The sequence below is a fragment of the Desmodus rotundus genome, chromosome 1 (genome assembly GCF_022682495.2).
Source record: "Desmodus rotundus isolate HL8 chromosome 1, HLdesRot8A.1, whole genome shotgun sequence".
NCBI classification, from domain to species: Eukaryota; Metazoa; Chordata; class Mammalia; order Chiroptera; family Phyllostomidae; genus Desmodus; species Desmodus rotundus.
Window position 1 is genome coordinate 78695575 of NC_071387.1, and position 288358 is coordinate 78983932.

Below are 288358 nucleotides of genomic sequence, written 5' to 3' on the forward strand. Positions count from 1 at the left end.
TGACATTGTCTTCTGCACATGGAGTGCATACCAGGGTGGACCTTTCATGGGTAGTCCTTTCCAAGATCACAAGCAAGAATGACTGTGCTTTCCAGGACTTCGAAAAACACGGGTGGCTGGGCTCTGTGCAAGTCACCTTAAGGAAGAGGATAACAACTTTTGGGGGTGAGAGGATAACTTGAAAAAGTTTCAGGAAATGTAGAAATCAGGAGGGATTGGTAACACCAAATATCAAAGAACAAAGTTATCGTGAACACCCAGAACAAATAAATCTTGGAAGGGATTAAGAATTGAGTTCCATGCCCTTAGGCCCAGTAATTCCGCTGCTGGGATTATACCCTAAGAACACTGAAACACCAATCCAAAAGAATCTGTGCACCCCAATGTTCATAGCAGCACAATTTACAATAGCCAAGTACTGGAAGCAACTGAAGTGCCCATCAGCAAACGAGTGGATCCAAAAACTATGGTATATTTACACAATGGAATTCTACGCAGCAGAGAGAAAGAAGGAGCTTATACCCTTTGCAACAGCATGGATGAAACTGGAGAGCATTATGCTAAGTGAAATAAGCCAGGAAGTGAGGGACAAATACCATATGATCTCACCTTTAACTGGAACATAAGCAATAGAAGAAAAAAGCAAACAAAATATAACCAGAGACATTGAAGTTAAAAACAATCTAACAATAGCCAGGGCGGGGGTGGGGGGTGGGGGTGGGGACAGTGGGTAGAGGGGATTACAGGAACTACTATGAAGGACACATGGACAAAGCCAGGGGGGAGGGTGGAGAGGGGGGAGGGAGGTGGGTTCACCTGGGGTGGGGTGGAGGGATGGGGAGAAAAGGCATACAGCTGTGATTGAATAACAATAAAAAAAAAAAAAGAGAGATTCCCCTGGAAAAAAAAAAAAAGAAGAATTGAGTTCCAAAAACTGAGAGAAGTGAACACAATGAAAATTTCAACTTTTGATGGGTACTGAAGTGGGAAAATTCCAGGATGACACGGCAGGTTGGGCTCAAAGACCTTTCATATGCCTCCCAACTTAGATTCTATGATTCTATTAATGTGCCAAATCAAATAAGCTACCAGGATTTCCCTTGCTCAAAATAGCAGTTGCTTCATCTGACCTGGAGGTAAAATATTTCTGAATAGTTTCCAAACCAACTGACTCCTGTAGTCCTGAGTGCTTGAGGAATTCCTTTCTGCCTCTTCTCCCTATCCCCTTCCTTCTTCTCCTTTCCACCTTTCTCCTTTTCCTCCTTTTCTTCTGCCTCTTCCTCGTCCTCCCACTCCAGCATCTCCTTTTTCCCTTTCTTCCACATTCCCAGGTTAGATACCTGGCTAAGGGAATAATTTAATTCCAAGAGGATATAAAGCAAATAGCCTGGCTTAGAAGTGGTGAGTAGGATTTAGTACACTTTCACACCCTACAGTTGGAGGCACATAGAGAAACACAGTAAAGACAAGGATTTTACACTGAAGGACGTGAAATTTAAAAAAAAAACAAAACTTTTTTGGTGTCGTACTTTGAGTTTAGAGCTAACAGTTTTATTTTCATAAAATAAAATACAAAAAAAATTAAAGTGAGTTCCCTATGTACTGCAGTGGGACTAGGGCATCCTGGGGTTTAAGACAAGCAGAGTGTGAATTAGCTAAAGCAGATGCTTTGATTCCATAGTGAGGAGGATACAGATTTTCATTACACAACAAAAACATTTCAGCTGTGGCTTGTGAACCCGGGTGGGTGCCGAAGCTCTGGATACTATTTCCATTGGATAATGTGTTGAGGCCTGGCTTTTGTTAATATTTTCAGAGTCTTATCTCAGCTATCACATGCTTTAAATACCAGGAAGAGTTTAATGCAGAAGCCAAATATGCAGTCTACACGGACTGCACTTAAATGCGCCATTCTTCCTCCCCTGTCAGGTAGGCTGCAGATTTGGAGACTCAGCGACTCTTGTCTCAGAAACAAGTAGACAGAGCAACTCAGTGCAAGCAGGTAGAAGGAACAACATAATTAAACAATTAAAAAATGGAGACCTGAGAGGAAGCAAATAATAGAAACCAAAAGAAATGAACAGTAAAATAAGTAAGGTAAAGTTGATTGTACACCCTTTTAAGCCCTTCTGTACACCGCAAAAACCCTATTAGTATTTCGTTCATTCATTCCTTCATTCCATCTCATTCTATTCAGGGGAGATCAAAATAATGAAACATCAAAAATAAAAGCAACAGCATGAATGAGATAAATGAGGGGAGTATACAAGAGCAAACTAAGCCACGAAGCTAATGGAGGAGTTAGACAAAGAAACATTGTTTTTTCCAGTTCAACCTGATCATTTCCCAGAGTGGCATATTTCATGTCTATTGTAACTGGTTGTTGGCCTAAATGTGTTTTTGATGCTTGCTTAAAAAATGATAAAATCAACAATTTTTCTTATTTTCATATTCCTCACTTCATTGGAAATAATGGAAGGAATAGGAAATGAGGAGAGTGGTGAGCTCTGTAGATGTGAAAATGAACAGAATTAACAAGGGGTGGGAGTCAAGTGGGAAATACAGCAGAGCATGGACCCAGGAAGCAGGAAAAGGAGGAGAGGAAGCCACAGGTAAATGGCTGTGCAGGTGGAGAATCATGCAGAGGATGTGCTCTCTCAGCGTCCCAAGCATCTTTTACCAGAATGTTCCATATTCTACTGAATTCTCTCTTTAGAATCTGCCTCCCTCATTCATCTGTCAATTTCTCTCTAGGGCAGTTTCTAAGCTATGGAAGATGTTCCATGAACACTTGTTTGGCTCAGATCTAAAAAGCTATGAATGGAAGAATAAATGCAGGGAAAAACACAAGTTGTGTGAGATAGAGACCATGAGAAATAGTAAGAGACAAGTAGCAAGGGACAAAAAGCAAAAATGTCTTTCAGGTGGTGGTTTGGATATTTCCTTATCTGGAAATCCCTTCCTGACCTTTCTAGAACAAAGTGGCCCTACTGTGAGCTTCTGTGGCATAGTACACTTCTTTCACCACAGTCATGGTGGCCAGAACTGTGACAGCCTGACTGTCTCTCTTCCTGCTGGACGTTAAGCTTTAAGCACAATGGTGAGTGTATCCATCTAGCTCATTATGGTGTTCACAGAATCTAGCACAGCACTGGTTTATCATTGTTTCCCAATATATATTATTTTGGGGCAACCAACTGAGTGGGAGAAGACATTTGTAAATGATACCTCAGGTAGGGGGCTAATATCCAAAATAGATAAAGAACTAATATAACTCAACAACAACAAAAATAAACACTCAATTAAAAAATGGGCAGAGGATCTGAACAGACATTTTTCTAAGGAAGACATACAAATGGCTAACAGATATATGAAAAAATGCTCAACATCACTAGTTATAAGGAAAATGCAAATCAAAACCATAATGAGATACCACTTCATACCTGTTAGAATGGCTCTTATCAATAAGATGAGAAATAACTGTTGTATAGAAAAGGGAACACTTGTACACTGTTGGTGGGAATGTAAATTGATGCAGCCACTAAGGGAAACAGTATGGAGGTTCCTCAGAAATTTAAGAATAGAACTACCATATGGCCCACCAATCTCTCTTCTGGGCAACTACCTGAAAAACTTGAAAACATTTATTTATAAAGATATATATATGTATATATATATATAGATAGATAGATAGATAGCTATATCCCCCTATGTTCATTGAAGCACAATTTATAATGGTCAAGACAAGGAAACAACCCAAGTGTCCTTCAACAGAGGATTGAATAAAGATGTGGTACATATATATACAGTGGAATACTACTCAGCCATAAAAAACAAAATATTGCCATTTGTAACAACCTGGATGAATCTTGTGAGTATTATGCTAAGTGAAATGAGTTAGACAGAAAAGGACAAGAATCATATGATTTCACTTATGTGGAATATAAAACAAAAAGCAACAAACAAAATGAACAAACGAAAAACCAAACTCATAGATGCAGACAACAGAATGGTGGTAACTAGAGGGACAGGGGGTAGGGGGAAGATAAAGAGGGTAAAGGAGGTCAAGTGCATGGTAACAGAAGGAGATTAGACTTCAGGTGGTGAGCACACAACAGAGTATACATATATCATATTATAAAGCATACACCTGAAATTATATAATGTTACCTCAATAAATTTAATAATAAACATATATTAAAAACCTAATAAAATATATATTATTTGAATAATAAAATGAGACAAAAGTTAAATGAATAGTCTCGAAGAAATAGGGGAAGTTTGTTTAAAAAATGACTAAGGGCATGAGAAGATGTTTAGGTACCTTTAGGTGAGAAAATTTAATTTGAAAATTAAAAAACAAGGTTTGTTCATGAAAAGCAGGGAGGGATGGTATTATAATAAATATATGTGGTATAATCTCTTGATGTTTTTGTTCTTTTATCTATAAAATGGAATTAATAATCACTACCTCCTAGGTAATGAGGATTTGTGAGGATTAGAGGAGACTATGTACAGTGTGGAGTGTTTGTTGGCTTCCACAATTAATTAAGACCTGTTAGGTTGAAAATGATAGAAGACCATTTTGAACTTATTTATAAACAGAAAGGGGGTTGCTTTACTGGTTTGTGTAACCAAGCCAAGAGCAGGGTGGGGAGAGGCAGGGGAGTGTGAGGGCTATGAGGACCCCTGATTTCCTTGGAGTTCATCCTCTCCAACTCCAGTTGTCTCCACAAACCTGCTAATGTGGCCACCAGCAGCTCCAGACTCACATGTCAACAGTTTCACAGGTAGAGAGAAAAATGGGGCTCCTCTCTATTGCTAGGAATTAAAAAAAATCCTAAGAAAGTCTTTGATGAGTCCCACTCAGACTGTGTCCTCATGTCTGCTCCTCATCTTGCTCAGGGACTGGACATACCATGAATGCCCTACTTTGGGTCAAGGGTCACCTTTGACCCAAAATAGGGCATTCATGGTATGGCAAGCAGGGCAAGCAGGAAAATCATAGTAGGCCAGGCAGTCATCCCAATCCGTGTCTATGACGTTCAATAAATGAAAGCTATTAATAGCAGTAGTAACAATCAATGCAGCAAAGGAGGTGAAGAAAAAGAAATACCAACTTTTAGTTTAATTTTTCCACTCTTAACTTTAGTAACATGGCACCTGGCCCTGGCTTTGTGCCTTGATCCCTGCTCTGGATCTGATAGCGTAAAGGTAGCTATTTTCAACCTTTTCCCTCTCCCGACACATATAAACTAATTACCAAAATTCTGTGGCACACCGAAAAATTATATTTGTTATGGATCTGACAAAAAATACATATAAGTTTGATTCATTCACATCAGATGGCTATTATTGTGTTGGCTGTTTTCACTTTTGTATTTGATAACCTAAGGTAAAAGAGGTCAGTGCCCCTGACTAAATAGTTAGGTATTGTGTATTTTAAAAATTCTTGTGATGCTCTGGCTAGTGTGGCTCAGATGGTTGGAGCATCATCCTATAACTGAAAGGTTTTGAGTTTGATTCCCAGTCAGGGTACATGCCTACGTTGCAGGTCCAGTCCCCGATCTGGGCAGGTGCTATCCCCAGTCTGGATGCATATGAGAGGCAACTGATTGATGTTTCTCTCTCACATCGATGTTTCTCTCTCTCCTTCTCTCTCACCCTCTCTCTCTAATAGCAATAAAAAAATGTCCTTGGGTGAGGGTAAAAACATTAAAAAAAATTCTTGCGGCACACTGGTTAAAAATCATTGGCATAAGGAATTGGAAACCACACATAGCACTTGATAAAATTCAGTGTTCAAGTTTGACTTATCTGGCAGCCACACTCAAGGTGGCTTACCTTGGAGCTGCCTGCCTTTCCCCTCTTCCTCTTGTTTGAATGAATAAATGTCGAGTTGTACAGAAGTAGGCACTGTGCCTTCAATTTTCTTTTGTGTACCTTGACTTAACCACAGAATGCCATGTTCCCAGTGTTTATTGAGTGCTTTTTAATAATCTAATGAACAAGCAAAGTGACAAGTAACATCATGAAATATCAGCCATTTTGCAAAATGGAACATGTGTCAAAACATTTTCTGTGAAAATAACTCACTGAAGATAATTGAAAATTTTGCCTCAAAAAATGCCCCCTAAGCTAGTTAAACCTGTTTGTTGGATGCCTAAGATGCGCAAATCTGAGAGTTTGGCACTCTTCCTGAAGAAATGGCAGATTTGGCCTTCAGGGAGGCTCCAGTTAAATGACTTCTTTATTGTTTCTAAAGTGAGCTATTTTAATATTTCTCAATGAAAGATTAGTTTATCCCTTGTATTTCAGCTTTTGCTAATCCTACAAGTAAAATCTAGTCTGAAAAGGCAGCATAAAAATTGAAAGGACACATTAAAAAAGAGCTCATCACAAGGGAACATTAACACAGTACCTTGAATAACTAAGTTGTAGGGGGAGGGCGTGGGGCAACAACCAGAGGAGAGAGTCAATTCATGTGCCATCCGTCCCAAAATGTTTCCTGAACAAGGTGAGTTTAAAGCATATTTTAAAGGAAGTTAGAACCATCTCCTGAAGTTAGGAGAGGGGACAGCAAACTAGAAAAATGAATGATCTAATCACAAACATGAATTTTAAAGAAAGGCAGATCCATTTCTTTCTCTCTGTCTTGAGGGAAATACATTACCTCTGTGGTTGAGGGAGGTGAGCTGTGAGAGACCAGAAGAGGACACTGGCTCTCATCCTGACACAGAAGCAGGATTGCTGCGAGAGCCGGGTACAAAGAGGTGGACACGCGAGGCCAGGGCCAGAGCAGCTGGGGTTTGCATTCGAAGAATGCTGACAGGCTGTGGAAACTTAGGATCTCTTAGAGAAGCAGAGGTAATCTCTGGGCTGGTTGGGGAGAGATATCAGGGTATCTGGGAAAGGTGACAAAACACGTGTGAGACATGTTGAAAGACAAGTCCAAGTGTCAATCTGGATTTACAAAGGTGACTAGAGTGAAAAAGAAACCCAAGAAAGAGTACTGACTGGTCCAGATGGCCGAGGTTATGCTTTAGTAACAAACACTTCCCCCATTTCCATGGTTCAAACAATAAAGGGTTGCCTCTGGCTGACACTTCTTGTCCACTGCATATCAGCATTGTAGTCACTGGGGACCCAGGCTGATGAGCACTCCATCTTGGCGTTATCTACCACCATCGACAAGACAGGACAAAGGGAACTTGGAGAATCTCACAGTGATTCTCAAATCTTCTTCCTGGAAGTGATACACATCTCTTCCTTTCACATTTCACTGGCTAGAACAAGTCACATGATCATGTCTAACTTCAAAATATGTAACCATCTCCTTTTAGTTTAATTTCCTAATATAACACATTTCAAATTTTCAAGCTTAACACTTTCTATATTTTTAAATTTAATCTTCATTTGAATTTATTATAAAATCTGTGTTAAAAAGCTATAATAAGTAAAGAAATTCCCTGACAGGTGTGGCTCAGTGGGTTGGGCATTATCCTGAAGACCAAAAGGTCTCAGGTTTAATTCCTGGTCAGGACACATTCCTGGGTTGTGCCAGGTCCCCAGCTGGAGTCATGCAAGAGGCAACTGATTGATGTTTCTCTCCCTCTCTTTCTTCCTCCCTTCCCATCTCTCTAAAAATAAATAAATAAAATCTTAAAAAAAAAAGATTTTTGTAGAAAGAAAGAAAGGAGGGAAGGAAGGAAGGAAGGAAGGAAGAAAGAAAGAAAGAAAGAAGAAAGAGAGAAAGAGAGAAAGAGAGAAAGAGAGAAAGAGAGAAAGAGAGAAAGAGAGAAAGAGAGAAAGAGAGAAAGAGAGAAAGAAAGAAAGAAAGAAAGAAAGAAAGAAAGAAAGAAAGAAAGAAAGAAAGAAAGAAAGAAAGAAAGAAAGAAAGAATCGGTCTGGACTGTGTTCTGGGATGAGTCATCCTCTATGCTGAATAAGAGTTTTGTTACAATACAATATTCTTTGGGAGACAGAGGTATCAGATTGAGAGGCTGACATAGTTAAGTAGATTTGCTAAGGGGAATTCCCTGGAGAGAAACACCTTTGCTTTGCATTATGCAAGAGCAGGTCCAAAGTCAATGGCACAGCAAAGCTCCAGGGAGTGTCTTCTGTCACCTGTAGCATCCTGCAAGGGCAAACAGCCCTTCCTGCATGAGTGGGGCCACCAAGTCCTGTATGTAACTTATTCATCTATGTGTCAAAAACTCATTGAGTACCTCCTATGGATCACATACTGTTGTAGGCATTCGAGATGTACTGTTGAACAAGATAGATGTGGATGATATGAGGTGCCACCCAGGTCCCCCTCTTCAGAAGTGGAGCTTTTGGGAGTGCTGTTGGCAGATGCCTCTCAGCTGTCAGCCCCTGTGTGGACCAGCTCAGGTAGCTGCCCGAAGACTGCATCCTCTTAAAAAGCAGTTACCTGCAGTGACTGATCAATGAGGGACAACACACCAGGCAGAGAGAGGAACATGTGTCAGAGTCCTGAGGTAGAAATGAGGAAGGGAGCAAAGTGCACTGTGGTGGGAGTCATACGGGTAAAGTCGCCGTGAGATCAGAGAAACAGGTAGAGACGGACCATGGAGGCCACTGTTGGTCACGAAAGCACCTCGGATTTTATTTTAAGGGCTATGGAAGATAGAGGCCATTTAAGCAGGGTTCAAACAGGGACATTCTGTGTTTTAGAAAAAGGCACTCTTCCCTCAAGTAAAAGGAAAAAGAAATTAAGTTAATGTTGAGTTCAGTTCACAGTGTATTACTGTGAACACTTGCTCAAATCGTGCACTGACAACAATAGCAGGACAACAGAAAGCTGACCATGGCAGCTGAGACCTATAAGTGGGGGAGAGGAGAGGAGTGAGGAGATAGGAAGAATGTCAGCTCGAGAGTTTAATCAGCAGCATCCAGCATAGGTTCATCCAAACAGTGGTTACGTAATTCAAACTGCATTTTAAATCAATGGCCAGACATATGCATCCTATTAGGAATTAGGCAAAGCTGCTGCTGTGAGGATGTACCCCTTGAGTCAATCTGGCTCTCTCCACATGCTCACTCATCACCCCTGAACATGGGGGTGCACGTGCAGTCAATAGTGTGCATACTCCATCCATAGCCCCCCTCCACCTGTACGTGTCCCAAGTTGTTTAACACAGCTGGAGGGGGCTCTGTTTCTTTGGATGGTTAGTTCCCTGTCACTACAGAAAATGCTGTATCTCTTGTATCAGACAGGAATTGTGTTCAGTTGCCAGCACAGAGATCCAGCAGTCTACTTAAATAAGATAAAGATTTGTTTATCTCTCACATAAGAGAATCCAGACATTGGAGCAGAAAGATAGAAGGAACATGGATCCCAAATGATTATAGAGCTACCAAAGAAACCCTGAACTCTCTACATCTGGCAAGAAAGAAGACAAGAGAAAAGGAAAAGGGGAATGCCCCACATGTTTTTTAAGGAGATTTTCCATAAATCCTACCAACTTAGCCTCAGATTTCATTGGCCCTGACTTAATTACATCTCTCCGCCTCTGTTCTGGTACAGATATATCACTGTTTGCAGTTAAATTCATAGCCAAAATTTCTATTTTTATGACTATGTAAATATTGTTTACCCCAGCTTCAAGAAATGAACAATTTCTTTTCTTGAAAAGAATATTTCTTATAAAGTTTTTGGTTTTTCCTTGAGATTTGACTAGCCTTTTGTGCTATTTGCTATCTGCCATTATTATAGCCTCAGCCCCCCACCCCCACTGATGCAGCCCCAGAGTCTCCATCATATCAGGTATTCTCTGTTTTTGCTTCCTCACAAAGTCCTCAGACTTTCCATTCTGCGGTCCTATCCTCTCTGCTCGTGGATCTCCAAATCTGCTGCACAACTGTTGTCCTTGGACTTGCCATTACTGCTCTCGTGGGTTGGATGCATTGTGTCCTGGGTTTCGTATATTCTTCTTTCTTGATTTACTTCCATATGTTGCTGGAACTTTCTGCTTAATTACTCCTAGATCAGCAGCCAAAGAAGTGCTAAACGAGGCACCGAACAGACAGAAGTAAGTGAAACATTATCCCTGTCCTGAAGGGTTTCACAGCTTAGTGATGGAGACAGACACGTAGAGAAATAAGTAATAACCCTTAACTGTATGTTTGTGCTCTAGTAGCTCACATGGGAGGCAGCACATGAGAAGGAGCAAAGAAATAGAAATTTATTTGTGGAATCAAGGAAGGCTTCACAGTAAAGGGGACATTAGGTTTTGAAAGAAGAACAAGTAAGCGTTTGCTTAGTGGAGAAGTGGAGAGAAGGAATTCCAGGCAGAGGTAACAGCATGGGCACTGACTGCATGGAGGCATAAGACACAAAGCCAGTGTGAGGACTGGCAGAGTCGGTGATATGTAGAAGCCTGAAACACACAAGGTAGAGCCCATTAGGCTGGTGAAGTAGGTTATAGCCAGAGACTACAGGACCTTGTATGTTTTCCGAGTTTCAAACAACCCATTTATAAACTTATGAGCATGTCTTATTTGCAACTTGCGGGTGGCCTAAGCAAGTCTATAAATGTAGTTGGGGCATTAAAAAACCATTTCTGTATAAGAAATAAAGTCTCTTCAATTCTGGTTGTGGGTTTTTCATCCCAATTCAGACAAAGGAGGCTGAAGTGCTGCCATCAGACCTATACCTCCTCCAACAGATTGCTTGAGGTTGCTAAAGAGAGAGAGTTTTATTAGAATGTAAAAAAGAATAATTGGTTTAATTAATTCAGGATGCAAAATCTTTGGTGTTCCTATGGCACTATGAAATGTTAGGATTCAAAACAACTTAAGATCTCTCTTGCACTCAAAATCTTCCTTGCCTTCAAATGCTAAAATGTTTCTTACTTGGATGCATAGTTTACTCTTCTTTCAAGAGACAGAGTTAGCTTGAGTCATGGAGGGTAAAGACCCTCCCCCTTTCCACTTTTCTGGATTATTGGGTTTATTCTCTATTTGCAACCTTTTAAAGTGCTTCTAAGGGGACTAGAGCAGACATAACCTCACCTCATAGACTCCTGGCTCTACACCATAAGTCTCCTGGGTATTTTTACAATATTATTGGTTGAAAAACATTTAAAATATCTTTCCTCTATAAATGCATGAGTATATAGTTTCCCCATTTCCCTGAAATACTCACATTATTGGTAGGAAGTAGATGATTGGACAACCATATACTTTTTGGAGAGGTTCATACCTGGAGAGAAAAATACCTTCATACCCCTTAACGGTAGAACCCAGAATAACATACTTCATGGTTATTCTCTTATCACATTATTTTTTTGCTCTTATAGATCAAGGTGTTTCAGTGATTTTGTAGTAATAACCCTTTCTGAAGAATCAGAGAGGGAAATCCATCTATTAAGTCGGTTGGTGGAACTGTGGGAAGGTATGTGTGTGTGTGTGTGTGTGTGTGTGTGTGTGTGTGTAGGAAGGCAGGCAACACTAAAAGTATTCTGAAATCTACTCCTAAACCTAAAACCTAATTTGTTATTTTTGTTATGAACATTTGAAAGTGTTGAGTTCACCAATTTGTTTTTCCAGCTAATGGTGAATGTGCATCTGTTTTGAAGCTGGGTGCTTGAGGGACAATGAGAACGCGAGAAACAAGGAGGCCCTGACCTCAAGGAACAGAGTGGTCTGTAGGCTGGTAGACGAGGAGCCCTTCCTGCCACACCCCCCTCAGTGCACAGAGGGCCGGAATGGTTCGAGCCTGCCCATGCTTACTCTCGTGCTCACACGTTCAGATTTAGTTTCTGCCCCTAACATGAAACTTTCTGCCCAATTCATCAAATTCTACTGTTATAAAATGTCTTAGATTTTAAAAAAAATTCTTACTGGTCATTGCTCAGCTGCAGATAATTTCCTTTGGGTCCAACCTATCTTACCATGTCTTTCCTTGGCTTAAAAATCCCAGCATTGCCATTGTGAACACTCCTCACTTCTGGAAATGAGTGTCAGCTGCCCCAGGATCCCATTCCAAAATTTTAACCTAGTTCAACAGCATTCTGGATTTATTTCTAGGTAAGTCTGTATAAGACATACATACATATGTGTGTATAGTATATGTTCATATACATTATACACACATATCCATATACACAGTCGTGTCTATATTTACATTTCTTTTTGTGCCTCTTTTTATCTTTTTTTCTTTTTATCTTTTTTTCTTTTTATCTTCATACTAGAAAAAATGAAGCATTGACAAAGAAATTAAAACATTAATTGGTTCATGGCTCTAACAACTCAGTGAATATAAAGAATTTTGTAATGACCAATGGTGGAGTGTCCCTGTGATGTCCTCGTATCTACGCTTGAGAGGGAGCCCCCCTTTTGGAACTGTGTATCACTCACTCTTTTGGAAGTGAGTGATGTACAATTCTAGTGATAAGACCATTTGGAGTTAACTTGACTCCAGTCCCCACGTGACAGACAGAAAATGCCTGCACAGAAGAGAGGTCCGTCCTGACTGTCAAATCCTTACAGGACTTACCAGTTTATGGAAACAGTTGTTGGCAGACACCCATTCCACTTTGGGCCCCAATCTGATACCCTGCATTCTGGGGGTGGGGCACAGTGGGGTGATTCTCAACCTTATTGGCACATTAAAATCACCTGAAGAACTTCCCAAACCACTCCTGTTAGGGTGCTACCTGCAGAGCCTTCCGTGAGTGGTATAGGCAAGGCCCGCCTGCCTGGGGCCATTGAAAGATGATTCCACAGTCCCACTGAGTTTGGGAACCACTGCAGTGGGGTCATCGGCCAGCCCAGAGATACCTGATATTTGGGGGCAGAAACTACCAAGATGGCCTGTCTTCTCTTTTTCCAGGGTGAAAGGCTGTGGAGAGAAGCAGGACGATGCGTCTGGAGACCAAAGGCCCAAGGCCCCTGCAGGGAGCCAGTGTCCCAGTGCCCATGGCTGTGTGGATGCCATTGCACCGCACCTCCCACCCCCCCACCTCCCGCTGGCCCGGAGCCAGCACAGACTGTCAGAATCATGGAGGACAGGCTCCTAGGAATGCAGAGGGGACAGCCTGCACTCCCTGGGTTCCTGTGCTGGAGCACGAGGTCCCAGAAACGAACAGTGGGAGCATGCATAAAAACCCCAAAAGACAGGAGGACTCTGTTTCAGCAGATTCATTTAGAAGGAAAATATCAGAAGCAAAGGGCACACATGGGAATATTGTTATTGGAAAGAGAATTTTCCTAAAGAATTTTTATAAATGGAAACTGCTTCAAGTTCAAGCCATATTTAAAAACACAACCACATGGGTGGCAGGAAGGAGGGGAACAGCTGTGTTCAAATATTTTTCTGAAGGGGTGAGTATCCGACCTCATTCAGCTGTCTGTCCTGAGGGCCCGGCGTGGTTGTGTGGGTCCCATGTGCGTCTGGACCACACCCGCCAGCCCCTTCTGAGGACTCTGTGACCCAGCCAGGATGATAAACAGGGGCGCTGGTAAAAGAGCCATCTCTTTTAGAGTTTAAAGTTTCCCCCTGCCCCCCAGGATGATTCAAGAACAATTTATTCTGGTACTGGAGTGGAGAAATGGGCATTAACTACGTAACAGTGAGTGAAAAAAAAGTCAAGAGGCCACATTCCCTGTGAAACTGGTGCCTGAGTGCGGCTTAAAGCCTGTGGTATTCGCCTCAGGGATAGCTCAGGAATTCTCTCTCGCTTCCTTTGACCCATAGTGGAATGGACTGCACTAGTTTTGGGTATTTCTGGGTGATTGTTTGGGGATGGAGATTGACGGGATTTGGGGAGCTGGAGAAAATGACTGTTCCTGAATAGACCAGAAGTGAGCGTTTGCTGTGGTGTATAGCACGAAGTCTAGTGGAGGCCGTCTTCTGTGCATATTTTAGAAATTGTCATGATTTGACACAGCCTCTTTTGGCCTGAGGGAGTTTGGTTTTTCTAGAAAAAAACATTTTTATGTTAAGTGAGGTGGGTAGTCCACCACTAGATGCTGGGTCCCTGAGGGCAGGCTGTCTGCCCCACATCCCTAGTGCAGTCTGCCCCACGCCCAGAGAGTGCCTGGCACCGGGCAGGCACTCCAAATGTATTTGTTGAACAAATGAAAGAGTAAATGTCTCCCCTGTGAACTCTCAGAAAGCATTTCTGAAATACAGTAGTCCCTCTTTGTCTGCAGGGATTATGTTCCAAGACCCTCAGTGGATGCCTAAATTTGTGCATAGTACCAAACCCTACATATACTATATTTTTTCCAATATGTACATTCATATGACAAAGTTTACCTTATAAATTAGGCACAGTAAGAGATTAACAGCAGTAACTAATAAAATAGAACATTTATAACAATATACCAGAATAAAAGTTATGTCAACATGTATCTCTTTCAAAACATTTTATTATACTGTACTCACTCTACTTCTTGTGATGATGTGAGAGGACACAATGCCTCCGTGATGACATGGCGTGGGGCTAATGATGTGGCATTGTGAGGTAGTGTTGGGCTACTATAAGGGTTACCTGAACACAAGCTACATTGATCTGACTGATAACTGAAGAAGCTACTGTGGGACAAATGGGTGGGGAGTGTGTACAGTGTGGAGATGCTCCACAAAGGAATTATTTGCCCAGGTTGGATGGAGTGGGATGTCTCAAGATTTCATCATGCTATGCAGGATGGAACACAATTTAAAACTTATGAATTGTCTATTTCTGGAATTTTCCATTTATAGTTTGGACCTTGGTTGACCAAGGGTAACTAAAACTGTGGGAAGTGAAACCATGAATAAAGGGGGACTGCTATAGACAAAAGACCCTTAATATACATTTTCCCCAAGATTAATCATTTCAGTTACCAGGAAACAAAAACTTCTCTGACCTTCTGTATGTTGTCTTGTATCATATAAATGTAATTAATGTAATGAAATTGGTTTCTCCTTTTCATAATAACTGTGAGCACATGCTATGAACCAGGAGTTGTTCAGGAGCTTTGTATATATTAACCCACTTTTATCCTTACAGCTGTATGGGGACAACAGCCATGTCACAGACTAGGAAATGGAGGCACAGATTTAGTAACTTACTTAGGGACACCCAGCTCAAGTGTGATGGAAGTGGAGCACCAGTCCAGGCAGTCTGACTCTGGACCTCACTCCCCTAACCAGCACCTTGCATTGTGTCTAGGGGTCGTGGTTTTGCTTGCTCAGCATCTCACTTCTTTTCTCTGGGATGCCCCATCAACATGGTTTATGTTCTCACAGGACTCTGTCCCTGACCATGATTCATTGGTCTATGGATGTGCCCCTGACTCATTGGTTTATTAGTTCTTTCCCTAGTGTTTTTGAACTTGAAACTAGCAAGAAGTCAAGGTCTATTTCTCTCCAATAATTGTAAAATTCAGGACTTGGTTGGCAGCCATATCTGGAGAGAGGTCTCTGTAACCAGAGAGAGGAAGGAAGCCAGGTGCTCAGAGGAATGGAAAGGAGAGACCAAGAATCCTGGAACATTGAGCCTCTGGTTCCTAATGTTGCCAAGGCTCGCCACGTTCCTTCCATGGATGCATGATCTCTGCAGTATCTCCCTTTTGGGCTGAAGCTAGTTTGAATAGGGTTTCCATCACTTACAGCCTAGATAGTCCTAACTGGTAGAGAGGCCTTTTATCAACAGAGGAGTCGTTTGTCTACAGAAGCATATAAGCCTCTCCCACAAAGCCTTCTCCACACGACAAGAAATCTTCAGGGGGACTTCACACCTGTGTTGTTACTCCAGATGTTTTCAGAGATGCTACAGCATGCTCTGGTGGCCGGGTACCTCACTTGGTTACAGCACCATCCCAATATGCCAAGGTTGTGGATTTGATCTCCAGTCAAGGCACATAGAAGAATCAACCAATGAATGTATAAATAAGTGGAACAACAAATCAATGTTTCTCTCTCTCTCTAAAATCAATAAAAAAGAAAAAAGTTGCAGCAGAAATTTATCCCATGATCTCTTGTGAAGGGAGTTTGCTACTCATTCTATCAGGTGGAGGAATCTCTTTCTCTTCCCCTTAAATATTAGGCATGATAAGTGACTTGCTCTGATCCATAGACTGCATCAGAGGTGGGTTATGCAACCTCCAAGGCTTGGTTTAAAAGGCTTTTCAGCTTCTGCTTTTGCCATCTGGGGACACTGCCCTGTGACCACCATATAAGGAAGCTAGTCAACCCTCTGGAGGATGAGAGGCCTCATGGAAGAGAACTGAATTGTCCTAGCTAAGAGCAAATGGTATCCGCTGGACTTGTCTGGGAGTTGCTCTTGGACCTCCTGGCCCAGATGACCCTCCAGCTGAGTGCAGCCACATGAAAAGCCCAGATGAGCCAGCAGAAAAACCAACCTTCCACATCAAGAGAAAATAGTAAATCATTGTCACTTTAATCCATAACTCTTGGGATGGTTTTTCACAGCAACAGATAAGTGATATGGGCAAGCTCCATGTTTTCCTTTTTCAAGATGTCTAGTTAGTATTCTTTGTGAGAATAAACACAGTTGTTCTCACAAGGTGCCTGGGTTTTGTTGTTTGGTGGAGAGTTATGGGGGCAGCAGGTATAACAGAAAAGAATAATAACTTAGAAGACAGAGAGGGGATAGTTTCACTGTACTTACAGTTGACCCTTTAACTAGGTGGGGGTTAGAAGCACTGGCCTCCTGGGCAGTTGAGAATCTCCTATAACTACAGTTGGCCTTCTGCAGACGTGGATTTGCAACCACAGAGTTGACCTGGAACAATGTGGGTTTGAACTGTGTGGGTCAATGAAAACCCACATTTAATAGGACTGGCACAGTTCAAAGTTGTGTTGTTGAAGGGTTGACTGCATTTTGTGGCCTATGGAATGCTCTGGCACATATAAAGGTAAGAAGGTGTTCTTGTTACCTGGCAGGCTGCATTAAATCTGAGCACCTGAGTGTGTAAGTGGGAAGAGTGTATAATGGCTTCTTCCTGGGAGAGTGGCTATATTAGCTGTGTAAAGTCCCTCTGTGTGGATAAAGCCATGGGCGTCATTTGAGTGCCAGTCTGGAGAAGCTGCCTTGCTGGAAAGGAATGTTGTCCATGAGCTACGGAATCACTGGCTCTGCATTTGCTCTTCCAGGACTTATAGTTCTCTTGCTTCAGGTGAAACTGATCCAGGTCTAATTATTGGGATCAGCCAAAACTTGGGATATGTTAAACTTCCAAATATCTGTTTCTTGATTCAGCAGAATGTTTTTAAATTGCATGAGCTATACCTTTTTTTCTGATTGCACCAGTTAGTACAGCCAAGAGCCTTCCCAGTTCTTGGCTGTTTCTTCTGCTTGTTATTACTAGAAAGCACGGGCATGGAAAGCTGCAGGGACTTGGGATATAATACAGGAGAGCTCCTCAGTTTCTGTGATGTTGAGGGTGTCTTGGATAACTTGAGATAGACTTGGTGGGCTGGGGCATTGGCCGTTGGCATCCAGGGACCCTCTGTGTGCTCAGGTCAGACAAGACTCCCTTAATTGTGAACGGTTTCTCAGGGGCACATAAACTGGTGTCCAGCCAAATCTCTTTGTTTTCCTGGGATTCTACTAAAAAAACAAACAAACAAATTAATCCACAAGTGAGATTCAAGTTTCTGAAGGACTTGGGAGAAAGAGATTGTGGGGAAATCTCTGGGGAATGAGACTGGAGGGAAATTTCTAAGTGGAGAGTTTCCTTGGTGTAGGAAAAGATGCAACATCTGAACACTAGGTGTGGTGTGAGGAAGGAATATCTCCGTTGTCCCTGATGGTGCCAAGGCCTCTTTTCTAGGGAGCTGGGGGCAAAAACAAAAGAAGCACAGCTTCAGGACCAAGCAGCAGTACTGTGGGTGTCAGAGTCTCGTGCCCATTGAGGAGGTGGGAAGACATGGGGTGGACTCTCCCAGGAGTGACGCAGGCGCAGGTCAAGGGTAGGGGTCTAGGCTGTGGAGGGACCTGTGTGCAGAAATGATTGGGACCTGTGTGCAGAAATTCAGTCATGGCACCAGCAGTTGCCTGGTAGAGCTTTGGGGTGGGGGCGCGGGTCGTGAAGTGCAGACAGCTCAGTGGGTGGATAAGGGATTAGAGGGATTATGGGATTATTTCTATTGGTATATACATGTATGTATATATGATGTGTCTATTTATATGCACACATATACACATCCATTTAGATTCCAGGAGACACAGTAAGAAAGGGCTGATATCCCATCCCAGGGTAAGTGGGGATTCCAGACAAATTGTTCCAATGAGTCTACTGGGGACCTACAAGTTGGAAGGTCACAGGAATGTTTGGGTGATATCCAGCTGAACACATTAAGGCTCAGACAGAAAAAGTGATTTGTCAATACAGGACAATACTGGTTCGCTCATGGGACAAATCTGTCCCAGGTCTGTTTTTGTAGAAAATTGGGACCCAGCCGTACCCATTTGTTATAGCAGTACTTGTAGGAGGAAAAGGGTGCCATGTGATATGATCCTCTGTGTTCCACAGGTAGAGGCATTCCCACACTTTCTATTAGGAACATAGATTGGTACCAGGGTGAAACCCAATGATGATTCTGATAAATGTCATCAAAACAAGGACACTTTGAGTGTCAAGAGTAGGCTTGGGGGAGAACCAAGATGGCGGCATAGGTAGACACACTGCGCCTCCTCGCACAACTAGAACTGACAGAAAATCGAACAGCAAGGAAGTTCGGCACCAAGGAAATAAAAAATAAACATTCATCCAGACCGGTAGGAGGGGCGGAGATGGGCACGGGGGCAGAGAGGACTCGCGTGGCCATGGCGGGACCCAGACTGGCAGAGTGTGGGACAAACGGGGCAGGCAGTCTGACCACTATCAGACCCTGTGGCCCCACATTCGTGCATAGATAAACAGAGAGGGCCGGACTCAGAGTGGCGGAGAATGGGGCAGGCAGAGCGGCAGGTAGCACCCCGCGGCCCCACATTCGCGCACAGATAAACCTGACAAACAGCGTGAGCGAAGCAGACCGCGCAACCCAGGGCTCCAGCTCGGGGAAATAAAGCCTCAAACCTCTGATTGAAAATGCCCATGGGGGTTGGGGCAGCAGCAGGAGAGACTCCCAGCCTCACGGGAGAGGTCGTTGGAGAGACCCACAGGGGCCTAGGGCATGCACAAGCCCACCCACTCGGGAACCAGCACCAGAGGTACCCAGTTTGATTGTGGGTAGCAGAGTGAAAGATTGAAATCCCGTGGAGAGTGGAGCAGGCGCCATTGCTCCCTCTCGGCCCCTCCCCTACGTACAGCTTCACAGCGCAGCCACCAGCGTTACCCCGCCCCACCCCGGGAACACCTAAGGCTCCGCCCCTTTAAGTAACAGACGCACCAAGACAAAAAAAAAAAAAAGGCCCAAATGACAGAACACTTCAAAGCTCCAGAAAAAATACAACTAAGTGAGGAAGAGATAGCCAACCTATCGGATGCACAGTTCAAAACACTGGTTCTCAAGACGCTCACAGAATTGGTTGAATTTGTTCAAAAAACAGATGAAAAAATGAAGCCTATGCTAAGAGAAACAAAGGAAAATGTACAGGGAACCAATAGTGATGCGAAGGAAAATGGGACTCAAATCAATGGTGTGGACCACAAGGAAGAAAGAAACATCCAACCAGAAAAGAATGAAGAAACAAGAATTCAGAAAAATGAGGAGAGGCTTAGGAACCTCCAGGACATCTTGAAATGTTCCAACATCCGAATTAAAGGGGTGCCAGAAGGAGAAGAGGAAGAACAAAAGATTGAAAACTTATTTGAACAAATAATGAAGGAGAACTTCCCTAATATGGCAAAGGAAATAGACTTCCAGGAAGTCCAGGAAGCTCAGAGAGTCCCAAAGAAGCTGGACCCAAGGAGGAACACACCAAGGCACATCATAATTACATTACCCAAGATTAAACGCAAGGACCTACATCCAAGATTACTGTATACAGCAAAGCTATCATTTAGAATGGAAGGGAAGATAAAGTGCTTCTCAGATAAGGTCAAGTTAAAGAAGTTCATCATCACCAAGCCCTTATTATATGAAATGTTAAAGGGAGTTACCTAAGAAAAAGAAGATCAAAAATAGGAACAGAGAAAACGACAGCAAACTCACAGTTATTAACGACCACACCTAAAACAAAAACAAGAGCAAACTAGGCAAACAACTAGAACAGGAACAGAACCATAGAGATGGAGATCACATGGAGGGTTATCAACAGGGGAATGGGAGGGGAAGAGGGGGGGAAAGGTACAGAGAATAAGTAGCATAGATGATAGGTGGAAAATAGACAGGGGGAGGGTAAGAATAGTGTAGGAAATGTAGAAGCCAAAGAACTTATAAGTATGACCCATAGACATGAACTATGGGGGGGGAATGTGGGAGGGAGGGGGGTGGGCAGGATGGAGTGGAGTGGGGGGGGGAAATGGGACAACTGTAATAGCATAATCAATAAATATATTTTTTTTAAAAAAGAGTAGGCTTGGCATCCAGGCTTGGGATGGAGTCAGTACAAAAAGCAGGGGCACTGTGGGTTCCCCAGACAAAAATCTTTTAAGTTAGCTCATTCCACTTATAACCTATGACAACTTAAACTTTAGGTGTTGCAAGCTTTTCTTACCAAGGAGGGAGAAATGACATAAGAAACTTGTGAAAAGCTACTAGAGAAGACATGATCCCATCTTTGGCAACACTGGTTGGACCCAGAGCTTTGTAAAGCCCAAAGCACCAGAGGTGTATTTGCTTGCATGTATCACAAATAAGCCAGAACGTGGGGCAGGAAAGATTTAAAGAGAGGAATGGAGAGGTGGAGGGGGAAGGGGGAAGGGCACAATGAAATTTGCAATCTTCTAATGGCTACTTCAGAACATCTGGAGGTGGACAGTGCCCAGAAACCAAGCAACCAGCCCTCCTAGATTACAAGGGTGTCCCGGGAACAGATGGCCACGGAAGTGCATCCAGCACTAAGCTGTGCATGGCATCTGTTGCAGCACATGCAGAAGCACAATAGCACCCCACTTGCCTCCCCCATTTTCAGAGCCAAAGCAGCAATGGTCCTTCTTCACTAGCTGTGACGCAGCTTCACAGAGACACTGCTCCAGCCACCCTGCCATCTTTCCTTCGCTTTCTTCTTCAACCTCCAAGAAAGCAAAATGTGGGTCACAGGAAAGGGTTTTGAGACTGCAAGATATCATTTCTGTGGACGTCAGCATTCTCATCTGTGAAACAGGACAGGTGTGGGTAGGAACAAAGAACTCCCAAACTTTTATTTTAAAACAACAGGTACTGTTTTTCAAAATGACCATCAGAGCAAAGTGGAAGCATTTCAGTTGAGGAATGGGGAGGGGTCCAAGGAGCCGGCCAGGACTCCCACAACAAAGTTCTGCAAACAACAGAAACATATCATCTCACTCTTCTGGAGGCCATATATCCTTAGTCAAGTGTTGGCAGAGTTGGTTCCTACTGAGACCTGTGAGGGAAGGATCTGTTCCAGGGCCTTCTCTCTTTGGCTTGTGGATGGCTTCTCCACTCACACTGTATTTCCTCTAAGCATATCTCTTTATCCACATTTCCCCTTTTTATAAGGTCACCAGTTATATTAGATTATGGCCCACCCCAAGACTTCACCTTAACTTGATTAGCTATGTAAAGATTTTATCTCCACACAAATTTATAAGTATCTCCAATAAATTTATAAATCTTAAGTACTGTGGGAACAGGACTTACATGAATTTGGGGGGCGGGGTGCACAATTCAACCCACAACAGAGCCTTTCCTGCTCTGACCCATCCCCTTCATGTGAGGACTCCTGGGACAACACCATGGACACAGAGCTCCAGACTCAACTTGGAGAGCTGACTATAAGACCTCATCAGCCATTTTCCTCAGCTCTAACAGTCAATGCATCAGCAAAGGCCTGTGTTAAATGGAATATTTTGAGAATATATGTGTGCACCCAGTGCCAGATTTTGGTTTCTAAACACCTTTCCACACTGATTGAAGCCCAGGTTCCTTGAAGAAGTGGCAGCTCAAAGGGCTGGGGTAGGGAAAGTATGGAAAGAGTCTAAAATACATTTTTTGTGGTAGAAAAAAAATGATTGGAACAAACATGTCAAAAGGACACAGCATAGGGGTGAGCACCAAAGAGAGAGAGGAAGGAGGAGAAGACTACAGGACACAGAAGCCTACCTAAAAGGGCCTCCACTGACCAAACCCAGGATAATCTGAACATCAAAATAAACAGTGATTGTAATGGATTATAACCTTTTGAATAAAACAGTAATCTATGAGTCTATATTGCTAAAATGAATAAATAAAGAAACAAATGAGGAGAAGGAATGTGATTTCTTACAGTCTAATGCTAACCAATAAATTTATAATTAGTTAGATTTAGAAAGTCACCAGTTGCAACCACCACAGTAATAATTAATTAGATACATTAGACACTAAAACTAGTTGGGAAAAGTATGGAGGCAAACACTATATTTACATAGTCTCAAAGTACCTCCCCACAAATTATTTATTAATTTAAAAGGGAGAAATGGTAACTTTCGGTGGAGAAATCTGGAAGACATCTTAGCTAAGTGACCAGTGTTCACACACCGACAACGGAGAGTCCACCATCACGGGCCTCCTGAAATGCTGTGGTTAGAAGGATGCAGCAGCATTTCTGTGCAATTTCTGCACTATTTCTGTTGTATTAGCTTCCCACAGTTGCTGTAAAAATTACCACAAACGGGGTGGCTGAAAACAACAGCTATTTATTCTCTCACAGTTCTGGAGACCAGAAGTCTGAAATCAGTGTCAGTGGCCTCAGATTAGGGTGTCCACAGGGCCCTGCTCCTTCCAGAGCTCTCAGGGAGAACCTGTTCCTTCCCTCTTCCAGCTTCTGGTGCTGCCAGTGTCCCTTGGCTCGTGTCCTCCCCCTTGTAGTCTCTGCCTCTGTGTTCACATCCCCTCCTTCTCTTTTGTCAGTGTGAAATATCCCTCTGTCTCCTTCCTATGAGGGTTCGTGTGGGTGCACTTGGGGCCCACCTGAATTATCCAGGATAATCTTCCCATCTCAAGATCCTCAACTTCATCACAACTACAAAGATCCTTTTTCTATATGAGATAGCATTTACAGGTCCAGGGATGAAGACCTGTTATATTTGGTCATATTGAATACTCCTGATAGTCAACAATATCAACATTATTCAATATCTGCTAAAAATTCAAAACCAAATCTTTTCATGAGGATGTGTCAGACAGACCAAAACCAAGGGCATTCCACAGAACCATGGACCCATGCTCTTCCAGAAACTGATATTACAAAAGACAAAAAAGAGTGGGCACCAGCTGAAGACTAAAGGTACCTAAAGAGATGTGACCAACCAGTGCACTGTGTGATCCTGGATCGGATCGTGGATGGGGTGAGGGTGGGGGAATGCCGCAAAAGATGTTATCAGAACAATTGGTAAAATGTGTAATAATAGTAACTTATCAATGCTAAATCCTGAATTTTAATATACAAGAGAATGTTCTTGTTCTGAGTTCATGCTATAGCATTTAAGGCTCAGAGAATATCTCCAACTAGTTCTGAAAAAAATTCTGGAGATATAATAGATATAGATAGGCCTATCCACCTATCTATCCATCTATCTATCTGAGATATAAGTCACATGAGGCAAAATGCTAACCATTGGGGAACTCAGTGAAGGTTATATGGGAGTTCTTTATACTATTCCTGCAAATTTTCTCTAAGTTTTGTGTGAGTTTCAATTATGAAAGAATATATGTGCTCTGTTATTACTCATCAATGCAGGTACAATGTTCTCATCATTGGAAAATTCAGACCTAGGGACTGCCTTAGGCTGGGAGCAGGAGCGCTTCTGCACCTGCCCTGGGGCCTGAGGAATGGTGGTGGTGACTTGTCCAGGAAAGGGCCACTCTGGGGGCGAGGGGGAGTGGGGCTTTTTTATTTCTGTTTTTTCTTTCAGAACCCTTTATTGAGATATAATTTACATCCACAAACTTCACGCATTTAAAGAGTACAATTCAACGGCTTTTAGTATATTCACAGATTTGTGTAAACATCATCACTGTCACTTTCCTTCCTCACTCCGAAAACCCCCATACCCTCCATCACCTCCATCACCCCCACGCCAGCCCCAGGCAACCACTAAAGTAGTTTCTGTCTCTGGATTTGCCTATTCTGTACATTCATATGGACTCATACAATATGTGGCCTTTTGTGACTGGATTCTTCCACCTCACCTGTTTTCAACGTTTATCCATGTTGTAGCAGTTATCACTGCTTCTTTCCTATTATGCAAATGAACCAGAGGTGGCCCAAGGCTGTTTATTTCTTCAAGGCAGTCTGAGAAGAGTAGCTCCAAAGCTCACTGGTGCCAGACTCAAAATTTTACACCTTCAGTTGTTTTAAGAATAACCAGACAAGCAGATTTTTAGCCATTTATGGGCTGCCTGCTTTGCATACCCTGGGCAACTACCCTTAGCATCTCTGTCCATCAATAAGATGTGGTTTTAAGGTCCCAAGCTGCTACGGCCCTCAGAGCTCTCTTACCCAAAGACTCCCTGCCTTGTTGTTGAGCAACTTCACCTAACACCTAAGCTTACTTTCTGACCCCTGGATTTCCTTTGCCTTCAGGATGGTGGCCCCGTGGCCATATACCTATGCAGTCTCACGCTGTGAGGAACTTCCCCTTGCATGTAATCCCATCTGAGTGCTGCCCTAGAGAACTTAGTGGGTGTTACTTTCTCTTACAGTCACCTCTTTAGCCTTGATCACCCCCAAACCTTCCATGACCCCTACAATTCCTTTTTGTTGCTGAATAACATTTCACTATATGAATAGACCACATTTTGTTTATCTTCATCCCTTGATGGACATTTGGGTTGTTTCCACTTTGAGCTATTTTTTGAGCTATTGTTTTTGCTACTGTGAGCATTCAAGTACAAGTTTTTGTTTGCACACTCTTGGGTACTTGGATATAGCTCTACATCTATAGAGCTAGGTGTAGAACTGCTGGGTCATGTGATTCTATGCTTTAATCCTAGGAGGAACTGCCAGACTGTTTCCCAAAGTGACTGAATCATTTTACATTTCCACCTGCAGTGTACAAGGCTTCTAATTATTCCACATCCTTGCAAACACTTATTATCTTTTTTATTATATCCATCCACGTGGGTGTTAAATGGTATCTCAGGGTGAGTTTTTTTCTTCTTTTTGCAGCTTAAAATATTATACATTTATTACCTCATAGATCTATAGGTCAGAAGTCTTATGGTCTTGACTGGGTTCTCTGCTTAAGCTCTCAAAAGGCCAAAGTCAACGTGTCAGCTGGGCTGCACTCTTATCTGGAGTGTTGGGGAACAATCCACATCGAAGTTCATCCAAATTGTTGGCAGGATTCAGTTCCTGTGGTTGTCGGACTGAGGTCTCCATTTCCTTGTTTGCTGTCAGTGAGGGAAGAGACTCAGTCCCTTTGGCCAGCAGCTGCACATCAAATCTTTCTCCTGCTTCAAACCTCTCTGATTTCTCCAGTGACCAGCCTGAAAAAACTGCTCTACTTTTAAAGGGCTAACGTGATTAGAAGAGTCTCCAGGGATAAATCGCCTTTTCAATAATTCAAAGCCAACTGATTAGTAACCTTAATTACAAATGCAAAATCTTTTTTGCCACATAATTTAACATTATCGTGGGTGTGCTGTCTCCTCACAATCACAGTCCCAGGGGGTGGGAAACTTTGGGAGGCATTTTAGGATTTTGCCAACTCCTTATGTACCTATGATATAGGTGTATCAGGGGCCAAATAAAAGAACATTCATGATAACCCCCAAATTATGATATAGTCATAAGATGGAATTCTGTATAGCAGTAGAAACAAGTGAACTACAACTACATTCATCAAACGAGATAAATTTCACAGACAATGTTAAGCAAAAGAAATTTATCACAGCCATGGCCAGGTAGTTCAGTTGGTTGGAGCATCATCCAAGATTCAGGTTCGATCTCCAGTCAGGGCATATACAAGAAGGAATGAATGAATGCATAAATATGTGGTACAACAAATCAATGTTTCTCTCTCTCTCAAATCAAAGTCAATTTTAAAAAATTTTAAAAAATTATCACAAAAGAATGCATATAGTTTGGTCTCTTTCATATAAAGTACAGATAGAGGCAAAATGAGACTGCAAAATAAGTTTTGTGTGGCAAAACTTGTTGCATAGGGATGCACTAAAATGTAAAACTATTTTAAAAAAAGGAAGGAAATGATTCTTTCAAAAATCAGGATGCAGTTACTTCACTTACTTCTCAAGGACTAGGAAGGAGGATGCATGAGAGAGAGGAATGTTAGAAGCTTCCATATTTTAGAAGTTACCATATTTTTCCCTGTATCATGTGTATTTTTCTGCCCAAATTTTTGTGGGAAAAATAAGGATGTGCATTATACATGGGTAGTACTAATTCTGTATCTATATAAATGTTTTTAATTCTTTTATTTATGCATATGCATTAAAAGTGTAACTTTAGAAAGCAATAATAATATCCACGTGCAAAATAATAATACCCCGGAATACAATAATTGGTTTTGTTTCTAAATACAAATAAATAAATAATTGAATTAAAGAATTAAAATGAAAGGTTTTTTTCCTGAAAGTTGGGCCAAAAACGTGGTTGCATATTATATATAGGAGTGTACTACACAGGGCAAAATACAGTGCTCTCATGTTCTGCTCTTTTGCCCTGGTCTTACTGTGGATTTGATTTGTATTTTCCCGATGACTGTCGATGTGAAGCATCTTTCATGGGTTATTTGTATATCTTCCTTGGAGAAGTATCTATTCAGATCCCTTGTTCATTTTTAAGTTGGGTCATTTGGCTATTTATTACCGACTTGAAATAACTCTATATAATCTGGATAAAAGTCCTTTATCAGATATATGATTTTCAAATATTTTATCCCATTCTGTAAGTTGTCTTTTTGCTTTCTTGATAGTGTCCTTTGAAGCAGAAAAGTTTATAATTTTGATGAAGTCCAATTTATGTATTTTTTTTCTTTTGGGATTTATACTTTGGGTGTTATGCTTAAGAATTCATTGCCAAATCTAAGACCATAAAGATTTAGCCCTATGTTTTTCTAAGGGTTTTATAGTTTTAGTTCTTATATTTAGGTCTTTGATGTATTTTGAGTTAATTTTTGTCTATAGTATAGGATCCTTAGCATTTGGCTATTCTTTTGTATTAGCATCATTTGTTGGGGGGGGGGGAAACACCCTACCAAACAACCCAGATCTTTCTCCACTGAATTGCCTTGGCAACCTTGTCTAAAATCAATTGAGCATAGACACATGGGTTTGTTTCTGGATTCTCAGTTCCATTCCATTGATCTGTAAGTTTATTTGCACGTCAGGACCACAAAGTCTTGGTGCTTGGAATGGAGCCTTTTATGTGACTCATTTGCCCAACTAATGAATCACTCAAGTCAGGTGCTGTCCCCTACACCTAAGGGTGTGGTGCTTTTGGAAGGTGCTGCTGCCCTTGGCATTTTGTCCTGGTTGCATCTCTCTCCATGTCCTTGGCTTCTCCTCCTTTTCAGCCTTTCTGTAGCCATTTTTGGCCATTTTGCCACTCAGGAGTGTTTCCCTGAGAGCAGCGGCGGTGGTGCAAGATGACTTGAAGTGGCAAGAGAGCTGGTGGAGGGTAGTGATTAAACTCAGTCTACAAGAATGGGGGGCTCCTCTGTGCTCCCTGGCTCCCACTGACACAGGTCTTTGGGGGTTGACTCTATGTATTTCACTTTTCAGCTCTGGTTTGAGAATACCAAAGTTAAACCCAAGGTATGAAACAGTATGGAAAAGATATTCCAGAAGAAGGGAAATGATTCTTGGAAGGAAAAGAACATTGGCCCAATCCCTCAATGTTTGGGCCCTTAGATATTAAATATTAAATATTAAATATTAAATATTCTCTAGCCTTCCACCCCCTTGAAGAGAAGTCAAAAAGATGCTGAGAAGTAAATCTATTTGTCATCAGGAGTACCATGGCTTTAAAGAACCTCCTCAACCTGAAACATTTCTAAAAAGGGAAATTTTACAGATTTGCTAGGGGACATAATAGAATCTGGAACTGGAAAGGCAACCGAAAAGTGACAAAGGTCATTGCTTTCAGGAGAGGAATGCTTCGGAGAGGAGACCTCCCCCCAAATGTTTTTCATGTGGAAGAGGGACACGCAGGGAGCTCAGACAGCACATCTCTACAATGAGGTCTTCAGGTGGTTTGCTGGAAAGTGAGAAGGTTTTATATAATCTGGAATTTATATAATTTTCTTAATGAAAGGAGATCAGGCAATGATTTTAGACCTGGTTAATATTTCCATATTGCTTAATATTTCTCATCTGGAGTCCAGCTAGAAGGGGACAGGGTAAGGAGTAAGTTCAGGGACACCTAGAAAAACCTCTTTGTTTTCGGGATGAGAAAATAGCATCACCATTTGTTATTAGGAAGTGAAACATAAATAAGGCAGAGATTTAAGCCAGCTTTAAGTTGTACATACAGAATTCCAGAGTTTATACCAGCATTATAACCACTAGCTCCTGACCCCAGAGGTCTTGGGAAGAAACAATATAAAAGGCATAGAGAAAAGGCCTGGCCTAGTTGGCTCATCTGGAACCCCTCAGCCTTTCTGATGGGACACAGGGGCTGGTCTTTTCTCCTTGCCTATCATAGTGCATATTTTTGATAAGCACCAGGATAGGCATGGGGTGGATTGAGGATACTAAGGGGCCTCCTTTGCATAAGATGAAGAGAATACAATATGATGAAGGCCCTGAAGGCTGTGCTCCCCAGGAGCCCGCTGCTTTGCTCTATTTCCAATGTGTTATAAGCAGAGGTTTCATTTTTTATAACAAATTTTTACATGATAAGTACATGTAGATGTTTAAACTGCAGTTAAGCAAAAGGATAACGATAATTTCCTGGCACTCCCCCAAGTAACTGTTGGAAGTATTTTCATATCTACTCTTGACGACTTGAAAATACACCACAGTTGCACGTAGACACAAGTATACATATTTGATTTCTTCAAAAATTGAGTCTCACTGTACAATAGTCTTATGTAGGCTTCCCCCCCCCCCACTCAACTATATATGACGAATATCTTCACATGCCAAATGAAATCTTTCAAATCATTTTTTTAGTGGTTGCTTAGTATTACAGCCCACGGATGTATAACAGCCTTCTAGGGATGGTATATTGGATCAATAATGATAAGCAGAGCAACACATTTTTGCCTCTTTTGAGCACAGCCAGAACAGGGCTCTCTGTTAGACAAACCTCTTGCATTTCCTACCTGCTTAATGATATAGGGGCCTCCTTAATGAGAAAAGGAGGACCCAAGAAACTAGTGACCCACATCAGGTAAATACTGAAGACTGTTTAAGAATCCTTTATTTGGAAATTTCTACTCAAGATGGGGGAGTAGGTAGACATGCTTTGCCTCCTAGCACAACGATAAGAAGGATCACAATTAATTTTATTAAGAATGAAAAACACCCAGAGCAGCCAGAAAATTGAACTGTACAGAAGTCCGACAACCAAGGATTTAAAGAAGCTAGATTCATCTAGACAGGTAGGAGGGGCGAAGCTGGGGAGCCAGTGTGGAGAGGATGTGGTGTGGTGGCCATGATGTGGCGGTGGTGGAGGGTGGAATGGGCAGTCCCACAATCACATGTGGTGGATAAAAATCAGGGAGATACTTTGTGAGCCAGCAATCCGAGCCCCAGGCCAGACTGCAAGGCCCAGGGTTCCAGTGGGGGAAAGATAAAGTCTCATAATTTCTGGCTGTAAAACCAGTGCGGGTTGAGGCAGCAGAAGAAACTGTCAGTTTCTCAAGACAGTCCAGAACATATGCAAACCCACCCACTCTGGGAACCACAACCAGGGCAGCAGCTGGAGGAGCACCAGTCACACACAGGAAGAGGGTGAAGTGACTGGAAATGGGGTGAATGCTAGGCAAGCCACCAGAAGTCAGCCAGCAGCAGCATTGTCCCCTCTTTGACCCCTCCCCAGCATATGAAGCCACAAAGCAGTGAAGCCAGCTGCCTGCCCTGGTGAATACCCAAGGTTCGACCCCATATAACTTAACTGGTGCTCTAAGACAGGGAGTCAAAGTGGCTCTACCTACTACACAGACACAGGGAAGCTGCCAAATTGAGGAGACAAAGAAATATTGCCAAAATAAAGGAATAGAACAGAACTCCAGAAAATAACTAAACAATGTGGAGATAGGCAACCTATCAGACTCAGACTCCAAAACACTGGTGATCAGAATGCTCAGTGATCTCACTGAATATAGCAAAAGCATAAGGGAGGAAATGAAGGCTACACTAAATGAAATAAAGAAAAATGCATAGGAAACCAACAGTGAAGGGAAGGAAGCCAGGATTCAGATCAACAATTTTGAACATAAGGAAGAAATAAACATTCAACCAGTACAGAATGAAGAAACAAGAATTCAAAAAAACAAGAAGAGTATAAGACTCTGGGACATCTCCAAAAGTGCTAACATCTGAATTATATGGATGCTGGAAGGAAAAGAGGAAGAGCAAGAAATTGAACTTATTTGAAAAATAATGAAAGAAAACATTCCTAATTTGGCAAAGGAAATAGACATACAAGTCCAGGAAGCACAGAGAGTCCCAAACAAGTTGGACACAAAGAAGACCACACCAAGACAGATGATAATTAAAATGCCAAAGGTATAAGATAGAGAATCTTGAACCAAGATGGCGGCGTAGGTGGACACACTGAGCCTCCTGGCACAACCAGAACTGACGGAAAATCGAACAGCGAGGAAGTCCGACAACAAGGAGATAAGAAATAAACATTCATCCAGACCAGTAGGAGGGGCAGAGACGAGCAGCCGGGGCGGAGCGGACTCGAGTTGCCGTGGCGGGACCAAGACTGGCGGAGTGTGGGACAAATGGGGCAGGCAGTCTGACCACTAGCAGACCCTGAGGTCCCACATTCGCGCAGATAAACCAAGAGGGCCAGACTCAGAGTGGCAGAGAACGGGGCAGGCAGAGCGCGGGTAGCACACCGCGGCCCCACACTCACGTACAGATAAACCGGGACAAACGGACGGGAGTGAAGCAGACCAGGTAACCCAGGGCTCCAGCGTGGGGAAATAAAGCCTCAAACCTCTGATTGAAAACGCCCATGAGGGTTGGGGCGGCACGGGAGAGGTCATTGGAGAGACCCACAGGGGCCTAGGGCGTGCACAAGCCCACCCACTCGGGAACCAGCACCAGAGGGGCCCAATTTGATTGTGGGTAGCCAAGGGAGTGGCTGAAATCCAGTGGAGAGTGGAGCGGGCTCCATTGCTCCCTCTCGGCCCCTCCCCCACACACAGCGTCACAGCACAGTGACCAGAGTTACCCCGCCCCCTGTGAACACCTAAGGCTCCGCCCCTTTAAGTAATAGACGCGCCAAGACAAAAAAAGAAATGGCCCAAATGACAGAACACTTCAAAGCTCCAAAAAAATACAACTAAGCGACGAAGAGATAGCCAACCTATCAGATGCACAGTTCAAAACACTGATTATTAAGACGCTCACAGAATTGGTTGAATTTGTTCGAAAAGTAGATGAAAAAATGAAGCCTATGCTAAGAGAAACAAAGGAAAATGTACAGGGAACCAATAGTAATGCGAAGGAAACTGGGACTCAAATCAACGGTGTGGACCAGAAGGAAGAAAGAAACATCCAACCAGAAAAGAATGAAGAAACAAGAATTCAAAAAATGAGGAGAGGCTTAGGAACCTCCAGGACATCTTGAAACGTTCCAACATCTGAATTAAAGGGGTGCCAGAAGGAGAAGAGGAAGAACAAACGATTGAAAACTTATTTGAACAAATAATGAAGGAGAACTTCCCCAGTCCGGCAAAGGAAATAGACTTCCAGGAAGCTCAGAGAGTCCCAAAGAAGCTGAGGAGGAACACACCAAGGCACATCATCATTACATTACCCAAGATTAAAAATAAGGAGAGAATCTTAGAAACAGCAAGAGAAAAGGACACAGTTACCTACAAAGGAGTTCCCATAAGACTGTCAGCTGATTTCTCCAAAGAGACCTTACAGGCAAGAAGGGACTGGCAAGAAGTATTCCAAGTCATGAAAGGCAAGGGCCTACATCCAAGATTACTGTATCCAGCAAAGCTATCATTTAGAATGGAAGGGAAGATAAAGTGCTTCTCAGATAAGGTCAAGTTAGAGGAGTTCATCATCACCAAGCCATTATTATATGAAATGTTAAAGGGACTTATCTAAGAAAATGAAGATAAAAAATATGAACAGTAAAAATGACAGCAAACTCACAGTTATTAACAACCACAACTAAAACCAAAACAAAAGAAAACTAAGCAAACAACTAGAACAGAAACAGAACCACAGAAATAGAGGTCACATGGAGGGTTATCAACAGGGGAATGGGAGGGGAAGAGGGGGGGAAAGGTACAGAGAATAAGTAGCATAGATGATAGGTGGAAAATAGACAGGGGGAGGGTAAGAATAGTGTAGGAAATGTAGAAGCCAAAGAACTTATAAGTATGACCCATGGACATGAACTATAGGGGGGGAATGTGGGAGGGAGGGGGTGGGCAGGATGGAGTTGAGTGAAGGGGCGGAAATGGGACAACTGTAATAGCATAATCAATAAATATAAAAAAAAGATAGAGAATCTAAGAGCAGCAAGAGAAAGGCAGAGAGTTAGCTATAAAGGAGTTCCCATAAGACTATCAGCTGATTTCTCAAAAGAAACATTGCAGGCAAGAAGGGACTGGCAAGAAGTATTCAAAGTGATAAAAGGCAAGGGCCTACATCCAAGATTATTCTATGCAGCAAAGCTATCATTTAGAATGGGAGGACAGATAAAGTGCTTCCCAGAGAAGGTAAAGCTAAAACAGTTCATCATCACCAAGAATCACATTCATTATTACATGAATATTAAAGGGTCTTATTTACAAAAAAGGAGTTCAAAATTATGACATTAAAATGACAACAAACTCACAACTATCAACAACTGAATCTAAAAAGCAATAACAAAAACAAACTAAGCAAACAACTAGAAGAGGAACAGAATCATAGATATGGAAATCATTTGGAGGGTTATCAGCTGGGAGGGGAAGGGGGACAATAAGGGAAAAGGTAGAAGGAATAAGAAGCATAATTGTGTAGGTACAAAATAGACAGGAGGATGTTAACAGTATAGGAAATGGAGAAGCCAAAGGACTATAGGCACAACCCATGGACATGAACTAAGGGAGGGATCGCTGGATGGAAGGGGAATAGCGGGTGGAGGGGGGCAAGGGGGGAAAAAATAGGACAACTGTAATAGCATAATCAATAAAATATACTTTTAAAAAAAGAATCCCTTATGTGTTTTAAGGCAGAAAAGGGTTAAGATTTCCTTAGCAGTTAATAATGACATGCACTGAATTTAAAATCTATTTTATTATAGAGATCAGTTTCTAACTGATGGAAATGTGTAATCTCTCCCTTAACTGTGTATAATATTAAATTCCTTTGAAACTGGATAAAAAAATAAATTTTTACTTTTGATGTTTTCCTTAAGCGCCAGTGAAAGTGGTGGCTTTCCTGAAGTAGACTAGACAGTGCCTGACTGAGGTAAAACACTTAAGCTGATGTGTAAGATATAAAATTGCCACATAATTCTTATAATGATAACAATAATATTATCATTATAAATTAAGTTCTAGACTTTAGGTTTACAGTAGTAACCTGCAGAAGTTTAGAATTACACAAAGCAATACTTTGCTTCACGTAGACCATACATGTGCTCCTGAAAACTTGGGGACAAATTAAACCTTTGGTGAATCAAATTATACATCCCTACTTAATATGGAAATGGCTCTATCTTTCTTTCTATTGACATTCAATTTTCCCTGCCATTAAAACTTTAGTTTTAAGTCCTCCCCTTCCAAGAGGTGAAGATTGGGCAAACACTTACACTGGGGTATCCTGCTTGCTGACCACCTACTGCCCCCAACCCCCTTCCTCCCTGCTCAGCTCCAGCCTGGTGAGTCTGACCTGTGTGGACTGTATTTTACAGCTGCTGGGCCCTCTGGCTTCTGGGTGGGTTTGGCCAATGGGGGCCCCAGAAGGAGATAAGAAGGAGGGAGGAGAAAGGGGTCAGGGTATTCATTGCTCTGACTTCCTCCCTGCAGTCACATCTGAAGGAGTCGTCCTCCTCACAGCTCTCTCCTTCTGGGTTTCCATACCCTCCCCCTCCCTCATCTGTTAAGGCTGATGCTGGTAACACCTCACTCCATGGTCCCCTTGCAGCTGTCCACACCTTGTAAGTAGCCCCTTTGCAAAGAAACCTCCTGTAATTATCCTAATTTGAGTGTGCCTTCTGTTTCCTGCTGGGACCCTGCTTGATAAGATCTGGAGAGTTCAGGAATCCACCCCTAGTAGCCCATACCCTTCCTTAATTTGGTGGCTAGAGGCCAGGGAGACTATGCTACTTGTGATAATGGCTCTGTGTGTTAAAGATGAGAACACACAAAAAAGGGATGAGCTCAGGGTTAGGCATGGAGGATTTGGGTGCCACACAGACATGGCGTTAGTATTGGTAGGAGAAGAGCATAGAGGCGAGGTGTCTATACTTCAGTGCCATGCTGCCTGGGTTCCAATCCAGCTTAGTGTGGCAGCCAGACTTCACATGCCCTCTGGTGATCCTGCCTCCTCTAGTTGCCCTTGTGTGATCTCTCCCTCTGAGTGTGTGTGGGAACTTGTGTTGCTTCTAACCAATAGAACATGACAAAGGTGATGAGATGTCATTTCCACGATTATGTGGCATGATTGTCAGTTTCCTGCCAGCAGACCTTCTGTCTCTGGCTTTGATAATGTGAGCCGCCCATGCTGTGAGGAAGCATAAAGAGAAGCTTGTGAAGTGAGGAAGTGAGGTGGCCTTTGGCCAATAGTCAGCTGGGAAAAGAGGCCTCCCCCTGACAGCACTCCTGAAGCTGCCACCTGCCAACCAGCACATGAACTTGGAAGCAGGTCCTTCCCCAGCTGAGTTCCAGATTAAACCACAGCCCTGGCTGATTGCAGCCTCATGGGAGACCCCGATCATCAGCTGAGTTGGGCCTGAGTTCTTGACCTATGGAAGCTGAGATAATAAATAGGCTTTGTTCTAAGCTGCTAAGTTTGTGGTAATTTGTTAGACAAAAAAGATAACTAATATACTTACTATCTGTGAAACTGTGAGCAAGTCACTAAACCAGTTTATGTCTTAGTTCCCTCATTTATAAAACTGGTACTAGAATGACCATCAACTGCTTTGCAGGACTGAGGTAAGGATTAAATGAGTTGACTGTAATAAGCTTAAGCAGCTCTTGCCACAGAAGTGGCTTGTCACGTGTAAATGTTGGCTAGTATTTTTAGAGCAGACTCTGCAGGCCCTTTAGGGTGACACTGCCTTTCCTGATCGTTAAGATTGGGTTGACCTCCTTCCTCTGCTCCTGCCCCCAGGACACCCCAACTTCCACTCCTCATTTTTCTCTTTGGTAAGTCTTGTGTTCAGTAACAGGTTTTCACAGAACAGAAAGCACCTTGCAGAGAACATTCCCTAAAGCATGAGAGCATTCCCCTAAGCATGAGAGCATTCCCCTAAGCATGAGAGCATTCCCCTGAGCCTTTTCTGAGACCCAGCCACTCTCTCTACAATCCTCTCTATGGGCTCTTTGCCGCTGCGATCTCTGAATTCCTTAGAAAATCAGCTGGAAACATAGCTCAGCTGATCCGTGGAGGGCCCAGGAACACAGCACTGATCTGGATGTGGGTCTGCTGGCATTTATTATAACATATCCTGAGAGAGGCCAGAAGAGCATCAGAGAACCATGGCACCTAGAGGGGAGTTCCTCCAGCCACGCATCTCTCAAAACTTGGTGTTCAGCTCCTAATGTGCCATTTCACTGTTCTGCCCAGATCTTGGGTCCTTTTCCCTTCCTAGGATCTGATAGATTTTTAGAGTTCAAGGACACTTTCCTGTCAATCCTCTTTTCTCATACTTTCTCCCACATAAACTCCAAACTTTCTGATTCATCTTCTTGCTAGAGGGCGGGGAGGCCTCCAAGCTCCTCCCTTTCTTCTCGTACCCAACCACATTCCTTTTTCTCACAGCACCTCATAGGCAAAAAGATTCCTCCCTTCCTGTCCGGCAAGCCCCCCTGTTTCAAGTTCACTTTTACCTCCCGTTTCTACCTACCTTGATTTGGTGGACATGGCTTTTTCCTATTGTCCCCCCAAATCACCTCACCCCCAAATAAACACACATATGTTTACCTAAGCACGTATGTCAGCTGGAGATTTCACATATTTACATGCACATTTTCATGGATGGTATTTCCTTCAAGTACCAGCTACCTGACCACCCCACCCCAGCCCCACGCTGTGGGTAAGGAAACTGACCCACAAAGGAGAAAAAGCCACTTGCCCTGAATTAGCCTCCAGTTAGTTGTCACCCTAGAAGTACAGTCCAGGTGTTCTGGCCCAGAGTAGATTCCTTAAACAACAAGATTGGCCTGTAGTCTCAGTCCAATCAGCCATGCCACAGTTATGAGCTTCTTTCCGACCTGTCCAGTAGGACCAGCTCCTAGTGATTTGGAAACCCCATGAGGTTAGCAGCTACCTCCTATTTGCATTCCTTACAGAAAGCTGATGTAGGAGGCACTCAGGAAATATGAGGTGACTGGAATCCCTCGTTTTTGTTTTGTTTTGTTTTTCAAAGCAGGGAGCAGGTAAACCAGAAGAGGTTAGAGCTGGTTTGGAACAAGAGAAGGCTGCACCTCCGGATGGGGTCTTCCTGGGAGGTGGTTCAAAACAGCTGCTTTACCTGTGAGCCGCTGAGAACTCTTAGGTGCTCCTGCTTCCTTCCCACCCATCAGCTCCTGCTTTATTTCAAGCAAAACCCTGTCCGTTCAAGGGTCCTTAACCTCAAGTAACCAGCACATGCAGCTCTTGTCATTTAAACTAAAAGCACTATGTACCTAGAGTTTTAAAAAAAGGAAGTGCAGAGAAATGTACAGTGAAATCCCAGGTTTCTCTCCCCCAGCAGAGCTTCTAACAGTTGAACACTTGCAGGAAAATGTCAACTCCTAAACCAGGAAAGATTATGTACTTTCTCTTTACAGAAAAGGAATTTCTCTGTGCCCAATAACTCCAACGCTTACTAATTTGACTTCCTACATGTGAGAGATCGAGGATATTATTTCTATCGGCTGTATTGTACTCCATCATATGGTATATTTAACTTATTTTTCAGTTTCCATTAATGGTTGTTTTGGTGGTTTGCAGTTTTTCATGTGCAGGCTTCAGGGGCAGAAGTCTGGGGGCTGGAATGTGGGGCCCCTGTCCTCCGGGTCCCTGGTAACCAGGGGTCATCACGTGTCTGTCCAGCTTAAGGAATCTGCCAGCCAATGGCTGAGCCCTCGGACTGTTGGAGATGCTCATCTGGCAGGGAGGCACCACCGCAGGGCGGGGCAGGGCACAGGAACTGAATGCTAAAGAGGCACAAATAAAGGCACTCAGACCCCTGGGTCCCGAATGGAGATGATATGGCACGGGGTGCAACAGGGAGGGCACGCTTGTGAAGTCTGGGATATGGTTCTAGGCCTACCCCTGTGGAAGATGAGGATGCACGGGGCATTTATTGTGCTCTGACCCTGAGCACAGGCCCTGGCCTTTCCTCCTTGTCACAGGGACTGAATCCCCATCTGCCCGGGTCAACACAGTTCTTGACCTTGTGGTGTGCACCAGAGTTGTTTCTGATCATTTCCAGTTTGAAAGTCTTTCTGTCTAGCCCTGCTATGCCCTCCTTGCAGCCCCTTTTTAAATAATTTTTCTTCTGTCCTCCTTTTTCAGGATAAACTCAGTGAGGTCAGCAGGTACTTACTGAATACCTACTTTTTGCAGAACACTCTTGTTCTCCTTACCCCATAGGTTTCTGAATGGCAGGCACAGTTGTCTAAGGGATTCCATTGTGTCCCATCATCCCCCCGTGGGCCACAGCCTCAGCAGTCCACCTTCTTCTGGTCTCCTCGGAAGGCAGTCACAGGACAGTCTCCTGACATGCGAGATGACTGATTTGAGGGGAGGGGCTGGTAGTGAAGGGGGTCCTCCCTGCCTTCACCTGTCTCCTCCCAATGCAACCTGTGCAGGGCTCCTCTAAGCTGCATTTGGAGCTCCTGCTCGAATGTCTGCTGGAGGTGGGGATGCCAGGGGCCATGCCAGGGCACAGGGCCCTGTGGGGCTTGGTAGTGGGGGACCGTAGAGGTTCCTAAAGCCAGGACCCAGGGGCAGAGTGAGGACAGACAGCATGCTTCTCCAGGGCTGGACACTGAAGGAGGAGGTGTATGCAGTCGGAAGATGTCAGACACCCACATGCTGTCCCCACTGCCTACCCACCAGTCTCCAGGGCTCCACAGGTAGGTTGACAGCAAGTAGCAGGGCCTCAGGCTTCCTGCTGCCATCCAGCAGCTCCCCACACTGCTTCAAGGTGTGACTAATAACAATGCAGCCATTCACTGAGGAGTTACCAAGGCCAGGCTCTATCTAAGCCCAACAGCAGCCTGCAAGTCAGATATCAAAACTCCCACTTCGCAGATATGAAAAGGGAAGCTAGAGCTAGGAGACTGTGTGCCCCAGCACACTTAGAAACTAGGCAGACAAGCTGTGTGAGCCCGGCGCAGGGAGGAAACCTGGGTGGCAGCCTGGGTGGATGGGAGGCAGCTCTGGCTGGGGCACAGGGAAGCCGTTGCATTATAAAAGCCCTTTGGGCCTTGTCTTCCTTGAATGGGGCTATTTATCGGTGAATCCATAATGTTGGAGCAGATTGGACTCCTTGGCAAATCCCTTGGCAAACGTCTTGGCAGGCTTCCCCTAATGGAACATCCAGAGAGAAAAAGTCCCCTGTCCTCTGGGTCCCTGGTAACCTCCGGCCCAGCCCACGGGGAGCTTGTTTGCTCTGGCAGACAGGGAGCCTATTCAGAGCCCTGGGTGGCACAGACCTGGGGCCTGGCCGGTTAGGGTGGGCCTGGGGGAGGTCTCTAGAAGCCTCCTTTGGCTCGGGCTGAGGTGGAGGGTTGACTTTATTCTGGCCGTTGAGAATGACTGACTTTACAGTTTTGTCCTGCTCCATAAACCAGAAAGCCACTTCCAGCTGGTGGAATGAGGCCTGGTGGGCGGGTGTCTGGTGCCATCCTGCCACAGGAGGGTGGCAGCCTGGCGGGCTGCGGTCTCCGCTAGCCACAGAGAAGGCGATTCTACGGCCGTCAGCAGCAGAAGTGGGTGCCAGGTCGTGTATGCTGGAAGCGTATGGGCTGTACCTGCTCCCAGCTCCAGACACCCACAGCTTCCCAGCTCAGCATTTTAATTATGCTGCCGTCAGAGAGCGTGCTTTTCATACAAGGACAAGTTGCCCAGACATTTTTATTTTTCCAAGGGTGGGAAGCACTGCCTTACCTCAGGCTCAAACTACACCTGGTGAGGAAATGGCTGTGAGTGAATTTCACAGCAGGCTGCCCCCAGGAGTCTCCCGTCCTTGGAGGTCAGACAGGTCCTCATTTCCAGCTTCTTGCTGGGGCAGCTCAGCCCCAAGAGAGGAAGAAACTTCCCTTCCTAGCCGAGGGTGGTCCCTCAAAGGGAAAGCAGAGCCACGGAAAGGAACATTTGCAGCATTTTGACTCCTGCCCTTTTTCCTTGCTGGCCACGACTGTGCACAACAAGCTGAAGGTGATTATGTTTAAATATTTTAAAACGCTTGCCTAAATATGTTGGCTTGTTTGCTTTTTGCTGATAGTAACTGTCTACCCACAGAGCCCTTTCAAAACTCTTCAGTGTTTTGGAAAGTGGATAAGGGACTCATTCAGTGACGCGCAAAGTTTGACCGAGCCAGGAATGAAGCATGGATTTCATGAAATGAGGGCTAGACTCAGACCACACACAGAGACATTTCTGAACCCCGCGCTGCCCCTCCCCACTCCTCCCTCTTCCTCTCCCTCTCCCACACACATCCCACCCTCACTCCTCCCCCTCCCCCTGATGTGGGGGGTGCAAAAAAGTAATTTTCCTCTCATGCGTCTAAGTTCTTCTAGCTGGGCTAATAATCAAATTAACATGAGACAGATTAACAGGAGAAAATTCCAAAGTTTATTATTCATATGGACATGCGGGGTCCATAAGAATGTGACCCAAAGACACACTGGGCAGTTAAGGTTTGTTTATATGCCATTTGGACAAAGGAGAAGTGGGAGCAGGGGTCTGGAATTTCAAAGGGAAGTAGGCAATTCACAGGTAGAGGAGAAAAGGCAAACATGTGGCAAACGAATTCCTGCTGGGCCACCCAGAAAGACTGGGACACAGAGGGGAGTCTAGCAGAACAGGTTTCTGCGTGGATCCTTGCTGTCTGCCACACTTCATTCAGATGGGCTCAGGTGAAAATGCTGCTTCCCTTCCCGAAGCAGACTTTTCCATCCGAATGCCCTTAGGCCAGGGAGGGTCAAAAGTTCTTTCTGAGTCTTTTGTTTCTCAATAACCAGCTTAAAATCAATATCCCGAAAGAACATTTTGGGCTGACAAAACATGGGTCCCCTTCACTGAAAAACTGGCAGTGAAAGCCTGTTGGCAGTGTCCCTGCCAAAGGCTGGGAGTGGGGTGGGGTGGAGGGTCCAGCACTTATGTGGCCCTTTGTTGGAAAGAAGCTGTTGAAAAATGGATGACTCTAGTGTGTGCCAACACCTCCTGGCCTGAAGGGATCTTGCAGGGAAGCCAGGGCTACCTAAACTCAGCTGGGGAGAAGAAACGGCTGGAACCTGATGCAATTGTTGAAATCACCTTCGTGTGTGTTTTGGGGGCTGGGCAAGAAACACATTTCACCCAAAATGAGACCAGGTTTGTGGTGACTTCTGAGTCCATGGGTCGGAGCATAGCTCCAGGGGTCAGGCATCCTGACTGCATGGGGCATTTCCTTCTGTCAGATGGGTCCCTGCTGGACACAGGAAGGTGGGGCCGCACGAACAAGAGACTATTGGGAGTACACTTATTCTAGGAGACATTGGCGCAAAATTGTATATCTGCCCCTTGATAGCATACTTCAGAAGGAGTGACCAGATGGGGCCCTGTTTGAAGTTTGAAAGATCTTAGGTTTTCTTTTTTCCTTTTTGAAATTTTTTTTTTAATCCTCACCCAAGGACGTGCTTATTGATTTCAGAGAGAGAGGAAGGTGGGAGGAGAAAGAAGAAGGGAAACATTGATTCAAGAGAGAAATATTGATTGGTTGCCTGTCATATGTGCCCCCAGCTGAGACCAAACCCGCAACTTAGGCATGTGCCCTGACCGGGAATTGAACTTGCAACCTTTCAGTTTTCAGGATGACATTCCAACCAACTAAGCCACACCGGCCAGGGCTCATTGTTGAACTTTTACATGTAAGCTCCAACGTATCCAGACAGGATGAGGCAGTTTGTTCCAGAATAAGTATTTACAGTGCTTCCCAGGCACAGTGACTGGGTAAGTGTGCAGGGTGAGAATAGGGAGAGGGTGCCCAGCCCAAACCCCAGCCCCTTAGTCCTAGTCACATGCCTAGGGCGGCACCTTCTTAAAGGATGTGCTCCCCAAAGCCACGGCTCAGGAGACCTCACTGTCATGTCTGGCCTGGTAAAGCTTGCAAAGATTTTTTGTAGTTCTCCTGCTACCGGAACTGTGGGGCCATGGCCCCTGGGGCGGAGGGGAGGGATGGGCCGGCTGGCTCCATTCGCTTCTCACTAGCATGCTTCAAAGGGAGAGGCCTGAAGAGAAGAGTTGTTTGCCTCCTTACTTCTTACATTCACACTTTTGGAAACGAGAAGAAGATTTTGCCAAGAATAAACACAAAGTTGGAAGCCCAGAGGTTCTGGTTTAGTTAGGAATGAAGAAGCCCCATAGTTCCAGGATGTCTCAAGGGGTCAAATTCTTAACCTCAAGCAGTGCAGCTGGTCAGTAGGATGAGTTGTCTCTCTTTCACAGGGTTTCCCAAAGTTTCTTCATAGACTGTGACCATGCTGGGGAGATCGTTGACCCTGGCTTCCCCAGGCCAGAGCAGGAACCACAAAGATGGAACTGGGGCCAGCTCAGAGGCTCCTGGCTGAGCAGCCACTGAACATCCAAGGACTTTCCCCCCTCCATTCCCTTCCTGGGTTGACAGAGCCAGCTGCCACATCTGGTGATGGTGCCACCTCACACAATAAACTCACTCACAACGAAGAGCTGCTCTGTAGTCCCTTTGCCCTCTAACCTTGCTCCCCGCAAAACAGGCGTCCAAACTTCTGGTTTCCTGGTGTCACTGCACCTGCACTTCTGTCCCTCCAATCCCTCCAGGGCTCTAGGTAGACCACAGGCTGGGCAAAAGAACCCCGAATGTCCTCTGGAAGACTCAGCCTCTCATTAGAGTCCCCTAGGCCACGCCCGCACCAACAGGCCTCCCAGGAGGGCAGGAAAACACAGCTTCACTAAACAGTACGACAGAGACCATTATTCTGATCTTGCAGGATGGTGTGAAGATAAAATGAGATTCCCCCATTTTCTTTAAGTTGACAAATATTTACCAAACATCTCTTATGTTCTGGGCCCAGAAACATTGTCACTTCTCAGGCATTTGGTAAATACTCTGGAACACGGTAGCAGAGAAGGGAGTAGTTTTTTTGGATGATGTGAGTAAGTGTGGCAGAGAATGCAGTGCTCAACGGTACCCAGCACTGCACTGCATCCCCAGCATCCCTGGCAGTCAGATGGAGCCATGTGACTGGGCTCTGGCCCACGAAATGTGAGCCGAAGTGATGTGTGCCATGGCTAGGACCAGCCCCCAAAACCTCCACAGGATACAAAAATGAACTCAAAATGGGTAATGAACCTAAATGCAAAACATAAAATGTTTAGGAAAAAATTGAGGAAAGTCTTTGAGATACATGGCTAGGCAAAAGAATTCTTAGGCTTGACATAAAATCACAATCCATAAAAGAAAAAACTGATAATTACACTTCATCAAAATTAAAAGCCTTTGCTCTGAGAAAGACAATGTCAGAGGATGAGAGACAAGCTACAGATTGGGAGGAAATATCTGCAAACCACATGCCCTTATATCTAGACTACATACAATGATTTCTTAAAACTCCATTGTCAGAAAGAAACAATCTAATTAGAAAATGGGCACCCCCCCCAAACCAACCCTAAAACATGAAGAGATGTTTCATAGAAGAGGATATACAGAAGCAAATGGGCATGTGAAAAGGTGTTTGGTATCATTAACCCTCCAGGAGATGCAAATTAAAATGACAATGAGATATCATCACATACCTATCAAATTGGCTTAAAAAAAAAAAGGCAACACTGAATGATGGTAAGAGTTATAGAAAATGGATCACTCATCACTATAGAAAAATGGATCCGGTGGGAATATAAAGCCGAACAGGCAACTGTCTTCTGCACCAGCATTTCCACTCCTCAGCATTTATCCCAGAGAAACGAAGACTTATGTTCACATAAAAACCTCTACAAAACTGTTTACAGCAGCTTTATTTGTAGTGGCCCAAAACTGGAAATCTCGTTCAATGGGTGAATGGTTAAACAAATTGTAGTACATCTATACCATGGAATACTATTCAGCAGAAAAACGAACAAGCTACTGCTAAATACATGTAATAACCTGAAAGACTATCCAGGGAATTCTGCTGAATGAAAAAGCCACTCTCAAAATGTTACATGCTGTGTGATTCCACATATCCATAATATTATTAAGATGACAAAATTATAGAGATGGAGAACAGATTCATGGTTGCCAGCATTTGAAGAGAGGTAGAGGTGGGAGGGAAGCAGGTGTGGCTATAAAAGGGCAGCATGAGATATGCGTGTGGTGCTGGGACTGTTTTCTGTTTTGACTCCACTAATGTTGGCATTGGTTGTGATGTTGTACTGGAGTTTTGTATGATGTTACCATGGAGAGAATCTGGGTGAAGGGTACACAGGATCTTTCTGTATTATTTCTCCCTCAAACACAGGATCTTTGTCCTTCTCCCTCATCCACTGGATGAATGGAGACACTCTTAGGACCTAGAGGAGGGCAACCACAGCAGGAAGGAATCTGGGTTCCTGAATGACTGTGTGGAATAAAGTTGCCTCCTCACCCTCGCACACTAAGCTACAATGTAATCAAGGAAAAGCTTTTCATGTGCTAACCTACTGATGTTTGGGGGTTGGTTGTTACTGCAGTCACTTCTATTTGCCCTGACTAATGACACATTGGAGGATCTGGGGTTTTAACCCAAATTTAGGGAACCAACTAAGTGTGCTGATTTTTTCATGGAGCTATTTTGGTTTCTAATGCAAAGAAAATTATCCCATCTCCCTGTCCGTACACAAACCTGGGATCAGCTCCCACCTTCAGCACATACTGGTTTTGAAAGTTTGAGTAAGTCGCTGGACATCTCAGCTTCATTCTCCTTGGCTGCAAGATTTGGGAGTTAGGAAGGGAGGCGCACCTACATGAAAGTACTGAGGACTCCACCTTCCAATATTGGGGGGTGGGATTGTTTGCCCAGCAACTTCCTCGTGGCTTTCTTTGTGATCCAACTTTTCTGGCCTTCAAGTTACTCTCTGTCTTAGCCTCAAAGTGACCTTTCTTAAAAATGAAACTGATCAGTTGCCTTGGTTAAAAAAATAAAAATAATGCCAATGAAAAATGGTAGTGTTAATATTATTGATATCATTGCTGTCATTTATCAAGCAACTACTATAATCCGAGAAACACTTGTAAGCAACCTCAGTCTTCACTCCTGGACTTGGGCTGGTGTTTCCAAGCCCAGCACCTTCTGAACAGCTCTTCCCCTAATTGCTCCCCTTCCCATCTCCTGCATGGGTCACACTCCACCTCAGCTGTTCTTCACCTTGACCCTCCATGACTCACTCTTGGGGCAGTGTGTCTGTCATTTGGGGCTGTGCCTTCAGAAACAAGATGTAGGTAGGGCCTGGAATTCTCCTGCTTTTGATGGTTTTGCCTGCCAGGTACTGGGTAGAGCACTTTGTGTACAGCATCTTACTCGGTTAAACAAAGTGTCCTGTAGAATGGGAAATTCTGACGGGCTCTTCTTAGGATGAGCTCCGAAAGATAGAGGCCCCAGGCCTCTGTAAGGCCATGATGAAGTTTCACTGGTTGTACTAGTTTTCTACTGCTGCTGTGACAAATGACCACAAACTTGGTGGCAGAAAAAAAACATGAATGTGCTATCTTGAAGTTCTGTAGGTTTAAAGTCTCACTGGGCTAACATCCAGGGCTGCATTCCTTCCTAGAGCCCCCATGGGAGAATCCATTCCCTAGCCTTTTTGAGCTTCTAGAGGCTGCCCTCATTCCTCTGCTCATCACCCTGCACTCCATCTTCACAGCCACAACTGTGGAAATCCTTCTCCTGTGGCATTGCTCCACCTTCCTCTCTGCCTCCTTCTCCCACTTGTGATTACATTGGGCGGGCCTGCACAATCCCAAATAATCTCCCTGTCTTAAGGTCTGTTCCAGAGCAGCCAAAAAAGTTCATTCAGTGTTTAAGTAAAAATAAAAGATACATTTTTCATTTTCACCAATAACTTTATCCAATAACATATTTACCATTTTGTTCCACTATCTTCTCACATCTTTCAGGCAACTTCATAATTCCATCTTCCCAAAACTTCTTTATCAAACAGTAAGAACTGTTTCAGTGCCTTTTGTAGTCTTTCAGGGAACTGAAATTTTTTTCCATTAAGAGAATTTTTTAAAGACCAAAATAAACGGAAATCCAAAGGTGCAATGTTTGGTGCATGTAGCGTATGAATCAGGGCTTCCCAGCCAAGCTGTAACAGCTTTTTCCTGGTCATCCAAGAAACATGCAGTCTTGCGTTATCCTGATGGAAGATTATGTGTTTTCTGTTGACTAATTCCAGACACTTTTTGTCAAGTGCTGCTTTCAGTTGATCTAATCGGTAGTGGTACTTGTTGGAATTAATCATTTGGTTGTCCTAAAGGAGCTCATAATAGAAAACTTGCTTCCAGCCCCACCATACACACAACCTCACCTTCTTTGGATGAAGATCGGCCTTTGGTGTGGTTGGTGGTGATTCACTTGCCCCACAATCTCTTCTGTTCCACACTATTGTAAAGCATCCACTTGTCATTGCCCATCACAATTTGTTTTAAAAATGAATCATTTTCATTACATTTAAGGAGAGAATTTCATGTTGAAATATGGTCAGAAAGGTTTTTTTTGCTTATGTGTAACCCAAACATCAAAGCAATTAACATAACCAAACTGGTGAAAATGATTTTCAACACTTGGTTTGGATATTTTGAGTATGTCAGCTATCTCCTGTGGTATAATGTTGATTGTTCTCAATTAATGTCTTGATTTGAGCGCTATCAACTCACTGGTCTACCCAACTGTGGAGTATTGTGTAGCAAGAAATCTCCAGCGTGAAAATTTGCAAACCACTTTTGACATGTCTGACCAGTCACAGTATCTTCTCCATATATTGCACAAATTGTTTTTGTGTGTTTCAGTTGTATTTTTACCTTGAAATAATAAAGCATAATATGCCGAAAATGTTGCTTATTTTCTTCCATCTTCAATATTAAAGTGCCATACAAAAATCCACCAATTTTAATAAGATTTTTTAAAAATGCATGCTGATATGACAGCTGTCACAATACAATTTAACAAAATTGTTTCGGATGAAGTTCAGGACAACTAAGCGCGACTAGAGCCAGCTTATGGAAAAAACAGAACGAACTTTTAGGCCAACCCAGTATCTGCTGCCTGAGCTCCCTTTTTTCATGGAAGGTGACACAGTCACAGCTTCCAGGGGTTAGGAGGTAGCCATCATACTTACCTGCAGCAAAATGAGAAGAATGACAGGATGGTGAGTTTCCCATGAAGCTAATGTGTTTTTAAAGTTATAATTCTGAATATATATCCTTTTGAGGAAAAAAAAAAGCTTAGCAAACTGAAATTTGCCTGGTCTACAAAGTTCTAACTTGCAGGAAACAGTGCTTTGATCCCCTACACACCTCCCTCCTTGACCCATCACTCGCACTGTGGCCAGAAGTTGGCAACCTCAGGGTGAGGCCAAAGGACTGGGTGGGGTCCTGAAGGACTCCGTCCTACCTGAGAATCATGGAGATGTGAGGGGTGCCTGTGAGTGGTGCCTATCGCATTCAGATTGGCTCCCAGATTTGCACCCACATTGGGCTGAGGAGTGGGTGCCTAGCTGGTGAGCAGCAACAGGATAGCTGCAGGAAGCAAGCTGGTGGGATGTGTGTCACCATCCACAGCTGACAGGTAGGGCAAGGGGGATGCATGCTTGTCTTTGGCCAATGTGGTTCCATGGATTCAGAGGGCTATGTGGTCTTTGACAAGTCATTCAACTTCTCCCAACCTGTTTCCTCAGCATCAATGAAACAAAGAGCACAACACCATCCTCAAGGACTGTGGGAAGCTAACCAAGCTGCTACAGGAGAACTTGTGATGCACACTCATGTACTATATTTTAAATAAACACCAGCTTTTACCTTACCTTGGGGAGAACACTCTTCACATTTTTGAGGGTTCAAAATCACTGCAATCTTTAACACAATCTACTTCTTGGGTTTTGCATGTTGTCATTGTTTTTAGAGAAACAAGTTAAACCACAAGCAACTTTAACATAGCTTCTAAGTCTGCATCTTATTTTTAAGAAGATAATAGAAAATTCACTCAACAAATTGGGAGAAAATATAGCCTTTGACAAGCAAAGGAATTTAGTTTAAATATTGTGTGTTTGTACTATTTTGAAAATGTCTACTGATCTATTAGTTCCATAGGTATTAACCTACTAGTGAGACCTTTTAAAATATCTGCAAGTGATTTAATAGATTAGAAAGAAAGAAAAGAAAGAGAGAGAGAGATATCAAATTTTATTTTTGGTTGATTGGTTTAAAAATCATATGAACCACTTTTCTATAGATAGTAAAATTAATATATGGATATATAAAGAAATATATAGGCTATAATAGTCACTTTTTGTCCCACTACCCAGAAATAAACACTGGTAATTTTGTGGCATCCACTTCTGTAGTTTCATTTTTAACCAGTAAAAATAAATCTATTTTCATACCATAATGATATCCCACAGAATCCTGCCAATATAGACAACTGACTTTAGCTGCACAACAGAAGAGGATTTGATTTTATAATTATTTCAAAAATATATTTACCCTCTAATATTTCTAGATGCTCAGCAATGTCTCCTTTGACTATATTCATATTTTTCACTTTTCTCTCCTAGAAACTCCTGAAGCTTCTAATAGTTTTTACAGCACTGGTCTAAAAGAACACAGCTTTTTAGAACCAAAATGAGTTCATCCATGGCCACAGATGCTAGGGAGCCCAGGACAATAAGGGTCGGGAGAGAAGGGGACACATGAGTCCTGTTCCACATTCTTGTCCTTAGGTATTTATTTCACGGCTGATGTGGTGGCAGGGTATTTGGGGCTCAGCCTTTGTCCTACCTTCCTTCTGGCTCACCGTCTTGATCTGCTGGGCCTGGAACACTAAACAACTTTGCCAAACTCTTTTGCACTTGAGCTTTTACATGTGAGTTCAAATTTGTGGCAGGCTTGAGAGTGAGGTGGGGTTAGTGTCTGTGATTTCCGGTCAGCTGTGGACAGCAGAAGGGTGAGGGCTTCCCATTTAGCTGAGATAGTGGTAGTGAGCAAGGTGTGATTTCTGGAGCCAGCAGCAATATGGCTGTTTTTCGATTACAGAAGAGGGAACAGCTCTTGGTGGTTTGGGGAATCATCCCTGAAAGCTCAATGTACAGGTGGTTTTTCAGTCCTCCCACTGACTCTATAAGTTATTTTGCTTAATTAAGTCCAATTCACTTAGACTGGCTAGACTGGATTCTGTTTCTTGCACCTGAGTCCTCACTAATACTACTATTCTGTTGGACCTACTTGGAGTATCTGCTATGTGTTCCCATTACACTTGGCAAGAAGGGTTCCATCAGAGAAGTACTGTAATAGCTCACATCATTCTGCACTAAAATTGACTCACCTTTCTCAACAGCCATTTGAACTAAGTACATTATCAATCCAATCATACAGAAGAGGAAACTGAGTCACAGATGGATTAAATAACTTGCTTGAATTCTCTCATAAGGGAAGAAGAAAAGCCAAGCTTTCACCCTACACAGTACAGCTCCAGGGCCTACAGTCTTCACCCCCACTCTGCACTACCCTATCCATCATATCTACAGCCTGGGCAAAGTCTAGTAGTTGGTCTGATATCTCATTTCTTTTGCACAGAATAAAACCAAACACCATAAAATACAGGCATGCCTTGGAGATATTGAAAGTTCAGCTCCAGACCACCTCAATGAAGTGAATATTGAAATAAAGAAAATCACATGACATTTTTCATTTCTCAGTGTATATAAAAATTATGTTTACACTGTACTATAGTCTATTAAGTGTACAATAGCATTGCATCTAAAAACCAAAGTATATACCTTATTTAAAAATACTTCATTGCTAAAAACTGCTCACCATCATCTGAGCCTTCAGAGTTGTGATCTTTTTGATGAAAGATCTTGCCTCAATGTTGATGGCCACTGACTGGTCAGGGCGGTGGTTGCTGAAGGTTAAGGGGCTGCGGTAACTTCTTAAAATATGACAATAATGAAGTTTGCCACACAAATTGACTCTTCCTTTCACTTGAACACTGAGAGGCCATTGCAAGGTAATTAATTAGCCTAATTTCAATACTTTTGTGTCTCAGGGAATGTGGAAGACAGAGGAGAGGATGAGAGATGGGGGAACCACCTGTTGTTGAAGCAGTAAGAACACATACCACATTTAGAGATTAAGGTCACTGTCTCATGCGGGCCTGCTTCCTAGAACCTCAAAACAATTACAATAGTAACATCAAATATCACTGATCACAGATACCATAGCAAATATAATAACGGTGAAAAATTGTGAAATATTGCAAGAATTACCAAAATGTAACACAGATGCATGAAGTAAGCAAGTGCTGTTGGCCAAATGGTGCTGATAGACTTGCTTTGATTCAGGGCTGCCAGAAACCTTCAGTCTACAAAGAACAATAAAGTGAGCGGCAATAACACGAGACGTGTCTGTACACATAAGGAAGTGGGCTGTATTTTTCGACTCTTTTATTTTGTTCATATTCATTTGAGGGTTTATAAATTAGACCTGAAAGATTTTCAAACCTGAAGTCAAAAAAAGGGCTATAAAGATCTCAATGCTGTTGTGTTTTTCTATGTGGAATATTCAGACTCCCTTCCCCAGCCTCCCCCCATACCGTCCTTCAGCAGGATGATATTCCACAGGAAGCCTAGTTACTTAGCTCTCAGACACTGATTTCTATGTCCTGCATGTGAAGTCTGGAATGTTAACCAAATAGTTACTACTGCAAAAGACATTTTCAGTCTGTTCCTAAAGAGGCCGGGGAGTGTGAATCACACAGCCTACATAGGTTTTGCTTTCTTCGTTGGGAAGCTCGGCAAGAAAATTGCTTTTCTCTTCATTCTTCCACAGAGATAATTTATCACTATTTGAAGAGTTGTATGTTTTCGTGGTTGCTTGGTTTGGAATTGTCACAGACACTCAGACTTCTGCAAAATTCCATTTATGATCTGCATGGAACGCAACTCAATACACCAATGTCTTCCATGGAGCAAAATCACAGCCCTGTTAATAGCACAATCCTCGGAGCCCATGCACGCCAAGAGCTTCACCAGTGATGGTATCAGTAGCTTGAGTTCATGATTTCAACGTACACAGCTAAGGTCTTCCCATCAACCTCTGCCTACTCCATCCAACTCAAAAATAGGCGATGCTAACTTGATGGAATTAAAAAATGCCAAAACCACATAAAAGAATGCGGGCCTGGGTGTAGCACTCATCTGCGAAGTATGAAATCTTTTCCCTGAGTGAGTGCTTCACATACAAGGTCAGTCCCGAAAGCCGATACCACCTTAACCAGGGAGGGGCCTGTGGCGCCATTGAAAACTCTTGCCAGCAGTTACCTCAGACAATGTAAATACAAAACTGGTGCTGGTGTTTATTTAAAGTTATTGGCATCAGGCCCGTTCCTGGGAGACAAAGATTATCTTGTTTACAGCAGCATCCAGATGATGGACAAGACTCTGTATAATATAAATCCAACCATGGTGGGGGTGGGGGTGGCGTTAGCATAAACAACTTCCCTCAAGCAAAACAAACCCTGCCAAGACTCAAGCTGGAATTCATTTGTTATCCAGCTCCGCGTTGACTTGTTTCAACATAAACAACTGCAAAAGCAGAGGGAAAGGAATGATGTCCAAGGGCATTGCAAGCCTGGCCTTTGACTGCTAACAGTTTTACAAAAGGTGTTTCTGCCTTTGTCATGTTGCACATTCACTTATCTGCAAATGCTGTCACTTGTGTCACTGCATAGGATGGTGTGGCTGTGGACTGTGCGCGAAGGAAAGGGCCAGGAAAACGCCATTGTCGTTCTGAAAGTGTGCAGCCTGACGGATAAACCCGGACTTGGGAACCTTGTGAGTTTCAGGACATAGAAACAGATGTTAGGATTTCTGGGTCAAGGTATGGAGCTCTAGTGTGGGCCCAGCTGGGTGATAATCACTGTCCTCTTCTGGGATTCAGATTTGCCTGGGAAACTGCAGGCCCCGGGGAAACTGCACTTAAGTGAGGAAATACTCAAGCTGACAAGCCAGCTCCAGAGAGAGGAGTGACTCTGGGTCCCTCCTGCTGACTCAGTAGCAAAGGCCTTCAGCAGGAAAAGTGGGCCTGGGAAACACTGTGACCCCCAAAAGGAGGTGTGGACATGAGATGGTAGAACAGCCATGGGGGAGGTCACACTGGGGGCTACCCAAGGGAAAAGAAACACCGCGTGTGGTGGGGGGAGGTGGGGAGCCGGAGAGAGGAAGATCAGGATCCTGTCTCAGATGTTCGGAGTCCTCTCGCTGCAGCACAGCACAGCACAGGTGACCCCAGAAGGGGAAGGAGGACCAGGCTGGAAGGGCTGGCAGGACTTTGTTTCTCTGCAACTCATTTTCTTCTCACAGTGTGTATCTCTGTGTCCCTGGTATCCTGCAAATGGGAGGGTTCGGCACTGCGAGTGACTCCACCTGCTGGCCCCCCTGCTGCCTCCTCTCTCTGGCCTGAAATCTTCTGTGCAGCCCCCTGGAGCAGCAGGCATGTTGATGTTCTTCTCGGCTGCTTACGGACAGTTATGCCACTGGAGGAGTCACCTTTACTCCCTGTCATCTAGTGGCCTGAACATCTCCCCCATATATATTGAGACCTTTGAAATTTGAAGGTAAGCCTTTCTCCCCAAACTAAGCCCCCACTTTGCCCTCACTAGCCTTGAGACAGGTAGGTGTGGCCAGATCTCTCTGCAGAGGGGAGGGGCTGTAGGAGGAGGTTGCCTGAGGCAATGGTAAACAATCTAGAGTGGCACAGGACAGCAGATTCCCCTGCCCCAGAGCAAAGATGTGGCAGGAGGGGCCTTGCACGAAGTCTGTGTGAGGCTGGGGCATGATGGACAAAGGGAAAGACCTCCTACCCATTTCTGGTTCCTGATTGAAGTGGAAACCATGGGACACTGGTGGCAAACACAAGGCCTGAAGGCCCTCCACTTTGTTTTATCTGGCCCAGCACCTTGTTTCTACCTGAGCTCCTTGCCCCTAGTTAAGGAGCAGTTACATTTATACAGTCCTAAAATTACATTCGGCCCTCTGAAGGCAACTGGAAGGCTGATGTGGCCCCCGGTGAAAATGAGTTTGACACCCCTGCCACAGGACACAGAAGCATGAGTACCTAAAGGTTAACAGGGCAGTAGGGGGAGGTGCAGACCTGCCAGTCTAGCTTGGGAAGAGGATGGGTTTGGCTGGGGAGCTGAACCCTTCCAGAGTGCATGGAAGCTTGTGCCAAGAGATTTGAACAGAGGGAGAGCAGAGACTAGCCCGTTCTGTTCCTCTGGGATCTGCACACAGATGCCTAGGCCGGAGCGCTTGCGGGACTGTAGTGGGTGCCGGGCCCTGCAGATGGATCCCCTGCATGGCTGGCTGCAGTGGTTGGCAGTGGCCCTGGGCCCCCTGCACAGGAAGGGGCAGAGGCATGGCAATGTGTCGCCAACCCCTTGCACATGGACTCCAGAGAGGGAGCCTGAAGCTGGAGAGCCATCTGCTTAGCAGCCTTGGGCTCCAAAAAGGACAGATAATGGATGGGGAAGGATTTCTGGGCATGGTTTTTGGTTTCAGTCTTTTGGGGAACAAATGGGGTTTTTCTGTGTTTTGTGGGAGAGCAAAGCCTGGAACTGGGAAGTCTCCTGTTCTCCCAAATTGTGCAATACCCTCATAAAGACATTTTTCCTTCCCCACAATCCTTTGTGTTTAGAATATGCCTGTGTTTGGCGGTGGGCAGCAGAACCCCACATTTGTTCAGTAATAGCTTTTCTGTTCATGAGCCTTAACACAACTGACCCTTGACTTTCCTTAACCTGGTCCACCTAAACATGTTCCCCTCAAACAGCAAACCCCACTCTCTGACTTCTCTGTCTTATTCATTCATCCCGCTACTTTCACTCATGGACTCTGTGATGTCAGAGACCCTCCAGGGCTGTGAGGTCCAGAGACCTCCATTTCCTTCTCATATATGAGGTGCCTTCTGGTCCTACTTCACTCTCGTCTTCTGATGGCTCCGATCCCCCCACCTTTCTGCCCCTTTGACCTTTGCCAGGACCCACTTGCCAAACCTTGACCCTGGATCAATCCCACCTTCTCTACTCTCGCACTGCAGCACTATAGAGTTATCTACTGCTTATGACAAATCACCACAAAGCTTAACAGCTTAAAACAGCAAACACTTATTATCTCACACAGTTACTGTGGCTTAGCTGGTGGCTGTGATTCTGGGTCTCTCAGGAGGTCGCAGTGAAGATGGCAGCCAAGGCTGGGGTCATTTGAAGGCTTGACTGGGTCTGGAGGGTCTCCGTCCCAGATGGCTCCGGGCTGCTGTTGACAGGAGGCCTCATCTCCTTGCCATAGGTCCTCTCCAAAGAGACTTTTGAGCATCCTTGTGCCATGGCAGCTTGCTTCTCCCAGGACAGAGCAAAGTCGAGGAAAAAGCCACAAAGTCTTTTGTGACCTAGTTTTGGAAGTCACACACTGACACTTCTGCTACATTCTGTTCCTTAGATGCAAGTCACTAAGTCCAGCCCATACTGAAAGGTAGGGAAATGGGACCACCTTTTACAGAAGGGAGTATCAAATAATTTGTGCACACACTTTAAAACTCCAGCATTTGACTTCATCTTTTCCCTGTCATGACAGCATTCACTATTCTTTCCTGCCCCTTTGACTGCATCCAGATACAACCTGTGAAACCTCAACCCTGGATGAATCTTGTCATTGACCTTCTCTGGTTCTGTGTTTGGGCAGCTGAGCCTTGATGGGGAAAAATCCCACAGACAGGCCATGGGGCCATGCTGACACATTATCTCCAGCTCAGCCAGGCTCTTCCTGCTTCCAGGGCATCTTCCCAAACCCCAGGTGACTCTCACTGCTGTATCTGGGTGGCGCATCCAAAGCCCACCTCTTCCCTCAGTCCCACACACCACCCACCCCTCTCTTCCTCTCAGTGGGCAATTTGCCTGACTCCACTGATGATATAAATCTGTATTATAAACTATATTCCCTCCCTCACATCTTAGGGGCAGAGGAATTTCTCTCCTATTATCCAGTAATAACCGTTCTTGATTCAGTTCCCCATCATTCCAGCAATCTTCCTTGTGGATTCCTAGTAGATTCCACCTCCCATGCCCACCAACTTAGTAAAAACTCATGCTTATTCCAGCCTTTAAAATAAAATCCTCACCCAAGGATATGTTTTTATCGGTTTTAGAGAGAGAGGAAGGGAGAGAGAGAGAGAAGCATTGGTGTGGGAGAGAAAATTTTATCAGTTGCCTCCTGTACTCACCCCAACCAAGGGTTGAACTCATGACCTAGGTGTGTGCCCTCTCCTGGGATTGAACCCACAACCTGTTTTTTTGGTATATGGGACAACGCCCCAACCAACTGAGCTACCTGGGCAGGATATCTGGCCTTTTTTTTTTTTTTTAAGACAAAACAATATAATAATTTATCCTTGGCCCAATCTCTCCCTCTTCCCCATGCCTAGAAGACATGCATAACTCCCCTTCCCAGACTGTCCTATATCTTCTCCACTTCACAGCTGAACTTCTAGAAAGAGTGGTGTGCACTTGTGGTCACTTTTTGCACCATCCACTTCTGAACCTACAGCAACCTGGCCTCCACCTCCGTGGCCTCCATGACACTGTCAATGGCACACGGCCAACAGTGCAAGCCCTGGATTGTCCTGTCTTGTGTGGCCTCTGTGCAGCCCCAAACTCCCTGCTGATACCTCCTTTCCTTTTGGATATACCTCTACCCCTTTCTCCTCTGGCTCTTTACTCCTCTCTGGTGTTTCTGCTTCTTTTGAAAATGTTTTTGGTCTCTTTGAAGGATATCACCAAACTCATGTTATCTTTGCCCTGGCATTCCTCAACTGTACTTCAAGCCCAGTCCTTGTTCAGGAGCTCAGAATCTATGACCCAGCTTCCCTTTGCACTGCTGCCACCTGGATGACCCACATGGACATGGAACTCAACATGCCCCAAAACAGACTGATCACATTTCCTTCGAAATTTGGCATCCTGCTCCACCCACTCACTCAAGCCAGAAGCTGGGAGAACTTCCATCTTTCCCCCCACGTAGCTAATCAATTGCATAATCTTGGAAAACAAAACAATAACAAAAATGGCTGAGACCCTAGGGCAGGGGTTCACAGATGCCTCTGCCATTTCCTGACCTGCTGACACTGCACAGGGCTCCTCCCCTGCCTCATAGCCTGGGTATAGTAACAGCACCTACTTCCTCGCAGTTTGTGCTGATTAAGTGATAAATACAGGTAGTGCCAGAGAGTGGGAGCTCAGCAAAGGCTGGCTCTCTCTCTCTGGCCCTCCTCTCCCCGCCCACAGGGACAGACTGCGCCCTGCCAGAGCTACTCACAGTCTAGTCCCTAGACTGGGGCCGGTTGAGGAAGAAATGTTTGTTATTGGTCTGCTGTGAGTAAGTGCAGAAGTTGAGAGTAAGCCTTTAAAAGCATTTAAAACTGATATAGCAACAGGATAATTTTACACTTGTTGAACTTAATAATTTAAAATTGGTGTTTTGCCTCCATTAGGATGGCTATCAAAAGACCCAAAAATGGCAAGTGTTGGTGAGGATGTGGAGACACTGGAACCCCAGGCCATCTGGGCTGTAGCTGGGATCTCTGCCCAGCATCACAGCTACTCGGAATGGCAGCTGCTGTGGATGGACCTGCCATTCTGCCCATGGCCCTGGGGCTCTGCGTCCCCTCTTCAGGGCACAGCTTGTCCTTTTGTTTGCTATGCCTTTTCCCAGGTCCCACCCACCTAATTCTTGCTTGTCTGTGAAAGGCCAGCTTTTCTGGGAGCCTCTTCTGAAAGTCTAGATATCATTATTTCCACATTGTGTGACTAGGCAGGGGAAAATGAGCCTCCTTTGCATTGAGGCAAATGTAAGAAACTGTGTAAGTAAGAAAGAGGTCAGACACATTAATGGGCCATAGTGGGGAAGCTTTAGGCAAATGGTCCCCTTGAGCTTCCTCAGATGTCTCCTGGAAGGTGTTCTTGCTACTTGCCATGTGTTATTTCCTCCTCCAGATATATTAGCAAACCAGAGCAATCCAGGGGTTCTTCAAAGCTAAGGGTTTGGGGTAGCTAGGCAGGGGGCTGATGTTGGAGAACAGGGCCCAAGGGTGTGAACCCTCCAGGGAACCACAGCCAGAACCCCCACCCCTGTCCCCAACCCACACACACTCCATGGGCTTTCAACCTGGGAGAACAGGGGCTTTGGGCCAGTCTCTAAGGTGCTTCCTGGTGAGCAGAGAGCAGGCCCAGAGGAGCTTGGCATCACCACCCAGCAGCTAGGCTGCTTCCCCAGGCTGGTCCCTCAGTGGCCTTGGGCTCTCTGCTCCGGCCTGCAGGGCAAACACTTGCACTTCCTGCCAGCATGTTTGAGATCCTGCTCTGGGCACCTGGATTCAAACCATGTGCTCAAACCGCAAAGAAGTTTTTATAATTGGCCCAAATTATAACTAAAGACAGAAAGGGGCATCTCCTTTATTTTGTGATGGCTACGAGAAGGGGCAGCGCTGTCCTCAGGCTGCCCTGCCTTCCTGGATGGCTCATTCCCAGCCTCCTGCTGTGTGGGTGGGGGTGTGTGTGTTTTAAAACAACAAAAAATCTTTATTATACATAAACCCAACATAGGAATTAAGAATTATTTATGGTTTCCTGCAATCCTCCCAGGTATAATATGTCAGATTGAAACTGGAAAGTATGTCTGGGATGAAATCCTACTTGAAACAGTTTCTTGTGGTTCATATATTAATGACTGATGACTGGTGGGTTTACACAAACAAAATGAATATTATAATTTTGTGGGTAAGCAAATAAATTACTTTTTATAGGATTTAGGCACTTTCCATGGAAGCTTTGATCTATCCAAAGAAGTGCTTATGCATACAGGTTATTAAATTGCCAACTTGCAACTCTTGAGTCCTGGTAGTTAGATTAAACAGGAGGCAGACTTCCTGCTTAAATGGGGATATGTGAAATGCTTGATAAGTAGAAAGACTCTTTTTTGACATTTTTAAGCCAGCTGAGCACCTTGAAAATTCGAGATTTGATTTCCATACAAGGGAATGGACCTTTCCCCAGGCCACCAAGGGCCTGATGGGGATTATGGAGGACAATGGCGTGTTAGAGATGGCCAGCATTGTGTGTTGGCCACACAGAAGGTCTCCCCGGCTGTGCCAGCCCCTGTGTTTGGTGAGCTTTCTGCTGATTTTAAATTGTTCCAAGGTAAGAGTGGTACTTTGGAGTCTTCCTAGCTCTGGAACATGACATTACTGATAACTGAAAAGACTCCCACTGGAAAACTATCAAAGTGGATGGGCTGCATTTGCATAAATACCTAAACAAACCCACCAGAGGGCTGTATGGTGAGAGACAAATTCTTTGAATTTGAGGCAAAGATAAGCCAGTTACAGAGACAGGGCTGGGATTCACAGGAAATGTTCTCCAAAGGAGTTGTCACTGGCACAAACCCTATGAGGAGAGAGAGGCTGTGGAGAAGGAGCCTGAGTCAGGTGCTAAATGCAGCTCCCATTTCAGCAAAGCAGGCCTTGCTTGGGCCAGTCCCCCTTGCCCCAGTGAAATGGGGCTTTTCATTGAGGTTACTGTGGAAGGCATGGGAGTCACTTTTCAGATCTGGGGTACTTGGTCTTTCTTTGATGAAGGGAGGTATATGGGGCACTGGCCTCGGGGCTCTGGATGTGGGTGGGAAGTTCCCAGCATGGGCCCCTCAGGCCCAGCCTGAGGGTTTTGAGGAAGGGGAATGTGGAAGCTGCCGCCTGTCTCTGTCCCCAGGCACAGGTATCATTCAGCTGCAGGCCTTCAGAGCACCCACATCTGGTCAGGAACCCATTATGTGCGGTGAGAAGTTGGGGGCCTATAATTTAATTTTTCTACCCTTACTTGATTCCAATGTTGTCTACAGTAAGTTGGATCTAATTTTTTCAAAAAGGGTGGGAATGTCTGTGTGCAGTGTGGATAGAGGATGGCTGGTCTGACCAGGCCTGGGCGGGGGGGGGGGGTGGGGGGGCGTCAGGTGTGCCGTGACCAGGAAGGCTGTATTACTGCTGAGCTGAACTAGGCAGTGGATCCAAAGGGATGTGGAGAAAAAGTGCTCAGGGATCTGGACACTTCATTTTTATTCGCAAATATGTAAACACATATTCAAGCTGGTTGCTGCCCCGAGGGCTCTGGCATGTAGTCAGCCCATCCCCTGGGTGCTGGTGCTGGGGCGCCTCAGCTTTATAGCATTTGGAAGGCAACTTGATTGGCTCAGGCCATGGACATTGCTGATGCTGGAAAATTATTTTCTCTTGGACTGAAGCCCTCCTTTGCTTGTTGAGAAAAGGAGTTTGTTCTAGCTGAGTGCCGGCAGGAGATACATGGTTCCTGTTCTTTTGGATGCCTCCAGGCGCCCAGCACAGACCTCTGTGGGTCTTTGGTGGATATAAGCAACAACTCCGGCCTTGGCTCAAGTGTTACCTCCTTAGGGAGCCTTTCCCTGACTAGTCTTCCTAAAAACAAACTGACAAACAACCCTGAAACAAACAGGCAAACCAACATAAATGGCCTATTTCGTTAATATTGCTTAAGTCTCCCTGCAAATAGTTTCTTCTTTGCTTGTTTATTGTCTTTGTGGCACTAGACGTGAGCTCCGTGAGAGCAGGGTCCTTGTCTGCATACTCCCTGCTCTATCATCGGCACCTAAACAGTGCCAGAAATACAGCAGGTGCTTTGAAAAACGATGGAGTGAGTGCATGTGCTTTAACACGTACGCCAGATTTGTTTTCGTCATGTTGGTAAGACACAGAAATGACTGTCATGAAGGAAGAAGTCTACACTCACAGGTCCCTAGAGACAGAGAGACAGGCTAGTAGGCCAGGACAAGCAGAATAGGGAAACTGAGAGAGATAGTTAAACAGAGGTTTGTAGCCATCTAGTAAATTCTATTTTCCCGAAACCAAAGACCCTTAAGAGTAGATGGTTTGCACTTCTCCACAACCAGAAGGTAAATAGCATAAATCATTCTACTCAGGGAGAAAGATAGCAGATATCCACTTAGTGCCATTTGCCAACCACACCCAAGGACAGATGAAGTTAAGGGAATACATTTCATTTTGGTGTGTTCATCAGCACGAAGCTGATGAATATTCTACTGAGATCCTCCCCTAAGACATCCCTTAACCACCCCAGCCTTTAAAAACCCTCAAAATGAAGGTGGCTGTGCATATTCCCCTCCCAGGAGCAGGCCTGAGCCTTTCCCTTCCCCCTCTTCTTCCCTCACAGATATGCATCTCCTAAACTCTAAGGGCCCCCACAAGGCTTGCACCCAGAGAGCAGTGGCAGTGGCAGCTCGTCCTGGGCTAACCTCCTGAACCGTCTCCAAGGCCCACTTTTCTCTGACTTCCCAGGGAGCTAATGCAGCCCTGCCTAGGCTCATATTCCCACTTAGTCCCTCTCCTGTTGCTTCTTCTTGAAGCCCTTCCTTGTTTCACTGTCCGCAGGCTTTAATAAATGTATCCTCTAAAAATCACCTGGACTCATGTTGTGAAATCCTTCCTGCACAAAGTCATGAACCCACACACTATGCTCAGGACCAGGTCCCCTTTCGGGTAACAACGGGAGGCACGGCACACCACACAGGCCTACACAGGGAGTCCACATAGATGAAGATGAACCTGCAAAGAATTTTCAGAAAGAGCAGCCATCTCTTTCTGAAAATTCTTTGCAGGTTCATCTTCATCACATTTGAGGCAAACCAAGAAAATACTAAGATATAGAAGCCCAGGCAAGATGGCGCCTCAGAAGAAAGAACATTATCAACTGTCTCAGAGCTTCAGAGAGGTCAGGTGAGAAGAGGGATGGGAGACATTCACTGGACTTGTTGCCATGGTGGCCGTGGCAGGGTGGAGGTACACCACTCAGATCGCCCTTCAAGAGAGAACCTGCACCAAGGAGTGCAGTTACTGGCGGCCTCTCCCTGGGGGTGCCTTCAGGATCTGCCTCCAAGTTTGAGCAGGGCCATGTTCCCCCTGGAAAGCCCTCAGCCAGCGACCAGGCTGAGTGGTAATATAAGGGCTCACAATTCTGGCCAGTGTGGGTAAACTTTGCATTATAGCTCCATAGGAGCTGCCCAGACATTCTCAGAACTGCCTGCAGCCCATTGAGCTTCCTATCCTAGTCTTTCCCCACCTCTCTTCTTTATGGGGGACAGATCTGCACTGCAAGGCTCCCTCACCTCCTCTTCCTTTCCACTGTATCTTCCACAGGTGTTACCCAATGAATCTCGTGTACCTCTAAGTCCACCTTTGAGTTGGCTTCCAGGAGGACCTGAATTGATATGGTGGCCATTGATGATTCAGTGAGAGATGTTTAGGTAGAATTATGAGGCTGGAAGCCAGTGTAGGGTGAATTAACAGTAGAAAGTGATGAGATAGAGCCCAAGAGTATGAATGATCCCTTTGAGGAGGCTCAGATGGACCAAATGCTTTTGGTCACTTGAAAACCAAAACATCTTGTAAGTATCCTGTAGTCCTCAGAAGGAGGTGAGCACTATATATAAGAAAACCAAATAATGATGAATCATTTTCTCTTTTGTGGGTGTGAGTTTCTCAAAGCTATATATTTTTTTATGTATTTGCACAAGAGAAAACCCAAGAAAAGCAGATTGATTAGCATTGCCTCCACCTTTCCATTCATTGGATAGTCATCAACTTCTTAATTTTTTTGACACTCTTTCCAGATAATACAAAAGCTGTTTGAAAGTTCTTTAGTATGTAAACAAGTTAATAAGGTGCTGAAATCAGCACTTTTCAGAAAAAGATAAACTTAAGAGTGTTTTCTCCAACAAACACTAACTAAAGGAAGTTCTGGGCTGCACTTCAGCTAGTAGGGGCAGTCTTAGAAGCAATAGGATTGATCAACAATGAAAGTAAAAGTATGGGCATAAATGTAAGCAGAATTATCTTTATAAAACAACAAACAACAATGCCTTGTGGGTGTTTAAAAAAGATAAAATATAACAAAAAGAGTACTTAAGTTGGGAGGGGAGGCTCAGAGTTAAAATGTTCAAGGTCCTTGCATTGTTTGGGAAGAGGGTAAAAACATTGATTACCCACAGGGTTGATGTTCTTAGTATGCATACTAAAATGTTTAGGAAACCAAAATAAGGAAACTAGAGCGTTCAGCTTTTACTCAAGGAGTGAGAAAAAGAGAAATACTGCAAATACTCCACTGTTTCCAAGGCATGGCCTGGGTTCTTTCCCAGAGTATGCACCTGCCACATGGACTGCTGGGCCAGGGTGGCCAAGGGGTGGCCAAGGGGTGGCCAAGGAGCAGCAGACACAGAGCTGGGATGTCTACACTGTTGCGGGTGAGGCATCCTCAGTGAGTAATGGAGCCATGGGCAGGTAGGGAAAGAGGGCAGGCTATAAGCTGGGGCCTCCACTTGTAATCTCAGCCGGGATCCCACAAGTGTTAGGAAAGGAAGTGGGAAGGAAGGAAGGAAGGATGAAAGGAACGAGAGCCCTCTAAAAGTGGCAACTCTGAACAACCACCCATTCTGACTGGAATGGAATTGGCAGGGTTGGCTGTTGGTTGAGAGCCACCAGGCAGGAGGAGGTTCATGGGCATGTGACATCCTGGGAACTCCCAGGCACTTCTGACTCCCAGGTGCAAATGTAGGAAATCCAGTCTCTCTGGCCTCAGGTTAGGAAAACTCGAGGGCACAACTTACACTCCAGAGGCCCCTGCAGGATCAGGCTGAACATGCATCCACCTAAAGCAGCCTGAAATCACACCCTTGCTTGGCCTTCTCCTTTTCCCTCCAGCTCCCCTGGTGGCACTTCTTTAATATACCACATATAGAGCAACACTTGTCTCGAGGCTGCTTCTGAGGACCAAACCTAGACCCAGGCAATTCATGAGCAAAGCATGGTGTGTGTGTGTGTGTGTGTGTGTTTGCTGTGTGGTATACGTGGTGTGTGTGGTGTGTGCCTGTGTTTGGTACATGTGGTATATACATGTGTGTGGTATGTTTCTGTGTTGTATGTATTGTATTTATGTGGTGGGTGTGTTATGTGTCATGCTTATGTGGTGTGTGGCATTTATGTGGTGTGTATGTTTGTGTGGTGAGTGGTGTGTGTGCAGAGTGTGTATATTTATATGGTGTGGAGCATTTATGTGGTATGTACGAGGTCTGTCAGGAAAAAATCCAACCATTGTTAATGTAATGAGAATGGTTTGTGTGACATCAGTGTAACCTGGCAGCCAAGGAGAGTGGACTGGAATGTGCATGTGTGAACAAGGATGACTTCACTGTCCTAATCAGTGGGGGTGGTAGACGCCATTGAGTGAGCGTGTGTACTGTGTGGCTGTTGCATTCAAAATGACTGAGCATGTAGAGCAACAAATCTGCATCAAATTTTGTGTTAAGCTTGAACATTTCTCCACAGAAACTATTCAGATGATTCAGAAGGCCACAGCTATGGGCAACTGGTGATTGGCAGCTCCATCAGGACAACACACCTGCTCATGATCATGTCTTGTGCAGTTTTTTTGTGATTTGATAATCACCCAGGTAACTCAGGCCCCCTACAGTCCAAAGTTGGCACCCTGTGAGTTCTGGCATTTCCTAAAACTAAAATCACCTTTGAAAGGGGAGAGATTTCAAGCTCTCCATGAGATTCAAGAAAATAGGACAGGGCAGCTGATGGTGATTGGGAGAACTGTGTGAGGTCCCAGGGGGCTTAATTTGAAGGGGACTGAGATGTCGTTGTCCTGTGTACAGTGTTTCTTGTATCTTGTATTTTCTTCAATGAATGTCTCTACTTCTCCCATTACATGGCTGGATACCTTCTGGACAGACCTTGTATGTTTGTGTGGTTTGTGGTGTGGTGTGGTGTGTGTATGTGATATATATGTGTGTGCTATATGTGTTCCTAAGTCCAGAATATGAGGTGGAAGGAGACGGGCTGACCCTACCAGTCATTGCTGAGTACGTCCTGTCCATTGTGCGTCGTCCTAAGCACTCTCCCTCTCTTCCTCTCCCCCCAGTTCTGCCGGAGGCGCACTCTCACAGCACTGCTGGCAGTTCCCGGGCCAGTTGGTAGATAGACCCACATGATCATTTTTAAATTTCAGCTCTCATACAAGATGACTGATGAAAATATCAATGAAAACAAAATGAAAAAGCTTAACAATAATGAAAATTGTTGACAGGAGTCAAATTATCTTGACAAAATTTCAATTGGCACAAGTTTGACTTGGGTTAATAATGTTAAAGGATTCTATGTGGAGTCATGTGTGTGGTGGGCTTCTGATATTTTGAAATCTCTCCCCTTTCAAAGGTGATTTTAGTTTTAGGAAATGCCAGAACTCGCAGGGCACCAACTCTGGGCTGCAGGGGGCCTGAGTCACCTGGGTGATTATTAAATCACCACAAAAAACTGCACGAGACATGATTCATGAGCAGGTGTATTGTCCTAATGGAGCTGCCAATCACCAGTTGCCCATAGCTGTGGCCTTATGAATCATCCAAATAGTTTCTGCGGGGGAATGTCAAGCTTAACACAAAATTTGATGCAGACTTGTTGCTCTACTTGTTGCTCAGTGTCAATTCATGCTCTTCCTAGTAATTGCCTCCATTCCACTTCTCTACCACTTTCAGTCCATGAGATTCAGAGGGGGCTACCCACCCAGCAGGGGGCAGAAGTAACATGTGACCCAGGCTCTTCCTGTAGGACTTGGAGCTGGAAGCAGGTGAGCTGGAGCTTCCGCTGCTGTTTTGCCACTTCAAGCAGCCTGAGAGTGAAGCCAGCTTTTGGGAGAGAGAACTGAATGGTGAGAGGGAGGCGCTGGGCCTGGGTGATTTCCACTGAGCTTCTTTATCAAACCACTACTGAAATCAGCCTTACACTAGCTATGTCCCTTTTTCCTTAGGCCAGTTTGTATCATTTGCACCAAAAGAGTTCTACCAGATGCAGCAGATTTCTCTAGAAGAATTAAGAAGTGAAAGACTTGAAACCACTGCAATGGTTTAGGAATTAGCTCAGTAGTACATTGGAAATAAGGAGGTAGAGTCAAGATATATTAGACTTGGTTACTGTGTAAATGTAGTGAAAGAAATGAGCATCTAAAAGAAATATGGTGATCAGATTTGGGTATTAAGGTCCGTGATTGACAGTAAAATGATTGAGTTTGGAGTTAAATATAGGAGAAGGATGAGGGTAGAGTTGAAGATAAAGAATTCCATTTTGGACAGAAGTGTGAAGCATCCATAGATCATCCGAGGAGGTATGGACACACCAGAGCAACGGGGTTGTGCATCCGAAACTGAGAAGAGAGGTCAAGGGTTGTGCTGAAGATTTGTGAACACCCACATACAGATTAGTTAGAAGCATGAAAGTGAATGGTGAGCATGTGGTGTGATACTATTCCTAGATTGAAGGCAGCATCCTAGGAAACGTGAAGGACAAGCTGAGAAGTGGGAGCCCACCTAACTGACCAAGAAATCACTGGACAGAAGTGCAAGGACAGGCAGGAACACAGCCTTCGGGTAGCAGAGCAAAACAGTCAGGGAGTGATTTGCTGTGTGATGTGAGGAGACAGGGCACCTCATCCCATCTAGGAGAGCAAAATGGATTCTTTCCTGAATACATTCAGACTGATCAGGCAGATTTTAAATAACCTATGTCCCTGACTTCCCTTCATCCATTCTTCTTACACCTTCTCTTTGCAGTCACCACCACCATCTCCAAAGAATGGGAAGACAAAATACTGAGACAGGGACTCCGACCAGGGAAGGAGATGCTCTGGGGTTGCACAGTGCACACTAATCTACCCCTGTTTATGAAGCCACTAGACTACAGACCAATAGTTAGTAGCACTTTATAGGTAGTGCTTCTGTTCACTTCTAGAAAGCAATTTATATTTTAAAAAATTGATGTGAAGTTACTAAATACACCTGAGAGTTAGACTGTCTCTGTAAATAAATGCTGATACTACAATAACCCTCACCAGAAAAATAGAAAAGTTCATCCTGAGAAGGAGAAAGCCACTCTTTCTTGGATTGACAGACACCCGGGGGTTGTTGAACGTATGGTTATACTGTATGCACAGATTCCGGCAGGAGGGATGGAATCTCCCATGAGGATGCTTTCACGTCTTATTTAATACTGAAGCAGGGTGCAGCCAAGAGGAGGGCCCCAGGAAGGGATTTATAATGGGGTCCAGGACTCGGGGTGTCCAGGAAATATTAGAAAAATGTATGTAGGATGTCTTCACCCCCACAGGCCTGAGCCAAGGGGGATGGGACACATGGAACAGGGCCATTCAGAGTTGTTTTGGGTAGCAAGAGCTTTGCAGCTAACCCCTGGCACAGTCATTTAACATATCTATAACCTTTAACTGGTTTCATGGATGTGTTAAGTAGCTGTGGCCATGCTTTGAGCCAGGGGGATGGGACCAAATTCCACCCGGGATGGGACTAGGAAGTAACTCCCCCTGGTTACAGGGCCTGCGTGAGAGCGTGGAGATGATTGGCTCCATGCCATGGGGCCACACCTGCCCAGACTTACTATGGCAGCCCAGTAAAGCTGGAAGAATACAGGGATGCTGGCAGGTGTAGCTGACTGTAGGAGGAGTCAGAAATGGGGCTGCAAAGGAAGATGGGCACTGGGATTTAAACCTAGGCCTGGCAGCCATAGAAGGAGAAGAGACCACACGGCTTCAAAGTAGTGGGGAGGACCACAAGGTTTTAGGAGAGGAGAAGAGACCACACGGCTTCAAAGTAGTGGGGAGGACCACAAGGTTTTAGGAGAGAAGGAGAGACCACACGGCTTCAAAGTAGTGGGGAGGACCACAAGGTTTTAGGAGAGAAGAAGAGACCACGCGGCTCTGAAGTAAATGGGAGAACCACCAGGCTCTGAAGCAAGTAGATAGATAGAGGTCCATGTGGTTCTGAAGTGGGGAAAAGAGACCCCGCGATTCTGAGGGAAAGGAAGAGGACCACGAGGTTTTGGAGTGCTTCTTCTTGCCACGCGGCTTAGGCAGCAGGAGAGACTTTGCAGCCATAGAGAAAGGGGAGAGAGGACTCTTGCTGGTGGGCCATGAGAAGGTGCCACACGGCTTTGGATTAACTGGAGATTGCAGCAGCCACACAGCGGATGGTGCCAGGAGCCTGAATCACGGACTTCTACATCTTTTCCTGAGACACGGTACCCCGGACTGGGCACAGGGAGAGGGAAGGACTGTGCATCTGTGGGTATTCTAGAGGACTTTAGTATCTTATTGAAGACATTAGGCCATTACTCTAAGTCTGTGTAACTTTTAAATAAACAATTCCTTTCCTTTTCACCAGTCTCTGGCATTGAGAGACGTCCTTCCTCTGGCGGCGGGCATTGCGAACCTAGCAGGTGGAGGCGTGGGGGAAGGAACCTCCAGAAACAGAAAGGCGGAATCCTTTCTGTAATAATTTATCGTGAAGGAACCACCCCTGCCTTGCTCTGTAACAATACTTGTATATTTCACACACCCCTGATTTCTTGTTCTGCACCCAGAGGAGATGGGGGCAAATCTTGCAGTCTCTATTTGAGGCAGACACCCCCTCATTCCTGCCCCAGCCCCATTTGACTGGGTAACAGAGTGTGTGCCCTGGGCTAGATACAAGCTCAGTGTTGAGAATCTCAGTGCTCCAGTTTGAATTAAACTGATTTTTTTCAAAGCATCAGTTTGGTCATAAATCTGTGGATGGTTTCTGAAAAAGCCCCACAAGAAGCTGGGAACTGTGAGTGATGGCAGAGTTTGCTTCTGGGTGAGGAGGACAACTACATGCTCTTTTGTGCCCTTTCAATGTCATAGCATTGGTCTATACAGAAAAATTAATTAAATTATATAAAAAAGCAATAGCACCTCTAGTAGGATATGTATTCCAGGAAGAAGAAGAAGATGAAGAAGAAGGAGGAAAAAAAAAAAAAAAGCACAAGTATTATATAATGCACCCGATAAGTCCACAGAAATGAAATCCCGGGATTCACTAGAGCAAACGCTGGTCAGATGGTCGCTGTTTACTGTCATCTCCAAGTCTCTGCCCATTTTAGCCAAGTCATAGTAGGGCAGGTGGGGAGGAATCACCCTAATTCTTATGCAGGAAGTGGAGGCCAGGAACCCTTATGGTTTGCAGGTCCTGGAAGGGGGACTGCTGACTTGTGATTTCCCACCCACTAATTAATAATAGAAATCCCACCACTCCCAGGACAAAGGCAGCTCAGACAAGGCCTCATTCACATGCAAAGGAAGTGGCCAGACACTAATGCTTGGCAGGGCTGGGGATGGGAGGGCAAGTGGGGGTATGGAGGGCCCTAAGGAGCCTGTGTTAGTAAGAAAGGGAGGAGAATGTCACAAGTCTGCCTTTGGGTTAGGACACCTGTGGTGTCTCCAGGATGCTGCCAAGCAACAGCAGGGTAGAGGAGACTGTCAGGTGAGAATCAGAGGGAGCCAAAGGTAGAGACTGTTCTATCTTGTCCATGCCCATAAACTCAGATGGCTAATTCATTAAAGGCAGGTAGAAGAGCAAGGGGGACCCTGAGGAATTCCAGATCAAACCCCATCTGATGTCCACCTGCCCCATCTACTTAGTTAACAGATGGTCTTTGCCACCTGGTCCCCAGACAAAGCTGGCGCAGTGGGTCATTCCATGCTGGTCAGCTTTCAGCAGAGAAGCACTGCTATAATGGAGAAACAGACTCTGGCAGACAGCCTGGCTGGGAATTGCCTCTGCTGCTCAGGAGCTGTGTCCCCCTCTGTACCTCAGTTTCTTTTTCTATAAACAGAGATGATAATAATACCCAGTGTATTGGGCAGTTACATGAGAAAATCTACTTGAAATATTCAACAAATGACACATGGCAAGTCCTCAGTAAATGTGAGCCCATGCCCTTGGAGCCCAAGCGCTCTGGGCCTGCTCACCAGAGGAAATATGAGATTTACAACTGTTGAGGTGTCTGTGTTTTAAGTGCTCTGAGGGGAAGCAATGTGGAAAATGGATTAGGGAGGGAGGAGGCTGAAGCTTAGGAATCCAAGGAGAAGTCTGCAGGCATCCTGATGGGAGGTAGAGGGGTGGGAACTGGGGCCCTAGGCAGTGGGACTTGGGAAATATTTTGGAGACAGTTCTCTCTAGGACTTGATAACAGGCTGGAACCAGAGACTTGGTGGAGAGCGCCTGCTTTGATGGCGAGAGGAAGGTGGAAAGTAGGGAAGGCAGCTGTAGGGAAGATCTTGGGTGTGTGGACAGGAGACTTGTGGCTGGGGACTTGAGGCAGAAGCAGCAGGCCCAGAGGTGGCAATGAGTACAGGGGTGGAGTTCAGACTGGAGGTGGAGTATTTTATGCTTGAAGGGGACCTACTTCCCAACGTAGCTGGCCCCAGACTAGGTGCAGTGTGGTGAGGTATTAAGCCTGAGTTCCTCCATGGGCCAGCAGCTTCACGGCTGTGTGGTGTGCCCGGCGGTGCCGCCCAGTCATTGGCTGACAGCGAGCCTGGCCAGGCTGTCCCTGTAGCTGAGCTCCCTTCCTTCCTCACCAGCCTCAGTTGGAGCTCCCACTCCGCCCACCTCCCTGTGCCTCCGCCCTCTTGCTTCCCAGAAGCTCAGTAAGACATGCTGGGGATCCAGGCTGAGGCTGGTTTCCCAGCGGGCCGCCGGCCAGACCGCAGGAACCACAGAAGTTCACACCCGGCAGCCGCGTGAAGGCAGTGGCCAGGAAGGGACTGGAGCCGGCAGCGGGGGAGGGGACCCAATCGGCCCAATCCCACCAGGCCCCCGGCAGCGGGCGGATAGGCTCGCTTTGGCAACCCAAATTCTGACCCCGAGGGGTCTGCACGCGGAGTCCATTGCGGGGTGTGAGCCGCTAGCTAGGGTGCGCACGTACCCGAAGAATTCGCGCACCCCCTGCACTGAATTCTCCCGCCCCGCCCTGCCCATCGCAATCTGGGTATACCACTGCTAGTCCAGGATGCGCCCCCGCCTGCCCTACCCCAGGCAAACTCCCCGCGTCGTATCCCAGATCCAAGGGTTGGGGATTATCACAGCTCCAAGCGCCTGAAACTAGAGAGAGGCAAAACCCCACAAAAAGCAGCACCTCCACCTTCCTGGCCTCCGTCTTCAGGCAAACCCCTGGGCCTGGTGAGAGCCGCAGCCCACCCAGCGCTACCTGCTCACCCAGAGACTTGGGGACTTTCCTGAGGTTTGCGGCTAATGGCAGATTATCCGCCTTCGAGGTGCAAAACCCTGGAGTTTGCTTTCATGTTTTCCATCAATACAGCCTGAGCGTAATTTCATTAGCTTTTTTTCTTTCCCCAAAGGGAGAAAGTGACCCTGATTCGGAGAAGCAAATTGCTGCTGGGGGGGTGGGGGGGGGGGGTGTTTGGCAGCGGTGAATCTCCAGCCAAGGTTTGGTGGCACCTCGGAGGGGTTTCCAGCCACGATTCTCAGCAGCGGCGGTTGGCCTTCTGGAAACTCACCGAGTAATGTTCAGGGAAGCTTTACTTTATTGGAAGCACTTTCTACCTGTACACGCTCTCTAATATTGGCGGACCCAGGAGGTGGACTCCCTGATGGCCGCGCTCCTGAAGACCTGCGTCCAGGGCGGAGCAGCAACGTGGCTGGCTCCTGCTGGAGAACAACATCCCACAGAGTAACCTGCGAGGGAGGCAAGCCCGAACAGCCTCCCACCCTGCCCCTGACTCTGGGGTTGTCAGGGCCAGAATCAGGCGGGAAATCTCTGCGTGTCGCTGCTGGGTATCCCCCGACACTTTGGCCTCTAGGTCTGGCTCGCTCTCTCTTTCCTTTTGTCTCCATCTCCCACCCCTCCATCTTGGAGGTTAGGTTGTTTATATTTGGCCAATCCCAAACACTAACTTCTCTACTAGGCCCACATTCCTGCACATCTGGGGTTTTAAAAGCCAAGAGAGGTTGGTTGGAGGAAGTGATATTCTGGCTTTCCCATTCTTTCAGGCCTGGTCACCAACCTACTCCCAGAATTTGGGGTTGGCCTTTCTGATCATTCCAGCCGAAAGCATGTTTCCTCTCCCTTTTGGACTCTGTAAGCTACCTTGTTTCCAGCACTCAGAGAACACCCATTTGTACCTGCATTCCTTGGTGGGTCTTGTTCCCTTCTTCACATGCCCTCCAAGGGGACACTAAGTTTCCTGAGGAGACCCATTTGTCCATCCCAACATTCCTCAGCACACTGTTACGCCCTGAAGACTGCAGGAGCTGTTGCGCCTTTCAGGACAATGTGGCAGTTCTGGGCCATTGCAGGAGGTAAACGGCACCTCTGCAAGGACTCCACAGATTGGCTGGTATTACCTTTTTCTGGCAGGTCACTGAATTGTTGCCAGAGATAACTTTACCTGGTCATCTGGCTTCTGGAGTGTCCCAGGTATTCAGTGCTCCTTCCCACCTTGCTCAGCTTGCTGAACTTTGCTGATGGGATTTCCCCACCTGAGTGGAACAGGATAATGAGGGATCTACTAAAACAGGAATTGGGGGAATTAAGAGGTCTGAGTATGATGCAGTGTTTGGGGAGAGGGACTGAGGAGGGAAGCTATTAGGTTGCTGCACAGGACATTAGAGCTCCATGAAGTTTGTGAACTGGATGCATAAGGAGAAGGGATGGACTCAGGAAGGTCAGTGACTGACCTAGAAGGAACCTGGAGCATTGCCCGGCAGGCCACAATGGGGAGATAGGGCAGTGAGTCTCCCACAATGGGGAGAAAGACACAGTCCACTATTGGAAGCACAGTGAAGATGCTGGCAGGTGAACAGGGCAGGTGGAATCTGATCACATGAGATCAGAGGTTCTTATGGAATACATGTTGGCACTTTGTTTTGAAAAATTAAGATTTTTTGTTCTTATCAATGCTTTTATAATAGTTTTAGGAAAGAAAAAATGTTAATTAGCTATTATGAGCCTTCTTTTTTTTATATATTTATTGATTATGCTATTACAGTTGTCCTATTTCCACCCCTTCACTCAACTCCATCCCGCCCACCCCCTCCCTCCCACATTCGCCCCCTATAGTTCATGTCCATGGGTCATACTTATAAGTTCTTTGGCTTCTACATTTCCTACACTATTCTTACCCTCCCCCTGTCTATTTTCCACCTATCATTTATGCTATTTATTCTCTGTACCTTTCCCCCCTCTCTCCCCCTCCCAATCCCCTATTGATAACCCTCCATGTGATCTCCATTTCTGTGGTTCTGTTCCTGTTCTAGTTGTTTGCTTAGTTTGCTTTTGTTTTGGTTTTAGGTGTGGTTGTTTATAACTGTGAGTTTGCTGTCATTTTTACTGTTCATATTTTTTTATCTTCTTTTTCTTAGATAAGTCCCTTTAACATTTCATATAATAATGGCTTGGTGATGATGAACTTCTTTAACTTGACCTTATCCGAGAAGCACTTTATCTGCCCTTTCATTCTAAATGATAGCTTTGCTGGATACAGTAATCTTGGATGTAGGCCCTTGCCTTTCATGACTTGGAATACTTCTTGCCAGTCCCTTCTTGCCTGTAAGGTCTCTTTGAAGAAATCAGCTGACAGTCTTATGGGAACCCCTTTGTAGGTAACTGTCTCCTTTTCTCTTGCTGTTTCTAAGATTCTCTCCTTCTTTTAATCTTGGCTAATGTAATTATGATGTGCCTTGGTGTGTTCCTCCTTGGGTCCAGCTTCTTTGGGACTCTCTGAGCTTCCTGGACTTCCCGGAAGTCTATTTCCTTTGCCAGGCTGGGGAAGTTCTCCTTCATTATTTGCTCAAATAAGTTTTCAATTTTTTGTTCTTCCTCTTCTCCTTCTGGCACTCCTATAATTCGGATGTTGGAATGTTTCAAGATGTCCTGGAGGTTCCTAAGCCTCTCCTCATTTTTCTGAATTCTTGTTTCTTCATTCTTTTCTGGTTGGATGTTTCTTTCTTCCTTGTGGTCCACACCATTGATTTGAGTCCCAGTTTCCTTCGCATCAGTATTGGTTCCCTGTACATTTTCCTTTGTTTCTCTTAGCATAGGCTTCATTTTTTCATCTACTTTTCGAACAGATTCAACGAATTCTGTGAGCGTCTTGATAACCAGTGTTTTGAACTGTGCATCCGATAGGTTGGCTATCTCTTCCTTGCTTAGTTGTATTTTTTCTGGAGCTTTGAAGTGTTCTGTCATTTGGGCCATTTTTTTTTTTTTTGTCTTGGCGCATCTGTTACTTAAAGGGGCGGAGCCTTAGGTGTTCACAGGGGGCGGGGTAAGGCTGGTAGTTGCGCTGTGACGCTGTACATGGGGGAGGGGCCGAGAGGGAGCAATGGCGCCTGCTCCACTCTCCACCGGATTTCAGCCACTCCCTCAGCTATCCACAATCAAATTGGGCCCCTCTGGTGCTGGTTCCCGAGTGGGTGGGCTTGTGCACACTCTAGGCCCCTGTGGGTCTCTCCAACGACCTCTCCTGTGAGGCTGGGAGTCTCTCCTGCTGCTGCCCCAACCCCCATGGGCGTTTTCAATCAGAGGTTTGAGGTTTTATTTCCCCGCGCTGGAGCCCTGGGTTATGCGGTCTGCTTTGCTCCCCACTGTTCTTCCCGGTTTATCTGTGCGCGAGTGTGGGGCCACGGGGTGCTACCCGCCTCTCTGCCTGCCCCGTTCTCCGCCACTCTGAGTCTGGCCCTCTGGGTTTATCTGTGCACAAATGCGGGGCTGCAGGGTCTGTAGTGGTCAGACTGCCTGCCCCGTTTGTCCCACACTCCGCCAGTCTCGGTCCCGCCACGAATGCGAGTCCTCTCCGCCCCAGTGCCCGTCTCTGCCCCTCCTACCAGTCTGGATGTATGTTTCTTTTTTATCTACTTGGTGTCGGACTTCCTTGCCGTTCGATTTTCTGTCAGTTCTGGTTGTGCGAGGAGGCGCAGTGTGTCTACCTACGCCGCCATCTTGGTTCTCCATGAGCCTTCTTTTGAAGTCTATCTTTCAGTCCAGAAGCATTCAAACAAGTAAAATCCAGTTAAAAGATTGTTTGTGGGGGGGCACTAATTCATATTTTAGTTTGACAAGAGGACTTACTATAGTTTCCCTAGAAACATACAAGAAATTCGGAGATGCATACTTTCTCCCCTGTTTAGATAAGCTAAAAGAATACAGAGTGAGTTTCAGGTATTTCTTTCACTGAGATTGAGGGGCCCATTTAGGAAGCCAAAAAGACATCTGTGAAAGAGGCACTCCTGATTTTTAACTATGAGAGAGCAAAACAAAACCAAGAAGGCCAACAGGACATTATCCATGTCAGTGACAGGAAGGCATCATGCCCAAATAATTAAGACTGGTCTTATATTTGGACATTTAGGGGGTAAATATAACCATCACAATGTGTTAACTGGCCACAAAGCAAATGAAGTCTGTATTGGCAAAGTATAATTAGAGAAACAACGCTATGGTGGATGTTTTCACGGGACCTTAACAACTTTGGGGCCTAAAAAAGAAGAGTGGCTCCAGAGTGAGCTCAGTGGTAGATCTGCTGGTTTCACAGCGGGGCTGAGAGGGGTGCACTTAGCAGACAGAAGGTCAGACAGGTGAGTCCGGGCCACTGACAAGGTCTTAGAAAAAATAGCACATCAAAATTACTGTGAAGCTTCAAACATAAAATTGGGTGCCAGTGCTGAATCTTAGACCTCCTGAACTAGAATATCCTGGGGAATGGACCTGGGCACCTGTGTGGTGACAAGCCTCTGCAGGAGGTCTGACTTGCGTCTTTGGGGCTGGGCACTGTATAGCCTCTGATTGCCAAAGGCAGGGTCAATTTGAATCTTTTCTCTAGGGGCAAAGAGTAAATGCCCAAAGGGCTGTTTTCGTACTGAAAACTTTGCGCCCATGGTTGTTCTTTATCAGAGAAAAAGTGAGCTGTTCTTCCTACTGCCACAAATACCACATGGAACCTGCAACAAAGAGCTGCCCCCTCTCTGAACCCTGCCCCACACAGAGTGCCACAAAGTGGTGAATCGGGTTGCCTTGCCCTGGTAAATACCTAAGGCTCTGTCCCTTACAACTTAACTGGTGTGCTAAGACAGGGACTCAAAGCAGCTCTACCTAATACACAGAAACAAACACAGGGAGGCTGCCAAGTTGGGGAGACAAAGAAATATGGCCCAGCCCTGGCTGGTATGGTTCAGTGGATTGAGGGCTGGTCTGAAAACCAAAAGGTCACTGGTTCGATTCCCATTCCAGGTGCATGCCTGGGTTGTGGGCTGGGTCCCCAGTTAGGGGCATGAGAGAGGCAACTGATCGATGTATCTCTCACACATTGTACATCAATATTTCTCTCCCTCTCTTTCTCCCCCTCTTCCCTCTCTCAAAAAATAAATAAAATCTTAAAAAAAAAGAAATATGGCCCAAATGAAAGAACAGACCCCCCCCCCCCCCCGAAAAAGAACAAAGCAAAAACAGAGATAGCCAACCTATCAGATGCAGAGTTCAAAACATTGGTGAGAAGGATGCTCAGAGAAGTCATTGAGTATGGCGAAAACATAAGGAAAGAAATGAAGGCTACACTAAGTGAAATAAAGAAAAATTCATGGGGAACCAACAGTGAAGGGAAGGGAGCCAGGATTCAAATCAACAATTTTGAACATAAGGAAGAAGTAAGCATTCAACCACACAGAATGAAGAAACAAGAATTTGAAAAAACAAGGAGAGTAGAAGAAGACTCTGAGTTATCTCCAAAAGTGCCAATATCTGAATTATATGGATGCCAGAAGGAGAAAAGCATGGATTTGAAAACTTATTTGAAAAAATACTGAAAGAAAATGTCCCTAATGTGGGGAAGGAAATAAACATACAAGTCCAGGAAGCACAGAGAGTCCCAAACAAGTTGGACACAAAGAATACCACACCAAAACAGATGATAATTAAAATGCCAAAGGTAAAAGATAGAGAATCTTAAGAGCAGCAAGAGAAAGGCAGAGAGTTAGCTACAAAGGAGTTCCCATAAGACTCTCAGCTGATTTCTCAAAAGAAACTTTGCAGGCTAGAAGGGACTGGCAAGAAGTATTCAAAGTGATGAAAAGCAAGGACCCACGTCCAAGATTATTCTATCCAGTAAAGGTATCATTTAGAATGGAAGGGAAGATAAATTGCTTCCCAGACAAGGTAAAGCTGAGGGATTTCATCATCACCAAGCCATTATTACATGAAATGTTAAAGGGACTTATTTAAGAGAGAGAAGATCAAAACTATGAACATTAAAATGACAACAAACTCACAACTATCAACAACTGAATCTAAAAAAGAAAAACAAAACCAAACTAAGCAAACAAGTAGAACAGGAACAGAATCATAGACATGGAGATCATTTGGAGGGTTATCAGCTGGGAGGGGGAAAGAGGAGAACAGGGGAAAAGGTACAGGGATTAAGAAGCATAATTGGTAGGGACCAAATAAACAGGGTGATGTTAAGAATAGTATAGCAAATGGAGAAGCCAAAGAACTTATATGCATGACCCACTGACATGAACTAAGGGGGGAATTGCTGCGTGGAAGGGGGGTACTTGGTGGAGCTGGAAAAACTGGGACAACTGTAATAGCATAATCCATAAAATATACTTAAAAAAGAATTTTAAAACTGAGCAACTCTACAAAGCCCTTGGCTTTCTCATTTTCTGTTGACTGATAAAAAAATTTTATCACCAACTTATCTCTGCAAACTAAGACTCCTTTGCCTGGAACACTTGCACATGTTAATTTACTCAAAGAAGTGGTTTCAGGGCTTTAAGGGAACCCTGAGGAATTCAAATGCAAAAGTCTCTCAATATCTTGCTTCAGTTTCCAATATTAATAACTGTGTTGAGTGCTAGCAGCCAGAAACTGTATCATTGTGAGACAGGATAGTAAGCTAGGAAAACTCCTTGGGGAAAATGCCATAGGGAAACTTCGACAGACAGCTGAACACAGTGGCTGAACAATACACAGCCAGGTACAATAGGTCACCTCTTTAGAAGTAACATCTAGGTCTCAGATGTATTTCAGCTCCAGGCCCACAAAAGCAGCAAAACCAGGTGGGCAACACAAGGATAAGCTTCAGTGAATAATGACCCTCTGCCCTGGCACTGACCAATCATTGGAGACCATGACCTTGAGAAAGCACACCTAAAAAACTGATGAATATTCCTCGGAAACCGTCCCCTGAGACTTCCCCTAGGATATTGCCTATGAGAGAGAGATAACAGCACAAGCCAAAGGACCCAGCTTGTGAATCTTCCCTCTGGGGTGCAGCCCAGGACATTCCCTTTCCCCTCTTACACCTCCGCTTCTTCCCCCACAGGCACACATCTCCTAAGCTCTAAGGCAATGGGCAGCTGGCAGCTTGTCTCGAGCTAATCCCCTGAACCTGTCCCCAACGCCCCCTCTTCTCTGACTTGCCAGTAGGCTAAGGCAGCCCAGACTAAGCTCTCCTGTTGCTTCCTCTATGCTAAGCCTTTCTTTGTTCTACCATTCCCATCTTTAATGAACAGATCCTCATAGTCACCTGGACTGGTGGTGTGAAATCTTTCCTACATGAAGTCAAGAAACACATTACAGCTGGCCCTAGGCAGACCCGCTCAGGGCTAGGCCCTTTGTCTAGTAACAATTACTTCAAAGAGAAGTAAAGAAAACAGAGTGTGGCTAATAGACTCAAAACTTGAATCTGGAAAGTTGTTTTTAGTAATGATCACATCCCTGTGATTTCCAAATTAGTGCTCCATGGAGCCACAGCAATACTACTTGAACCAAAAAGACCTCCATTTTAATTCTTTTACAAAGTTGAACTTCCAATTAAGATAATTGGAATGCTTAGTAAAATGGTTGAACCCCACTGATTTAGTCCATCTCAAATATACAGGGAAAATGAGGCTGAAAGAAGCCCCAGGACTTGCCTGGAGCCACCTGTTTGCTTGGCAGAACCTGGTGGCACACATCAGGAAGGATTCTTTCTGTTGACCCTTCATAGAGTCTGTTCCCAGATTCATCTATGGCTGAACCAAATCTTTCACTGCTCCAGTTTCCCTTCTGGAACATTCTGACTGGCTTCTTTTCATACAGGACCTTGTGCTCTGCTTGGCACACTGTTGCTGCATGACAATTGTTTCACTGGCAACTGTTGGGAAGTAATTTAGTTATTTATTTTATCTTAACTATTTAAAAAAAATTTATTGTTGTTCAATTACAGTTGTCTGCATTTTCTCCCCACCCCTCCACCCCACCCCAGCCAAGCCCACCACCCTCCTCCTCCTTGATTTTGTCCATGTGTCCTTTATAGTAGTTCCTGAAACCCCTCTCCCCACTATCCCCTCCCTACTCCCCTCTGGCTATTGTTAGATTGTTCTTAACTTCAATGTCTCTGGTTATATTTTGTTTGCTTTTTTCTTTTGTTGATTATGGTCCAGTTAAAGTTGAGATCATATGGTATTTGTCCCTCAATGCCTGGCTTATTTCACTTAGCATAATGCTCTCCAGTTCCATCCACGCTGTTGCAAATGGTATAAGTACTGGAAGCAACCTAAGTGCCCATCAGCAGATGAGTGGATCAAAAAACTATGGTACATTTACACAATGGAATTCTACGCAGCAGAGAGAAAGAAGGAGCTTATACCTTTTGGGAAGTAATTTAAACTCTAGGTCTGTATATTTGCTCCCATTTTGACTATCTCCAAAGAAAATCTCTTTAATAATACTTTATTAATATTTGAAGAGTATAGAGCTAATATTTGTATGAAAATTTTATGATTCTAAGGTGATGTCTAAGTAAAAATTTAAAAGGTATTTTATTTTATGAAAGATATACTTTTATTAAAATGCTTGAACTCTGCCTGGTATATGAACTGAGATGGAGAAGGATAGTTCCTATACAGCTGATCGCATGGGGCTAACAACATTTATGGGTCAAGTAGATTTGGACACAACTCAGCTCCAGGTAAAAAGAAAACCTAACCCCCACCAAAATCCCAAACTTTATATAACCTACAACAGTGACTTTCAAACTGTGGTTCCTAATCATTCATGGGTCATGAAATCAATTTAGTGAGTTGTGAGAACACTTAAAAAAACAAAAACAAAAACAAAAACAAAAACAAAAAACCATGCAGACAGCCAAAAGAAAATATCAAAGTATATCGCATGCCTTAAGGGCAATATTTCATAAATATTTTATTTCAATCATATATATGTATTAGTGCATCTACACTGCTATGATAGAAAATATATTTCAGAGCCCTCAACATTGCCCTGGGGAAAAACATAGTTGGCCATTCAGTCCCTTGAGAATAGATTTCTGTCTTTTTCTTCATTTGTGCACAATGGCTCTTCATCCTGGGTCTTCTGAGGGCCTCTTCCCTCAACACAGTAACAACGATCTCTGATCACCACCATTTCCTGGTTCATGGCTATTTCCTGGACACTTACTCCTATCTGCCTGTGAGCTCAACTGAGGGAAAGCTTCTATAGTGCATCTGAATGTGGGTCAGAAGAAGGTGCAGGTCCCTACTGCTGTGTGGTGGGCACAAGGTCAGGGGCTTCATGGTCATGAATCTTCACAGATGGGGCTTCCTTTCTTTAACCTATAGTAGTATGCAGCTGTGCATCCTGAGCTCCTAGCACAGTCAGGGGCTGACTGAATGTTTCCAAATAAAGGAATTCAGCAATGAGCACATCCCACTGGGTATAAACCATATAAATTAAATCCAACAAAATACCAGTTTCAAATAAAATGAAATATTTACTCATTTCTTTATACTTAAGAAATACAAAAGTACTATACAAAGCTATATATTGATGAGATCATAATAGTTATTTAAAAAGTTGATGTTGGCATTCTATGGCTAAGGTAATAATTATGCTACTTCAGCATTATATCTCATATGGTAAAATTATACAACATTAACTCTTTTTGAGCAGTTACAAACTTACTACTTTAACATAATACCATATATTCAGTTCTAGTAATTACTGTCATCTAAAGTAATTTAACAACAGTAGTACATAATACTGAAGATAAAGGAAAACAGTTAACTTAATAATTTTCCAAATGTTAGTAGGAAAGAAGCACATCAATGTACACCTGATGTGGGGGGAGGGTGTGTGTGAACATAATTTGGCCTATGATTTAATGGAATCTGGGAGAGTGAACCAAAGCTTTTTAAACTAGAAGGACGATCAAGTTGATCAAGTTCAAGCTCTTCATCTTTCCTATTAGGAAATAGCTGAACAGCAGGGTAAATGACTTACCTAAGGTCACATAATTACTCCACAAGAGATATGACCCAGGTCGCCTGATAAATACAGAATCTTTTCCATTCCATAACAGGTTTATACTATAATAAAATCATATTTTTAAAAGATCAAGGAAGATATCAAGGAAAGCAAATACATGATAATAATTTAGACTTTAAAAACAATCCTAGCGCAAGAGTTTAATAAAAATATATGTTGACAAGTGTGTTCAAGTTAACATAATTAGGGTGAAATAGTGTTGTAAACATTGATGGCAGAAGTTCATTTGTGTAGTGATTCATTTGTCTATTTATATATTATTCTTGTGTATTGGTTGTGTTTTCATCTGTATCACTTGAGTTAATTTTTTTCCACAAAAAATTCTCATTTGATTTCCAAAGAGAGGTTTCTAGCTCCTTTTTCCTTTTGGAAGATGCAGAAAGGGGCACTTTTTCACACAGAGTCTCTATCACAGCCAAGTCGGTGAGTTTACTAAGACTGTCGTCATTCTGCTCATTCAAGATGTCCCAGAAATCTTTTGGTCTCTGTTTTGCTTTTTCTATGGGCCCTGAAAGAATTTTCTTTGGCAGTCGTGTGGGACTGTTCCCGTGACTTTTAAAGAGGTCATCAAGAATAGAGGTGTCACCAAGTAAGCCTACCACAGAAGTACTTTCTAACATTGGATTTTTTCTCTTTTTGTTTTCCACTTTGAAAAGGGGTTCATTTCTTGAAATGCTTATTCCTGTCAGGTCTTGCTGGTCTTCCATTGTATTTTCTAACTTTTTCTCGTGTGCTTTAGATTTACTGTTCAGGGAACTGGATGCTATAGTATCTTTGGATAGTTGGCTGTTTTTTTCATTGTCAGTCTCTTGGGTAGAGCTTGTAGGTAATTTCTGAGTTTCTGCAGCATTAGAAAGCACCTCTTCTCTACAGAAACCATGACTTTGAGGGCTAACTGATTTTTCTTTATATATTTTTTGGCTGCAAATTTGAGAATTTTTTTTGGTAGAATCTTTAAATGACAAAGTTTCAGAATCTGTCAGCCTTTCTTTTATAAAATATTCTCTCTTTCCAGACTTATTCCTGATTCTCTTTCCTTTCTCATTGGCAGGTTTAATGAATTCTGCAGCAGTATCCACAAAAAAATCTTTTACCTCCAAATATTGAGAAACATAAAAGTCTTTTAGCATTTGTTGTCGTTCTTCTGATGTAGCATTAGTTACATGTTGAGCAAATTCCACATAAGACAAATTAAAATAAGAAGCCATTTCTTCAAATTGTTTTCTGAAGATTTAATGAACAAAACCAGCAGTTATTTTTTATTACATTTTATTTTCAAAGAACTCATCATCATGATATGAAATGTAGAAACAAAGCAATCTTATTCTTTTGACATATATTAACTTAATTCCATAGCAAAAGTGCATTTTACACTAGCAGAATGTGACCTCTTTCCTTACACTACTGAAAAAATATTTTAGTTCATGAAATCACCAGCTTTTGAAATTATTCTGATTTATACTATTAGGTGTTTCCTGGGAATTATGGGATCCTAGCATACTACTCTTCCAGTCAGCCAATTTATGACTGACACGAGAATTATAATTCATATAATCTGTATTTCAAAATCTATATTGCATTCAAGTTATATAAAATAAAATTGTCAAGGAAGAGTCTTAATAAATACAAAAGAGAAAATTCTAAAATATAAGAAAGGAATTTTTTTATTTCTCTGTCCCTTTTCTGTTTCTTCCACACAAATACAATATAGAAATTTCACACAAGTTATTGATAAGCCTAAACAAAAGTTCTAAACTGATAAACCTAGATTCTTTCTTCCTCCATTTGGTCCAACTTCAGTATAGACAGCTAAACTAAGAAGTGAGATACTATTCCCGTGCCCCCAGAATTAGAAAAAAATAATCCTAAAATTTACATGGAATCACAAAAGACCCTGAATAGCTACAGCAGTCTTGAGAAAGAAGAACAAAAAGTTTGAGGTATAGCATTACCTGATATCAAATTCCACTACAAAGCCATAGTAATCAAAACAGCATGGTAATAGAATAAAAACAGACACATAAATAAAAGGAACAGAACAGAGAGCCCAGAAACAAACCCACACCTACATGGTCAATCAATATGTGAAAGGGGAGGCAAGGATATACAATAGGGTGAAGACAGTCTCTTCAATAAGTGGTACTGGGAAAACTGGATAGAGGTCCCCCCCCAAAAAAGAAACTAGATAGATCACTTTCTTACATCATACACAAGAATACACTCAAAATGGATTAAACACTTAAATGTGAGACCTGAAAGCATTAAGCTCCTAGAAGAAAACATAGGCAGTAAACTTTCTGACACTGCTCTTAGTGATATGTTTTTGAATATACCTCCTTGGGCAAAGGAAGCACAAGAAAAAAACAAACAAATGGGACTACATCAAGCCAAAAAGTTTTTGCACAGCAAAGGAAACCATCAATAAAACAAACAGACAACCTACTGAATGGAAGAAGGGGTTAATATCCAAAGGGGTTAATATCCAATATTCAGAAAGAACTCATACAACCTAACACCAAAAAACCCAAACAATCCAATTAAAAAATAAGCAGAGGGTTTAAATAGACATTTTTTCAAAGAGGGCAAACAGATGGTTGGTAGACATTTGTAAAGATGATCAATGTCACTAATCAAAGAAATGCAAAGTAAAACCACAATGAGCTATCACTTCACATCTGTGAGAATGATTATCATGAACTAATCAACAAACAAGTACTGATGAGGATGTGGAGAAAGGGAACCCTTGTGCACTGTTGGTTGGATTGCAAATTGGTGTAGCCACTGTGGAAAACAGTACAGTATGGAAGTACCTCAAAAAATTAAAAACAGGACTTCTGGCCAAGATACTGTGCCTCCCTGTACAACCAAAAGAAGGACAACAAACTTAAAAACAAAATATAACCACAACTGCCAGAAAATCGAACTGTATGGAAGTCCATCAACCAAGGAGTTAAAGAAGAAACATTCATCTAGACCAGTAGTAGGAGGGGAGATGTGCAGCAGGAGCAGAGAGGACGTGTGGCAAAGTGGCGGCTGAAGGTCTGGGGTGGGCCCACATTTGCATGCAGATAAACTGAGAGTACCAACTAGGGAGCGAGACAGACCTCACAACCCAGGGTTCCAACCCCGGGAAAATAAAGCCTCAAGCCCCTGACTGAAAACACATGTGGGGGTTGAGGTGACAGCAGGAGAAACTCCTAGCCTCACAGGAGAGTTTGTTGGAGAGACCCACAGGGTCCTAGAAAGTACACAAAACCGCACACCCGGGAATCACACCAGAAGGGCCCAATTTGCTTGTGGATAGTGGAGGAAGTGACTGAAACATAGCTGAGAGCTGAGCCAGTGGCATTGTTCCCTCTCTGACCCCTCCCCCACATACAGTGTCACAACACAGCAATGTGGGTTGCCCCACCCTGAGCAATACCTAAGGCTCCGCCCCTTACTATGTAACAGGCCCACTGAGACAAAAAAATATGACCCAAATGAAGGAACAGACGAAAGATGCAGAAAAAATACAACTAAGCAATGAAGAGATAGCTGACCTATCAGAGGTACAGTTCAAAACATTGGTAATCAGGATGCTCACAGAATTGGTTGAGTATGGTCGCAAAGTAGAGGAAAAAGTGAAGGCTATAAAAAGTGAAATAAAGGGAACCAACAGTGAAGGGAAGGAAACTGGACTCAAATCAATGATTTGGAGCAGAAGGAAGAAATAAATATTCAACTAGTAAAGAATGAAGAAACAAGAATTCAAAAAAAAAGAGGAGGCTTAGGAACCTCCAGGACAACTTTAAATGTTCCAACATCCAAATCATAGGGGTGCCAGAAGGAGAAGAACAAGAGCAAGAAATTGAAAACTTATTTGAAAACATAATTAAGGAGAATATCCCTAATTTGGCAAAGGGAATAGACTTCCAGGAAGTCCGGGAAGCCCAGAGAGTCCCAAAGAAGTTGGACCCAAGGAAGCACTCACCAACGCACATCATAATTACATTACCCAAGGAGAGAATCTTAGAAGCAGCAAGACAAAAGGAGACAGTTACCTACAAAGGACTTCCCATAAGACTGTCAGCTGATTTCTGGAAAGAGACCTTACAGGCAAGAAGGGACTGGCAAGAAGTATTCCAAGTCATGAAAGGCAAGGACCTACATCCAGATTACTCTGTCCAGCAAAGCTATCATTCCGAATGGAAGGGCAGATAAAGTGCTTCCCAGATAAGGTCAAGTTAAAGATAAAGTTCATCATCACCAAGCCCTTATTATATGAAATGTTAAAAGGACTTAACTAAGAAAAAGAAGATAAAAAATACGAACAGTAAAATGACAACAAACTCACAACTATCAACGACCCAACCTAAAAAAAACAAAAACAAAAACGAACTAAGCAAACAACGAGAACAGGAACAGATTCACCGAAATAGAGATCACATGGGGGCTTATCAGTGGGGAGGCAGAGAGGGGCAAATGGGGCAAAGGGAATAAGAAGCATAAATGGTAGGTGCAAAATAGACAGGGGGAGGTTAAGAATAGAATGGGAAATGTAGAGGCCAAAGAACTTATATGTATGACCCATAGACATGAAGTAAGGTGGGGGAATGATGGTAGGAGGGGGATACAGGGCAGAGGGAATAAAGGGGAGGAAAAAATGGGACAATGACGTGTAATAGCATAATCAATAAAATGTATTAAAAAAGAATGAAATCTTGCCATCTGCAACAACATGAAATAATACCTCATGGGTATTAGGCTAAGTGAAATAAGTCAGACAGAGAAAGACAAATACCATATGATCTCACTTATCTGTGGAATCTGAAGAACAAAAATGAACAAATAGAAACAGATTTGTAGATACAAAGCAAACTGATGGTTGCCAGATGGGGAGGGGGTTGGGGTGCTGAGTGAAAAAGATGAAGAGATTAAAAAGTGCAAATTGGAAGTTACAAAATAGTCACAGGGATTTGAAGTACAGCACAAGGCATGTAGTCAACATAATGTATGACTATGTATGGTGCCAGGTGGGTGCTAGACTTACTGAGGTATCACTTTGTAAGTTATGTAAATACCTAACCATTATGATGTACACTTGAAACTAATAAAACATTGAATTTCAACTGTAATTAAAGAATAAAAAAACACAAAAATAAAAATACATGTCATTTGTAACACTAGAAAAGAAGACGTGAGATGCTATTTCAAAAAGCAAGTTTCATTCTTAGTACTAAAAGGTACTAATTAAAGCTGTTATCTGCATATGTGGTTAAGATGGAGGCTGAAGGGTTGTTTTGGGACCCTGGGCACTAGACTGTTCCTTTCCCCAGGTGAGGGTGCTATGGACTGAACTGTGTCCCTCGAAAAGGTGTATGTTAAAGCCCTCATCAATGCCCAGTGTGGCTATATTTAGAGATAGAGCCTGTAGGAGGTAATTAAGGTTAAATGAATTCACCAGAGAACGCTCTCTCTGTTATGAGAAGACACAGTGAAGAGGTGGCTGTCTGGAAGCCACAAAGAGAGCCCTCACCAGAAACCAAATCAACTGGCACCCTGATCTTGGACTTCCCAGATTTCAGAACTGTCAGAAATTTCTGTCATTCAAACTCTAGTCTGTGGGGTTTTGTTATGGCACCCCTGGTAGACTAAAGAAGACAGAGGGTATGGCTTTGCTGATGCTGAGTTTGGCCATGAGTCAAGAAGGCCCAAGGTTTGTAAACATTCCTTTAAACAAAGCAATAGATGGTGGTGCAGCACATGATTAAAAGCTCCAAAATTTTAGAATTACATCTATATTTTATACACTATTTCCTTAAAACATTCTTTTCATTCAACAAATATTTATAGAACCCTCTTAGGTGCTAGGCACTGTGGTAGGAACCATACAACAGAACAAGAACTAGTTCCCTATCTTCAAGAACTTTATAGTCTAGTTGGGAGAGACAGGTGCATGAAAATCAAACCAGAACAGAGTTGTAAGTCCCATGATGGGGGTTAGTGCAGGGCACCCACACAAGGGGTACCTAAACCAGTGGCTGGCAAGGGGCAAGACAGTAGGGAAGGCTTCTCTGCTGTCACCTCAGGCCAGTAAGGCAAAGATGAGGGATGAAGCCTTCCAGAGAGAGAAGGGTACACGCACAGGCCCAGTCTCAGAGAGGACCTGGTGCACAGAAGGGAGGAGAAACCACGAAGAATGAGGCTGAAAATCATGAGGGGTCTGTATGCCAATTTCATTTTTTATTTTACCCCGCATAGAACAGAGAATCCTGAGGGCAAAAAATGTCTTTATATGTGTGTGACTAGGACCTTTAAGGTCACTATTATTTTTGCCGTCCAGGTCAGGTTCTGTAAAGCTCATGCTTCCTTGATTTTCCTGGCAACCCACACTGCGCACTCCTGACTTTCCTTTGTGGCTTCAGGTGAGCACTGTGGCTTCTAGTCCTCACCACACTGGTCCTGTTAACTGCTCAAATCTAGGTGCTACCTCTGCCTGATCGACAGGATATTTAATATCACAAGTATAAGCTTCCAAATTTGTGTCCTGGAAATTGCCAATGTTCTTGTTGGAGAGCAACAATGTGTTCTTAAGTGGTTCCAGTTTTCACTTCACATGAAGCAACAGAGGTAGTATTATTTTGTTTATTAATCATCTGCAAATCCATTTTCATGGTCTAATAAATATTTATGCTGTGAAGACTAAGTTATTGGCAAGGTTACAGGCTGATGTCTTTTATTTATCCAAGACTCAGTGGTGTCTCTGCAGCTGCCAAAGGACTTTTGCCTTTGCTGTACTGACCTCTCCCCTGACCCTGTGACTCCATCACCTCTGGGAGGGGAGCTGCTTCCAACCCCATTTGATCCAAGTGGTATGCAAGTCAATATGCCATGTGGTTGACTGTTGCAGAAGGAGTTATGATTGTAATTCATTTTATTTGCCTTCTAAATTGCTTTCAAAATTCTTAATCTTAAAAGAATTTTCTCCAAAAATAAGGAACTGTGAGGTAGAACAAGTGGGTAGGAAAACTTAGTAAATTAGAGTGAGTAGACACATGAGTGCCACTTAGAGAGAAAGAAAAAGGAAGGAAACCAAAAATAGGTATCTCTCAGCAAGTATATGCAGAGTAGTTATATATCATGGATAAAATTAAAATTTCTCTCCCCTTTTTCTTGAGGAATTAGGGCAACAGGGATAGAACACAGCTAAAATCATCATCTCCCCTCTGCCTAAGCTTTCTGAAGGGAAGGTAGGGCCAAACACTTCATTCAGATGATCCATCGGGCTCTAACATGGACCAGTCTTGATTCTCACAAAGGTAGGATGGTTAGTAAGAAAGAGGTGTTAATAGTTTGGACACTATTGCCTGGTTCAAACATTGGCATTCTAATATTAGACCCCCTTTGACTTTTTATTTAGCACAAGGCATTTATTCCCTTGTGCTAAGAAAAAAGGAAAAGAGGCAAAAACTGTTCATTATTAATATTTTAGTTATTTTATATACAAATTAAAGGGGATGAAGACAATGTGCTCCACAAAGATGATAAAACATAGATGGTAAGCCTCCTAGCAAAATCATTGCCCAAAGTGCAAAAATCACTGCTGTGAATCTGTTTCAGGAGGTGCATTGCCACAATTGTGTGGGGTGTTCACCTTCCTGGGCAAAGGTGGGCAGCTGACAGCCAACCTGCCACACCAGCAGCTAAGGAGCTGAGGAACCAGCCTTCCCGGGACAGCTAAGGACTGGAAGTTGCCAAATCCCTGAGGGAAGCATTTGGAACCCACAGAGCACCAGCACTTTCTCACTCTCCCCAGATGCCATGAGGACCAATTCAACCATGCCTTCCATCACTGTTTACCTCAGTCCGTACTCTGGTTACCTAACCACTGGCGTCTCATCTCCTCCTACTCTTTCCATCCTTGATCTAATCCAACACTCCACCTTCCAGACCGTTCTTGGGCACCTGTGGAACCAGGCTATGATCTAACAATTCCCCTGTGTCTCCTATGCTGAAAGGTTCCTCTGTGTTGCCTCACGGTACTGCCTTCTTCCCATGTTGTATGTGAAAATCAAGGCTCACACCTCACACCCTTCAACCTCAGGGTTCATGCTTCACATTGCTGCTTCCAGACCATTGTTTTCTTAAAAACCCATTTCCCTTTATAAGGTTTATGCTAACCAGCTAAACCATTTTCTCCTGCATTTTGTTAACTGACTCCTTAGTTTTTTCCCCCTAGTACAGTTGATCCTGGATTAATGTTGCTTCTATTCATCTCCCGTTATCATTCTTTTTTTTTTAAGTTAATTAATTAATTTATTTGAGAGAGAGGAAGAGAGGGAGAAAAAGAGGGAGAAAAACACTGATTGGTTACCTATTACCCCAACCACGGAATGGGCCTGCAACCCAGTCATGTGCCCTGACTGGGGATCAAAATCCGGCACCTTTCACTTTGAGGGACAACACTCAACCAACTGACCATGCCAGTCAGGGGTCCTGCCATCATTCTCGATAATTATCATCAATATCCATGTGGATGTCCTACCCAACTCCTGGCCCACCAATTTCTTTACCTCACCTCCAAAGACTCAATTCTATGCCAGGCCCCTGTTCCCAAGGTCATATACTGCCAATCATCACCATTAACTGCACTACCTCTAAATCCTTGACTCAGTCATCTCATGCTCCAGCTCAATCATGAACCCCCATAATAACAATGCTGAAATCAAGTGCTTCAATTCACTGACTTTTCTGCTTTCTCATTATCCCCTTGCACAGCTTAGGTTCAATTTTATAATCACCCTTTTGCAAACACCTTCAGCTTCCTTGCTTCTCTCTTCTGCCATACTAACCCTTAGCAAAACCCAGCCATCTCTACATTCTGTGTTTACAACTAAGCAATTGTGGCTTGCAGAATGAGGTATGCATGACTGTGTACACAGTTTTGTTGGAATTGCTCTCAAACATTAAGGACTTAATATTACCCAAGAATTCTACTCCCACTAAGCTCACTCTCCTACTTTAAAAATGACTTATTTCACAACTTCCCTTTGCCTAAATCTATCTCCCTCTGAATTGATGACTTTAAATCTCAATTAACTGAGGAATTATCACTATATCTGTGCCTGTCATCATCTCTTTTCTTTCAGTGCCTCTCAAGGGCTGGAACGTGGCCAGTGGTCTGGATAGGACCCTCTCCTGCCTCTAGCACTTCACTCTTTTCATTCACTCTGGCATGATCTCCCCTCCCCGCCCCCCTTAGTCTGTTCCCTCAATACATAAACAGGTTCTATTATCTTGACAACTAAAAAAAAACAACCTACCCTTAGTCCCACAATGCCCTCCAGCTACTGCTGCTTCTCATGTCCAAACTTAAAGAGCTATTGCAGGCTCCGCCTAGTCACTGTTTGCTCACCTCATCTTAGCATCTGTCTACTCAGACTGTTCAGGTTGAAGCAGCCAGTGAGTTCTCTGCGGCCCACTCCAGCGGGCACTTTCCCACAAAATTTGATAGAGTCGAGAGCTTCCTCTTTTTGAAATTCACTTCTCTCACACTTCAGGACCTTACACTGTGCCTCCTCATCAACAGGCCACTGTCGCCTCCAGGCTCAGTCCTGGGGCTTTTCCTCTCTTCTCTGTGCTCTGTTCCTAGGCTGTTCACACAGTCCCATGGCTGGAAACACCATTTATAATCTCTGTGCAGATGACTGTCAGATTGAGATCCTAGTCTCCAGACCCCAGTATAGCTCATCCACTGTCTATTCAACATTTTCATGGAACCTCCAATTTAATATGAGCAAAAGAGAGCTCTTGATTTTTTTAAAACTCCAAACTTGTTTCTCTTCTAGTTTTCCCCATTCAGTGAATCCAACCTGTTGCTCAAGACAGAAAGTTGGGAGTAATTCTGTCTTCTCTCTGTTGCAACAACCACTCCAACACCAAACACATTCATTTGGCTATGTCTCCCTGGCAATGACTCTCCTGCAACCCAGAATCACCGAGTTAGTTCCTTATGATCTCCCCTCATCTACTCTGCCCTCTTCCGCACAGAGGCTGGAGCAACAATCTTTTAGAAACATGTCAGATTATATCATGCTTCAACAGCCTTCCCCTGCATTTAGAACAAAATCCAAACTTTCCCCAAAATCTATGAGACTTTTCGTACTCCAGCCCCATCTGTATCTCCGCCTATATCTCCTGCCGCTCTGCTCAGTTTATTATGTACTAAGTGCACTAGTCTTCTCTTGGTACCTCACACACATTAAACCTCTTTCCTTCTCAGGGATGTTCTTATGCTAGTTCTTTGTCCAATTATCTCTCAAAAATCAAGTTAAATGCCACCTGTGGAGCAAGGGCTTCCTTGACTACTCAACAGAAATGGTAGGTGCATCCCTCCTAATGCCATTATTCTTCATCAAGGAGGCTTGTCCCTACCTTTCTTATAACAAACCATTATACAATTATTTATTTATGTGATTTTTACTTTTGAAATTATATCGGTCAATGCCAACCCCCATCCCACTGCACTGTAAATTGTCTCTCTCTTTTTTTTTTACACTGTATAGACAGCACCCAGCACTATGCTTAGGTGCATATTAGGTATTCAATAAATATTTAATGAGTGAATGAATGTAATGCACTTAAGTATTTCATTTACCTATATAAAATAATTTCATTTTTTTATGAATTCATGGATTAGCCTTCTAAACACATAAAACATTTGGCATTTATTTTTTGAAGTATACAAATTAAGATTTTTCTAAAATATTTGGGTGCCAGGAATGGTTAAAATTAAAATAAGTTTTTATTTTACTGAGGAGCTATATTTCTTTTGAGAATTATTCTTAAAAGTCCAATGTTGTTATAGATGACATACCTACGTATCCCTTTTGGTGTTTCTCCAATTATGAAGGTGGTCTGGTCTGTTCGGTAAACTTTCTTCTCCTTCTGGCTCACAGGGTGTGAAATGTAAAGGGGAGATGAAATGCCTTCTTTACTTGGTTGATGGCCTTTCTTTGTATGTGTTGATGTATCTGTCTTCATCTTGTCTTTATGTGTCTGAAAAAAGGGAAGGAAGTGTTACCATAGACAGCCAGTCACAGTGCGGGGAGTTTCCCCCATTGGCCAAGATGGTGGAGCACGAGGTTCTTATATGGAGAATGCCAAAAGCTAGTAAGTTGAATAGACAGGACCCAGGCATTCAAAAAGCTAACACAATAATTGGATAGAAAATCCCTATAAGAACTGTGCACTTGAGCAGATAGGAGGGATGGTCTTTGAGATGGGAGTCCACCATTCTCCCTGGTCATGGCACCGGAATAAACTTTCCCTGTGCCCTAGCACCTCTCTCATAAGTTGGCTTTCATTGCAGCGGGCAGCCAAACCTCCATTTGTTTGGTTACAGTTTTTGGTGACTCCGGTGGGGCAGTGTGGACTTCGGTAAGTCCTGGAAGGCCTGAGCTGTGGTCCCAGCTGTTTGTGGCAGGGTGACCCAGAAACAGGGCTGTGGGAACTTCCCAGCAGCTGCTGAGAGCTTTTCTTAGGAAATTTCCCTGCATTCCTTCTCAAGGCTTCAGCCCCCTGAAACACTTGGCACTTCTAGTTCTTTGCCCAGTTATCCACAAGGTGAAAGGAAATGGGTTTCTGGGGAGCAAACTCCAAGACGGTAAGTCAAACTTACCTGGTGGCATGCATACCAGGTGTCCTCTATCCCTGCCACCTGGGCTTCATGACACTTGAGTCCAGTCAGAACCATTTGTAGTACCAGTTAGTGGGATACCCTAGTTTGGTTAGGACCATTTTAGTATCATTTGGTAGGCTATTCTAGGCTATCCCTGCTGCTTGGGCTTCATGTCCCTTGGGCTTTGTGCCATTTAGGTTTGGTCAGGACCACCTGTGGTATCAGTTGGAAGAAGATGCTAGGACTTGCTTGTGAGTGCTTCTTTGGACTAATGGAGTTATAGATCCAAGTTTTGTTTATATGTTTCCACTTTGTCTGGGGTCTTTCTATGGTTATGGTTTTGGGGTTCTGTTTCTATCAGGGCTTTCATCAGGGAAGGAAATATTTTTCTACAGTAATCTGCTTGGTTTATGTATACTTTTGATTATGGGGGGAAATGGCCCCTATAGGGTTTCCTGAATTACTACACCATCATACAGTTCAAATTATTCCAATAATCAGGGAAATGGAACAACATCCCTTATGTCTAGGTGTTCATGTCTTTACACAATAAGGATCTGGCAAAGAAAGGGAACAGCCTAATGATGCAGAGAAGGGAACGGCTTTAAAGCCCCTCCCTGATAGTAAGACATAGTAAGAAAATGATATGAGTCTCTTTAATGCTCTGAACCTGGGGGACCCAGGATCAGCAGCAGAAAGATTTCCCCTGCCACCACCCCTGCTGCTAGATACCCATGAAATAGGGCCCAGAGAGGTGACAGCCCCATCCCTGCCTGATGAAGAAATGGTTTCCTGCTTGAAGATCTGGCAGGGCACCCTATTTGGCCAGGAGCATTCCTATCTGGAGTGGGACAATTCCCCTGGAGGCAATACCCTATAGGCACAATAAACCAGGAAGGCCAGCTCGCTGGTCACACTGGGCCCATACTCCATTTTCCACTTCAGATTTACTGAATTGGAAGAATCCCAACCCCTTATAGGGAAGACCCTCAGAAAATGGCAGACCTTATCACCCCCAGTTTTGCCACTCCTCATCCAGTCTGGGCAGATGTACAGGCTGTCCTTAACATCCTGCTAGTGCCAGATGAAAGGTGACTCATTATAGATAAGGCTAATAAAGAGGCTCAGAGCCTCCATCAAGAGAATCCAAATAGGAACCCCAACCCAGCTGGGGCAATTCTCTTGACAGAGCCCAATTAGGACCATTCCATTGCCCAAAGAAAAATACTGGATATAATTTGACAACAATAAATTTATATTTGAGTTTAAAAGTAAGAAAGGAAAATCTCTAGGTGCCAGTAACAAAGAAGTAACATAGTGGCGAGTGGGAGCTAGAGCTCAGTAGCCCCCATGATAGGGTCTTAAGTTATAGTCTGCAGGACTCCATGTGTGGAGGAGAGATGAAAAATGATTTAACTTCCTGAATTAAAAAAAAAAAACAACAACCCAACAAACCAACCAAAACACAGTAGAAGTTAAAAGGATATACAATTTGCAATTTAAAGCCAGTAAACCCCAAACTGGAGACATAGGATAGAGGCAGGCTACCTTCTTATTCCAGATATTATGGAAAGAATCACTGGTGAAAAGATGAGATGCCCAGCCTGTGCCATTTGTGGAATCCTATTTTGTAGTGCCTGGGTGATATGGAAATCTAAGGTAAAAACTAGTATAAAGGACTGGCCTAGAACATAGGCCAGTGAAAATCATAGATCTCAATGAAAGGTGAATACAAAAATATACCATAGGAAGACTTCCATAATCTAGAGAATGCTTCTGATTCCGATTGAGGGCAGGAGGAGACGAGTTCAGGCAAAAATTATTAGGATCACATAAAACCCTCCATCATGAAAGTGGGCAGATGCAACAAATGTGAGAATCTACACCAGGGAAACTATAAATAAAGCAATCTGAAAGAGACTTTAAATCATTAGCATGTCAAGATAAAGGAAAAGATAGAATCCATCACCAAGAACTGAATAATATATAGGCAGATTTGAGAAAGAACCAAATACATACTCTAAAAAGGAAATACAGTTTTGAAATGAAAAATAGAGATAGAAACAAAGTCAAAATATGGGTTAAACAGAAGACTAACAGCCCTACCAACAATGATAGTTGATAAACTGGTAGAATAAAATTACTCAGAGTGAAGTACAGAGATCAAACAAGAAAGAAAGAAGGAAAAAAGAGAGAAAAAGAAATTAGGAGACAGAAGACACAAAATTTCTAATACACTAGAAAAACAGAACAGAGAAAATGGAAGAGATAACACCAAATAGATAATGGCAAAGAACTGAAGAAGGCATGAATCCTCAAGCTAAAAAAGGACACTCTCTAGCAGAAAAATAAAAATAAATCTGTACCTTGTTATATCACAGATAAAGGGAATGTTTTAAAATATGAGAAAGACAAGATATTCCACAAAGAAATGGTAATCAAACTAAAGGCAGACTTCTCATTAACTCCATCACTACAACAAGAAGATAATGAGATAATGTCATCAACATGTAGCGAGAAAAAGGTCAACCTAGAATTCTATACCCAGTTAATCTATCATTTGAGAAATTTTCAGACATACAAAGACTGTAAGAGTTTACTAGATAAAGATTCCTGCTGATGACATATTTTTCTTTTATAGGAGTTCAGTGGAATTGAAGTGGCATATATCAGTGAAGGTAGGTAGGGAATGGCTCTTCATTTTACAAATATTTACTAAGCACCTGTTATGTTACTGTCACCACACTCTGCAGTTGAGAACAAAGATATTTACAAAAACAAAGATACAGAATACCTTTATATATACATATACAAAATATCCTTAAGAGACTCAAAATTGACAAGACTATTCCTCAGAAAAAGATGGCATTTTGGATTTTTCTTTTAAAAAAATCAATCATTTATCCTTTCAACTTGTATGGATGTTCATTTCACTGAAGTAAACTGAACATAAGACAAACCATAAGACATAATTATAGTTGTTTAGTAGCAAGCCAGTCCTAATGAAAATAAATTGACTTCTTTCAAAATCTACTGTGACTCAGATGGACAAATAATGTTGAAAATACTTTTCTTAAAGACAATTTCTTTAATCTTAAAACATTATTAATAGAGGAAAGTGCTGATCTTTAAAGATAAGCTTGAAAGAGATTTGATGCATTTATTTTACATCACAAGAAAACAAGATGAATGTTAAAAGTTCCTAATAAAAAGGCTCATTATCTTAGATGACCTCCAAGAAAGAATTATCCATTATTGTAAGGAGAGACAGGAATGTTTGCATGAGGGTAAAGGGAGTAAGCAGAAGGAGAAGGAACTGTGCCAACCGAAAACACTCCCTCCTCATGTATTGCAATTTCCGAAGCCATAGAGAAATCATGCCAGGAAATGAACATTTTTAGTTATTTACATGATTACTGTGGATCTTTCTGACCCTGGAAGCATTACAAAGCTTATATTTTGTACAGATGCATTTTTCATAAGTCAGTTTTATAAACTTTTCAGGAAAACTCAGCCTCCACAACTATAGCTATCAGATATGTGTATCTTTTTGTTTTTGGTACACATAATGTAAAACCTGATTATTTTACACAATAATAAAAAGGGAAATGCGTTCATCTCTCACATGGGCTCAATATCCTATCTTTTATTTAGAAAAGTCTATCTAGGTTCAGATTTCCATTTTATTGGTTTCGGGTACTTTAACACTTTAGTTAAAGAAGTCTGTGAAACACAATTTTGTTAACTAATTTAATAAACATTTGGTGCTCTTGCTATAATAGCTGGTTTCAGTACTACATAGTACAATAGTAACCTTTACAACAGTATCCAATCCAATACAGATGAAATCCTTTACAACAGATTGCTTTACAGTCTTTTACAACAGATAGAAGGTAAAGTAGTGCCACAGTACAGTTGCAATTGTGGTGACAGTTATATTTTATTATAAAGCAAAGTACAAGGTCTGTGGCCAAGATGAAAGATTCCGGATTATGAGAACTGGACTCAAATTCATTTGTTACCACGAATGTCAAAGCTGCAAAGTTATATGACACAGAGGCAACATTGTAAAGGAGCAACATAATGAAGGCTCAAGTGAAATGAGCTGAATTAGGAATTTAGGCAGAAGATGAGGTTGCTTGCTTAAGAAAGCAAAATAAATCTACTCTTCTTTCCCCCAAGGGTACAGTGACCAACAACCGGAACACTATGTCTGTATTTGATAGGAAATTTTGCGATCATACCATGAAGAAAGCAGAAATCTCAGTTTTTGCCAACCCCCCTAATTGTTCCGTTTTCTTTAAAAGTTTCTTCAAAACTCTTTATCAAAGTTGGCCCTCAGAAAGTACCTCTGTCTTTATGATTCTGATGAAGGTTTCCTTCATCTTAAGATTTATATCTTTAATACTAAGAAAGAAATTATGAATACAAGAGCTTTGTACAGTATTTGTATAGTTTACCTGCTAATAAGTATTTTAGAAAACTTATTATACAGCATTAGAGTATAATTTATAACTTAGTAATTGCTATGTTCATGATTATTTTTATAAGTTATTGGATATTGTTGGGTATTTCTACTGTTGTATTTGTATGAAAACTTCAAATTCAACTTCTGGAATCTTTATTAAAAAGAAGACTTGGAAAGTGTCAGGAACACAGTAATCATTTCTAGATAATGTACAGTTAAGAATCCATTTGATGGTGGGACTGACGGCATGAAAATGGGGGGTCACTTAATGGGCTGAATTTAACAGAGAATAATGAAGTAATAATTCTAACTTATGAGTAATATAACTTCCTCCTTTGGACATATACATACTATATAAAGCAGTCAGATGAGAACTGAGAAAGGGAAAACACCACCCCTTTCAGACCACAGTTAAATAGATCCAAAAGGGTAAAGGATGGGCGATGGCTGATTATATAAGACCTAATGTGACTTATATAATTAAAACCGTCATAAACATAGGCTTTGGTTTAATTTTGATAAAGTTACACAATTATTACTGATTTTTGTGATGTATCTGTAAAGTATAAAATTTTTAAATGTATAATGTATATATTCTGTAAAATAAAAGCTATAATTATTTTAAGTTATGAAAGATATACATTAATGAATAAGAGGGCAATTTTATAGGAAAAATTTCCTTTTATAGTAGCCAAAATGTATCTTCACCAGACCTAATCAACTGCATGCAATTCCATGCAACTTATTTGTTTTAATTTTATTTTTTAAAAGATTTTATTTATTTATTTTTAGAAGAAAGGAAGGAAGGGAGAAAGACAGGGAGAGAAACATTAATGTGTGAAAAATACATAGATTGGTTGCCTCTTGCATGCCGCCAACTGAGGACCTGGTTCACAACCAGGCAGGTGCCCTGACTGGGAATCGCATCAGTGACCTTTCAGTTCTCAGCCCGGCATTCAATCCATTGAGCCACACAGTCAGGGCTAAATTTCATTTTTAAATTACAGTTTACATTCAATAATGTATTAGTTTTAGGTGCACGGCATAATAGTTAGACAATCATACTTTATAAAGTGGTCCCTCCACTATTTTAAGTATCCATGTGGCACCGTATATAGTTATTACAATATTATTGACTTTATTTTCTATGCTGCACTTGGCAAAATAGTCCCATGACTATCTTGTTACTGGCAATTCGTATTTCTTAATTCCTTTACCTTTTCCACCCAGTTCCCCAACCCCACTCACCTCTGAAACCATAAGTCTGTTCTCTATACTATGAATCTATGTACAACTTATTTCGTACTGTTGTTTTAGGTCTATATTGGTTCTACCAGGAAAGTTCCCTATCTTTAGACCAATAGTATGAAACATTCTTACATTTCAAGGCATTAAATCTAAGCCTTACATTATTTTCTTTGAACTAATAGTTATTTTTGAAAGGCACAACTGATACTTAAAGATAAGGTATATATAAATTTTCAATACGTAAGAGTGAGAAAAAATAAAACTGATTCTTAAAAACTTTACGGAAGGAAATTTTTGATGTCACTGTACTGAGAAAAGATAAAAAGGAACATTCCCTCTACCTCACAGTCATATGACTTTGCTACATAGGGAATCTATCTTTATATATTAGGAAACTTCACTGAAATAGTCCAGAGAATGTTTAAGGAAAAGAAAAAAATCTATTCAGAGTCTTTGAGTAAAAAGTAATCTTGGAGGTAAATTACTAAAAGAACTGTAGAGGGCACCTATGTAGGAACAGCAAGGAAATGAGAAATGTTGATAGAAATCAATTTTTCCCATACCCACCCCTGCTGTAAAAAATAGGGCAAGAAATGTTACTATCCAGGAGAGTGAGTTTTAAAAGCAGTCACGAACAACCTCTAGTTCCATTCTGGCAGGCAAAATATTATTGTAATTTCTGCCATCATTCTGTACCTCCTTGAGGCTAATTCTGGAGACCCATCAATAGCTGGTGCAGATAATGCTGATTTCTCCTCTGCTCATCTATGTCCCGCAGAAGAGGAATCTTGGGGGGGGGTACAGTACACAATGAAGCAGAACAGCCCGATAGGATGGGTCGGCTGTCCACAGTCGGCTACCAGAAATTACCTAAATGTTTTATTAAGCAATTTTGGAATGAATCGATATGCTGACCTGGTTTCTCTAGAAAACACATTATAGGCAGCATATACCAGAATAAAGAGCAGTGTATATTTAAAAGTCATATGTACTGTTTTTCCCTTAACCATATGATTAAGCTTGATTAGTTATTGAGACAATTGGAAGCATTAGAAGGTCCTGATGGCTCTGACCCACTGAGCAGCCTGAGTGGAAGGAGTCATTGAAGTCTGGATTCTAAGATCACTGGAGGATCTTCCTGTCAGAGGCAAGCTCTTTGACCTACACCTTGTTTCTTGGAATGGCACAGAGCTTCATAAACTGCCCCACGGTCACTGCCACCTGTGGGCATACCACATGACCACAGGCCCTCATACTGACCCAATCACCCCAACACGGCCATAAAGCCTAAAAAAAAGTCAAGTGCTCTTTCATTTTCTCTTCACTAAACCTTAATCAGTGAAGTCTGAGAGGCAGCAATGCTCTTGTTTATACATCTGTTCAAACAAAGATTTAAAAAGCAATCTCTCTTTGGGTAAGGGCCAACCACGTAAACAAATGATAAGTCAAAAACTTGCTTGTCTTTGCAAAGCAGGGAATCAGGGGCACTATAAAAACGTGCTGCACATGCAAGTCAATTTACTCAAATGGCATCTGAGAGTCTAAAATGACAAAAACTTTTAAGGATCTTCACACAAGTGTGAAAAAGCCCTTCCTCAAAGTAATCATTCAAGATATCTGACTGGTGGTAGGAAATGTTTTCCAACACTCAACAAAAACCTAAAGCAACTATGAACTACCCTGATTATCTTCATTCTCCCTCTAGAGAAGAAAGCCAGCTGGTTAGAGGACCTACCACAAATACATGAGGTCTGTCTGGAAAAAGCCCAGCCATTGTTAATATAACAAGAATGGTTTGCGGGACACTGATGTAACCTGGCAGCCAAGAAAAGTGGACTGGAATGTGCATGTGTGAACAATGACGACTTCATTGTGTTAGTCAAAGGCGGCAGTAGATGCTGTTGAGTGAGCGTGTGTACTGTGTGGCCGTCACATTCAAAATGACTGAGTGAGTAGAGCAATGAATCTGCATCAAATTTCATGTTAAGCTTGAACATGCCCTCGTGGAAACCATTCAGATGATTCAGAAGCCACAGCTATGAGCAACTGGTGATCGGCAGCTTCATCAAGACAACACGCCTGCTCAGGCATCACGTCTCCTGCAGAGTTTTTTTGGTGAAACATCAAATCACCCAGGTGATTCAGCCCCACTACAGCTCAGATTTGGCTCCCTGAGACTTCTGGCTTTTCCCCAAACTAAAATTACCTTTAAAAGGGAAGAGATTTCAGACAGACAGTTGATGAGATTCAGGAAAATACGATGGGGCAGCTGATGGTGATTGGGAGAATCGTGTGAGGTCCCAAGGTGCCCACTTTGAAGAAGACTGAGGTGTCATTGTCCTGTGTATAATGTTTCTTGTATCTCGTATCTTCATCAGTAAATGTCTCTAGTTTTCAAATTATGTGGCTGGATATCTTCTGCACAGACCTCGTATACTAAAGTCAAATTTTCTGTATACGTTAAAAATTACATTCAACTCTGGATGTAATGACAAATGTATTTACAAATGTAAACCTCCTTCTGCCCACCCATGTATATTTCATACAACTGCTTTCTGAGTGAGCCACAAAAGGACAATTTGGGGTGACTGCCTTCAGCTTAGGTTCCTTTTTAGCCACAACAGTCCATTTCTCATCATCTAAGAAATCTATTTAAAAGACAGAACGACGTGACAGCCTCGGAAGAGCACACACTACAGATAGAAACATGTGAGCTGTAAGCCCCACCTGCTTGGCTCTGTTGAACTGAAGGCACTGCCATTCATGACCACAGTGGTCAGCCTGTGGGAAAGGGCCAGGTGAGACAGTGGCAATTACCTTCACCAAAGCCTGTTGATGAGCCACATGGTGTGTTCACTAATACCTCCAGTCCTCTGTAGGCAGGAGGTCAGGGAGAAAGTCCCTTTAATACTCCTACAGACAAAGGCTAGAGCAGGATTAGAGCCTTCTGGGGTAGCTGTCTGAGGGCTGGATTCAGCACCACATGCCCTGGGGTCCAGGCCTTACCCAGACACTTGTTGTGTAAACTTGGGGGAGGTTTGCGTCTTTTTGAGTCCCATCGGGATTTGGAGGATGGGGAATTTGAATCTGGGACTCATATCTGTCTGTTCCATATTTAAAATTCACAATTCTACCAGTCTTTAAAGACCCTCCAGTAAGTAGTAATGAACAGGTCCTTAGCATCTTATAGCCCTGATCTCAAGTTCAATCTTTGTACTTAGTTTTCTTTATGTCATTGTAAAATTTTCTCTAAAGACTACTTGCAAGTCCTGTTCTAAATAATACCTGTTACATGAAAAGATCATAGAAGGGTGGTGCTGATGGAAAAAAAAATTAAAAACCTTTCTTGGCAGGCACCTGCTTGCCTTCCAAGGAGCTGCCACTTCCCACGAGGACATTTCCCTCCCCGGTGGCCTCCAGATAGAGTGGAGGCTGTCTTGGTGAAAAGGCCCCCAAAGGCTCTCCAGCGGCTAGGGGAGAACATTTCAAGCAACATACCACAAATGACACTGAGACAATGGAACTAGCTGTGAGGTGTGACACAGACTATTATTATTAATAATAAATACTAATTATTAATGAAGTACTTAAAACTCTGAATGATTCCCTTTTTTTTACTAAAGTAGATTCCCTATAATCATGTCATTTCACTCTTTCTTATTCTAGATATGCTTTCATGAGTCATATAGGAGAGGAAGTAAAGCTTTCACACACAGAAAGGCCAATCAGAAACATGACCCATGAGGACATATACATGACTCCCTTCATATGATCCAAAACAGCAGTTCTGGAACTTTTTGGTCTGTGAGGGGTGCAAAAAACCCCCCTTTCTTCCCACCTTCTAAGTTCTTTTAGCAGGGCTAATAAATTAAGAGACAGATGAAGAGGAGAAATCATCTAATTATTGTTTTGAATGTACATTTGGGGGTGCCAAGTGATATGAGACCCAAAGACACACAGACAGTTAAGATTTGTTTATATGTCATTTTGGAAAAAGAGTAAGAGGCGGGGCAAGGGTCTGGGATATCCAAGGGGAAGCAGGCAATTCACAGGTAGAGGAGAAAGAGCAAGCATATGACAAAGAAATTCTTGCTAGGCCACCCAGAAAGAATGGGACACAGAGGGAAATGTAGCAAACAGATTTTGCTGGGGTCATTTCTGTCTGGCACACTTGATTCGAATAGGCTAGGGTGAGTATGCTAAGAAGATTCTCTTCCTGAAGCAGTTTTCCTATCTATTCCATAGTATTCCCTTTAGGCAGGAAGAGGGAGGGTCAAAGGTTGTTTCTGAGTCCTTTATTTCTTAATAACCAGTTTAAAATCAATATTCCAAAAGCACGTTTTGGGATGCAAAACTTTGGTCCCCTTTGGGTCTTAGAAACCCTTTATATTTTAAAAATTATTGAGGATAGCAAAGTTCTTTTGTTTACATGGGCTATAGCTGTTGGAAATTTAAAATATATATTAATTCACTAAAAATAAGAAAAAGCCACTTACATGTTAACCTAAAGACCTCTTTTTAACAACAACATCAAAGTTTGTATTATCCAAAGCAACCAAACAAAAAAATGGAGAGAAGAGTGACTACATTGTACTTTTTGCAAACATCTTTACTACCTGGCTACATAAAAGACTGCTGGATTCTTTTATCTACTTCTGCATTCAATCTGTGGCTACATGTTGTACTGGTTGGAATATATGAAGAAGATTAGCCTCATACAGATATGTAGAACTCAGAAGAATATTTTAATAGCTTTTTCAGGTAATTATAGATATTCTTATTTTTGATATCATATCTAAACTCAGGCTATATAAAATATGAAACCATACCAGTACATTTTTTATATTGTTAAAATTAAAATTCATTGGAGGGAGGGTGGGTGGAAGTGGAAGAGGGTATGGGGAGGATAAATGGTAACGGAAAAATAAAGTAAAAATAAATAAAAAATTAAACAAAAATAAATAAAATTAAAATTCACCGGTATATCTCGTACTTTAGCTGATTTCCCCCCCACACATGATTTTGGTATAGTCACTGGTCATTTGGAAAATACTGACTAACTGAGTTGTACAGATCTTCAAAACGCTGACACATTCACTTATGGAGCACTGTAAAATCATTTTCATTGTTATCACCATCTGCTGCATCAGAAAAGTCTTTACGGGGAAGGTGTCATGGTCATGGTGGCGAACACAAGTTTTTCAATGTTTTTCTCCTCACTTTAAGGTATGTTTTTATTGATTTTGCAGAGGGAGACAGAGAGAGAGAGAGAGAGAGACAGACAGACAGACAGACATCAATGTGCAAGAGAAAGACCGATCAATTGCCTCCTGTACGTGTCCTGACCAAGGGTCGAACCTGAAACCTTCAGGTGTTCGGGATGATGCTCCAACAAACTGAGCCACCTGGCCAGGGCTCAATGGCTCAACGTTTTAATTTTCACTTAAAGGCATGAATTTTATCACTGGCAACAATTACTGTCTATTGTTTTTCTTAAAGTGACATACTCATTAAGTTCACTTTATAGAACATATCTACTAAATATACAAGTCTAAATAACCAAAGTGTGTCTGTTGGTTATTCTTTCAAGTTCAGCATGGTGTTCCACGAAAAAGTGGCTAGTTCAGTTCGCAGTTGAACTGTACAAGTGCTTACATACACCTCCTAGTTCATCAAAGAGAATATTAGAAATATGAGAACTAAAAGGTTGAGATTTAATAAAGTTTATAATTTTTACTGCTTCATCAAGGATATTCATAAGAGAAAGTAGTTTTCCTTTTCTGTAAGGGTGTGACAGTAAAGAATGCAATGACCACGAGTACAATTTAGGGCCACTGATCCATGCTAAGCTGCCAGCACTTTTCCCACCATTGCTTTTTCACCATTTGTAGAAATGTCAACAAGTGAAAAGGGCACACAGTATTATTCTGAAAATAGTTCTGACCTTGCAGATCCCTGAAGGAGTCTTGAGTATCTCGGGGGCCCACGCACCACGTTTTGAGAACTGCTTGTCTACAAGAGACTGGCACGCCTTCATTCAGCTCATACCTGACACCGCCACATCGGGCATTCGACCAGGATGATCAATAGATTTTGGTTTCACCCAGCTTTATTGTCTAGATTAATGATTATATCTACGAGGGGGGACCCCCAAAAGCTGGGATTTATTTATAAACGCTTATGTATTTATTCTTACATGTTTAAACTTCAGTCACCTTCAAAGTACTCTCCATTTCATGCAATACACCGACTGACTTTCCTACTGCTCAAAACAGTTTTTGAACTCACTGATTTTGATTTCTTCCAGTGCTTCTGCTGTTTTTCTGTTTCACCTCTTCCACACCAGCAAAATGTTTCCCTTTGAGGAATTTTTCCATCCGGGAAACAAAAAAAGTCACTGGGGTGAGATCTGGTGAATAGGGAGGGTGGGGTATGGGGGTCATGCTGTTTTGTCAAAAATAGCCGAACACTCAGAAAGGCGTGGGCAGGTGCGCTCGTAAATTACCCATCATGAAATGGGCAAATGTGTTGAAAGAGTCTTCAAAAGAAATTCACTGAAGCTGAACACAGCCTCTCACAACAAGGCCAGCTGGTACACTGATATGGATGGGTTCCTAGAACACTCACCTAGCAGGGGAAGCCTGTACTACAAGGGGACTGCCCTCCAGAAGATAATTCATTTTTTTAGGTCCCTCCTCATACCTGCTCCAGCCCTGGCCCTTGGCCTTCATCAACCATGACATGGTTAGACATCTGCACATGTTGAAAGTTACTTGCCAGAGTAACTCTTAACATCAGTCTGTTCATGTCATTTTAACATTTGTTGATTATTTCTCTGAATGGAGGACCTTTCATGGTCTGTTCCCTACCACCTATGTAGCTTTATTCTCTTTGTTGTCCAATATAAGTTGGCCTGGTTAGGCCAGTCTTCCCACTATTGCCAAACACATCATGACATTCATTTCTGGTGGCAAATTTGTTTAACCTTGCCGCTGCCCAACATAGTTTTATTCATGCTAGAAGGTCCAGCTTCATGAGACTTTCCTTGAGTACTTTTTTCTTACACTCTTATTTCAATTTCTCATCTATTATGTAAATGGAGTCTATCTTGATTTAAGATTTTATGTGATCACTCACAGCGTACCAAACCAAGGAGCAGCAATCCTGTATGTAGACCAAAGATTTTAAGGTCACCCTCCAAAAGCATACAACAAAATGAAGGAGCTCTAAGCCCTGGTTGGTGTGGCTCAGGTGGTTGGAGTGTTGTCCTGTAAACCAAAGGGTCACAGGTTTAATTCCAGGTCAGGGTTCATGTCTGAGTTGCGCGTACGGTGCCAGTAGAGGGGATGTGAGAGGCAATAGATTGATGTTTCTCTCTCACATTGATGTTTCTCTCTGTCTCTCTCTCTCTTTTCCTTTGCCCCCACCCTCTCAAAAAAAAAGAAGAAATAAAGAAAAAAGAAAGCCCCTCTCTTTGAATAGGTAGGGCTCCTGTACTGTTGAAAACTCTTTTCATTGTTTAGATCTTACCTATTTAGGTAGATCATATATGCCTCTAATCTAGAAAGCCATCATATTTATATTTTCTGTACTGAGTCCTGAGTTACGCACTCTACAGGCTCTCAATAAATGAATATAAACTTATAAAACACAACTAAAAATAATTTTTGGAAGATATTTACCAAATGATTTTTATGAACAAAGTAAAAAGTTCTTCCTCTTTTTTTTAAAAAAAGATTTTATTTAGTTATTTTTAGTGAGAGGGGAAGGAAGGCAACCATCAATGTGTGGTTGCCTCTCGAGTGTCCCCCACTGGGGACCTGGCCCGCAACCCAGGCATGTGTCCTGACTGGGAATGGAACCAGCAACCCTTTGGTTTATAGGTCAGTTCTCAATCCACTGAGCTACACCAGCAAGGGCAGAAAGTTTTTCCTCTTAAGGTATTTGTTATTTTACCAGGTAATAGTAACAAGATATAGCCTTAAATACTGAATACGATAGTAAGATAGTAATTCCACTCTACAGTAGTTAATGCTAGTCATGAAAACTGTTCACAAATTAATTTGATTTTGATAGTAATTTGGCTATAAGATGACTGACACTTTTAAAATAAAACATTGACTTACCTACAATATTGCCATAAAAGCTGTAAGAACTGATCCTGGTTATGTTAAAATGAGTATTATCTTCAGGAAATTTACAAAAATATTATTAATTCCATATTAGATTAAGGACCACAGTTCAGATATATTTATTCCGCCAAAAGTCAACCCACAAGAATTTACATTTACACCAATAAATTGGAGCAATTTTTCACATTTTTACTTATAGAATGTCTTTGAGAAGGCTTTATTCAATATTTAATGGAAATTCAATTAAAATCAGTAGGTCCTGGGAATAAAAGACAGAATAAGATGAGGTTCCTAATGCAAAAAGAATTTCACAATCTAACCAGGGAAACGATATCAGATATGGTTGATGCCCTATAACAGATACTGCTTCCCTCTTTGGTGTCTGAGCAAAACTGGGGTTCTCTCAGACATGCACTCAGGGAAGGTGCATCACTCTCTCAGTTTCTCTGGGATAAACTGAGGTCAGTCAAGTCAATCACATTCTGCCAGAAAGATGTTCCTCCCCAATAAATGAAGCCAGCCATAGCTTCATGTCTTTGGGTTCATTTGTACAAGGAAATGAGTTGCTTGAGATGTAGTCATCACCCTGCAGCAGGTGGTAAAAGGCCTGGAGACTGACTAAAAATTAACTTACTAAGGATAGAGGGGGCAGAAAATGAAAAAGCCCAAATCCTTACCTGCCACTGGGGTATAGCACCTGCCTTGGCAAAGCCGCCCTCCAGACTTGCTGATATTTTAATTAGTTAGTGACCTATTGTATAGTCTGTGGAGAAGCTTTAAGGAGAAGCTGTCACAGATGATACAAGGGATAGGAGGAGATCAAAAGGCAGACACAGGTGACAAGGAATTTTAAACAAAGGAATCACAGAAGCAAAGGCATGGAAAGGTAAAAGAAGTCCGTGGTATGCTTGGAGACTAGCTCATAAGCTGAAGGCTATTTACCTTTATATCTCCGGTGTCTAGCACGGTGCCTGGCACATAGTATCAATAATCGTGAATAAGTAACTCACAATGAGACTGGAAAAGCAGGTTAGGGCCAAATTGTAATAGGCCTTGTGTGCCATGGAAAAAAAACACAAGACATTTCAAAGACCTGTGGAAAACAGAAAATTAAGCCACACAGTGGATTCTCAGATTTATTAGCACTAGATGAGGAAGACTCACAATGTCATGTAGGGGTAGAGATATCTTTCTGACACCATTCCCCATGTTCTCGGTTCTTGAGTGGGTTTCCTATACCAGCACTATGGCCAACAGATGACAAATAATGAGTAAAGGTGAAGAATAACAGCACTTATGCTGCTCTGAAGTGACTAAAATCTTTATCCACTTTATCATTAACTTGTAGAGTCAAGAGATGAGGAGCTCTTACTTGTTGTGAAAATGGTTGTGGGGATCTGCTTTATGTAGTACTTCGGTGCAGGAATTACCAACAATAAACATTTTGTGAACTCCTATTCTGCCTGTTGCTAAGTGGTGGTGTTTATAGACATGTACACCATGGTCCTTCCTGATCCTTCAGCAGCTTGTAAAATACATGGAGAGAACAAAACTTGAATTGAGTTGACCTAGAATGGAGGACCAGACAGTAGATGATATAATTGGAGGTGCAGACTGAGTGAATTTATCAAAGACATGAATGCCAGGCAAACCAGAGAACACTTCTCGTTCAGATTAGAGAGGACTGCTTCCTCTGGATGATTAAATATATTCACTGGTAGCCTTGAACACTATCAAATTATCAGGAAAACTATGAAAGTTATTCACGGAAAAGACAGTTGAAACCACTTAAAAATTGTTTTACTTGCAAAAGTGAGAGTAACTCTTCACAGTCAAGTTATCTTGGAAAATTAGACTGATTTGTCATATTGGAAAAGTAAAATGGAATTTAAAAAAAAAGGTAAAACCTCCCACACAAAACAGAAACCAAAGGAAATGGGGAAAATGCCCAAGACCAAGGGATTGACACCATAGGGATTTAAGCTAACCGCCATGGTTGAGCCTAGTGGAAACCACTTACACTCTTATTTTTAAAAATCAGTAAAATAAGATGTTTGCATTAAATAAATAGTCTCCAGGAATCCTTCAAGTTCTAAAATACTATGATTCCTTACCCTTATAATTTTGCTTTATTCATCCTATGAAATTTCAGAATTCATATGAGAGGAGGCAGGATTTTCAGATGACAAGGCAATAGGTGTTTCCATTAAGTGGCCATGTCCAATTGATACCATGGTTTTCATAAAGGGATAAAATATAATTTGAAAAGGGCTGAGTGTTTAACATTCTTTAAGTCACTAGGTGGAATCAATCAGAGTTCAATGAGGCCTTATATTTCTAAACTTTTTCTTGTTCCTTAGAAGATGTTATTTGAAAAAACAGTACTTTTTTTAACTATCTAGAATCTTTCAGCTATTCTAAACAGAGAAATTGTTCAAAGAAGCCGTATCTATCTTCTATGCAATTGGAACAATGATCAGCTAGAAGAAGAGATAGAATCCACTGTTTCCTAATAATCAAAGATTATTTTTGTTAGTCTGGTCCATTGACAAATTAATTTATGATTCCTTTCAAAAACAATGTTTTTCTATAGTATTCTCCATGACAAATCAGCCATAGTTCAAGGCAGTCCTTCATCTATATAATTAGAGGACTAGGCTAGATATCTTTTATAGTGTTCTAACATACTCTATTATTGGTATGTTAACAACAAAAATAATAATAGGACATTGTAGAGAATAACAGAGGGATTTTCACTCATTACCTTTGCTGATAATAAATAAGCATAATTACAATAAAAATTTATATTATGAGTACTTTTAATATCTTTCTTTTGGAGAGTGGAATGTGTTATGAACACATCAATCACATTACTCTACTAATTCTGGCAACCTCACTGTGAGGGAGGAGGCCATAGCTTCTCATAGCCACCAGCCAGGAGGGGAAAAGGTACATATGCTTATAGTTAACCCTGGATTTTCCTTCCTTTGACTAGGAAATAGGTGCACTTCACAAATGACAAACTATCTTTTGAATCAATCCTGGTTCTAAAGATAGAAACACAAAAGCCTTTTTTTATGCCACTAGTCACATAATTTTAGACATTCAGGGTGGGGCAAAAGTGGGCTTACAGTTGTGAGTAAACAAAACAGAGTCTATTCTTATATTATTATTTATTAATTATTGTATTATTTTATTGTACTTGTGTCCTCCTTTGGGATGTATTATTTATTGTGTTATTTTCCACATGAACAGCTGTAAACCTACTTTTCCCCCCACCCTGTATATACACACAATTTAAAAAACCTTGATCTTTATTAAAATTACTTGAAAGAATAACTTCCTGATACAAACCCATAAAATCAACATCTAGCTATAGAAAGGAAAATGCTAAGACCATGAAAAATCCCACCCAGTAAGAGTTAATTTCATTACATGCTGAAACCATAAACCTGACTTACTGAACTACTTCATAAACCAGTCATTTGTGAACAATTACTTTAAACCATCACGCCATTCACTATCCTGAAAAATACGCTAATGGAATGCTGTACCGGCCCAAAGTCTGCTTATTGCAAACAGTCCATCCTTCCTTGCTGACTCCACAAGCTGTATAAACACGCTGCAATCAAATCCACCGTAGCTCACAGAAATCCTTTCTTTAAGTCATCTACAAAATGCCAATCTAATACAAATACAAGAAAGAGAAGTTCTTATTAACACAATATTTTGTATTTACAGTATTCTGAACAGAGCTTAAACCTGCGCTGGTTATATAAAAGGCACTCTCTCCCGCGCCACCCACAACCCCCAGGCTGACAGCATGCTTAGTTCTCTCATTTACACCACACTGCAATAACATAAAGAAGGGTTTACTATTAATCCAGGTTTTACTACAAAGCGGCCCGTTATTTCTCTGTCAAATACTGGCGAGAGTGCCAAGTGTCTGTCATCCAATTCAGAGGATTAAGTCTTCTTTTATAGTCTGATACTTGTACCAATTTATAAAAATACAGATATAGTTTCTTAAGAGTTGGTCACAGTCTATATTTTGGCTTGGATTCCGGCAGCAGAGGTTGACTATGACAGCTGGCAGGAAACTGAGGGGAGAATACATCCTCCCCCTTTCAGTCACCACATCTCAGTTGCCATAGTGATTAATCCTTAATTGAATGCTGTCTTTGTACATTTCTTTTCAGAAAACTTTAAGTAAACTTAAGTTGAAAACATGCAGTTGATTGAAAAAATGAGGCACACACCACATCACAAACAGGTATAGCTAAGTTTTGCGACATAGTTCCACATATCAAAAGAATAAATTAACTCTAATAAAGGTATTATCAGTTCCTTCAAATACTTAAAATATTTTTTTTGGTCTGAGCTGAACCCTAAATCACACAGGTTTTCTCTTTTGTTATCAGACATCTCATCTTTTCAAATAAGCTGTCTTCAGAAATGGTTGTAAAATATCCAAGTACAATTTAAGGCAAAACAAGCTCTTATTTTATATTGTTTGTAATACTATATAACAAAGGTATAATTAGAAATTTATTTTAGGAGTGATAGGTTTTCATTCAAGACATCTATAAAGTATGTCCCATAAGTAAAAATTATTTATAAAAGTATGAACTACAAGAAACCGAAGGAAAGACAGAAAAGATAGTAGTTATATATATTAGACCTTTTCTTAGTAGGTAGTTGAGTTTGAAAAGCAGGCTCACAGCTTTTGTGATTTTGGTTACCAAGAGTTACATCAAAAGGACTGAAAAATTCTGAAAGGCCACAGAATTTTACCTAGGACTGTGATATGCATTACCTCTCTTTTGTAAGTTTCCCATTTGGTATGTTCCCATGCAATTTAGTCGAAGGCTTTAACTTAGACTCAACTACAGTATCCTTGGAAAGTGAAATACTGGCAAACTGTGATCGCTGTCCATCGTGTACTGCCGCCACACAGACACACAGGGTTTGCTTTCTTAGGAAGTGAGACAACACGTGCATCTGGCTGCAGAAGCACATGTGCACACACACAGACCATGGACACACACACACACACACAAAATCGTTCAAATACAAACAAAGGTCTTTAATAAAACTTTGGTGACAGACACGAAGCACTCAGAAGCATTCTCAGTAATCAAAAGATTCTCGATGTGAGTCCCAGATGAAAGACACTGTACTATAGGTGGGAGGTCTGGGGATTTTTGGAGTCTTCAGAAGCAAGAGGTCTGCAAATTTTTCTAACACTATGGATGAGTCTCTTTTGTCTTCATCTGGCTCCTTTTCCCTTCACCTTACTTTACTCTCTCTCTTTCCATAACTATTTTTAATTTTTCAAAACTGCAAATTCACTATTGCCACCCACCACCATAGAGCAAGTTGCAAAACCTTTCAGTGAGTGAGATACATATCCCTAACCAGTGTTTCAATGATTTACTCATTAAGTGTTGAAGTAATACTGACCAGATACGATGAAATCAGGGATTGTGAACATGTTTTCTCAGAAATTCTGTGAGATGGCTTAGAAATGTCATCAATATCTCATCTATGTGAAATATTATTTTAAAAGTTTCTTCAGAAATCCTTAATTTAACCATCTTTACAAATAGTTTCAGTAAAGAGAAAAACATTACCATCTTCTATCTCCCTGACATTACTGAAGTAATATTTAGTTCCCAGAAGAATTATAATGAGGAAAACCCAGAGTATTATGTGTAAAGATAATGCAATAGGACTAGAATGATGGCAAAGTGATGTCTCACTCACTGAATGTCAGTCAGCACCTATGGAGATGCTCTCAAATTAGGAGCAGCCACATCAAATGATGAATTTAAAGAGAAAATAAATCTATTAGCTTTAAAGAAAGGCATTACTAATAACTTCAATTCTAATAGACTATCATAAAATAAATTATAAAGTACTAAGTGGCTTTCTATTTTCATAAGCAAAACTTAATGGTCACACACAAAATTTTAAAAAATACTCTTTAATGAGCATTCTTGTTTTTTTTTTTTAAAGGGAGTCCAAAGCCCCAGATTCGCTAGTACCACGCACTCTTTCATTTATAGTTAAAAGTGGCTGCATACAACAGTTTCTGGACTTTTCTTTGTTGATCCCCGGGGTCAACAACTCTAGGGGAATTAAAAGACGGGCTTACCCAGTGGCAGCGATAACGACACTTATTATTACTCACTGGGCACTATGGGTGTCAGGTACGGTTCAGAGTGTTTTATAGGCATTAATTCAGTTTTTGTAGAAACCTTTTGAACTAAACAGTATAATTACTTGTATTTTAAACACTGGGAAATGGAGGCACAGAGAAGGCACGTACCTTTTTCACTGTCACACAAGGGTTATGAGGGAGAGCTAGAATGCAAATTCTTTGACAGTCCATGCCATAGGCTAGTTATACCTATCGAAATTCCTTCTGCCTCTGGAAGATTATAGAGTTCAACAAATTGAAGATAGACTCATTATATATATTTTTTATTTATTTCCAATTAATATAAAAGGAAAAAAGCATGAGGTATGTCTTAGGGGTTATATTTTTATGTCAAAAATAAAGTAGCTTTAGTTTTTGACATCGGTGAAAAACTAAGAACATTACAACTAGGTGTGATCATTATCTATTTTGAAAACCCTGATTTTCATATAATAAACAAGACCTTTCCTGTTTAGTGGTAAGTTTATAATGTTGTTCCTGAGTAATTTTTGTACATAGGTAATACATTACAACTTTCAAGGTGTTAAAGTACAGCTATACTATTTACCCAATGCAGTCAATGGATAGGTCAAACCTGATAGGCTGCATTTTATTCTGTTGGACTTTCACTGTATCAAGCATTGATTTGAAGAAGTCAGCCACTGAAATGAGCATGTTCACACACACAGTTCCTGGCCTGCTTGCTCTGGTGGCATGAGATTGGGCCTCCTGCTTAATGGCTTTAAAACGTCCCTAAATATGTTATACCAGCAATGATTTAGTCATGAAACAACAAATTTCTTCCCATTCCCTGAGAAAGATGAACTAAGTTGGTCTATGTGTGATGGTGGAAATGCATGGCCTCAAAGGATGTACTAGAAATCCCAGGAGAGGAAACTCCAATTTGTTTCCTGGCAAGAAATATCTTATTATGAATATCACTGTGAAGAAACAAAGTTTCTGATAAGGTTGTGCTGCCCGCCTTGAGAACGTTGGGGCTGGAAAAGGCTGACAACTATTGGCATTGCTAACACAAGGGTAGAGAAACTCCACTCTGTTCTCCTCGCTCCCTGCCAATTAAAGACAAAGTGAATTTGCAGCATTTTCATTTTTACAACATTCCTTGAGAAGGTTCCAAAGGGACTTTTTATTGCTCCTATATCTAAGGGTTCCTTCCCAGGTCCATTTTGGGAGAAATTATATGCCTGTAAAATTCTTCTCTGAAAAATATTTCAATAAAAGCTAAGGCCTAATATCCAGTTAAATTATTTCATTAACACCTACTACAAAGGTTTTCCAAGCTATCTTACTTTTTTCCCTTTAAAATTTGTTTGTTTAGGAAAGAACATTTACAAAAAAAGCTAATAAAACTTGGCTATCTCTTAAAAAATATGTTCTTTATTCTAATAAAGCAAATTTCTAGCAAACCCAGTATATTTCTGCCAATCTTTCCCAGATAGCTCCTACAAGGTAGTCGAACTGTAGAAATGCTGTCTACAGTGTTGGTTGCGAGACAGTATATTTCTAGAATATAAAAAAGCAGCATGACTTTTCATGAGTTGAATTTCGGCATTGGCACTTTGGATAACATTAAAAAATACTGCAAGCACAGCCTCTCAAAGTCTGTTATTTCATACATACTATATTAAAGACAACTGACTGTTCACCAGGTCACTCAGTGGTACTCATACAAGATCCTGGAGACAAATTTCCTTCATAGTAAGTGCTAGAAAAGCTCTTCTCTTCTTTAGTAGAGATGGTATTACCACCCCCCTGCACTCCCCCTCCTTTAAGGACAATCATTTAGCTCAGTATTTCTCAGCAGGGTGTTATGGCATTTTGGGCAAAACAATTCTTGGCAAGTAGGATGTCCCCCTCCCCAGCCCACCCCCAGGCCCCATTTAGTATCCCTGGCCTCCAGACATTAATGCCAGTTGGGCACGCAGTCCCGGTGACCACCCAAACTGCCCACACACGTTTCCGCATGCACTAGTTGAGAACACACTAAATAGTTTACTTCCTTTGTTTTGTCTACCAGCAACTCAATCAAATTTGTCCTTAAAAAAATATCTGGGTAAGAACATTATGCCCTATATGTCTGCATTCTAACTTTCTCCCACTCTTCAACTTTCAGTTTAATTTATATTTCCCTTGGTCCTAAATTTCATTTTCTGTTCTGATTTTATTGTTAACACAATCCAAATCCTTTGTTGAACCAGATGAGGTACAAATAAATGAAGAAAGCTGGCAGTTCAGAAGCATTTTCTTCCCTTCATTCTTAAAAGTAATGCTAACTTGAAACTAAGCCCCATTGGTTTGCACAGCATGCATTTTTAACTCCTACACAGAGTGGTAGAAACTATTCCTTACACAGTTAGTTCTTAGGAATTAACAAAGGATAACAAGCCAAAGAGAGAAAATATTTTTAAAACCTTTGATGAAAGTGACTATGTATAAATAAATATCATATTTATATAAAGACTTATTTCTATATAACAGCAATTTAAATGAGAAGAGCCCACAGAAAGTATTTCTTACTCTTAACATTATAAACACCCTTTCACTAAAATAGTAAACTCCATACGAAGCTAGTTTTTGTGTGTCTTCATTTTAGATGAAAAATTTTGGAAGGAAATCTTGTTTTGGTTTTCATTTAACTGCATTATTCCTTCAGATTCCTCATTTCTAGCAAATTTTTATTGAGGGAAACTATTAAGCAACCCAATATTGTTAAGACATTTAGATATTGATTTGTCTTGTACTATAAAACATCTTCAGTAACTACAGTGCTCCAAATAATGTTTTTTTTAAAAAAAGATTTCATTTATTTATTTATTTTTAGAGAGAGGACAAGGGAGAGAGAGAGGGAAACACTGATGTGTCAGAGAAACATCAATTGGTTGCCTCTCGTATGCCCCCAACTGGGGACCTGGCCCACAACCCAGGCATGTGCCCTGATAGGGAACCGAACCAGTGACTTTTGGGTTTGCAGGCCAGTGCTCAATCCAATGAGCCACACCAGTGAGGGCTCAAATAATTTTTTTTAACACTTATTTGTATGTCACTTATAATCTTAGTAGCTGCTTTTGAAGAGGGTACTTAAGAGAAGATCCTGTTGAATAACTTCTGTGAAAACGAGATAAAAACTAAAGATGACAGTACCCTATATGCTTCTTACCTCAGAAATGCAAACAGCTATGTTAGCAGGAAGCTGGGAAAATTGCTTCAATTCAAATACATCACGTGCTGCCCATCGGCTCAAACGATTTTCAGCTTTGCTTGATCCAATCACATTCTGGTTTGAGTGAATGTAAGCCACTTCCTGAACACCATCTAGGAGGTAATTGATGTTTATTAAGTGATGTCTCATTATGATGCAATATGGCTCCATGTATATTTGAGAAATTATCAGCAATACACTAAATGTTATGCTTGTTTTGTTTTTATTTTTTTAATTTTTATTTTTTAATTAATTAATTTTTATTGTTACAATTGTCTGCATTTTCTCCCCATCCCTCCACGCCACCCCAGCCAGTCCCACCTCCCTCCCCCACCTCTACCCTCACTTGTTTTGTGTTTAATCCTCAAGAAAAACATTCAGTTTGTCCATTAACATTATAATAGTCTTTTCAAAAAATTAAAAAGCAAAACCATTCAAATACGCTGGTCTGGGTTAACTTGGAAAGGGCGTTTCCCTTTCATCAACATCACAGCATCTAAGATTAGGTAACAATCTTTAGACTTAAACCAGAAACCAGAGTTTGGCCAACAGAAAAGTCATGGTGGAGGGTCGTTTCTATGAATGTGCTGTTCCAGTTGTTTTTAAAAAAATTATTTACAAATTTAAAGAGCTGTGCTAGCCTCATCTGTTTCTTTAAACATGTACTTGATTACAGTGATGAAGTGGGAGCAAAGGGTTTATGACCAGGGAGTTTCGTTTGTTCAGTTTTACTGTTTATATTCTGTCTTTTTTGTACATATGCCCAGAGAATGTCAAAATTGGAAGCTTTTTAGGAAATGAAAAAAGATTAACTTATAGGTTTTATCTGAAAAAAGTTTAAAGATGGCTACTTCTTTATTGCTTTGTTTCTAGGCACCTATAATTTACTTTTAAGCTCTGGTCATAAAAAAGAAGGCTAGAATTGAGGTCTGTAAAAGCTCCCTCAAACAGCTTTGGCAATGAACCTCGATTATGACCTTCAACACTTGTGCCATTTCAGTCCTGAACCTCTCTCAACCGATATCGCCAATCATGTGAAAACAAGATGTTAAATAAAATGACTGAAAGAACAACTGAGATAATATTCTCCTTAAATTTCAAAACACCAAGGAGTGTATATGGCCACAGTTTAAAACCTTCAGAAGTATTCTTCTATTAGAAAATTTACTAAGATTTTTCTTCATTTTGATGATAGATTTTATGCCTTACTCAAAATAGCACAAGTTTCACTCTAACTATTGATAACCTTTGGACAGTAAAAACAAAAAAAAATCTAAGCTGATTAAAAAAAATAGTTTATACAATAATTCCTCAAACCTAAACTCTAGTTGTAGCACAACAGTCCAGTACTTAGTTACAAGGGTATCAAAATACCTATCACTATGATTAAATGAGACTACTAATAATTGCAAAGGAAAGCTTTATTTGCAAATAAGTTAATCACAATGATTAAGGTTTCTATATCATTGTATCCTTGCTTATATACCAGCTTCTTTCATGTAGCTCTTTGGGAATGAGTCAGACACTTTTGAGCTAACTCTCAACATCACTAAACGGATTCTCTGCACAAGGTGGTGGGAGGGGAAGCAGTTCTTCCATCTTTCTGAATCCTTACTGGAGAACAAACAGCAACTAGAGAGCAGACCTAAAGCCATGGACAGCACTAACAACTAATCAGATGACAAGATATTCCTATGAGCCCTAACAAGCAAGTAGAGAAAACCCAACAGCAACACACTCTGCATGGCATCAGGGTTAATGTTCAGGAAGAAAGAAGCAACAGAATGACATCTGATAGATCTGGAAACAGGAGACCCCAGAATAGCCAACAGGTGATCAGTGGGAAGGACAACGGGAGGTAGCAGTGAATCTGGGAAGGTTTTCTACTCTCCAACACTGAGTGGGTGAATGGGCTGAGGTAAGAGAGCCTGAGGGATTGGAAAAAGCAGCAGCTTAGGAACTTCCCAAACTGACCCACCAGGACCCTCAGGTCAGGGCCACACAATGAGGAAAAGCTCCTGGAGGGGAGTCAAAACTAGCAGGATCCGGGACTGGAAGAACAGGAATGAGGAAAAGAGAAAGTGCAGAGCAAAGCAGGGAAGAGGGATAGAGAGAGGAACATTATATGAAAATCACAAACATGGATCCTTGTGAAGTTGCAAAAAATTTCTTACATTCTGCCTCTTTTAAAAATTCATGGAAAAATTTTCTATGAAAGTAAGCCAGAGGATCAAATCTCATAAAAATTATTATAAAAGAAAGTAAGCAGCAGAATTGATCCCTGCAATGAAAACATGCCTGAATATGTGCTCACAAAACAGATTAAAATCGTAACTGATTTCAAAATGAGGTGAAAAGACTTTCAGAAAATGATAAAACACAGGACCAGCAAAAGAAATCAGAATGAAAATAACTTACAAATGAGTGACAGAACTTAAGAATTAGAAATTAGAAATATTATTTCAGAAATAAAGATGAAACTAGAAGGAACATAAGACAGAATGAACACAATAGATAATGCTTTAAGAGAAACAGAATATTTTAAAAGCAAAAAGAAATGAAAAGATATAAAAAAGGATTTGAGAAAATGTGACAAATTCTGAGGACAGGTAAAGAAGACTGAACATTTGAATGAGAGGAGTCCCTGGAGAAGAAAGCCAAAGCACAGAAATAAAACAAGTAACTAAAAACACTAGTACAAGAAAGTTTCCCTAAAGTAAAAACCAAGTTGAAACTACACTATGAGAATACTGATCCAGAATAACCAACACTGCTATGGACTGAGCATTTGTCCCCCCCTCCCGCCCCCCAACTCGTAAATTGAAGTCCTAATCCCCAGTGTGACCGTATTTACAGTTGCACCTTTGGAAGACAATTAGGTCTTGAGGGCAGGGCCCTAATGAATGGGATTAGTACCCTTACAAGATGGAACTGGAGAGCATTATGCTAAGTGAAATAAGCCAGGCAGTGAGGGACAAATACCATATGATCTCACCTTTAACTGGAACATAATCGACAAAAGAAAAAAGGAAACAAAATATAACCAGAGACATTGAAGTTAAGAACAATCTAACAATAGCCAGAGGGGAGTAGGGAGGGGATAGTGGGGAGAGGGGTTTTCAGGAACTACTATAAAGGACACATGGACAAAATCAAGGGGGAGGGTGGAGGCGTGGGAGGAAGGTGGGTTTGGCTGGGGTGGGGTGGAGGGGTGGGGAGAAAATGCAGACAATTGTAATTGAATAACGATACGATTAAAAAAAAAAGTCAAAAAAAGAAAAGTGCCTTAACCAGGAACCTAACTGTGCTGGCATCATGATCTTAGACTCCCAGCCTCTGAACGTGTGAGAAATAAATGTTAAACCATCCAGTGTACAGTAGTTTGTTATAGCAGCCCAAGCTGATTAAGACAAACACCAAGACACAACCCAGTGAAATTACTGGACATCAATGAAAAGAAAAATACCCTTTGGGCATTAAGAAAACACACACACACACACAAACACAACACTTTATACTAGAAGAAAATAAAACTACATACTTAAAGGACGTAAGAAAGTATGAGCCAAGGATTTTATATCTGGTAAAAATGAATTTTAAGTATAAAAGGCACAAACTGTTAACAAGAATCTCAGGGAACATTATTCTCGTGAGCACTTACTGAGGGATCTGCTAGAAAATAAGCTTCAGACAACCAAAATGACTTGAGAAACACTGCTATGAGAACTAATGGGGAGCACAAAATTGAGAGTTACCTGCAAACCGAGAGTAAATTACGTCTAAGAAGGGGAGACTATGCAATGCGATGTCTGCATGTCCCGGCACTGTAGAGACAGTGCATCCACTGTTAGAATAGGACGAAGCGGGAGAGCACGTTTCCAGGAATCATAAAGTAGCAGTATTGGTATTTTTACTTGTATGACTTTTATATAGTATGGAATAAAACAAATGAGTAATTATGAAACATTATAATTAAATCATTTCCTATATGCTTAAGAACCAGAATTAACATTAAAGATAAAATGGTATACAAATGTAATATAGAAGAGGTTTAGTAAAAACTCTACAGTCTCAAATTATCAATATAAATATGGAAGTATCAATAGAAAGTTATGAAGTATTTCATCATTATACATAAAAGTACATATGTGTAGATAAATATGCCTATAAATACACACATAAACACATACAAATATACTTATGTACACATATAAATATAAACATATGTATATAAACATGTGTGGTATATATGTACACATATACAATGTGTCCACTGAAAAGGCCCAGAAATAATAACCAAGCTAGTAGTAGCGATGATCGTTCCTAGCACAAGTCTGTGGTCTTGAAACACAAGTTCTCACTAAAAGAAACCAAGACTTCTTGCCTGGAACAGAAAATATATGAGCTGATCCTAGAACACTCTGTAACATCAGATAGCAATCAGAGATGACGAGCGTAATGTCAAAGGGTCTCAGGAACCAAAATGCTCACGTACAAAGGCTCTCCACTGTGCAAAGATGAGACAATTGAGTCTCAATAACGATGTTAATTACAATGTATTGAGACCCATTAAATGTATTTCAATCAATTATTCATAATGATTTTTAGAAAGATCATTCCCTCTAGGGATGATAGGGGATTAATTTATTTTACTAAAAACTGGTAAAGAAGGAATTATTTTCCTTGCCTTCTTTATATGAACTGTACCACTGGGTAACAGTAAATGCAAGTATTTCCTTACAGAAGCATTCTAACAAATAAAACAGAAATGAGAGAAGTAGAAAACTGGAGTAGTTTTGCTACTCTGAATGAATAGTTATAGGCATTAAGCATCAGTGGTTGCGAAGAGACCAGTGTCCTGGCCGTGTGGCTCAGTTGGTGAGAGCGTTGTTGGGTACACCAAAGATTGCAGGTTCGATTCCTGGTCAGGGCACATACCTAGGTTGTGGGTTTAATCCACGGTGAGGGTGTGTATAGTAGGCAACCATTTGATGTTTCTCTCTCTCTAAAATTAATTTGAAAAAAATCCTCAGGTGATGTTTAAAAAAATAAATAAAGATAAGCAAACATTTTGCGCCTCCCATAGACTTCCCAAACAGTAACTTTTGTCTTGTCAAAGGGATTTAACCTGAGTTTGATACAGTCCAGATACTGCTCATTTGCAGGAAATATAGAGGGCAGAGGAATATGTTCAGCTGCACCTAAGGAACATAATTAGCAAAATTCAAATTGAGGAAAATTCTGTAGACAGCCCAAGTAAATCAACAGATAAATCATACGGAAATGGAAGAGATGAAGAAAGAATACTATAGAATAAAAGAGATTCTATAAAATTCAAAAAAGAGAGACAAAACTAATTGTAGGGATACACATTTGTGTGATAAAAATCATAAAAATGCAAAAAAGTAATTACTAGAAAAGTTAGAATAGTGGGGCATATGTAGGCGGTCCTGGGGGCATGACAAAGCTCTCTATCTTGACCTGGGTGGTCTTCCCTTTTTCCTGCCACCCACCCAGTTCCTCATTTGTGCCTCAATGTAGCCTCTTGATTGTAGAGAGCTACTTTACAAGCTAATTCAAGAATCTCTTACAGAACTACTTGACTTCACAAAGCAAATACATGAAAAGAAGTTTTCAGAAAGTATCTGCAGTTACCTAAAAATTTATCCATTGATTCATACATCTGCTCTTGATTGACAGCGCTCTCATTTGAAAATTTCATTGGTGTTCTTGGTGCAAAAGTGCTATTTTTCTTATGGCTAGGCAATTTTGGAGAGAAACCAGTTCTATCTTTTGAAGTTTTTGGTCTATGTCTCTGTTTAGAGAAACCGGTGTGGCTAACAGAAAAATCGTCATCTGAGGATGAAAAATCATCAATAGCCTGAGAGCTGCAATCTTCATCTGTTGCATACAGTTGGTTTGCTTTCTTCATTGTTTTAGGAGAAGTGTAAAGTTCCCTTTTATTTTCCTTTTTTCTCTTAAACCTCAAAGAAGTAGTAGCTCTTTGTTTTCTTACACTTGACTTAGAGGAAATTTCAATGTCATCAGACTCATCGCTAATATCACTACTACCTTTTTTTTCCATAATAGATTTCAGGTTCACAGGATTTAATTGTTTTGAAATTAGTATACTTTCTCTGACATCAGTCTTTGTATCATCATCATTATTTGCTATTTTTACAGGTTTTTCTGTTTCAGAATCTTCAAATCTATCCTCTGCTGGCTTAAACCTTACACTATCCTTAGGGAGTTTCTGAGTTGTATATTGTGTGGGAAAGATGACATCACTATCTTCTGATTCTGTGACATTCTGTAAATTGTAATGGTGGTCAGTTGTATTTTCAAAATTTTTATTATCATCAGACTCAGAAGAAACAGTCTGTTCTAAAATCTTTTCACTTTTATCAAAAGTATATTTTTCATTTGGATTTAGGATGTTGGTTAATTTCTGATGTTTTGAAGTAGCAAGAGAGACTTGACTTTTCTGACAACCAACATCTTTGGCTCCATTTGAAAGGCATGTGGGCTGTTCATCAGAACTTTTATCATCAGATGCAGTATTTTCATCACTATCACCAACTGCTTTACATTTTGTCTCAAGCAATTTAGAGAAACCACACTGGAGTAAGGTAAGCTGTCCAGGAGAACCTGAAGCTTTACTTGAGTCAGATGCTTTGTTTTTAGTAGACTTTATTCTTGAGTTTTCCACTGATTCATCATCACTAAAGTCACTGCAGAGACCACATGCAGGTTGTTCCGGCCCCCCGCGTTCTTGGTAGTCAGGCTCTCCAGGCTATATAGGGAGCAATGACAGAAACATTAGACGACATCAGGATAATGACAACACATCTATCATACTGGAAGGGAATTAAACTCGGGCAGAAAATTTGTACAAGTATATTACTTGGTATTTTGTAAAAGTACATTTAATAAACAAATATAAAGGATTTAATATTATAGTCTGGTACACTCTTTTCTCTTTTCAAGTTGGATAACTGTCCAAAATAAATAAAAGTTTAAGCTAAAATACCACATTACCAAATTATTTATAAGAAAAAGACAGAGCCCAATAGTCAGCTTATCAGAGGCAGGGACCCATTCTGGCCTCGAAAGTGAAAAGCACACAACTTATTGCTTACTGTGGTCCAGCAGACATTTCTAATCCTGCTTTAAGAAAGAATCAAATAGGAGTTAACAAACAAAAGAATCACAGCTGGAAAGTGGTTCTAGCAAATTAAAAATAAAAATAAGATTGAATAGGATCTTGACAACCAGAAATAAAATATTGAAGATATTTTAAAGCAAAATTTGGTACAAATTTAAATCCAGTATTTAATTTTTTCAGATCAGTCAGAGCTCAGTGTGTCCTTTAGCTTCCTAAAACTGAGGCTTCATTAGTTAGGAGTTTGGGGGAAGTATTATCTAGCAGTACTTCTGTCAGCATGTGATATTCATGTATTTCTATAAATTTAGAAAAATACTGACTCCATATTCCAAATCAATGGGGTAGTACAAATTTATTAAACCTTTGAAAACAAACAAGAAACTACGATAAGAAAAAAGTCTACACATCTTCACTTTTAAATGTCCTTTACTTTTTACTTTTAAAAAGGTCCTTAGATAACATATAGTATGTGAGATGACAAACTACTAAAAAGATTATTAGATCAAGGATTCAAAATAACATATCTACTTAAGTAAGAGAATAATTTTGATGTTTGGATTTAATAATCTTAAATATACTTAATTGCTATGTTTCCATTTAAATTGTTATTCAGTAAGTTATTTATTTAGTTTGGATTGGTCACCTACACGGGGTATTTAATTTTGGATTTACAGCTTGGTACAGTTAAAATTCCAGTCTGGAGATAAATGCCTGATGAGCGCTCCTGAACTTGTCCCTAGCAGTCACGGACCTGGACCACAGTGTGCTGACCGCTGTGGGGAGGGGGGTCGAGGGGACTAAATGATAATGGAAAAAGAATGTAATAAAGATTAAACTTAAAAAAATGTTCAATTAGCCTGTTATTAATTTTACTGACAGTCCTCTGACATTGTGTCCTTAATGTTTTTTAAAAAAGACTTTTTCTTTACACATTGAAAAATGAAGGAAAAAGGGAAGTAAACTTATAATTGTCACAGTACATGTTTTCTAGGAGGTCTGGGCTACAGACTGAACTAGCGCTTACTGTTTCTAGTTTGTGTACTGGAGGTTCCTCTTCCAACCACGTTCCGGCTGTCATGACCCCGGCTTCCACTTGGCCTTCTCTCTATAAATAATGCAAATAACTGTGTAAAATATGGGGTTAAAGAAAAAAACAGAATAGCAACAGCACACTAAAACTTGGAGCTACGAAAGAAAAACTGAGTGCAGCTTACTTTAACTCTCTTAATGTTATTTTTCAATTTGCTAATTAAGGAACTCACATACACTTTATATAACATTTTAAAATAATCTTAATTCTTAGGTAGTAGAGTGGCACAGTGAAAGCATGCTGGGCCCATAAAATACTCTTATTTCTTGTTTTAAAGCTTATTTTTTTCAGATATAACGCTAATAATACTTTTCAGCCAACTCTATTAAAAGGTCTAGTAGGTGACGGCGGGTGGAAAAATGCTATATATACTCACAGTAATGATTCCATAATAAGCCTGTCTATATAATAACTATAGTAAGGACATACTGTCTACATTTCAAACAGCACAGGTAAGGTTGAGTATTGGGAACTTGATATTCTAGCCTGTACTGCTAGTGTATTTATTGTTCATATTTATTAAAATGTTTAATGATTCATTAGATGTAGTAAACATCAAAATGAAAAGGTCCATCTTAATATGAAATTAAAAAAGGGCCTTAATTATGTAACAGGGTTGCTATATCTTTTGGAAAAATATTTATGCATTTAAAGCATAAACATTCAATTGCCTAAATTCTACAATATTAAATTTTCCTTCAAAAGGAAATTAATGTATTTCTTTTTTTAAGGCTTTATTTGTTGATAGAAGAAGGAGAAATAATACTACCATCACCAGAGTTACAAATGTCCAACTTATGAATATACAGACATACCAATGGCATGGTTCCAGCCACCTGGTATCCAGGGCAACAAGGGAGAATTTCCCCTAATGATGTTTAGGGAATGACAAACAGTTCCTAAATTGCTATACTTTTTCTTCCAATGCCTAGAAGTTATTACTGCAAGGGAGTGGGGAGCCTCCTTCCCAGGACTGCCTTTCATCTTTCAACAGAAGCTAAATGGCTATAACAGATCCAAGTGGCAGGACCACAAATCCTTCAACTGATCAGAACCCCAAATCTTTCAAGTGATCAGAACCCCTCTGTGATAGGTAAATGGCACTACAGTCTTTGGCTGCAGTGCAGCCCAACACCTTGGAGTCATCATTAGCTCCTCTTTTTCTGTACCTTCTATCCCATCCATCACCACTATCCATCCCCTGGTGCAAACCACTGTCATCTCTAGGGTGGATTATTGCATTATCCACCTATTTCACTTCTTGCTTCCTCTCTTGTACTTCAGTGTAATTCTTTTTTTTTTTTGCCTCACCCAAGGACATGCTTACTGATTTTAGGGAGAGGGGAAGGGAGGGAGACAGAGAGGGAGAGAAACATCAATGTGAGAAACATTCATCGGTAGCCTCTCATGTGCACCCTAACTGGGACCTCTCCTATGTGCTGGAACTCGTAACCTAGTCATGTGCCCTGACCGGGAAAGGAACCCCTGACCTTCTGGTTTATGGGACGATGCTCCAGCCAAGTGAGCCACACCGATCAGGGCTACGATCTAATTCTTAATATTTAATCTAGACAATATAGGTCAGACTATGTCTTTGTTCTGTTCAGAGCCCTCTAATTGCTTTCGGTCTCCCCCAAAGTTAAAGTCCTTGCATGCTCTGCTTCCTGTCATCTCTCTAGCCCCATCACTTGCTGTTTTGCTTACCCCACTCCAGCCACTCTGGCTTCCTTGCCATTCTGTGATAATGCTGGACATTCTCCTCCCTCGTGGCCTTAGCATTTGTTCCTATGTCTAAATCACATCTTCCTCCCCAGACTCTTCAAAGGATCACATGCAATCTCACAGTGAGCTCTTTCTTGGCTACTCCATTTATAAATGAAATGCTGTTTCCTTGATGGTCTCCCTATTTCCCTTCCCACTCTCCTTTTTTTAAATTGAGGTACAATTTATATATAACACTTTACACAGTTAAGGTGTACAACACGTTGATACATTTACATATTGCAATATGATTACCACCATAGCATTTGCTAGTATCTCTATCATGTCACAAAATTGTAATTTTTTTGTGGTAGGAACATTTGGGATCTAGTCCCCTAGCAGCTGCGAAGTGCACACTACAGTGCTGTTGACATAATCACCATGCTGTGCGTCAGGCCTCCAGAACTTACTCATCTTCCACCTGCTCTATTTGCAGCATTGGAACCTACCGTCATAATACACACTATACTTCACTTATTTGTTTCTGCTTCTTATTTGTCTCCCCTAAACAGAATGTAAATTTTTTTGTAGGCAGGATTTTTTTGTATTTTATTAACTTCAGTGTAGCTCTATGAACAGTACCTGACATTTAGTATAAACTTAATCAATATTTGTGAAGTGAACTCTCAATATAATTTAACGAGGAACTATGATATAGATTTAAAAAGTTAATGAAACATAGAACTAAACTGCTTAGAAATCATCAGATTAAATGTCATATAAATTCAAATTTCCATATCTTAAAACATTTTAAAAGGGATTTTCTATAGCCTTTAAAAATTAAAAGGAATCATAAAGAGTGAAATTCTTCTTTTATGTTATGATATATGCTTTCATTATATAGGGCTTGGAATAGTATTTTAAAACATTGTTTGGCCAAAAGCAACATGAATTTAACCAGGCCTGAATAATTTTATATTCTGGTTGACAACAAGTGAGCAATTTTAACTCAATATTTAGTAACTGAGTGCCAATGGTGTACGCAGCAAGAACCACAAACAAAAGAAGGCGTGGAGGGTCCTGCCGTCAATAAACAAACGCTCCTGGAGAGGAAACAAGATATACTGAGGACAACCAGCAACAAGAGCAATTTCCATTTAATAACTTGTCATACTGATATGTCTTACCTAACACTTGTGTAACAAAGAAATAAGGTGGCTATTCTCATAAAATAGAGAACTAAACCGCAGCAGAAAACAGGATAAGTAATATAATGCTTATATATGTTTTATAGGTGATGATTTCAAATTAGAACCATGAATACAGGCTGGTGTGTTGTGCAGTACTCTGAGACACAGATAAGATCAGAGGGGGTCCTAGAGGGCAAACAAGGCTAATCAAATAGGTTAGAGAAAAGAAATGGCAAAAACAAGTCCATAATAAGCAGCAGCATGTTCAAAAAGATGAAAGAGATCAAAGAAAGGGGACTTTAAATGGGCCGCTCAATTCCGAATCAAACAGTTAACTATAAAATAAAAACTCAGCGGTAGACACCAGACATTGTGTAGCAGTTGCCATATTCACAGGATACAAACAACACACGCTGTCCTGTTGAGTCCTTCAGCGATCGCTGACTAGCATTAGGTTCAGAATCATACTGCCACTGGCTTTACACGTGCTTTCTGACGTCACACATTCACTACGTGAACGTTCTGTCCCACATCCCATCAAGATGGTCTAAGTTCCTTGAGGATAGGGATCAAGTTGCTCCTTGAACTGTTTTATGGTACCTAATGAATAAATGAAGTATGTATTTCAGTATTACAAAGTCCTGGAAGTTAAGGAAAATATCCTTAATTCCAAGACTCAGTTTCCTCCTCCATATTAAGGTGGGGGGGAGGTTTGAAAAGATGATAATAGTCCAGGATATTATGATTCTCACATCAATATCAACCAGAAAATAGGTTAGTAGTCTGGTATATTGTAGAATCAAAAAAAATTTAAAGGCTATAAATACCCTGTTTGAAGAATAAGAAACATCTGTAAGCTGAGGATGAACACAACTGGGAGAGTTTGAATTATTGGTGTGGAATTTTTATTGGGAACAGAAAACAAAAATCTCCATGAGACATGAGAGTGCATCTCAGGGAGTATTTGGTAACTTAATCAAAACACATTTTATATTTTTGTTTATTTAGGAAAGTCTCTTTTTTTAGGTCCTGACTTCAACAGCTGTTTCAAAGTAATAAACTTCTTTTTCCCAGTCTGAAAATGGCATTGGAGGTCACACTATCCAGTATATGTATCTGTATTTGTGTATGTACATTATCCATAACTGTGCACGGGAAAATCTTAGTTTAGAGGTACAATAACTTATTTCTTGTTTCCCAAAAAGTAGAAATTCTAAACATAAGGCATTTTTCAAGAAAACCAAAAAGTTCTCCGTAAAGGGACCAGCAATTACATTTCAAGTTTCCTAAACAAGAGAAAGCCATGCTGAAATGCTATTGAAAAGGTCAGAGAACAATTTCACACCTCCAGGATATCCTTCGTAAGACAAGACCCTTGGAACCGTAGTTTGAAGAGATTAGAAACCCCAAAAAGCTCTCCTCGATGTTCTTTCGATCCTTGAACTGCTTCAAAATATCGCTTGGCATTTTCACTTCCAACCACCACACAGTGAAGTTGCTAAAACAGAAAACACACAAGATATTTTTGAAGTGTTTGCTCCAACAATATGTCAGAATTTCCTGGCATTCCATGTATACACACTAATTTAGCTGAAGCAGGCAGATTCTCCTCAGAGATGAAATTTTATTTTAATTTCCCCAGCAGATGTTGCCACAATGAAGAAACAATGGCCAATCTTATTGAAGAAGAGATCTTAGATTTCCTATTTTATCTGTTTCTACCAAGTCAGTCAAGATCACATCTCTAAGGATTATCTACCTAATGTAAAATGTTTAATAACATAGGCATACATTTGGATACACTTTTCTCCTTTCTAGACTTTTATTACAATAAGTACTACCAAAACTGGTAGAAATAATCACCACATTACTAAAGTTAAATTATAATCTGAAGTAACTACATGATAACCATGTTGTTGTTAAAATAACTGTGGCCATGTTGTATTGTCAAATAACAGCAAGAATTCAATTGCTGTTTAGAAACACCGCATCTCTGAAACAATTTTGAATATGGAGAAAATATTGACATGGAACCCTTAAGGACGTATACCACTGCCATATCAATATTTAAGTGTCTCTGTATTTACTGGATACTTCACTAAGTGTAATGTAAATACAACCTGATTAATCCCATGTACACTTTAAAATTTCTTGGAAGAAACACAGAATGCTCAGGATGAAAACCAGTCTATTGTTGATAGAAGGATTTAATAAGAAATCATAGGTTATTGTGATTATCATGAGTTGATTTGCACTGTAATAAAATTATTCTAGATGACTAAAATTATTCTTAATAATGGTTGCTATTTACTGAACACTTACTGCATGTGTAGCATTTTTATATTCTCTCATTTAATCCCTTACAAGCCTATAAGATATTATTATCTCCCTTTCGGAAATAAAAACAAACAAACTGGGGTTGCTCTAATTTAGAAATAAAGAAACTTAAGTTTAGAAAAATTAAGTCCTTATCCACAGCTACCCTGCTAGAAAGTGTCATTTCTAGATTTACACCTGGGTTGGGTCAAATCCAAAATTTATACTTGTATTAATTTTTCACTTCCAGGATGTTCCTCTTAAAACAAGATTCTTCGGACCTTACTTTGAAGAAGCTATGGATCAACATATCGGCTTAATCAGATCCATATCAATGTCCCAGGGCCATGGGCTACAGTCCTGGGAATGTGGAATCACAATTACAGTTGATGCACCTGATGGCCTGGTTACCTGATGACTTTACCCTCGCTACTGACTTTACCTTAAACACTGTATTGTCAGACTATAGAACTACTAAATAGAATTACCAAGGTAATTTGAAAGCATTAAATCTGAATCTTCATAAGTTTTATCACAAAACTCATAAAAGGCACATTATTTTGTACTTAAAATAAGTTTTCCAAAGTAGTTCCAGTAAGAGTGAAGGCCAGATGCATCTATTTGTAGGCTAACTAACTATATATATATATATACACATATATATATACTTAAAATCATACTGAATTCAAGAGCTTAGTGGAAAAAATCAGTAATTGGAAAATGTAGCTTAGTTTCCACCTTAAGAAAAACTCACACAAAGCTACAAAATGCATGGATTTCTTCACAACATATAAGATATGCAAGAAGTAAAAAGGAATGTTCTTTGTGTTAAAAATTTTATGACACCTTCCTCCATTTTCAAGAGCAGCGTGGTGTCTTCATATCATTCTCTCCGACTCTGTTTCTGCCATCACTTCTCCTCTTTGTTTGACCCTCCTGTCCCTCCCCCCATAAGAGTTTCTGTGATTACACTGGGCCCACCCAGATAATCCAGGTGGTTTAGGGGATTAGGGTGTGGACGTCTTTGGGGGACCACTATTCACTCCACCACAGTAAGGAAGTGCAAAAGAATTATGGTGGCTTGTCAAAATTACACAGAAGCCACTTTGAGAGGGTTCCCATTGGCCAAAAGTGAGGTAGTTTGAATATCAATATAAATAGTGATATTCAATGAGTTGTAATGTTATTAAAATAGGATCCCATGAGTCCACAGATTAAATAAATGGGTGGGGGGAGCTCTTTCTTATGGTAGAAAGCCAAAATATTTTTAAAAGCAGGAATAATGGAAGTAGAAAATCACCATCTGACAACCATCATAGTGGTGCTGGTTCAGGTGGGAATCATCGGATAATGCCAAGGCCAATGGGTACAGATTTGATGAGGGACAGGATATTAGCATAGCAGTAGAGATCTCTCCATGAAATATTTATCAATTACAAAGGGGAAAAATGGTGACTGTGCAGTGGAGAAAGCTGGCAGACACAAGTAGGTTGGTGATCAAGGTTAACATCACCAACAATGGGGCAGGGCACCACCACGCGCTTTCTCACCAAGGCAATGAGTAGAACACTCACTGTTTTATACTTATTCATGCCAAGGTTTCTCGGCTTGAGTCTGAACATGAGGAAACATCAGTGGATTTATTCTTAAAAACTATCACGATCATGAAAGACTAGAAAAGCTTATTCCAGGTGTTGGAAAACTGATGAGACACAAAAAGAAATGTAACTATGATCTTGGTTTGGATCCTGAACCTGTAAGGAAAAATCAAACATTCCCAGGCAATTTGGTGAAATTTGAGTGGGTTCTATGGATTACACGTAATGTATCAATGTTAGTTTCTTGAATTGGATAACTGAATTTTTGAAGGGACAGTGGTGGGGAGTGGGGGCAGCAAGTTGCAGAATTGAATGTTTATAATGCCTAAAACTATGCTTATATGTATACATAAATAGGAGAGTATTCTTGTTTTGAGGAAATACACTTAAGACAATTTGGAGGTGATAAACCTGCAACTTTCTCTCAAACGGTTCATAAAAAGAATAAACATCACAACTGAGAGAGAGAGAAAGCAAATGGAGCAAAATGATAACAACTGGGAACCTTGGGTGAAGTTCATTGGGAGTTGCTTGTGCTGTTCTTGCAACTCTTTTGTAAATACAAACTAAATAAATTATATATATACAAAAGACGAATTTCTGAATGCCAAACTGTAGATTACATGCAATGTTCCAAACCTGGAGGGGTAAAGTTGCTGGGTAGGTGATGTTTTCATTTCTAAAAAGTATAAAATATCTGCATGCATTACCCCAACAAAACATGTCAAAGTGGAAGTCTCCCTTGAACAATACAGACCATCCCTCAGCAGTGCAGCTAACAGTGAGGTGGTAAGGTGTGTCTTTCCAGATCTCTTTCAATGCTAGTGATATATACAAATAGAAATATTGCATAGTTTTACACATAAACACAATTGACCCACACGTTCTGCAAGTTGCTTTTTGCCCCACTTAAAAATGTCTTAGAGATCTTGCCACATTAGCACATTTGCTCTGACTGTAATTTTGTTGTTGTTGTTGCAGAGTACTCCATAATATGGGTATACAAGAATTTATGCTCTTATTCTGTTACTATTGGGCACTTAGGCTGTTTATTTTTCATTTTTTGAAGTAAATACTAACGACAGTGAATATAAATCCTTATCATCCTTCGCTGTTTATATGTGAGAGTGTTACTACCAGGTAGATAGGGAGAAGGTGCTATGTGTTTTAAAATACTGTTAAATTAGCCTCTAAAATATGTATAAAGTTGTATTCTCAAAAACAATATATGAATACCTCTTCACAATACACCCACCAACAATGAACAGCACTAATCTCCCTATTTCTCTAAAAAAATAAAGACAGAAAAACCTCACAAAACAAAACAAAAAGCCTTTGGCAGAAAGCACAGAACACAATCTTATCTTATTTTGTATTTCTAGATTACAACTGTGGTTAAGCATCTTTTCATACAGGTGATAACTATTTGTATTTTTTTTTAGTGAAATACCTAATCATAACTTTTCCATTGTTTTGTAGAAGTTCTTTACATATGGTAAACGCTAATCCTTTGTTATATATTTATATATATATATGCAAATATTTTCTCGTCTCATTTTTAAATTGGCTTATAGTTCCTTTGTCATACCGAAGTTTCATATAAAAATGTAGTCAAATTTACAGTACATTAGAGGCTGCATTAGTTTCTTAAGGCTGCTCTAACAAAGTACCACAACCTAAGTGCCCTAAAACTACAGGAATTTATTCTCTCACAGTTCTAGAAGCTACAAATCTGCAATCAAGGTGTTGGCAGGGCCTTGCTGTCTCTGAAGGTTCTAAGGAAAGATCCTTTCCTTCCTCTCCCTAGCTTCTGGTGGTGGCTGGCAATCCTCGGTGTTGTTTGGTTTACAGCTGCACACTCCAATCTTTGCCTCCCTTGTCACATGGCATTCTCCTTCTGTGTCAGCCTGTGTCCAAGTTTCCTTCTTCTTATAAGGACATTAGTCAATGGATTAGAGCCCACCCTATTCCAGTGTGACCGTATCATAACTTGACTGTATGTGCAAAGACCCTACTTCTAAATAAGATCCCATTCCAGGTACCAGAGGTTGGAACTTTAACATTATCATTTTTGGGGGGTTGGGAGGGAAGGGCACAATTCAACTTCTAACCAAGGCTTTGTTAGAGATTTTTACATTTATGTTTATGAGAGATACTGACCTATAACTTCCTGTTCTTGAAATGTCTTTGTCAAGTTTTGGTATCAGGATTCATCTATCTTTTTAAAGTAAGTTGTAAGTGCTCCCTCGTCTTCTGTTTCCAAAAAGAGTATTAGATGTTTGATAGAATTCACTGCTAAAGCCACCCAGGCTAGAATCTATGTGGAAAGTTTTGAATTAATAATTCAGTTTCTTTGACAATACAGGGCTATTATTTTTCTTTATTTGAAGGGATTGCTCCTAAGCATCAAGTATCATTAATAAGAAATTAGATGTAGCCCTGGCCAGGTGTCTCAGTTGGTTGGAGCATCATCCTGGACACTAAAGGGTTGTGGGATAGATTCCGGATCAGGACACATACCTAGGTTGCAGGTTTGATCCCCAGTCGAGGTCAGAGGCACCTGATCAATGTTTCTCTCTCACATCAATGTTTCTCCCCCCCTGCCTTCTTTCACTCTACAATCAATAAATATCCTCAGGTGAGGATTAAAAAAAAAGAACTTAAGATATCCATCTAAATCTAATACTATTGTAGATAATTTTTTTTGCTTATCTCTGAAAATTTTAAGGATTTTTTGCTTTATCTTGATGTTCTTTGATTATAGAAAGATAATGTTAAGTGTGGATCTATTTTCATTCATCTCATTGAGCACTTGCTGGGCCCACATAACCCGTGGACTTGTTCTCTACTTTTTACATGTTTCTTTGGGGCTTTACATGTTATTTGGGGCTTTCCCCCTTCTTTTCCTTCTGTTCTCTTCTTCAACTATAAGACTGATAACGGCAGCTAACCACTGTGCTGTACAACTGAAAGTAAAACAAAATTGAATGTACACTAATTAAATATTTTTTAATAAATTTTTTAAAAATAAAATGAAAATGGAAATTAAAAATTTTTTTAAAGGCTGATACTGGAACTGCTAGATATAGCTTTCACTTCCTCTAACTTTTCTTCCATGCATTGTATCTCTGTCTTTTTGCTCTGTAATGTAGAATTGCTTGACTCTTTCTTTTAGTTAAAAATTTTGCTTTTGCCACTCAGCCTATCTTTGAAGTTTTTCATTTAGGGGGTTTCTAATGGATTATTTTTCCAAGTACTATGTTCTTGTTTCCAGGGTCCTACAACCTCACTTACCATTTGAATATATTAGATATATTTCTTTCATAATCTGTTCTATTAATTCTCTTTTCCCTGAGGTGAATTCTAACTTTGAGTGCCTGTATTAGTTCCTGTGGCTCCTGTAATGTTATCATAAACTTGGTGGGTTAAAAAACCAGAAATATATTCTTATAGACTGAAGGTCAGAAGTCTGAAATCAGTATCACTGGGCTGATATCAAGATTTGGCAGGGTTGTGCTTTCTCCAGATGCTCTAGGGCAGGAATCATTCCTCACTTCTGCAGCTTCTGGTGGCTGCCAGCATTCCTCAGTTTAAAACTACATCACTTCAATCTCTGCCCCTGTGATCTCACCGCCTTGTCTTCTCCTGTGTCAGATTTCCCTCTGCTTCTTTCTTATAAGGCCACTTGTGATTTAGGCCCCACCTGGCTAATCCAGGCTAATCTCCCCAATCTCAAAATCATTAATTTAATCTTATCTCCAAAGACACCTTTTTAAATATATATATTTTATTGATTATGCTGTTACAGTTGTCCCATTCTTCCTCCCCTTTATCCCCTTGTACCCCAGCTTAAAAATCTGCCTTGTACCCCACTCCCACCATCATTTCCCCAGCTTAGTTCATGTCATTAGGTCATACATATAAATTCTTTGGCTTCTCCATTTCCCATACTATTCTAAATCTCCTCCTGTCTGTTATCTACCTACCATTTATGCTTCTTATTCCCTGCTCCTTTTTCCCATCCTCTCCACTCCCCGTCCCTGATGATAACTCTCCATATGATCTCCATTCCTGTGATTCTGTTCCGGTTCTAGATGTTTGCTTAGTTTATGTTTGTTTTTGTTTTAGGTGTGGTTGTTATTAACTGTGAGTTTGCTGTCATTTTACTGTTCATATTTTTTATCTTCTTTTTCTTAGATAAGTCCCTTTAACATTTCATATAATCATGGCTTGGTGATGATGAACTCCTTTAACTTGACCTTATCTGGGAAGCACTTTGTCTGCACTTCCATTCTAAATGAAAGCTTTGCTAGATACAGTAATCTTGGATGTAGGTTCTTGTCTTTCATGACTTGGAATACTTCTTTCTAGCCCCTTCTTGCCTGTAAGGTCTCTTTTGGGAAATCAGTTGACAGTCTTATGGGAACTCCTTTTCTCTTGCTACTTTTAAAATTTTCTCCTCTTGAATCTTGGGTAATGTAATGATGATGTGCCTTGGTGTGTGCTTCCTTGGGACTCTCTGAGCTTCCTGGACTTCCTGGAAGTCTATTTCCTTTGCCAGATTGAGGAATTTCTCCTTCATTATGTTTTCAAATAAGTTTTCAATTTCTTGCTCTTCCTCTTCTCCTTCTGGCACCCCTATGATGCAGATGTTGGAAGGTTTAAAGTTGCCCCAGAGGTTCCTAAGCCTCTTCTCATTTATTTGAACTCTTGTTTCTTCATTCTGTTCCCGTTGAGTGTTTATTTCTTCCTTCTGCTCTAAAGCATTGATTTGAGTCTGGTTTCCTTCCCTTCACTGTTGGTTCCCTGTTCATTTTCCTTTATTTTACTTTTCATAGCCTTCACTTCTTCCTCTATTTTTGACCATACTCAACCATTTCTGTGAGCATCCCGATTACCAGTGTTTTGAACTCTGCATCTGATAGGTTGGCTATCTCCTTGTCCCTTAGTTCTTTTTCTGGAATTTTGATCTGTTCTTTCATTTGTATCGGTGCACCTGTTACATAGTAAGTGGTGGAGCCTTAGGTATTCACAGGGTGGGGCAACTCAAGTCACTGCATTGTGATGCTGATGTGGGGAGGGGCCCAAGAGGGAACAATGCTTCTGGCTCAGCTTTCAGCTGTCTTGCAGTCACTTCCTCCCCTACCTACAATCAGCCTTCTGGTGCTGGTTCCTGGGTGGGTGGGTTTGTGTATGTTCTAGGACCCTATGGGTCTTTCCAACGAACTCTCCTGTGAGGCTGGGAGTTTCTCCTGCTACCTCAACCCCCAGAGGTTTTTTCAGTCAGAGGTTTTCAGGCTTTATTTCCCCGGGGCTGGAACCCTGGGTTGTGCTATCTCAATCCTATAAACCCGCATGCAAATGTGGGTCTTCCTGTTCCGCCAGCTGTTGCTGCAAAGACACCTTTTTCCCATATAAAGTAACACATACAGGTTCTAGGGATTAGAACCTGATTATCTTTGAGTGCCATTTTCAGTGTTTATTTTCCTAAATCATTAGATAATTTTTGTTGTGTAAATATCTTACATGCTTATCTCAGCCCACTGAAGTGATAATTCAAAGTGGGGGATCTGCAAGTATCTCATCTTCTGGGCAATGGGAGGAACTTTCTTTTTGATTCCAGCAAAAATTTGGAGTTCTGCCTTGCTTCTTTGCTTCTAATATTTCTAATTTTTATTCCTCTTGAGAGCAGACACCTCTGATGCCTGTCTTTTGGTATAGCGGGTAATATCGTTAAGTGTTAAACCACCTAGGTCACAATGATACCCTAAAGAATGAGTACCACAGTTACCCCATGCTCCCTTATTTTTTTAGTATCTGGTAACTCTGACCTTAGACTATTCAGAAGTAACACCTACCTTTTTCAGTAGCCTTTTCCTGACTGAGTTTAGCTTAGTTTCTTCCTCTAATCTGATTCCAATTGTTTTTTGTCTTTCAGGGTTCCTTATAATTTCTGGATCACATAGAAAATTCTTCTTGGTTCCCAACATTTTCATAGTTCTTTTCCCTAAAGGTCATTTTTAGATGTTTACTTTCCCCAAAGATTTGAGAAACACTCGGGAGGCTAGAGTATGCATGACACATGTACCCTTGGTTCAAACTAAAATCAATCTTTAAATCACACTTAATGCCTTTTCCTCACATGACTGCCATGTTATCTTTACTTGTGCCTACCAAGTTGTATGGCTGAATCTTCTCCAAGTAGCTCACATTTAAAATATATTTTAATAAGTAACTAGATCCTACAAAGTTCTGAAAACTTAAATTACCATCATCTTCCAAAGCCTTTTTATTATATATCATATAATATACATTATATAACAGGCCATTATTTTACTATAGAGCAAGATGAGTAATGAAAAAGTATATACAGGGTAGAACAAAAGTAGGTTATAGTTGTGAGTACACAAAACAGAGTTTATTCTTGTATTATCACTTATTAATTATTGTATTATTTCCCATACAATAACTGTAAACCTACTTTCCCCCACCTTGTATATATGTAGTAATGGGACTGAGAAAAATTACATGATTGAGAAAAAACTCTTACTTGTGATAGGCTAAGATATTATTCTAAAGAACTGCTCCTAAGTTGAAAAAATAATATCCAGTTTCTTTTTCCAAGATTGGTTAAATATGTCTAAAAAAGTAATTTTTAAGTAGTTGTGTTATACCAAGGAACAAAAAGATGAAAGGCTTCTTACAGAGCTAAATGCTTCAAGAAAAAACAAAAACTGCTGTGTACAATTCTATTTTTAGAATTAAGAAAACAGCATTAATTTAAGATTGGATCATTCTTAGGTTAACTACCACCACATGTGGCAGATGTTTGCTCTTAAAGAGATGCCAACTCAATATATAGGGAGTAATTCAAATTTAACATTTGTAATTAAACTTGAACCTCATTCCAGATCTTCTCAAGTCAGCAGTTCTAAACTATAGAAGCTTTATTTAGAAGCAGAAATGGAATAGTAATTGATACCCTAAGGATTCCAAAGAGTTAATGCAATTTTAGATGAATACTAACAGCACCAGCAGAGTAGGGCATTTGCACTTGATTCCCGTAATTCTATTTACTGGGGTGGCTTTGAAATGGTGGCTTTAGCTATTGCTAAGGCATTTCTCCTCACTCTTCTTTATGTCATGGCACATATAGAAAATGGTAACATCTACCTGGAGTAAACAGAGGTTGTTACTCAAGATTGGACGCTGGCTTAGATAATCTTGCTGCTCCGAGTTGTGGGATCAGTGTTTCAGTGAACCCGGATCCCATCGGTGATATAACATTATGTTTGGCCCGCAGACTGGGAAACTGACCTTGCTATTCTAATTGTGGTCTACAGACTAGTAGTGTTTGGCACTCCTCGAAGCTTGTTAAAAATGCAGAATCTTGGGCTCCACCCCAATCTACTAAATCAGAATCTGTATTTTTTTTTAATCCTCACCTGAGGACATGTTCATTGATTTTAGAGAGAGACAAAGAGGGAGAGAAAGAGAGGGAGAAACATTGATGTGAGAGAGAAACATGGATTGTTTGGCTCCTGTACACGCCCTGACTGCAGATTAAACTTACAACCTAGGTATGTGTCCTGACTGTGAATCGAACCCATAACCTTTTGGTGGTGCATGGGAGGATGCTCCAACCAACTGAGCCACCCAGCCAGGACCGAATCTATATTTTCAAGATCCCTAGTTGATTCCTGTGCACATTAAAGTTTAAGAAGTACTGCTCTAAGAAACTTTCAGCTCTAAAATTCAATGAACCTAAGAATGTTTTATAGAAGTATATTCTAGGGTATATTTCATAATCTTATTAAATGCCATATTACAGTTAGAATATAATTAAAACATATTTTTACACAAATTTGTTCCTAATTTTTGAAAACAGGCAAATGTTTACTTTTTAATTAGAAGGGAAATATACTTACTTGCTTGTACACCTGTCGTAAGTACATGATCTCCTCCACGGTTCCCAAAGATATCAGCCTAAACACTTTGACATCCCTGCACTGTCCAATCCTGTATGCTCTGCAAAAAGATTAAAAAGAAAAGCAAACAAAAATCAAGTGAAACAACTTGGGGTTCAGGCAATATCTTTTAGACGTAAAAATGGAACATTGGTAAAATTTTAATTAATTAAAAAATTATGTTTAGATATGCTATAGTATTTAATAACACAAAACAGAAATTCTTATAAAAAGTCCACTCATGAAGGAGAAAAGTATTATAGAAAAATGTACATATCTCGTTCATTTTTGTTACAAACATCACCTTTCATTATCCAAAAACTCTTCTTAAATTCACACCTTCCTTTATGGTAAGCTTAAGTTTATGAATGTTCCCAAATGATTTCATTTATATAAAACTCTCAAAAATGCAAACTAATCCATAGTGATAGAAAGCAGATCAGAGGTTGCTTGGGAATAGGGACCAGGGGAGGAGCAGGAGAGATGGATTACAAAGTAGCACAAGGAAAATTTGGGAGGTGATGGATATATTCACTATTTTTACTGGGGTGATGGCTTCACATTTGTAAACATGTATCAACACTTATTAACTGTGCATTTTAAACATGTACAGTTTATTATGTACTAATTATACATCAGTGAAGTTGTTTTTAAAGAAACTGGGGAAAAGCAGTTAGTCAACGAGTAAGCCTATTGAAGTGCAGGTTTATAGTCCTCATCCACAGAGACTTCCATGGGCTCTGTCTGACTGAATCACTTCGTTGACTAGTACCCCAGGTGTTTTGATAGGATCTACAGTACTAATTAAAACTCTAACCTGACTCACGGACACTGGTTAACTATGGTTCTAGTCGCTGAGCTTCTCCCAGGTGGAGGCTTTATTGGATGCTCAGAATGAGGTCACCTGCTTCTAAATACCTGTTATAGTCACCAGGGGGATCTAGGGCAAGGCCATACTGCCTCATGCTGGAAAATCTTACAATTTGGGGACATTTAATTTTGACCTTGTTAAGTTACTCTATGTTATTTGACCATTTTACTTGACACCTGTCAGTGGTGAGAGGCAGATTACAGACGTAGGCTCTGTGTTAAGAATGTGTGGATTCAGATCCTGACCCTGCCAATTCTGGCTGTGAACTTAAGCAAATTACTTAATGTTTTTGCTTTTATTTTACTAAGTTAATAATTTACACTACTTCCTCTTAGCTTATAAGGATATTGTGAGTTATTAAATGAGATAACCAAATGAGAATAGAACAATTCCTGACTCACAGTAAATATGCAATAAATATTGCTGTTATTTATTTATCCTTATTTTTACTGCCAATTAAAAAGAAAAACTGAGGCTAATCTGCTCTGCTTTGCACCCAGCACAGTATTAAGAGTATTATAATTGGGGTGATATTAATAACACAGTGTATTATAAGCTGAATTATATCTATTAAGCAAATAGTAATGGATAATTTAAATTTCTATAAAAACAAAATAAATTCATATCTGATTTGCTTTGACATATATCTAACATGACATGTAATAAATACAAAGTGATCAATAAATATTTTTGATATTTATCTATATAGCATTGAAAAATAAGTGAAATATCTCCATTAAAAAAAAACCCAGCTGGGAATAAGCAGTCCTTCACAAAGTAGTACATCTTTGATTCTACTTTCAGTTTCTTCTAAGATTATTTAAATATTTTTTCACATCATCTTTAGCCAACCTTAATCATTTACATCTAGAAAACATTAGACATTATAAATAAATAGTCTTGATGCTTATTTGGCCTTTCTGCTTCTTAAGCTTTCCTGTATATTTGCCTTTTCCCCTCTGATTAGATTTTTCAAAAGTTTGTCTATTTTACTCTTTATATTGAATAATGTGAATTTTTGATTTGTTATGTTTTGCTTGTATTTTAATAACTTAATAATTTATACAATTTCCTCTAGTTTCCTTAGGTTTACTTTATTTCTCTACTTTTCTAAATGACATCCTTCTTTCACTTACATTCTATGTTTCTTTTTTAAGAAATAAATTTAAAACTCTAAATTAGCAATGGAACTCAAATATTGATTCATAGTAATTTCATTTCTATTTATTTCTAAGTAATCAATTTTTCTCTATTTCCTCATTTTTTTATTGTTATAAAATATCCATAACAAAATTTAATCATTTTAACTATTTTTGAAGGCACAAAGCTTTTATTTTTATTATTTTAAAAGTTTTTACTTTCAATTACAGATAACATACATTACTATATTAGTTTCAGGTGTACACCCCAGTGATTAAATATCACAGAACTTAGTAAGTGATCATCCTGACAAATCTCGCACCCATCTGACACCATACATAGTTATTAGACTATTATTGACTATATCCCCTATGCTGTACTTTGCATCCCCATGACTATTCTGTAACTACCAATTTGCACTTCTTGATCCCATCACCTTTTTTGTCTATTCCCCCAACCCGCTTCCCATTGGCAATCACCAAAATGTTCTCTGTATCCATGATTCTGTTTCTGCTCTGCTTGTTGGCTTATTTTGTTTTTAGATTCAATAATTGATAGATATGCATTTATTGCCATTTTATTGTTCATATATATTTTTAATATATTTATTGATTATGCTATTACAGTTGTCCTCACTCCACTCCATCCTGCCCACCCCCTCCCTCCCACATTCCCCCCCTATAGTTCATGTCCATGGGTCATACTTATAAGTTCTTTGCCTTCTACATTTCCTACACTATTCTTACCCTCCCCCTGTCTATTTTCCACCTATCATCTATGCTAGTTATTCTCTGTACCTTTCCCTCCTCTCTCCCCCTCCCACTCCCCTATTGACACCCCTCCATGTGATCTCCATCTCTATGGTTCTGTTCCTGTTCTAGTTGTTTGCCTAGTTTACTCTTGTTTTTGTTTTAGGTGTGGTCGTTAATAACTGTGAGTTTGCTGTCATTTTTACTGTTCCAATTTTTGATCTTCTTTTTCTTAGGTAACTCCCTTTAACATTTCACATAATAAGGGCTTGGTGATGATGAACTTCTTTAACTTGACCTTATCTGAGAAGCACTTTATCTTCCCTTCCATTCTAAATGATAGCTTTGCTGGATACAGTAATCTTGGATGTAGGTCCTTGCCTTTAATCTTGGGTAATGTAATTATGATGTGCCTTGGTGTGTTCCTCCTTGGGTCCAGCTTCTTTGGGACTCTCTGAGCTTCCTGGACTTCCTGGAAGTCTATTTCCTTTGCCAGATTAGGGAAGTTCTCCTTCATTGTTTGTTCAAATAAGTTTTCAATCTTTTGTTCTTCCTCTTCTCCTTCTGGCACCCCTATAATTCGGATGTTGGAACGTTCCCAGATGTCCTGGAGGTTCCTAAGCCTCTCCTCATTTTTCCGAATTCTTGTTTCTTCATTCTTTTCTGGTTGGATGTTTCTTTCTTCTTTCTGGTCCACACCGTTGATTTGAGTCTCAGTTTCCTTCGCATCACTATTGGTTCCCTGTACCTTTTCCTTTGTCTCTCTTAGCGTAGGCTTCATTTTTTCATCTAGTTTTTGAACAGATTCCACCAATTCTGTGAGCATCTTGATAACCAGTGTTTTGAACTGTGCATCCGATAGGTTGGCTATCTCTTCCTCGCTTAGTTGTATTTTTTCTGAAGCTTTGAAGTGTTGTGTCATTTGGGCCATTTTTTTTTCTATTTTTTTGTCTTGGCATGTCTGTTACTTTAAGGGGCGGAGCCTTAGGTGTTCACCGGGGCGTGGTAACGCTGGTTGCTGTACGTGGGGGAGGGGCCGAGAGGGAGCAGTGGCACCCGCTCCACTCTCCACCGGACCTCAATCTTTCACTCCACTACCCACAATCAAATTGGGCCCCTCTGGTGCTGGTTCCCATGTGGGTGGGCTTGTGAACACTCCAGGCCCCTGTGGGTCTCTCCAATGACCTCTCCTGCAAGGCTGGGAGTCTCTCCCACTGCCGCCCCAACCCCCATGGGCGTTTTCAATCAGAGGTTTGAGGCTTTATTTCCCTGCGCTGGAGCCCTGGGTTGCGCGGTCTGCTTCATGTGTGTGCAAATGTGGGGCCGCTGGGTGCTACCCACTGCCCTGCCTGCCCCATTCTCTGCCACTCTGAGTCCGGCCCTCTCGATTTATCTGCGCGAATGTGGGGCCTCAGGGTCTGCTAGTGGTTGGACTGCCTGCCCTGTTTGTCCCACACTCCGCCAGTCTCAGTCCCGCCACGGCCACGCGAGTCCTCTCTGCCCCGGTGCCCATCTCCACCCCTCCTACCGGTCTGGATGAATGTTTACTTTTTATTTCCTTGGTGTCGGACTTCCTTCCTTGCTGTTCGATTTTCTGTCAGTTCTAGTTGTGCGAGGAGGCGCAGTGTGTCTACCTACGCCGCCATCTTGGTTCTCAGTTGTTCATATATTTTTAATCTTTTTTTTCTTCTTAAAGAAAACCCTTAAACATTTCCTATAATACTGGTTGGGTGGTGATTAACTCCTTTAGCTTTTCCTTGTCCGGGAAACTCTTCATCTGTCCTTCAATTCTAAATGATAACTTTCCTGGGTAGAGTAATCTTGCTCATGCTTCTCATCACTTTGAATATTGACAATCCCTTTTGGCCTGCAAAGTTTCTGTTGAGAAATCAGCTGACAGTCTTATTGGAGCTCCCTTGTAGGTCACTGCTTTTCTCTTGCTACTTTTAAGATTCTGTCTTTAACTTCAGGCATTTTAATTATGATGTGTCTTGGTATGGGCTTCTTTGAGTTCATCTTGTTTGGCTTTCTCTGTGCTTCCTGGACTTGTATGTCTATCTCCTTTACCAAGTTAGGGAAGTTTTCTGTCATTACTTTTCAAATAGGTTTCCAACTTCTTGCCCTCTCTCTTCGTCTGGCACCCCAGTGATGCGAATGTTGGTATGCTTGAAATGTCCCAGAGGCTCTTTACACTATCCTCATTTTTCTAATTCTTTTTTCTTCTTGACATTCCAATTGATTGTTCTTTGCTTCCTTATATTCCAAATCACTGATTTGATTCTTGACTTCATCCACTCTACTGTTGATTACCTGTAAGTCATTCTTTATTTCAGTTAGTGTATTCTTCATTTCTAACTGGTTCTTTTTTATGCTGTCGAGGTCCTCACTAAGTTCACTGAGCGTCTTTACAACCAGTGTTTTGAACTCTGCATTTGGTAGATTGTCTGTCTCCATTTTGTTTAGTTCTTTTTCTGGAGTTTTATCTGTTCTTTCATTAGGTCATGTTTCTTTGTCTCCTCATTTTGGCGGCCTCCCTGTATTTGTTCCTATGTATTAGGTAGAGCTGCTACATATCCCACATTTAGTAGAGTGGCCTAATATAGTAGGTGTCCTGTAGGGTCCAGTGGCATAGCCTCCCCTACCACATGGGCTGTGTACACCCTCCTCTTGTAACTGAGCCTTGATTGCTGTTGGCATGTCAATGGGAAGGGCTGACTCAGGCTAATCAGCTCAAGTGGGGTGTGACCAATGACCATTAGCCTCTGACCACCATCAAGGATGAGCTGTGCAGTGGCTCACTCTACAAAGCAGGACTTAGTTCAGCAGGGGTCTGGTGTCCACTGAGTTTATCCCTTGAGTGAGTCTCTTGTGGAGATGGTTAGGTGGTAGTGCTCAGATTGGCATGAAGCTGTCCTAGGAGGTATAGGCCAAGGTCAGCTACTGCTTGTATTTTGCGTGGGGCCACTGGCATAAGCTACAAAGCAATCTGCAGATGGCACCTACCTGTGCTGGGCTTGGAGGTGCCTAGGTAAAGCCAAGCTATGCACCAAGGCCAGCTGCTGCTAGTGCTAGGCTTGGAGCCACCTAGCAAGAGGTGTGGGGCTCACTGAGGCCAGATGCTGCTTTTTTGAGAGAATTTAGGAAAATCTGAAGCATGAGCCAGGACAAGCAATTTGTATGGAAAAGCCACTGGAAAACAGCTTGGCTGGGCCTGAAAGTTGTGTGTGGTAGGGCCTCAGGGAATCAATCACCAGGGTGGGGCAAAGATTGTGAGCCAGGTTGATGGAGACGCAGATATGGTGCCCACCTGCCAGTCTGTTGGGGGAGGGCTCAGCAAAGGAACAATTGCCTCTCCTTGCACTTGTGTCTGGGAGAAAGCTGCCCTTCTAGCTCTTGCCCTGATACTAAACAATTCAGTTCCTCCTGGCATGTCCCTGGTGTCGTCTTTCAAGGTTCAAGATACTGCTCCCATGCTGGAGCTCAGAGGGAGCTAGTCTGAATAAGTCCCTGCATGGGCCCTTTAAGAAGAACTGCCTCAGACTCCACAAGTTTCTATTTTCCTCAGTCTCAATCCCCACTGGTTTTCACAGCCAGAAGTTATAGGGACTTTCCTTCCTGGCACTGGAACTCTGGCTTGGGGACCTGTTGTGGAGTTGTGACCCCTTGCTTCTCATGGGGACCTCCACAGCTGAGCTATCCCTCTGGATTTTTATCCCTCTGGGTATGGGACCAGTCCATTCCACATCTCCCCACTGCCCCCCATGCCCCCACATACCTGTCTTGATGTGGTTTCCTCTTTAATTCTGTAGTTGTAAATCTTCATTCAGCTTGATATCTGGTGGTTCTGAATGATGGGTATTCTGTAGTTTGGTTGTAATTTTGATGTGATTGTGGGAGGAGGTGAGTATCAAGTTTACCTGTGCTGCTATCTTGACTTGAAGTTCCTAACTATTTTTAAATGTACAGTTCAGGGACGTTAAGTACCATGACATTACTGCATAACCACCATGACTATTTACAGAACGTTTTTATCTTCCTTAACTGAAAAAGAGTACTCATTAAACAATAACTTTCTATTCCCACCCCTAACCCTTAGTAACATTTATTCTATGTTCTGTCTCTATGAATTTGACAAGCCTAGGTACCTCATATTAATGCAATCCTTTTGCAATATTACTGTAAATTCAGTAGTAATATCTCTCTTTTCCTTTCTGATTTTAGTTATTTAAGTGTTCTTTTTTCTATATCTAGCTAAAGGTTTGTCGAGTTTGTTGATCTTTTTGAAAAAACAAATCTTGGTTTTGTTGATTTCATTTTGTTTTTTAATCTCTATTTTCTAATCTCTGCTCTAATCTTTATTATTTCCCTTCTGTTGCTGCTTTTGAGTTTAGTTTGTTTTTCCTTTTCTAGTTTCTTAAGGTATTAGGTTAGATTGTTAATTTGAGACTTTTCTTTTTTTTTAATGTAAACATTTACAGCTATAAATTTTCCTCTTCGCACTGCTTTTGCTGCATCCCATAACTTTTTTTTTTTACTTTCTTTTTTTTTTTTAAATATATTTATTGATTATGCTATTACAGTTGTCCTATTTCCCGCCCCACTCCACTCCATCCTGCCCACCCCCCTCCCTCCCACATTCCCCCCCTATAGTTCATGTCCATAGGTCATACTTATAAGTTCTTTGGCTTCTACATTTCCTACACTATTTTTACCCTCCCCCTGTCTATTTTCCACCTATCATCTATGCTACTTATTCTCTGTACCTTTCCCCCTCTCTCCCCCTCCCACTCCCTTAATGACAACCCTCATGTTCTAGTTGTTTGCCTAGTTTGCTCTCGTTTTTGTTTTATGTGTGGCCATTAATAACTGTGAGTTTGCTGTCATTTTTACTGTTCCAATTTTTGATCTTCTTTTTCTTAGGTAACTCCCTTTAACATTTCATATAATAAGGGCTTGGTGATGATGAGCTTCTTTAACTTGACCTTATCTGAGAAGCACTTTATCTTCTCTTCCATTCTAAGTGATAGCTTTGCTGGATACAGTAATCTTGGATGTAGGTCCTTGCGTTTAATCTTGGGTAATGTAATTATGATGTGCCTTGTTGTGTTCCTCCTTGGGTCCAGCTTCTTTGGGACTCTCTGAGCTTCCTGGACTTCCCGGAAGTCTATTTCCTTTGCCAGATTAGGGAAGTTCTCCTTCATTATTTGTTCAAATAAGTTTTCAATTTTTTGTTCTTCCTCTTCTCCTTCTGGCACCCCTATAATTTGGATGTTGGAACGTTTCAAGGCGTCCGGAAGGTTCCTAAGCCTCTCCTCATTTTTCCAAGTTCTTGTTTCTTCATTCTTTTCTGTTTGGATGTTTGTTTCTTCCTTCTGGTCCACACCATTGATTTGAGTCCCAGTTTCCTTCTCATCACTATTGGTTCCCTGTACATTTTCCTTTGTTTGTCCTAGCATAGGCTTCATTTTTTCATCTGTTTTTCGAATAGATTCAACCAAGTCTGTGAGCATATTGATAACCAGTGCTTTGAACTGTGCATCCGATAGGTTGGCTATCTCTTCCTCGCTTAGTTGTATTTTTTCTGGAGCTTTGAAGTGTTCTGTCATTTGGGCCATTTTTTTTTTGTCTTGGCGCGTCTGTTACTTTAAGGGGCGGAGCCTTAGGTGTTCACCAGGGCGGGGTAATGCTGGTCGCTGAGCTGTGGCGCTGTACGAGGGGGAGGGGCCGAGTGGGAGCAATGGCGCCCGCCTCACTCTCCTCTGGATTTCAATCCTTCACTCCGCTACCCACAATCAAACTGGGCCACTCTGGTGCTGGTTCCCGAGTAAGTGGGCCTGTGCACACTCTAGGCCCCTGTGGGTCTCTCCAACACCCTCTCCTGTGAGGCTGGGAGTCTCTCCTGCTGCCGCCCCAACCCCCAGGGGCGCTTTCAATCAGAGGTTTGAGGCTTTATTTCCCCGAGCTGGAGCCCTGGGTTGCGCGGTCTGCTCCCCGCCGTTCGTCAGGTTTATCTGTGGGCAAATTTGGTGCTGCGGGGTGCTACCCGCTGCTCTGCCTGCCCCACTCTCCGCCACTCTGAGTCCGGCCCTCTCGGTTTATCTGCGCAGATGTGGGGCCGCAGGGTCTGCTAGTGCTCGGACTGCCTGCGCCATTTGTCCCACACTCCGCCAGTCTCAGTCCCGCCACAGCCACTCGAGTCCTCTCCACCCCGGTGCCCGTCTCCGCCCCTCCTACCAGTCTGGATGAATGGTTATTTTCTATTTTCTTGGTGTTGGTCCCCCTTGCTGTTCGATTCTCTGTCAGTTCTGGTTGTGCGAGGAGGCGCAGTGTGTCTACCTACGCCGCCATCTTGGTTCTCCATCCCATAACTTTTGATATGTTGTGTTTTAATTTTTTCAAGATCTTTTCTAATTTCCTTTGCAATTTCTTTTTGACCCACTGGTCGCTTAAGAGTGTGCTGTTTAATTTCAATATACCTGTGAATTTTCTTGTGTTTCTTCCACGATCGATTTCATTTGCATTTTATTGTAACTGGGAAAAATTTTATAATTGCAATCACTTTAAATTTATTAAAACTTGTTTTGTGATTCATAGGATCTATTGTGGAAAATGTTCCATTGGTACTTGAGAAAAATGTATATTATGCTGTTGCTTTGAGGCCGGTTCTATATATGTCTATGAGGTCCAGTTTGTTTAAGTGTTGTTTAAGTCCTCTCCTTACTGATTTTCTGACAGGAAGTCATATCCATTATTGAAAGTGGAGTATTGAAGTCTCCTACTATTATTGTGGAGCTAGTTATTTCTACTTATAATACTGTCAATGTTTGTTTTATATATTTGGAGCATTTCTGTTTGATTGTTACAGCTTCTTAGTGAACTGAATCTTTTCTTATTGTATATTATCTTTATTTGCTTCTTGCAACAGGTTTCAGCTTAAAGTCTATTTTGTCTGATATTAGTGTAACCACCTCTCCTGTCTTTTGGTTACTCTTTGCATGAAATATCTTTTTTATCCTTTCACTTTCAACCTATGCATGTCCTTAGACCTAAGAGTCTCACAGACTGCATATAGATGGATACCATTTTTAATCCATTTTACCAATCTATGTTTCTTGATTGGGGAATTTAATCCATTTGCTTTTAAAGAAATTAATGATATGGAAGGAATTACTTTTGCCACTTTATTTATTCTCTGTATAACTCATAGCTATTTTGTCCTTCATTTCATCCATTAATGCCTTCCTTTGTGTATACCTGATTTTTAAGTAACATACATTAATTATTTTCTCATTTCCTTTTGTGTACATTATATACATATTTGTGGTTACCCTGCAGATTACATATAACATCCAAAAGTTGTAACAATTTATTTTAAATTGATCCCAACTTAACTTCAGTTGCATTAAAAATGCCTTTTTTTTTTTTTTAAAGCTCTGGCCCCACTTGTATGTTACTGATGTCACATATAATTGCTTTATGTATCATATGTACATTAACACAAATTTCTATGTGATAAACTGGGTATTTTATCTTTGTTTTTATAAATAATTTTCTCTCCCTCATTCTCACTCTGGCATCTTTTAACCCTTCTTTTTATCTATGGAACTTAGAAATATCACCAAGATATATGTATGTATGTTTTCTCTCCCGTTTAAGTCATTCTTTATGATCTAAAATATTCATTTCTTCCTCTGTGTTCTTCCATCAACTGTTGATTGTGGTTTTACTCTGCTGGCTTCTTGATCACACAGATTCTGTTTTCATTCTGTACTGTAGGAGTTTCTTGATACTTCTGATCTACTAATAGTGACCTTTCCTATTTTCCTGAAGTACTGTGGACTTATTTTTTCTTTTTAAATCAACTCTGACATAACAATGGAATTTTGATATGAATGAAAAATAAATAGCTATTATCATCCTGCTCCTTGGATTCAGAACTCCATGGTTATCTTAAATAGCTTTTTTAAACAAGGTTTTCCCTATCTTCTAATCATAGTCATATGATAAACAACCTAACCAATTCAGAAAAATGTTTTGATTAAAAGTACTTGCAGGTCACTTTACATTTTGTCAGTATTATACCTGTCGATGGCTTGAAGATCATTGGCTGGATTCCAAGTAGGATCAAATAATACAACAACATTGGCTCCAGTAAAATTGAGGCCTAGTCCACCAGCCCTAGAGGAAACAGAAAGAGCACATTAAAACAGTAAAAACAAAAACTGTTACCCTATAACTCAATTGTGCCATATTTCTATAACCAAATCAACATAATATTGCATTCACATAGTAAAAGCAAGGTGATTAAAACATAAATATGTCACAAATGAAATAGTTATGAAATATATTTTTCTGTCACTCCAGACTACCCCTAAAAAATTTGACCATTAGAGTCTATATAAACAGACTATGCTGATTATACTCAAATACTATTTCTGTAAAAGTTTCATAATGTAATTTTTAAATACTGTTGGTACCGTATTTTGCCATGTATAATGTGCACTTTTAGCCCAAATTTTTGAGGGAAAAATAAGAATGCACATTATACATGGGTATAATGATTACATACCATGGGTATAATGGGCATAATAATCCCATGTATAACTGTGCACCAAAATGTGGGTGCGCCTTGTACATGGGAACGCTTTATACATGGCAAAATATGGTATGTTGCAGCTAAACAAAGTAATGTACACATTAAAAAAAATCAAGCTAGGAGTAGATACACTTCTTCTTATTCCGCCACTAAGTGCAGCTAAATGAAAATCCTGGGTATTACATATAAAATGACCACAAGACACTAAAAGGTAGAGAGAACACAGACTGGCTAGGAATTACAAGACGTGAACAATGACATGGCAGTGAGTTTCCTGGCCTTTTTTTCTTGCCTAATATATCCCAGACTGGGCTTTGCAGAAGCTAGTGAACTGGAAATGCCAACAGTTACAGACAAAAAAGCCCCAAGTAAATCCTTCCTTTAGCCAAAGAAAGGAAAGATGTAGCCTTTTAAATCAGAAAAATGTTAGATAATAACCAGCCTATTCCTACAAAGACCACAGAAAAAGATCTGTGGCCTTACCCTCAATCTAGTCAGTAAAGACTAAGTGAAAAGACTAAACTTCCAATCTTGCTTGAATGTAATTAGACACTTTTAACCCCTGCTTGTGTGGTGTCAGAAAAGACTGATTGAGGAGCTAAGACTTTCATTTCTTCCCAGTGATAACCAGGTCCCGTTGTAGTGTCAGTGGAGGCCATCCAGAAATAGTAATGAAGTACCTCACTCTCAGGATTCAACAGAGGCTAAGTAGAATACACGGATTTCCATCCCTATGTGTCTGGCATGGTGTCTGGTTAAAACAGATTTAAATCAGATATAAAGTCTTATAACATAATACTAAAAAATGTACAGCATACAATAAAAAATTACTACCTGGCAATTCCACTGCTGTGGCTATTCCCTAAGAATCCTGAAGCATCAATTCAAAAGAACCTATGCACCCCAACATTCATAGCAGCACAATTTACATTAGCCAATTACTGGAACTAACCTAAGTGCCCATCAGTAAATGAGTGGATCAAAAAACTAGTACGTTTATATGATGGAATACTACACAGCAGAAAGAGTGAGCTCCTACCCTTCATGACAGCATGGATGGAACTGGAGGCTGTTATGCTAAGTGAAATAAGCCAAGCAGTGAAAGACAAATACCATATGATCTCACCTATAAGTGGAACCTAAACAACAAAAGAAACAAGTAAGAAAAATATAACCAGAGACATTGAAATTAAGAACAAACTGACAGTATTTAGAGGGGAGGTGGGAAGGGATAGTGGGGGGAAAAGAGGGAAGGGTTGTTGGGAACATGTATAAAGGACACCTGGATAAAGACAAAGGGGGTAGGATTGAGGGTGGGAGTTGGGGATGGCTGGGATGGGGGGGAGTGATGGGGGGTAAATGGAGACAATGGTACTTGAACAACATTAAAAAAATTCATTTTGTAAGAAGGAAAAAAAAGTCCAATCTTCAAAAGAAAATGCTGTGTTGGTTATGGATATCTATTTTGAAACCACACCTTATCATTTCTTTTCATATGAGAATTTTTTCCTGAACCAATTTTGTTAAAGAACTTGGTCTTGCCTGGCTACTTTAACCTTCATGTCCATGACCAAAATTAAGTCATTTGTAACACTCCTCTCTTCTTTATCTCTTTAATTCAGACAAATGAGTTTGGCCCTGAGACATGTAAGAGGAGCCAATGCATATATAACCAGATGCTTAAAGCTTTCCTTTCTTTTTTCAGTTATGTTGAAAAAAAAATTACTAGTCAGACCAAGATCCAGAAAAATCTCAACTTGAATGAGAAAAGGCAATCAACAGATGACAACAATTAATCAGATGTTGGAATTATCTGACAAGAATTTTAATTCGGTTGTAATAAAAATGCTTTGATAAGAAATTACAAATATGCTTGAAACAAACTAAAAATAGAAAGTATCAGGATATAAGGAAAATAGAAAGAGAATATTAAAAAAACAAATGAAATTTTAGAACTGAAAAATAACTGAATTACAAAACTTGCTGGAATGAACTTGATAGTACAATGGAAATGACAGAGAACAGAATGTATAAACATGAGAACAGGTCAATATTATGTACCTAATCTAAAGAACAGAAGGAAAATATACTGAAAAAAATTAACATAGTCTTAGAGACCTGAGGGACAGTAACAGAAGAGCTAATACTCAAATCATTATAGTCCCAGAAGGAGAAAAAAGAGAGGCTGAAAAAGTATTTGAACACATATGGCTAAAAACTTCTCATATTTGGGAAAAACCATAAACCTACACATTCAAGAAGTTGTATGAACTACAAAACTGATAAATCCAAAGAAACCCATGCCAAGATGCATCATAATTAAACCTCTGAAAACAAAACACAAAGAAAAAACTCTTGAAAGCAGTAAGTGAGTAACAACACATTACTTATACAGAAAACAAATTCAAATGGCAGCAGATTTCTCATCCGAAATCATGGAGGCCAGAAGGAAGGAGTACAACATTTTTCTAGTGCTGAAAGAACTAGAAAATCCAGAATTCTATATCTAGCAAAAATATCCTTCAGAAATGAGGGGTAAATCATGACATCCTTAAATTAAGAAAAACTAAGAATTTGTCACTGACAGACTTAAAGGGGAAAAATACTCCACAAAAACTAAAAACTATCCAATAATAAATGCTGTCAAATTTAGTTCAAAAATTATTTTTCTCTAGTCCCTTCTCCATTCCTATTTCCCCTGCCCTATTTCAAGCCCTTACTATATCACACCTGTTAAGTCCTGATATTATTTCATTGATTTCTTAACTGTCTTCCCCTACCTCAGACCTTAAATTCATTCTCATCCTACATAAAATTATTTTAAGCACAGGATATAAAAAAACAAGTATGGCAGTCCTCTGTTTTAAATCACTTTATCCTTATCCATCAGTGACCAACTCTTATATACTCAGACTTTATCTCATGGAACTACCAATATACTTAAAGTTGCCTTCATACACTACTTATAATTTTCTTAGCTCTCTTCTGTGCCCGGCTAACTACCACTTGTTCTTCAGTATTGCTAATGAAGGATGAACTAATTATTTCTCCTCTGTGCTTCCTTCTACCAGCACTTACCATACTATTTTGAAACCACTCTTTTACATGTATCTTACCTACTCCCTCCATCCTATTTTTTTTAGTTACAAACTTTAAAAGAGCTGGATCTGGACCTTTTACATCTTTTCTTCTCCAAGACCTGCCACAGAACACTCAATATGGTTTTTGTTACATTAACTAATGATTCCTCATATTTAGTCACATACCCAGCTTTTCCGTAAATTCCTTGGTGATTTTTGTACCTAAGCTGTTATCTCTGCATAAAATGCCCTTTACGGTAAACCTGCTTTTCCTTCTAATGAAATTTTATCTATAAGAGATCCGTTTAAACATAACTATCCTTTTATGATCTTTCTTAACATGCCTATTCTTTAAATGCTCATGAAACTTTACACATAACTCTAATAGGCATTTATTGGTCTTTGTGCTCCTCAGAGGCAAAAAAAGTCTGTTATGTTTCTTATCCTATATCAAGTAAGTGTCAATGAAGACAACTAAAATGAGCAAAGGGGTGTGAGATTGGTTAGATAACAAAATAAAGAATCAGAGGCAGGTTTTGATGATAGGTTTACATATGATTCTAATGACTTATTTGAAGGGTGGTTTAGTATCTCTTTTGGGACGTAAAAAAATGCCCTCAAATATCTGAGGCAGTTAAGATATAATTTTCTGGAATAAGGTTAAGAGAAATACTAAATTGCTTTTCTCAACAGCCTTTCAAACTATGATTCACGGGATTGGGATAATTAGGGGTACCTAAATATTCCCTGACAAGCCCAAAGTATGCTTTTTAAAATTGTGTCCAATAGAAAATGAATTATATCGTTTGAAAAATAACTTTAACTGGAACCTAATCAACAAAACGAACAAGCAAGCAAAATATAACCAAAGACATTGAAATTGAGAACAGGCTGAAGTGACCAGAGGGGAGAGGGGAGGGGATAATGGGGGAAAAGGGTGAAGGGTTTACAGGAACAATTATAAAGGACATATGGACAATAACAATGGGGGTGGAAACAGGGGAAGGAGGTGGGGAGGGCTGGGGTGGTGGGGAGGGGTTGGGGGGAAAAGGCAGAAAACTGTACTTGAACAACAATTAAAATATGTTAAAAAAATAAAAAATAAAGTATAAGTTTTCACCCAAAATAGATAAATAAATAAATAAATAATAAAAGGAAAAACAATTTTAACCCTTTAAAAATAAAATAAAATAAAAATTAAAAATCCATGGATGGATTAAATAGTAATTTCTAATACAGTTAAAGAAATAATTACGAGCTTGGCAGAATTCATCAAATTAGACTGGGGGGAGTTAATTGAGAGATAATTGGTTTCATAAGTTCTGTATTATTTGAACTGTTGAAGGCATTTATTTGATAAACTTAAAAATACTTATGTTTATTTTATAAAAACTAACTGAAGGTAGTATTCTATGCCATTTAATGCTCTGTATGTAAAGACTCAAGTGAGGAATTACGACTTGAATTAATTCACGGGAAATTAGGAATGCAGAGTTTCTCTCCTTTTGCCTTACTGTAAGAACTTAAGAATAATTTTAGTGCTCAAGAGTAACTATTGATAGCTCACTCATCATACATATCATTTTCTTTTTCATTAAACAATTTTTGACTTATTTCTACTTTCTACATCATACAATAAATAATTTTATTTTTAAAATCCCTTGAAATTCTTTTTAAAAGACAGTGGGAGCAAATATATAAACTACATTAGATGTTGATAGTTATGGGTTTGTTACCTCCCAAAACATTAATTTTACTTAGGTTTTTATATCGACTGACTGGTAACTTTTCATCTAAAGTGTATATATTCTTTAAAAGGTTTTAATTAGAGACTTGTAAATGAGTGTTAGAACTGATTTAGTTTTAATAAAACTTATAAATGTGGAGCTGCTCTGATTGAGATTAAGTAGAGACAAAGCAGGGACACGCGTGGCCCCCAGGCCCTGTGAGCTCTCTAGGGCTTCTTGATCACAGTTGGCAAATCAATGACACCAATGATTCCCTGTTATTTGATTAATAACTCAATTCTTTAATTAAGTTTTGTTCTGACCACAGACGTGAGTCAGAACACTCTACAGAAAATTCCTTTACAAAACTATTTTTTGGATTATTATCTTTGCGAACACAGATATATAAAGGGGAATTCAGTGATGACGAGGGAATTGAGAGAAAAGATTAAGTAAACCTCAAGAAACTGTTTTTTCAATCATAATTAATAGCACCTTTGCTGTTTTTCCTTAAGTCAAATAAAACAAAGCAATACAACTATCACCACTGAAAATTCACTAATAGTTTTAAAATTACCCTAAATCTTAAAAGCAATTAGATAAAAATCTAGTTATTAAATTTTATTTTCTTACATTGTGGAGACAAGGCAAACGTTAACATCTTGTGTGCCATTGAACTCTTTCACAATCTTGATTCTGTCCTCTGATTTTGTACTTCCATCAAGTCGTCGGTAATCAAGCCCAGACGCCATACAGTATTGCTGCAGCACATCAAGCAACTAGAGGAAAGGTACAGAGATGGGCAAAGGGGAATTCATGGTTTAATAAGCTTTACACCATTACAGAGATAAAATTTACTAAATATTAATTATTGCTGCTTACAATTTATTTCTTATAATTACAAGAGCAACAGATATTTTTCTGACTCATATATTTTATTATCCTAAAACTGACCTTAATCTTCACCAACTGTTCTTTAGGGGAAAAAAAAATCAATCTTTAATTTTTAAAACTAAAGCCAAATAATAAGACAAGTATTGGCCAAAAGATTTATGTAAATATATTTCATTTATTTATGCTATTTCCTACATTTTAAAATGTCTTAAATATTTTAAAGAACATTTTAATTATCAACAGAAAATATCAACGGAAAATTAAAAACCTATCTTTGAGTTTGCTATTTGACAGTAACCCTGATATCACTGAGATTTAAAAGTCCCTTAGCTACCTCACTACCATTCCTACAGAATGTAAAAGACAGAACCTATGGCTGGATGCCATTATGTATTTGAGGCTTTCTCCTTATTAAGGCCGGGCTGATCAAGAATGCACTTCAGACCAAACTCACCTTGGTGGAGAAGGAAAAAAGAAGAACTTTATCTCTGTTTTTCCTGCAATGACTTAAAAGCTGCTGAAGGACCTAGAAATGAAGCACAGGACATCAGTGAACCAGTTCCAACTAAGCGTACACTTTGTACATATAAACATCACTTGAGAATTTCTTAAGAAGTATTTTTATGGAACATAACCTCAGTCAGCTTTCCTAATTCCCTTCATCGTTGGCAACTTAGAGAAATAAAGTATTAGATATTACATGAAATGTTATTCATCATCATATTGTGAATAATGAGGTAAAGTCCCTAAAGAATTTTATTTTATTTCATCTTGTTTTAATAAAAAGAAATAATTTCAGATTAAGAGACACAAATAAAGAGATTAATTTAATTTCCAAAATACACTTTTTTATACCTACAATATGTTCAGAAATTAAATCAGAGTAGCATTCCTTTAGGAAGTATTTAAAATTTCTCTTGATATTTATTTCTTAAAATTATCAGTCAGATATATACCTCTTCTCATTGTCTCCTCTCGGTTTCTCTATTTTATAGTAAGCCCTGACTTCCACATTTGATTTTGACCTCAAAATACCAATAATCTGCCTCTATACACGGTGCTTTTTAGGGAAGAAACAAATAATCCGAAGTCTGTGTATAATAGTAATACTATTGTTTTAAAAACAGGCATTTCTTTTTAATGCATTGCTGGATGCAGTTTGCCGATATTTTGTTGAGAATTTTAGCTTCTATGTTCATCAGCGTTATTGGCCTGTAGTTTTCTTTCTTTCTTGTGTCTTTATCTGGTTTTGGGACTAGGATGATGCTGGCTTCAAAGAAAGAGTTTGGGAGTCTTCCCTCTTCTTGGGTTTTTTGTAATAGTCTGAGAAGGACGGGGGTTAGCTCTTCCTTAAATGTTTTGTAAAATTCTCCTGTGAAACCATTCAGGTCCAGGGATTTTTTGTGCAAGGAGATTTCTGATTACTGCTTCGATTTCATCAGCTGTTATCAGTCTGTTCAGACTTTCTGTTTCTTCTTTATTCAGTTTTGGAAGATTATATTTTTCTAGACATTTGTCCATTTCACCCAGGTTTTCAAATTTCTTGGCATATAGTTGTTTTTAATAATTTCTTACAATCCTTTGTATTTCTGTGGTATTAGCTGCTATCTCTCTTCTTTCATTTCTGATTTTATTTATTTTGGTCCTCTCTTTTTCTTGTTGAATCTGCTTAAAGGCTTGTTGATTTAGTTTACCTTTAACAAAGGACCGGTTCCTAGATTTATCGATACTTTGAATTGTTCTTTCAGTCCCTATATATTTCATTCTGCCTTGATCTTGGTTATTTCCTCCCTTCTACTTGCTCTGGGCTTTGTTTGTTGTTGTTCCTTCCATTCTTATAGATGTAGGATTTGGTTGTTTACTTGAAATATTTCTATCTTTTTTAGGTAGGTCTGTATCACTATGAACTTCCCACTCAAGACTGTTTTATTTGTGTCCCATAGGTCTTGGACTCTTGTGTGTTTATTTCATTTGTTTCCAGAAATTTTTGATTTCTTCCTTGATTTCATTATTAACCAGTTCATTGTTCAATAGCATGCTATTCAATCTTCATGAATTTGAGTGTCTTTGAGATTTTTTCCTTGAGGTTGGTTTCTAGTTTTAAGCCCTTGTGGTCTAAGAAAATGCTTGATATGATTTCAATTTTCTTGAATTTGTTGAGGTTTGCTTTGTGTCCTATCAGGTAGTCTCTCTTTGCAAATGTTCCATGTGGATTTGAAAAGAATGTATTTTGCTTCTTTGGGATGAAAGGTTCTATATATATATCAGTTAAGTCCATTTGATGTAGGGTATTGTTCAATGCCACAATATCTTTGTTGATACTTTGTTTAAAAGATCACACACCATGATCAAGTGGGATTCATGTCAGGGATTCAAGGGTGGTACAATTTTGCAAATCAATAAATATAATACATCACATAAACAAAAGGAAAGACAAAAATCACACGATCATATCAATAGATAGGGAAAAAGCGTTTGATAAGGTACAGCACCCATTTATGATAAAAACACTTAGCAAAGTGGGAGTAGAGGGAGAATACCTCAACATAATAAAGGCCATATATGAGAGAACTACAGCCAACATCATACTCAATGGACAAAAACTTAGAGCTTTCCCACTAAGATCAGGAACAAGACAAGGATGTCCTCTCTCACCACTCCTATTCAACATAGTACTGGAAGTCCTAGCCACAGCAATCAGACAAGAAAAAGAAATAAAAGGCATCCAAACTGGAAAGGAGGAAATCACTGTTTGCAGATGACATGATAGTGTACATAGAAAACCCTATAGACTCCACCAAAAAACTACTCGACCTAATAAATGAATTTGGCAAAATAGCAGGATACAAAGTCAAAATTCAGAAATTGAATGCATTTTTGTATACCAACAACAAAATACCAGCATTAGAAATCAAGGGAAAAAAAACCCATTTAATAGAGCAACAAGAAAAATAAAGTACCTAGGAATAAACCTAACCAAGGAGGTAAAAGACCTGTACTCAGAAAACTACATAACACTGAAGAAAAAATTAAGAAAGACACAAACAAATGGAAGCATATATTGTGTTCATGGATGGGAAGAATTAACATCATCAAAATGTCCATACTACCCAGAGCAATTTGTAGATTCAATGCAACCCCTATTAAAATACCAATGACATATTTCACAGATATAGAACAAACAGTTCAAAAATTTATATGGGACCATAAATGACCCCAAATAGCCAAAGCAACTTTAAGAAAGAAGAACAAAGTAGGAGGGATGAGAATATCTGACATAAAACTATATTACAAGGCCACTGTAATCAAAATAGTCTAGTACTGGCATAAGAACAGACATGTAGATCAATGGAACAGAATAGAGAGCCTGGAGATAAACTCAAGTCTCTATGGTCAATTAATATTAGACAAAGGGAGCAGAAGCATAAAATGGAGTAAAAGTAGCCTCTTCAACAAATGGTGTTGGGAGATCCTGACAGCTATATGCAAAAAAATGAAACTCGACCACCAACTTACACCATAAACAAAAATAAACTCTAGATGGATAAAAGACTTAAATATGAGTCATGATACCATAACAGTTCTAGAGGAGAACATAGGCAGGAAAATCTCAGATATTCCATGTAGCAATATTTTCACCAATATATCCCCTAGAGCAAAGAACATAATGGAACGAATGAACAAATGAGACTTCATCAAAATAAAAAGCTTCTGCATGGCTAAAGAAAACATCAGCGAAATGAAAAGGGAACCAACCATATGGGAAAATATATTTGCCAATGATACCTCAGATAAAGGTTTGATCTGCAACATATATAAAGAACTCACATGACTCCACTCTAAGAAGACAATCAACCCAATTAAAAAATGGGCAAAGGACTTGAACAGATACTTCTCCAAGGAGGACATACAAAGGGCCCAGAGACATATGAGAGGATGCTAAGCATCACTAGTCATCAGAGAGATGCAAATTAAAACCACAATGAGATACCACTTCACACAGGTGAGAATGGCCATCATAAACAAATCAAGAAACAACAGGTGCTGGTGAGGTTGTGGAGAAAAGGGAACCCTAGTGCACTGTTGGTGGGAATGCAGACTGGTACAGCCACTGTGCAAAACAGTATGGAATTTCCTCAAAAAACTAAAAAAGGAACTCCCTTTTGACCCAGCAATTCCACTGCCAGGATTATACTCTAAGAATCCTGAAATGCCAATTCAAAAGAACCTATGTACCCCAATGTTCATAGCAGCACAATTTACAATATCCAAATGCTGAAAGCAGCCTAAGTGGCCATCAGTAAATGAATGGATCAAGAAACTATGGTACATTTGCACAATGGAATACTATGCAGCAGAAAGAAAGAAGGAACTCCTAATCCTTCATGACAACATGGATGGATCTGGAAAGCATTATGCTAAGTAAAATAAGCCAGGTAGTGAAAGACAAATACCATATGATCTCACCTGTAAGTGGAACCTAATCAACAAAAGAAACAAGCAAGCAAAATATAACCAGAGACATGGAAATAAAGAACAAACTAACAGTAACCAGAGTGGGGAGGGGAATAAGGGGGGGAGGGAGGAGGGTCATCAAGGAACATGTATAAAGGACCCATGGACAAAGCCAAAGGAGGTAGAGGGTGAGAGGTGGTGATGGGTGTGGGGTGGGGGGAGTGGTGGAGGGAAAACGGAGACAACTGTACTTGAACAACAATAAGAAAAATCTCTAAAAAAAAAAAGAAGTACCGGTATGTATATACTGCACAGAAATCCACTTTCATTAATTGGGATAATATACCTACTGCATTTTCAGGTATTCTTGAATATAAAGTAAAAAGCAAATTGAATACTTTTGTATTGAAGGTATTTATTAGGTTTGTTAAAAAAAAAAACCAGACTCATTAATGAAATAAATAACTGTAAACTAACATCCTTTATTAGAAATTTCAAAAATGACAGTGTAATCACTGTAGGTTGGGGTCTTAACAATACAGACACAATGTTTATTCACTCACTTATCCTTCACATACCCAGAAAATTCCCCTAAAAAAGAATCTTAAATTTGGGTTGCTCAGAGCTGAGGACTCTCAGATCTAACTTGATTCAGATTAGTGAGGCACAGAAATTAAAATGACCCTTGTATGATTCCAGCAGCACTAAACTGGGTGTCCTAGTCTTTTTTTCCAGCCCCCACAGTAAGTGGCTTTGTGGCATTTCACAAGGGAAAGAAAAATGCGTATTCTTATTGGGGAAATAAGTGCAACTTGTGACCATCCCCTTGAATAGTAATTGAGGTCAACAAATATCTTGATACTTAAGAGAAAGAGCTGGAGTTCATGACTGTGGCTTTGAGGCTATGAAGGGTACAGTGGACATTATGTGCACAAAGAAATTGTACCCGCAGGCTAACTTATATTAAGAGAAATAGGACTAGGATCTTTTATCACCCAAATTAAAGACGTACATGCAACTTGGAGTTCTTAACTGCTTAGGCAGTAATTCCATAATTAGCCTGTAGGTTTTCAATCACTAAATCATCAGGTGATGTTGCTAATAAAATGATGGAACACAGCCTGAAAAATGTAACCCTTGCTTATTATTATCAGTCTCTGATTCGTTGGTGCTTTCTCAAAAAACAAGTAAATTACATGCTGCCTTCACATATAAAGACACTAAGCCTCAAGCAACAATTTATGCTTGCTTTTACCCTTCTAAAAATCTTAATAAAATGTAAATGCAATAATTATCTTAATCCAACACTATTTCACTAAATATATAACTTGTTAACAGTATGTTTTAAATTATATATTTAATGGATATGTAAGGATATAAAGTGCAATTATAAAATTTCATTTAATTTCAAGAATGCTAACTTTTTTGTGAAGAGTCAAAATGAATAAAATTCAAATAAATAGCAATAGGTAATGTAGTTTTCAAAGGAGACCATGATTTTTGGAAGTATTCTATTAGCTTAAATTATGGGATAATTAGCTCTGGGTGTGTGGCTCAGTTGGTTAGAGCATCATCAATACACCAAAGGTTGTGGGTTTGATTCTCAGTCAGGGCACATTCCTAGGTTGTGGGTTCTATCCCCGGTTGGGGCGCATACGGGAGGCAGCCCATTGGTGTTTCTCACTTGCATCGGTTACTCTCTCTCTCTCACCCCCCTTTCTCTCTCCCTAAAGTCAATAAATATTCATCTTAGGTGAAGATTAAAAAAAAAGTTATGGGATAATCAGTGCTCAGTTCTACATTAATAGGGCTTTTCATATTTTGAATTTAAAATAATTAAATAAAAGTCAATAAAATAGATGGCAAAAATATTTATTATTGTTAGGAAATATAATTAGATTTGAAATATATGTTGTAAAAATAAATCATAGAATATTCTCACCAGCACAAACCTATTTATTTTAAAAAATACATTAACTCCCACCACGGTGGGTATAAAGAAAACATACCTCCACATAATAAAGCCCATATATGACAATACCACAGCTAACATCTTAATGGTGAAAACTGAAAGCTTGTCCTTTAAGATCACGAACAAGAAAAGATAAGAATGCTCACTCTTGCCACTTTTATTCAACATAATACTGGATGTCTTAGCCAGAGCAATTAGGCAAATAAATAAATAAATTAAATAAAAGGCAAAATCCAAAAACCAAATCAGGAAAAATAAGTAAAACTGCCTCTATTTGTAGATTACATGTTACATATAGAAAAACCCTAAAGACCCCACCAAAAAAAACCCCCAACTATTTGAATTAATACACAAATTCAGTATACAGGGTGGGACAAAATTAGGTTACAGTTGTTCGTATGGAAAATAATACAATAATTGATAAATAATAGTAGAAGAATGAACTCTGTGTTTCGTGTACTCACAACTGTGAACCTATTTTCGCCCCATCCTGTAGTTGCAGGAAACAAAATCAATATAGATAAATCAGTTGCATTTCTATACACCAATTACAACTATCAGAAAGAGAAATTAAGAAAACAATCCTATTTACAACTACATAAAAAATAAAATACCTAGGAACAAATATAACCAAGGAGATGAAAAACCTGTACACTAAAAACTGTTAAGACATTGATGCAAGAAACTGAAGAAGACACAAATAAATGGAAAGATATTCTGTGATCATGGATTAAATTAATATTGCTAAAAAGTTTATACTTCCTAACTATAGATTCAATGCAATCCTTATCAAAACTCCAGTGGTATTTTTCACAGAAATAGAACAAACACTCCTAAAATCTGAATGGAACCACAAAAGACCCTGAATAGCCACGGCAATCTGAGAAAAAGGATCAAAGCTGACGATAACACACTTTCCAACTTAAAACTATAAGACAAAGCAGTAATAATAAAACAGTACGGTCCTGGCATAAAAATGGACACAAAGATCAACAGAATGGAATAGAGAGCTCAGCAATAAAACCACACATATATAGTCGATTTAAACAACGGAGGCAAGAATTTACAATGGGGAAAGGACAGAATCTTCATTAAATGCTGTTAGAAAAACTAGACAGCCACATGCAAAGCATGAAACTGATCTCAAAGATATCACCACCCCCATGTTCACTGCAGCATTATTTATAATAGCCAAGACATGGAAACAACATAAGTGTCTGTTAATGGATGAATGGATAGCAATGTTATTCAGCCATTAAAAAGGAAATCTGCCCTGTCCAGTGTGGCTCACTTGATTGGGCATCATCCCACAAAGTGAAAGGTCACCATTTCAATTCCTGTTCAGGGCACATGCCTGGGCTATGGGTTTGGTCCCTAGTCAGGCACGTGTGAGAGGCAACAGTTTGATGTTTCTCTCTCATGTCGATGTTTCTCTTCCTCTCTTTCTCCCTCCCTTCCCTTAAAAAAAAAAAAAAAAAGGAAATCCTGCTATTTGCTACAACATGAATAGGCATTGAGGGAATTACGTGAAGTGAAGTAAATCAAAAACAAATACTACATGATCTCACTTACATATGGAATCTTACAACAAAAGAAAATAAAATATCAAACTCATCAGGTAAAGAGAATAGATTAGTGGCTGCCAGAGGCAAGGGGTAGAGGACAGGTGAAATGGGTGAGGTAGTCAAAAAATACAAGCTTCCATAAGATAAGTAAATCCTGGGGATGTGCTGTACAGCACAGTGGCTGTGGTTAGCAAGACCATATTGTATATTTAAAAGGGAGTAGATCCTAAAAGCTTTCCTCACAAGAAAAAACCATTGTAACTATGTGAGGTGATGGATGTTAATTAGACTTACTGTGGTAATTATTTCAAAATATTTACATGTATCAAATCATTATGTTGTATACCTAAACTAATACAATGTTACATGCCAATTGTATCTCCGTTGGGGAAAAAAAAAACACAAGGTTTTAGGGTAATCTCCCTAGTTTACATTTTATACCATTGAATTTAGAGGTCCAGGCAAACTAAACTATGGTGAGCTTATATAGATTAACTGCTAAAAATAATTCCAGAATTTCAAAGAAAAAAAACCTACTTCGCATTATTTCCTTTTTTTTGCCAAAAGAAATAACTTACTTTTTCTTAATTAAAATATTAAGTTGGAAATTGCTCTGTAAAAATCTTTGATTACATAAATAAAGATTCTTGATAGTTATTAAGGGGTTAAATAACTGAATTCTGCTACAAGGAGGCTAGAACTGTCAATATTTCATGCAGCTCTGACAGGCCATGCCCAGGGGCAGGGGTCATGGTTGGAGAACCTAGCATTACTTTTTAGAACCCTCCCTCAATTCATCACCCAGAGCACAATGGCAGGTCAGTGTCACAGTATGAAGCAAATGCTCCTTTGCATAATGAGATATAACAACGTTGTGATCTAGGTTGGCAAGTAAAAACAAAAGACAGAAAGTTCAGTCTAGACATAGAGGCCTTGAAAACCCTTAGAGATCTAATAGAGAACTTAGAGAACTCTTCAGGAAGTTTCTTTCTTTGATTCTGAGCTCCTGCCTATCCTCATCCTCTTGGCATTCGCATTTGTATATCTGGTAGATTATCTCCTTAAAAATTGGAATACAAATTATTACACATGTGGCAACAACATACATTTTTAGGAGGATATGAATCCAGTACTGTAGGAAAGTTTGAAATATATCTGGTATACCTACTGCTAACTGAGAACCCACCAGATGCAGGTTCATAGTGAGCTAGTGAGTACAGACACAGCTAGACCATTTGTCTTTGGCTACCACCTCTTCTGAACAATTGGGCCTCTCTTCTGATTAGCTGGTGTTCCTATCACACCATTTGATAAATATTTTGTATATCATCCTTATATGTATGCAAACTGAAAGAAGAGCACTTGCCTTCATTTTTCCACTATATTTTGGGTCAGAAAGTGTTTCAAAGGCCGCATCTTTGCTTTTCTGCACAAAATCTGGGAATCTGGAAAATACCTGATCACATATCCTTTTGATGAGTGTTTCCTTTAAAGGAAGATGAAAAGAAATATTAACTTAATACATTTAAACCTATATAAATTGAATGCAAAATTATTTTTAAAAAGTTATTTTAAGTTTATATTTTCTCACTTTGATTAAAAACTTAAGTGCGTATACTTCTCTGACATATAAATGAAAAAATGAACAAGTCAGAATTTCATACAAAAATAACTTAAAGATATTTGGCTAGGTAATTTCATATCAAGTATAAATACTTATACCAGATAGCATGACAAAGATATTTTAAAAGACAACCCAAACCTGATGTTTGGAGGTGCTAGCAGCCTGCAGCAACGAGACGTGGTTAGCTACCTTCTGAAGGACTGTGAGGTAACTGAAGTACAGGGTTTTCACTGTTTCACCATGTGAATTAGTCTGTAAGCAGAGAAATACAGAAAATAAAAACAAGCAAAGGACTAACATGATTATGTAACTACTTACATCACAAAATATATCACTTACAATAATATTTTTTATTGGGTTATCATTGGCACAATACATTCTGGGAAAATGATGGTCAACTTTTTATACCAAATATCCATGAATCACATCATACTTTTGGTGAATCATAACATAGTGATATTTTTAACGAAAGAGGGGAGAATGTCCTCATTCCAAAAGTATTTACCCTCCTGAAACAATCATAGAAATATGGTGTAAGAGGTTCCTGGTAACGAAACTACATGGTAAGGTGGCAGTGTTGTAGGGACCCCTTTCCTCTCTCCTCTCATTTATATTCCAAGGGTTCCAAGTTATGTGACAGATAACTTGATAATAAAATAGAGGTGAAAAAGGGAAATACCGATAGAAAGTAAAACATTTTATTCTGAATGAAAATAAAATGCTTTCTACATTGTACACAGTTTTTATTAAAAGAATACTATATCTCATATTAGAATAATATTTTAAACTTGTGGTGAAAGAGTAAGTTTATTATTTAGTGGATAGTGAGACTTCCTGAAAGTGAAGTGAAATTTCAAGATGAAAGTAGGATACTTCCCAATAAAAACTGAAAAGGAGGATATCAAATTGAAGCTACTTTCAAAAACTAGTTTGCTTGATTTTTTCTTATCCTCACGGAAGGATATTTTTTTCATTGCTTTTAGAGAACAGGGAGGGGAGACAGGAAGGGAGAGAGAGAAACATTGATGTGAGAGAGAAGCACTGATTGGCTGCTTCTCACACATGCCCGGAAGGGTTGTGGATGGAACCTGCAATACAGGTACGTGCCCAACCAGGAATGGAATCCACAATCCCTCAGCTACTCGGTGATGCTCCAACTAATCGAGCCATGCTGGCTAGGGTCAAAGAAGCCATTTTATGAAAATATATTTGAATCTTGTATTTTGCCATGATTACTATTTGATATTATAAAATATTTTTTAAAACTATCTCTTTTTATTAAGTTATGGCTTCTAAAGTAAAGAACTATCTGTGGAAAACTAATTTTATTTGCTACTTACAATAGAGTACTAGGTAATCAAAATAAGATAGTAAAGATATCAAACTAAAATGCCTGCCTTATAACAACAATTTCTCCTTTTTCGGCCACTACCGCAGGTACAAGGCTCAGAAGACTGAAGTATCAAAGTCACATCTTCTGTTTCTAATACTGTTTGATAGACAGCTTTCTGAAAATCTGTTAGAGAACAATACACCATCTGCCAAGAAAAACACAAGATAATTATTAGTATTTTTTTCTATAGCAATAATAATCACAATGCACATCCGTTTCATAGCTTGCAATAGTGAAAATTGCTCATAAACTAAATTATTCTTCTAGATACATGATTAAAACAATTTCTCTGAAATCCCCTATATTTTTTGCCAACACCCTAGCCAAAACTATACAAATTATAACTTTATTTTCAAATATATCTCAAAGAGTTTGTTTTTTTAATTAAAAGGAATCAAAATATGAAGAAAACAACTTATGAGATTTCCTTTTACAGGGTGGGGTAAAAGTATGTTTACAGTTGTGAGTATGCAAAATACAGAGTTTATTCTTGTGTTATTATTTATTAATTATATTATTTTCCATACAAACAATTGTAAACCTACTTTTGCATCACCCTGTGTATTTCTCAAAATTGTGGGTGTTTTCAGGGTTCTACATTATTAGTCTATCATGCAAATAAATTACTAAAATTTAGGTCAAATCAAAAACTAGATAAGAAACAATGGAAAATTTTAGAACAATGGTAAGAATTATAATTACAGAATTACTTGAAAAACTTAGAAAAATATTGAAAACTTCAAATTACTGCAAACAAGCTAAAGTATTTGTATTTAGTATCTTTCTATAAATTTCTAAGATTAGTAATAATAAGAGTTAAGTAAATAGCCATAAAAGCAATTACAAGTTGCTATTTTGTGCCCAATTTCAAAAAGAGAAAAAAGGTGAATAAAATAATGCCATAAATTTCAGGAGATAAAATTTACCTTGTATTTCCAGTACTAGAAGTTGGTAAAATTCTTCTAGCTATAGCTATATGTAACTAGGGTCATACATCTAAGCACACCCATAACAGGACTTCGAGCAATGTGAATAATAGGGAAAAGCCATTTATTTATAAACAGTTATATGTGTATATCACTACAATGAAATATTACTATCAAAAATGACAAAAATGTGCATCTGAGAAAATACAGGGACGTCTACATAAAACAATGCTAGATTTGAAAAAACTATATATATTAGCTGTATCTTGACTGTATTGAATACAAAAGCACATATAAAAATAAAGAGGATATAGAAGATGGGAGTTGATGATTAAGGTATGGAGGAAATTTTGAGTTATTATTTTTCCCAGCTTTACTGAGATATAATTGACATAAAACATTGTGTAAGTTTAAGATGAACAATGTGATAATTTCATACATACACATATTACAAAATTATTACCAGGTTAGTTAACACATACGTTACTTCACATAATGACATTTTAATTTTTTTGTGATTAGAACATTTGAAATTTATTCACTTAGCAACTTTGAAATATACACTACAGTACTATGTTATACAACTATGTTATACATTAGATCCCCAGAAATTATTCATCTTATAATTGAAGGCTGTACCCTTTGACTAATATCTATCCATTTCCCCTGTCCCATAGCCCCTGGCAACCACCATTCTACTCTGTTTCTATGAGTGTAGCTTTTTAAAATAAATATTCTACATATAAGTGAGATCATACAGTATTTTCTTTTTCTGTTTGACTTATTTCACTTAGCACAATGACTTCAAGGTCAAGCCATGTTTTCACGAATTACAGATTTCCTTCCTTTTTATAGCTGAATAATATTCCATTATATATCTGTATCTATATATTACAAATTCTTTATCCATTCATCTGTCAACAGACACTTAACATTGTTTCCATGTCTTTACTACTGTGAATAACAGCAATAAACATGGGACTTCATGTATCTCTATAAGAGTAATTTCATCTCCTTTGGATACATATCCAAAAGTGGGGCTGCTGGAGCATATGGTAGTCCCAGTTTCAATTTTGGGGGAACTCCCATACGATTTTCCATAGTAGCTCTACCAATTTACATCCCCACAAACAGTACACAAGGTGTCACTTTCCTTCACATGATCACCAACACTTGTTATGCTTGTCTTTTTTATATTGCCATTCTAACAAGCATGCGGTAATGCTGAACTGGGGTTTTGGTGTGCATTTCCCTGATGATTAGTGATGTTGAGCATCTTTTCATGTACCTGTTGGAAAAAATGTCTATTCAGATCAGATCAGTGTTTAATTAGATTATTATTGCTATTGAGTTGTATAAATCCCTTATATATTTTGGATATTAACCTCTTATCAGATAGATGGTTTGCAAATATTTTCTCCCATTCTGTAGGTTGCCTCTTCATTCTGTTGATTGTTTCTTTTGTGGCACAGAAGTTTTTATTTTGATATAGTCTCATTTGTTTATTTTCACTTGTGCTTTTGGTGTCATATCCAAACTACCACCTCCAAGACCAATGTCAAGGAGCTCTTTCCCTATGTTTTCTTCTAGTTTTATGGTTTCAGGTGTTATATTTAAGTCTTTAATCCATTTTGAGTTAACTTTTTGTGAGCGGTATAAAACAGGAGTCCAATAGCATTCTATCACATGTGAATACCCAATCATTTATTTAAAAGACTATCTTGTCTCCATTGAGTATTATTGGCTCCCTTGTCAAATATTAGTTTACTGTATATGCATGGGTTTATTTCTGGGCTCTGGATTTTATTCCTTTGGTCTATATGTCTATTTTTATTCCAGTACCATGCTGTTTTGATTGCTATAGCTTCATAGTATAGTTTGAAATCATTTTAACAATATTAATTCTTCTAATCCACAAACATGAGATACCTTTCCATTTATCTGTGATTTCTTCATTTTCTTTCATCAGTGTCTTACAGTTTTTAGTGTACAGGTCTTTTACTTCTCTGGTTAAATTTATTCCTAAGTATTATTTTATTGTTCAGTTGGTATTATCAAAACATGTAGTAACATTTACTGAACACTTCTTTCATGTCACACATTTTAGAGCAAAAACATGAGGCAGGCACTGTTTCCATCTTTCCCATATAAACGATAAAGAAACCAAGGTTTGAGAGATTTAGCAAATTGTTCAAGGTCATAAAACTCATAAGCAGGGGAGTGACGACAGACCTATGGCATTTGATTTCAGAGCCCAATTTCTAAACTTTTTTGTGCAACTTTCTTTTCATAGTTTTATGGTTTGTTGTTCATACTAGACAGACAACTAAATAATATACATTAAATTTCACAAAACATTTTTAAAAAGTGGAGGTTCCTGAAGTTTTCCAATTAAATAATATTTGCTTTAAATCAAAAGTCAAATGTTATATCAGTTGCCCAACTTGCATATCAGTATCATATCTTTCCTGCAAATCTATCTTTTAAAGTAATGATCAACAGGATATCCTCAGACTAGAAGGTATTGATAGGATTGCCCTTGTTCAAGACAACAGTAGTTAGATTTAGTTTACAGTAATTTATTGAATCTTTAGTCTGTTGTCTGAGCTAGAAGAACCACACAAAAACTATAAAAGAGAACTACTATATTAAAAAAAATCCTCCTAAGGTCAACTCCTCAAAGCTCCTTAAATAATAAGTAGAATTCAATTGTAATTTTCCTACAAAGTTGTAAAATTAGGCTAGTTGTGTCACTGTAAATAGCATTCTACAAGAAACAAATCTATAATAACAAAAAATTTTTAACCATTTTGGTCTTATAGCTAGAGTTAAGGTACAAAAGAATAAGCTGGGCTGTAGACAGTAGACAATGAAGGAATTACAAAACATGAACAGAAAACACATTAGGGAGAGAAGTTCTTCTTTCTTCATTGAGAAAGAATTACATAGAACGTATTTTGTTCTAAAATAAGAAAAATGAGTTTAATGCATACTAATAATATACCTGTTAGCGGACAGGTCAGTAAAGTTAGTAAGGAAAGTGACTGGGCTTAGTTGAGGTTTTCTAAAATTCTGCATAAAGCAATTTTTTTCACACCAAGTAAAGGCAAAACACTATATTCAAAAAATATCAGAGGAGACAGACTTCCTCTTGAAAATATTTTTTTCAGAAAAAAATAAAACACAATCAGAAATAATATATACAAATGCAGTTCTCACCCGGTCTTCCTTCTTAGGCAACTGATTCTTGATGAGAGTCTTGGTCCGCCTGAGAAACCATCCAGTCATCCTTCTTGCGAGCATCTGCATGGCCTTTCGGCCAGTAGCTAGCTCTCTTTTTGTTGCTGTGTGTCTCTGACCATGTTCTACTGGATCAGAAAACTGCTTCTTGAAGTGGATCCTGCTACCCAAAAGTCCTGGTACAGCCCTTCATAAAGGTATTAAAAAAATGTTAGGGCTTTATTAAATTATCTAAAAGAAAAACATTGGCTTCTTTTGGCTTCTAAAAAATAGACTAAGTCACTTGTTTGTTAATGACAGCAATAACAAAAGGCAAGTAAACCTAACATTCTTTCTTTATGACATTTTCAGTAAATAACTATAAGATGATAATAAAATTGGTAAATTTGTTTGGTAAAAATGTTTGTTTATAGAACAAACATTTCAGAAATTCATATGGAACCATAAACGACCCCGAATAGCTCCAACAATTTTGAGAAAGAAGAACAAAGCAGGAGGGATCACAATACCTGATATCAAACTGTATTACAAGGCCACGGTAATCAAAACAGCCTGGTACTGGCATAAAAACAAGCACATAGACCAATAGAACAGAACAGAAAGCCCAGAAATAAACCCAAGTCTTTACGGTCAATTAATATTTGACAAAGGAGGCAGGAGCATAAAATGGAGCAAAAATAGCCTCTTCAACAAATGGTGTTGGGAGATCTAGACAGTTACGTGCAAAAAAATGAAACTCGGTCACCAACTTACACCAACTTATTTCAGGGAAAAAGAGTAAAGATAGGTGTCCATGGGACTCTATTTTCTATACTATGTTTGGGATCAAGCACTTCTGTAAACAAATAATTGTATTTTTCCCCCTAGAAACTAATAGTTAGCCAACAGGGCAACATTAAGTGAAAGGTGTATTAAACAAAAAAAGAGAGTGTTAGCACTCACCAGTCCATAACACACCACAGTTCTTTCATGTTGTTCTGAAGAATGGTTCCAGTGAGGCCGATGCGAACGTTGCATTTTAAAGCTTTCATAACTTCTGTTACTCTAGCCTTTGGATTCTTGATTCTATGAGCTTCATCCACAATGACAGCTGACCATTCTAAACTATTAAGTGATAACAAAAAGGGGGAAGGTTGAAAAAACGTCCTTTTTTCAGCCTATATAATTTTAGAAAGCAGCTTTCTCTATCAAAATTTTGAAGGTTTTTTCCCTCTATACTCTGATGATTCCATAGCATTCTCACTTAGTTAGTTAAATGGTCACAGTTTGGACAATCCATGAAAATAAAATGTATATGGAGAGAAAAGGGTATAGACAATCTATGTAATGATGGTGAAATTAAAAAAAAACTCATTTAAACATTTCTAAAATGAAAAAAATTTAAATTAATGAGAGAAATAAATATAAAATATAGGAAGCAATACTTGTAATGTTAAATATGAATGCAAACACCAATATAAACTCATGAATTTAAAATCTATACTATATAGCTCTATCTGATAAAAAGGTTTAGGGTGTTATCACAGTAGCAATGAGCACCCATAGCAGTCAGTCCACTAAAAGGAACCAGCACCCCATTGAGAAATGGTTGATTTCAAGTGTTCAGCACAGATGTTCAAAGATAAATGGGGGCATGTCCAAAGGACACAGGTTCCAGGCTAACTGGAGATTTTGAGCATCAGTAAGAATGATGCCCTGGCTGGTGTGGCTCAGTGGATTGAGTGTCAGACTGTGAACCAAAGAATAACTATGACTGAGTATAAAACACTGAATGAGTAAAACTCCAGGAAGTTCTATGAAAAAAAAATAATTTAGAGCCTTATCTCTGAGGGGAGCCAAAATTTTGCCACCCCAAAGTATGCCTTTGGGATATTGATTTTAAACTGGCTATTAAGAAACAAAAGGAAATCAGATAGAAAAACCTTCTTCAGGAAGGGAACCTTAGCATATTCACCTTAGCATAATAACCTTAGCACGAATGATTCAAATGTGACAAACAGGGAGGATGCAACAAAATTCTGTTTGCCAAATTCCCTTTTGTGACCCACTGTTTCTGGGTGGCCCAACAAAAGTTTGTTTACCATCTTTGCTCTTTCTCATCTACCTGTAAATAGCCTCATTTCCCTTTGAAATCCTAGACCCCTGCCCTCCTTCTCCTCTGTGCAAAATTGCGTATAAACCTCAACTAACAAATGTGTCTTCAGGTTTCATATCTTATGGTATCTCCAAATGTACGTCCATAAAGTCTGGACATTTTCTCTTATTAATATATCTCTGTCAATTTCATTATTAACCCAGCTAGAAGAACTTAGCAGGTGGGAGGGAAGTTATATTTTGTATTTCCACATTTTACACCTTACACAAAAATTAACTCAAAAGAGATTGTAGAAATAAATATAAGAGCTAAAATGTAAGAAAAAATCTTGTGACTCTTGGTTAGGCATAGATTTCTTAGATGTGTTGATAAGTTGGACGTCATTAAAGAAGAACTTTTGCTCTTGGTCTTAAAGACACCATTAAGAAAATGACAACAAGTGTACATGGAACATTTTCAAAGATAGACCACATGATAGGACACAAAGCAAGCCGCAAAAAATTCAAGAAAATTGAAATCATATCAAGCATTTTCTCTGACCACAAGGCACTGAAACTAGAAACCAACCCCAAAGGAAAAAACCCAAAACACTCAAAATCATGGAGACTGAATAGCATGCTATTAAACAATGAATGGGTCAAGAACGAGATTAGGGAAGAAATCAAAAACTTTCCGGAAACAAATAAAAACAAACTCACAGCAATCCAAAGCCTATGGGACACAGTAAAGGCAGTCCTGAGAGGGAAGTTCATAGAAATACAGGCCTACCTTAAAAAGATAGAAACATTTCAAACAAACAACCTAATCCTATGCCTACAAGAACTCGAAGAACAACAAAAAACGCAGCCCAGAGCAAGCAGAAGGAAGGAAATAACCAAGATCAGAGCAGAGTTAAATGACATAGAGACTAAAAGCACAATTCAAAGGATCAATGAATCCAGGAGCTGGTTCTTTGAAAAGATAAACAAAATCGACAAGTATTTAAGTAGGCTCATCAAGAAAAAAAGAGAGAGGATCCAAATAAACACAATTAGAAAAGAAAGAGGAGAGATTACAACTGATACCACAGAAATACAAAGGATTGTAAGAAATTACTATGAAGAACTGTATGCCAAGAAATTTGAAAACCTAGGTGAAATGGACACATTTCTAAAAAAATATAATCTTCCAACTGAATCTTCAAAACTGAATGAAGAAGAAGCAGAAAACCTGAACAGACCAATAACAGCACACAAAATTGAAGCAGTCATCAAAAAACTCCCAACACACAAAAGCCGTGGACCAGATGGTTTCACAGGAGAATTCTACAAAGCATTTAAGGAAGAGCTAACTCCTATCCTTCACAGGCTATTCAAAAAATGGCAAAATAATGGAAGACTCCCAAACTCTTTTTATGAAGCCAGCATCATCCTAATCCCAAAACCAGATAAGGACACAACGAAGAAAGAAAACTTCAGGTCAATATCGTTGATGAACATAGACGCTAAAATCCTCAACAAAATATTGGCAAACCACACCCAGCAATACATTAAAAAGATCATACACCATGACCAAGTGGGATTCACCCCAGGGATGCAAGGATGGGACAATATTCACAAATCAATAAACATAGTACATCACATCAACAACAGCAAATACAAAAATCACATGATCATATCAATAGATGCAGAAAAAGCCTTTGATAAGATACAGCACCCATTTCTGATAAAAACACTCAGCAAAGTGGGAATAGAGGGAGCATTCCTCAACATAATAAAGGCCATATATGAGAGACCTACAGCCAACATCATACTCAATGGACAAAAACTTACAGCTTTCCCACTAAGATCAGGAACAAGACAAGGATGCCCTCTCTCACCACTCCTATTCAACATAGTACTGGAAGTCCTAGCCACAGCAATCAGACAAGAAAAAGCAATAAAAGGCATCCAAATTGGAAAGGAGGAAATGAAACTGTCACTGTTTGCAGATGACATGATAGTGTACATGGAAAATCCTATAGACTCCACCAAAAAATTACTTGACCTAATGAATGAATTTGGCAAAACAGCTGGATACAAAGTCAATACTCAGAAATCAAAGGCATTCCTGTACACCAACAATGAAACTGCAGAAACAGAAATCAGGAAAAAAATCCCATTTGATCTAGCAACAAGAAAAATAAAGTACCTAGGAATAAACCTAACCAAGGAGGTAAAAGACCTGTACTCAGAAAACTACACAACATTGAAGAAAGAAATTAAGGAAGACACAAACAAATGGAAGCATGTACCATGCTCATGGATTGGAAGAATTAACATCATCAAAATGGCCATACTACCCAAAGCAATCTATAGATTCAATGCAATCCCTATTAAAGTACCAAGGATGTATTTCCCAGATATAGAACAAACATTTCAGAAATTTATATGGAACCATAAACAACCCCTAATAGCTGCAACAATTTTGAGAAAGAAGAACAAAGCAGGAGGGATCACAATACCTGATATCAAACTGTATTACAAGGCCACTATAATCAAAATAGCCTGGTACTGGCATAAAAACAGGCACATAGACCAATGGAACAGAATAGAGAGCACAGAAATAAACCCAAGCCTTTACGGTCAATTAATATTTGACAAAGGAGGCAGGAGAATAAAATGGAGCAAAAACAGCCTCTTCAACAGATGGTGTTGGGAGATCTGGACAGCTATGTGCAAAAAAATGAAACTCGAGCACCAACTTATGCCATACACAAAAATAAATTGAAGGTGGATAAAAGACTTAAATATAAGTCGTAACACCATAAAAGTCCTAGAGGAAACCATTGGCAGGAAAATCTCAGACATTCCATGCAGCAACATCCTCACAGACAGGTCCCATAAAGCAAGGGACACAAAAGAAAGAATAAACAAATGGGACCTCATCAAAATAAAAAGCTTCTGCATGGCTAAAGAAAACAGCATTAAAATACAAAGAGAACCAACACTATGGGAAAACACATTTGCCAATGATACCTCAGACAAGGGCCTGATCTCCAAAATTTATAAAGAACTCACACAACTCAACTCCAGGAAGACAAACAACCCAATTAAAAAATGGGCTAAGGACTTGAACAGACATTTCTCCAAGGAAGACATACAGAGGGCCCAGAGACATATGAAAAGATGTTCAGCATCACTAGTCATCAGAGAGATGCAAATTAAAACCACAATGAGGTACCATCTCACACCAGTCAGAGCATAAACAAATCAACAAATGAGTGTTGGAGAGGAACTGGAGAAAAGGGAAACCTAGGGCACTGTTGGTGGGAATGCAGGCTGGTGAGGCCACTGTGGAAAACAGTATGGAATTTCCTCAGAAAACTAAAAATGGAACTGCCCTTTGATTCAGCAATTCTGCTACCGGGATTATACCCTAAGAACCCTGAAACACCAATCCAAAAGAACCTGTGCACCCCAATGTTCATAGCAGCACAATTTACAATAGCCAAGTACTGGAAGCAGCCTAAGTGTCCATTAGCAAATGAATGGATCCAAAAACTATGGTACATTTACACAATGGAATTCTACGCAGCAGAGAGAAAGAAGGAGCTTATACCCTTTGCAACAGCATGGATGGAACTGAAGAGCATTATGCTAAGTGAAATAAGCCAGGTGGTGAGGGACAAATACCATATGATCTCACCTTTAACTGGAACATAATCAACAGAAGAAAAAAGCAAACAAAATATGACCAGAGACATTGCAATTAAGAACATTGTAACAATAGCCAGAGGGGAGTGGGGAGGGGACAGTGGGGAGAGGGGATTACAGGAACTACTATCAAGGGCACATGGACAAAATCAAGGGGGAGGGTGGAGGTGGGTAGGGAGGTTGGTTCGGCTGGGGTGAGGTGGAGGGATGGGGAGAAAAGGCAGACAATTGTAATTGAATAACAAGAAAAATTTTTTTTAAATGACAAAACATGATACAGGTTGGGAAAAAAAAAGTTGCAATTCATAACCTGGTAAAAAACTTGTATATAGAAATTATAAAATACTATTACAACTCAACACAAGCTAAAACAATCCAAGTTTAAAGCTGAGTGAAGATTTTAATAGATATTTCACCAACAATGGTATACAAATGTCAAATAAGGACATGAAAAGGACATCAACATCAACAGTCATTTGGTATCACTATAAAACCATATGAATGGCTATAATAAAAAATGACTGACAATATCAAGTGTCGACAAGGATATAGGGAAACTGGAGCAGTGCTTTTCAATATTCATATGCATTTTTGTTACTTTTCATTCACAACAGACTCGCCTAATTAAAATCATTCATGAAAATGAATGTGTTAGTGTTCAGGCATCATATGCATAAAAGATTGTGTATGAGATTTAGAATAAGTCTTACTTACCATTCTTTAACAGGCACTTGGAGAGGTAATAGAAGAAATAGAATAAGAAACTGGTAAGCCTGATGCAGCTTTTTCTTTCTTAGAAAATAACTTAATTATTATAGATTGTCAATATCAGTAATACTGAAATGAAATTAAATCATGCCGAAGAGAAGATGGAAGCAGAGTAGATATACTCTGCTTCTTTATACAACTGAAAGAAAGATAACCACCAATTTTAAAACAAAATCACTAGAACTGCCAGGAAATTGAACTGTATGGAAGTCTGAAAACCAAGGAGTTAAAGAAGAAACATTCATCCAGACCAGTATGAAGGGCAGAGATGGGCAGCCGGGGCAAAGAGGACACTTGGCAAGGTGGTGGCTGGAGGATAGATAGGGTGGGAAAGACAGTGGTTGGCACATTGGGAGGTCCATATTCAAATGTGAATAAGTTGGGAGGAACAACTGGGGAGCAAGACAAACCCTGTATCCCAGGGTTCCAGCGTGGGAAACTAAAGCCTCAAAACCTCTGACTGTAAAAACCTGTGGGGGTAGCAGTAGTGGGAGAAACTCCCAGCCTCACAGGAGGCTTCATTGCAGAGACCCATGGGGTCCTAGAACATACACAAACCCATTGAGCCAAAAGGGCTCAATTTGATTGTGGGTAGCAGGGGAAGTGATTGAAAGCAGGTGTGAGCTGAGCAAGAGGCACTGTTTCCTCTCTGACCCGTCCCCCACATATAGCTCCATAACATAATCAGGTGGCTTACCCTGCCCTCGTGAATACCTAAGACTCCACCCCTTACCATGTAACAGGTGTACCTAGATAAAGAAATATGGACCAAATGAAAGAACAGATCAAAATTCCAGAAAAAGAAGTAAGCGATAAGGAGATAGCCAACTTATCAGGTGCAGAGTTCAAAACACTAGTAATCAGGATGCTCACAGAAATGATTGAGTATGGACACAACATAGAGGAAGTAGTGAAGGCTAAGCAAAGTGAAATAAAGAAAAATATACAGGGAACCAATAGTGAAGGGAAGGAAACTGAGAATCAAATCAATAATTTTGAAGAGAAGGAAGAAATAAACATTCAACCAGCACAGAATGAAAAAACAAGAATTCAAAAAAATGAGGAGAGGCTTAGGAACCTCTGGGACAATTTTAAACACTCCAACATCCACATCATAGGGGTGCCAGAAGGAGAACAGGAAGAGTAAGAAATTGAAAACTTATTTGAAAATTATAATGAAGGAGAACTTCCCCAATCTAGCGAAGGAAACAGACTTCTAGGAAGTCCAGGAAGCTCAGAGAGTCCCAAAGAAATTGGAACCAACAGGAAACACAAGACACATCATAATTAAGTTACCCAACATTAAAGATAAGGAGAGAACCTTAAAAGCAGCAAGAGGAAAGAAGAGAGTTACTTACAAAGCAGTGCCTATAAAACTATCAGCTGATTTCTCAGAAGAAACCTTGCAGGAAAGAAGGGGCTGGAAAGAAGTATTCCAATTCATGAAAGGCAAGGACCTACATCCAAGATTACTCTATCCAGCAAAACTATCATTTAGAATGGAAGGGCAGATAAAGTGCTTCCCAGATAAGGTCAAGTTCAAGGAGTTCATCATCACCCAGCCCTTATTCTATGAAATGGTAGAGGGACTTATCTAAGAAAAAGATCAAAACTATCAACAGAAAATTACAACAAACTCACAACTATCAATAACTGAACCTAAAATACAAAAACAAAATCAAACTAAGCAAACAACTAGAATAGTAACAGAGTCACAGAAATGAAGATCACATGGAGAGGGTTATCAGTGGGGAGAGGGAGTAGGGAGAATTGGGGGAAAGGTACAGGGAATAAGAAGCATAAATGGTAGGTACAAAATAGACTAAGGGAGGTTAAGAATAGTATAGGAAATGGAGAAACCAAATAACTTATATGTACGACCCGTGGACATGAACTAAGGGGGAGGAATGCTCGTGGGAAGAGGGATGTAGGGCAGAGGGGCAGAAAAGGGGAGATAAAAATGGGACAACTGTAATAGCATAATCAATAAAATATACTTAAAAATAAACCATGCTGAAGAAAATTTAGAGCTTTTAAAAAATTACAATATAAAGAGAGAAATACAATTGATGTAAGCAGAATGATAATGCAATCATTTCCATTGCCATTACCTGTTAAGTTCATCCAGACATAAGCGCAGTGTTTCGTAAGTTGTTAGAGCAATTTCACATTTCCTTTGCTTTACACGAATCAGTTCAGTGTCTTTTTTGTTACCATGTAAAATAGTGACTCTGAAATATCCCCAGGTATCCAGTTCATCCCTCCAGTTGTAGAGGACAGAAAGAGGAGCAACTATTAAGAACATCTAAAAGAAAAAAAATTTGTGATATTATGACATATTTTCTAAAAATGAAAGAAATCCAGAATATCAAAGTCTTATTCTTTGATTTTTGACACTTCAGTTAATAATAACAAATACAACTGAGAAATTGGATATATCTGGAGGTAGAAGACCATTTAAAAAAAACTATTGTTTTGTCTTATTTTATTATTTTTTTATTGTTGTTCAAGTACAGTTTTATGCCTTTTCCCCCCAACTCCTCTCCAACACTCCGGCCCTCTATGCCTCCTTTCCCTGTTTCCACCCCCCACCCCCCGCCCTGTTATTGTCCATGTGTCCTCTATAATTGTTCCTGTAAACCCTTAACCCTTTTCCCCCATTATGCCCTCCCCTCTCCCCTCTGGTCACTGTCAGCCTGTTGTCAATTTCAATGTCTTTGGTTATATTTTGCTTGCTTGACCATTTTGTTGATTACGTTCCAGTTAACAGTGAGATCAAATGGTATTTGTCTTTCACTGCCTGGCTTATTTCACTTAGCATAATGCTCTCCAGATCCATCTACAATGTTGCAAAGGGTAGGAGCTCCTTCTTTCTTTCTGCTGCATAGTATTCCACTGTGTAAATGTACCATAGTTTTTTGATCCATTCATTTGCTGATGGGCACTTAGGTTGCTTCCATCACTTGGCTATTGTAAATTGTGCTGCTATGAACGTTGGGGTGAATAGTTTCTTTTGGATTGGTGTTTCAGGGTTCTTAGGATATAATCCTAGCAATGGAATTGCTGGGTCAAAAGGCAGTTCCATTTTTAGTTTTCTGAGGAAATTCCATACTGTTTTCCACAGTGGCCTCACCAGTCAGCATTCCCACCAACAGTGCACTAGGGTTCCCTTTTCTCCAGTTCCTCTCCAACACTTGTTATTTGTTACTTGTTTATGATGGCCATTCTGATCGGTGTGAAGTGGTACCTCATTGTGGTTTTAATTTGCATCTCTCTGATGGCTAGTGATGCTGAGCATTTTTTCATATGTCTCTGGACCCTTTGTATGTCCTCCTTGGAGAAGTGTCTGTACAAGTCCTTTGCCCAGTTTTTAATTGGGTTGCTTGTCTTCTTAGAGTGGAGTTGTGTGAGTTCTTTATATATTTTGGAGATCAAACCCTTGTTTGAGGTATCATTGGCAAATATGTTTTCCCATATCATTGGTTCTCTTTTCACTTTAATGCTATTTTCTTTAGCTGTGCAGAAGCTTTTTATTTTGATGAGATCCCATATGTTTATTCTTTTTTGTTTATGTCCCTTGCTCTTGGTGACATATAAGTGAAAATATTGCTACATGGTATGTCTGAGATTTTCATGCCTATGTTCTCCTCTACGACTTTTATGGTGTCACGACTTATATTTAAATCTTCTACCCTCCTTGTATTTATTTTTGTGTATGGTGTAAGTGCTGTTCGAGTTTCATATTTTTTTGCACATAGTTGTCCAGCTCTCCCCACACCATTTGTTGAAGAGGCTATTTTTGTTCCATTTTATGCTGTTTCCCCCTTTGTCAAATATTAATTGACCGTAGAGACTTAGGTTTATTTCTGGGCTCTCCATTCTGTTCACCTGTTGTTTACTTAGCCTTTTATTAGGACAGAATAGATACTTAACCTTTCCAAAGTAACACCTATTTTTTATTTCTCCCCCCGAAAAGTAGTTGAGAGATAAAATAGAAGTAATTCTACAAAACAGAAAATGCATAATCAGGATTTTAACTACAACTTCAAGGGTCAAGTTGGTAATATAAATAGGCAAAGCAGTCCAGGTATTTTTCTTGAAATATATGGTTTTCCAGAGCTCTCTTTCCTTTTTATATCCCTAGTCCAGGGGTCCCCAACCTCCAGGCTGTGGACCAGTACCAGTCCAGGCCTGTTAGAAACTGGGCTACACAGCAGGAGGTAATCTTGAATATAATGGGCTCGAATCATCCCCAAACCAAATCACCCCACCAACCATGGAAAAACTGTCTTCCACACAACTGGTTCCTGGTGCCAAAAAGGTTGGGGACCACTGCCCTAGTCCATTTCCTCTCCCCCTTTCAAGTGATACTGTCACTTGAAGACCTAAAAAATCAAAGCAATTAGAAGAAAACTTGGGACTTCCAGTCAAGATGGCAGAGTAGGTAACTGCTGTGCTTGCCTCCTTCCACGACATCAAAATTACAACTAAATTACAGAACAATCATCTTCAGAAACAACCTGAAATCTAGCTGAACAGAAGTCCTATAACTACGGACATACTGAGGAAATCACTGGTAGGGAAGGTAGAGATGCTGAATGGGTTGCTTACACATCCACATGTGTGGGTTAAAAATCAGGAGTGATATCTGGGTTGAGGAAGTCCCTCTGAGGAGCAAGGGGTCCCAGCTCCACACCAGGCTCCCCAGTCCAGGCTTTCAGTTCCTGGAATAGAATTCCCCATAACTTTTGGCTGTGAAAACCAGCAAAGATAGGTGAGTGAGCTGAAAGGCTGCGGGAATTTCAGGCGTTTTTCTTAAAGGGCATGCACATGGACTTATTGTTGATGGACTCACTCACTCTAAGCTCCAGTGCTGGGGAAGCACTTTGAAAGGCACCAGGGACATATGGGGAGGAACTGAATTGTCTGGCTCCAGGATATGGGTTGGAGAAGCAGCTTTCTCCCTGACAGAGGTTACTGTCCCTTTGTTGAGCACTCTACCCACACAGCCATATGTGAATCTCCATCAACCTAGCTAATACCATTCGCCCCATACTAGTAATTTCCTGAGACTCTGCCACACCCAACTTTCAGGCTTACCCAAGCTGATTGCAGTGGCTTTTCCATACAATCTTTCTTGGCTCATGCTGCAGATTTTTCTAAAATTTCTCAAAGACTCACAAACCCCAAACAAGCAGCACCTGGCCTTGGTGTGCTGATTACCTCTTGCTAAGCAGCCCCAAACAGCAGCTGGACTCAGTTCATGGCTTAACCTCTCCCAGGTACCTCCAGTCCTGGCACAAGAGTCAACCATCTGCATAAGTGTAGCTTATAACAAGTGGTCCTGAGCAGGGCACAGGCAGTAGATGACCTTGATCTGCACCAGAGCCTCTCCCAAGAGGCTCCAAAACCAACACACCTGGTGGACAGCTTCAGCCACACCAGAGCACCACCAACTACCTCCACAAACAACACACCCAAAGGGAAGACTCAGCAGGCACCAGAGCCCCACTAAAGTGAATCTTGCCCTGTAGGTTCAGACTTTGCACAATAGCTTCCCTATTGTAGTCATCATGGCCAGTCTTCACAACCAATAAACCTGAGGGTCAATCCTTCCCACTGATGTCCCAAGAGCAAATAAGGTTCAACTAAGATAGGAGAGCATGCACAACCCATACAAGGCACAGCTCTGGTGCACTCAGCTCAGGTGACCAGGGACTGTGCCACTGGGCCCCAAGGGACATCTATTACATAACACCACTCTACCAAAATTGGGAGATGCAGCAGCTTTACCTAATACATAGAAACAAACACAGGAAGACAGCTAAAATGAGGAGACAAAGAAACATGGCCAAATGAAAGAACAGGACAAAACTCCATAAAAAAGCACTAAACGAAATGGCAACAAACTTTCTATCAGATGCGGAGTTCAAACCACTGGTTATAAGGATGCTCAGTGAAGTCAGTGAGAACTTTAACAAAGAGATAGAAAACATAAAAAGGGACCAGTCAAAAATGAAAAATACAATAACTGAAATAATGAATACATAATAGGGAATTAACAGATTAGATCACAGGTGGCAAACACAAGGCCCACGGACTGAATCTGGCCCTCCACCTTGTTTTATCTGGCCTGGCACCTTGTTTCTACCCAGCAGCAGCACTGAGCTCTCACTTAACTGTTAAGGAATAGTTACATTTATACAGCCCTAAAATTACATTCAGCCCTTTGAAGGCAACTGGGAGGCTGATGTGGCCCCTGGTGAAAATGAGTTTTACACCCCTGGATAAGATGAAGCAGATGATTGAATCGGCAATTTGGAAACTAAGGTCTCAAAAAATACCCAATCAGAACAGCAAAAAATAGAAAAGAATCTAAAAAAATGAGGATAGTTTAAGGGACCCCTGGAACAACATCGAGCATACCAACATTCACATAATAAGGGTACCGGAAGAAGAAGAGAGAGAGCAAGGAATTGAAATCCTGTTTGAAAAAATAATAATGGAAAACTTCCCTAACCTAGTGAAGAAAACAGACATACAATCCCAGGAAGCACAGAGAATCCCAAACAAGATGAAAACAAAGAGGCCCACACCAAGACACATCATAGTAAAATGCAAAAGTTTAAAGACAAAGAGACTCTTAAAAGCAGCAGAGAAAAGTAGTTACCTAAAAGGGAGCTCCCATGAGACTGTCAGCTGATTTCTCAACAGAAACTCTGAAGGCTAAAAGTGACTGGCACGAAATAGTCAAAGTGATGAAAAGCAACGACCTACAACAAAGATTACTCTACTCAGTGAGGCTATCATTTAGAATCAAAGGAGAGACAAAAATCTTCCCAGACAATAAAAAGCTAAAGTAGTTCATTACCACCAAACCAGTAATTCAAAAAATGTTAAAAGGACTTCTTAAAGAAGTACAGGAAGAAAAAGATAAAACTATGAATAATAAAGTGGCAATAACTAATATTTATCAATTACTTTAAATGTAAATGGATTAAATGCTCCAATCAAAAGACATAGGGTAGCTGAATAGATAACAGAACAAGATCCTTACACTTGCTGCCTACAAGAGACTCATTTCAGATGGAAAGACACACATAGACTGGAAGTAAAAGGATGGAAAAAGTATTTCAAGACAATGGAAATGAAAAAAAAATCTGGGGTACCAATACTTATATCAGACAAAATAGAATACTTCTTGGTATTTATCTGAAGAAACCCAAAACACTAATTTGAAAGGACGAGTGCATCCATATGTCCATAGCAGCATTATTTACAATAGCCAAGATATGGAAGCACCCTAAGTGTTCATCTGTAGATAAATGCATTAAAAAGATGTGGTACAAATAAACAATAGAATATCATTCAGCCATAAAAAAGGATTTAAATCTTGCCATCTGCAACAACATGAATGGACCTCAAGGGTATTATGATAAGTGAAGTAAGTCAGACAAATACCATATGACTTAATTTAAATGTAGAATTTGAAAAACAAAATAAATGGACAAGCAAAACAGAAAAACACACACAGATACAGGGAACATTTTGGTAGTTGCCAGATTGGAGAAAGATTGAGGAGATGTGTAAAAAGGGGGAAGAGATTAAGATGTGCAAATTTCCAGTTATAAAAAGTCAAGGGGATGTAAAGTACAGCATAGGGAATATAGTCAATAATGTTGCAATAACTATGTAAGGTGTCAGATCGGTACTAGATTTATCAGGGTGATCCCTTCATAAGTTCTATAATGTCTAATCACTATGTTGAAAGAGATGAAAAATAATTCAGTATTCTCTAGTTGCACGGTTAAAATCTGAATGCATACAATAGTTCTTATCTTCTTACCAACCTAAAGTCAGTGATGGAGAAATTGCCTGCGATTTCCCCTACATGATTAATTTTCCCTTTTTAATTGACAACATCCATCCGCAAGCAAACATGTTTTAATATTTCCCAGGGTTAAAAAAAAAGAATCCCAGAAAAACCTCTTCTTTAACCTTATATTTCTCTCTAGCTTTCCTCCACTGCTTTGCTTCCTTTATAACAATGATTCTCAGGACTTATCAATATTTATTTCTACTGACTTTCCTACTGTTCTCTCTTGAACACATATGCAACTTCTGCCCTATGCCTCAGCCAAAGCAGTCTTCGTCAAAATTACCAACTACCTCTGTTTAGTTTTAACACGAATGTTTCCGAGTTCCACTGACCTTTCTTATATGAACCCAAAATCCTGTTGTCATCAACTATTTTAATGTTTAATGTTTTTATTTCTCACTGTTCCCACTACTCCTAAGCTATTATATTTAATAGGGTTGTAAGTTTCTTTTCTAAAATTTTATACTTGTCCTACTTGATATATTGAACCAATTAAACACACTGAACAATTTCAGTTTAACAACAACAAAAAAATACAATACTACTCTACTCCTTCACTCTCTTCTGTGAAATATTTCAGCTACGCCATTTGTCAACTATAAGGTGTCAAATCTGTTACTGTTTTGGAAAAGGGAGAGGAAAAAGAACACAAGATTAACTTACTATATATGAGAGTTTCTTTTCCCCGCCCCAACATCAAGCATATACTTTAAGTACTTTATTTATTTTTTAAATTAAATTTCATTTATTAAACTTCATTTATGTTTAACTTTTAAAGTCTACAGGTCTTAAAACTGGACAGCAAACAAGTTCTAAATAATGCCATGGTAAATTATTTTCCTGATCATTTGTACTGTTAATTACTTTCTCATCATATTTGATTTGCCTAAAATATTTTTGAATTTATGCCGTGACTTCCATTTTTCTCCTATTTTCAAATATAAAATTGGGGCTCTAAGAACTAAGTCTAATTATAGTATCTCCCCAACTCCCCTTTTTTGTATAATACAAGATGCAAATTGTTGGAACAAATTCCATCTGAATGCTTTGAGTGGTTTTCCACTTTGAGTGGTTTTCCACTTGAGTGGTTTTCTGCTTTGAGGGGTCATCCATCAAAGATGCATGGACCTGAAGATTTTCTAGAAACAGCAACCTGAAGATTCCAGAAGAGGTTTAAAAATTAAGACATTTCTTACAGTCACTATTGGTCTTCAAAATTGTGAAAGGTAAATCAAATGGTTCATAACTCATTTTAATATTAATAGAGGTCAGAGAACTGAGTAATGCTGTTTGCAAGGTCCAGAGAATGTATGTAAGAAACTTAAAATGTTTACTATCATGCTGGTCTATTTAACAAGCCTTTCTTTAGCAAAGGAGGCCAAACAATAAAATGGAAAGCAGTGTCCAACTGCTAAGTCAATACACACAAAGCAACTCTATTTCTTATTCTGAAGCTAAGAAACAATTTTATAAAACTAAATCTAAGATATAATAAAAATAAATTAAAATATGCTCAGTTAAATGTTATTAAAATTAACAGAGGTCATGTTTAACAGTGAAACTAGAGAATATTGAATCATTTTTTATCTCTTTCAACAAGTCTACTTCAATTATTGAGGCATATGCTTTTAAAGTTTGATTCTTCATGCACTATGCTTTCAAAAATGATGTGGTATGGCTTGTGATAAGACACACACAGATGTTTCATATATGATGATTTTTGTGGTAGAAGTAGTTCTAGTATTAACAATATCATTACCATTATTGAGCACTTATTGTGAGCCAACGACCTTGCAAAGTAGTTTACAGACATTAACACAAGGACTTTACATAGAAATGCTATAAAGTAGAAATATTTAATATTTCCTTTTTAGAGATGAAAAAACTAAGGTGTAGAAATATTAAAAAAATATGCCCAAGATCATACTGTCAAAGTAAGTCCAAAACTCTTAATTGCCGTGGTACATCCTGTTAGCACCTTAACCAGAAAGCCCATGATCTTGAGACACTTAACTTTATTTATCACTATCACTCCAGTACTTTGCATTATGCTTAGAAAACAAAGGCGTTCAATTGAGAAATAAAAGGAAACCATGAATTTCAATTACAAGGTAGGAACAGCACGGAATATTCAGAGGACAATGCCATACTAACTGTGCTGTAACAAAGGTTTCACATGGCAGGAAGTGAGATATCCAAGTGAAAAATAAAATGTACCTTCATAGAGAGAAATTACAGACCATAAATTGGAATGTTGATCATTTTCAACAAATAGACAGTCGGCCCTCTGTATACCCAGGTTTCACATCTGTGTATTCAACCAACCGCAGATCAAAAACAGTATTTTTGATTCACAGCTGGGAATCAGTGGATGTGGAGGGATGACTGTATGCATTGTTCCATGTCATTCTATATCATGGACTTGAGCATCTATGGATTTTGGTATCAGCAAGGAGTTCTGGAACCAATCACCCATGCACACCAAGGGACAACTGTATGACAAGTATACAACTAAATAACAAAGTTGTAAATAATATTCTCTGTAATAACCTTTACAATCAATTCTTTCAAAATGCCCAATATAATTCACACCCTATTGTGCACAGTTAATAATCTTTTCTTTGGTATACTCTGGGTATTTAATATATGGGCATTTAAGTTTAGAATCCACTCTAGTCAGAAGCCCCTCCAAATCCTTTTTAGCAAAGCAGCGAGATAATATTACTACACCTTGAGAAAGAGTTTATCAAAACAGAAACTTATAAACCACTATCACACCAACGGATAGCAAATCAATAACTATCAAATCCTGCAATTAAACAAGTACATAATATATGAGAATGGTAATGAGAAGTAAAATTATAATGATTTACAGAAAACATAAGTAAATCAACTAAATGAACAGTAAAACTTAACTATTATAAACAGTAAAATAATTAACAAAGTAGAATTTGGGAGGAACCAAGATGGCGTCGTAGGTAGACACACTGCGCCTCCTCGCACAACCAGAACTGACAGAGAATCGAACAGCAAGGGGGACTGACACCAAGGAAACAGAAAATAATCATTCATCCAGACTGGTAGGAGGGGCAGAGACGGGCACCGGGGTGGAGAGGACTTGCGTGGCTGTGGCGGGACTGAGACTGGCGGAGTGTGGGACAAATGGTGCAGGCAGTCCGAGCACTAGCAGACCCTGCGGTCCCACATTTGCACAGATAAACCCAGAGGGCCGGACTCAGAGTGGCGGAGAGTGGGGCAGGCAGAGTGGGGCAAGGCGGGTAGCACCTTGCGGCACCACATTCGCCCACAGATAAACCCGACGAACGGCGGGCAGCGAAGCAGACCGCTGAGCAACCCAGGGCTCCAGCTCGGAGAAATAAAGCCTCAAACCTCTGATTGAAAGCGCCCCTGGGGGTTGGGGCAGCAGCAGGAGAGACTCCCAGCCTCACAGGAGAGGTTGTTGAGGAGACCCACAGGGGCCTAGAGTGTGCACAGGCCCACTTACTTGGGAACCAGCACCAGAGTGGCCCAGTTTGATTGTGGGTATCAGAGTGGAAGATTGAAATCTGGAGGAGAGAGTGAGGCGGGTGCCATTGCTCCCACTCGGCCCCTCCCCCACGTACAGCGTCACAGCGCAGCAACCAGCATTACCCCTCCCCGGTGAACACCTAAGGCTCCGCCCCTTAAAGTAACAGACGCGCCAAGACAAACAAACAAAAAATGGCCCAAATGACAGAACACTTCAAAGCTCCTGAAAAAATACAACTAAGTGACGAAGAGATAGCCAACCTATCGGATGCACAGTTCAAAGCACTGGTTATCAATATGCTCACAGACTTGGTTGAATGTGTTCGAAAAACAGATGAAAAAATGAAGCCTATGCTAAGAGAAACAAAGGAAAATGTACAGGGAACCAATAATGATGAGAAGGAAACTGGGACTCAAATCAATGGTATGAACCAGAAGGAAGAAACAAACATCCAACCAGAAAAGAATGAAGAAACAAGAACTTGGGAAAATGAGGAGAGGCTTAGGAACCTCCAGGACACCTTGAAACGTTCCAACATCCGAATTATAGGGGTGCCAGAAGGAGAAGAGGAAGAACAAAAAATTGAAAACTTATTTGAACAAATAATGGAGAACTTCCCCGATCTGGCAAAGGAAATAGACTTCCGGGAAGTCCAGGAATCTCAGAGAGTCCCAAAGAAGCTGGACCCAAGGAGGAACACAACAAGGCACATCATAATTACATTACCCAAGATTAAAGGCAAGGACCTACATCCAAGATTACTGTATCCAGCAAAGCTATCATTTAGAATGGAAGGGAAGATAAAGTGCTTCTCAGATAAGGTCAAGTTAAAGAAGCTCATCATCACCAAGCCCTTATTATATGAAATGTTAAAGGGAGTTACCTAAGAAAAAGAAGATCAAAAATAGGAACAGTAAAAATGACAGCAAACTCACAGTTATTAACGACCACACATAAAACAAAAACGAGAGCAAACTAGGCAAACAACTAGAACATGAGGGTTGTCAATAAGGGAGTGGGAGGGGGAGAAGGGGGTAAAGGTACAGAGAATAAGTAGCACATAGATGATAGGTGGAAAATAGACAGGGGGAGGGTAAAAATAGTGTAGGAAATGTAGAAGCCAAAGAACTTATACGTATGACCCATGGACATGAACTATGGGGGGGGAATGTGGGAGGGAGGGGGGTGGGCAGGATGGAGTGGAGTGGGGGGGGAAATGGGACAACTGTAATAGTATAATCAATAAATATATTAAAAAAAAAGAAAGTAGAATTTATAAAATACATGTGGGAGAAGAGGAAAGATGGTGGCAAGATAGGTGGGAGCAGAGTCCACTTCCCCCTACACACAGGTGAAACACCTAGCTGATCTACTGAGGAACAAAGTGAACAGCCAACAGCACCCCAGTGTTACTGAAGATAGGAGACCAAAAAGTATAGAGGACACTGAAAAAACAGATGGTAAGGGGACTGCTTCAGGACAAAAAGGTCCCTGGGACCAGTGCCGGGACCAGGGCAGCTGCAGCCCCAGGCCCGTGCCCACTGGGCCTGCTGCAGGACTCCTGGGAGAGCCCGAGTTAACGGCTCCCTCCCCTGCCAAACAAGGCTTGAGCAGCACTGAGAGAGACCTGGTTGCTTAAGGTTGAAGGGCGGGGAATAAGGACGAAGTGTGGTAAACACACAGAGACCACCAGGCAGGGAGAGTTGAGAGTTGGGCTGTGTTGGGCCCTGACTGGGACAATCCCCGGTCTAGCTGGAGAGGGGGGCTGTGTAAGAGGACAGGCCCTTCCTTGTACGGAGGGAGCGGCAGGATCCAGCAGGAGGATTTTCCCAAAAAGAAAAAGACCCTCGGGGGCACTTTGGGGAATTCTCCTGCAGCAGCTGCTCCAGTCTCCTCTCCACCCAGCTGCCTGGCACTCTGGAGGTGCTGTGGGGGATATCGAGCCCAAATCCTAAGCACCGGAGGTAGAGTGCACACCATACCCAGACCACAGGCACGGACCAGGGAGTGTGCAATCCTGGGATGGACTCAACACCACAGACACTGACCAGGGAGTGAGCAACTCAGAGAGACGTGAGACCAAAGGCACCGAGGAGAGTGCGAATCAAGGAAGGCCCCAAGAGCGCACACCCATAGCCCAGAGGAGGATTAGTGCCTGAACCAGTGGGTCTGGGGGCCACTGGAGAGCTGGGCTGGAGGCTGCCCAAGTGCTAGTCAGGACTGAGAAGAGCTGGACTAGGCTGCCTGAGTTGGCTACAGCCAAAAAAGACCACCAAAATTGGCTTGGCCAGCAGGCTTGGTTTTCGTTTGTTTTCTTTTAAGTAATTCTTTATTATTATTTTTTTATTATTTTTTCTTTCCTTTAACACCTTCTTCCTCTCTTTCTTTCTTTCTTGTTCTACTCCTTCTTTCTCTCCCTTTATATCTCTTCTTCCTTCTATCTTTTTTTTTTTTAATCCCCACAACTGAGACAATAAAACCTGAAACTCTGAAAAGTTGGACCCAAAGAGGCGGGGCATCCCAACAGCTGAGACAGTGAAACAAATTTCACTTTGCTGCTCCAGAGAACTTGCAAGATATTGTATATTTGTACTATTATTTTTTTTCATTATCCTTATATCAATCATTTTATTAATATTTTTGTTATATCTCTTCTTTCTGTTTAGTCTTCGTCACTTGACAGGTTAATTTGCATTGTTTGACTGGTTTCCCCTTGTTCTCTCTTTCACAGTGTATCGTTAATTAACTGTCTTTCACTTCAATTAGCACACTACTCTAAGACCTATACTCCCTATTCTAGTTATTCAGATCACATAGATTCTGTCATATGACTGTTGCTCCATTACTATTGTAAATAATAGCTGTTCCATATATCGGTAAATACTACACAGAACTTCTCCCAGATCTCAGCCCACTTCACTGTTTCCTGAACTTTATTACTGGTGTGGTTAACTCTATTCTCTCACACATTACACATATTTTCTACCCTTTACTCTCACTTTATCTCATAATCTGACATCTCACAAGCTCACAGCTTTCTATATCCAACTCACAATCCTTCCCCCACCACAATAAGAATCTTATCTTCTTTTCACCCTTTCTAAAAAGTGGCTAGGTGGATGAAATATCACGGTTAACGCTATATATATATATATATATATAGTGTTATATATCTATCTCTTCTCTAAGGGCTGGTACTTTAAATATCATATAATACACTCCTACGCTCTTGAACCATTTCACCTTCCCCCTACAACCTACCATAAAAAAGAGTAGGCAGAAGCCGTGAACACCAGGATACCTCCTGGAAAAGGAAACCCACCAACAAAGGCAACACCAACAGCTAAGAACAGGAGAAGGTGAAGGAAGGAGTGGAAGTCACACTAACTCAACCCAGGACCTATCTGGAAATACAACTAAATAGTGAAGAAATTATTCAGAAGAAACAACTAAACAAGAGCAAGAGAAAAGCCTCAAAACCTTGTACATACAGAAGAATGAGCTCCAACACAACCTGCCCACACCTGCACAACAGAAAAAAAGAGGTGGGGGAGAGACGGAACCTGAGATAACCAGCTGGTGGGAAAGACCCACCAAAGAAAGTCTTAACAAGAACCAAAAACCAAAGGCATACACAGAGCCATCATAAACCACAGCCCAAAATCAGTAAGATTGAGAGATCAAGGAGACTGTACCACTGAATCTCACAGGTATTCTATCACAGAAATTCACACCATAAACCCAGGGGGACAGAACAGAGCAACTTAAGAAGTAGAGGCTAACAGGAAGAGTCTCATAAATAATGGGAAGACAAAGAAACAAGCCCCAAATTAAAGGTAAGGAGGAAGTCTCAGAAACAATGCTAACTGAAAAAGAGGCAACTCAACTATCAGATATTGAGTTCAAAGAATTGGTTATAAGGAAGCTTAATGAGCTCACACAGAATTACCAAAAATTACAATGAACTCACTGCAAACTATATCAACATGAAAAAGGAAATAGAAACTATCAACATGGGCCAAGATGAGATGGAGAATACAATTTCTGAACTGAAGAACACAGTAGAAGGAATCAAAAGCAGACTTGATGAAGCAGAGGATTGGAACAGCGAACTAGATGACAAGGTAGAAAAAAACACCCAGAATGAGCAAGAAAAGGAAAAGAGGCTCAGAAAGAATGAAGAGGGGTTAAGGGAAATGCAGGACAACATGAAACGAAATAATATCCATATAATAAGGATACCAGAAGGAGAAGAGGAAGAGCAAGGGATAGAAAACCTGTTTGAAAAGTAATCATGGAAAACTTCCCTAATTTGATGAAAAAGTCACAAAAATCCAGGAATCACAGAGAGTCCCAATCAAGAGGAACCCAAAGAGGCCCACTGCAAGACACATTATAATTAAAATGACAAAGTTCCAAGACAAAGAGAGGATCTTAAAGGCAGCAAGGGAGAAACAGGAAGTAACATACAAGGGAGCCTCAATAAGGTTAACAACTGACTTCTCAATGGAAACGCTCCAAGCCAGAAGACAATGGCAAAAAATATTCCAAGTAATGAGAACCAGAGGCCTGCAACCAAGACTACTTTACCCAGCAAGGCTCTCAATCAAGATAGAAGGCCAAATAAGGAGTTTCACAGACAAAAGAAGTCTACAAGAATACACCTCCACCAAACCAGCTCTGCGAGAGATGCTAAAGGGATTGCTTTAAGGAAAGGAAGGAAAAGAGAAAGACAGAGGAACACAGGTAGGAAAAAATGGCAATGAATAACTACCTATAGATAATAAGCTTAAACGTAAATGGATTAAATGCTCCAATCAAAAGACATAGAATAGCTGAATGGATAAGAAAGCATGACCCACACATATGCTGCCTACAAGAGACCCACCTCAGGACAAAACACCTACACAGACTGAAAGTGAAGGGCTGGAAACAAATTTTCCAAGCAAACGGACAGGAAAAAAAAGCAGGGGTAGCAATACTCATATCAGACAAAATAGACTTCAAAAGAAGGGTCATAAAGAGCGACCCAGAAGGTCACTTCATAATACTCAAAGGAAGAATCCACCAAGAAGACTTAAACATTGTAAATATATATGTTCCCAACATAGGAGCACCCAAATACATAAAGAAAATCTTGGAGGCCTTCAAGGAAGATATTGACAGCAACACAATTATAGTAGGGGATTTTAACACCCCACTGTCAAAGATGGACAGATCTTCCAAACAAAATATCACCAAACATATTGTGGTACTGAACAATGCCCTAGATGAAATGAGCTTAACTGATATATATAGAGCTTCTCATCCCAAAGAAGCAAAATACACATTCTTTTCAAGTGTACATGGAACATTTTGAAAAATAGACCACATGATAGGAGACAAAACAAGCCTCAACAAATTCAAGAAAATTGATATCATATCAAGCATTTTCTCTGACCACAATGGACTAAAACTAGAAACAAATCTCAAGGAAAACACCTCCAAACACTCAAAAATAAGGAGATTGAATAGCATGCTATTAAACAATGAATGGGTCAAGAACGAGATTAGGGAAGAAATCAAAAACTTCCTGGAAACAAATGAAAATGAACTCACAACAACCCAAATCCTATGGGACACAGCAAAGGCAGTCCTGAGAGGGAAGTTCATAGTGATACAGGCCTACCTAAAAAGAATAGAAATATTTCAAATAAACAACCTAACCCTACACCTATAAGAACTCGAGGAACAACAACAAAGGCAACCCAGAGCAAGTACAAGGAAGGAAATAACCAAGATCAGAGAAGAATTAAATGACATTGAGAATAAAAGCACAATTGTAAGGATCAGTGAATGCAGACTGGTGAGGCCACTGTGGAAAAAAGTTTGGAATTTCCTCAGAAAACTAAAAATGGAACTGCCCTTTGACCCAGCAATTCCAGGGCTGGGATTATACCCTAAGAACCCTGAAACACCAATCCAAAAGAACCTGTGCACCCCAATGTTCATAGCAGCACAATTTACAATAGCCAAGTACTGGAAGCAGCCTAAGTGTCCATTAGCAAATGAATGGATCCAAAAACTATGGTACATTTACACAATGGAATTCTACGCAGCAGAGAGAAAGAAGGAGCTTATATCCTTTGCAACAGTATGGGTGGAACTGGAGAGCATTATGCTAAGTGAAATAAGCCAGGTGGTGAGGGACAAATACCATATGATCTCACCTTTAACTGGAACATAATCAACAAAAGAAAAAAGCAAACAAAATATAACCACAGATTGAAGTTAAGAGCAATCTAACAATAATCAGAGGGGAGTGGGGAGGGGATAGTGGGGAAAGGGGTTTTCAGGAACTACTATAAAGGACACATGGACAAAACCAAGGGGGAGGGTGGAGGTGGGGGACGGAGGTAGGTTTGGCTGGGGTGGGGTGGAGGGATGGGGAGAAAAGGCAGACAAGTATAATTGAACAGCAATAAAAAATGTGTAATTAAAAAAAATAAATCTATTTTTGCACTAAAAAAATATGTACATGGTGCCTTAATATATACCAAAACATAATCAGTTAGAAAATAAATTTTTTAAAATTCCATTTGTAATAGCAACCAAAAAACCCAGAATAGCTAATTAAACTTAATGAACAAGAAACAGGGTCGTATGAAGAAAACTAGAAACTTTGAGGGGCAAGAAATAACTCTTGAATATGCAGTATCTATAAAGATATTCATTCTCCCTATAAAAACCTATAAAATCAATGTAATACCAACTAAAACATCCATAGTGTTTTAGAAGAAATTTGAGAAGAATCTAGTACTACCAAAAATAGAATATTTTTAAAGCTAAAATAATTAACTGTTTAGTACTAAAAGAGAAATGAAGAAATAAATAAATAGCACAGAACAATATATCCAGAAATAGATCCAAATATATAAATTAGTTTAATTTTATTCAAAAGTAACCTTTCAAATCATTTTGAAAAACAGCGCTTATTCAATAAATGGCATGGAGATAACTGGCTAACCATCTGGGGAAAAATAATACTGGATTATTATATCACTCCTTGTAACAAAATAAATTCTAGTTCAAACAAAGTTATAAATGTACAAAGTAAAATCATATACATTATAAAAGAATTGTGGTGAATTTACTTACAATCTCAGAGTACAAAAGACTTTTCAAGGCAGACATGAAACCCTGAAGCTATAAATATAGATATATTTAATTTCCTAGATTTTAAAAATATATAGAAATAGTTTCAAAACATATAATGGACAAAAGATTTATTCTTGGCACAAAACATCTATTTACTCACTCTTAGATGATTTACACTTAAAAAGTTTTAAAATGTATATGAGACATATCATGTGACACGCACACCCCTCCCACTCCTTAGTGTGTGACATTTAATTCACTAAAAGGATGTTTTCAAGGACTTTCAACATTAATTTTACAAGATTGCATTGTAATTATGGCATTAGGATAATAAATATAAAGGAATTTATTTCTTCTCTAGCTATTTCATAGACTATCAGGGTACATGCCAGGGTTGCGGGTTTGGTCCCCAGTCGGGGCACATGCAAAATGCAACAGCTGATGTTTCTCTCACATCAATGTTTCTTCCCCTCTCTCTTTCCTTCCCCTCCCCTCTATCTAGAATCAATAAAAGAAAAAAATGTTTAAAAGTGCACAGTTTTAAATGGACCAGTACAAACTTTTCTTTTAAGAATTTCATTACACAAAAGTGTAACTTTTGTTTGGATTTACTCCTGGGGTATAATATGACATGGGAATGGTAATCCCATTAAAAACTTTCCTTATGGAACACTCAAATGATTAACTAAACACATATATTTATTGATGCCAGTAAACAAAATTAAAAAAAATAAAAATAAATAAACCATAGTGGTAAATGCCTAGAGAACATTTCCAGCAGATCAGAACAGTGTGACAGCAGGTGAGAACTGACTTACTTGAAGAACTGAGGAATTCATCCTATACCTACTGAACAGGACACTTCAAAAACAATATGTGAGTTTTTCTAGATGGAACCTACAAATGATAACAATAACAAACAAAACAACAACAAAAAAGTCAAAAAAGCAGAGACAGTTGAAAGGACTGGGTCATAAAAACGAATGGCATTTTAAATGTAAATGGACTAAATTCTCCAATCAAAAGACATAGAGTGGCTGAATGGATTAAAAATAAAAAAATACCAAGACCTAAGCATATGTTATCTACCTGAAACTGACTTCAGCTTTAAGGACACATAGACTGAAAGTGAAGTACTGGAAAAATATATTCCATGCAAATGGAAGTCAAAATAAGCAGGGTTAGTTCTATTTACATCAGACAATATAGACTTTAAACCAAACACTATATCAAGAGACAAAGAAGGTCATTAGCTAATTATATTGCCAAGAAGTTACAGCAATTTTAAATATTTATGCACTCAACATCAAAACATCTAAATACATAAAACAAATAATAATAGATTTGAAGAGAGAAAATAACAGCAATACAATAATAGTAAGGGAATTCAATACCTTACTTTCAACAATGGACAAATTGGCTGGACAGAAACTAAGTCAGGAAACAATGGACTGAAGCTACACATTAGAACACAGATCTAAGAGACATACATAGAACACTTCACCCAACAGCTGCAGAATGCACATTCTTCTCAAGCACACAAAAAATATTCTCCAGGATACATAATATATCAGTCCACAAAACAAGTCAGTAAGTTTAAGAAGACTGAAATCATATCAAATGTCTGGTCTGTTTTCCAACCACATGGTATGAAACTAGAAATCAATTAGAAGAGAAAAACTGAAAAATTCACAAATATGTGGAAATTAAATAATTTGCTCCTGAACAACCAACAGGTCAAAAGAAAAAAATTTAAAATCTTGAAACAAATGAAAATGGAAACACAACACACCAAAACTTAGGGAGTGCAGCAAAAGCAGTTCTAACAGAGAGGGTTACACAGATAAAGGCTCACATTAAGAAAAAAAAGAAACATGTCAAATAAAAAAAGAACCTAACTTTAAAACTTAATAAACTAGAAAATGAGGAACAAATTAAACCCAAAGTTAGTAGAAGAAATGAAATAATAAAAGTCAGAATGGGAAATAAATGAAATAGAGACTAGAAAGACAATTGAAAGGATCACTAAAACTAAGAGCTAGTTTTTTACAAAGATAAAAATAATTAACAAACCTTTAGCTAGACTAAGAGAAAACAAAGGTAACTGAAATAAATAAAACTAGAAATGAAAGAGAAGACATTATGACTGACAACACAAACACCAAGGATCATTAGAAACCATTATGAACAATATATGACAAAAATTAGATAATCTAGAAGAAAGTAATAAATACTTAGAAACATGCAACCTACCAAGACTGAATCATGAAAAAATAGAAAATCTGAACAGACTAATTACTAGTAAATAGATTGAATCAGGAACCAAAATCTCCCCACAAAGAAAAATTCAGGACCAAATGGCTTCACTAGTGAATTCTATCAAACATTTAAAGAAGAATACCAATCCTTCTCAAACCCTTCTAAAAACTAAAAGAGGAAGGAACACTTCCAAACTCATTTTATGAGGCCAGCATACCAAAACCACACAAGAATATTACAAGAAAAGAAATGTACAGGCCAACATCTCTGATAAACACAGATGTAAAAATCTTCAATAAAATATTAATAAATGGAATTCAATGGTACATTGAAAGGATCATACACCATGAACAAATGTAATTTATTCCTGGGACGTAAGGATAATTCGACATATGCAAATCAACAAATGCGGCACATCACACTAACAAAATGAAGGATAAAAATTTTGTGATCATCTCAGTAGATGTGAGGATGAGCATATGATGCAAAAAAGCACTTGACAAAATTCAACATCCTTTAATGATTTTAAAAAACCTCTCAACAAGTAGGGAATGGAAGAAATATAGTTCAATATTAAGGCTACATATGACAAATCCACAGCTAACATCATAGTTAATGGCAAAAAGCTAAAAAATTTTCTTCTAAAAGCAGTGACAAGACAAAGATGCCCTTTTTGATCACTTTTACTAAACATGGAACTGGAACTCTTATCTAAGACAATTAGGTAAGAAAAAGAAATAAAGGCATCCAAATTGAAAAGAAATAAGTAAAATGGTCTCTGTTTGTAAATGACATATTATATACAGAAAACTCTTAAAAGTCCACCAAGATTATTAAAAGAACTAATAAATCCAGTACAGTTGCAGGATAGAAAATCAAGATACAAAAATTGATATAGCTGTGTTTCTATATAATAGCAATGAACTACTGGGAAGAGAACTTGACAGTTATTAATTAAAGGGAGAACAATTACACCAGTCATTTCCTTTAGAGAAACCAGTCTGGCAGCAGGACTCCACTTCCCCTATACAAAGTACTGCATATTGTTTTCTAAAGCAGAACTTTTCTTTGAAAGAATTCTACAGTGAGTATTGGGGCTGAGAAGAGTTCTAAACTTCATGAATAAAGAAAAAGTCTTACATACTTTCAAACAAAAAGAAACTTTCCTTTCCAAGGGAAAAAAGTCAGGTCAGCAATGGATCCTCATCTGATGCAACAAAACAAGCATCAACAACAAAGGCTACATAAGCCCTCCCAGCACTTGCCCACCTAATATCGATTCACCAGAAAATTTTAAAACTTCCTTTTTAACAATACTTAGGTAAAAGAGAACAAAAACTAAAATTAGAGATAATTTAGAAGAGAATAATGAAAAGACTACATATCTAAAACTATGGAATGCAGCCAAAACAAGTACTCAAAGTAACATTATAGCCTTAATGGAATTTATTAAAATACAAGAAAAGATCTAAAATACAGTAAATTAATTAAGAATTTAACTGAAGGAGGTAGAAAAAACAGCAATGTATATTATAGCAAGGAATTATATATATAGTATATATATATGTGTATACACATATATTATATATACATATATATATATACATACATACACAGAGAGGGGGCGGGGAGGAAGGGGAGAGAGGCAGCCATTAATATTAATTAAGGTAGCTACTAGTATATTTCATCACACCATCAAATGAATCTTTCTTTACTTCTCTCTTCTCTCATTCTTGCTCTTTCTAAAAAATTTTTTACAATTTTAAATATTTAAAGTATTACATTCCCTATTTTTCTCTCCCCTTTGCTAATTGTCACAAGTGATATACAAGATATATGTAAGCTCCACACTGACATTTAGAAGCAAAAAACAACTGAATCCATGGCTAAAAAGAGCACTTGGACTTTTGGAGATTTAAAACACATTAAATCATAATGTTTTTTAGGATCAAATTTAATTTGACACTTAGGATCCATTCATGCTATTAAATATAATAAAGAGAATTTAAAGTAATAATAATTATAGTACCTTCCAGGGGTGTCCAACCTGCGGCTCTCGGGCTGCATACAGCCCAGGATGGTTATGAATGTAGCCCAACACAAAATTTTAAACTTACTTAAAACATTATGAGATTGTTTTGTGATTATGAATTGCAATGTACTTAATGTGTGGCCCAAGACAACTCAAGGTTGGACACTCCTTCTGTAAGCCAACATCTCTCAAAACTTTGCAGTGAAAGGCCCCTAATAACACACAAGAGTAAACCTGGACTTAACAACCTTATACATGAGAGGCTCTTTTTCTTTTTCTATTTTATCTTATTTATTTATTTATTTTTAGAGAGAGGGTAAGGAAGGGGGAAAGAGAGGGAGAGAAACATTAATATGTGGTTGCCTCTTGAGTGCCCCCAACTGGGGATCTGGCCCACAACCCAGGCATGTGCCCTGACTGGGAATCAAACCAACAACCCTTTGGTTCATAGGCCAGCACTCAATCCATTAAGCCACACCAACCAGGATGAGAGACTCTTTTAAAACTTGTGGAAAGTGGTTCATGGCCATAATATAACCATAACTTCATAAAATCACTTTCTTCATTTCTATCCAGCTTCCTGGATGCTGAGGAATATAAAAGTAAGATACATAAATATAGTATACTTTTTCTGCATTTCATTACTTTGTTAGAAAGATCTTATTTTTTTTTAATAAAAATCACGTGTAAGATATTTAGAAACATCGATTGCCAAAGGATAAAGCTGACATGTGGACATGAATAGTATTCATTGTCCCATTGGCAGAGAGACTGAGATAAGCCTTGACCTTAGTCTTTCTGATTCCAACTTCAATGTTCCTTGCATAAGAAAAATTTGTTTCATATTTGGAGATGTAGTTTTCTAAGCAACTTTGAATGTCAACATTGCACCTTTGCTACTGATATCAACAACTGTCTCCTTTCCATTTTCACATAAATAAAAACAGTATAATGAAGTTCAATTATATGTTCATATATAACTTTATATGCGCATTCACAGATATTTAACAAATTAATGAAACTAAATCATATAAATCTAGCCAAGCAAAAGATTGAAATCCCAAACCAAGTGCAAGCTGAAATTATCTTTTGCCATTCTGAGAGTCAATCATACTTAACTTGAGGATACAGCTGGCAATCCTTCAAAAATTAATTTGAAACAAATATCTTAATAAAGTTTTTAAAGTCTTATGTTTGAAATTTAGACTATAATGTGTGATGTTTAACATTTTCTGTTTTTGCAATGTAAGCTTCCTGAGCTGTACACATATGCTCCTAGATGTCTTACCTTTTTTGCTATTGAAGGAGGTTCCTTTTTCAGACTTCTTAGTAAAAACTCTGGCATGTTATTTTCAATATCCTCACGAGTTCCCTTTTTATGTAAAACTGCAGCCAAAAATGAAATAACCTGAAAAAAGAAAACCTTTTTCAATCAATGTTTAACATGATGGACAATATTTTACTGCTGATATGACTGACTACCTAATTAGTGACAAACCCTAGTATTGGTTTTCTTTATTCACATTAACAAACAAATGTATAATATACATGTTATCCTTGAATGCAGAAAAAAAAATCCTACATTGCCATCTCTTTCATAAGTTCTACCTAGTCAGTGAATTATTTCTCGATCTCATCAGTTGGGACATTATCTTCTAATTTGTTTTGGTCCATGGAAACTAATTGTTCATATTCTCTATTAGAATAAACTGTGTATATCTGTGTACATTCTTTTTTCCTTGTTAAAAAAAGAAATTCCTTCGGGGGGAATATTCAGCTCATAAATTTGTGTACTTGTTTACTTAGTAAACATAGGTGAAATGATACAATGTTATTTTAAGATAAACTAAGATAAGTTATCAATATATACACCATTCCAAAGATCAAGTGAGAAAGACAGATACAGAAAAAAGGAAACAACCTTATACAATGAAGAGCAAGAAAGAATTAATCAATTGGACTTCAGTTGCTTGGCAGCTATGTGAACTTGGGCCAGTTTCTTAACCTCTTTGTATAAATTAAAAATATGTGAAAACAGCAATAATAATATTGGCAGGGTTGTTTTAAAGATTCAAAGGGAAAAGTATGAGATCTCCAGATGTGGGAAAAGAATTGATTTTCTTTAAAAAATAAATTACATGAACATTAAAACCTAAAGAAAATTGATACTAGCAAAGCTATAGGAAAATATTATTTTTAACATAAGTGTGGATACCTATCATTTCAATCCCAAGTGATAGAAGAAAAAGAATGGTGAGGAGGAGTATTTAAAAAGATAAAGGCTGACAACTTTTAAAAACTGAAAAAAAAAAATCAAGCCATATAATGCAGATCCACTATGAACATCAAGTCATAAATATAAATAAAAACTTAAAAATCCACAAGTAGGTACTTAATTAAAAACTGCTGAAAACTGGAGACATTAAAAATAAATCTTAAAAGCAGCCAGAGGAAAACAACAACAGATGATCTACAAAAAAAGCAACAATTTGACAAATAACTGACCTTGCAGCAAAAACAATGGAAGACACTATACAATAGAATAATACTTTCAAAGTGCTGAAGAAAATAAAAGCAATCAACTTTTATAACCAGTGAAATTATCATTCAAGAATAAAGATAAAGATACTTTCGGACAAACAAAACTGAGAAAATTCATCACCAAAAAGAGCCACATAAAGAAAATAACTAAAGGATGTTTTTAGGTACAAAGAAAATGATCCTGTGTAGACACTAAGTCATGCAGGGAAAAATTAAAGGCAGCAAAAATAATGAATATATTTTGTTGGAATTAAACAACAGAATTAAAAGATATGACAATAAATGTATGTGAGTTAGAAAAGGCACATGTGTAGTTATTAATATTCACAGGTCCCTATGCTGTCTAGGAGAAAATAAAATTACTAATGTATATAAAATTTTGACAAATCAAGAATATTTGTTGTAATCTCTGGTGTAATCACTAAAAGAATACAAGAACTAAAAGTGAACAAATCTACCAGAACAATGGTAGATTTTGAAATAACTCAGTAAGAACAAAATCAGTAAAGATTTAGACTATTTGAATAACATAGTTAGCAAATTTGATCTAATGAACAACTGATAGGACACTGCATGGTGCTGCAAAACATAGTTTCATTTAAAGTTTGTGTATTATATGCTACTGTTGAGTCATCTCTGACTCCTGGTGATTATATGAATCAGTGATGTGCACAATGTCCTGTCCTCAACAGCCCTGCTCAGCTCCTGTAGACTCATGTCTTCAGCTTTTTTTATGGAGACAAACCATCTCATATTTAGTTTTCCTCTTTTTCCTGCTGCCTTCTATTTTCCCCAGCATTATTGTCTTTTCCAAAGAACCCTGCCTTCTCATGATGTGCTGAAATAGTGCAGCTTCAGTTTTGTCATTTTTGCCTCCAGTGAAGTTTCAGGCTTAATTTGCTCTAGGACTTAGTTGTGTTTCTGGCAGTCCAGGGTATCTCTAGAGATCTCCAACATCACATTTCAAATGAATGAACTTTTTTCCTATCAGCCTTCTTCACTGTCCAACTTTCACATCCATACATAGTACGAGGATGTGGATGATCTTAGTCTTGGTCTTTAATGACACATCTTTGCTTTCGATGATCTTTCCTAAGTCTTTCACTGTTGTCCTCCTGAGTCTCAGCCTTCTCTTGATTTCTTGGTTGCAGTCCCACTTAAATTGATGACTGAACCAAGGTAAACAAAATATTTAACAATTTCCATATCTGCACTATGTTAAAGCTCTATACTTCTTCATTTTTGTCTCCTTGATGTTCAAATGCAGTCCTGCTTTGGCATTTTCTTCTTTCACTTTTATCAGACATCATCTCAAAGCATTGCTACTTTCTGCCAGTAAGATGGTGTCATCTGCGTATCTTATATTGATATTTCTTCCACCAACTTTCACTCCTCCTTCTTCTGCATCTAGCCCAATTTTTTGTATATGTTCTGCGTACAGATTAAACAAGGCATTAAAAAGCACCCTTGCCTGACAACTTTGCCTAAAGGAAACCATTGTATCTCCCCACAGTCTGTCCTGTCCGGGGCTCCCTGTCGATGACACAGGCATGCCTCTGAGGCATGCCCATTTCCTTCAGAGTAAACCATGGTTTTTCATGATCAATGCAGTCAAGGGGTTTACTATATTCTAAAAAACACATATTAACCTCCTTCTGAAATTCTTTGGAGCATTCCAATATTATATGAAATATTTACCAATATTGACATGCAAGGTCATAAAGCAAATTTCAATACATTTCAATAGACAGAAATGATGTAGAATATATTCTTTGATCCCAATGCAAGAAGCTAGTAATAACAAAAATATAACCAGAAAACCCCCCAAATGTTTGGAAAGTAAGGAATATAGTTTAAAGAACCCAGAATGAAGACTGGAAAATAATTTGAGTTGAATAATAATAGGTAACAATTACATATTAAGTGTGTGAAATTCACCTAAAGTCATGTTTTAGGAACTTAAATGCATATATTAGGAAAGAAGAGAGGCTGCTAATCAGATATTTAAGAATCTATTTCAAAAATTTATAAAGATAACAAAAATTAAAAACAAATTAATGAAACAAAAAAGCATATAATATAAAGGATTAACAAAGCCAAATGATCACTGTGTGAAAAAATTTTTTAAAGTGATAAACCCCTAACAAAAATAATAAAAATAGAGAACCTAAGAGAACACAAAAAAATACATATAGGACATAATAAGCAATGTTATGCCCAAATTTTGAAAATTTAGATCACAGGTGGCAAACACAAGGCCTGGGGGCCAAGCCCGGTCCTGTACCTTGTTTTATCCAGTCCCGCACCTTGTTTCTACCCAGCAGCAGTGCGCAGTCCTTGCCCCTAGTTAAGGAGTAGTTATATTTACACAGTCCTAAAATTATATTCGGCCCTTTGAAGGCAACCGCAAGGCTGATGTGGTCGCCGGTGAAAATGAGTTTGACACTCCTGATTTAGATGCAATGGGGGAACAAAATCAAATGTATTGAAGCAGATCCAAAAGAAAAAAAACATATTCATATAGCTAGTAAAGAAATTTAAATACAAAATGATAATCCTTCCACAAAGAAAACGAAGGGTCAGGTGGCTTCACCAACCAAGTCTACCCAATGCCCATCTTAAATAAACTCTTCCAAAGTTTAGAGAAAGAAATGTTCTCAACTTGTTTTATAAGTTCAACATAACTTTGTAAAAAAAATCTGACAAGAATATTATAATACAAAAAATTTACAGGTCAATTTCTCTTACTCATATAGAAGCAAAACTCTTAAAATACCAGCAAATGGAACACTGAAATATATTTTTAAAAAGGCATATATACAGAATCCAAATTTGGTTGGTTCTGGAAATGAAGTTTGGTTTCACCTTCAAAATTTAGATATTAGGTATTAGATAGGTAGCATAGGTATTATACTTAACTTTCTTAACTCTTACTTTCCTTAAAATAAGAATAGGGTGACCTACTTTATTACAAGATATCTACACTTTACATAAAGTGATACATTAACTTTTAGTGCACTGTGAAAATTTATAATATATATTTTCAGTACTCAAGCAACCACCACCAAAAAAAAAGAAAAATTAATGCAAGGAAGAATAGTTAAAAAGTCAATAAAAGAATAAAAATGGAATTCTAAAAAAATCTATTAACACAAAAAAGGCAGGAAAGAAGGAATAGCAAAACAGTAAACAGTCTGTTCAAACAGAAAACAAATAATAAAATTATATATCCAAATCCAAACAAAACAGGAATAATATTAAATATAAATGCACTAAACACACCAGTTAAATATCATATTGTCAAGAATGGATAAGAGTTGTCTACAACACATATACTGTAAATACATATAAAGACACAGACAGCTTGAAAGTTCAGAAGAGACATATCATGCAGTCAGTAAGCATAAGAATATAGGAGTGGCTATCCTAATAACAGATAAAATAGATTTCAGAAATAGACATTTCAAAATGATGAAAGGGTCCATTCATTGGGAAGACATAACAATCATCAAGGTTTATGATTCTAATAACAGCCTCAAAAACGCAAAATTGTTAGAACTAAAGTGTACACAAACCCACAATCATAGCAGGAGATTTTAACTTCCCTCCCAGCAATTAACAACAAAAAAAGAAAAAAAAATCTGAGCATTATCAATCACCTTGACCTGCTAAATGATATTTATAGAGTATATCCAAGTATAGACTACATATTCTTTTGAAATGCACATAGTATGTTCAATAAAATGGGCCATTAAAAACTGTCAATAAGTCTTTCAAAATAATGAAATCTTATAGACTAGGTACTAGGTACTATGGAATTAGAAAACATTAATGAAGATACATCTAGGAAAAATAGGTAAATATTTACAATTCAAATCTATACTTGTAAATAACCCAAGGATCAAAAGTAAACACAATAAAAATTAGGAAATACTTTGAATACATGAAAATAAAAATATAAGACATAAAAATTTGTGGGATGCAGACAAAGCAATGCTTGAACATAAACTTAGAGCATAAGAAGGTAGGTATGAAATTAATGACCCAAGGTTCTATCTAACAAACTAGAAAATGAAGAGTGAAAAACATCCAAAGTAAGCAGAAGGAAAATAATGGAGGTAACTGCAGGAATCAATAAAATACCAAACAAACAATAAAGAAAACTAAAGCTAAAATCTGGTTCTTTGAAAAGATCAACAAAATCAGTAAACCTCAAGTTAGATGAAACAAGAATAAAGTAGAGTATACAAAGTAACCATTAAAAATGCAGATAGGTATCGCTCAGATCTCACAAACATTAAAAGAACAATAAAGGAATGTCATGAACAACCTTAGCCAATTAATATGACAACTTAAATAAACTGAATGAATTCTTTGAAAAAATAACCAAAACTGACATAGCAAGAAAGAAAAAAATCTACAGAGCCTCACATCTATTAAAGTAATTGAATTCATTATCAAAAATAAGGACAAAGTAAAATCTTTTTTTAATTTTATTTTTTAATTTAATCTTTACTGTGTTTTTTCCATTACCATTTACTACCCTTATACCCTCCTCCCCACAGCAATCACCACACTGTTGCCCATGTCCATGAGTCCTTTTCCCTTTTTACTCAAACCCTCCACCTTCTAACCTACTCCTGCCACTAGCTGTCATCTGCTCTCCATCTATGAGTCTCTGTTTTGCTTGTCAGTTCAGTTTGTTAATTAGATTCCACATATGAGTGAAATCATATGGTATTTGTCTTTCTGACTGTGCTTATTTCACTTAGCATAATGTTCTCCCGGTCCATCCATACTGTTGCAAAGGGTAAAATTTTCTTCTTTTTTATGGCCAAGTAGAATTCCATTGTGTAAATGTCCCATAGTTGTTTTATCTACTCATCTATTGATGGACAACTGGGCTGTTTCCATATTTTGGTGATTGTAAATAACACTGCAATGAACACAGGGGTGCTTATGTTCTTTTGTATTAGTGTCTTGGGTTCCCTCAGATATATTCCCAGAAATGGGATGGCTGTGTCAAAAGGAAGATCCATTTTTTCAGGTATCTCCATACTGCTTTCCACAGTGGCTGCACCAGTCTTCATTCCCACCAACAGTGCAAAAGGGTTCCCCTTTCTACATATCCTTGTCAACACTTGTTGTTCGTTGATTTATTGATGATAGCCATTCTGACAGGTGTGAGATGGTATCTCATTGTGATTTTAATTTGCAGTTCTCTGAAGCTTTATTGATGTTGAGCATTTTTTCATGTCTGCTGGTCACCTGTATGTCCTCTTTGGAGAAGTGTCTATTCATGTCCTTTGCCCATTTTTTAATTGGGTTATTTTTGTTTTTTTGGTGTTGAGTTTGTAAGTACTTTATAAAGTTTGGATATTAACTCCTTATCAGCTGTGTCGGCAAATAGAATCTCCCATTCTGTGGGTTGTCTTTTTTATTTTGTTGATGATTTCCTTTGCTGTGCAAAAAATTTTTAGTTTGATGTAGTCCCATTTGTTTATTTTTTCTTTTGTTTCCGTTGGCTGGGGAGATATATATGATAAAAAAATTTCTATAAGCAATGTCCAAGATTTTGCTGCCTGTGTTTTCTTCTAGAATTTTTATGGTTTCATGTCTAACATTTACGTCTTTGATCCACTTTGAATTTATTCTTGTGTGTGCTGTAAGAAGGTGGTCTAGTTTCATTTTTCTGCATGTATCTGTCCAATTTTCCAAACATTTATTGAATAAAATATCTTTAGTCAATTGTATGTACTTGCTTCCTCTGTCGAATATTGACTATAAAGGTGTGGCTTTATTTGGGGTTCTTTATTCTATTTCATTGATCTATGTGTCTGTTTTTATCACAGTACCAGGGTGTTTTGATTACTATGGCCTAGTTTGATATTAGATAGCATAATTCCTCCAACTTTGTTCTTCTTTCTCAGAATCACTGTTGCTCTGAGGGGCCTTTTGTGGTTCTATAAAAATTTTGGAAATATTTGTTCTACCTCTGTGAAATACATCATTGGAATCTTGATAAGAGTTGCGTTGCATCTACTGATTGCTCTGGGCAGTACAAATCTTTTAATGATGTTAATCCTTCCTATCCACAAACATGTTATGTGCTTCCAATTATTTTTATCTTCTTCAGTTTCTTCAGTGTCTTATAATATTCTGAGTGCAGGTCTTTGCATCCTTTGTTAAGTTTATTCCTAGGTATTTTATTCTTTTTGAAACAATTGTGAATGGGACTGTTTTCTTAATTCCCCTTTCTGTTAGTTTGTTATTGGCATGCAAATATACTACTGATTTCTGGATATTAATTTTGTATCCTGCTACTTTGCTGAATCCCTTTGTCAATTCTAGTAGTTTCTTTATGGAATCTTTAGGTTTTTCTATGTACAGTGTCATGTCATCTGCCAATAAAGACAGTTTTACTTCTTCCTTTCTAATTTGGATACATTTTATTTCTTCTTCTTGTCTAACTGCTGTGGCTATGACTTCTACTACTATGCTGAATAAGAGAGGTGAGAGTGGACTTTCCTATCTTGTTCCCAATCTTAAGGGGAATGCTTGTAGTTTTTGCACATTGAGTATGAGCTTGCAGTGGTTTGTAATATGTGGCCTTTATTATGTTTAGGTATGTTCTCTCTAGTCCCACTTTGCTGAGAGGTTTGATCATAAATGTGTGCTGGATTTTATGAAAAGCATTTTCTGCATCTATTGATATGATCATGTGGTTTTTATCCTTCATTTTGTTTATGTGGTAAATCACATTTATTGATTTGCAAAAGTTGTACCAACCTTGCACTCCTGGAATAAATCCCACTTGATTATGTTGTATGATCTTTTTGATGTATTGCTCTACTTAGTTTGCTAATATTTTGTTGAGGATTTTATCATCTATGTTTATTAGGGATATTGGCCTATTATCTTCTTTCTTTGTAGTATCTTTTCCTGGTTTTGGAATTAGGATAATGCTCTCCTCATAAACTGAGTTTGGGAGCCTTCCCTCCTCTTGAATTTTTTGAAATAGTTTGAGGAGGAGAGGTGTTAGTTCTAGGAATGTTTGGCAAAATTCACCTGTGAAGGCTTCTGGTTCAGGGCTTTTGTTTGTTGGGAGTTTTTTCATTAGTGCTTCAGTTTCATTAGGTGTAATCTGTCTATTCAGATTCTCTGATTCTTCCTGATTTATTTTTGGAAGATTGTATGTTTCCAGGAATTTATACATTTCATCCAAGTTGTCCAATTTGTTAGCATATAATTGTTCATATTTTCTTATAATCCTTTGTATTTCTCTGATGTCAGATGTTATTTCTCTGATGTCAGTTGTTATTTCTCCTCTTTCATTTCTGATTGTATTTATTTGGGTCCTTTCTCTTTTTTCCTTGAGTCTGGCCAAAGATTTGTCAATCTCATTTATCATTTCAAAGAACCAAGTCTTGGATTCATTAATCTTTTGTATCATTTTTTTAGACTCTATTTCATTTGCTCTGATCTTTAAATTTCCTTCCTTCTACTCACTTTGATCTTTGTTTGTTGTTCTTTTGCAAGTCCCTTTAAGTGTAAAGCTAGATTGTTTGACTTTTTCTTGTTTTTTTGAGATAGGCCTGTAATGCCATGAATTTTCCTCTTAGGACTACCTTCCCAGTGCCCCATAGATTTTGGATTGTTGTGTTCTCATTTTCATTTGTTTCAAGGTATCTTTTGATTTCTTCCTTGATCTCACTGTTAACCCACTCATTGTTTAATAGCAAGTTATTTAGCTTCTATGTCTTTGCATGTTTTTCAGTGTTCTTGTGATTGATTTCTAGTTTCATAGCATTATAGTCAGAGAAGATGCTTGATATAATTTCAATCTTCCTAAATTTATTGAAACTTGTTTTATGTCCTAACATGTGCTCTATCCTAGAAAAAACTTCATGTGCACTTGAAAAGTATGTGTATTCTGCTACTTTGGGGTGAAATGCTCTGAAGATGTCAATTATATCCATTTGATCTAGTGTGTCACTTAAGGCTGCTGTCTCCTTGTTGATTTTCTGCCTGGAAGATCTATCCATTGAAGTCAATGGGGTATTAAAATCCCCAGCTGTGACTATATTTCTGTAGGTCTCTCCCTTTATGTCCATTAAGATTGGCTTTACATATTTAGGTGCTCCTATGTTGGGTGCATAAAGGTTTACTAGGGTTATATCATCTTGTTGTATTGTTCCCTTTATCATTATGCATTGTCTTTCTTTGTCTCTTACTGTAGCATTGGTTTTAAAGTCTATTTTGTCAGATATAAGTACTGCAACCCCAGCTTTTTTCTTTTCCATTTGCATGAAATATCTTTTTCCAACCCTTTACTTTTAGTCTTTGTGTATCTTTCAATCTGAGATGGGTCTTCTGGAGGCAACATATGAATGGGTCTTGTTTTCTTATCCATTCAGCTACAGTATGTCTTCTGGTTGGGGCATTTAAGCCACTTTCATTTAAGGTGATTATTGATACATATGTGTGCCATTTTATTGTTAGACTGTTTTCTTCTTTTTTCTTTTTCTTCTTCTTAATGCAAACTCTTTGATATTTGTTGCAGTAATGGTTTGGTGTTAATAAATTCCTTTAGCTTTTTCTTGTCTGGCAATCTCCTTACTTCTCCTTCAATTTTAAATGGTAGCCTTGCTGGGTAAAGTAGCCTTGGTTTTAGGTCCTTGCTTTTCATCATCTTGAATATTTCACGCCACTTCCTTCTGGCCTGAAATGCTTCTGTTGAATAATCAGATGCCAGTCTAACTGGTGCTCCCTTGTAGGTAACTACCTGCTTTTTTCTTTCAGCTTTTAGGATTCTCTCCTTGTCTCTGAGCCTTGTCATTTTAATTATGATATGTCTCGGTGTAGACTTCTTCGGGTCCAACTTGTTTGGAACTCTCTGAACTTCTTGGACTTGTGTGACTTTCTCACTCACCAGATTAGGGAAGTTTTTGGTCACTTTTTCTTCAAATAGGTTCTCAATCCCTTGCTTGTTCTCCTTTATTTCTGGTATTCCCATGATGCAGATGTTGTTATACTCCATGCTGCCCAAAATGTTTCTTAAGCTCTCATTTTTTAAAATTCTTTTTTCCTTTTGCTGCTCTGCCTGGGTGTTTTTTTCTACCTTGTTTTCCAAAACACTGATTTGATCCTCTGCTTCATCTGACCTCCTATATATTCCTTCTAGTGTGTTATTTAGTTCAGACATTGCATTCTTTCTTTCTGACTGGTCCTTTTTTTAACGGTTTCTATGTCTTTTTTCATGCTGTTGAGTACCCTTATAATCATTACTCTAAATTCTCTATCTGATAAATTGCTTGCCTCCATTTCATCTAGTTGTTTTGGAGAATTCACTTGTTCTTTTTTGGGGGGTCTGTTTCTTTGTCTTCCCATTTTGGCTGCTGCTTTGTATTTTCTGCCTTAGTTGTTAAACCAATCAGCCATTAAACTTTCCAGCTGTTAATATAATCAAGCTGTAATCAGCAGCTGGGCTTAAGCACCACAGGTTGGGGATGAGTAATTCCTGATTATTGCTTCCCCTCAGGCTGATGCCATTCAGAGAAAAGTGCGCTGCCTGAGAGAATGGCTCCTACAGTATGGGGAATGACCTAGCACAAGGATCCTGACAGCTATTCCTTCAGTGCTCTCCCCATAGCCACCAGCCCCAGACTCTCCCCACATGGCTCTTGTCCACTCTGCCCTCCCTTTTCCAGAGCCCAACGTGAGTGGCTGCAAATGATATTTTGTGTGTTGGCCCTTTAAGAGGTTTTCTGAGTCTCCAGCCACCTCTCCCTGGGAGACAGAAATCCTGCTGCTTTTCACACCTGGATGTTACCTGGGTTCCTTTCTGGCTCTGGTGTTGTAGGCTGAGGAGCCCAGCCTGGAGTTTAGACCCCACATTTCTCAGAGGGTACCCCCTGGCCGCTGAAATATCCCTTCAGAACTTTAGCTACCACCCACAGAAGCCCAGCCATCCCTTTCACATCTCCTCTACACTCCCACCCAGTAACATTGTGGTGAAGTGATTTATTCTGTCTGTCTGTGGTTATAAGGCTTCTCTTCAGCTAGTGTTCTTTTGGGTATTTATGGGAGGAGATTAGTGTAGCTTGCACTTACTCCTCTGCCATCTTGGATCCTCTCACCAAAATCTTTTTTTAACAAAAACTCCAGGTTCGAAAGATTTCATTAGTAACTTTCATAAAATATTTAACGATAGCATAACACAACTTTACACACACTCTTTCAAAAAAGAGAGGAGAAAGAAACATTGTCCAATTTATTTTATGAGGCCTGCATAACCCTGTTATTAAAACCAGACAAATATATTACAGAAAAATTATAGACCAATATCTGTAATCAACATAAATACCAAATTTTCTTAAATATTAGCTAAGTGAAGCCAGCAATATATAAAAATAATACCTCATTACCAAATTGGGTTTATCCCAGGAATACAATGTTGGTTAAACTTTTAAAAAATCAATATAAGTAATAATGATTCATATACTATAATAATGCATTAACAGAATAAAGAAGATAAACATAATTATCTATAAGCAGAAAAAGTATTTGATAAAATTTAATACATATTAACTATTAAAAAAATCTCAGAAAGTATGACCACAAGGGAATAACCTGAATCTGATAAAAGATACTATAAAAATCCTACAGCTAATATACTTCATGTTAAAATATTGAATGCTGTCTCCCTAAGATTAGGAATGAGATAAGGATGTTACTTTCAGTACTTCTAAATGAATTGTACTGAGTTCCTACCTATTCAGTGAAATGAGGCCAAAAAGAAAATCAAAGACATAAAAATTAAAACTACCTCTATTTATGGATGATAATGTTGTTTATATAGAAAATCCTAACCCATCTACAAAACAACTACTAGAACTTAGTAAGTGAAGAAGTCAGCAAGGTCAATATACAAAAATAAATTTGATTTTTATATACAGAGTCCCCTCTTATCTTCAGAGGATATGATCCAAGATCCCCAGTGGATGCCTGAAACCACAGATACTACCAAACACTACATATACAGTCAGTCATACACTGGTACTCACCTCATTTTGACAAGAAAAAAATGCCTCATTACTCATCACTTGCTCAGTACTCATTGGTTTCAACACTCATCATGAGTTCTGGAACAAATTATGGATGAGTACCAAGGTACCACTGTACTATGTTTTTCCTATACATAGATAACTTTTTCTTAAAGGAAGCACTTTATGGCTTCTCTTTGGCATATCCAAATTGCCAGCATTACTCTTCTTGTGCTTGGAGCCATTATTAAGTAAAATAAGGATCACCTGAATGCAAGCACTGAAATACTGTTGACAGTCAATCTGATAACTGAGACAAATATTAAGTGACTAGAGGGCAGTTGGAATACACAGCATGGATAGTACCCTGGACAAAGGGATGATTCATGCCTTGGGTAGGATGTTGTAGGATGGCTCAAGATTTCATCATGCTACTAAGAATGGCACACAATTTAAACTTATGAATTGTATATTTCTGGAATTTTCCTTTCATATTGTTAGACCACGGTTGACCATGGGTAACTAAAACCACAGAAATTGAAACAGAGGATAAGGGGGAACTACGGAACCACCAGCAAAAAGTTGAAAATTAAATGAAAAAAATTTTACTGACAATTCCATCAAAATATAATTAAGAATGATTATTTTCTATTCCTTGCTGTGTCAGTTTTGGTGAATGAATTTAACAAAATATGAGTAAGGCCTATACTAAAACTATAAAACATTGTTGAAAGAAATTAAAAACCTAAATAATTGGAGCTCTTGCTCCATGTTAATTCTTCCCAAAGTGTTCTATAAATCAAATTCTATTCAATGCAATTGACTCCACAATCCCAATCAAAATCCTTCACATATTTGTTCATGGAACTTGACAAACTGAATAAAACTTTACATGAAAATACAAAGGGATAAAAACAGACAAGGAATTATTGGAGTACAAGGATAGTCCAACTGAACAATGATACAGAGTAGAAAGACCAGAAACAAACTCCACACATATGGATAAACAACTCAGTTTTAAAAATGGGTAAAGGACTTAATATCTAGTCACATAAAGTTGCTATCACAAATTACCATAGACTAGGTGGCTCAAATAACAAACTTTCATTTCTCCCTTCCGAAGGCTAGGAAGTTCATGATCAGTGTGCTGGCTGGCTCAGGGGTCCTCACTCTCCCCCCACCCCTATCCTGCTGCCTGGGATGCACAGCAGGAGGTGAGCAGCAGGCCAGCGAGCAAAACTTCACCTGTATTTCCAGCCTCTCCCCATCCCTTGCATTACTGCCGGAGCTCCACCTCCTGTCAGATCAGCAGTGGCATTAGATTCTCATAGGCGCACGAACCCTGTGGTAACCTGCACGTGCGAGGAATCTAAATTGTGCTTCTTTTGAGATTCTAATGTCCGATAATCTGGGGTGGAGCTGAGGCAGTGATGCTAGCACTGGGGAGCCACTGCAAATACAGATTATCACCCTTCCCCCCATAGGACTGCCTAGTTGCTGGAAAACAAGCTCAGGGCTCCCACTGATTCTTCATTATGGTGAGTTATATAATTATTTCATTATAATTACAATATAATAATAATAGAAATAAAGTCCACAATAAATGTAATGCACTTGAATCATCCCCAAACCACTCCTTCTCCCTCCTACACCCTCATCTGTGGAAAACTGTCTTCTATGAAACTGGTCTCTGGTGCCAAAAAGGTTGTGACCAATGTGCTGGCTGATATGGTGTCTGGTGAAGCCTTCTTCCTGTAGATGGCAGTCTTATTGTATCCTCAGATGATGAAGAGCAGAAAGAGGAGACAAACTCTCTGGAGTCTCTACTCTCTACTTACTTACAGAGGCACTAATCCCATCTTGAGGACTCCACCCTCATGACCTAATTACCTCCTGAGACCCATCTCCAAATATTATCACATTGGGGATGGATTAGAGAGTCAGCTCATGAATCTGGTGTGGGGGACACAAACACTGTCTACAGCAACTTGAATACACATTTCTCCAAAGAAGATATACAAATGGCCAAAGAGCACATTAAAAGTTGTTCAACATCATTGGTTATTAAGGAAATACAAATCAAAACTATAATGAGACATCACTTCACATGCACTAGAAAGGCTACAATGAAGAAAACGGAAAATAACAAATGATGGCAAAGATGTAGAGAAATAGAAAACCTCATACATTGCTGGTGGGAAACAGTGTAACCACTGTAGAAAATGGAATATCAGTTCCTCAAAAAATTAAACACTGAACTATCATATGACCCAGTAATTCCACTCCCAGGCACATATACAAGAGAAATGAAAGTATATATCCACACAGAAACTTGTATACAACTGGCTACAGCAGCATTATTCATAATAGCCAAAAGGTGGAAAAAACCCAAATGTCCACCAAAACATGAATGGATAAACAAATTGTAGTATTTACATACAATGGAGTATTATTCAACTATAAAGAGAATGAAATACTGATACCCGCTACAACTTGGATGAACCTTGAAAACATTCTGTCAAAGAAGCCAGATATAAAAGGCCAAAATTGTATGACTCTTTTTATATGACATATTCAAAAAAGGCAAATCCATAGAGACAAAAGGCCAATTAGTGGTTGCTAGGGATGGCGGAAGAGGGAGAGACGGAAATGATTACTTAATCGGCACAGGGCATTCTTCTGGAGTGCTGAAAAAGTTTTGAAACCAGAGAGAGATAAGCACTGAACATTATAAATGCATTAAATGCCATTGAATTGTATACATTAAAATGGTTTATTGTAATGTGAATTTCACTTCAGTGCAAAAATTATAGCTTGCATATTTATGAGAATATATTTGTATACTTTAGGTATTATCAATATTATTTTAGTTCTTGAAAAAAGTAAAAATTATATGTAAAATGTCAAGTTAGTACATATTAATGATTAAATAAATAGGAGCTATTTTTGTTAGCATCATTCCACTTAGGCCAGAAGGCTTAATTTCCTTTATTATGATCTTGTATTGTGTTGGCCAAAAAGTTCATTTGGTTTTTTCCATAAGATGGCTCTAGTAGTGCTTAGCTGTCTTCAACTTCATTCAAAACAATTTTGTTAGATTGTATTGTGACAGTTGTCATATCAGTATGCATTTTAAAAAAACAAAAATTGGTGAATTTTTGTGTAGCCATTTTAATATTGAATATGGAAGAAAATAACATTTTCAGCATATTATGCTTTATTATTTCAAGAAGGTTAAAAATGCAACTGAAATGCAAAAAAAGATTTGTGCAATGTATGGAGAAGATGTTGTGACTGATCAAATGTGTCAAAAGTGATTTGTGAAGTTTCGTGCTACAGATTACTTGCTGGACAATGCTCCACGGACAGGTGGACCAGTTGAAGTTGACAGTGATTAAATTGAAATATTAACTGACAACAATTAATGTTATACTACACAGGAGATAGCTGACATACTCAATATATCCAAATCAATAAAGTTATTGGTAAAAATGAAAAATGTGCCTTTTATTTTATGGAAAAAAACATACAGACATTTTGGCCAACCCTATACATCACAATAAATAAAGTAGATTTTCAGCAAATTGTTATCTAAAAGATTATAAAATAATGATATACAAGAACAGTTAAACCTGTGCTTAATCTTAAAATTTTCTAGCAAAATTTGCATTCCTAACGCACATTATATAAGGACATATAACGCAGGTGTTAGCAGCTAAGACTTTGGAGTTTGACCAACCAGTATTATAGTTGACCTTGGGCAATTTAAATTAACTCTATAAATTTCAATTTTTTCATCAATAAAGTTGGGACAGTAATACCTAATTAACATGTATGTTTAATGGAAAACAACCATCATAGAGCCTGGCATATAGGGATCATTAAATGTAAGCTATAACCATAAAAACATACAATTAATTCAACTTAAAATTCATGAGTACCTTTAATAAAAATATATTACCTACTATATGTCAGGCATTGTGCTGGATCCTGAAAAAACTTAGATGAAAGGCTTATTTTTATCCACCAACAGTCTGAAATCCAACTGAATACACACTAACTGGAGAGGCTAACTAAAACCACTGAGAAACTTAGCTCACTATATTAAGGTAATGCTAGCAGTAATGTGACAACATCTATAAGGAAGATAAAAGGAAAATGGGAAGAATAGCACAGGTGAACTAGGATTGTAACTGGCACTCAGCGCTTCCACCCTCATTTCTGTTGAGCGAATCTGTCACAAACCCAAGACATGCAAAGGGAACTGGGAAATGTAATCTCTGTTATCTGGCCCCAAATTTGAGAAAACAAAGGTAGAGATCTAGCCATCTCTATCATGCTATACTAATATAGTAGAAGTCAATAGAAATCTTAAGTCATGGGTGAATGACATGTTTACAATGAAGGTTACAAAACTAATCTAGAACATTTTTAAATGTAAAATAGTTCTAAAATTATGTTTAGAGATGAAAAGAACAAAAATAAGCATTTAAGTAAGACACCTATAGAATAATAAAGTCCAAAAACTACATTTCAGAAATAAAATACCACTCTGAGAAATCTTTCTGGTTTTACAGGCATTCCATTCTAAATGTCAGGCAAACATTTTTATAGGCCATTTCCTCATATACAGACAGCTCATGATATACAGAGTAAATCAGAGGCAGGAAAATAATGCAATAAACTTTCCCTTAGATTAAGAGGAGGCATAGCAAAGTTGTCTGTTTCTTAAATGACCCCCCCAAAAAAGAGCCTATATTCCTTATTTTTTTATCTCCCTGCGAGATAGAAAGATGAGAGTACTTTGAATCATACTTCAAAAAGTATGATAATTTTTGCTTGCTTACAAACAGTAACAAAGTAGTGTTTGAAAGGGGGCCTGATCCATTTATCTTTACAAAGTTCTATTCCTAAAATCTGAACTTCATGCCAAAAAAAGACAATATATCTTTAAAACATAAGGACGTTTTTGTTTCTTCTTTAAAGGATTTGTGGCTCTGGAGGTTAATTAGTCTCTCAAAATGGATATTATGGCATTTTATCCATGAATGAAATACAGTCAACATTATTTTTTATTATTATATTCCTGAGTGAACATGACTTGTGATCTAAAGAACTTTTTAGATTTTAATATAGCTTGTGAATCTAAGATCAAATTATCCAAAAAAATGGTACTGATAATAACCTAAGAAAGCTGTAATTATTAGCAATCCCAGCATTTCTCTCAGGATTGAGGTTTATTATACATAAACCTCAAATCGTTATCATTATCATGATAGTCTTCGGAGATGACATCTTTGATTATGTAATATCTAATAGTATAAAGACAAAAGAGTCAAAGACAGTCTTTATAGTTTCAAATTTCCATCTCCTCAGCTGCTCCAAAAGTACTAATACCATCTTCTTCACATAGCAGATGGGCAAATAAATATGCAAAACATATTGTACTTATTTAATAGTAGTTTTAAGACTTTGTGCCTATGAATGTTAATTGCCAAATTAAGATTAAAAATAATTTTGATTCATTGAATGAGACCTTTTATGATAAACCTTTTGAGCACTGTACTAGAGCTATGCCTTCCATGAAAAAGCAAGGAAAAAAAAAAAAACCCTGAATGTCTTAAGTGATATCACTCAAATTAGTTCTAAATTTTGGTGGGTTTTCAAAAGCAAACCCAACAAAAAGCAAAGAATGAAAATATCAATATCCCTGAAAAGCCTTCGTTGACACGCACAGACAGAGAGCTGTTTTTCCTTCCACCAGATAGATTGATGACCCTTTGGCTTCATTTCTTTTTATCTCCATTTGTGAACTCCAAGTACAGTGATTGTGTACATTTACATTAGGTTCTTCAGGGCCTATCACGGGCCTGACCCGTATTAGGTGCTTAATAAATCTCAACTCATTGATTGAATGCAGTTCATTAAAAAGCTGAATAAAAGGCTGCAAAACAGAAATAGCAAAGGGTAGAGAGAAAAAAAAAAGAATAGTGAAAAGAAATGAAAATAGTTACTTCCTGTACATGACCTTAGATAGGAGTCATTTAGTACTCCTATGTCTCAATTTCTTCATTTATTAAGAAGCTGAACAAGATTATCTCTATCATATCCATTTCTAAAATTTTATTTTTTAAAGTAAAATGGTCATTATACTACATAAAAATATTCACATAGACAAAAACACTCTCTTAACTAACCTTCACTGAACCAAACCACCAACAACCAAACTTTTCCATCCTCTCTGAAAAACAACAGTTTAAGCAAAAGTTCTCAAACTTTAGTGGGCCTCAAATATCTGGAAGGTTTGTTAAAAGGCAGATAGCTGAGTCCCACCCCCAGAGTTTCTGATTCAGTATGTCTATTGTAGGATCCAAGAAGTTACAATGCTAACAAGTTTCCAGGTGATGCTCATGCTTCTGGTCCAGAGATCACACTTTTGAGAAACCACTGCTCTATAGTAAGTTCCCATTCTATCTCCCTTCCTATAATTTTAGCTATTTGATTATAAAAGGTCAGTTCCCCAAACCTGTACAGTACAGTTGAAAGTATTTATTATAGTTATTAGCTAATTAAATATTATGTAAATGTATAGAAGGATGTCATTTTCAAATTACCTATTGAATTAGATGTGAGAATCCTGTAAATTATTGGGAAATTTACATAAAAATGTAGAATTTTGTACTCCTTCCCAATTTAATTTCCTAGTCCAATTAAAAACTAAAAACAAAAATCATAGGTATTAAATTGTCAGTGTTGAACATATTTATGGGCACAAATGAACATGAGGAAACTTTTAGGTTATAGATATGTTCATTATCTTGAGTGTAGTATTGTAGTGATCATTTCTTGGGTGTGTGTGTATATATATAAAACTTATCAAATTGTGTACTGTAAGGTTATACAGTTTATTGTATGTCAACTATACCTTAATAAAGCATATAAACATACAAGCAAACACATATACACATACCTAACAAAACTGCTAAAATTAAGACAAAACCAAATTTTATAAGGATATGAATTAACCATAATTCTCATACAATGTTGGAAGGAATACAAAATGGTACCAACACTATGAAAAAACGTTCGGCAATTTCTTATACAACTAAACATACATCAACTCTATGACCAAGTAATTTCATTCCTTATTGTTTATCCGAGAGAAATGAAAACAAAGTTGTAAATTGTTTTATTCATAATAGCTAAACACTGGAAACAGTTCATCAACAGGAGGATGGGTAAAAAAAATGAAGCATCTATACAAAGGAATATTGAAAAGGCAAAACTAATCATCTATGACATAAGAAAGCAGAACAATGATTGCCTCTTAGGATTGTGGAAGGACTAGGAAGGGAAATGACATTTTCTGAGTTGATGATAATATTGTATATCTTTAGAGGGTTTATTTGGTTTCTATAGAGACATGTATTTGTCAAAACTCATGGAATGGTGAGGATACTTAAGATTTGTATATTTCATTGTAATTTTATTTCAAAAATGAATAAAGAACTGTAGATACATATTAAACTCTAGCTAATGACATGCATGCTCAAGTATTTGGGGACATAATATACTAATGTCTGCTACTTTAAAAGAAAACAAAAGATGGCTTGAGGGATGGACAGATATGTGATAAAGCCATGGATTATGAAACAGAAAATTAACAGAATCTAAGTGGTGGGTACTTATTATACAATTTTGCCCACTCTACTTTATATTTGAAAAGTTTTATTATAGGGTGTTGGCGAAAAACCAGTTTGTAAGATAGTAATGATATCACCTTTTACATATTTATGTATGTCTGTGTGTTCATGAACATGCATATGCGCATTATATGTTATGCATATACTTATGTGTGGTACCATGGTCACCATCAATCAGATCCTTTTAATTCACTTAAAAAATATACAAGTTACCCCTATTCCTAAACGATACAAAACAAACCAAAAAGAAACTCCTTCAAAATCCCATCCTCCTTCAGCTACTACTAGGTCACTTTGGTTCCCTTTCAAAGCCATATTTCTTAAAGAGGTGAGGATACTTCCTATGTCCATGTCTTCACCTATTTCATTTTGGCTTATGCCTCCAAATATCCAACAAAATAGCTCTTGCTCAGGATACTAATCATTTCTTTGTCACTAGATCAAACAGGAATTTTTAAATCCTCATCCCTTGAAGAATTAAAAATATTAAATTAGTCAACTTTTAAATGAGAAATTAGAGAGGCAAATTTTATTTGGTCTGTAATGCAAGCTTTTTTTTTTTTTTTTTTAAAAGAAGAACTCAGGTCAAGATGGCGGCATAAGTAAATACAGCTTGCCCTCTCACACAACCACATCAAAATTACAACTAAAATACAGAACAACCATCACTTAGAATCATCAGATATCAGGTTGAATGGAAGTCTGACAACTAAGGAATTAAAGAAACCACATCCATTCAGACTGGTAGGAGAGAGAGAAATGCAGAACAGGCTGGTCCCACATCCACGTGTGGTGGCAAAAAATTCAGGAAGGATATCTCAGGGGCGAGCAGTCCCAGCCCCACACCAGGCCCCCCAACCCAGCATTCCAGTGCCAGGAAGGTAAGTCCCAATAACTTCTGGCTGCAAAAACCAGTAACAACTGAGTGGGTAGAAGAAACTTCTGGAGTCCCAAGCACTTACCCTTAAAAAACCCACACATGAACTTACTCAGACTTACTCCCTCTGAGCTCTAGCACTGGGGTAACAGCTTGAGAGGCACCAGTCATGTACAGGGAGGAAATGAAGTGTCTGGTATCAAGCAGGAGATGGGAATAGCTTTATCCCAGACAGAAAGACAGGCAGAGGCCACTGTCCCTTTTCTGAGTCGTCTCCCATCAGAGTCCCAGAGTTGGCAGGCAGGTACCATATCTGAGACTACATCAACCTGGCTAACACTGTTCACCCTGTTCTGGAGATCCCCTGAAACTCTGTCCCCACCAACTTACAGGCCCACCCAAACTGTTAACCATGACTCTTCCATTTGAATGGCTGGTATTGGCTCATACTTTACAACCTCCTAAATCCTATCAAACAAGCAACAGCTGGTCTCAGTAAGTCCCCAGCCCCCATACCTCTTGCTAAGTGGCCCCAGGCCCAGCACTAGCAGCAGCCAGCCTAGATTCACAGCTTGACTTCGCCTGGGCATTTCCAAGCCCAGCACAAGTAGCAGCCATCTCAGACTGCTTTATAGCTCATGCAGGGTGGCCCCGGTGGGGCTGAACTTGGCCTGCACCACCTGGGAAACCCCAGAGCATGCGCTCTGAGTGGACAAGCTACAGACCACTTTGGAGCACCACCACCCTGCACCTGCACAGTTGATTTGCCACAGAAAGTGGAGGTTGGTGGTCAGTGGTCACAGCCAGTCCTTGCAGCAGACTGGCCTGCATAAGTGTCACCCATTGACCTGCCAACAGCAACCAACACTCAACTACAAGAGGAGGGTGTACTCAGCCCACATGAAGGGCATACCTCAAGTACCCAGTTTGGGTGATAGGATAGGCTGTGCCACTGGACCCCAGAGGACACCTACTACATTTGGCCACACTACCAAGATAGGGAGTCATAGTAGCTCTACCTAAACATAGAAACAAACACAGGGAGGCTGCCAAAGTGAGGAAACAAAGAAGCATGGCCAAAATGAAAGAAGAGATAAAAACTCCAGAAAGAAAACTAAACAAAATGCAGATAAGCAATCCATCAGATACAGAGTTCAAAATACTGATTCTAAGGATGCTCAAGGAACTTAGTAGTGAGGACCTGAACAACATAAAAAAGATCCAGTCACAAACAAGGACAACCTCAAGCGTTCCAACATTCCCATAATAGGGGTATCAGAAGGAGAAGAGATAGAGCAAGAAATTGGAAATTTATTTGAAAAAATAATGAAAGAAAACTTCCCTAATTTGGTGAAAGAAATAGACATGCAAGTCCAAGGAAGTATAAAGAGTCCCAAGCAAGATGGATGCAAAGAGGCCCTCTCTAGGACACATCATAATTAAAATGCCAAAGGTTAAAGATAAAGAGAGAATCTTGTAAGCAGCAAGAGAAAAGTAGTTACTTACCTACAGGGGAGTTCCCAAAGACTGTCAGCCAATTTCTCAAAAGAAACTTTGCAGGCTACAAGGATTGGCAACAAATATTTGAAGTGATGAAAAGCAGGGACCTACAGCCAAGATTGTTCTACCCAGCAAAAATATCATTTAGAATCAAAGGGCAGATAAAGATCTTCCAAGACAAGAAAAAACTAAAGGAGTTAATCATTATCCAACCATTTTTATATGAAATGTTAAAGGAACTTATTTGACAAAAAGAAGGTCAAAACTATGAACAATAAAACGGCAATAAATACATATCTATCAACAATTGAATCTAAAAAACAAACTAAGCAACATGAAGAACAAGAAGAGACAGAATAATGAATACAGAGAGCATTTTGATGGTTGCCAGATGGGAGGGGGTGTGGAGGAATGGGTAAAGATGTGAGGGGATTAAGAAGCACAAATAGGTAGTTACAGAATAGCCCTGGGAATGTAAAGTATTGTATAGGAAATGGAGTAGCCAAAGGAGTTATACATATGATGCATGGACAGGGACAATGGTGTAGTGATTGCCTAAGGGCATGGGGATGCTGGATAGAGGGAGGTGAGGGGGTAAATATTGGGACCACTGTTATAGAATAATCAATAAAATATAATTTAAAAAAAAGAAGAGCTCAATTTCATCTTTTGGCCAAATTAGAATGTAAGAAGGGAGAAACTAAAGGGATGAAATCAGAAAGAAGGAAATAAAATGAAGAATAAAAGAAGATAATACTGTAGTTCAAACAGTAAATGTCAGTGGTCTATTTTCATAGATATAATTCTACTGCATTTTGAAATTCTAGTGAACTCATTAAATATTGTTCATATTTCTTCAACTGGCTTAGTAATTTTATCTATAGAAGTTCTATCCTATATGGGTCTCCCAAACCACTTATTTATGTAGAAATTAGTCTCTGAGTTATAAGAACCACAGAACTAGGTCCCCAAGGATCAGACAAATCCAGCTAAGTATCAAAATTAGTACAGAAACTATTTCCTGATCTTCAGTAGACGAGCCCTCAACAACTTTCACAACACATAACACAACTCAAAGCCTTCCAATGATTTCAGTGCATCAGGTAATACAAAATTATGCAGTAAAATCACTTTAAAGATAATTCTATGAAACATGAAATAAAGGGAATTTCTTTGTAACATGGGCTTCAGAAATGAAAACTAAATTTGAGCCTAGACATCCAGAAGAATCTGATCTGTACTTAGTTTTAGAGTAGACATTCCGAAACTGCAGGTCACTTTCTGTAGCACCCTCGTATTTCTGACCTTGAAGATGAACAGACATTGGCTAATCAAAGAACATCCTAGCATGGGCAAAAACAGTAAAAGTATATGTAAAAAGTTACAAAAGAGTTTCATTATTTATTTTCTTCGAGTATTCCTCTGTATGATTTAGTCACAGACAGTAGTTTCTAAAAGGCTCCTTTCTTTATTCTTGCCACATATTTCCTGAGAAAGCAAATTCATTTATTCTGCAAGCAATTATTAAGCACCTTCAATGTGCAAGGCTAACACTATGTGCATTGCCTAGATTTAAAGAAACAGAACATATGGTTGATGGTAACTTAATTTTACCCTAGCTTTTTACTCTAGAGCTTTATACATAGTTGCATCATTCGGCTACTTTTAAATGTTAAATTAGTTTTTCACTTACCTTTGAGTTGTAACAATACAGGTGTAATGAAGAATGAAATCATTTAAATTCATTGATAAGGAAGGAAATACTTAATCACAAACTAGACAAATACCCCTGTAAGTCCAGAGTGATTATTTAGTATAAAGTGTAGATTCAGAACTCTAAACTCTTTGGATCCTAAACCTCTTTGAAAATCCAATGGAAGGAAAGGATCCTGTGGTAGGCAACTTCGGACTGGGTTCCCAATAATCCTTACCTCTTGGTATTCATAGCCTTGTTTAGTCCCCTCCTCTTGAGTATGGATGAACCTAGCAACTTGCTCCTTAAGAAGTGAATATGGAAAAAGTGAGAAGCTGTCTCTTCTGTGATTAGGTCACAAATGACCATGACTTCTGTGTTAATAGTGCTCTCTCTTGCCCCCTCATTTGCTCTCCCTGATGACGTATGCTGCCATATTGTGAAAAGCTCCAAGCAGAGGCCCATGTGGCAAGGAACCAACTGACACACATACACACACAGTGCAGATGCACCTGTACACACACAGATACACTAGCTATCATAAGAACTCAGGGTAAAAATAGAAATTTCCGGAGAGAACCAAGATGGCGGCATAGGTACACACACTGCGCCTCCTCGCACAACCAGAACTGACAGAAAATCGAACGGCAAGGGGGTCCAACACCAAGGAAATACAAAATAAACATTCATCCAGACCAGTAGGAGGGGCGGAGATGGGCACCGGGGTGGGGAGGACTCACGTGGCTGTGGCAGGACTGAGACTGGCGGAGTGTGGGACAAACGGGACAGGCAGTCCGAGCGCTAGCAGACCCTGCAACCCTACATTTGTGCAGATAAACCTAGAGGGCCGGACTCGGAGTGGCGGAGAGTGGGGCAGGCAGAACAGTGGGTAGCACCCTGGGGCCCCACATTCGCACACAGATAAACCGGGCGAACGGCGGGGAGCAAAGCAGACTGCGCAACCCAGGGCTCCAGCTCCGGGAAATAAAGCCTCAAACCTCTGATTGAAAGCACCCGTGGGGGTTGGGGCAGCAGCAGGAGAGACTCCCAGCCTCACGGGAGAGGTCGTTGGAGAGACCCACACGGGCCTAGAGTGCGCACAAGCCCACCCACTGGGGAATCAGCACCAGAGGGGCCGTTTGATTGTGGGTATTGGAGTGAAAGGCTGAAATCCGGAGGAGATTTGCTCCAGAGGCGGGCGCCATTCCTCCCTCTCGGCCCCTCCCCCACGTACAGAGTCACAGCACAGCGACCAGCATTACCCCTCCCCGGTGAACACCTAAGGCTCCGCCCCTTAAAGTAACAGAAGCGCCAAGACAAAAAAAAAAAAAAAAAAATGGCCCAAATGACAGAACACTTCAAAGCTCCAGAAAAAATACAACTAAGTGAAGAAGAGATAGCCAACCTATCGGATGCACAGTTCAAAGCACTGGTTATCAAGATGCTCACAGAATTGGTTGAATCTGTTCGAAAAGTAGATGAAAAAATGAAGCCTATGCAAATAGAAACAAAGGAAAATGTACAGGGAACCAATAGTGATGAGAAGGAAACTGGGACTCAAATCAACGGTGTGGACCAGAAAGAAGAAACAAACATCCAACCAGAAAAGAATGAAGAAACAAGAACTTGGAAAAATGAGGAGAGGCTTAGGAACCTCCAGGACACCTTGAAACGTTCCAACATCCGAATTATAGGGGTGCCAGAAGGAGAAGAGGAAGAACAAAAAATTGAAAACTTATTTGAACAAATAATGAAGGAGAACTTCCCTAATATGGCAAAGGAAATAGACTTCCAGGAAGTCCAGGAAGCTCAGAGAGTCCCAAAGAAGCTGGACCCAAGGAGGAACACACCAAGGCACATCATAATTACATTACCCAAGATTAAAGGCAAGGACCTACATCCAAGATTACTGTATCCAGCAAAGCTATCATTTAGAATGGAAGGGAAGATAAAGTGCTTCTCAGATAAGGTCAAGTTAAAGAAGTTCATCATCACCAAGCCCTTATTATATGAAATGTTAAAGGGACTTATCTAAGAAAAAGCAGATAAAAAATATGAACAGTAAAAATGACAGCAAACTCACAGTTATTAACGACCACACCTAAAACAAAAACAAGAGCAAAGGAGGCAAACAACTAGAACAGGAACAGAACCATAGAGATGGAGATCACATGGAGGGGTGTCAATAGGGGAGTGGGAGAGGGAGAGGGGGGGAAAGGTACAGAGAATAAGTAGCATAGATGATAGGTGGAAAATAGACAGGGGGAGGGTAAGAATAGTGTAGGAAATGTAGAAGCCAAAGAACTTATACGTATGACCCATGGACATGAACTATGGGGGGGAATGTGGGAGGGAGGGGGTGGGCAGGATGGAGTGGAGTGGGGCGGGAAATGGGACAACTGTAATAGCACAATCAATAAATATATTTAAAAAAAATAGAAACTTCCGTATGGCATCTACTCATGTATATGATAAAATGACATTATGGAATTTTAATTATAAAGTAATTAAAATAATCACCTGTACTGTTTTTCCAAGTCCCATATCATCACCAAGAATACACCCTCTTCCTTGGATGAAGTGTCCATAAAGAAACTGGGCTCCTTCCCTTTGATAGTCTCTCAAATACCTGTTAATAGTATAAGGAATAGAGTCTCCATTTTCAGATAACTGAAAAGCAACAGCAGATGACGGAAACTTTCGGTCTGGGAAATAAGGTTTTTCTAAATCTTCATCGTCAAATATGAAATTCCTGGAACAATCTTTAACAGGTTTAACTTCTTGAAGTCTTTTAAGAGGTACTTTCCTTTCTTGAAAATCTGAATATAAGATGACTGCAAATGACTCCCCATTTTCATCCACTGTGATGGATTTTATGCTTGCTTCACAAAGTTTTTCATTATCTGGAGAAGGGACAAGACATCTTTCTCCTGGATACCATATGTCTGTAATAATAAAGAAGAAAGTAAAGTTTCCAAATCTAGTTTATAAAGTACCACTCATTCATCCACTGCTATAAGAAAAAAAATACCTCACATAAATCCTCTTTCCAAATTACTAAAACAAGATAAATTATACATATAACATGTATAGATATTTTCCTAATATATATCATCAGATGCTCTCCTATAAAAAGCAGGAGAAGGGGCACATAATTTATTTCCAGTAGTTCTCATCCTGGTTGTGTCGCAATCTCCCCATGCATGCTCGGACACTACCTCTTTGAATTCTGATTCAGTGTATACAGGCCATAGGCATCTGGTTTTATTAGGGGTTTTTTTTTTTTTTTGGTTGTTATTGCCAAATTCAAAAACTGATTCTGCGGCACAGCCCAGGGTTTGGAACCACTGATTTAAATATTCATGATGACATTCACATTATATATATCATATCATTCAGGATACTTAGAGTAACAGTGAATAGGACTTGGTAAGGAGAAAGCTAAAATCCTCTGGACAGCAATGCTTTTGATTCTTCTGTCTTCCTTTTTATATTTATTCCATCGTCATTCTCTGGAGATAGTTGTTTCTTCTCACTGTCAATACTGCTGCTTCTAAACTGTTGCTTTATATGTATGTATACAAATAACCTCCAATTCAGTGATGTGTACATGCTTTCTCAAGGTTTTTTCCCTTCTAGGTTTTAAAGAGTTAAGATTCTTTAAAAAGAAACAAAACATAGATGAATTCTAAGATCTTGCTGTTAAGATTCTATTATTTTTTGAAGAGTCTGACCTCTACATACATGAATTTATTCTGTTTGTACAGCTATTTTATTTTCTATTCAGAACATACAGCACTATGAATTGTGAGGGAACTCTCTATAAAATATACTATTGGTACAATTAAAAAGTACCAATTAGAGAAATTAAGTAAAAATAATTTTACAAATGGAATTTCTTATAGCAAGAATCCCAGAGGAACTGCATGGCTACAACTGTAAGAACAGTAAGAATTATTTTTGTCATACATTTTCTCATTGAGATCAGATAACCACTGGCATAGTTGCCTAGGGTCTTCTTGATGATTTCAAGTTAGGTTTTTATAACATTCATGATTATATAATAATATGACTGGTATGTCTATACTCTTTTTTGTTTGTTTGTTTTGTTTTGTTTTTTCCATACTCTCTTAAGAATAGCTCATTATGCTATATCCCATCAGTTGTTCCTCAAAAGTAAAACCATTATTCCCACTAACTTCGGTAAGACTGTTTTTGCAAAGCAGTGAGAAGTACAGAGAAAAATTTGTTCCCCCACTCTAATATTTGGATCCAAACTATTTAAGAACTGCTACACTATTCTAAAAGACAAAGTTTAAATATTAAACTAAAACTCTGATTCACTGTACAGGGAATAACACAAAGATCAATGGACCTATTTTCAAAATAGTAGTATTTGGGCTTTAGAATCTAAATTAACCCCTATAGCAATTCTTAACACATTATTATTTTTTTTTCACATGAATTGTTTGCCTTCTCAGCAAATGCCTTCTAATTTTTAAAGACCTAAACTCCATTAATTTCTTTATTATTCAAAATCCATGTCTTGGTACCAATTATTAATCAGATAGTATTCCACACAATGGGTACAAAATGAAAAAAACAAAGTCAAAAATTATTGTGACTAAACCTTGTTGAGAACCAGACTTCCTGAATTTCATTAAATGGCATCATCGTGTAACAACTTTTCAAGGTAGAAAACCTTTAGTCTGCCCTTATTCTTCTTTTTATATTACTCCCTACATCCAGTCCATCAGAATGTCTTGCTGGTTCTACTTCAAAAGTGTATTACCTTCCTCCATGAAATAACTCTGAAAGAACTGTCGGCAAACTGTTCTGTAGAGTTAAGTTTTAGCTATTTGTTAATTTAGGTCTTGAAGGCTATCCTGTGTCTTGCCCTTATAACACAAAAGCAGCAGGCATTCAATAAACATGTGCTGAATTTATTAACATAAACACATCCTTGACCTTACAGATCCTTGATATTTACTGAGGGAAAGAGACACTAAAAAGTTTACAAACATTAAATTATAGTATGTGCTTTGGAAGAAGAGAACAGTGTGCTGTAAGAAAGAGTATTGAGGAAACAATATAAAAAGGAAGAAAGTCTAAGAAAAGTATGTCAGTCAGAGGATACAGGATGGGCAGAAGCCTATGGGCGTCACACAAAAAATTATGGAAATCTATTCAGTTCCTGAGAATTGCTTAATTTCTAGAACTAAATGTTTGAGCTAGGGCTGGAATTTCTCAAGATTCAAACTTCAGAATAAATAGCTTAAATTGGGAGGATTTCATATTGGATTGAATGGAACATGGGGTTGGGGTGAGTGTAAGGCTCCTTGTGATCTGGTCCTGGTTTTCCTCTTTAACTCGTTTCCTACCTGCTCTCACTCTTGCATTCCAAACTGGCCTCCTCGCTATTCCTCACCATGACAAGCATGCTCCTGCCTCAGGGCCCACTGAACTTTCAGTTCCTTCCTACAACATCTTCCAAATACTGAAGTGACTGATTCTTTTACTTCATCAGGTCTCTGCTTAAATGTCATCTCCTCAGAGGTGTCATCTCTGATCACCCAATCTAAAATAGCACTCCCTGCCATTCTCTTCCTTTACCCCACTTTATTCCATTTTTGGAGAAAAATATTAAATATGTTATTGTTTATTTCCCCAACTTAAATATAAATTCCCTACAGCAGGGATTAATTTGTGTTTACCACTACAACCTGGACACTTAGAACAATGTTTGAAGCTCAATATTGTAGAATTAAAAAATATTTACATATAGCTAACATTCAAAGGCTTTATGTATGTCAGCATGTTCTTTAGGTGAGTAGTTCATTACTTCCTGTAAGTAATATTATCAGTTCCATTTTACAAATGGTGGAACAGATAAAGGTTAACCAAGTTGCCCATGGCCCCACAGCTATAAGGTGGCAGAGCCTGGATATGAACCAAGCTATCTGATCTTGAAGTACCATGCTGTACCAGGTCACACATGAGTGAACAATTCCCTGGAACTAAGTTAGCCCCTGCTCCTTTAACTGAGGCATGAGCATCCCTGTCACTACAATCTCCACTCAGCAGCTTCATGTATTTATTTCAGTTGTTGGGTTTCCATAGGTATTGACATTTGTGGTCTCTATGGTAAAGTGTCATCATTCTTGGTCTTCAGAGTTTTGGCTTGTTACATAAACCTCTTTGAACTTTAGCTCTGAATCCCTCATCTATTTAATGGGATCGAGATCGTCCTCAAAGGAAAGCATGTAGATAAACAATCGTTATATTGCTGGGCACAGAACACGCACTCAAGCTTTTGTTATATCTCTATAATGAAAGCTATTAATTAGGGGACAAGAAGACATCCCAGATGACTTGTGGCTGATAACCGAATCTTTCTTAAACCCTCTCTTCATGACTCCATAAAGACCCTCGACTCAATACATCATATATTAAGCTCATTGTGTTGTAAACTGAACTATGTATCTCAACCTTTTTTCATCTACTTAACAAACTTCCACCATTCACAAGGAACTGGGGCGTACAAGGACAAAGCATGAAAATATCAAACATTTACTGAATGCTTACTATGGGCCAGACGCTGGGTCACATAAGTGCTTTGCATATACCATCTCATTTAAGAACCACAGCAACTTGCTCAGTAAGTAAGAGAGCCAGTAGTAGATCCAAGGGCAGTATGACTCCAGAGTCCAGGTTCTCAGCACTGAATTGCAAAAGATCGGCCCCTTACTTGGAGGGGTTCGCAATCTCAGGCTGTCAGGCAGAGGAGCCACAGGGTAAAATCCCAGCTCTAAAGGAACTGGCAGAAACTGGCCCAACCCGGCGCAGTTAAGACAGGTGTCAGAAGATAGGCAAGCTCAGAGCTTATACCTTTGCCGGCGGTTTCCGCGCCGGGGTTCGGGGCGGAGGGATCCATCTGGCCAAGGGGTGGGGCCTGGAAGCCCGCTCGCTCCCGGACAGGGCGAGGAGGTGGCGAGTCGGCGAATCGCGGCCAACACCACCTCCCGCCGTCCCTCCGTACATCGCCTCCCTAGACCCCGACACCAAGAGGAGAGAAGGATCAAAGGTGCAGCCTGAAGCAGTCCCGGGAGAAGGATCGGTGGCGCCCGAGGCAGCGGCAGAGCCGGAAGGCGCCGTGCAGGCTGACAGGGCGGCGCTCACCGAGTCGTCTCGAGCCCCACCGCCGCTGGAGGACCGCCGACGTGCCAGGAGACCGCCTAAACCTCCCTCTCAAAGCTGGGCCTTCAGCTGCCACCCACCACAACTTCCGACTCTGACTCGCAAAACATCGCGAGATCACGCTTCCTGTCATCGGGATCTCGCGAGAACAAAATCTTGTATTACATGGGCGGGGCAAGTTTTCTGGGACCTTTTCTCCCCCCAGAGGGGTGTAACACTAAAGTGCGCGGTAGTTTTAAAGTGTCGCGAGGTTGGATACCGCTCGCTCACGTGGTGCAATATCTCGCGTCTCCTAAGGTAATACGAAAGGAATTCCTGCGCTCGGTTCTGCAGTGGTCCTTTAAGGGCGGGTAGGAAGTGTGGCCTTCTGGCAGCAGGCGATCCTCCCGGCGGTCTGGCTTACATTTGGCTTGATTTCTTCGTTCAAACTGCGAACCCAGGAACTTCAGGAGGCGAGCAGGCACCTCTTGGAGTGCTCCCTCAGCCCTGTGGGACGCCCACGCCTTGGGACACCCAGGGGAGGCTGAGTGAACTTAGAGCATTTTTATTGAGCCACACACTAAAATATAGTAAGTCATAAATATCTAATGGGAGTTTAAAACCAGCAACATGTGCCATAAATAGAAGGCAAAGGTAAAAATGCTGTGAAAATGTAATGTGTTTTTTCGTGTGAAGTTACCAGTGTTTTGTATAACACATTACATCTAGTCTGTTTTTGTAAGCTTACTTAGGGCAGTACAATGCTCATGAGTTAAATGGATGCTGCATGTCTACATTGCTGCAGACTTAGATTGATACAGTGAAGTTCCTTCACTTGTTAAAATGTTTTTGTATAGGGTACAATACTTTATTGAATTAGGTTAGCCCGAATGGGCCTGTATTAGTTTCCTCTCGTTGCCATAACAAGTCACCACAAATTTAGTGGCTTAAACAGCACAAAAGTAGTATAGACAACACAGATTTATTATCTTAGAGTTCTGTAAGTCAGCAGTCCTACACGGATCTCACTAAGCTAAAATCAAGGTGTCAGCTGAGCTGCATTATTTTCTGGAGGCTCTAAGGAGAATCCCTTTTCCAGCTTCTAGAATAATCTAGACTCTCTACATACCATTTGGCTCATGGCTCCCTTCCCCTGACTTAAAAGCCAGTGATGTTGCATCTTTCTGACCCTTCGTGATATAGTTACATCTCCCTCTGCAACTGGGAAAGAGTCTTTGATTTTAAGGGTTCATGTGATAAGATTGGGTCCACCTGAATAATCTAGGATAATTTTCCCATTTCAAGGTCTGTACCCTTAATCACATCAACAAAGGCTTTTTGCCGTGTAAAGTAAAATTCACGTGCTTCAAAGATTAGGTGGTGAACCTCTTTTTTTTGGAGGGTGGTGTTATATTCTGCCTCCCACAGAGACAATGATGAAAACTATAGATATCTGTTCTTTGATAAATACTGAAAATTAACAGTATGGTTTCATAAAATTCTATTGACAAGCAGATAAAAATTTTGTATCTAAGGGAAACGTCTAACTCATCCACTAATTATGTGTAAGGTATTGTCTTTCGCACATCATTTGTAGGTTTTTAGCATCACTGCTTCAGTGTCCTCACCCGTGACAGCAAAGAGGCTAATAATAGTAATCTACCTACAGTGTTATTGTAAAAACTAAATAATTAAAACACCTAAAAGGGTACCTGGTCATAGTACAGAATATATGTATTGCTATTACTGTTGTTATCAATGCAGTACATCCACTTGAAAGTTGCATTCTGCATAGCCATTCTTCAGTTTAATATTTTTGATGAATAGTTGGTACCACATTATTACTTAAATTGGAATTTTGGACTAGATTCTTATTTTTTTTTAAGATTTTATTTATTTTGAGAGAGAGGGGAAGGGGGAGAGAAATATTGAGCCTCTTGTATGCACTTTCACCAGGGGCCAAACCCACAACCCAGGTGTGTGCCTTGACCAAGAATCAATCAGTGACCTTTCACTTTGCAGGATGACACCAATCAACTGGACCACACGGGTCAGAGCTTGGACTACATTCTAATTTAAAATATCATGGATTGAAGTCATATTATTTAGGTACAGCTTTAAAAAGTGGAAAGTGGGGGGGTGAAAGGAAGAACCTGAAAGGGTCAGGCCAGCTCCCAGCCCACCAGACTGCCCATGACCCATTTGGGCTGTAACAGGGTACAGCCAAGAGGGGTCCCCAAATAGGGATTCGTAATGGCATCTAGAATTCAAGGTATCCAGGAAATATTAGAAAAATATATATATAGGATGTCCTCACCCCAACAAGTCTGAGCTGGGGGATGGGACACATGGAGCAGGGCCATTCAGAACTGTTTTGCATAGTAACAGCTTTGCAGCTGAGCTCTGGCATGGCGATTTAACATACCTACAACCTTTAACTGGTTTCATAGATATGTTAAATAGCTGTGGCCATGCTTTGAGCCAGGGGGATGGAAGTGACTTCCACCCAAGTTGTAAATGGAAGGCAATTCCCCCTGGTTACAGTGCCTGCATGAGAGCTTGGAGATGGTTGGCTCCACGCCATGGGGCCACACCTGCCCAGACTTACTATGGCAGCCCAGTGAAGCTAGAAGAATATGGGAATGTTGGCAGGTATAACTGATTGTAGGAGGAGTCTGAAATGGGGCTGCAGAGGAAGACTGGCGCTGGGACTTAAACCCTGGCATGGCAGCCATGTGAGGAGTAGGCTTTGGCGGAGTAGATTGGGACCACGTGGCTTTGGGTTGCTCCCTTTTGCCACGTGGCTTAGGAAGCAGGAGAGACTTTGCCTGGAAGGAAGGGGGTAAAAGGACTCTTGCTGGTGGGCCATGAGAAGGCGCCATAGGGCTCTGGATTAACTGGAGATCGCAGTGGCGACACATCGGATGGTGACATAACCAAAGGGCTGCCTGAACCGGATTTCTACTTCTTTTCCTGAGATATGGTACCCCGGACTGGGCTTGGGTCATACATGTAAGTTCTTTGGCTTCTACATTTCCTATATACTATATTTACCCTCCTCCTGTCTATTTTGTACCTGCAATTTATGCTTCTTATTCCTTGTACCTTCCCCCACCCCATTCTCTTCCCTCCCCATCCCTCCGGATATGTGATCTCCATTTCTGTGATTCTGTTACTATTCTAGTTATTTGCTTAGTTTCTTTTTGTTTTAGATTCAGATGTTGATAATTGTGAGTTTGTTGTCATTTTATTGGTCATAGTTTTGGTCGTCTTCTTTTTCCTAGTTAAGTCCCTTTAACATTTCATAGAATAAGGGCTTGGTGATGATGAACTCCTTCAACTTGACTTTATCTGCCCTTCCATTCTAAATGATAGCTTTGCTGGATAGAGTAATCTTGGATGTAGGTCCTTGCCTTTCATGACTTCGAATACTACTTTCCAGCCCCTTCTTGCCTGCATGGTTTCTTTTAAGAAATCAAATGATGGTCTTATGAGAACTTGTCCGTAGGTAATTGTCTCCTTTTTTGTTGCTGCTTTTAAGATTCTCTCCTTATCTTTAATCTTGAGTAATGTAATTGTGATGTGCCTTGGTGTGTGCTTCCTTGGGCCCAACTTCTTTGAGACTCTGAGCTTCCTGGACTTACTGGAAGTCTATTTCCTTGGCTAGACTCAGGAAGTCCTCCTTTATTATGTTTTTAAATAAGTTTTCAATTTGTTGCTCTTCCTCTTCTCCTTCTGGTACCCCAAGATTCGGATGTTGGAACACTTAAAGTTGTCCCAGGGGTTACTAAGCCTCTCCTCATGTTTTTGAATTCTTGTTTCTTCATTCTGTTCCAAATCATTGATTTGAGTCCCGGTTTCCTTCCCATCACTGTTGGTACCCTGTATATTTTTCTTTGTTTCACTTTTCATAGCCTTCACTTTTTCCTCTGTTTTACAATCATACTCTACCATTTCTGTGAGTATCCTGATTACCAGCGTTTTGAACTCTGTATCTGATAGATTGGCTATCTCTTCATTGCTTAGTTCTATTTTTGGATCTTTGATCTGTTCCTTTATTTGGGCCATATTTTTTTGTCTCGGCACACCTGTTCTGTAGTAAGGGATGAAGCCTTAGGTACTCACTAGGGCAGGGCAACCCACATTACTGTGTTGTGGCACTGAATGTGGGGGAGGATTCTGAGAGGGAACAGTGCCACTTGCTCAACTCTCAGCTGGCTTTCAGTCACTTCTGCCACTACCCAAAAAGAAATTGGGCCCTTCTGATGCTGAGTCCCGGGTGGGTGGTTTTGTGTATGTTCTAGTACCCTGTGGGTCTCTCCAATGAACTCTCCTGTGAGGCTGGGGGTTTCTCCTGCCATCACAACCTCCACAGGTTTTTAGGCCAGAGGTTTTGAGGCTTTCTTTTTCGACACTGGAGCCCTGGGTTGTAACATCTGTCTTGCTCTCCATTTGCTCCTCCCATTTTATCTGCATGAAAGGGGGACCACCAGATGCTGCCTCATGTACCAGGTCCTCCAGCCATGTCGTTCCTGCACGTCCTCTCTGCCCCAGCTACCTCCTACCAGTATCTACCCCTCCTACCAGTCTGGATAAATGTTTCTTCTTTAACTCCTTGGTTGTTGGACTTCCATACAGTTTGATTTTTTAGCAGTTCTGTTTCTTTTGTTTGTAAATTTGTTGTTGTCATCCTTCTTTTGGTGGTGTGAGGAAGGGAAGCATTTCTCCCTACACCTCCTTCTTGGCTAGATGTTGGAATTTTTAATATTCAGTACAGTAATTGTCTGATTAAAAAAAAATTGAATCAAACCACACAATTGACAGTCTTTATCTAGTGGGCATATGTAGAATACTCCATATTATTATTAGGACATAAATATCTTCACAGACAGGGAATATCTATACAAATTGACAATGAACTATGTCATAAAGCAAGTGTCAACAGCTTTCCAGCAACCTGCTTCACACAGATTATGTTCTCTGATCCTATGAAAGTTAGAACTCAATATTTTTAAGGTATTTAAAAAAGATGATATATTTAGATATTTAAAAACACTTCTAAATAACGTATAGGTCAGAAAAAGTCATAATGGAAATTAGAAAATAAATATATAAGAGTGCAAAAAAGTGTTTTTAGACTTTCAGTTCAGACTCTAAAGTGATAAACATCACATTTTAATGTAAGGCAGTCTTAATTATTTGAGACAGTCTTCTCAAACGAAGTTGTCAACAGATTTTATGACTACATTAAGGATATACAAGTGTTGCATGAGAGGGATTAGAGGATGAGGATGGGAGATTAGAGAAAGAGAAGAATATGTTTTTGATGGAGCTATTGCACTGCTAAGCACCATATCTTAAGAAAAGCACAAGGGCCTTCAGAATAATCACTTGGAAAGTTTGGTATGCATCCTGTGAAATTTGTGGGACCTGATGGACTATTTCACTCAAACCTTAGAAATAAATCTGAACTCTGTCCAAGATGGAGGGGTAGGTAGATATACTTTGTTTCCTTGCACAATCAAAAGAAGGATAACAACCAATTTAAAAACAAAAAACAACCAGAAGTGCCAGAAAATTGAACTGTGTGAAAGTCCAACAACCAAGGAGTTAAAGAAACACTTATCCAGACTGGTAGTAGGGGCAGAGATGGGAAGCTGAGGCGGCAAGGATGCATGGCAAAGAGGCAGCTGGCAGACCAGGATATCCAACTTTTGTGTGCAGATAAGCGGGGAGGAACAAATGGGGAGCAAGACAGACTACGCAATCCAGTGTGGGAAACTAAAGCCTGTAAACTTCTGGCTGTAAAACCTGTGGGGGTTGCAGTGGGGGGAGAAACTCCCAATCTCACAGGAGAGTCTATTGGAGGGGCCCACAGGATCCTAGACCATACATACACAAGCCCACCCACTCAGGAATCAACACCAGAGGGTCCCAATTTGCTTGTGAGAAGCAAGGAAAGTGACTGAAAGAGGAGTGAGAGCCAAGCAAGTGTCTTCGTTCCCTCTCAGACCTGCCCCCCACAACCCCCCACATACAGTGCCAGATGCAGCCAAATGGGTGGCTCTGCCCTGGTGAATACCTAAGGCTCCATCCTTTACAATATAACAGGTGTACCAAGATAAGGAAATATGGCCCAAATGAAAGAACAGATCAAAACTCCAGAAAAAGAACTAAGCAACAAGGAGATTGCCAATCTATCAGATGCAGAGTTCAAAACACTAGTAATCAGGATGCTCACAAAAATGATTGAGTATGGTCACAAAATAGAGGAAGAAGTGCAGGCTATGCAAAATGAAATAAAGCAAACTATACAGGGAACCAACAGGGAAGGGAAGGAAACCAGAACTCAAATCAATGATTTGGTACAGAAGGAAGTAATACTTATTCAACTAGAGCAGAATAAAGAAACAAGAATTCACAAAAATGAGTAGAGGCTTAGGAATCTCTGAGATTTTAAATGTTCCTACATCCAAATCTTGGGGTGCCAGAAGGAGAAGAGGAAGAGCAAGAAGTTGAAAACTTATTTGAAAACATAATAAGGAAAATTTCCCCAATCTGGCAAAGGAAGTAGACATGCAAGTTGAGGAAACTCAGAGAGTCCCAAAGAAGTTGGATCCCAGGAGGAACACAGGAAGATACATCATAATTAAATTACCCAAGATTAAAGATAAGGAGAGAATCTTAAAAGCAGTAAGAGAAAAGGAGACAGTTACCTACAAAGGAGCCCCCATAAAACTATCAGCTGATTTCTCAAAAACAAACAAACAAACAAACAGACACCTTACAGGCAAGAAGCAGCTGGAAAGAAGTATTCAAAGTCATGAAAGGCAAGGACCTACATCCAAGTTTACCTTATCCAGCAAAGCTGTCATTTAGAATGGAAGGGCAGATAAAGTGTTTTCCAGATAAGGTCAAGTTGAAATAGTTCATCATCACCAAGTCCTTATTCTATGAAATGTTAAAGGGACTTATCTAGAAGAAGAAGAAGATCAAAACTATGGACAGTAAAATGACAACAAACTCACAACTATCAACGACTGAACCTCAAAAACACACAAAACAAAAACCAAGCAACAACTGGAACAGGAATAGAATCACAGAAATGGAGGATTATCAGCAGGGAGGGTGTAGGGGGAGAATTGGGATAAAAGGTACAGGGAATTAGAAGCATAAATGGTAGGCACAAAATAGGCAGAAGGAGGTTAAAAGTACAGGAAATGAAATAAGCCAGGCGGTGAGGGACAAATACCATATGATCTCACCTTTAACTGGAACATAATCAATAGAAGAAAAAAGCAAACAAAATACAACCAGAGACATTGAAGTTAAGAACAATCTAACAATAGCGGGGGGGGGGGGGGGGGGCAGTGGGAATAGGGGATTACAGGAACTACTATAAAGGACACATGGACAAAACCAAGGGGGAGGGTGGAGGTGGGGGAGGGAGGTGTGTTCAGCTGGGGTGGGGTGGAGGGATGGGGAGAAAAGGCATACAACTGTAATTGAATAACAATAAAAATTTTTAAAAAAGAATTTATTAAAAAAAAAAGTACAGGAAATGGAGAAGCCTAAGAACTTATATGTGTGACCCATGGACATGAACAAAGGAGGGTGAATGCTGGTTGGGGGAGAGTGTGGGGTGGGGGTGGATAAAAGGGAGAAGAAAAATGGGACAACTGTAATAGCGTAATCAAAGATACTTAAAAAAGAAAGAAATCTGAAGACAAGTACGGTGGCTGGCTAACTGCTCTGAGGTTGAGTAAGAAAGGTTGATGCATTTGAGTCCACCTTACTGTCAAGGTTTGTTGTGAAAAAAGGATGCCCATTTTCTCTGGAGCGGATGTAGAGCTTAGGTGAGACTTCAGGAGACTTCAAGATGTCCTCAATAGAGGACCTGGGCAACTAGGTGCCTAAGGTAAAGTAGTGACTCTAAAGAACACAGGAAAGCATCTTGTGAGAGAAAGCTGTCCCAGGAGGGCCTATCCAATCTCATGGCAGTATTAGTTACATAAGAGCTTTCTTGTACCTCACTTTATATCCTTTTCCCAAATCAGTCCTGGAAAAGTCAGAAGGATCCTAGAAAGTACAAGAGGAAAGCAGAGGCTTATATCATATAAAAGAAGCAATCTCCCCATACTTTGTCCACTGCATAAAACTCACCTGTAGTAGGTATTGATGCGGATCCTGGCCAGCAGGATCCTGTGTTGTGACTACCCTGTGGAGGAAAAGGGATGGCATGGCCACTCTCTCAAGAGGAGAGAGCCCTGACCCTTGCCTGGACAGGCTTTTATTGCTTTTCTGGGCACATTACATTGAGGATGATCCTCATTTACTATGCACAGGTTTGCTTTAGGTGGTTACAGAAAACAAAGGAGAGGGTGTTGCTAATTATATAAAAGAGGAAGGATATTTGCAAATGTAAAGGGGAAAGTGGTTAAGCTGGTTACACTCATCCTTGGAAGGTTTAGCATAGATTTTAGGAAGTTACTTTAAAGATACGCAGTAAACGTTTGATGCCTCAATTCAGGGTGAGGGAGTTTTAGCAAAAAGCAAGTCTCAACGGGGCCTAGGTACAATGCAGGCCTGATTCCCCACGGGAGAACCTATCTGTGGGCGTGGGTCCTGCCCGCTGAAACTTGCTCCCCACTGGCTTTTCTGAGTGGGGCCTAGGCCACATTTCCCACTCTTGGAACGGTTCCCCATAAGGTATGAACTATGGTTGGGCAAGAGCTTCAAGTCTGGATAAGTGTTGAAGTCTCAATTTCAACATCAAAGTAGGCTTATTAACTGCCAAATTGAGATTTTGCTTGTTTTCCTGGTGACTTGAGTGACCACAGGATTTTTTTTTGTTTGAAAGAGACCAGAAGATTCATGTGTTTTTCTCCAATATCTTTTCAAGGATATGGAGAACAACTTGCCTTCAAAGTGTTTTCGAATGAGCAGTGTAGCAAATAAACTTATATTCTGATTTCATATCATGAGTCCTGTCATTTCAACATGTATTAAGACTGAAAAATAATAGAAATGTGGCAAATCAAAGTCTGTGGGAAATTGATATTTAGGGGGTAAGAAATGTTTATATTAAGAAAGAAGAAAAGTTGAAAATTAATGGCCTATGCTTCCAACAGAAGTTGCAAAAGAACAACAATCTAGTCCTACAGAAAAAAGAAGAAAAATAATAAACAGAAATTAATGAAAGAGTAATAAAAATACAATATAGGTGGACACCAAAGCCAAAAGTTAACTCTTTGAAAAGAATGGTAAAGTAGGTAAATCACTTGTGAAGTGCCTCAAGTAAAGAATAAAACATTAGGATTGAAAACTAGAGCAAAACTAAAGACATTTCAGAGATTAGAAAATTATGGGAGTATACTATTAACAATTTCATGGCAAGTTTTATGTATATTTCCTATAAAATACATCAAAAAGAAAAGGTAGCCCTCAACAAAACTGTAACTGTTAAAAACAAACAAACAAACGAGTCAGTAGTTGAAAATAGCCTTCTAAGAAAAGACCAAATCCACCAAAAGACCAAATTTGACATATAGGCAAATTCTTCCAAATATGCAACAGAATAGGTAAATTCAGTATTATAACTCTTCCAGAGAACAGGGGGGACAAAAGAATACTCCTAACATTTTATCAACTTGGTGAACTCTTGACAGCAAAGTCTAATAAGGCTAGCCTCACCAGCAAAAATTACAAGGCTGTTAAAACTGTTATGGTTACAAATGCAAAAATTCTAAGTAAGCCCTGACCACTGTAGCTCAGTTGCTCGGGCATTGTTCTACAAAGTGAAAGGTCGCCAGTTCAGTTCCTGGTCAGGGCACATGCCTGGATTATGGGTTCAGTCCCTGGTTGGGGCACATACAAGAGGCAACTGATTGATGTTTCTCTTTCCTATTGATGTTTCTCTCCCTCTATTTCTCCCTCCTTTACCCTCTCCCTAAAAATAAGTAAAAATCTTTAGAAACTATCTAAATGAAATGCTAGTGAACTGAATCTAACTGAATAACAGCAACGATAATGTATCATGTCAAAGTTGAGTTTGTCTCAGTAGTGTAAGTATAATTTAAAATTGAATTATCTAATAGTGTGATTTACTAACAGATTAAAAGAAAAATGTCTAAGATTATCTCAATAGATAGAAAAATCATTTTATAAAATTCTATCGAATATTAGCAAGATAGCAATAAAAGGAAACTTCCTTAACTTAATGAAGGTGGCTTTTCCAAACCTGCAGAAAACACTGTACTTAGTGGTGAAGTGGTACAAACACCTTTTAAAACTGTGAACACACTGATGTCTGTTATTACCATGTCTGTTCCACATTGGTCCTGATAATTTCAAAAATAAAGGAAAGCTAGATATAAATCATAGATATTAGAAAGGAAGAATCATAACTGTGATTGTTCAGGGGTAGATTCTGGGTTGATGGAGTAAGAAGCACCACAAGTCTCTCTCCTTACTTAAACAGCAACTGCACTGACAGAATTTGATGTAACTTTTTTAAAATCCTTACCCAAGGATATGCTTCTCATTGATTTTAGATAGAGAGGAAGGGAGTGAGGGACAGAAAAAGAGGGAAATACTGATGTGAGAGAGAAACATCAATCGATTGGTTCCCATATGTGCCTTAACTGGATGTTGAACCCACAACCTGGGGATGTGTCCTGACTGAGGATTGAACTCACCACCTTTTTGGGACAATGCTTCAACCAACTGAGCCACCTGGCCAGGACTGATTTTTTAACTTCAGAGTCTGTTGAAGGCTTGGAATTTCCAGGAGAAGACATGTACTGTAAGTTGTAGTTAGTTTTGGTCAATTTTAGATCTTAGCACAATATCACTAATTGATACCTGACTCACAGCCAGTGGGGTATGCCTGTATTCTTTTAGCAGCTGGCACAAAGTCTGTGGGAGATAAGATGGGCAAAATGGATTCTATCTTCTAAATAGTGGAGATCTGTGCTGTAATTGCTAATTGCTGCTTCTGATCACAGAGATGTAGACAAAAAGTAAGAAGCCATTGTTGTTGTATATACCCCATTGTTGCAAGTATCTCTCCCTCTGGCCAATAGAGTTCAGTTGGTTAGAACATTGTCCCAAAACTGAAAAGTTGTAGATTTGATTACCAGTCAGGGCACATACCTAAGTTGCAGGTTCAATCCCTGGTATGGGCACAGGCTCATGCAATCCTCAGTGTGGACATACACGATCCCCGTTCTGGGCACTGATCCCAGTCTGGGTGTGTAGAGAAAGCAGTCAATTGATGCTTCTTTCTCACATTGATGTTTTTCTCTCTCCCTTCGTTTCTCTCTAAAGCAATGGAAAAAATGTCCTTGGGCGAAAATAAAAAAATGAAAAGGAAAGACAGAAGATATTAAGTTTATATCTCAGATTGATTCTCAGCACAGAGACAGCCTACAACAATCACAATAGCAAACAAACAAACACAAAACAGCTAACCCTGGGGAAGGGTGAGAATCCGATTCTCAGACTTACTATATTAGATTTGAATGTCCACTATTGAACAAAACACATCATAAGACATACAAAGAAACAGGAAACTATGGCCCATTCAAAGAAAAATAAATCAACAAAAAATGTCCCTGAAAAACACCTAATGGCAGATATAGTAGGCAAAGGCTTTAAAATAACTGTCATAAAGATGCTCAGAGAGCTATAGGAAGATGTAGAGAAAGTCAATGAAATGTGTGAAGAAAATGGGAATAACAGAGAAAACATAAGAAATAATCTGGAACTGAACTGTACAATAACTGAAATGAAAAACTCAATAGACATATGCAAAGGTAGATTTGAGCAGGAAGAAGAATCAGTGGATTTGAAGATAGGACAATGGAAGTTATTGAGGCTGAGGAAAGAAAGAAAAAAGATTAAAGAAAAGTTAGTAGAGCCTAAGGGACCTGTGGGATACCATCAAGCAGACCCATATACACATTGTGGGAGTCCAAAAAGAGAAGGGAGAGAAAGAGGCAGAGAGAATATTTGAAGAAACAATGGCTGAAAATTTCCCAAATGATGAAACATAAATATGAACATCCAAGAAGTTCAACAAACTCCCAGTAAGATGAACCAAAGAGACTCACACCAAGATATATTATAATCAAAATGACAAAAGTCAAAGATAGAATCTTGAAAACAACAAAAGAGAAGCAAATCACATACAATGGATCTCAAGATTATGATCAGATTTCTCATCAGAAACTTTGGAGTACAGAAGACAGTGTACTGATATATTCAGAATGGTAAGAGAAAATATTGTCAACCAATGATCCTATATCTACCAAAACTGTCTTTCAAAAGTGAGGGAAGAATTAAGACAGTTCTGGATAAACAAATGCTGAAGGAGTTTTTCATCACTAGACCTGCCTGTAAAAAATGCTCAAGGGGGTCCTGCAATGTGAAATGAAAGCACACTAGACAGTACCCTGAACCTCTGCAGAGAAATAAAGATTTCAATAAAGGTAAATACATAGGAAATTATAAAAGCTAGTATTATTGTAACTGTACATTTTTTTACATGACAACAAAAGTTAAAAAAAATAATCATTAGCACATAAGCTAGTATTACTATAACTTTGGTTTTAAGTCCAAATCTTGTTTTCTACTTGGTTTAGGACACTAATGCACTTAAAAGAATTATTAGTTTATGTTTGTGAGCACACAATATATAAAGGTGTAATTTTGTGACATCAAAAACAAAAAGGTTCGGGAGAGAGCTGTGAAGAAGCAGAATTTTCATATGTTACTGAAATGTACCTGGTATACATTAAAATTGAAGTTTTACAACTTTAGAATGTTAAATATAATCCCTACAGTAGCCACAAAATAGCTATAGAATATTTACAAAGGAATATGAAAAAAATATTTAAACATTTCATTATAAAACCATTGATTAAACACAAAAGAATATAGTAATGCAAGAAATAAGAGCATATATAAAATAGCACAATGGCACTTGTAAGTCCCTTTTTCGTCAATAATTACTTTAAATGTAAATGTATTAAACTCTTCAAACAAAAGACAGAGATTGGGAAAATGGAGAAAAACACATGAATAAAATATATGTTGTATACAACATGTATTTAGACACTCATTTAGACCTAAAGACACAAATAGGTTAAAAGTGAAAGAATGGACAAAGATATTACATGCAAATACTAAGCAAAAAAGAGCAAAGGTGGCTTTGTGAATGTCAGGAAAACAGACTTTAAATCAAATAAGTTATAAGAGACAAAGAAGGACATTGTCTGTTAATAAGAGTTCCTATACAGCAAGAAGATATATCAGTTATAAACATTTATGAAACTAATGACAAACCATCAAAATATATAAAGCAAATATGGACAGAATTGAAAGGGAAAATAGACAGCTCTGTAATAATAGTTGGAAACTTTTATACTCCATTCACAATAATGGGTAGAAAAACCTGACAGAAATTAAGGAAATAGAGGACTTAATATGCTAACTAGATCTAAGAGACATGAAGAACACTACCCAACAACAAGAGCATACACATTTTTCTCAAGTGCACATGGGATATTTTCCAGGATAGACTGACCATATAGTAGGTCACAAGTTAAGTCCCAATAGATTTTAAAAGATAGGTATCATACAAAGTATGATAAAAATTATCTTCTGTGACCACAATGGGATGAAGTTAGAAATCAATAATAAGTGTAAAACTGAAAAATGCACAAAATTGTGGAAATTAAACATTACACTCTTAAGCAATCAATTGACCAAAAGAGAAATAACAAAGAGAAATTAGAAAATACTTAGAGACTAAAGTAAATGAAGACACAATGTACCAAAATTTGTGAGATGCAGTGAAAATAGTGCTAAAGGGGAGATTTATAGCTATAAATATTTACATTAAAAAAGAAGAAAAATCTCAAATTAACAAGTTTAATTTTACAACTTAAGGAACTAGGAAAAGAAGAACAAGTTAGACCCAAAGCTAGCAGAAGAAAGGAAATAATAAAAGTTAGAGTAGAGATAAACAAAATATGAAATAAGAAATAGAGAAAAGCAATGAAAAAAGTGGGTTCTTCAAAAAGACCAACAAAATTGACAAACCATTAGATGGAGTAAGAAAGAAGAAGACTGAAATTACTAAAATAAAAAATGGGGGACATCATGAGATATAAAAAGGGATTATGAGAGTATATGAATAATTATATGACAAAAGGATAACCTCTATGAAATGGACAAATTCCTAGAAACACAAAACTTACCAAGATCAACTCATGAAGGAATAGAAAATCTGAATGTACCTACAACCAGTAAGGAGACCGAATCAATACTCAAAAATCTCCCAGCAGAAGTCCTGCACTTGACAGCTTTGATAGTGAATTCTACCAAACATTTAAAGAACTAATACCAATCCTTCTAAGACTTTTCTAAAATATTGAAGAAGAGGGAACACTTTCTAACTCATTCTATGAGGAGATTATAACCTTAATACCAAAGCCAGAAAATGACACTACAAGAAAAGAAAACTTAGAGGCAAAGACCCTGTGAACATTGACGCAAAAATCCTCAACCAAATGCTAGCAAACAGAATTCACAGCATGTTAAAAGGAGTACATACCATGGCTAAGTAGGATTTATTTTTGAAATACAACCATGCTTCAACAAAGAAAATTTGGTCAAAATAATATGCCACATGAACAAAATGAAGGAAATAAATGACATGATTATCTCAATTGATGCAGAAAAAAACATTTGACAAAATTCAACACTCATGATAAAAACTCAATAAACTGGGGATAGAAGGAAACTGTTTCAACATAACAAAACTCCTTTATGGAAACCCATAGCTAACATTATAGTCAATGGTGACAGAATGAATGCTTTTTCTCTACGATCAGAAATAAGGCATATATGACTGTTTTCACCACTTATAGTCAGAATGGTACTAGGAGTACTGGCAGTCCTAGCAATTAGGCTAGAAAAAGAAATAAAAGGCATCCAAATTGGAAAGGAAGAAGTAAAATCATCTCTGTTTGCAAATGATATGATCTTATGTGTAGAAAGCCCTAAAAACTTTACAAAAAGGTGTTAGAACTAATAAATGAAATCAGCAAAGTAGCAGCATCTGAAGTCAATACAAAAAAATCATTGCATGTCTATATACAAACAATGAACAATCTGAAAAGGAAATTACAAAACATTTCTATTTACAATATCATAAAAAATAATACAATACTTGGGAATTATCCAAGGAAATGAAGCCTTGTACAATGAAAACTACAAAACATTTCCAAGAGAAATTAAAGACATAAACAAATGGAAACACAGCCCATGTTCATGGATTGGAAAATTTAATATTAAGATGGCCATTACTACCAAAAGCAATCTACAGAGTCAATGTAATTCTTACCAAATTCTAATAACATTTTTTTGCAGGAATTGGAAAACCTATCCCCAAATTCATATGGAATCTCAAAGTACCGAGAATAGCCAAAATTAATCTTGAAAAAAGAAGAACAAAGCTGGAGGGCTCACACTTCCTGATTTCAACACTTATTACAAAGCCACAGTAATCAAAACAGTGTGTTACTGGCAAAAAGACAGACACATATGTCAATAGAATAGAACGGGGGGGGGGGGGGGGGGCAGAAATAAAGCCTCACATATATGGTCAAATGATTTTTAACAAGGGTGTCACGACCATTCAATGAGGGAAAGGACAGTCTCTTTAACAAATAGTGCTGAGAAAACTGGATATCCACATGTGAAAGAATGAAGTTGGAACCTTACCTAACATCATATGTAAAAATTTACTCAAAATGGATCAAGGAACTAAATTTGAGACCTATTACAATACAACTCTTAGAAGAAAACAGAACAAAAGCTCAAGAATATTGGATTTGACAATAAATTCTTGGATATGACACCAAAGGCATAAGAAACAAAAGAAGAAATAGACAAAATTGACTTCATGAAAAATTTTAAATTTTGTGCTCAAAAAATACTATTCACAGAGTAAAAAGGCCACCAACAAAATGAGAGAAGATATATGCAAATCATATCTGATAAGGGATTTATATACAGAATATATAGAGACCTTATAAAACATAACAACAGCAGAAAAAAACAACCAGATTTTAAAAATGAGCAAAGGACTGGAATAGACATTTCTCCAAAAATATATGCAAAATATTTGTAGAGGGAATAAGGGAATAATAACTTCACTGGAAATTTACATAAAAGGAAATATGTACTATGTTCATGGTATGAAAATTTAATATCATAAAGATGCACATTTTCCCTCAAATTAATCTATAGATTCAATGTGATTCCCTACCAAATTACTGGCAGAGATTTTATTCCCCAGACCTTGACAAGTGAATTGTAAAGGGAAATTGTAAGTGCCAAGGACAATCAAGACAATTGTGGTAAAAGACCAAAAGGAAAGGAGCAACTATTCAATAAATAACTTCAAAACTGAAATGATTGATTTTTCACAGGGGAGAGAAATGGAGTTGAATTTCTGTTTAACACAACACAAAATTAAATTCAAGTAAATTAAAACCAAATGTAAAATGCAAAACTATAAAATTTTTAGAAAAATTTAAATTTAGAAAAAACAAAACCAACTCAGCAGGTTCTTTTCTCATATTCAAAGTTTCTAGTCAGCCCCAAATAGCTATCAAATACCAAATGTGTGGTGAAGTAGTAGAATGATGAAGTGGTATAACTATACCATTTGTAGGAATGCATATAAGGCAGTTGCCTTCTAGATATATCTTTATTCTGAGTTTTTAAATAAATAAACTGTATTTATTGTTTGCATGCCAAAATTTGCATGTTAATGATGCATATATGGTTATATTTGAAGTATTTCCTTTAACTTAGTTTTAATGTCAGATTTTAATTTAATGGCAATCAAATGAAAAGTTATGAACATGAAACATTTATAAAAGGTGTATATCATATATGATTAATTTATTATGAAAACTATCAGCATAAAACAGAAGCAGTATCCATGTAAGAACATGCTACTCAACTTTAAGTTAGCATTATAGAAATGACACAGGTTGTTTAAAAGTTATATGTAAATCAGTAGGTTACTATTGCTTTAAATAAATACACCAAATACATGCTTAATTACAATGATATTTTGGAATGCCCAAACTATATTTTGAAAAATACATATATTGAAAATTGAATACAATTTCAGATAAAATATTGAAAAACAATATTTGGACTAAATCCATATATCCTTTCCATCATATTCATATAAAAATGTGGTAGCATAGAAAGTTACCTGATATAAGAACCACAGAAAGACTTTTTGCTGACCTAGATTAATACTAATGAAGATGTATTTTTCCAAGGAGTTAAGTCCAAAAATATATTACATATTAAGAGAATCTTTTCCCCCAAAAGATCCAGTTAAAGTAATGATGAGACTTACACTTGCATAACATCTAGATAATGCCACATATATATAAAATTTTATAGACATGTAAAATTTGCCTTCACTAAGCAGGATAGAAATATCAGTCTCTAGATCACATTGAAAATTACAGAGTGAAAATATTTTCAGTCCTTACTGTGGCTCCCCTAATGGTCTTCAAGTTACATGATCTATAGGGTCCATTTCAAGTCTGAAATTCTATGGGATTTCTGTTAAAGATACATTTTCTTATTTTAGAACACATCACCTCACCTGTCATAACTACCTGAATTTTCACTGCTTAGATTCTTCAAACAAGGCAACTCTTTCAAAAAATAAGCTAATATAATGTTCAAGTTCAAATTTTAAAGTATGCCTATGTACTTTGTAAAGATTGTTGCAATTTTACTTTTCAAATATGTTCTTTTTTAATTTTTACTTATTTTAATTTAATCTTTGTTATATTTTTCCATTACCATTTGCTTCTCTTATACCCTCCTCCCCACAGTGATCACCACACTGTTGTCCATGTCCATGAGTCCTTTTTCCTTTTTGCTCAACCCCTCCACCCCCTCACATCCTCCCACCCTACCCCCCACCCCCGCCACTAGCTGTCATCTGCTCTCTACCTATGAGTTCCTCTGTTTTGCTTGTTAGTTCAGTTTGTTCATTAGATTCCTCATATGAGTGAAATCATATGGTACTTGTCTTTTTCTGACTGGCTTATTTCACTTAGCATAATGTTCTCCTCATCCATCCATACTGTTGCAAAAGGTAAAATGGAGTACTACTAGGCCATAAAAAGGAAGAAACTTTTACCCTTTGCATCAAATATCTCCTAAAAGGGAGCAATACCTTAGGAGCCATGAAACAATGTAGCTATTATAGCATGTGCAAGCTTGAATAGAAGTTTGTTCTGAAAGCAAATATATTATTATGCTTCCTTTGTAATAATAATTTTAGCACACTGCTCTATATTCATCAATATATTTGAATGAGATACACAAGCTGAGAACTGATCGTGTTTGGTTAATAAATTAACTTGAGGAACTAATTAAGACAGGGAAATGTGAAAAGCATGTAAAAGTTAAATAAGTTTATTTTTAAACTGGATACTATATATTTTTTTAATATAAAGCAACTCTTTCAGAGGAATGGCTCTCTCCAGTTTATGCATAGATTATTTGGCAGACTGGTTGAAATATCCCACTTTTGCACAGTAGAAATGCAAAACTCAATGAATTCATATTTTCAAAACTGTTAACACCTCAAATTTTGATAATTCATTCAATTTCTGTGGAAAAATATGGGCTTTATTTTTATTCCTGTTAGTTATTTCTATAGTTCAGTTTTATAAAAAGATTCTCAATTTCTAAAGCCTGCAAGAATTCCAGCAGCCAGAGCATTTTCTTAATGTCTATTTGCATTTACTGATGCTGTCACAGTGATACCTCTTATAGCTATGAATTGTCCAGAGGCTTTCTATATTCACAACCATGGGAGGATCAATCTCTTCTTTTTCTATTAACCTTTTTATTACTCATGTTCAAGAAATGTTCACCAACTTTCTATGCCCCTCTCTCAAATCCTGTGTCACCATTTTAACCTGGAGCAATAAACCTGGCTTCATTCTTCAGGAAAAAAAAATCAAAAACAAAAACTCTTGGCTACAGTAATAGTAGGAGACTAATACCCTACTTCTGCTAATGGATAAAGAAATTAAAGATAAATTCAGTGAAAAAAAAAAAAGAGTGGACTTAGACTATATATTAGGCCACAAAACAAGGCTTAATCCGATTTTAAAGATTTAAATCATACAAAGTGTCTTTTCAATTGTAATGGAATGAAATGAAATCAACATCAGATAGGACACTTAAAAAATCACATCTATAGACATTAAACAGCACACTCTTAACCAATAAGTCCAAGGGAAATTTAAAATATGTTGGGAAAAATTAAAAACACAACATACTTACATTTGTGGGATATGCACAGGTATGCTAAGTGGGAAGTTTATTAAAAAGAACACAGGTTTCAAATCAACAATGCAACTTAAGGAATTAGTAAAAGAAGAACAAACTAAATCTAAAGATAGCAAAAGGGAGGAAATAAAGATTCAAACAGATATAAACAGAGATAGGAAAACAATAGAGGACATAAAAAAGATAAACAAAATTGACAAACCTTTAGCTATATTGACCAAGGAAAAAAGAGAGAAGACAGAAATAACTAAAATCAGAAATAATGAGGGGACCTTCCTTCTGATTTTACAAAAATAAAAAAATTATAAAAGAATACCATAAACAATTATACAGCAACAGACTTGATAAAACAGATGAAATGGACAAATTCCTGGAAATATACCAAGACTAAATCATGAAGAAATAAAAAATATGAACAGACCTATAACTAGTAAGGGGATTGAATGAGTAATAAAATTGTCAACAAACAAAATCCCAAGTCCAAATGACTGCTGAGGAATTCTACCAAATATTTAAAGAAAAAATTAATACCAGTCTTTCTCAAACTCTTCCAAAAAATTGAAGAGGTAGGGACATTTCTTATTCAATGAGGCCAGCATTACCCTGATATCAAAGCCAAACAAAGAAAACTAACAAGCATTATTCCTTATGAATATTAATGCAGACATCCTCAGCAAAATATTAGCAAACCAAATTCAACAGCATATTAAAAGGGTTTACAGCAGGACCAAGTAGGATTTATTCCTGGAATGCAAGGATGGTACAATATAGAAAAATCAGTCAATATAATAATACACCACATGAACAGAATGAAGTAAAAAAATGATCATCTCAATTGATGCAAACCCCCCCATTTAATATAATTTAATACCCTTTCATGATAAAAACACTCAAGCTAGAAATAGAAGGAAATTACCTCAACATTATAAAGTATATTATTGGAAAAACCACAGCTAACATTATACTCAATGGTGAAAAACTGAATACTTTTCCTCTAGGATGAGGAACAAGGCAAGGATGCCTGCTTTCACCACTTATAGTCAACATGGTACTGGAAGTCCTAGCTGGAGCAGTTAAGCAAGAAAAAGAAATAAAAAGCATCCAAATTGGAAAGGAAGAATTAAAATTATCTGTTTGCAGATGATGTGATCTTGTATGTAGAAATCTCTAAAGACTCCATGAAAACGGTTTTAGAACTAATAAATACAATCAGCAACTAGCAGGATGCAAAGTCAATATGCCAAAATCATTGCATTTCCAAACACTAGCAATGAATAATCTGCAAACAACCTAATTCAAAAATGGGCAAAAGATTTTTATAGGCGTTCCTCCAAATACAATATGCAAATAGTCAATAAACACATGAATAGTCAATAAACACATGAAACACATGAAAAGAATAGACAATAAACACATGCTCAATCTTAAAGAAGATCACTAATCATTAGGGAAATGTAAGTCAAAACCACAATGAAATACCTTACTTAACACACTCATTAAGATGGCTATTCTTTTTTTAAAAGAATTGAAAACATGAAGTGTTAGTGAGGCTGTTGAGAAACTGGAACTGTATGTACTGCTTGTTAGAATGTAAATGTAAAATGGTGCAGCCACTATGTAGAATGGTATGCCAGTCCTCAAAAACTTAAACATAGAGTTATCATATGATTCTAGATTCTAGAATTACCATCAATATAACAATTCTCCTCTGTGTATATACTTAAAAGAATTGAAAGCAGGGATTCAAACAGATATTTTTGTATATTTATGTTCATAGCAACATTATTCACAACAACAAAAAAGTCAAAGCCACCCAGTGGATAACCAATATGTGGTATATACATATGATACAATAGAATAAATACATACAATAAAATATTTTTCAGCCTCAAAAAAGGAAGAAAATTCTGACACATGTGGTAACATGGATGAACTTTGATAACATTATCCTAAGAGAAATAAGCCAGGTATAAGAGGACAAATACTGTATGATTTTATCTATATGAGGTACCTAGCATAGACAATCTATAGAGACAGAGAGTAGAATGGTGGTTTTCAGGGTCTGGAGGGAGGAGGGGATGGAGACTTACTGATTAATCGGTACAGAGTTTCAGTTTGGGATGATGAAAAAAGTTCCTGAGATGGAGAATGGTGATGGTTGCACAACAGTGTGATTTTTCTTAACACTACTAAACTACAAACTTAAAAATAGTTATGTCTGAAAATTTTATTTTACATCGTAGGTATTTTACCACAATTTAAAAATAAAGGATGGTTAAAATGGTAAATTTTGTCATGTATATTTTATCACAATTTTTTAAAAATACAAAGACTTGAAAGAAGAACTCCAATGAGAACAGAGATAAACTCAGTGTGATGTTATAGGGATATGGGAAGTAAGGGTGAACAAATAACTTTTTAAAATTTGTATAAAAATGTAAGGATAAAAATAGAGAACATAAGGTGAAAAAAGAATGAAAAAAATTGAGAAAAACACAGTTACAACAATCCAAAGCTGACATGTTAGGTGATGTGAACCAAAACATTTCAGGGAAGAGTTGAGAAGTAGTGAGAGAATACTAAATTGTTTGTATTGTTTGAGGAAAGATACAGAAAATGATGACTTTGGATATAGAAAAATAAGAAAAATGTAGCAATAGATCTTAGTAAGTTAGAGATAACTCCTTAGAAAAATACGATTAGAACATAAATCTCAAACCAGCAGAATAAATTTTTATTTGGAAGAAGGCAGAAAAGAACAGGAAGAGGAAAAAGAAGCAGAATAATAAAGGATATATGAAATGCAGAAGTGACAAAATAGTAATTACAGTAAATGTAAATGGTACTCATATTGAATTACAAAACAAAACACTAAATGCAAAGATAAGAGGCTTTTAAAACAAAATGATAAAGGTAGAAGTTAAAAGTGTTGAAAAATACACAAAAGAAATACAAATAGCAACAATAAAAAGGGTTAGAGTACCAATCAATCTTAATATTCATCAAAAGGACAAAGAAATATATAATAAGTCAAGAAGATAAATCAGGAAGTTCAGCAAAGATGCTGAGTAAAATATCAATTTTTATAAGTCAGTAACATATCTCTGTACTAGTGATGACCATCTAAAAACAATATGAAGTAAGCTACTATACAGAGCAGTAAAAAAAGTATGTGTGCCTAGTAATAAATTTTAAAAATAATACCATATGATCTCACCTATAAGTGGAACCTAATCAACAAAACAAACAAGCAAGCAAAATACAACCAGAGACGTTGAAATAAAGAACAAACCGATAGTAACCAGAGAGGAGGGGGGAAAGGGATAATAGGGAATAATAGGGGAAGGGCCACCAAGAAACATGTATAAAGGATACATGGACAAAGCAAAAGGGATTAAGTTCAAGGGTGGGAGGTGGGGAAGGGGGAGAAAAGGGTGGGTGGTGGGGTGAAAATGGAGACAACTGTACTAGAACAACAATAAAATAAATAAAATAATAAAAATGATATGCAAAATATCTGGAGAATTTTTAAAAATCCATAAAGTTCTAAATAAATTGACAAATAGTTCACCCTCATGGATAAGATAACATTCTAAAAATATCAATTTCCCTACCAAATCATGCATAAACTCTACAGTATGCCAATCAAAATTGTAGTTAGGTGTTTTTGAGTACTTCAAACACTTAATAAGAATATATATAGAAAAATAAATATCTACAAGTAGCTAAATCAACTTTGAAAAGAAGACTAAACAGGGGGGATATTGCCCTACCAAAACTTAAGATATATGAGGTCTGTCCAGAAGATATCCAGCCATGTAATATGAAAAATAGAGACATTTATTGAAGATACAAGAAATGTCTTACCTAGGACAATGATACCTCAGTCCCCTTCAAAGTAGGCATGTTGGGACCTCACACAGTTCTCCTAATCACCATCAGCTGCCCTATCGTATTTTCCTGAATCCCATCGATAGTCTGAAATCTCTTCCCTTTCAAAGGTGATTTTAGTTTTGGGAAAAGCCAGAAGTCACAGGGTGCCAAATCTGGGCTGTAGGGGCATTGAGTCACCTGGGTGATTTGATGTTTTGCCAAAAAACTCTACATGAAACGATACATGAGTGGGTGCATCATCGTGACGAAGCTGCCAGTCACCAGTTGCCCATAGCTGTGGTTTTCTGAATCATGCAAATAGTTTCTGCAGTGGAATGTTCAAGCTTAATACAAAATTTGATGCAGATTCATCATTCTACTAGCTGAGTCATTTTGAATGAGACAGCCACACAGTAGACATGCTTACTCAGTGGCATCTACCACCATTGAATGAGCATGTTTACTGAGTCACTGTTCATGCATGCACATTCCAATCCACTCTCCTTGGCTGCCAGGTTACATCAATATCCTGCAATCTGTTCTTGTATTAACAATGGTTAGACTTTTTCCAGACATACCTCATACAACAAAGCTATAGTAATCGAAACAGTATGGTACTGTTGCAAAAACAGAAAAATGAAGAAATGGGACAGAACGGAGATCTCAGGTGGAAGCCCAAGAAAAGCACAAGCTATTTACTATGTGGTAATGGGAAAATTAGTTCACCATATTGAGAGAAACAAAACAGATCCATATCTTCTGCCATATATACATACACACTCTATCTATTGAATAGATAGAGATATATCTCAGATGGACTAAAGACCTAAATATGAATGGTAAAACTAGAAAGCTTAAGAAGAAATATAGGACAAATTTATAATCCTGGTGTTGTAGTGAAATACTTTGTAAACAAAATATAAAAAGCACAAATGAGTAGTAAAAAACTGATGATTTAATTTCATCAAAATTGTTCAGTAAGGACTACCATAGCCAAATTAAAACCTATGTGGTAATATTTAGAATATATAAGGAAACTTCTGCAAATCAACCAATAACAAAAAGTCAGGAAAACTCACTGGAAAATGCACAATGACCATGTACAGGCAAATTACATAAGTGGAAACCTAAATGGCTAAAGAATATATAAGGAATGTTCAAATTCATTAAAACTCAGATGAGAATAATTTAAACAAATCCATGAATTACAACTAGTCATCTATTAGATTAACAAGCTTTAGAAAATCAGATAAGGCCTGAGTATTGGCAAAGATGTAAGAAAACAGGAACCCATGTGCACTGCTGGTAAGTGTAAACTTGTATAGCTAATAAATTTCAGTGCCTAGTAATACTGAATATACATCTACCCTCCAAACCAGCCAGCCCTTATCTGGGTTTCTACAATCTACAAAAATGTTCACACAATCATTGAAGCACTGCTTGTGGTGACAGGCATTAAATGAAATCTTCATGTTCATCACTGGAGGAATGGATGAATAAAGGCTACATACTATGGAGTACCCTTGGGCAGCTTGAAGTCATAACAAACCACAGAGCAACATGTACAGATCCTAAAAATCCAATGATTTGTAAAAACAGAAGAAGTATTGTAGAACTAAGCCTACTAAAATATAGTAGAACTCCATATTTTACAGGATAACTTATACCTTTCAGTTATACATCAAACTAATTCAAGCAGATGCCTATGGAGAGTGCAGGGAATGGGAAAGGAAGTGGGAATGGGCAATAAGATAAAAAGGAACAAATATCTAACTTAGGTGTTTTGCTTCAACTATAATGATTGGCTAATATGAACTAAGGAATATGATTAGTTCAACTCTGTGGGCAATCAAAAATACTAATAAAATATCATCTCTGTGCCTAATGAATGTGCAGTGTAATATAGGTAAATGACAAGACATACTTAACTATGGAGTTAAAAAAATACTGAGTGAAGTAGGTGAGATACAGGTATAATTGGAGATAAGTATAGTCAAGAAAAAAGCATTCTGGAAAAGATGGCATTTTTAGCTGTCATTGAAAAATAGTTATATTTAGATGTGTAAGTAAAATAAAATGTTATTCAATAGAAAGTAAACTGAGAAATGTCAGAAAATTGAAAAGATTCATGTCAAGTGTGGAACACAGTGATTAAGTTTTGTGGAAGTATTTGGTGCACGGATGGGATTAGTAAGAGAGTTCTCAGAGGACATTGAAGGCCAGGCTGAAGAGTCCACTATCCCAAGGGCAGTAGGAACTCACTGAAGGTTTATAGCAAGAGAGTGACATTCCAAAGACAGAGGAGTCATTGCTGATATTCCCAGAGCTCCTGCTGATCTAAGCTGTCACATTTATTTGAGTAGTGGCAATGATTTTAGGGATACAACTAGGGTTCTCAGATTTCCTCATGCATCCATTTGATGGAGTAATACTGGAGCCACTGCCAAGAAACAGTGAAACTAAGTCTGGGAAAACCCCTGATGTCTAAAATAAAGCTCTATGTGTTCTTGGTTTTTTGTTGTTCTTGCAGCTTCCTTAAGTTTCTGTTCCTATTTCCACTCTAAGTCATTACAGTCCTTACTTATAGCTTTAAATTTGCAAGTCCAACATCCTTTTTTGTGCTGTAAAAACCCAGCCTTGGGCTAGGCTGACATAAGACAAGCTAGGAGATTAGCAGTAGCTGCATCAGGTCAGTGCAGTGAGGTAGATAATTGAAGAGCTGACCCAGAACTCTAGGTGCCAGGCTTGGGAAGAAGGCTGGTCTGGCCACCTTGGGATGGCATAGTAGTGATAGCAAGTGAAGGCAGATGCTCAAGATCGTAGAGAACCTATTTAAAGTAGCCAGGTTATCCTGATATGGAACCTGGTCTAAGTTTCTTTATACTTGGTTCTAAAATTTAGCAAGTAGCAGTATAGAAAAAGTTCAGTTCAGTTATCCTGCCTTCTCTTGTGACTTAGTGTGAATGTGAATGTTACTAGATTATTCTTTTCTTTTTTCCCCAGTTCCTGAATGCAGACTCTTTTGCAAAGACTGGCCCTTAAGTTTCTGATCCCAGTTATCTAATTTCCTGGAACTGACCTCTGCTATTTAGATATTTTTATCTATGTCCTTCTTGTCTGACTTTTGAAGATTTCTTGAAATTTTGCCTCTCCTAGAGGCTGAAACCCTGACTACCAAACCAGTCTGTAAAACTAAATCAGATATTATGGTGCGGCCATTGTGGAAAATGGTATGGAATTTCCTCAGAAAACTAAAAATGGAACTGCCCTTTGACCCAGCAATTCTGCTGCTGGGATTATACCCTAAGAACCCTGAAACACCAATCCAAAAGAACCTATGCACCCCAATGTTCGTAGCAGCACAATTTACAATAGCCAAGTACTGGAAGCAACCTAAGTGCCCATCAGTAAATGAATGGATCCAAAAACTATGGTACATTTACACAATGGAATTCTATGCAGCAGAGAGAAAGAAGGGGCTTATACCCTTTGCAATGGCATGGATGGAACTGGAGAGCATTATGCCAAGTGAAATAAGCCAGGTGGTGAGGGACAAATACCATATGATCTCACCTTTAACTGGAACATAATCAACAGAAGAAAAAAAGCAAACAAAATATAACCAGAGACATTGAAATTAAGAACAATGTAACAATAGCCAGAGGGGAGTGGGGAGGGGATAGTGGGGAGAGTGGTTTTCAGGAACTACTATAAAGGACACATGGACAAAACCAAGGGGGAGGGTGGAAGTGGGGGAGGGAGGTGGGTTTGGCTGGGGTGGGGAGAAAATGCAGACAACTGTAATTGAACAACAATTAAAAAAATGAATCAACCAATAAATGCACAAATAAGTGAAACAACAACAACAACAAAGAGGATTAAGTTGCTGTGACTCAAAAATTAAGTACTCTAGCCCTGGCTGGTGTGACTCAGTGGATTGAGTGCCAGCCTGTGAACCAAAGGGTCATCAGTTGGATTCCCAGTCTGGGCACATGCTTGGGTTCCAGGCAGGGTCCCCAGTAGGGGTCACTCAAGAGGCAACCACACATTGATGTTTCTCTCCCTCTCTTTCTCTTTCTCTCTCCCTTCCCCTCTGTCTAAAAGTTAATAAATAAAATCTTAAAAAAAACATTAAGTACTCTAGCAGAAAAGATGCCCAGTGATGTCCTGCTGTAACCCTGGGCTCAGTTTTCACAACAGGTTTTTATCTTGCTCTTTATCTTGCACACTTTGCTCTTAACTTATTGTACAAAAGCCCTTGACTTGGTCACATTCCTGGTAACAGGATCCCTCCAGGCAATAATGGCTCAGCCTTGCTCATCCACTTCACCTCTCTATCTCCTCTGCTGCCCTCTCATTTACTGAAGCCTTACCCTTGAACAATGGCTTCCTGGTCGTTACATGTCATACTCGATATGGTGATCAAGCCATGGAGAATTGGTAAGGAAATGCACAATGTTCCTCATTGGGGGAGGGGGAGTAAAGGGCCAAGGATGCATTGAAAGGGTGTCATCCATTGCTGAGGTCTGAGAAGCTACAAAGTGCCAGTTTGGGTCAAGGAAATATCTATTGTTCTACCTTGTTTGCATCTAAAATTGGGGCTAGAGGGAAAGAGTGGTTTAGTGAACTTCACCCTCAGGGATAAATGCAGAGGGCAAAACCTCAATTGAGTATAGTAGTCTGCAAAGCATCTATTTCAATCATCTGCCATTCTATATTCTGGAAAGGTACCCCTCCCACAATTGTGTTTATAACAGGGAAACAATACGTATTTTCAGTCCGAATTGATATTAAGGGAATGTCTCAGCAGAAGACAGATAACAGAGGTGTGCTATTCCTTCCTACACCCTTTTATTTTTTGGAAATCTTAAATCCTTACGTATGCCTACGTACATTGCTAGCCATCCAATCAGTTTCCCTATAGTTCCAATAACTTTACCAGCCTCCTTGCTTACTAGCAGTTGGAGGACTGACTATACCACATGTCCAGAGTGTACAACAAATAGGTGATAAAGAATCATTTTTGAAAGAAAATCTTCTTATTCTGCAGGACCAATCAAGCAAACTGTGGGAGTCACCAGAGAATGGGCCACGGATCATTTATGAACTTACCAGGAGCACTACAGTCTCGATGGGTCCATATCTAGATCACTGATGACTGTTTAGGAAAGGGATGAAGGATGAGGACAGGTGGGAGGCCATTTTCTACAAGGACCACAAACTGGGACCAATATCTTCTGACTGTTGTAACAAACTGTCTTTGTATTTGCTAAAATAAATATCAATATGTTTAAATAACAAGTTTCAATAACTGCTTTTTAGCAGTCCTAAAGAGATAAAACTCATTAATATAATTTAGATGAGAGAGGAAAGGTTACAAATAAAAATCTGATTCTTACATATCCATGTACCGTCGTAAATGGAACAAGGATCAGGTTTTTGATAATTATGTAAGGGTCCTTTAACCCTTCTAACTCTTGCCATGCTAGCTGCTTTGCTATCCTATTTCTTTTCAGAGATCAGGGATAATATTCTTAAAATTAAAAGAGCCTATGTGCCTAACACCAGATGCAGAAGAAAATGAGAAATTAGGGAAATTATACAGTAATACAGGGAACAAAATTTCAAGGCCTAGAATGCAACTCAGCTAGAGAGGAAAAAAGGCTGATTTCCAAGGCCTCCTTCAAAGATAAAAAGGAAAATACTAAGAGATAGACTGGGTAAAGGGTAGGTTTTATGTGACTGCAGTTCAAAGGCCCTAGTATGGGGTCAAATATCAGAGAGTAAAATTAGTTCCAAGTTCAAGTTAGGTTCTAGTATGTTATAGCTTTTAGACACAATATTCAATATAATTCTTGACACTTTTTTCACCTACAGCCTTTTCCCTATTTTTTTCTTTTTTTTAAATATATTTATTGATTATGCTATTACAGTTGTCCCATTTCCTCCCCACTCCACTCCATCCTGCCCACCCCCTCCCTCCCACATTCCCCCCCTATAGTTCATGTCCATGGGTCATACTTATAAGTTCTTTGGCTTCTACATTTCCTACACTATTTTTACCCTCCCCCTGTCTATTTTCCACCTATCATCTATGCTACTTATTCTCTGTACCTTTCCCCCCCTCCCCCTCCCACTCCCCTATTGACAACCCTCATGTGATCTCCATCTCTATGGTTCTGTTCCTGTTCTAGTTGTTTGCCTAGTTTGCTCTCTTTTTTGTTTTATGTGTGGTCGTTAATAACTGTGAGTTTGCTGTCATTTTCTCTGTTCCTATTTTTGATCTTCTTTTTCTTAGGTAACTCCCTTTAACATTTCATATAATAAGGGCTTGGTGATGATGAACTTCTTTAACTTGACCTTATCTGAAAAGCACTTTATCTTCCCTTCCATTCTAAGTGATAGCTTTGCTGGATATAGTAATCTTGGATGTAGGTCCTTGCCTTTAATCTTGGGTAATGTAATTATGATGTGCCTTGGTGTGTTCCTCCTTGGGTCCAGCTTCTTTGGGACTCTCTGAGCTTCCTGGACTTCCTGGAAGTCTATTTCTTTTGCCAGATTGGGGAAGTTCTCCTTCATTATTTGTTCAAATAAGTTTTCAATTTTTTGTTCTTCCTCTTCTCCTTCTGGCACCCCTATAATTCGGATGTTGGAATGTTTCAAGGTGTCCTGGAGGTTCCTAAGCCTCTCCTCATTTTTCCAAGTTCTTGTTTCTTCATTCTTTTCTGGTTGGATGTTTGTTTCTTCCTTCTGGTCCACACCATTGATTTGAATCCCAGTTTCCTTCTCATCACTATTGGTTCCCTGTACATTTTCCTTTGTTTCTCTTAGCATAGCCTTCATTTTTTCATCTGGTTTTCGAACAGATTCAACCAATTCTGTGAGCATCTTGATAACCAGTGTTTTGAACTGTGCATCCGATAGGTTGGCTATATCTTCCTCACTTAGTTGTATTTTTTCTGGAGCTTTGAAGTGTTCTGTCATTTGGGCCATTTTTTTTTGTTTGTTTGTTTGTCTTGGCGCGTCTGTTACTTTAAGGGGCGGAGCCTTAGGTGTTCACAGGGCGCGGGGTAAGGCTGGTAGTTGCGCTGTGACGCTGTACATGGGGGAGGGGCTGAGAGGGAGCAATGGCGCCTGCTCCACTCTCCACTGGATTTCAGCCACTCCCTCGGCTATCCACAATCAAATTGGGCCCCTCTGGTGCTGGTTCCCGAGTAGGTGGGCTTGTGCACACTCTAGGCCCCTGTGGGTCTCTCCAAGGACCTCTCCTGTGAGGCTGGGAGTCTCTCCTGCTGCTGCCCCAACCCCCACGGGCGTTTTCAATCAGAGGTTTGAGGTTTTATTTCCCCGCGCTGGAGCCCTGGGTTACGCGGTCTGCTTCGATCCCCGCCGTTCGTCCAGTTTATCTGTGCGCAAATGTGGTGCCGCAGGGTGCTACCCGCCACTCTGCCGGCCCCACTCTCCGCCACTCTGAGTCCGGCCCTCTGGGTTTATCTGTGCGAATGTGGGGCCGCAGGGTCTGCTAGTAGTCAGACTGCCTGAGCCGTTTGTCCCACACTCCGCCAGTCTCAGTCCTGCCACAGCCACTCGAGTCCTCTCCACCCCGGTGCCAGTCTCCGCCCCTCCTACCGGTCTGGATGAATGTTTATTTTCTATTTCCTTGGTGTAGGTCCCCCTTGCTGTTTGATTCTCTGTCAGTTGTTGTGCGAGGAGGCGCAGTGTGTCTACCTACGCCGCCATCTTGGTTCTCCTTCCCTATTTTTTTTCAATAAACATTTATTAAATGTCTATTCTAAAGGAGATGTAACTCTAGGTAACTTGGCCGGAAAATAATTGATTGAAAGCCATTCTTCCATATACCAATATAGCAAAGGATCCATTTGTCTAATAATCAACTTGCTGAATTTGCCAAATTTATCTCAAGTATATTTTAAGAAATATTTTTTTGAAAATATTAAATGCACATATTCATGGGAACATTTTAAGGAATATTCATCTTGTAATGGGTGATGACATAAGCAATCTAGTCTTCTTATAACCATTTTCTTCTACTGTAACCTTTTTAATAAGTATTGATTAAGGAATTTATCTTTAGGTTCTTTGTATTTGCTCTGCCTTCAGCCTAGATTATTCTTCCCATGGATCTTCTCGTGGATCTTCTCAAAGTTTATTCTGGTCTTGGTTCCAATGCCATTTTATCATATGCTTTACTGGATGCATCTATTTAAAATAGCACCCCCATCACTCATCCAGGGTAGGGGCCATGGGTCCACACACAACTTTACCAGTGTCATTCCCTCTCCTGGCTGCTCTCTAGGGAATGGAAGCCACATCTAGACCACTGGTATTGAATGTGGAAAGAAAGGAAGAGGAAGAACCAATGGGACTTATCACTACCTGATGTTATTTGTTATGTATTTTATATGTTCATTGTTCATGTCCCCTAAATCATGAGAGCAATGACCTTTTGTTATTGATGTTCCCTGTTATAGGTACAACACATAGAAGCCTGGACATAGTAGGCACTCAATAAATATCTGTTGAGCCCTGGCTGGTGTGGCTCAGTAGGTTGAAGAGTTGACCCACAGACTGAAAGGTCATGGGTTCAATTCCCAGTCAGGACACGGACCCAGGTCACAGAGCATATGAGAAGACAACCAATTGATATTTCTCTCTCACACCGATGTTTCTTTCTCTCTTCCTCTCTCCCTCCCTCTCTCTCCCTCTTTCCCTTCCTTTGTCTCTATCTAAAAGCAATTAAAAATGTCCTTAGGTGAGGATAAAAAAATATAACTCTTGAATGAATTAATTGAATGTATAAGAATAATTTATTGCCAATGGGTGAATTATTCAAGAAGGATATCAGAGAAAATTAATCTCTAGAAAATTGATACATCAACTTTTAAATAATTGATTTTCAGAACCCTGGCTTCCTCTATCAAATAATGTACCTTAAGACCTTACCAGCTCTCTCTTTAATTTTCTATTTAAATGACTAGTTTAATAGATTTTTAAAAATCTCCTTTACTGTCTTTAATCCTCTTCTATACTATATCTAATGATTCTTGGATGCAAGGTGCTGTATAGTAACTCAGACTGTACACTTTTCTGTTTTTGTAACTGAATTTATGACCTTCTGGGCCAGAAACAGGTACACTAACTATATGAGGCTTATTTTCCAGTCAAATCAGTCATGAATAAACAGTGAGTTTTCATCTTATCTTGAGAAACATTTAAAGAACTAACTTATCAATTGTAATACATTTGCAATTAGTTTAATTTGTAGTCACCCCAAAACATTAGGATGTCAGTTTTACAGATATTTATGGGTTGAGTTGATTAGCAGCTCCACAGCTCTTTACACACTCCTAACTTCATGTCATTCGTTATACATTATGGAAGTAGCATCCATATTTCCTTCACACTTAGCTGGTGCAATAAAAGTTTAATTAGTTTCATAAATTTTATTCATTTTTAGTTATTCATAAAATATGTGATTATTCTAGAAGCAGATAACCAACTGCCTAGATAGTTCTAAGACTTTAATTGTCTGTTAGTAGAGAAGAGTATATTTAATTAAAAATCACAAGACAGATAATGCTAAGGGAAAAAAAGATGGTACACTGACGGGAAAATGATATTTTTAGTGTAGTATACCCTACTCAAAATGAAAATGTTTGGATTGCTTACAAGAATGCCAAGAGGTTGAATATGAATGGCGTGATTCAGTTGGCAAATGTATGCTCCACATTTTGCTAAGAAATCATAAAGTACAGGAGAGAGGTCTCAGTTAGTGGCACTTACATTTTACAAAATCAGAAAGACTTTAGTTTATTGGGTAAGGCCAAGTCTTATATGTACATTCAATGGTAAAAAAAAAGCCAACATAAGAAGCTGTAACTCAGGTCAAATATTAAAGATGGATCTGAAGGACTAAACTTAAAATTCACAAGACATGCACAGAAGAAATGAATAAAGTAAATGACACTATGAAGAAGTCATCAAACACATTTGGAATGTAGAACATTATAAAAAACAACTGGCCTGGGAACTTTAAAAGTTTAGTGCCAAGAAAAGAAAATGTGTGTTGACTGTTGGGGAGAGCTTGGGCGAACACTGTTCTAAATTGAAAGGGACTAAAGAGACACCAAAAAACAGCTATATAATATATTCCATAGAATAGATTTGGGGAAAGTGAAGAAATTTTTATATGGTTTGGGTATTAGATAGTATTATAGAGTTATGATTTTCTTGGGGGTATTAGTGATACTGATATTATGTAGTAGAATGCCCTGTGTTTAGGAAGATACAGCTGAAATATTTAGGAAAGAGTTCTATGAAGTCTGCAACTTATTTTGAAATGGACCAGCAGACATACACACACAAGCATATAGGACAAAGTGTTAATAGTTGCTGAATCTAGATAGTAGATATAGGAGTGATATGAATGCTCATTGTATTTTTCCTTCAAATTTTTTCTATGTCTGAAAATGTTCACAATAAAAAGTTGGGAAAAATTCTTTAAGCATTTGTAACAAAAGACAAGTCCTTTTAGGTTTTTAAGAAAGGATCTAAAGGAATTTTCTTTATTGAAGATACAGAGCTAAGCTCAAGAAAGAACTAGCAGGCACTCATTATCAAGAATACCATTAGCCTATTACTAAACAAAATGTTTAAAAAATAATGGTAATCATTGTTAAAATGTAGGCAGTTGGCTTTACAATATCAATAATCTGTTTTTCTATATTATGTATGCTTTCAGGATAAATAAGGATGCTAATGGCTTAAAACACTACACAAGTTTAAGCTCATGGAAATCAGTATATTTTTATTTATTTTCAATACGATCAGCATCCAACCTTCACATAAATTTTAGATAGAGAAATCAGATGAAATTCTGACTGAGTATAAAATCTAACAATCTTTGTAAGCAGGATGACTGAATCAATATTTTACAATTTAGCTGACATAGCACATTAATGAGTTGAATTTACCTGAGGAAGTGTGGATTTTACTGAAATTGTGTCTTGGCATCTCTGTAATACTGCATCAGGTCAAAATGCTTCCCAGAGGATGCTACTTCTTTTACAGCCCAAGCAAGAGAAACAAACTTAGTAGCAAATTGGTGGACCTGTTAAATAAAAAAGTGAAACACTGAGCTCAAGAAATGTCTGTTAATGTTGTGTAATGGTGATAACTTCTTCCTTAAAACCTGGCTTTGACATTTATTGATACAATAGTAAGCAACATGATCAGGAATAAGTTACTTATTTAATTCAGGTGTTCTGAGAACATATAATGGTAATTATACAATTTAAAATAAGGTCTATGCATCAACAATGTCATGCTCTGTGACCTAAATTAGCACTGAAAATTTAAACAATTGATGTTAAATATTTTTAATTATCATTGCCTTCACTCTCCAATTAATACTCACGCTTTTTTTCTATTTAGTCTTTTGTTCTACTACCCTATATACATTTCTCTTCCTTTTGCTTTTTCCCTTTGCTTTAAATACATGTTGTAAAAATCTGTTAGGATATCTTGTGGCTTCCAACAAGCCCTGGAAGCATCAACAAGTACTTAGTCATTGTCTCCCCATCATATTCGTTAACCCAGTTCATCAGTGAAGCTTCCTCTTATACTATAAAGCTCCCATATTATCAACCTGTTCTCAAGTGCTTAATGATCCAGGTCTGCTTTGAAACCTACTATGAATAATAATCAAGGTTCTCCAGGGCATTTAGGAAGAGAGGATCTGGATCTTCTGGCAACCTAATATTAAACACTAGCTTTCTAATTACCTTCAGTTTTATGTAGATTTCCACCTTGCATTCAAAAGCCCATCTTTCAGTCAGCCGCATTCAGAGACCTTATGCTGATGATAGCTTCTCAGGAGGAATGTTCTTAATTTTCTGAAAATCTGAAACACTAGAAAAAAATCATACTCTTGGATGCCAAGTAAAGAACTCTTTTTAAAATATCCCTGCAGCAACAGAAAGTTATTGTCTTCTGCTATTTTGAGAGGTAGAATTTGGTAGCAGTAAGCACTTTGCATTAATATAACATTTTAATCTCTTGAAAAGAAAGTTTCCCATTATAGAACTGGTTTGTTGTTATGATTGAGGTAAAGGCCACCTGAAGGGAAACTTCTACACAGGAACTTATTTCTTCTACTGGAAGATGTCAAAAGAAAAGCTGGTTAGTCATAGTGAGATTGCTTAACACCAGTAACTGAGTCATACAGAGAACATTTTAAATGGACTTTTAGAAGTTGAAAAATTTGCTTCTCTTGATTAGTAGTGCAGGGAGGGGAGAAATAGGCATTGAATTACTAACCGGTAAATACTCTTTCCCGTAGACTCAGGACTGTTGAAGAAGCCCAGGAATGAATAAATCAGGGAGAAAAAAATAGTGCCAGTATGAAAGTGAACAGTTTATTTTCTTCTTGTTTCTATGAAGTATGTCTTTTGTTTGCAGATCCTCACCACTGCAACAATCCAGAGAATAGAAGGAAGCTATGCCAAGGATTAAAGCAAAACTTGAAGAATTTCCTCAAGTATCTAGTTATAAATTCTCCATCTTGATTTGCTAGATGTTTAGACCCACAATTTGCAAAACTGTGAAGTGAGGACAGTGTAACAACCTTCCCTCCTTCTTTGTTTGTGGTTGCTCTTGCAGTCCCCCTCACTTCCTAACCGGTGTCCCTTCTGGTCATGTCTTCTCTGTGTACCTCTAGGATCTTCTCTGATCCCTTTCCGAGAGCATCTCTGCTCTCTTCAAGAATGAACTAAATGATTGGCTTGATAATCTGCCTAGTTGTGGATTGGAAACCCTCCATTTGTATTTTATGGCAGAGTTGCTATGGCCTACTGGAATTTTGGTTTTAAAACAAATGAAAGACATTAAAGCATATCCTTCAAGTGAATTCTATTTTGTGATATTGTTGCTGACTTTCATTATAAAATTAGAGCTACATTTTTCTGGAAGTAATTATAGTGTTTGGATAAGGATCTTAATGTAGCCATATTTAAAATCATATATTTAAATGAATTATAGGTAGAAATATGAATGATATTAATATCAAAAATATTAATTTCTAAAACATTAAGAAGATACTATACAGTAATAACTGAAAATAAGTTGTCCGAAGCACAATTTTTGTAAAGTACCTGAAGTTCGGTACTTTTCACACATTGTTCACGTGGTTCTGACAATTCTACATGTTTACATTAAAACTTTATAGCACTTCAGTTCAACTTACTCCCATCTTGAAACAACATTAAACTTTTAGGCTTATTTTGTATGTAAAAGCATGTGCCTTTTTGGGACACTGAGATTTTTTCATGCTTTGTAACTTGGAGCCCTATTACCCCAGACCTGGCCAGCATCCTGCTCCCATTATAGATGGAAGTGAGAGGTTGGGTTTGACTTCTTCATGAGGCATCTGGCTGCCCAGATAAAAGCCCTATCCTCGTTGAGGATATATCTCATCCTCCACCATGCCACCTCAGAAGAAGAAGGCATATTTTTTTTTCTAAACAAGAGACATCTGGAGTTGTCAGAATTACATTCTGACCTAAACCTGAGGCTGCCTTTTTCATTTTTATGAGTAGACAAAAAATATTACCTCTCTCCCGTTGCCTCCTGATGCCCTCTCAGGACCCCAACGTAAGATGATGACCACCATGTGTTATCACAAAGTGTCCTAAATTCAGGGTGGCCATTTCTATTGTAACCTAATTCCAAGGACATATCATCATCTGACCAAAAATAGGCCATAGTGATAATGATGACTGACTGTCTGCTCTGCAGAAACTCTGTATTCTCATATTCTTGCCAGAGGTATGTGCCAGTTATTAGAAGGCACTCATTTTCCACTCCTGAGGTTTCTAGGTAGAGGATATCCATTGGTGTGGCACAGTGCCTCCTTACTCTCTCTCCTTGTCTGGGAGGTAGTGACTTCTCTGAGTGGGGAGTATGGGATAATGAACTGAGCACTTACAGCTTAGCTCCTCCCTCCTTTATTGTTGGGGTCTACTTCCTTGCAGAAGGCATGTGCTTTAGGCTGTTCTTGATCATGAGGTAAATGATAAGGGCTTGGTCATTACAAGGGAGCAGGGGCCTGGGGTTTCCCAGCCCTGCCTTTAAGGGATGAATAACCCTTTCTAATCCTGAGGTTTAGTAGTATAAATTCCATTCTTCTCATGTTTGCTCTATAATGAGGCTGACATTTTGTTCTTCATCTGTCTGTTTCCACAAGGTAGCCTCTGTTTTTCTCCTTCCACCTCAGTGATGAAGTCTTAGTCCCGGCAAATATTAAACACAGCTGTGTTACCCTCGTGGCCATGACTCTTTAACTAAAGGTGCTGTTCCTGCTGTTGCTGTTGGGATTGAAGCTGTTAATGTCTAAAGATGAGGACAGTGCTGTGTGTATGAAGGACCCTCTTCATTTTTTTTTTTTTTTTTTTTTTTTTATTTTATTTTTTTTTTATTGTTATGCAATTACAGTTGTATGCCTTTTCTCCCCATCCCTCTACCCCACCCCAGGTGAACCCACCTCCCTCCCCCCTCTCCACCCTCCCCCTTGGTTTTGTCCATGTGTCCTTTATAGTAGTTCCTGTAATACCCTCTTCCCACTATCCCCGCCCCCACCCCCCACCCCCGCCCTGGCTATTGTTAGATTGTTCTTAACTTCAATGTCTCTGGTTATATTTTGTTTGCTTTTTTCTTCTATTGCTTATGTTCCAGTTAAAGGTGAGATCATATGGTACTTGTCCCTCACTTCCTGGCTTATTTCACTTAGCATAATGCTCTCCAGTTTCATCCATGCTGTTGCAAAGGGTATAAGCTCCTTCTTTCTCTCTGCTGCGTAGAATTCCATTGTGTAAATATACCATAGTTTTTGGATCCACTCGTTTGCTGATGGGCACTTCGGTTGCTTCCAGTACTTGGCTATTGTAAATTGTGCTGCTATGAACATTGGGGTGCACAGATTCTTTTGGATTGGTGTTTCAGTGTTCTTAGGGTATAATCCCAGCAGCGGAATTACTGGGTCAAAGGGCAGTTCCATTTTTAGTTTTCTGAGGAAATTCCATATTGTTTTCCACAGTGGCCTCACCAGTCTGCATTCCCACCAACAGTGCACAAGGGTTCCCTTTTCTCCGCATCCTCTCCAACATTTGTTTGTGGATTTGTTTATGTTGGCCATTCTGACTGGTGTGAGATGATACCTCATTGTGGTTTTAAGGACCCTCTTCATTGCTGCTAGTGGTGTTACCTCCTCTCATCACAAAAGCCGCCAGCATTTTGGGCTCTCAGTATTCCATAGGATTCAATTTATGACCCCCATATATCCTTCTTCTTGAAACCGTAGCATGAGAACATGGGGAAAAGACTGAAGGACAGCCTGAGGGAAATACTCCATGTTGTCCAGTGCACAAATCTTCAGTGTGCAGCTCAATTAATTTTGTATATGAGTACATTTGTGCAATGTGGACAAAAGAAATTCCAAACCTAAGGAAAGGTTTAAACAGTATATTTGAGCCGAGGCTGAGAACCAGACCTGGAAGTAAAATCTCAAAGGATTGAGATAATGCTCTGGGGAGTAGCTGTTTTACAGATCATTTTATACATTAGAATTGAAGGAGAAGAGGTAAGGAAGGTTACATGAAATCCATTTGTGGCACATTAAGGAGTTAAGAGAAGGCAAAGTGGGAAAATTTCTAGGATTGGATAAAATGCAAAATGGAGAGATAAATATTTCTCTTACATTGATGGGTGCATGACAGTTAACATTTAACATACACAGTTTACAGAAGTATGTGGGTGAAAGATAACAATGAGGAATGTTGGGGTTGCCTCACCCTGAATCTCTGGAGGCCTAGGGAAGAGATCATTTTGACATTTGAAGTATGTTATCCTAGATTCACAAAAACAATGGACAAGGCTTGCTCAAGGTAAAGATTAATGTATTATTATAGGCCTAAGATGTGACTTCCCATCATAACCTGCTTAGTTAGGAATTTTTATGATCAGAACATCCCATATGGTTAATTTCAGTATAGAGCTTGTCAGGCCTGCCAGGTAGCTCCCTAAGCTTGACAGAATCTATCAAGTAGCCCCCTTGTTGTCCACAGTAATGACCACCAAGATCAAAATGATTTTCATCACTCCACAAGATTCTCTTATGCTTCCTCCTAGCTCAAATCTCCTCTTGCCCAAAGGTAATTATGATCCTGACTTCTTTCTTTTTTCTTTTAAGATTTTATTTATTTTATTTTTTAGAGAGGTGAAGGGAAGGAGAAAGAGAGGGAGAGAAACATCAATGTGTGCTTGCCTCTAGCATGCCCCCTACTGAAGACCTGGCCTGCAATGCAGGCTTGTGCCCTAATTGGGAATCAAACAGGAGACCCTTTGGTTTGCAGGCTGGTGTTCAATCCACTGAGCCACACCAACCAGGGCTGACCCTTATTTCTATCACTATAGATTAGTTTTGCCTGTTCTTAAAGTTGATAAAGATAGAATAATATATATTCTCTTATCTTTTTTTATTTTCGAGACTATTACAGATGTTCCCCATTTTACTGCATTTTTCCTCTCCATCAAGTCCCCATCCCCCACCCTTCACCACATCGTTGTTTGTGTCCATGGGCTTTGCATATATGCATATATCTTCTTTGGCTAATCTCTTCCAGTCCTCCCTATGATCCCCACCCCCTCTGAAATGTATCAGTCTGTTCCATGTGTCCATGCCTCTGGTTTTATTTTGTCAGTTTATTAGATTCCTCATATGAGTAAGATCATATGGTATTTGTCTTTCTCAGACTGGCTTATTTCATTTGCATAATATTCTCCAGGTCTACCCATGCTGACACAAAGGGTAAGGTTTCCTTCCTTTTCCCAGCCATGTAGTATTCCATTGTGTAAATGTACCACAGGTTTTTTTATCCACTTGTCTACTGTTAAGACTTATTTTGTGTCCTAATGTGTGGTCTATTTTTGAGAACGTCCCATGTGCATTTGAGAAGAATGTAAATATATTCTGCTGCTTTGGGATGGATTATTCTGTAAATATCAATTAAATCCATCTGATCTAGTGTGTTGTTTAAGGTTGCTGTTTCCTTGTTGGTTTTTTTGTCTGTATAATCTATCCATTGATTACAATGGTGTGTTACAATCCTTTACTATGACTGTATTGCTGTCTATATCTCCCTTAAAGTCCACCAAGATTTTCTTTATGTATTTAGGTGCTCCCATACTGGGTGCATATATGTTTACAAGGGTTATACCCTCTTATTGGATTAATTTCTTTAGTATTATATAGTGGTCTTCTTTGTTTCTTGTTATGGTTTTTGTTTTGAAGTCTATTTTTGTCAGATACAACTATTGCTACCCTAGTTTCTTTTTCATGTTCATTTGCATGAAATTTTTCTTTCTATCCTTTTACTTTCAACCAGTGTGAATCTTTTGTTCTAAGGTGGGCTCCTTGTAGACAGCCTATATATGGGTCATGTTTTCTTATCCATTCAGAAGACATAGGGTAGCTATGTTTTTTGATTGGTGCATTTAATCCATTTACATTTAAGATTATTATTAATAGGTACATATTTATTGCCATTTTTCTTTATGTTTATGTTCTTCTCTCTCTCTGTTTCTTCTTCTTCTTCTTAAGGCAGATCATTTAACATTTCTTGCAATACTGGTTTGGTGGTAATGCACTCCTTTAGTTTTTCTTTTGTTTTCTTTTTTTCTTTTTTGATTTGGGGAGCCCTTTATTTTGCCTTCAATTTTAAATTATAGTCTTGAAGGGTAGAGTAGTCTTGGTTGCAGGTCATTGCTTTTCATTACCTTGAATATGTCATGCCAATCCCTTCTGGCCTGAAGTGTTTCTTTTGAGAAATTAGCTGACAGTCTTCCGAGACCTGCCTTGTAAGTAACTAACTGTCTCTCCCTCTGCCTTTCAGATTCTCTCTCTGTCTTTAAAATTTGACATTTTAATTATGATGTGTCTTGGTGTGAGTCTCTTTGGGACTCTACTTCCAGAACATCTATGACTTTTTCATTCACGGGATTAGGGAAGTTTTCTGCCATTATTTCTTCAAACAGTTTCTCTATCCTTAGCTTACTTTCTTCTCCTTCTGAAACCCCTACAATGTGGATGTTGTTATATTTCATGTTGCCCAAAGTTCCCTTAAACTATCCTCACTCTTTTTAAGTCTTTTTTTCCTGCTCTAAGTGCTTTTTCTACCTTGTCTTCTAAATCAGTGATATGATTATCTGCTTTACCAGCCCACTTTTTGTTCCTTCTAGTGTGTTCTTGAAGTCAGATATGCTATTCTTCATTTCCAACTGGTCCTTTTCCATGGTTTCTATGTCCTTTTTCATGCTACTGTAGTTCTCACTAAGTTCTTTGAGCATCCTTATAACCATTAATTAGAATTGTATATATGATAAATTGCTTACCTAATGATAAATTAAAAGAGCTTTAATTTAGCCCTTTGTCTGGAGATTCCTCCTTTTCTTTCATTTGGGGCTTTTTTCTTTGTCTCCTCATTTTGGCTGTCTCTTTGTGCTTGCTTCTATGTATTAGCTAGATCTGATATGACTCCCAGTCTTTGTGGGGTGGCTTTATGTAGCAGGTGTCCTTGGGACCCAGGGTGTAGCAGGTGTCCTTTGGGACCCAGGATGTGGTCTCCTTGACCTCCTGAGCTGGGTGCTCTAGGAATATCTCCTGTTTGGTTTTGTGGGCCCTCCTATTGTAATTGAGTCTTGATTGCTCTTGGCTTGTTCATGGGTGGGATCAACTCTTAGGTTGGCTGACTGTGAGATCACTGCACGAACTCTGCTGTGTGGGTGCTGATCCAAAAAAGAAAAATAGAAAGACAAGGAAAAAGAAAGAAAGAAAAAATATGGATAATAAGAAATAATGGTACATATATAAAATAAAAATTTTTTTAAATTTAAAGAAATAAAAAAATAAAATTAAAGAAGGGAAAGAAGATTAAGAATAGCAGAAAGGAAAACCAAAAGCAAATAATAAAAGAGAAAGGAAATAAGAATAAGTAAAGAAAAAAGAAAATGACCCTGGCTGGTGTAGCCCAGTTTGTTGAGCATCATCCCGCAAAGGAAAAAGTCTCTCGTTCTATTCCTGGTTGGGGCACATGCCTAGGTTTTGGGTTTGGTCCCTGGTCAGAGTGTGTAGGAGAGGCAACCTTCGATGGTTCTCTCTTACATTGACGTTTCTACCCTCTCTTTCTCCCTCTTTTATTCTCTCTAAAAATAAATAAATAAAATCTTAAGAAAAGAAAAAGAAAGAAGAAAATTAAAAAATATATAGAAAAGAAAGAAGCAAGAAATTAAAAAAAGAGAAAATAGAAATTCTCCTCTGCAGAGTTTGGTGCCTTCTGTGATCTCCCTTTGGATGTACTGTTTTTGAAGTTTGTTGGATTCTGCTCCATTGTTGCCTGGTGCTGGCCTTTTGTCGTGTTGGTTCTTGGCCCCTAGGGAAGAACTCTGGCTCTGGCCAATGTTACACTTACTGTCCATACCTTGCCCTTGACAACCTGCTTGAAAGTACAAGCAATCCACAGTTTGTGGCTGCCTCTGCTGGACCTGGCTGTGCCTGGGAAGGACCAAACTGCTCTCCAAAGCTGGCTTTATCAGCAGTGGTCCTGGGAATGGCCCAGCAAACATTCCAAGGCACCCCGGGTTCTGCCCCTGTCTGCCTCTGCAAGCCTGCCAGCTGCCTGCTGCTCTGAATCACTGAGAAAATCTCTGGCAGAATCAAGAGGGTGGAGCTAATGAGTCTGCATTGAGGGGGTAGTACCATTCAGGCTTAAGGGAAGGTGGTGGATGTGGCCCCTACCTCAGAGCCACAGAACCTGTTCTGGATTTTGCCCTGACTTTGGTGGGGTGGAGCTTCAGGTATGTTCAGGTGTATGGGGCCTCCAGAGCCCACAGGTTGGGTCTGTCTGACAGTGGAGGGTATTTCTATCAGATCTCCCATGAAAGGGGTAGTGAGAGTCAGGTTCAAGGGAAGGTGGGGAGAATAACCCCTCCCCACAGGTGGTCACTAATTTCACCTGTCTGCTTAGACTGCTAGGTCTGGCCCCAGCCTATGCTGCTGGTTTCACCTGTCAGGCATGAGAAATTCCTAAGGGAGGGTGCCTTCCTCCAGCCTGATGCCATGGAAAGGGGATTGCTCCACCCAGAAAAGATGTCTACTACCAGTGTCTCTGATGGACTCAGTACAGGGATCCTGACGACTGTCCTCCCATATCTTTCCCCAGAGCAACATACCCCCAACTCTCCTTAGGACATTCCAGTCTGCACTGCCCTCCCTCTGCCAGAGCCCAGAATGAGTGGCTGCAAATGCAATTTTGCACTTTGTCCCTTTAAGAGGGTTGCTGTGCTTCCAGCAGATCCCGTCCTGGGGTTTAGGCCTTGCACCTCTCAGGGAGACTCTCCCAGGGCTGAAATATCCCTTTAGCACTTTAACTGCCACCTGCAGGAGTGGGCCCAGCCCCTTTCACTTCTCCACCCTTCTTTTATAGCTCCTTGGTTATAAATCTCTTCAGCCAGTCTACAATTGATCATTCAGGATAACTTTTCCCCAATTTAGTTGAATTTCCAGTTTGGTTGTGGGGGGAGGTGGACACAACATCTACCTATTCCACCACCATCTTGAAAAACCTCTCTGTCTTTTATAGGAGACTCATCTATGTTGTCACATCAGCTGTAGTTTGTTCTGGCCATGTAATAGTCCATTATACAGACATTTCCATTATGCTGCTTTGATTGGTACCAAATATGTTGCATATACACTTTTTTTTTGTTTTAATAGACATTCTTTTCTTTTAAAGATTTTATTTATTTATTTTTAGACAGAGGAGAAGGGAGGGAGAAAGAGAGGGAGAGAAACATCAGTGTGTGGTTGCCTCTTGCACACCCCCTACTGGGGACCTGGTCCACAACCCAGGCATGTGCCCTGACTGGGAATAGAACAGGCGACACTTTGGTTTGCAGGCTGGTGCTCAACCCACTGAGTCACACCAGCCAGGGCTTTTTGTATATTTTGGATTACAGTCTTTTATCAGATGGGTCTTTTGCAAATACTTTCTCACAGTCTGTGGCTTGTTTCCTCATTCTTTTGAGAGTGTCTTTTGTAGGACAGACATTTTTAATTTTAGTGAAGTCCAGGTTATCAATTCTTTTTTTAAGTATATTTTATTGACTCTGCTATTACAGTTGTCCTATTTGTTTCTCCTGTTTATCCCACTCCACCCTGCACCAACCCTCCCACCAGCAATCTCCCCCTTAGTTCATGTCCAAGGGTAGTACATGTAAGTTTTTTAGCTTCTCCATTTCCTATACTATTCTTAATTTCCCTTTGTCTATTTTGTACCTACCATTTATGCTTCTTATTCCCTGTACCTTTCCCCCCATTCTCCCCCTCCCCTTCTCACTGATAACCCTCCATGTGATCTTCATTTCTGTGATTCTGTTCCTGTTCTAGTTGTTTGTTTACTTTGTCTTTTGTTTTCGTTTTTTAGGTTCAGTTGTTGATAGCTATGAGTTTGTTGTCATTTTACTATTCATAGTTTTGATCTTCTTTTTCTTAGATAAACACCTTTAACATTTCATATAATAAGGGCTTGGTGGTGATAAACTCCTTTAACTTGACCTTATCTAAGAAGCACTTTATCTGCCCTTCCATTCTAAATGATAGCTTTGCTGGATAGAGTAATCTTGGATGTAGGTCCTTGCCTTTCATAATTTCAAATACTTCTTTCCAGTCCCTTTTTGCCTGCAAGGTTTCTTTTGAGAAATCAGCTGATAGCCTTATGGGAAGTCACTTGTAGGTAACTCTCTCCTTTCCTCTTGCTGCTTTTAAGATTCTCCCCTTATCTTTAATCTTGGGTAATTTAATTATAATGTGTCTTGCTCTGTTCCTCTGTGGATCTAACTTCTTTGGGGCTATCTGAGCTTCCTGGACTTCCTGGAATTCTATTTCCTGCAACAGATTGAGGAAGTTCTCCATTATTTCTTCAAATAAGTTTTCAATTTCTTGCTCTTCCTCTTCTCCTTCTGGCACCCCTATAATTCAGATATTGGAACATTTAAACTTGTCCTAGAGGTTCCTAAGACTCTACTTATTTTTTTTGAATTCTTGTTTCTTCATTCTATTCTGGTTGAATGTTTATTTCTTCCTTCTGTTCAAAATTGTTGATTTGATTCTCAGTTTGCTTCCCTTCACTGTTGGTTCCCTGTATATTTTTCTTTATTTCACTTTGCATTGCCTTCACTTCTTCCTCTATTTTGCATCTGTACTCAGTCCTTTCTGTGAGCATCCTGACTACCAGTGTTTTGAACTCTGCATCTGATAGGTTGGCTATCTCCTCATTGCTTAGGGTTTTTTTCTGGCGTTTTAATCTGTTCTTTCATTTGGGCCATATTTCTTTGTATCTGTGCACCTGTTACATTGTAAAGGGTGGGACCTTTGGTATTCGATGTGAGGGGCAAGCCACTTGGCTGCATTATGGCTCTGTCTGTGGGGGAAGGGTCAGAGAGGGATCAGTGTCTCTTGCTTGGCTCTCGCCCTGCTTCCAGTCACTTCCCCCACTACTAACAAGCGAATTGGGCCCTTGTGGTGCTTATTCTCAGTTGGTGGGCTTGTGTGCATTCTAGGACCCCATTGATCTCTCCAGCAAACTTTCCTGTGAGGCTGGGAGTTTCTCCTGCCAACACAACCCCCACCAGTTTTTACTGGTTTTGAGGTTTTGAGGTTTCAGTTTCCTGTACTGGAACCCTGGGTTGTGTTGTCTGTCTTGCTCCCCAGTTGTTCCTCCCAGCTTATCTGCACAGGAATGTGGCATTGCCTGGTCAGCCAGCTGCCACCTCATCCACCCTCATTTGTCACCTTGCCACTCATCTCTCCTCCCGGCTGCCTGTCTCCATCCCTCCTACCAGTCTGGATGAATGTTTCTTCTCTAACTCCTTGGTTGTCAGATTTCCATATGGTTCATTTTACTGGCTGTTCTGGTTGGTGTTGTTTTTAAGTTTGTTGTTGTCCCTCTTTTGGTTGCAAGGAAGCAGAGTGTATCTACCTATGCCTCCATCCTGGCTAGAAGTTGCAATCTTTTTTTTTTTTTTAATGGATTTTGCCTTTGGTTTTGTATCAAAAAAGTCATCACCATACCCATGGTCATGTAGATTTTCTCCTATGCTAATTTCTAGAAATTTTACAGTTTCACATTTTAAATTTAGTTCTAGGATTTATTTTTATTGCATTGGCCAAAAAGTCCATTTGGTTTTTTCCATAAAATAAAAGACACATTTTTCATTTTCTCTGATAACTTTATTGATTTGGATATTTTGAGTATGTCAGCTATCTCCTGCATGGTATAATGTTGATTGTTCTCAATTTCTTGATTTGTTCACTATCAACTTCAACTGGTCTACCAAACCATGAAGCACCATTCAGTGAGAAATCCCCAGCACGAAACTTCTCAAACCACTTTTGACACATTTGATCAGTCACAGCATCTTCTCCATACACTGCACAAAGTTTTTTTGTGTGTTTTAGTTGTATTTTTACCTTTCTTGAAATAATAATGCATAATATGCTGAAAACATTGCTTATTTTCTTTCATCTTCAATATTAAAATGGCTACACAAGAATTCACCAATTTTGATGTTTTTTTTACATGCACACTGATATGACAGCTGTCATAATACAACTAACAAAATTGTTTCAAATGAAGTTAAAAACAACTAAGCACTACTAGAACCATCTTACAGATAAAACCAAACAAATTGTTTGGCCAATCCAATATTTTATTTTTGTAAAGGGTGTAAGTTCTATGTCTAGATACATTGTTTTGCAGGTGGATATCTAGTTGTTCTACCACCATTTGTTGAAAATACTATTTTTTCTCCATTGTATTGCTTTTGCTCCACTGTCAAATATTAGTTAAATATATTTGTGTGGTAGTGTTTTGGGGGTTCTATTCTGTTTCATTGGTCTATTTGTCTACTTCCCAATATTCAACTTGATTACTATAGATCACTATGTTCTTCTCTGTCAGTATTGTGTTGGCCATCCTGTGGTTTTGCTTCTCATAAAAAATTTAGAGTAACTTTGTTGATATCCAAAAAATAATTTGCTAGAATTTTGATAGGGATTGCTTTAAATCTGTAGATCTAGTTGTGAAGAACTTGATGATATTGAACCTTCCTATCTATGAACATGGATGATATCTCTATTTATTTAGTTCTTCTTTGATTTCTTTCATAGAGTTTAGTAGTGCTTGTATAGATCTTGTAAATATAAGATGTATACTTAAATATTTTATTTTGAGGGTGCTAATGTGAATGGTATCAAGTTTTTAATTTCAAATTGAACTTGTTTATTGCTGGTTTATAAAAAAGTGATTGACTTTTGTATATTCACCTTGTTTTCTAAAACCTTGCTATAATTACTAATTTATTCCAGGAGTATTTGTTTTATTCTTTCGGATATTCTACATAGACAATTGTGTCATTTGCCAATAAAGACAGTATTTATTTCTTCTTTTTCAATCTGTATACTTTATATTTTCTCTTGTTTTCTTACAGCATTAGCTGGAACTTCCAGTACAATGCTGACAGGAAGTGGTGGGAGGGGATATCTTTGCCTTGATTCTGATCTGAGAAGGAGTTTCTAGTATTTAGCCATTAAGTATAATGTGTTGTATTTTCTTGGTAGATATTCTTTATCAAGTTGGGGAAGTTCCCTTCTATTCCTAGTTTTCTGAGAGTCTTAATCATTAACTGGTGTGTTAGATTTTGTCTAATGCTTTGTCTGCATCTAATGATGTTATCATGTGATTTTTCTTTTTATCCTGATTATGTGATGGATTGCATTAATTGCTTTTGAATGTTGAAACAGCCTTGGATGTCTGGGATAAATACACTTAATTGTGGCGCATAATTCTTTTTATATATTGCTGTGTTCATTTTGCAAATATTTTGTTGAGGATGTTTGCATCTATGTTCATGGCGGGTATGTGGTCTTTTGGTTTTTTTCTTGTAATGTCTTTGTTTTGATGTTAGTGTAGAATAAGTTAGGAAGTATCTCTGCTCCTACATTCTGGAAAAGATTATAGAGAATTGGTATCATTTCTTTCATGTTATTTAGTACAATTCACCAGTGAACTTGGCTGGGCATGGTAATTTCTGTTTGGGAAGGTTATTAATTTTTAATTCAATTTTTAAAGTATATACAGGACTATTCAGATAGTCTATTTCTTCTTGTGTCCATTTTAACTGATTGTCTCTTTCAAAGGAATTGGATCTTTTCACCTAGATTATCAAATTTGTGGACATGGGGTTGCTCATAGTATTTCTTTATTATTTTTAAACTTCTGTGGGATCAGCAGTTATGTCTTCTCTGTCATTTCTGACATTAGTAATTTATATTTGCTCCTTTTTTCCTTAGCCCAAGAAGATGCTTATGAATTTCATTGATCTTTTTGAAGAACCAGGTTTTGCTTTCATTGAGTTGATTTTTGTATATTGATTTCCTGTTTAAATTTTATTAATTTCTGCTTTAATTTTTATTATTTCATTTCTTCTCCTTATTTTCAATATAACTTACTGTTTTTCCTAGTTTCCTAAGGTGAAAGTTTATATTATTGATTTCAGATCTTTCTTCTTTTCTAATATATGCATTCAATACTGTTAATTTTCCTTATGTTTTCTTTTGCTGAAACTCACAAATTTTGATGTTGTATTTCGTTTTCATTTAGTTGAAATTATTTTTAAATTTCTCTTGAGATTTATTCTTTGACAACTGATTTATTTAGAAGTGTGTTGTTTAATCTCCAAGTATTTTGGGCTTTCCAACTATCTTTCTATTGATTTCTAGTTTAATTTTCTTGTGGTGTGAGAGCAGGCATTATAAAATTTCTCTTCTTTGCCACTTGTTCAGGTGTGTTTTATGTTCCATTGTGTGGTCTGTCCTGTTGAATATTCCATGTGAGCTTAAGAATAAGTGTTATGCTGTTGTTGAATAAAATAGTCTGTAGATATTAATTGTATACATTCGATTATGGTTCTGTTGAGTTCAACTATGTATTTGTTGATTTTCTGCCTGATAGATCTGTACATTTCTGATAAAAAGGTGTTAAAGTCTTCAGCTGTAATAATGGATTCATCTATGTCTCCCTGAATTTCTATTAATTTTTGCCTCATGTATTTAGAAACTTTTTTGTTAGGTACATACATGTTAAATATCATTATGTCTTTTTGGAGTATTGACCCCTCTATCATTATGGAATACTCTCTTTATTTCTTTTTTAAAATTTATTGATTGATTTTGAAGCAGGGTGCAGCCAAGAGGAGGGCCCCAAGAAGGGATTTGTGATGGGGTCCAGGACTCAAGGTGTCCAGGAAATATTAGAACAATGTATATAGGATGTCCTCACCCCCATAAGCCTGAGCCAGGGGGGATGGGACACATGGAACAGGGCCATTCAGAGCTGTTTTGGGTAACAAGAGCTTTGCAGCTAACCCCTGGCACAGTCATTTAACATATCTACAACCTTTAACTGGTTTCATACATATGTTAAATAGCTGTGGCCATGCTTTGAGCCAGGGGGATGGGACCAAATTCCACCCAAGGTGGGACTGGGAAGCAACTCCCCCTGGTTACAGGGCCTGAGGGAGAGCTTGGAGATGATTGGCTCCATGCCATGGGGCCACACCTGCCCAGACTTACTATGGCAGCCCAGTAAAGCTGGAAGAATACAGGGATGCTGGCAGGTGTAACTGACTGTAGGATGAGTCGGAAATGGGGCTGCAAAGGAAGATGGGCACTGGGATTTAAACCTAGGCGCAGCAGCCATAGAAAGAAGAGAACCACGAGGTTCTGAAGTAAATAGGGGGCCACACGGTTCTGGAGTGGAGAGAACCACGAGGTTCTGAGGGGAAAGGAAGAGGGCCATGTGGTTCTGAAGTGAAAGAGAGAGAAGACCACTTGGTTCTGAGGGGACAGGGAGAGGACCACGCGGTTCTGAAATGGGGAAAAGAACCACATGGTTCTGAAGGAGAGTAGAGAGGACCATGTGGTTTTGGAGTGCTTCTTTTTGCCACGCGGCTTAGGCAGCAGGAGAGACTTTGCAGCCATAGAGAAAGGGGAGAAAGGGTTCTTGCTGGTGGGCCATGAGAAGGTGCCGCATGGCTTTGGATTAACTGGAGATTGCGGCAGCCACACAGCTGATGGTGCCGGGAGCCTGAATCACGGACTTCTACTTCTTTTCCTGAGACATGGTACCCCGGACTGGGCACAGGGAGAGGGAAGGACTGTGCATCTGTGGGTATTCTAGAGGACTTTAGTATCTTATTGAAGACATTAAGTCATTACTCTAAGTTTGTGTAACTTTTAAATAAACAATTCCTTTCCTTTTCACCAGTCTCTGGCATTGAGAAATGTCTTTCCTCTGGTGGCAGGCATTGCGAACCTAGCAGGTGGGCATGGGGGGGAGGAACCTCCAGAGACAGAAAGGGGGAATCCTTTCTGTAATAATTTATCATGAACCACCCCCTGCCTTGCTCTGTAACAATTTGAAAGAGAAAGAGAAAGAGAGAAATATCGATTTCTTGTTCTATTCATTTACGTATTCATTGGTTGCTTCTTGTATGTGCCCTGACTGGGGATCAAACCGGCAACCTTTTGTTTTTAAATTTATTGCTGTCCTTCTTTTGGTGTGTGAGGAGGCAAAGTGTATCCTCCTATGCCTCCAACTTGACTGGAAATCCTTTTTTTTTTCCTGTGTTTTTTTTTTCCAGGATATTTTCTTTGATTTTTTTCTGAAGTTTGAATATAATATGCTCAGGTGTAGTTTTGTTGGAAGGGGGAGCATTTATCCTTTTTGGTGTGCTCTGAGCTTCCTGGATCTGTGGTTTGGTATCTGACAGCAATTTGGGGAAATTTCCAGTCATTATTGCTTCCAATATAGTCTCTGATCCTTTGTCTCTTTCTTCTCTACCTTGTATTCCCATTTTGCATATGTTACACGTTTTGTAGTGGTTCCACAGTTCTTTAATATTGTGTCTTTTTTTCTCTTCATTTCTCAGTTTTGGAAGTTTCTATGTATATATCCTCAAGTTCAGAGAGTTTTCCCTTAGTCATGTCCAGTCTACTAATGTGTCCATCAAAGACATTTATATTGTTACAGTGGGTTTTTTTTCTCTTTAGTATTGCTTTTTCGTTCTTTCTTAGAAGTTTTGTCTGTCTGCTTATATTATCTGTCTTTTAGTCTTTGTTGTCTAATTTTTTTATTAGAGCCCTGTGATATTGTGATATAATTAGAAATGCATATTATAAGAGACTGTTCTGCATGGCGTGGGCCCAGCTCCCACTAGGAAAGGCCAGTGGGATGCAAGGTGCGGCACACAGGACTCACACCCACGAATAGGTTCTCCCACGGGGAATCAGGCCTGCATTGTACCTAGGCTGCTTTGAGACTTGCTCTTTGCTAAAACTCCCTCACCCTGGATTGAGGCAGCAAGTGCCTACTGCATATCTTTAAAGTAACTTCCTGAAATCTATGCTAAACCTTCCAAGGATGAGTGCAACCAGTTCAACCACTTTTCCCTTTACATTTGCAAATATCCTTCTTTTTTGATGTATTTAGCAACATCCTCTCCTTTGTTTTCTATAAAAGGTAACCACCTAAAGGGAACCTGTGCATAGTAAATGAGGACCATCCTCAATCTAATGTGTCCAGAAAAGCAATAAAAGCCTGTCCAGGCAAGGGCGCCCTCCTCTTGAGAGAGTGGCCACGCTGTCCCTTTTCCTCCACAGGACTCAGTAGTCTGTGTGAATTTGTCTCGTCTCAGCCACAACGTCACAGACACTGCAGGTCGGTGTCCACATCAGTATATCTCCTTTTTGTCTCTGGTTCCTGGTACAGAACTTCTAAAACTCTTGTAAATTCCTGAGTAATAGGGGTGGTAGGATTGTGTTCTATTTTTCATAATAAGCACCTTTCAACCATTCATTAGTTTATGTTAGTATGTTGACTTAGAGGATGGAGGCTGGTTGCCAGAGTAATCAACCATGTGGATATAGGGTTAGAACTTTCAGGCCCACCTCCTGAACTCCAGGGAGAGGGAGGGGCTGCAGGTTGAGTTAATCACCAATGGCCAATGATTTAGTTAATCATGTCTATGTAATGAACCTCCATAATAATCCTAAGTGATGGATTTTGAAGAGCTTCCAGGTTGATGGAGGCATCCATGTGCCAGGAATGTTGCACATTTTAAACTATGGGGACAGAAGCTCCTGTGCTCAGGACTCTTCCAGACATCACCATATGTACCTCTTCATCAGGCTGTTATTTTGCATTTTTTAAAATAAACCATTAAATGTAAGTAAAGTTCTGTGTTCCATGAATCGCCACAGTAAATTACCAAACTTGCGGAGAGGGTTGTGGGATTGTGGGAACTCCTGATTTGTAGTCAATGGACAACCTGGGGACCCACTACTTAAATTAGGCATCTGAAGTGGGGGAAAGTCTTGTGGGACTAAGCCCTTAGTCTATGGAGATTATGCTAACCCTGGGTAGTTAGGATCAGAACTGAATTAAATTGTGGGACAGCTAATTGGTGTTCCCAGAGAAAATGGATAATTTCTCGATGTGGAAAACTCATGCATTTGGTGTCAGAAAAATTGTGAGTAGAGAAGCAATTTTACTTTAAGCCCTTAGCATATTAATGAGTTGTTTGAAATTCATGGTCTGATAATTTCAACATCCCTGATATCTGAATCTGGTTCAGATACCTGCTCTGTCTCTTCAGGCTGTGTTTTTTGCCTTTTTATATGCCTTATAATTTTTCTTGCTAGGTAGATATAATGTACTTGGTGAAAGTAACTCCAGTAAATAGGATTTTAGTGTTGTGGTGTCAGAAGAGGGGTAGCATCCTATGTCTTATGAATAAATCTTAAACTTTTAGTGAGCTTATGACTCTGGGATGTAAACTTCACAAGTGCTTCTCAGTTTTTCCCTCTCCTGAGATGGGACGACAGGATGGCTAGAGTCAACTGGAGTTGGGTTTTTCCCTTCCCCAGGTTGCTTAGGCTCTGATAAAACCCAAACTGGTTAGACAGTGGTAAAATAGTTTCTCTTGGGAAAGTAAGTAACCAGAAAGTAACCACATAGTATGGTCTGAAATTAAAACTTTCTAACTAAAAGTGGGTCAATGCTAGTCATTATGTCCTAGTATTACCAGACAAAGTGGGAGCCTGCTGCTGTACACAAGCATAATACAATAATTGAAGGGGAAGGAAAAAAGTTTTATTAACAGGGTGCCCAATTTGGGGGAGCTGGAGCCTCACGTGCTCCAAGCCATTCTCTTCTGTAAAACACAGAAATCCCCTTGTTCCTAAAAAGACTGAAATTCAAATCCATGCCCAGAGACCACCCCTCCCCCATTCTTATCTGTCCTTTGGGAATCCAAGGCTGCTACACAGATGAGTCTCTGACTCTCCAGATCCAGGAGCGCTCTCTCTCTCTCTCTCTCTCTCTCTCTCTCTCTCTCTCTCTCTCTCTCTCTCTCTCAGTACACGCTTGTGTGGCTAGTGTCTCCATTGCCTTGTCTGCACCTGCTTCTCTCTCCTGGGGCCAGGGGGCACTGCCAGATCACTACAGCTAGTCATGAGATACAGGCTCTGTCCATGGGGCCCTGGCACCCAAGGCCACTTGCATCCCTGGGGCCAGAGAACATTACTGGCCCATGGGTCTGTGCTCTGCTCTCAGGGTGAAAGAACGGGAGCCATCTGAGACCTGCACCCTGAAGCACAGGGCCTTCAGCATCCTGAGTGAGCTTGCTCTCCACTGTGTAAGCAGGGAAAGGCAAGAGCCATGAGCAGGGCCTGGTGTCTTCTGGGTCCCACAAATACCTAGTCCCCCACCCCCAACTTGGCAGGGCCAGGGAAACACAAAAAGGGCCTAGTTTCTGCTTGATCTCTGTTTTAAATCCTTTGCCCCCAAATTCTATGTGCTCTGGGAGTGTCCAACTTGTTTGGCAGTTCAGGCTAATGTCCGCCATGTGCATCAGCCTGCATTGTGTCCTGCCCCTCCTCCTGCCACCATGATCTGGAAGTGGGTGGGAGGGTCTTCTAGCTACAGGTCACAGTGTCTCTGCCTGGGTTGGGGGGCATCACCTAGTTAATATGTGTTGTGTCCTTTACAGCCCACGCACGCTCTGTGTAAGTTGTGTCATCAGCTGTGTTAGTTGTTTACCCTTCCTGGGGGTCAGGAAGCCTGTTGTCACATGGTTTCAGTTGTGATTTCAATCCACTGCCTTTGGCACTTCCCGACCCCTCTCAGGAGTCCCTGCCCTCTGCCCAGCAATCTGGCCAGACCTTTCTATCACACTAGGGCAGTATTTTTCCCTAACAAAGGTCAATCTTAACCTTAACTGAACCTGTCTGTTACCTTTTTGCATCTAGGATAACATACCTTTAGAATAACAAGTAATTCCCTTTTTTCAGACCCTCAAAGCACAACCACCCACCACAGCAGAAGACCACAAATCTCATTCCTATTATTGTTATATGTTAATTACTGACTGTTAACTATCCTGTACCCACCTATGCAAAAGAAGTATATGTCAATATTTACTTTTTATCCAATCCCAGTAGTTTTCCTGCTTTGATTTCTCCTACCTCCCTAATCTATTACCAATTGATTCCAGGTAGCCCTGTACGTCTTGCCCTTTGATTCTGATATATAAAACAAGTGCTAAAACTGCCATTTTCCACAACATTTTCTCAGTCCCTTGAGATTTTGATTCCTGGCAATTGTCATCAGTTTGACTCAAATAAACTCATAAAAATTCTTACAGGTTTGGATGTATCTTATGTTGACAGCTCTGAGATATTTGGCTTGTATTTCCCCTTTACCTTATGTCTGTTGCTATTTGCCTGCTCTACCCATTGAATCCTGCCCCAGCTTCCAGGATACTCAAGCTTGCCTCTTTCTGCTCCAACTACCTGTGAGGGTGGTTAAGAAAGAACTACACATGAACACTGTCTTCCTAAAATAACCCACACCCTCTGGCCTTCCACCAAAGTTCCTTGAATTCCCATGTGAGTAGACCTCTAGGAGCGAAGTTTCTTGATATGTCTGATGATGCCCATGTCTCATAGTGAGAATAGCATTATCTTGGGCAGGGGCTCTGCTACACTTAAGTAAATCAGAGACACAATTTAAAATTTCACAGTTTGATTCTATGGATTTTTATCAAACAGAAAACACCAGAGATATGACTATGGGGTTCTTCTAAAAGCCAGTTCAAATTAGCAGTTCACAAAGATTCCAAAACCAAAATTTAACTACTGACTTTTCAACTTCTGCCATTGGGGGATGGTTATTATGAAGCCACAGACTTGTTAAAAGCTTTTGATGGTAGAAGTTGTCTTCTACCATTGTGCTAATAAAAATATGTTGTTGCCTAGGAATGATTTTAGTTTTAGGTAGTTAATAAAAGATAGAAACAGAGAGAAGTACCTTAATTTGGAGTGAGGTTGTTTCTAATTGCAGTAAAACGGGGTCTGGAATAACACTGTTTCTTTCATTGCTCTTTCATTGTAATGCTGACAAAATAATCGATTCTGGGCTGGGGCCACTGGTGTGTGAAGTTGGCAAATCATCCCCATGTCTGTGTGGGTTTTCTCTGGGGACTCTAGTTCCCTCCCACATTCCAAAAGAC

The 288358-nt window shown here is 39.3% G+C and overlaps 1 protein-coding gene across 5 annotated transcripts; it reads right to left on the minus strand.

Annotated features, from left to right (window-relative positions):
• Nucleotides 1-25393: 25393 nt before the first annotated feature.
• On the minus strand, nucleotides 25394-232478 carry ERCC6L2 (ERCC excision repair 6 like 2). Of its 5 annotated transcripts, none has more exons than XM_045193622.2 (19): nucleotides 232313-232478; nucleotides 227654-228078; nucleotides 201063-201182; nucleotides 179050-179243; nucleotides 171344-171505; nucleotides 170381-170588; nucleotides 166240-166380; nucleotides 164981-165094; nucleotides 164585-164704; nucleotides 155681-155752; nucleotides 154966-155111; nucleotides 149012-149107; nucleotides 138131-138230; nucleotides 127634-127786; nucleotides 123332-123412; nucleotides 120798-121935; nucleotides 115101-115255; nucleotides 91069-91250; nucleotides 25394-25480 (listed from the first exon to the last, which is right to left on the minus strand). In XM_045193622.2, the coding sequence occupies exons 1-19, from the start codon at nucleotides 232461-232463 to the stop codon at nucleotides 25414-25416; spliced, it is 3825 nt and encodes a 1274-aa protein (XP_045049557.2). In that variant the 5' UTR covers nucleotides 232464-232478; the 3' UTR covers nucleotides 25394-25413. The 5 variants fall into 5 exon arrangements, with proteins under 5 accessions (XP_045049557.2, XP_045049558.2, XP_053781186.1 ...); XM_045193623.2 differs by lacking the exon at nucleotides 25394-25480 and adding an exon at nucleotides 51129-54261; XM_053925211.1 differs by lacking the exon at nucleotides 25394-25480 and adding an exon at nucleotides 51129-54264.
• Nucleotides 232479-288358: the final 55880 nt, after the last annotated feature.

Coding starts and splice junctions, on each gene's coding strand:
- ERCC6L2 (XM_045193621.3), bottom strand. CDS start 232,463: ATGACAGGAAGCGTGATCTCGCGATGTTTTGCGAGTCAGAGTCGGAAG. Junction 228,079..232,312: donor GTGGGGCTCGAGACGACTCG/GTGAGCGCCGCC, acceptor TTATTATTACAG/ACATATGGTATCCAGGAGAA. Junction 155,753..164,584: donor AATATAGTGGAAAAATGAAG/GCAAGTGCTCTT, acceptor CTTCATTTCTAG/GTCCTTCAGCAGCTTTTAAG.